Source organism: Scleropages formosus, chromosome 24 (genome assembly GCF_900964775.1).
Source record: "Scleropages formosus chromosome 24, fSclFor1.1, whole genome shotgun sequence".
Classification (NCBI taxonomy): domain Eukaryota; kingdom Metazoa; phylum Chordata; class Actinopteri; order Osteoglossiformes; family Osteoglossidae; genus Scleropages; species Scleropages formosus.
In genome coordinates this window covers 18,033,482-18,304,212 of record NC_041829.1, presented here as the reverse complement: position 1 = coordinate 18,304,212, position 270,731 = coordinate 18,033,482, and the positions used below count along the sequence as shown (strand labels likewise).

The 270,731-nt window shown below is 44.7% G+C and overlaps 9 protein-coding genes across 19 annotated transcripts; 5 read left to right on the top strand and 4 right to left on the bottom strand.

Moving 5' to 3' along the window:
- Nucleotides 1-12,145: 12,145 nt before the first annotated feature.
- Nucleotides 12,146-26,114, bottom strand: ptenb (phosphatase and tensin homolog B). 2 transcript variants are annotated; one of them, XM_018761217.2, is made up of 10 exons: nucleotides 25,274-26,114; nucleotides 18,973-19,057; nucleotides 18,363-18,407; nucleotides 17,390-17,433; nucleotides 17,067-17,305; nucleotides 16,665-16,806; nucleotides 14,983-15,051; nucleotides 14,485-14,651; nucleotides 14,121-14,342; nucleotides 12,146-13,147 (listed from the first exon to the last, which is right to left on the bottom strand). In XM_018761217.2, the coding sequence occupies exons 1-10, from the start codon at nucleotides 25,350-25,352 to the stop codon at nucleotides 12,962-12,964; spliced, it is 1,278 nt and encodes a 425-aa protein (XP_018616733.1). In that variant the 5' UTR covers nucleotides 25,353-26,114; the 3' UTR covers nucleotides 12,146-12,961. The 2 variants fall into 2 exon arrangements, with proteins under 2 accessions (XP_018616733.1, XP_018616734.1); XM_018761218.2 differs by lacking the exon at nucleotides 14,983-15,051.
- A 2,324-nt stretch (nucleotides 26,115-28,438) lies between these two features.
- atad1b (ATPase family AAA domain containing 1b) lies at nucleotides 28,439-35,004 on the top strand. Of its 2 annotated transcripts, none has more exons than XM_018760949.2 (10): nucleotides 28,439-28,473; nucleotides 29,529-29,716; nucleotides 30,053-30,151; nucleotides 30,575-30,695; nucleotides 30,827-31,027; nucleotides 31,132-31,238; nucleotides 31,370-31,459; nucleotides 31,783-31,833; nucleotides 32,276-32,412; nucleotides 32,901-35,004. In XM_018760949.2, the coding sequence occupies exons 2-10, from the start codon at nucleotides 29,543-29,545 to the stop codon at nucleotides 33,022-33,024; spliced, it is 1,104 nt and encodes a 367-aa protein (XP_018616465.1). In that variant the 5' UTR covers nucleotides 28,439-28,473; nucleotides 29,529-29,542; the 3' UTR covers nucleotides 33,025-35,004. The 2 variants fall into 2 exon arrangements, with proteins under 2 accessions (XP_018616465.1, XP_018616466.1); XM_018760950.1 differs by lacking the exon at nucleotides 28,439-28,473 and adding an exon at nucleotides 28,487-28,640 and having other exon boundaries at nucleotides 32,901-33,024.
- A 107-nt stretch (nucleotides 35,005-35,111) lies between these two features.
- papss2b (3'-phosphoadenosine 5'-phosphosulfate synthase 2b) lies at nucleotides 35,112-49,664 on the bottom strand. Of its 3 annotated transcripts, XM_029248750.1 has the most exons (14): nucleotides 49,322-49,664; nucleotides 49,108-49,204; nucleotides 48,671-48,779; nucleotides 42,204-42,318; nucleotides 41,862-42,097; nucleotides 40,808-40,946; nucleotides 40,470-40,588; nucleotides 40,243-40,356; nucleotides 38,809-38,920; nucleotides 38,505-38,710; nucleotides 38,172-38,307; nucleotides 36,803-37,071; nucleotides 36,305-36,534; nucleotides 35,112-36,155 (listed from the first exon to the last, which is right to left on the bottom strand). In XM_029248750.1, the coding sequence occupies exons 3-14, from the start codon at nucleotides 48,695-48,697 to the stop codon at nucleotides 36,017-36,019; spliced, it is 1,842 nt and encodes a 613-aa protein (XP_029104583.1). In that variant the 5' UTR covers nucleotides 48,698-48,779; nucleotides 49,108-49,204; nucleotides 49,322-49,664; the 3' UTR covers nucleotides 35,112-36,016. The 3 variants fall into 3 exon arrangements, with proteins under 3 accessions (XP_029104583.1, XP_029104582.1, XP_018616716.2); XM_029248749.1 differs by having other exon boundaries at nucleotides 49,080-49,664; XM_018761200.2 differs by having other exon boundaries at nucleotides 49,108-49,664.
- A 1,232-nt stretch (nucleotides 49,665-50,896) lies between these two features.
- Nucleotides 50,897-60,848, bottom strand: minpp1b (multiple inositol-polyphosphate phosphatase 1b). The gene is made up of 5 exons (XM_018761198.1): nucleotides 60,144-60,848; nucleotides 56,787-56,981; nucleotides 56,096-56,193; nucleotides 55,768-55,898; nucleotides 50,897-51,644 (listed from the first exon to the last, which is right to left on the bottom strand). Exons 1-5 carry the CDS (start codon nucleotides 60,733-60,735, stop codon nucleotides 51,263-51,265), a joined length of 1,398 nt encoding a protein of 465 aa, XP_018616714.1. The 5' UTR covers nucleotides 60,736-60,848; the 3' UTR covers nucleotides 50,897-51,262.
- Nucleotides 60,849-64,481: 3,633 nt separating this feature from the next.
- sgms1b (sphingomyelin synthase 1b) lies at nucleotides 64,482-100,819 on the top strand. 4 transcript variants are annotated; one of them, XM_029248769.1, is made up of 7 exons: nucleotides 79,676-80,799; nucleotides 85,935-86,025; nucleotides 92,133-92,998; nucleotides 93,138-93,255; nucleotides 96,929-97,082; nucleotides 97,394-97,560; nucleotides 98,415-98,588. In XM_029248769.1, the coding sequence occupies exons 3-7, from the start codon at nucleotides 92,388-92,390 to the stop codon at nucleotides 98,586-98,588; spliced, it is 1,224 nt and encodes a 407-aa protein (XP_029104602.1). In that variant the 5' UTR covers nucleotides 79,676-80,799; nucleotides 85,935-86,025; nucleotides 92,133-92,387. The 4 variants fall into 4 exon arrangements, with proteins under 4 accessions (XP_029104603.1, XP_029104602.1, XP_029104604.1 ...); XM_029248770.1 differs by lacking the exons at nucleotides 79,676-80,799; nucleotides 85,935-86,025 and adding an exon at nucleotides 64,482-64,627; XM_029248771.1 differs by lacking the exon at nucleotides 85,935-86,025 and having other exon boundaries at nucleotides 80,773-80,799.
- A 1,803-nt stretch (nucleotides 100,820-102,622) lies between these two features.
- asah2 (N-acylsphingosine amidohydrolase 2) lies at nucleotides 102,623-112,709 on the top strand. The gene is made up of 20 exons (XM_018760908.2): nucleotides 102,623-102,752; nucleotides 103,495-103,583; nucleotides 103,931-104,074; nucleotides 104,595-104,771; nucleotides 104,976-105,103; nucleotides 105,241-105,318; nucleotides 105,501-105,621; nucleotides 105,878-106,003; nucleotides 106,210-106,296; nucleotides 106,505-106,609; nucleotides 107,463-107,544; nucleotides 107,635-107,750; nucleotides 108,233-108,327; nucleotides 108,536-108,575; nucleotides 108,707-108,805; nucleotides 109,863-109,958; nucleotides 110,439-110,591; nucleotides 110,691-110,747; nucleotides 110,840-110,928; nucleotides 112,529-112,709. The coding sequence occupies exons 1-20, from the start codon at nucleotides 102,623-102,625 to the stop codon at nucleotides 112,707-112,709; spliced, it is 2,193 nt and encodes a 730-aa protein (XP_018616424.1).
- A 1,753-nt stretch (nucleotides 112,710-114,462) lies between these two features.
- a1cf (apobec1 complementation factor) lies at nucleotides 114,463-124,303 on the bottom strand. Of its 3 annotated transcripts, none has more exons than XM_018761319.2 (12): nucleotides 124,208-124,303; nucleotides 121,629-121,772; nucleotides 119,867-120,001; nucleotides 119,615-119,745; nucleotides 119,277-119,515; nucleotides 118,703-118,867; nucleotides 118,266-118,363; nucleotides 117,692-117,971; nucleotides 116,864-117,078; nucleotides 116,229-116,365; nucleotides 115,510-115,670; nucleotides 114,463-114,920 (listed from the first exon to the last, which is right to left on the bottom strand). In XM_018761319.2, the coding sequence occupies exons 2-12, from the start codon at nucleotides 121,725-121,727 to the stop codon at nucleotides 114,769-114,771; spliced, it is 1,812 nt and encodes a 603-aa protein (XP_018616835.2). In that variant the 5' UTR covers nucleotides 121,728-121,772; nucleotides 124,208-124,303; the 3' UTR covers nucleotides 114,463-114,768. The 3 variants fall into 3 exon arrangements, with proteins under 3 accessions (XP_018616835.2, XP_018616837.2, XP_029104720.1); XM_018761321.2 differs by having other exon boundaries at nucleotides 116,864-117,054; XM_029248887.1 differs by having other exon boundaries at nucleotides 114,857-114,920; nucleotides 115,500-115,670.
- Nucleotides 124,304-136,935: 12,632 nt separating this feature from the next.
- On the top strand, nucleotides 136,936-245,265 carry prkg1 (protein kinase cGMP-dependent 1). Of its 2 annotated transcripts, none has more exons than XM_018761197.2 (18): nucleotides 136,936-137,233; nucleotides 153,428-153,594; nucleotides 170,971-171,084; nucleotides 198,271-198,376; nucleotides 203,109-203,172; nucleotides 212,599-212,676; nucleotides 213,367-213,461; nucleotides 221,692-221,757; nucleotides 227,100-227,174; nucleotides 237,947-238,043; nucleotides 240,095-240,234; nucleotides 240,772-240,861; nucleotides 241,543-241,684; nucleotides 241,820-241,983; nucleotides 242,439-242,561; nucleotides 242,653-242,715; nucleotides 242,833-242,899; nucleotides 243,526-245,265. In XM_018761197.2, the coding sequence occupies exons 1-18, from the start codon at nucleotides 136,968-136,970 to the stop codon at nucleotides 243,622-243,624; spliced, it is 2,016 nt and encodes a 671-aa protein (XP_018616713.1). In that variant the 5' UTR covers nucleotides 136,936-136,967; the 3' UTR covers nucleotides 243,625-245,265. The 2 variants fall into 2 exon arrangements, with proteins under 2 accessions (XP_018616713.1, XP_018616712.1); XM_018761196.2 differs by lacking the exon at nucleotides 136,936-137,233 and adding an exon at nucleotides 145,569-146,346.
- A 5,471-nt stretch (nucleotides 245,266-250,736) lies between these two features.
- dkk1b (dickkopf WNT signaling pathway inhibitor 1b) lies at nucleotides 250,737-252,752 on the top strand. Its single transcript, XM_018761027.2, has 4 exons — nucleotides 250,737-251,119; nucleotides 251,551-251,692; nucleotides 251,919-252,059; nucleotides 252,186-252,752. The coding sequence occupies exons 1-4, from the start codon at nucleotides 250,907-250,909 to the stop codon at nucleotides 252,437-252,439; spliced, it is 750 nt and encodes a 249-aa protein (XP_018616543.1). The 5' UTR covers nucleotides 250,737-250,906; the 3' UTR covers nucleotides 252,440-252,752.
- Nucleotides 252,753-270,731: the final 17,979 nt, after the last annotated feature.

The following is a 270,731-nucleotide window of genomic DNA, read 5'->3' as shown; positions in this document are numbered from 1 at the left end:
ATTGAAAAGGCAAAGAGGAAGCCTGTTTTCGTTCCTGTGTCGTGCATTTTCTCAGTGGACAATTTTTTTGTTGCAGTGCAACGGAAATTTTGTTTTGATTAAGGGAACATCATATCTGAAGAAGTACTGCAGTAAGATAAATATGATTATGTCCCTCGGTGGAACAGAAACGTCCTCGCTCCCACGGATGTCAAAGGAGCATCGGGAAAACATGGCAGCTTTAATCCCTAATAACTCATTTGACTCAGACTCTCTTACTGTATCTCCTACAGGGTTAAATGCTGATATTTCATAACTTTGTCAATAGGTACATTGATACGTGACGTATAGAGGGGCAGCATGGCAGGAAGTACCTGCACGCTTGAGGAATGAGACGGTACTTGTGTGTTTTCATTTGGACGGCATGGTGGCACAGCGGGTAGCACCGGCGCCTCGTACTGCCTGGACTGTACGTTCGGACATGGGTTCGAATCAGGTGCGGATTGCGCGTTCTGTCCCTGTGGGTTTCCTCCCACAGTCCAGACATGTTGTATGTGAGTTCAAGACTCTAAATTGCCCGTAGTACATATGTAGTATGTCTGTGTCACATGGCTAAATAAGTACACTGGCAAATGACTGTGAGGTGTTGGCCGTGGTGTCTAGCATCGTAAGGACAATATACCTCTAGTGTGACGGTGTGTGTGTGTGTGTGTGTTTGCCCCCTAATGGATTGGGATCCCATTCAGGGTGTACCCTGCCTTGCATCCTGTGCTTCCAGGATAGACACTGGACCGCCAGGACCCTGCATTAGCCCAGAGGTTATGAAGAAAATTAAGCAAATTAATGTTTTTATTTTATTATATTTTGCGACTGAACCAAAGCCCCCAGAAGCTCGGAAAAGCGTCGCTTTGGCCACCCAAACGAACTCAGGAAGGCGTCCGCTGGGAACGCGGTGCGCTAGAACAGGGAGTGTAAAGCTACTCCGGGGGTCTGGACAGCTCTGGGAGGGACACGGCCGTTGAGGACTACGGCGAGTCGAGCGTCCCGACCCGGGGAAGGTAACTAGCGTGCCGGGCAGCTGTGCCGCGAACCGTCGAGGGGGTCGAACGATCAAAGAAACGCACGTCGCTGCGCAAATATTTTTTCATCTTCTTGACCGACACCATCGGCGCGCGCAGAGCGTCGCAGGCCGAGCAGTTACCCCGGCCTTACCCCCTCGGACAAACAAACAGTAGGAATTAGCGTCCACTGTCCCAAACTCGGCGAGTCCAGCGTTCTTGGGCGTGCTGCCTTTATTAAAATAGACTTTTCCACAAGCTGTCAAAACCAGGTTCCTCCATCTTTGATAACTTGCAGAGCTGCTGTTTTTTCAGCTCTTGTTTAATTTCCACTTCCTGCTTTATTCTTGGCTTAATCCAAACGCAAGACAGCTGTGCGGCAAGGCGAGAGGGGGTTGGGGGCGGCGGCGGCGTTTGGGGGGGACGCGGCGCCGCGGAACACACTTGAACCGCTTTTGGAGATTGTGAGAACCAGGAGGCCGGGTGGAGCCTCCGTGGGGGGGAGGTGCGTTCTGTCCTGCCCGCCGATAGCCCATCGCGACTCGGCTCCCGTAACAGGAGGAAGTCCGCGAGGAGGCCGCGAGTGAGCCATAGGTGCCCTTCGCAAGCATGCTGGGAGCTCGGGCTTCTTCGTACGGATTTCGGATTCTCCGGCTACGGAGCCGGGGGACCAGACGTCCTCCACTTCCTCTTATCGGAGGAGTCGCCAGTTAACCGATTGTAGTAACGTCGTTATTGCTTGAATTTACCCGATGCTTTTCTCCAAACAAATTACAGCGTTAATCCACTTACGGTGATGAAAACGGCTGGGTGATTTTTACTGTGTCGGTGCAGAGTAAGTACCGTGATCAAGGGTACTAAAGCAGGAGCAGCTCATAGTACTTCCTCACGTACTGCCCGTTGCAGTAAAAATCAAAAGTGCAAGAAAAACGGCTTCTTCCGCGCAAGAGAGGCGGCCGGTGGGCGTGAAACTCGTAACGTTCACCCGAGAGACCGAGAACGTTCTTCCACGGAAAAAACCCAAAGCATCTAAATTATTGAAACACTTAATTGCCCTGTGTCCTGCTTTCGGGATTTTTCTCCTCAGTCCGCCATGGCTCCGCCTTGAATTTAGCGAAATGTTCGAGAGCAGTCCTCCCTTTCGCTCCTCCGGATGTTCTCATTAAGTGCTCGGCGGCGCTCTTCTCCCTCTCGACACAGACGGCGACGCGAAGGAGGAGGAGGAGGAGGAAACGAGAAGCGAACGACGTTTTAAAAAGCTGCTGTGCCTTAAGGCCCGGATCGAGTCCCTGAAGCTCGGTTCCGGTGAGGTCACTCTTAGGGTCGTTTCTTCCTTTTTTCAAGGCGCTCGACCCATTGCCTCTTGGTGCTCGTTGACTTTCTGTTTGTGGTTTTTTCCTATTTGTAGCGACCCTGAGAAAACAAAGGGGGGAGAACGTGCTTTCGTGGAAGAGTTAAAAGGCTGCGGTGGGACTCCCCAGGGTACGGTGCTGCCGAGCGTCTGCTCCCCCTGCCCTTCGCTGGCTCTGGATGAGAGGAGGGAGAGATGGACTCCTCAGCCCCCCGGGGGTGGAGGGTGGGTGGAAAGGGCCCTTCCGCTCCGTCTCACGGAGCCGAGCATCTCGACTCGGCCCGTCGTGCTGACAGCCAGCGCTCGGGGCTCCGTGGACTTCAGCCCGTTTGCTTTGGAACAGACGTGGCTCTCCTGGGGGGTGGAGGAGGGGCCCCCGGGTCCGGCCAACAGAGGAAGGCGCCTGCAGCGAAGAACCACGGGCCAAGAGCTGACGTCGGACTCTGAGGGCAACGGCCGAGCTGGTCCTCGCCGTAGTGTTCAGAAGCACCGCTGAGGCTCCAGATGGCCGGGAGGTGAGGTGACCGTTTCAGATGACCGCTGACCATGACATCATGGACGCAGCGAACGCGGCACTTAGTCACCCCCTAGGCGTCCGCCGCGCTTTGGTGTAGCGAGTTACCCGTGCGAGGCGTTTCGCCCGTACGAAGAGTCAGTCGTCACGACAGCTGTATGCAGCAATCGCACCTCAGATCCGAGGTTCCCGACCTTCTCCGGGCCACAGATTCCTTCAAGACGTCTGGTGGAAGCCAAGGACTTCCTCGCTTCAAGAAATATGTCCATAAACACATTTTAAAATACGACACTCAATATACTGCACTGAATACCACCCCGAATAATTATGTCATAAGTAGAAATGACGTTGAAGGACTTGGGACTTCTGTTTAGTTCGAAGGTGTTATTTTGAAAGCGAGCTTGAAGACCAAACCCTCCGAAGACCATCTATGGACCCCAGGTTAAGAATCTCTACCTTAGAGCTTTTCTGCGGGACTGCATCATGGATCAGGTTGAAGGGTCCAGTTATCCTCTTTGACCATCTACCCTCTTCGGAGGAGAGCAAGACAGATGCTGTGGTCTTAGGTGACTTGTGAGCGGCAGGAGAACCAATATCTTCTCCACACCAACCGTAACTACAACACCACTCACTCCGAGGGTGACCGGATATCACTTGCACCACAGTAAAAACAAATTCCGAATGCTAGAGACCCAGAAAGTTCTCTCATTAACACTCCTTCTTAGGTTAACGCTTTGGTTCCCACCAAATCTTCAAATCTAAATTTAGTCACTCAGTTACCAATGTTTCAGCCTCTACTTACTTATTGGAAGTGCTCACATTGGACACACTGTTTTACCATAGGATGTTGTCTTTCTTGTGTCTTGTGATCCCTAGAACGAACAAGTGCGCTGTTGGCGATACACACCTTGCGATTTCGGGTCTCTGAAGCGTGAAATGGTCTACCAGGGAACGTTTGGGATGCCCCATCAGCCGGCGCACCTGCACTTGGATTTACGGCCCACTGTCCTTTTCATAGCGACTTCAGATTAGAGCTGTTAACGCTGCTGCTCATGCTGGGTCTAAATGTCATCATGGGTTACTACCATACACTGCATCTGTTCCTCCTCTCACTTCCTAGCCCTCGAATCCCCCATGGTGAAATTAGCCGGCGTGAGAGCTGCGGGTCCTTGGCATTCGTACGGTCTGACCTCCCGAAGATCACCTACGATCCACGCAGGGGGTATCCGCACAACCACCTGACCGCTCGAGAAACTGCTTACAAGGCGCTAACATTTTTTCCTAATTGTATAATGTCAGCATGCCTGGAGGGGGGGCAGCCAGTCGGCCTCGGACCCCCAGAGACTTTTTTCCAGTACCAGCCTTAGGAGATTCATTTTCTCTGCTCCATTGCCTCCTTCCATTTTCCTACAAGGGTTCTTAACCACAGCTCATTGTTCTGATTGCTTTATTTTACTTATTACCTTTGCGCACGGAGGGGACGCGGCGGCGCGTGACGAAACACGGGTGGGGGGGTTACGTGATGGGACCGCATGCACGGTACGTGCAGCACTGCATGATGCAACACGTCGCGGTTCCCGACGGGATGCGCGCCGGGGGTTGCAGAAGCTCGAAGGTCACGAGAGGCTTCCTGTTGCGCACCTGGTCGCGAGCGCCGAGAGCACGTCTGAAATCAGCGCGGCTCACGTTCCTCAAGGCTCTTTCCTCGCAGGACTTGTCCGCGGGTCTAACGCGAGCGAATAGCAGGGTCCTTTTTGACAAAAACGGTTTTATTTTAGCGCTCGCAAACGAAATCCGACTCCGACAGCAGCATCAGCGCCTCCGCAGCATAACTCCTGTTCCACGAAACATCGCCCAGCACATCCGCTGGACAGTTGGGTCCGTTTCCAGCGTTTGTCAGTTAGCACCTTTCAGTTGTTACGTTCACTCACTTAGCTGACGCTGTTCCGGAAAGTGACTTACAATTATTTGCTCATTTACAGACGCTCCCTGAGTTACGATGTTCCGACTTACGATTTTTCGACTTTACGATGGCGCGGTAGCGACACGCATTCAGTAGAAACCGTACTTCGAATTTTGATTTTTTTCCAGGTAAAGTGATATGCGGTACGATACTTTCTCGTGATGCTGGGGAGCGGCAGCGATCCTCATCTCCTGGTCTGTTACGCGGTCACTATTGTATACAACCGATACTCTACAGTGCTTTTTTGGATACCCCCCCCCCCCCCCCCCCCCCCATCTATTCTGTGTTTTGTGCATCCATCATATCTATGAAACGCCCATCTGTGTCTCCTGCTACAGGTAAGAAGACGACGACGACGAAGGCGATGACTCTTGAAGAGAAACTCAAGATAACTGCCTAGCATGAGGGCAACAAGCCCGTAAAGGCCATCGCACGTGAACTTGGACATCGACCATCTGGACCATCTTAAAGGATAAGAAGCGATGATGTTCGGTAGGTTAGGTCTATTAAATGCATTTTCTACTTACGATCGAAGATTATCGAAATGTAACCCCATCATAAGTCGGGGACCATCTCTATACAGCTGGGTAATTTTAACTGGAGCAACTTAAGGTAAATACCTCTTTCAAGGACACTGTAATTGGGATTCGAACCCTTCACCCGGGGGTCCGAAGGCAACACCTCCATCCACTACACTACCAGCTACCCCCAGGTTGTTTCAGCGAGTGGATTTTCACTGCTAAATTTTATTCAGGACCCAAACGTAGACGTTTCATTGACCCGGGAAGCGGGCGCTCTTTTACACCACGAAAGCGTTTCGGTTGTTTGCATTTTTTGTGTGTCCGGTGCAGGAACGGATGTTTTGTGTTATTCCCTGAGCGCATTTTCAGCAAAAGAGCCACAAAATACTCTCTCGTAGAGGCTTTATTTAAAGAGCTCCAGCACAACAGCTCTTTTAAAGAGCGTAAACTTAGAAATACCAACTTGGACACAAACACCGATAACAAAATGACACTGAGGCCCACAAATCATTATTATCTTCCGGAAGAATCTCGGTTAAACAGTTACAAGAAGCCCTGTTGATCTAGGCAGTGCCACACAGGACATTCAGTGTATTTTCTAAGTACACCATGATTCACATCCCTCTTAGGGACAATAAAGGCATTATATTAATTTCTGCTCCGTTTTATTTCCCGAGCCCCACCTGGCAAACACACGGCCTCGTATCGGCGCGTTATCGCCGTGCCCAAGTCGCTCAGGTCGCCGACACGGGATCGGCGAGACGGCCGCGGGCTTCCAGTACGGCTGAACTATGCTTTCATCCAACAAATTAAGATTTGCCTTGACGTTCATGTCTTTTTCATTAGGCCTGGGAAATGCCTTTGATGTCTCTATCGGCGGTATTAGCGAACCGCTGCCTCTTCGCACAGCGTGCGGATTAAACGAGCAAGGCTCCCTATCGAGCCAAATGCCTTCTACATGGTGCGGCCAGGCCGGTCGGGCCCACGTGCGCTCGAACCCCACAGCTGACGCTGCGTTGGATAGAAACGGGGGATGCGAGCGCATCTTGCGCTTTTCCTTCGTCGAGGTGCCGAGTTACGGGCTCGTGGGCAAAGAGCGGAGGCGTGTGGGACTCGGCGGAGACCCGTCACTGCGCACGACAGGACACCTGTGCGGCGCCGTGCAGATTTACATATCTAGCCGACACTTGTCTATAAAGCGACTTACAATTACTTAGTTATACAGCTGGGTAATTTTACCGGAGCAATACAGCGTAAGTACCTTATTCGAGAATACTACAGCTGGAGGTGGGATTCAAACCTACAACCTCTGGGTCCAAAGGCAGCAGCTCTAACCACTACACTACCAGCTGTCTAGATGAAGCGGACAGTCGTGAGTCAAAGTGCTGTCGGGAGGAAACAAACTCGCACTGGTGTCTCACCGCTCCTGGGCTGTAGGTTCCGAATGGGGTTCGAATCCCCCCTCAGGGTGGGTCAGTTGGAGTGTTTTTCTTGTGTCGGCGTGGGTGCCTGGCCCTGGCGTGCGATCCAGGGTGTACCCCGTCTCACACCCTGTGCCCTCAGGATAGGCTCCAAACCACGTTGACCCCGCATTGGACAAGGAGGGACGGACGATGGAGAGATGGGCGTTTCGGGTCAGCCGCCGCTCCTCGGCCGCTCCCCGACGGGCGACTTTGAACAAACGCGGCCGCCAGACAGCCGAGGGATGCGCGCGTACGCAATGACGTAGAGAGACGTGAGATCGGAGAGAAGGCTGGGAAATGACGCAATGCGGCCGAGAGAAAAGCAGAAGAGGCGCCGAAGGCAGGCGGTCCGAGCTGGTCCGAGACATCGATTGTCAGAGTTTCGTGCCGGCGAACAGGGACGAACCGCACGGCCGTTTCACTTCTCCTTTTGATTGCACCGAAAAGCCCGTCGTCCAAAAGTACCGCGGCGTTTCGTACGAGCAAACGCTACTCGACGGAGAAACGCCTGGCTGGAGGAGCCAGGGCGCAAAAAGAACACCATGTGTTTCCCGAATGCCTCCCGTGGGCTTAACATAAATCCGCCGTGCAGTAATGACCGAGGACGTCAAGTGTTGACAATTGAAAGAGCGGCATCTGTCAAAAACGTTTTTCGCTCAAACTTACGAACGGACTTAATCGGCGTGTAGGACAGAAAGGAAAGCGCCAGCCCGCACGAGCCTCTCGTTTCCGCATGCATTCCTAGCCACTCTGAGCTTTGCGTTTCGAAAAATCATCAGTCTTTTTTGGATTGGAACCCGTATCTGCGTAACGACAAAATAGGCCATTAATACCGCGTTTCTTTCGCTGCTGCCATTCCTCCGCAAACGATTTTTAACGATTAACAGCGGATAGTGTAAATTCAGACAATAAGCACTACTGACATAGCTGGAAAAATGACCACAGCTTTTAGAACATGTATATACACATATATAAATATATATACACACACGTACATATTGCATTGTATATACACATACAAACATATATACTGTATGTATATGTACAGTGTGTCTATATACCCTTGAGCAAAGTACTTACCTAAATTACTCCAGTAAAATTACCCAGCTGCATAAATGGGTAAATAATTGTAACCCTAACACTAAGTTGCTTTGGAGAAAAGCATCAGATAAATGAATAAATGTAAATATAAAGTATATACACATGATGTATATGTATATATAGAAACTATACATACACAACGCATATACTGCACATACTGTATATGGTTCACTATGTATAATAAATGAAGTTGCACTTTAAGTGTAACTGAAAATGAAGAAAATCAGCGTACGCTAAAAAAAAAAAAAATCCAAAAAATAACGAAAAAGAACAAAGGCAGTGGTCGTGCAGCTGATCTCGATCATGTGTTTTCGCTAACTTTCCCATATGTCTTCTCGTCTTTCATGTTTTTACTGGAGCGAGGACACCAGCCGAAACGCCCGCGCGCACTTCGCGAGCATCGCGACGAATTCCGAAAGCGCCATTGATCTTCCGCGCAAATTTGACCGTAATTATGCATAATTGCTCAAGTCCGTGCTGCGGACGCTTTCGTTGCCGTTGCGCGCAGCTGCCCGCGACGCTCCAGCTTCAGAGGAGCCCTCATCTAAAGGGGGACACATGCACCTTAAGAGCAGAGTATTTACTTGCAGCGGTAAATATTTCAAAAACTAAGGGAAAAATGTAAATAGTTGGGGAGTGTTTACAGAGAAAGCGACGCCAGGTCCCTTCCGGGGTGCGGGAGGAGGCGAAGGCGAGCGGCTCGGCCCGCGGACACCGAGACGGACGGGCCTTCCGGGCGACGCGCCCGATGCGGAGCCGGGCCCGCCGAGCATCCTCCACCCGTTTCGGACCCGTCTCTCGCCCTTTTTTTCGGGAAGCACACGCACATCGCTCCCCAAGCTGCGTCGTCAACCTGGCGCACGAGGGCATCTGCAGCTCAGCCTCGATGAACCGAAGCACTCGAACAGTTTGAGCACATGTCCAAATGTTTACTGAAGCTCATCCAAACACATCTGAGCGCCGCATCAAACAGCGGAAAGGGCGACTTTGAAGTAACGCAGTCGCCGCGATGCTGTAGCTGCTCGACCGCTTCCACCGCCACGCGTGGAAACCCAACGCGTTTAGCTAGAGGACGCGAGTCGGTCTCGACACGCAACGCCACGTCGGCGCCTCGTTCGTTCGGGTTCGCTAGTCCGGCGAGAGGAAAGCGGACTTGTTTAACATTAATTTACTAACGTAACGCTTTCCTCCAAAGTGACGTGCAGTGATTTCCCCATTCACACTATGGGGAATTAATTCATACAAGGATCATTCTCACTGCAAAAAAAAAAAAAAAAAAAGTAGGAAAAAAAGAACAGGACTAGAACAATTCTGTCCTGTTGTGATCCTGTTTATTAGCTTGTTACTCATCTCAGTTTGCCTGCTGCCTGTGTTCGCTGCTGTATAGCAATTAGTTATTTTCATGGTTTTCGTGCTGTCGGCAATTTTTTACCCTTAATCTTTATTTGTAGTGAATGATTTAGTACTATATACTTTTCTTTTTTACTGATTTTTTTGTCTTGGTGTATTTATGTCATAAGTAGACTTTTGTCCACCCCCCCCGTGCAACTTTCATATCATTGCTTCGTTTAGTTGCAGATATCATTTTGCGACATACAGGCACACCGAAGGAGGCTTTTCATCGAAACGCGCCTGACCCAAAACGTTTAAAGTTTCTCGGGAAGCCCAAGTGTTTTCTTCCCTTTGTTTAAATTTTCACTGCAGCAAATCCCGGTAAGAACCTTTTTCAAGGGCACAACTGCAGAAGGTGGGATTGAGATTTGCACTTGAGCATGGGGGGGGGGGGGGGGGCAGCTCGAACCACAACAGCACCTGTGCATCGTTCCACCCAAACTCAAAGGGGATACCCTGAAAGTGCAACAAGCTAAGCCTGGACTGCAAAGACCAACAGCTTTGGAAAAAGGGAGGGGGGACCAAAAAAAAAACCCAAAATCCCAAAGCTTCGTGACAAGAATGAGACTTGGTTTTATGTGGAGTTTATGACACTAAGATAAAGGGTTGTTTCCACACACAACGGGAGACAGACATCTGACCTGTATGAGCATCATTATAGCCTGTACAGTTTGCATACACTGCTTGCTTGTGTATCCTCACCGCCTTACACACGGAGAGCAACTGCCGCACAGCACAAGAGTATGTCAACAGGCCGAAACGTTAAAAGGCTGTTGAAAACAACCGAAAATAACCTGGATGTAAAACGGTGTAAATTAAAAGCCGGGAACAAAAGGAAGGAAGCGGAACGCGGCTCCGCCCTCTTGCACAGGTAAAGCTCCTTTGATTTAGTGCACAGCTCCACCCCTTTCGTCTGCATGCAGGACATGATCTGCTTGGGAAGTATAGAACGAACGCATGCACCCACCCACCCCCCCAACGGTAAATAAGAGGCACTTTGTGGCAACCACAGGCATCGTTTATAAGATATTGCACAAATCTGCGAGAAACTAGGGACATGACGCTTGCACATCGGCACCATTACGATCAATTTAAAGCTGAAATTGAGCTGCGATGCTGCCTGTGAACTCCACACAAAGGACCTCAGGGGTTCCTGAAGGAGTTTTTGCCTCCCCCTCCACAATTCTATATGCACGTGTAAAATACCGCGGTAAATCTTTCCGACGTTGGACTACGGACGCCTGCTCCTTAGCAATGACACCCTTGAATAGATTCATACATTTAAGCTGAATATCCCAAGTAGTAAGCATATGATCCAAAAGGTTACAATTCAAGGGATAGAAATAATGGATTCCTGCAGAAAGGCTTTACCAGAGTACTTATGAATACTGTTATAAATAGCAACTGTCGCCACCCTCCTTTATGTATGAAATAAATTCAGCCCATTTCTAAAATACATTTGTATCTAAGAGGATGCACAGATTAAAAGCATTTTACACCACCTACTACACCTTTTTACAGGGAAGGACACACACACACACACACACACACACACACACCATGGACCACCGAATGAAACCCTGCAAAAACCTCTAATAGTGCAAAAGTACAAAACCGAGCACAATGTTGCTCTACTTGAAAGTAGATTTAAGCCCTACCTGGTCGGTGCTTGGGTAAAACAGGTAGATTCTCGTAGCAGTGTAAGCATGTTCAGCTTCAAGTAAGGCGAAAACCTTGCCCCACAGCCTCAAGTCCTCTTCCGAAAAATGCGGGATAGATACACTAACACTTTTGACAGATTGAGTGACATGAGAGGTAATAAGAATTGCATTATAGTACTGGGGGGGTGGTTATTTTTTCTTTTTTTTTTTTTTAAAAAATAAAGGGGAAAAGACTCCAAGCCAATGTTTCCTTTTTATGGTACAGGAAGGGACAGACAGACATTGTGTAATGCAAGAATGTAAGGATGGAGCCTTGTCAGGAGTACAATAAGGGCAGCTTATACCTGCACCCTCAGTGAAGATTCCTGCCCCAGAGACTAAAGTGTTTGCTGTGGTTCAAAGAAAAGAACATGCCTGTCTTTTTTTTTTTTTTTTTTTTTTTAAAATTGGCACACTGGAAACAAACCACACTGTCATATACAGGACTATTTTTAAAGCAAGCAAGAGACTCTCCGCTAAGATTTCGTCCCATGTGGCGTGAGTGAAGGAGAGGTATAAACCAGGTATAAACCCACCCAGTCAGAGACCAAATGACGACCACATAAGAGCATGTCACTGCACACAGAGTTTACACACGCACACAACACACACATGCACACGCTCACCACTACTGCTACTTGCACTGCACGTTAGGCACAGACTATTGGCTCCTTACTACAGTAAGTTTCAAAGTGTGCCGTTTTGGCAGTTAAGCACCTTTTGTCGGATTCAAAAGAAACAGCCCAGATTGTTCCAGACTGTCCAGGAACGCCGTGAACAAGAGCTGAGTTCAGGAGCCAAACATCTGATGTCGCCACAAACACCCAGGGTGCACCGGGACGAAGCAAACTTTTCACTGGAGTTGTCAGCAACTTGCAATGTGACCCGCTGAGAGCTGCTGCACAGCACTCCCCCGATAAGTCTTCAAAGGCGAATGCTGAATTACCAACAGTTTTGTTACAGAACAAAGGGAACGTCATGTGTGACGGTGTCGTACATTAATAAAAAACCCATACCTGCAGAAACCCTGGAGACAAATGCTATTCTTGTATGAGCTACTCGCATAAGACGACCTTTGGAGCTTAAATGACATTAGAAGCCTCTTTTAGAAAAACATAGTATACCATTTATTAAACATGGACACTAATTTCAACAACATGCACACTGGTTTGCCTTTTAAATGTATAGTGTTAACATTATTGCAACACTGGTTTCCCTGCTGTTTTGTGTATTGTAATTTTATTATCTTAACATAAAAAAACACTGACAAATACATGGGATACCATTACCTGCATACCTTTAACAGAATACACAGTGGTAAAAGGAATGGGAATGGACATTGCCTAGATGTCATGTAGCCTATTCAATAATAATAATAATAATTAGATTGGAGAATCCTAACATGCAGTTTCCACTGCACAAATCTCAACTCAAATGACAGCCTGCAAACAGCACTGAAAGCATTCACAGTAGGTAGGGTGGGGGGAGGTTACAGGAGGAGCACTGTGGGGGGGTTTGGGGGGGGGGGGGGGGGCAGAAAAGTGACTGAAGCACTGGCCTTGGATTTAACAGGAGACGGAGCAGCAAATTTCAATCTCTAATTTCTCCCATACCTGACCTTCCGTATCCTGATTGATTCTCTTCTCCCCCTGGTCTTTTCGACACAAAAAGGTATGTACATAAGAGCTACTGATCCCCACCCCCCCCCACCCCACCAGGCAGCAATGTCAGACACTGCAGATGTTGGGGGGGGAAGGGGGGGGGGGGTGGTGGTGGTGGTCAAAGTTGTTCCTAAAACTGGTGGCATTTGAACAATACGAATGTCCTACAGTCGTTTGGGAAAAAAGGTACTTGCTTTGAGTTCATATTCAAGTTTCTTCCTTTTCTCTTGTGTTTTGTTTTCTTCCCATAAAAATATTTCAAACTTTTGTTATTTGCGTGTGCTGCTCCTCATCGAACGGTTCGTTTTCTGGGTCAGAGTCAGTGGTGTCTGAGTATCTATAGTGATCGGGTTCATTGTCACTAACGTCCGGGGTAACGGATGTTGAAGTGCTGGCCTCGGAGTTTGAGGGCTCCTCCACGGTCTTCGTGAAGTACAACTTCACCTGAAAGGGAGAGGAAAAACCATTTCAGAATGAATACTGGCCTTTTATTTGGGGGAGGGGCTGCATGTGAACAATTAAGAGCATTCAGATTACGACATGTATAAGTTTACTTGGTGAGAGTCTTTCCAGGGCAGCATGACAGCTCAGCAGGTAGTGCTAGTGCCTCAAAGTGCCTGGGCAGCAGATTTGGATGCGTATTTGAATGTGTTGGTCTGTATTGAGTGCACGTTCTCAGGGGCTTCCTCTGAGCGCTCTGGTTTCCTTCCACAGTCCAAAGCCATGGCTTTCAGGTGTATGTGCGTGTGTGCACGTGCATGTTTGCCCTGGGATGGACCGGTGCCCCACCCAGGGTGTAACCCTGCCTCTTCCCTAGTGCATCATGCCTCCGGACCACCAGAACCCTGCACAGCACAAGCATTTTTTTTTTCTTTTCCCCCACAATTACTGTTAAAGATGCAGGCTGTTAAACACCGGCACCTGAACACTACTAAAAACTTCCACGCTTGTGAAAGACCTACCTCCGTTCTAAGCCACAGTTTCAGAAAGCATCTTCCCCCAAATTTCGGTAAAACACTACAAAGCATGAAACGGACAGAAGGAACTACTTGTACAAAGAAGAGTTCAATCTCCCACAATAAACACATGCAAAGCAGAAGCTGCTGAACGACTCGCACTGAAAGCTTAAACACCCTTTTCATCAGCACAACAGTCCTCTGGTGCACATCACTTCAGCTCAGACACATGTCATGACTTGCCTCTCTCATACCAAGACGATCACAAAGCTGACCACTAAAGTGCACTTGACTTTATAGGGTGGCCTGTACCAGGAGCTGGGGATGGCTGGAAATTACTGAGCAGCAAACAGAAGTAGCAAACGATTCACGTTAAGTAACCAACAGTCCAATACTTCTTATACATATCTGGAGAAGAGGACTTTGAGCTGCACCCAAAGCTACAAGAACCCATGACACACCTTGAAGTTTGGAGAGAAGTATCTGTTGGCTTTGTCTTTATTTGCTTTGTCAAGGTCATTCTTCGTCAACGTCAGGATGAGGTGATCTCGATCGTTGTCCCCTCGCTCTGTCGTTTGAATTCCATCCATTTCCTTTACTAAGCCCCCGTTTTCAACCTTCTCCGTCTCTTCTTCTGGTCCAGGTATGAAGAATGTGTTGATCCAAAAATGGAACATCTTGTCCTAAAATAAAATCAGTTACCACACGTTTCTTAAGTTTTAGGAAACAACATTTGTAATAATTTTGTTTAGTGTTCAGTTCCACGTAGCATAATGCCGTGTTACTTTTCGTAACTGACTTTTTGAAAGCATAGGGGACAACTACCTTCTTCATCATCTTGTTCTGCTTGTGAAAGAACTCCACCTTGATGTCACCGCACACGGGCAGAGGTTGCGGGAACTCGAAGAACATGTACTTATCCTCCCGTCGGGTATGTGCAGGATTGGAGGTGTGGATCTTCACTTTCAGCTGGTACACGACAAACTGTGGATCTGAAAAGCCCAAGAACACATTTCTTCAGAGGGAGCAGGCAGCCATCTTCCAACAAAGTGGCCTACATTTCCGTCTCTGAAATTAATTATTGAGAACAAAAGGGAAAGCAGAACAGAAATACACGGTACCACTGCAAGAAATGCGAATATAAAAAAGGATGAAGTAACAGCGACATGCTAAGGGCCCTGTTCTGAAGACCGCAGAAGACAGACCACGCACATTAAGCTGGGGCTCCAGAGCCTTATACATACACACTTTACACTGCAGTCATTATCTGTTGTAGGAAAAATAAATAAATAAATAAAAGTATGGAGGAAAAGCTCATTTTACCCCAGTGCCAATTCCCTTTTCTGAAACCATGTGGAATCTGCTCACTCTTGTTTTTAACAGCAGTATCCCCTTAGAGAGAAAGAAAAAGATTAACACATGGCCCTGCACTGCTGCAGGGAACTGTGAGGGGTTTGATTTTAACACACACACACACACACACACACACACACACACACACACCACTTAAAAAAAAAAAAAAAAATCTTCGTGTGATTAAGCCAATCAGCACATCATGTCTTCTAATGAAAGCACAGTAAATAGATGGCAACATGGCCATTAAACTGACCCTTGCCCAAATCCATGTGTTGCTCTTTACCCTACTAACATTCTAGTGTTTCTCCTATCTAAAATCCCATGCTTGAAACAAACGGCTAGCAGTACAATGCGACGTTAACATTTCAATATCGAAACAATTTAAAGCAGAGCCGTGCTCTGAACCAAAGTTTTTTCTTTAATGCCCTTAAATAAATCGTTCATATCCAAATGCATTCAAAAGCAGCCAGTTTTCTGGGATTTCGGATGTACCCTTCATAAATTCAATTCATGGGATGCAATAAACAAATCGAGGAAATTGTTACATTACACATTATGCAAATGATTTAATGTAACATACACCTTTGACACCAAGAACATTTCTTTGTCCATCAGTAAGGAAACTGAGATCATTGAGCAACTTCTCATTTAAATATCACCAAGCTTTTTCAACTTCCCTTTTTTTTTTTTTTTTTTTACTGTAATGAGTATTAACAAACCATTTCAAGTCCGTGACAAGCTTTTTTTAGAAAAAAGCTAACCTAAACCTGCTACAACAGTGCTAAACCAAATCTTTCACACTGTCAAACAAGACATTTGTTGAGTGAGAAACAACTTTTGAAACTTTTGTAATTATCAATGTTCTCTATGTTATAAACAAAAAGTAGTCCTGCACACAGCCACATCTGTCAACTCACACCAGCTGCTGATGTTCTCTAAAGTCCCGACTACCTGTCCTGCGCAAGAACTGTCGTCATCGCGCTCCCAGGACAGGGAAGCGTTGAAATAACCATTGCAGCGAAAGAACCACATTGTCATTGGTTAATTGTGTAATGCGGTTTACTGCATCATAAACGTGTCACGGTGCCCTCTTCACATGTGAATGTGAGTACACGCGCGCGCGCACACACACAGGGGTGGGCCCACAAACACACAGAGGCTTGGTGCGTGACTGTGAAAGTATGTCACCAACTCAGAATAGGGCCCTCTGAAGGGACAGAGAGAGAGAGAGAGAAAGAGGCGCAGCAGGCAAGGCTGAACACCTGAGTCGGTCCAGCTCTGAGATTAAGCATTGGAACAAAATAACCCAAAAACAGCAGGAGCAAACATGGACCCGGATGAGCCATACACCAATTTGTGACAATTCATATGATTTCAGACATCTGGTGAAGATGGGGGAGGGAGGCATAAATGTAGCACTTTAAAGTAGGTGAACGTAAACCTGTAGACTCCTGAACTTCTTAAAACATGCAGAGACATAGAAATAAAGGAGGGGACAGGATCGCAAACTTTCAAAGAACTACAGTCAAAACAGAAATTTCTCCCAAAAAAAAAAAAAAAAAAAAACTCAGCAGAGAACTCCCGGTGTGGCAGAGAGATACAAGAGTAGCTCATGCACCCGCCTACATTCTCACGAGGAAGCCACTTACTGCACGTGCCGCTGCTGAACATGGGAACAGTTTCGAACACCATCTTGTGAAACAGCAACGCCACCGGTTTGTACTCCAACTGGTTCTTCAACAAGTAGCTGTAGTAGTACACGTAGCGCCTCTGACTGGGAATTGTCACTCCCTGTGAAACATGTACATGTAGGAGGATTTTGTCATTTTCAGAATAATCACTGGGGGGAATTAAATTTAAAAAATCTGCTTCACAAACCTATGGTTTTGATTCAGCAAAACAAAGTTGAACATGTGTGTCAATAGTTTGGAATCTTTTCTGACCGATTTCAACTCAACAAAAAGTTTAACTGAAAGGTTTTGACTAGAAAGGGGGACACAAATCACACAAAGGAGGCAGCAGCAAGAGATTTACAGAAAATTCTTACTGACCTTCTTGTCCCTGGTCCTGACTTCACCATAAAAGTCTAGTGCTTCTTGTGCTTTCAAGAATTTACCACGGTGTAGTAAATAAGCACAAATCATGACACCCGTACGTCCCTTTCCTGCTTTACAGTGGATCGCCGCAACGTGATTGTCGTCCTCGCTCAGCCACTGGTCGAGGTCTTCACAGAAAGGTTTGATGAGCTCCAGCTGAGGGGGATTGTGGTCTTCGAAGGGGTACTGTGCAACTGGAAAGATATTCCAATGGGATGCCATGTCAGGACGGTAGGCAGCATTTCAACATTACAATTCCATTTGTATTGGAGACTTACCTCTGCAGTTAAATTTGGCAGCATCGTAATGTCTTTCTGCGCATCTGTAAGGAGAGTAATTGGTATAATTACCACCTATTATAAGAAGAAATACATGTTATCTTCCACCTTTTACTTCAGTTACTAGAAAATACAAGACTGGTATTTTAAAAAGAATCTAAGAGCCTACACAGCATATATTTCGAGCATCTCAAGTTCTAATCACTCTCAATGTTTAATCCAAGGCAATTTTAGCACATAGTCTGTCCTGAGAGACCACTGAAATTCACATGTGGCTCATGTTCTAAAAACTACGAGTTGAGATTTCAGAGAGCCAAATGCACGACCTGTGAAAGCAGCGACAATGCATGTGGGAGCCTGATCTGTCGATTACAGCAAGCAGGAACCGGTGGTAAAACTAAGAAAAGGGCAAAACCTGAGCTGGATCTAAAGTACAGACCTATCTGAATAAAATTCACTAGATTCTTATTCTTCAGTCATGAACTTTGGCCAAACAGCACAGTTTGCTTTAGCCAAATGACAGGCAACTAATGTTTTTGCAACAGTTTGCTAAAGATTTCAACTAACAAATTTCAACACACAAAGAGCCTGAGAAAAGCAGTTGGCCAACAACTTTCATCGGTGACAAAAAGCACCGCTCCCAGTGTCAGCATTTTTAGTTACATGCTGTGCTGGTTGCTCTTCATTTAGGAATGGAAACGGGTGCCAGGGAGAAGCTGCGCAGCCATCCGCCGGCAAGCCAGCAAAGCACTCCTGTGTTCCTCTGCTTGCAAGGAGAATTCAGCAGATAATTCAAGGCCTGCTGCCCAGAAAATGTGCACTCATCATAGGCCACATTCTGCAAGGGTTTTTTTTTTTTTTTTTTTAATTATTGTTCACCATTCACTTCTATCTCCAGTATGCAGAGGGCTGCACGACACTAATATGACTTCTAACCAAATGATGCACAAAGTTTCAGGCCAAGTATACTTACAGATTATATATCTTGTAATGATTTTTATGTTTTGAATCCAGGAACCTAAAGAGGGAAGACAGACTTACAAATCATGATTTAAACATACTTGGGCTGCTGGGCTATTACAATCTAAGTGGTCATTTTAACAGTTCATTTAAATATTGAGCAATTTCCTCAAGTCAACAAGGCATCTGATTGGCTGTCAAATCAAACAGGTTATGACAAGTTCATCTGTGCACTGCTCAAGTTGTTTCACAACACAACCTCTCCCCCCAAAATGTTACTACATGTGCCTCAGCGCTATTGTGCACCAATGTCCTGTTTAAAAAAATGGAGGAAATAATTTGGACAATGCAGTCAGGGGTCATGCTAAGTTCAAGAGAGATGCCTGCAAGTCGCTGGTTGGTACAAATAAAGAGCTGGGCTTAGTCAGCTCAGCCTGGTATCTTCAGCCCTTTAACACGCAACACACAACCACCAGAGCTTTACATCACCTTTGATATAGGTACAAGACTACAGTTAACACTTTCAAACAAATGTAATGGTTTACTGCAGGTTGTTCATTTGCCTGGATGCAAAATCAAGGCTGTACAAGTGTGTTTTTTTTAAATGAGGGAGGTGTACTTACCGTACTACATCATCTATGTTGTTTCTGTAGACACCCTCAAGTTTTTCAGCAGGAAAGCCCATAGCAATAATGTTAGGATAAATATCTGACCGCAGGAGTTATGGGAAAAAAATGTACTCTGAAGGGTACAACTCAACATTTAATTTTAAATGTTCATGGCAACCTTTTCACACCGTTTTGTCAGATCTGATCTTCGTTGATTTAAAGTTTCCATCGAGAACCTGTTGGGAAGCAAGACTGCAGTTGACCTCTGACCCCAACATGACACTTGGATACTCCAAAGCAGTGAGTTTCCATGCAGGAATTGCTGGAGTTAAACTTCCATTGGTGAAGTCATGTAAAACAGAAGGACCCCCACTGCCCATGTGTCACGTAGGAAGTGTGAAACAAACAGGCCACGTGGACTCCAAGAGATCACTGTGCAGTGGGTAAACAGACATCTCCATAAGCTATATGATACACATGCCTATTACACCTTAAAGAACAAGGCAACAACCACAGGTTAGTTAAGTTCCCAGAATATTCCTTGAATCACAATGAACAAAATGACAACCACAGCAAAACGAGCTGCATGTCATGTTTCATTAAAGAAACCCCTTCAACTGTTGCAAACAGGTAACTGAAAAGGATCCAGCTGTAATGGGAAAAGCTCAGCCCATCAAGTAGCATTTGAACATGAGAGTTCTTGCAGCTTGTGAGGTGGATCTGAATGTCCTCAAGAAGCTGCCTTATGTGCAGAATCTTCCCTGAGGATGATTCCCCCCCCCCACACATATTTACACACTCGCCTGCTTGTCACTTCCGTAGATGTGTTTAAACAGAAAGCAGAACCAACATCGATACCTTTGCACACCTCTGTATAAGCTTGTTTTTAAAAGCAAAAAACAAGGAACAAAAAACAAACGAGAATTTAGCTTTTGTCCTCTGCTAGGTGAAACAATTTTCAATTCAATTCCCAAACGGGTTATTTCAAGGGCTCAGCTAAGTGAAGCTAGCGACATTAAGCAAACAGCATTTTCATATGCTGTACAATAAAAGCACTGACTGAAAAAGTGTGAGCACACAGAAGGATGGAGGAGAAGAAGCAGGTTCAACACTTCATATAGCCACCCAGTGATATACAGAAAGGCTTTGTGAGCTGACTTTTCTGTGCCATCAACAGTAGCATTACCAATAAGCGTCAAAAATCAGGAACAAAGGAATTGATTATAGCCTCAGAAGTACAATGTGCATTTCTGAATACATTTACAAACTCCGAAAAGATAAAATAAGGCTTCCGAAACTGCAGTACAACAGTGGGTTTACTTACTAGTTAGAACGTGATCAAATTATTTTTTCTAAGAATACTTCAATTGGAAACTCAGTGTAAAAGCAAGTCATCCACGAAATAAGCACAGAAGAAGAAACATGAAGTTGGACAAAAACAACATAACGAGGCTCTATACTTTAATATCTACTTAAGATTTCCTTTCTATTCAGATGTAAGCAAACTTCTCAAATTATTTGAGTCTCACCACAAAGTCATGTATCATTAAATATTCCCAAATGTCGGACAGCCATATTAACCATTTCCACCTTCTGTAGCAGGATTTTTCTTTTAACGCACCATGACAACTTAAGGCTTGCCCCGGTGAATAAGGTGTGTGGGTTGATAACGCTACATAGAGTTCATTGGAGCGTCTGCTAAATAAATAAATGTCCTGCATGACGACACACAAAACGTTGAAATACTTTACATTAGTCACCATGTCTGCTACAATACTTATTTTCACAACTCAAACAATAAAACTGCTGGAACACAAAGATTTGCAAATCTACAGTATATGTAGGTCATACAAATGAACCATTTGTAAATTTGCTCTATGTATCAGAAATATACCACAAACGCAACATTTTAACCGACTGGCTGCACACGTAAAAACACAGCAACACATGCGTCTCAAGGCTGGCCCATTTAACCCTTAATGTGTTTGCCAAGCATTCACAGCAAAGCTAAAGCACACAGAGGTTCCACAATGACCTGCCTTACATAATGGTTAACGACCGGGTGACCGATCTTTGCCCTCCCATCGAAGTTTCCACACAGTAAATCACCTTGGTATGCAACGCTGGGGAATATAATATAATGAAATCCAGGCACATCAATATTAAACAGAGCGAGGGGGAAATCAATGCCTATACAAAAGGGGACTGTAAACAGCTCAGATTTGCTTTCCAAACAAATATGCAATAATTTGCTTAGCAGACAACTCCATCTAAGTGAGCTGAGGTTTAAAAAAGCTTGAAGACAACAAATCACACTTTTTTTTTTTTTTTAGTGCTACATCCACTATATTTTAAAATGGACATAAACACCTGGACACGACTGACAACCAAACTCAGGCACCAGAGCTGTACCCTCCATGGATGTCAGTTATGGCTAAACAAAAAAGCAGTAGAACCTTCAGCTTTTCTTAACTAAAAGAAACAAAACGTTATCGATATGTTTAAACTGGACACAAGCCCAGTGAATTAAAAGACAATTTCACTTTAAAGCATAATGAAAGAATCTCCATAAATCTTATTACAAGAATGAATATGAATGACATCTCAGAATCTGCCTCGTCACTCCGATTAAATACCCAAAAGCCCTGGTAAAACACCGAAAGGTTGAGTTTGAGCTTTTTAAACAGTTTCAACACCTTTAACCTGTTAAAGGCATGCAGCAGAGCTTTTGTGTAGAACTCCTAGAGGTAATCCTGTACCATTTAACATACAGAAAGTCCATTTACAAAAACTTTGTGAATCTATACAAAAATCCTTCCAAATGATAGATACAGACTTTGCTTTTTTTTTTTTTTTTTTTTAAAAATCCTAATTTTATTCTGCATGATGTCTGGCAGTATCAGCAGCAACACCTTGTTTAACAGGATGTTCAAAATGTATGAAAATCATGCAGGTGGTGCTAAAAAGCATACAAAAAAAGCTATTATGTATTACTTGGCAAGTTTCACAACTGAAGACGTCTTCTTGCCATTGCTCCCAAGTTTTCAGTGATTTGAAAGCTGTAAAAACATTCAACTGCTGCACCAGCATCACACCTGATGAATTACAGTGGAAAAGCTTAACAGACTTACAACCAGAATTTTTGTGTAGACTTCACATCACTACAGCTGTGTTTACAGCTTTGAGTCAAGTGTTATGATTTCAGAGATGTCCTTAATGTGAGAAAGCATTTTTCTGTTTTACTCCTTTCCTCCCTTATTTATCAGCTACCTAATTCTAGCTCCGTCAAACGCCCATACTGTCTCAGATGTGACAAATCTTCTCTCACACACACAATCTTCACAGTGCAAGTTGCAGGATTCACCAGGGCACCGCAACCTTACTGGAGGCCAGTGTGACCTGCCCAATTTCACCAGCAGCACCGCAGGTGCCTGGCCAAACACAGCTGTCGCCAAGAACAGCAAGCAGAAACCCCTGTCATGTCACCCATCCAAGAGTGTGTTACTTAACCCTCCTTCTCCAGGCAGCTAGCATGAGTTCAATACTCTGTACAGTTCAGCAACTTAGAAGGGCAAGATGACTGGTCCTCTTCACAAACTTCATTAGTCTACAGATCTTTGGATCACTGAAGCCATGTTAAATTTCTTACCGTGAACAAACAGAAAAAGACAATTTCAAGATCCTCAAACTTCCACAAATTATCTAGACACATAAGGAATCAGCCACAGAAGCTAGACATTAGAGGACAAGACTTGAAACCAACCCAAGGAAGATGCTCACCTCACTCTGGTTTGGTAGCAGCCACAGTAACACAGGCATTGTTCTCTATAGTCAACAGCGGAGGCAAAAACACCAATATTAATGTATGCGAGTGTGTGTTTCTGTGTGTACGAGAGAATGAGAGTACCTGGGGGAAAACAGTAGCTCTGTGCCTGCAAAGAATGTCCTTGCAACCAGGGTAGACAGACTCCGAGGAATATATTGAACACTAAGCATTAAAGTAAATTCCAAATTGCTTTTTTTAAACACGAGAATGCTATGATCCTTAAATATTAGTCATACACCCTAGTTTTAATAGAACAGGGTGTGTATAACCATTAAATTAGACTTCAAGAAAAGGTAACCCGTTAAGGTACTTGATGAGCCCCACTTTTTACCCTTTATAAAGGATTTAAAAAAAAAAGCAACATTTGGCTTTTCCAACAACAGTCTCATAACCTGGGACAGCCTGACCAAAAGTACACGAAAGCACAACTGGATCTCAATGTGAGAAGTGGCCTGCAAATTTATTCAAAGCCACCGAAACAGTCCTTCACAGATTCTTGATGAAGGTCGGTTGCATGATGAACAGAAGCAACCATTCGCAACAAGCGCAAACGTGAGAAAGACCCACAAGGGCTAATCGACATCCTGGATGGCTTCATCAACCGGACAACGGTGCTGCATCAGCAAGACAAAGGTAACTTGGAGCAGCGGCAGCTTCCAGCACGGCTAATTTTTAAACCCACGCTGGTGCGCTGGCACCATGGGGCAGAGGAGCACAGCTGCTGATGTAAGATCACCACACTATTTTAAGGCCAATTCCTAGAACTACAGCCGTTACATAACTACGAAGCCATATTGTTTAAAAACGGAGGAAAAAAACGAAATGACTCATTCAAGCACACATTTAATATTCAAAAATTAAGATTAATATTTGAAGTTCATTATCATTCTAGAAGAGGTGGGGTATGAATTCTGAGCAGCTGTGTTACTGATGCACTGACTTTGGTGTAAAACTTAGTCATCACACAACAAATAGAAGAGATACACATCAAGCCAGCAGTCTCCAGAGTCCCAAGTCCTTCCTACAGTCATTTACAATTCCCAAGGAGGGGCACAAGACAATTTCACTTGATAATCATCTGTTTGTAATTACCACGATTAAGTTCAAAACTACTTCACATTTCCAAAGAGAAACTTCGATTTAAAGCGCGCAAAAACGCAGCGAGGGACAAACATACGACAGACAGAAATCCTGGGCTGCGGGCACTTCTTCAGGATATGTGAAGGAACAGCCTTCAGCACCCAGCGCTGCAACTGGTACATCCTTTGGTATCTGCACAATGCTCACCATTCACACCTAACCTGACACCGAACCCAACTTCAACACATTATAAAACATGGAAAAAAAACCGACAGGGCTCAGTAATCGAAACGCAGCAAGCAGCTGATCGTCACACACAGAGCACCGAGATCCACGCAAAATCCGTCAGATCTATAAATGGAAGCACGCAGGCCTTTAAACACCTCGTACGATACATTTGTATCCCCACACTTTGAAAAATACACCTATAACGCAACTGCAGACAGACAAAGACAATATGCACTGTCACAACCAGTAACGAAACATCTCCCCTCCACAGAAACCAAGCTGCTGAAAGTATTGTGAAGGCGCTCCTCAGGTCCATAAATTGTTCCCAATTTCCAACGACACTAAAGATCCAGGCAACCGGGTCTGCAAAAAACCCCCCCCCACCGATGTGGTACAACAACGTCCTGCGGAAATAAGATCAATTTACACTTCCAGCTGAACAAGACCCCATTTCAACGCTCTCGACACCTTGGTTACGGATGCATACTTTTACAAGACAAGAAGAACAAACACTCATAAGAGCTGCACCTTGTCCACCTACATTGTGTCAAAATATCAATTATGTCAATTGCCTCAAATATGATACATTTGTTAAATACATTAAAGCAGGGCCAGGCCAAGCAGGGAAGGTAAACTAGCAGGAAACGGGTAACCTTGCAAATGCAACTAGGTACACGGTCACAGCAAGGTATGTGGTGACTAAGTCTCCCTGGCTCGAGAGGTGTAAAAGGTGTAAAAGCGTGTAAAAGGAGGTGTCCAGGCTGCTGATGCAATGAATGGCTCCTTTCCGCAGCACTGATTTCCCCATCTAATCCAATAGATTTCATATTACCTCACCTGGGCCACAGCAGCAAAGGACGCCTGCATTTCTGACAGAAAAGCTCACACAAAAAAGCCGTTTAGATGGAAAAGACACGTGAAACGTGTGAAATTAGGGAGAATTTACTGGGAGCCACAGCGACACAAAGCTGAAGGTGACGAACCAGGCGGCGGCTGTCAGAACCAACGCGACTCCACAGCCGAAGGGAAGCCGCGTCAAAAATGTCCCAACTGGGATTTTTCACCAGATATTAACTAGCGATGAAAGCCGTAGCGTTACCTTTCATAAGCGACAGAAAAGGGAATGCATGTTAAAACGCTTTTTCTTCCATTTTTTTTTTTTTTTTTTAGGTAAGAGGATACAGGTCAAGTCCAAGTCAAAGCCATCTTCCTGGTATCTCCTTTTGTTTCGGCTCACTATTTCCTTTATGATCGCAGCCATGGCTGTCACAGGAGTCTTTAGGCTTTTCAAATTCACTGAAGGTATTTTTGCTTCTGTCCTGGAACCGGCCTCCGTGAGCGAAGTCTTCCCCGTCGGCTCCTTTCGAGCTCGGCAGTCGTTCCCCACCACCACCCGCCCGTCCTCCCGCCCGCCGCCGCCACCACCGCCGCCGCCGGCGGCTCGTCGTGGGCGTTCAGGCGGCCAAGGAGGGCGCCGCTCCGGCCTCCTCACTCCGGCCTCCCCGCTCCGCTCCGCCGCAGGCCTGCCTCCCGCAACCCCGCGGTCTCTCGCTCCACAACCCCCACGAGTGAAAACAGCGCGCAGATCCCCGGTTCCCGCAACGCGATGCTTTACAAACGGCCAAAGTCTCTGGGTCTGCCACAGTCGCCGTGATGGAGACAGGGAAAATGGAGAGAAAACCTCTCCGGGACGGAGCGAACCCTTTCTCCCCCTCCGCACACACGTAGCTGGCGGCTAGCTAAGCTACATAGCTAGCGCTTGGTTCTTATTATATATATATATATTTTTTTAAAAAAATCCAAATCCGCGTCGTTCCGATGCAAGTCAGTCGAGAAAAAAGTCAGCCCCAGAAATAATTAATTAAAAAAAGTACACTAAAAAAGACAAACATATTCTTTAAAATGTCATTAAAATATTTTCGCCGATTATTCCTGACGAATCCCCCCTTTCTTTTCTCATTCCTCCTCCGCTCAACTCTGAACTTCCATAATGGCTTCCGAAAAAAAAGACCAGGCTCGCACTGTGTATCCTAGCGCCGTGTAAAATAGATCCCCTATGACCATCCTTCCCTCATACTACGATCGATATTCTTGGCCATGCATGACATAGGAACATTATAGGCTATAACTAAGCTATTCTGATAACTACATTAAGCTTACTATCAAACCGTTCCATTTTTGGATGTGTCTGTCACCTGCAAGAGCCGCGGAAGGATACAGATGTGCACTGGGAACTCTTTTCTCTGCCAGGGGAAGGTCACGTGTTTCGGTAATTGGGAAGTTTCCAATATTTTATCTTTCATTTCGCGCTAATAGTTGAGGTTTCACCTTCGCCGCGTCCTGTGAAACGCGCAGTTGAAGCAACTGCTTAATTTGCGTGCTTTCATACGAAAGCGCTTTGAGGGAGCAGGGCACCTTTCTCCGCTCGTCATACGAAAATCGCAAAATAATCTGTAATAGTGCGCTATTATTAATACAATACTGTAAATAAACGTGCGATAGCTAGCTCGCTAACTGGAGCAACAATGGGGGGGCAGATAACTTGTGAAGTGCTTACGCAAGCAGAAAAGTACAAGTGCCTGACCCACACAGTAAGAGTTTGGCGGGATGGTGCTTAACTGCGGGAGAGGCACTATATTTAAGGAACGCACATACAGCCTTAAAAGTATATAGCTAATAAAATAAAATCTATTATCTTCCTATATTATGGGCTGAAGGAAATTCTTTTTATTAGGTTCCAGTGGGTGGGGGTGGAATGTTCTCGCGATCGGCCTGAAGTTAAATACTGGGCCCGCAGCGCCCCCTCTCGGCTTCCTCTGGAACGCCAGGACAGATGAGCGCACATCCGCGCGCTGCGGAGACGTGAGGCGGAGAGCGCGCGCTCACGTACAGTATAAAAATGGTCTTATGATGTCCAACCTGGGCCATTAAATGAAAGTGTTGGTGTCAGTACCAACAGCACTCAGAATAAGAATATTAGATAAAAAGACTATTAGACTTTTAGAGTTAACTTTAACTTTATTAGTTAAGAAGACTAAAGACTATTAGATAAAAGGCTATTTTTGTATATTGTGTACTTTATATTTTTTATATATTTTTTTATCCTTCATTCACATATTCTGTCTTCTCATCTGCGTCCCGTCACTGTCATTCTGTATGTGCTGTGGAAGTTTCTGGCACCAAGACAAATTCCTTGTATGTGTGAACATACTTGGCAATAAAGCTCGTTCTGATTCTGATTCTGAAAATGTGGAGCAACACATCAGATATACGGAATGTTCGATTTATGTGGGCCAGCAGGTGGCGTAGTGGTAAGAGAAGCCGCCTTGCGCTCGAATAGCATATCCTGCTGTAGTAGCCTTGAGCAGGGTACTTACCCAGAATTACACTAGTAAAAAATATAGCCGTCTGTGTAGATGAATAATCAGTAAGAAGAGAAAACTAAGGACGAAATAAATTAATGTAAATGCACACCGTGAGTTTTATCATTTATTACGATACCTTCATTGAATTCTTATGTTTTTAAAGTAGGAATTGAATGTTCTTAGAATATTCTTGTGTGTCTATAAAGCGAAAATAATATTATTCTGGAGGAAATATTTATTATTGCATATAATTGTGACGCAGAGGTGTTGCAATGTAGCACAGTAACCAGAACAGAGTTTTTTTTGCTTTTTTCTCTGTTTACTGCGATGGACTGGCGCCTCGTCCAAGGTGTACCCTCATAGCCTGAACGTTTTTGTGCCGTTGCAGATGCTATTGAATTGGTCCAGGAAAAATGCTCAAATGCATAATAATTAGCTGAACTTGTATGATTATTTAAATAGAAGTGTTAGATATGGAAAAAATGAATGATTAATAGTACATACCAGAACTGATGATCATGCAATATTGATTTCGGCCTGTTCCTGTTTTACAGTAACGTGGGAAACTTTTATATTAATTCAGTTTCTTTGTACGACCACTATTAACACGAGAAACATATAGATCATAATGATCCTGGCGTGTAATGAATATTTTAATTTCTTTAAACTGCACTGTGCAGCTCAGCACCGACGATTTCCACTAGAATACCCGGTTCTAAAAGTATCACGTTTAAAGTGTCATAAAATTATTTGGGTCCATTGAAGATTTCACAGTGTGTTTTTTGTTAAAATCACAGCGCAATGACGTTAATATGTAGAGAGAATTACAGTGACGTAAGTAACAGTAAAATAAAATCGCGATCATTCTTGCGCCGCCTGCGCTGGAACTACATTGAAACATTAAATGTTTCCGTCCGGGTGTTTTAACGCGTGACTCTCGGGACGTTTCTGTACTTTCACTTTTTTTCTACTTCCGGTTACAGGGCGAACAAGAAAGGCATTTGGTTGCTGAGTGCGGTGAGCGCTCGAATCGGCATGATTAGTTTAACATATGTTTCTCACGTGGCGTATTAGTTCTGTTGTCACAAATCTTTTTGAGTTTATCAATTTGTGAAGGCCGACTAGTTTTAGCTGCCCGCATTTTTTTTAACAAAAGTGAGCATCTTGCTAACGAGCTAGTAACAGTAAGGTCATTTGCTTTGCTTTCGATTTGAAGCCGGTACCTGCAGCTGATTTTGTGCGTTAAACATAAATTAAACGGAAAGTACGTTTTAGCAGACAAAATTATGGTAATCACGGTAATGTAGTGTCTTTCAGAAACAAAAAAACGTCATTGTTGAAGGTTAATGTTTCTCTTCCGTGGGAACGAGTGTCAGTTTCGAAATTCTAGACTATTCTAGTATGCATGTTTTGACCAAACTAGTTTTCAAAATCTGTTTTGTGACCGATAAAACACTTTTATTCCACTGCAGGCTGCTAATAAATATGTTATTCGAAATGTCCTTGTTGACGAAAATGACTTAAGATTCATTAATTCAGTTAATTTGCATCTGCCATGAGGTCCCAGGCAGGTTGTCATGATGGAAAAAGTGTCCTTAGCTTCAAAGAGTCTTTTCATCTAAATTTATTGATTCATTTAGCTCATGTTTTTCTCCAAAATGACTTACAATGTAAGATACCTACAGTATTTATGCATTTGTATAGCTGGGTAATTTTACTGGAGGAATGTAGGGTAAGTATCTTGCTCTTGCTGGAAGTGGGATTTGAACCTGTGCCCTTTTGGTCCAAAGACAGTAGTGCTAACCACTATGCTACCAGCTGTCCCAGCCTAAGTTACATGCCAAATTTAGCATTCATGAGCCAAAAGTGGATGTTGCATAAGTCATCTGTTATAATTAACCTTTATTCAATAGACAGGAGCGAGATTCTAACCAGCAATCTTCAGAGTTGTCATTTGTTATCACAACCCCAGCTGCTGTCAGTGCGCACTTTGGAAAATGCATAAAGTTCTTAGATTTTTGGAATAGAAGTAATGGAAGTCAATGAATATTGCCACTCTCTGTCGTCCACAGGTGAATTTGAAGAAATGGTGTTGAAGGAGATTCCTGCGGACAATTTTACTCGACCCCTGGGTCGCAATGAAGTCATTGGTTTACTGTTCAGATTGACCATTTTTGGGGCTGTGACGTATTTTACCATTAAATGGATGGTAGATGCCATTGACCCCACTAGGAAACAAAAAGTGGAAGCACAGAAACAGGTAGGATGTAAAACAGAACTGCATTTGTCAATGGACTTGATATTCTCTGTATTTTTCCACTTTAGGCATAATTGACAGCTTAAATGTAAACGTGAAATAATTTTTCTATAATACAACTGGGCTGCTGTACATTTGCTTAAAATGTTGCCAGGTCACATCATGAATACTTTATAAAATGATGTTTCTTCAAACCTGCACATTTTGTTTGCAGATATAATCGGTATAGATTCCACTTTTTGTTCATGATTCTTTGAGTTTTCTTTTTACATTTTTTTTTTTTTTTTTTAGTGAACTTTTTTGGAATTTGTTCTTTTTTGTGTTTGTGCTCATTTACAGGCCGAAAAGCTTATGAAGCAGATCGGTGTTAAAAACGTGAAGCTCTCAGAGTACGAGATGAGCATCGCCGCTCACTTGGTGGACCCTCTGAGCATGCAGGTAGGTTTGTGCACGCAGACAATTGTCGTGTGATACCAGCTAGTTGCTTTTACAAAATTTCATCCAAGGATATCAAACAATCCAAGATGGCTTTTGTCGAAAGTGTCAGAACCTCTAATTAAAGGCTTTCGGTTTCCAAAATTTGGATATCCTCGCTGTTTCCAGGAAAGGATTCATTTAGTAAATCGAGGGATGACCTTTTTTTTTTTCCCCTAGGGTCGTGATTCCAGTGTTTGAACACTCTGTGGCGCTATAGTTCTCAGAAACTTTAATTCGGCTAAGTGGAATTTGGCTTGACCTGTTTTCCATGGTTCTAGTCATCGGGAGGCAGTGATTTTCATAGACAAGATTAAAACTTGTTCAGTAAGAAACTAAGAAATGTCTGTGTTCACAGTTCTGTTCTACTGCTAAATATGTTTTTAGATCACTTGGGGTGACATTGCTGGATTGGATGATGTGATCACAGAGCTTAAAGACACCGTCATACTTCCTATCCAGAAACGGCACTTGTTTCATGGGTCTCGGCTGCTCCAGCCTCCAAAAGGTAGGAACTCGGAATGGCCCGGATTTCCTTTGTCCCCTGTTCTGTGTTTAAGACCAAACTCAAGGAGTTCTTCTGTGATTTTCTTTGAAAGGCTCTGTCTTCTCATATCCTCTTTCATACTTCCTCTGCAGGTGTGTTGCTGTATGGGCCTCCTGGCTGCGGCAAGACCCTGATTGCCAAAGCCACCGCTCGGGAGGCCGGATTCCGCTTCATCAACCTGCAGCCCTCTACCCTGACTGACAAGTGGTATGGAGAGTCGCAGAAGCTGGCTGCTGCTGTCTTCTCGCTGGCTATCAAGCTCCAGCCCTCTATCATATTTATTGATGAGATCGGTAAGTTGGTTTTCCACACTCATTATTTACAGTGACCTGCAAATGAGATTTGTGTTTTGTGGGTTAGTTTCTGTCAATGTTCATCTCCTTTCCGCGTCTACCAGACTCCTTTTTGAGGAGCCGCTCGAGCTCTGACCACGAGGCCACCGCCATGATGAAGGCCCAGTTCATGAGCCTGTGGGATGGCCTGGACACTGACCACCACTGCCAGGTGAGTCCCATGATTTGATGCAGAAGTTTAGTTCCACCACCAACCTCTGACCGGTATGTGTGTGGTATTTATAGAAATTGAAGTTCTGAGGAGTGTTGCCCTTGATAAGGTCTCTATCCCCTTCCTTCGAGGTGATCATTATGGGAGCCACTAACCGCCCGCAGGACCTGGACTCTGCCATTCTGAGACGGATGCCCACCAGGTTTCACATTAATCAGCCAGTGAGTTTAACTGGTAGAAAAGCAGGTTTTTTTCTAGAGAGCATGTGTCTGCTTGAGGTGTAACATTAGAAAAAGAAGAGATGTGGTAACCAGGTCGGACCGTACACCGCTATCTGCTTTTCTTGTAATTATGCTCACAGTTCTATAGTTCTCACACACACACTGCAGTGGCTATTATATTTTAACATATTTATCACAAACTTTGTTTTTGTCCAACCGATCAGTTGCCGGACAGTTACTGTGTTGTGCTAATGCTTTGCATACCTCTGGGTTGGTGAACACAGTACCATTACCTTGTTTTAAAAGCAGGTTTGTTTTTGCAGAACCTGAGGCAGAGGCAGGCGATCCTGAAACTCATACTGGCAAATGAAAATGTAAGTTTTAGCCATTTAAACTCTCAGTAGCAGGATGTTAAGTGAGAATAACTGTTAAAATGGAAAGTTTGTGTCCTACAGACTGGTTGAAGATTGCTTGCAGTGAAAAATATGCCTCTCTTCCAGTTGGTGTGTTGACTCTGGTGTGGTGCCAAGAGACCTTTAGTGTTTAAAGAGCATGATCTATTTGGCATAGAGGGGGGAGGTTTATGTAATCTGCAGTCTGCTTATCACTACCTGTGACTGCTTTTATCAAGGGGTGTGGGGGGTTATACGGAGTCATTGCTGAAAGCAGAGGTCACCTATAGCACTGGAAAGCACCGATCTAAGGACAATCGTTCCTTTCCACTTCAGCTTGTAGAAGACAAATGAATCTGAAAAGATGTTGGTTGTAGTCGTTTTGCGTGTTGTTTCATGAGTGCAACGTTGGCATGCTGTCCAGGTGGATACGACCGTTGACCTATCAGAAGTGGCCAAGGACACAGACGGATTCTCAGGAAGTGACCTGCGGGAGATGTGTCGAGATGCCGCGCTGCTCTGTGTGAGAGACTTTGTGCATAACAACCACACTGAGAACAGGTACATCCTCTGTCCATTCGTCCAATGTCAACAACTGCTTGTTCGGTTCAGGGTTACTGTGGTTCGGCGCTCATCGTGGAACCATAGGGTGTGAGACAGGGTAGACCCTGGACGGGAAACCAGTCCCTCAAAGGGTGGTAACGTGTACTCATTCGCTCACACGTGCACACACTAAGTTCAATTTACAATAGCCAAAGAGCCTGAGGTATGTTTTTGGACTGTGGGAGGGAACCAGAGCACTTGGGAGGAAACTCGCACGAAAACGCAAGGAGAACATGCAGACTACCTGCTGCACCAGTTTGCCACTCTCTTCAGATGACAGCGTTGAAATTTCCTCAAATGGAGTGATCATTTCCACCAGATTTGTGTTTTTTCCCCAATTTTTGAATTTGACGACTTGATAATGTGAACACCCAGGCCTTTGATCATTAACGAGATTTTGAAAGTATGACTCTTGATCTTAGTCACATGTCCTGTGTCATCTTCAGCGAGGACGAGGACTACATCCGGCCGATCCAGCAGCAGGACTTGCAGAAAGCCATAGGGAAGATGAAGAAGTCAAAGACGGCCGGTTCGCAGCCCATGCTGCTGATGCACGCTGCTTTGGACTGAGCCTCGGAGAGCCGGGCGTGACCGTGTCGCCGGGAAGTGTGTTCTCACTTAGCTCTTCGAGCTGATTTCAATTTCATTTTGTACATTTTCTTTTTTTTTCGTTTAATTTTATTTTAAAAAGATGGAGCAACACCCGCGTTTCCCTGTCTGGCGGAAACGAGGAGGCAGTGGCGGCCCTGCCCTCCCTCTGAAACTTTGCAAGCACCATGTGATCCACAAAGCTCTGAGGATTCACCCATCAGCCTCGGGCTTCATTAAATGTCGTCTTTCTCACTTTTTTGAGAATTTTATTTATGTTTAAAGTGTGTGTGTGTAAAAAGATAAGGTGGTTTATATTGCACAGTTTCAGCATTGAACATGCTATAATTTAAGTGGGTATAAAATGACATTGTGTAGCTGACATTGGCTGCACTCTGAATTGCTGGATGGCAGGAGTGCAGGAAAACTGTTAAAGCTCAAGACAAGATTAGAGACCTTTGCTTTGGTGCAGGTGCAGAACAGACTGGAAGAATCCTTCCGTTATTACGACAGTGCCGTCACGGGACAACAGGAAAAGTGTCTGATACAAAACATAGAGATGCTTGAGCTTCTCCAACACAGCCGTGGTAATAAAACGAGTGAAATTATTAGATTCGTTAGGCTAGTAATATTTCTGCTGTTCTTGACTACTTTCAAAGGTGTTCATTTGTTAAGGATACTTTTTAAAGTGAAAAATGATGCTCATTGACTTTATGGTCTGTAAATTCTATTATTTGCACTGTCAGTCCCATGAATGCGGTAGGTAAGGATTCACTTACACATGAACTTGCAGCGTATGATTTTATGCAAATGTTCACATCTTTTACTGTTTACTGTGTCTTTCATAAGCTCGGTGGATTATTTAAATATAATAAACATATAAAGATATTATATACCTGTATATAAATGAGCATTTTCTCCAATGTGTGTTGTACTGTGGGAGGTATGGAAAGATTATCCGATCCATAAAGCAGCAAATTCAAAAATCCTGTGATACCCACTGGAGTACATTTGGGTTCAGACTATTGATGTTGTCTTAATGAACTGACCGTTCAAATAAAACATCAGTGAGAACATGAATTCGGACTTATTGAAAAGAACATCTGTTAATGTATTGTGCGTTATCTTTATTTCTAGTGTCTATGCTTTTCTCCTTAGCGACTGACAATTGGGCTTGTACACGATGCAACGTACAATTTACCCATTTATTCTTTTTTTTTTTTTTTTTTTTTTTAAACTGGAACAATGCAGGGTAAAGCACCATGCTCGCAGATACTGTGGCAGGAGGTGGAATTTGAACCCGGGCTCTTTCATTGAAAGAAGATGGTTCAAACCACATTCCGCCCCAGTATGAATGGTTCTTAGATTTTCTGGAACCGATCATTTAAAACAACCTGTTTGATATCAGATGTTCCTGGGAGAAGAAGTACAGCTCCAGCCTGGTTATTTTTACTCCCTTCTCCTTGGGCATCCATGAAAGGAAGGCATTGATTTGGTTGGCAGCAGAGTGCACGTGGCTAATGGAGGGAGGAGAACAGTACCAGTGTAAATGCATGTAAAAGGGAGGCACGATGCCAAGAAAGGTTGACTCATGGTGTGGTCTTACAGCTAAATCCCTGCTCGCACGGTCATGTTGACATAGCAATGTTCACGGTGTAGTCGTCAGCACGACACGGTTAGTCTCCACTTCAGTCTTGGAGATGTTCGACGTTTGCTCTCACCAGCAGTTTCTGCTTCAAATTTCACTATTATTCCTACTAATATGATGGCTTTATCCCAGGTGACTGTTAAATTTATTTACTCAGTTATGCATCAGAGCATTTTTTTACTGGGTCAATTCAGAGTAAGTACGGTGATCGAGGGGTTGACCGCAGGAGTGTTATTTGAAGGTTCTTTGAGGGTTACAGCCCCTGCCTTTGGACCCAAAGGTCACAGGTTCGAGTCCCACTTGCAGCAGTAGAACCCTTGAGTAAAGTGCTTACACTAAATTGCTCCAGTAAAATTATCCAGCTGTATAAATGGGTAAATAATTGCAACTTTAAGATTATAAGTTGCTTTGGAGAAAAGTGTCAGATGCGTGAATTACTGTCATTTACTCTGTCCACTGCTCCAGATAATACTGTAAATGTATTCAGCTAAGACGGACAACCGTAAAAACAAAAAGAATTTCTGATTCTTTCCCATAATAAAACTTTTTCACCTATTTTCCTCAGTGAGCAGAAGTGGTAGCAATATATGTATTAATTTGCTTCAATGTTTAATTTGAAATATATTTGTACAGTATATTTGTAGTATATTCTTACTAAATTGCATACATCATCTTAAAAAGGTACACATTTGGGCTTAAGGCACATTGATTACAGTTCATAAATATTAACTCGTCACCAACATCCAGTGATAGTAAATGAATTTGTGTAAGTATTTGTCCTTCGCCACACATTTTCGCACTTATTTAAATAACATGTAACTTGACAGTAGTACATTCATGTTGACATTCGGGTGGGGGGGGGGGGGGCACAATTTGCAGTGACCCTTTCAATAAAGCGGGAGACGACGGGGTTTTAAAAACGATACAGGAATGAAAAGACACCTTCAAGTCGGCGTGACTAAAAAACGACTTACAAAACATGGTATAAAAGAACAGAGTAGTGTTCCCTAAAATGTCATTTTATCACTTTCAGTTCTGGCTATAAATGTAATCGGTGATTGAAAAGCGTTCAATCGGTCCGCTGCCGGATTTGACACGCGTGGTTTAAAAAAAAAAAAAAAAATACGTCATGAACGCGGCGGCCGCTTTTCCACTCACAGCTGGTCTGACTAATCTCAGCGCAGACAAAATCGTACAGAGAGGGATGACTTACATCATATGTAAAAATTAATAATTAAAGGATATTTAGAAGGACGGATAGAAGGAATGCTCTTCCGCCGTCGGGGAGGATCTCGGGCTCCTCCTCGCAAGGCCGACGAGAGTTTGCTAGTCCTTCTGTAAAGAGGTGTAGTACTCGGTCAGGACCTTCCAAGCCTTGGGGGCCATGAAGCCGTCGGGGGGGTTCTCGCCGCTCCGCGCCAGCTTCCGCATGCGGGTCCCCGAGATGAACTCGAACTCGTCGTGCCTGGAACGGCGACACGGGACAGCTCGGCGCTCGCCGTTATCCAGCGCGACTCGCGGTACCGGGGCAAAGCGCGAGGCCCGCTGGGAAACGATGGATGGGACGCGCGAGGGCGAACGCTGATCGTAGGAGGGGGTTTTCCTTTTCCTTACCTGTCTGGATCATAGAAATCCATGGCGCGCTTGGTCTTGTTGTACGCGGCCACCCGGAAGGGGATGATCTCCACGGAGGTGAGGCCAGGAGCCATGCTCAGCACCGCGCCACCATGCAAGGGCTCGTAGAGGTCCCGCTTGGTCTCCGGGTGCGGTATGCCGGCGGGGTCTCTACCCACAATGTAGAAGTTGGCGCCGGCCACCATGCGGGCCCTGCAGTGCCACTGCACCTGGGGGAGGGGAGGAGGAGGAGGAGGAGGAGGAGGAGCACAAGGGGTGGGTCCTGGGGGATCTATCGTGAGCCGGTCGACACGGGTCGACACGGGTCGACGTGGGCGACGAGGCCTTCAGCCGCGATCCTGGGTCTTCGTCACCGAACTACCCGGTTCAACTGCTTCGTCGCTCGAGCGCGCGCAAATTTGGAAACCTCCCCTCGGCGCACCTGACCTCCAGGACCAGGGCTGAAGACTAGGGGCTGCTCGGTCGGGGACTCCCTACCTCGGTGGGTCCGGCGTACATCATGGGGGAGGGGAAAATGGCCACAATGGTGCTTTTCGGGTCCAGCACGCCATCCTCGAGCACGGCTGCGTGCTGCCGCATGCGCCACTCCAGCGGCACGTCGTCGTCCTTGGTCCAGCCGCCCAGCGGGTGCAGCAGGAGCACGGGCCGCCGGTATCCGCGTTCCAGCAGCCGCCGCCGCGTGTCCTGCATGAGCAGGGCGTGACCGTTGTGCACCGGGTTGCGCAGCTGGAAGGCGAAGATGGCGTCTGCCGGGATGCGGAAGAGCGCCGTTCATGAGCTGTTCGTCCGACAGCGTGAAGCGCCGCAGAGGGCGGCGAGCTCGGCCCAGAACGTCACCGGAACTCAGCTGCCCTCTGCGCATCGTACCCACGTGTGTTTCTGGATGTACAGTGCTGCTTGAAAGTGTGTGAACCCTATGGGGACGGTCATTATTCTGGTCTAAAACATTAAAATAAACATAGAAAATGAATAAATGACTGTGATTTACACCCCTGACTCTACTTGCCTACTCGGTGTAACCAGTTCAACTTGGGCTTCACTTATATTTACTGGTCATTACACACATACGAGAAACACCGATTCTCATTAAATAACCGTTTCATGGTAAAACTAAGGGACGCAAGGGCTTCGCACACTTTCCAGCAGCGCTGCATTGTCTCAGTGCTGTACGTGACGTGTCGGTGTTACATTTATTGTCTGTTCGTTAGTGTTGTATTTATAAGTGCTACAGCGTGCCAGAGACACGTGTGCAAGGATGTCATTGTGCGACGTTACGCCCGGGCTACGTGCACGCGGCCATAAACTGTAATTTACTTTACAGTGCTGCGTATGAAAATTATGGTTTCCGCATCATGATGCCACCCCTTAGCACACTGTGACCTCCGTCGAAGAATTACTGGCTGAGAAGGGACATTAAAAACGTAATAAGGCAGCATAGCGGTTGGCGCTACTGCCTCGGGATCCAAAGGTTGCAGGTTCGAATCCCATCCCTGGCTGCGGTACCCTTGAGCAAGGCACTTACCCTAAATTACTCCAGTAAAATCACCCATTTGTGTAAATAGGTAAATAATTGTGACCTTGTCACTGTGGAGAAAAGAATCAGCTGAATGAATAAATGTAATCGGCAAAAAGAATCTAAATGAAGAAGATGCGATTCCATTCTAAGCGTTGATAATAACACCAAGGTAACGACTTGCAGAAGAGGTGCAAACGCTGGCGAGATTATCCTGCAGGGGACGGGACATAAAGATGACACGTGCGCGGTACTCTTGGTCTTAGGACTTTTCGACCACACCTCGAAGAAGTGAAAGCAAATCATTTTGACGTCGTCTCATTGTTTTTTTACCCGCTTTCATTTCCTTGAACCTCTGCTTGAGCTCGCGGGGGGTGAGGCGGTACTGATCCAGGCCGTCGCTCCACTTGATGCGTTCCAGCACTTCCAGGTCGCCCCCGACCAGCCAGTCGCCTCCTTCCACGACCATCTGTCGGGCAACAACGCGCGTTCACGGCGAGACGCTCGTCGGGTCTCGTTTCGGCGCCTCTCCCGACGGAGCGACGATATCTCACTTTTATTTCTCCGTTTATAGCAGAGTGAATATTTCCACCTCCCGTAAGTCACAGTAGGGACAAAGGGCGGGTTAAAGGCAGGTTTATGAGAAGTGTTCGCGGCGGTTATGACCTTGATGTAAGGGTGCTGCGGGCAGCTGGTGCCCCACTGTCGGCAACATCGCTCTTCTTTACGGTGCTCGTAAAACTCGGGGTTGCGCAGGATGGCCACCCTGCGACCTTTGAACTCGAGAGCAAAAGCGGCACAGCCGTCCAGGCTCTCCTTCTTCTCTGCGGACACGGGAAGGACGATGGGGACGGAGAGGTTGATGACCCCGCCTGTTGGAAAAATGTGGCCCGAGTCACTTATCGCCAACCCCCAACGAGCCACGCCCCCCACCCCGGGACCATCGGGACCATCGGGACCATCGGTTTACCGTCAAGCAAGGTGGCGAAGTGCAGGACCTGCAGGTATTCCCTCTCTCTCATGAAACCCTTGAGCGGACTGGCCCAGCCTTCAGCCAGCACCTGCACCCACTGAAGGTCCACCTGCAAGAGAACCCGAAAAGGTGCCGTAAGGCGCGGCATCGCTTTATAACGCGACCTTGTCAGGGCGCCAACGCTGTCGAAATGGAAGAGGAGGGAGCGTCCGTGAAATTCACCACCGGTTGGAAGTCCTACGCCCTGAAATGACCCCCGTAAGAAACAGGAACAGCTTTTTAATCGAGACCTCCGTGATGGTAAAAGACATAACTCTTTCCAGCCTAAGGACACAAATAGAGGACAGAACATTCTGGATGTACTCTATCTACAGTGCTGCGCAAAAGTCTTAGGCACTTGGGTGTTGCACAAAAAATATTAGTTTTAGGAGGTTATTTAATGTCTTCTGCATTAGTGTCAATGGGAAAGAGCATATTTTGGATTTCCAAGCGTTCCTTTTGCAAAAAAAGTTACAGTATTACAGTAAGGGTTTTGTATGTCGTTAAACAAAGTACACAAACACACACACGCTGTCTGAAATCACTCATCCCGAGCGGAGTCTAACCTAGTAACACAGGGCGTAAGGCCGGAGGGGGAGGGGACACACCCAGGACGGGACGCCAGTCCATCGCGAGGCACCCCAAGCGGGACTCGAACCCCAGACCCCCTCGGGACAAGCGCTTGTTGACGATGGATGGTAACTAATTAATAAACTTCCTACAAAGCTTAAGAGCAATATTTTTGGAATCCTTCTCACTTTATAGCTTTTCCCCCCCCAAGTGCCTATAACTTTGCACAGTACTATATGTGCTCACCGAGAGTCAGAGGTAGACCTTGGGGGGGGGTGATGAACTTGCATAATAATCTGTAATATCTAAACACACATGTTGTAAAGAATTTAAAAAAAAAAAACCTGTACAAATACAGAAAGTAATGGATGTGGGACAAATGTTTGCTTGCTCATCAGGGTAAGTAGCGGTAACATCGATTTCAGTGGACGCGGACTTTGAACAGCCTGTTTGCGATAACACACCTGGCCTTAAAAGACCTCTTATTGCTACCAATCGTGTTACGTAACAGCTCCAATGCAAAGATTGACATTTATTCATTTAGCTGATGCTTTTCACCAATGGGACTTACAACGTCAACCTATTACACATTTAACCAGCTAGGTAATTTCACCGGACCGGCATTAGTACCGTGCTCAAGGGCACTATAGCTGGAGGTGGGATTCGAACCCGTGACCTACAGGTACAGAGGAAGCAGCACTAATCACAACACTACCAGCTGCCCCTTATAGTCCCTTGATATTAGTTACATCTTCCGCCTTCGGGCGTTTTGATTAAAAATGATCATTAAAGGCATTTTGGGGGATTCGGCTGCAGAAGTACCTCGGTGATGCTGAGCGTCGGCAGGGCGGCGGCGTCGGCCAGCGCCAGATTCAGCTTGTTTTCCGGGACAAAGAGCTCGTTGACCTCCTCCACGAGCCCGGTCGGTACAATGTTCTGCACACAAAAGACGGTTGCGTCGAGCTCGTGGGGCGAGAGCGCCGCGCACCCTCACCTCCGGCGAACACCCCCACCTCGCGCGTGGGGCGACCCTCGGCCGGCGGCCTCACCTGCTCCTTCAGGAGGTCCACGACTTGCTGAATGCACTCGTTGGCGGAGATCTCGTCCGTCTTCAGCACCAGCTCGGGGGCCTCCGGCTTCTCGTAGTCCGAGTCGATGCCGGTGAACCCTGGCAAGAGACGGGATGCAGAGCTCGGCAAGCAGGTAGAGATCCGCTCTCGGCTACCGGTTCGGCTTACGTCGTTCGTCGATCCGACTCTGTGCTCCGAAGCGACGTACGTGCGAGAGGACGAGAACAACGCAAAAGCGGGTGACGCCGACGCGCGGTCGATCAGAAGCAGCGCCACCGCCTCCGCGCCAGACCTCCATGCGGCGGAGGCTGCGGTACCTTTGATCTCTCCGGCGCGGGCCTTCTTGTAGAGACCTTTGACGTCGCGGCTCTCGCACACCTCCAGCGGCGCGTTCACGAACACCTCGAAGAAGGGCAGCCCGGCGCTCTCGTGGATCCTCCTGGCCTCGTTGCGGTCCTGTTCAAGGACACGGGGATTGGCGCCAAAAGGCTCCGTCACGGTGCCGCCGCTGCGGGGCAACCGCACAAGCTCTTTCGCCCAGTTCACCTGAAGTTCACAACTGTGTGCGTCTGCGTGTTGGCAGGGACACCTACCTCCTCCTTGTGATAAGGAGCAAGATAGAAGGAAGTGCATTCAAATCATCGTGATATTGCATTTATTACCTGGGTTGATGCTTTTTTGCCAAAGCGACTTACAATGTTCATCTACTCAGTCGACAGGGTGTTCTTGCTGCATCCGTTGAGGGTAAGTACCTTGATTGAGGGGACTGGAGCAGGAGGTGGGATTCAGACCTGGAGCTGCTGTTTTCATTAGTCTTTTGCACATGTTTTCCCTCCAAAGTGACTTGCAATACCCTTTTATACAGTGGGGTAATTTTACTGGCACAATTTAGGGTAAGTATCTTACTCAAGGGCACTACAGCTAGAGGTGGGATTTGAACCAGCAACCTTTGGGCCCAAAAGCAGCAGCGCTACCCACTATGCCCCCACTGACGAAGACAATGAGTTCGGAGGTTCCGCTTAAGGCCCCTTTCCAAGGCGCAACAGCAGGACACCTCGTATGACTCGAACCTTCGGGTTAAAAGTCTAGGCCATTAACCCCAAAGTTTCGGGTGACGCTCATAACCCCAACTCATAACGTGACCGTAACTCACGCCGGGGGCCCAGAAAGAGAGCGGCGGCGGGTGGCGCCCAACTCTCCACCATTTTACACAGGCAATAACACGGCGCTCATTGCAAACAAACATCCACCGCCGACTGGAAACTGGACCTCTCCCAGCAGCCGAGTCCGAGGTGAGAAATGCGGAGGGGATATAAAAGCGGTCTGCGTTTCAACGACGGTGTGGAGTTTTGCCGGCCGGTGGCGTCTCACCCTGGTGAAGGGAGAGATGAAGCTGGTGATGCAAATCAGGCCGGCGTCGGCGAACAGCTTGGCCACCTCGGCGATGCGCCGGATGTTCTCCTCTCGGTCCGTGGCCGTGAAGCCCAGGTTCTTGTTCAGCCCGTGGCGGATGTTGTCACCGTCCAAGGAGTAGCAGGGGATGCCGTGGGTCACCAGGTACTCCTCCAGAGCAAAGCCCACCGTGGTCTTCCCGGCACCCGACAGGCCTTTGAAGCGAAGGAGCGGGAAAGAGCGGGCTCAACGTCGAGGAAAAGCAACGGCCGGGGCTCCGGGAGAGCCGGACCGCGCGGAGACAGGGAACGGTCCTCTTACCCGTCAGCCAGACGGTGCAACCGCGGAACCCCCCGCGGGTGCCCACAACTTGGCCTCTCTTGCTGCGGCTCACGTGGTGGGCCTGGTACACGATGTTGGTCGACCGCTGGAGGTCCTGCAGCCACAGCGAACAAACTCAGCGTCAGAGGTCGGCGCCCAGGAAGCAAAGCTCACCTGTACCTGCACTACAGCTCGACAAGAAGCCTCAGATCCGAGTCGTTGGCTCAAAACGCAAAAGCCCCCCTGAGCAAGTTTTCAGAATTTCATTTTATTTTAACAAAAATCACCAATTTCAGCAGCTGCCACGGGCGGCTGAAATGTCCTGTTCCTTTCCAGCCGGCTCCTGCGGAGAAAAGCAGGTGGAACGACGTCCCCCTCTCCCTCAGAACTGCTGAATCTCTGTCCACATTTAAAAAGGGTCTGAAAACTCACCTCTTCCAGACTCACTTCACCCATCATCTCTTAAGATCATGTAAGGTGTGAATGTTCACGCACACTAACTATATGATCGTGCCCGGAGAACGGAAATGTTGGCGCATCTCCAAAATAAAATTTAAAAAAAAAAATTACCAGGAAGGTGATCAGGAATCGTGGATATTCTGGTAAAGTTTTATGCAGCTACTCACGTGTTTGGAGAAAAATACGTGCAAATGTGAAAGCAAAGTGAATTAAGGGCAAAAGCTGCACACGTGGATGGGTTTACTGCAGAAGTCGTCTAATTTTAATACTTCATCTTATGAGCCAATGACAAAGCGTGAAAAATAAATAAATAAAAATGAAAAAAAAAGTCCGCTCTAGTGCTGACAGAAGTAAGGAAGCAAATGATTACGACACATTTCAAGAGCTTGGAACGTGGCAACTGCGGGACGATGACATTTTCGCACCCGGCAACGGACGACATCCAACGCGTTCGACAAGCAACGGGTTTTTCGAATGCAGACTATAAATTCGGTGTCGGAGGAGAACATCAAGTTATTATTTTTTTTTTTTAATTTCAATTTATTTATCTGACACTTTTCTCCAAAGCTACTTACAGTATTGAGCTACTTTGTACTTTGATTCTACTTCGTACCCTTTTATACAGCTGGGTAATTCTACCGGAGCAACTGTAGGGTAAACACCTTGCTCAAGGCTACTACAGCTGGCAGTGGGATTCGAACCAATAACCTTCGGGTCCGAAGGCACCGGCTGTCCCTAAAGAGAGCAGTTAAAGGTAAAGTACAAAGCAGAGTTGGTTCCGGGCCTCCGGTGTGCCGAGAGGGCGCGCCCTAATTGAACGAAGGCCAAACGGCCCGTTTGCTCGGCCGCGGGGGAGGAAACCGTCAAGAGTAAACACCAAGTAAAGCCCAGCTCATTACCGGACGCGTCAGTGAGAAACCCCTCCGTCGCACGCTATCGTATCTCCCAGCCGAGCAGCGCCATCACATTTCTTATCGAGGACGATCTTCAAACTGCCGCTGCGCAACACGCGAGAGGCCGACTTGCCCAATACCGGACACGCCGGTCTCCGGCTCGCTCAACGAGAGCGCGGGGTTGCGGCGCGGCGCGGCGCAGCGTGACGGCCGTCGTGCAGGCCAAGGGCGCGTCACGTCATCCGGACGCCCTTATAACGCTCCGCGCACCTTCCCTCCTCCCCCCCCTCGTTCCCCGGCCGCCGCTCCCTATCTAGGGTACGACGGCGGGGCCCCTCCGCACCACCTGCGCCCGTCACCCCGAGAGGGCGGCCCGAACAAAGTGACCACTGTTCTGCAGCCACAGGATGACGTTTGCAAAATCTGCGCCCCCCTCCCCCCGCAGACGCTCTCGCACAAACGCCCTCCTCTCCATCCTGCCACGCTGCTCCCCGCTCGGGGAACAAGCGCTCTTTCACGGGCGGCGGAGCTCCACCGAACACTGGGCCCTCTGAGCGAGAGAGCGGCGGCGCACGGGGCCTTGGGAGCATGAAGGTGTGCTGCTGTCAGCAGTGGGGGGGTTGGGGGGGTACAAAAGCACCATGTCTGCTTTCCAAAGCAGCTTCCTCAGCAAGGCAAAGGCTCATCCACGTGTGGATACGGAGGCCCCCCCCCCACATCGCAGACGCACCAAAGGACTCGTAAGCAGGTGTCACTTTTTAATCGAAAAAAACTCACATTTATTCATTTAGCCGAAGCTTTTCTCCAAAGTGACGTACAGTGATTATTTACTTAGTTATTTACCCTTTTATACAGGCAGGTAATTTTACTGGAGCAGTTCAGGGTAAGGACCCTGCTCAAGGGTACTACTGCTGGAGGTGGGATTCAAACCAGCAACCTTTTGGGGCCAAACGCTGCACCTCTAACCCTAACCCTACCAGAAGTAGTCATATTTACTGCTCTTTATCATTAGTTTAAATATGTACAGTCCATATGCATGGATCAAGGGTGCAGGGTTTACAGGGTGCGATACATCACAGGTTTACCATGCTCATACCAGGTTTCTAGCACCAAGAATGGAAGCACAAGCAACAAGCTGTGTTCACGTCACAGTCACCCTGTTGAAAGCCACAAAAAAAGTGGGGGGCTATAAAAGAGAAACGGGCAAACAAACACAAATGACTTCCTCGGGACGTAGAGGGCGGCTTTAAGTTTTGCGCTTCCTCCTTTTCTCAGAGCGGCCTCTTGCACGACGGCGGCGGGAACGGGGTGGAGGTCAAAGCGAAAAGCGCTGAGTCACCCTTGCTTTGCGCAGCCGCCGTGAAACACACCTCTCCCGACTGCACCTTCGCACCTTTGCCCCGAGACCAACCGACCGTTTTGGTAACACACGCTGACTGCAGCTCACTTTCAGATTTTACATCTATCTATTTATCGAAATCGTCTTCCAGTGAACTCTGTGTAGTGTTATCAGGCCACACACCTTATTCACCATGGTGACTTACACTGCTAGATACACTACTTACACTGGGTCACTCATCCATACATCAGTGGAAAACACACTCCCTGTCACTCACACACTATGGGGGAAGCTGAACAGCAAGTCTTTGGAGTGTGGGAGGAAACCAGAGCACCCGGGGAGAGCATGCAAACTCCACACAGACTGGGCAGGGATCGAACCCACGTCCTTTCACACCACCCAGGGGCTGTGAGAACACAGCGCTACTCGCCCATATGTTCACAAATATGGTTATGATGTGCGACAGGCGAGCGGGTGCCCGTTACCCTACCCAGGATGCTGTCAAGCGCATTAATGAGGGGGATCTTATGACGCAGATGTTTGCAGCTGCTCCTCAAAAACAAGGAGCAGGAAGCAACACGGCAGACGTGCGCATGACGCACGTCCCGCGGCTCCTACCCCGCGACGGACCGGCGTCGGAGGCCCGGAACACCTCCATACCTTAATTCCTCCAGCGCAGCAGAGCAGACGGCGTCACCCTCACGCCTCTGTCTGATCACACGGTGTCATGCGACATCCAGGTGGACCTCGTTCAGCACAAAAGTGGCAGTAGTAACGGGCAGTGGGTAGCGGAGTGGGTGTAGGTTTGAATCCCACCTACCGCTGTAGTGCCCTTGGGCAAAGTATTTACCCAAACTCAATCCGTTACTCATAAAAAAAAAATTAAAAATTGTTTTAAGGAGCTTAACACTATAAATGACTGTAAGGAGCTTAGCAGTGTAGGTTGGCTTGGAGAAACGTATCAGCTCAACGAGTAGATATAGGAGTTCATCCATCCATCCATCCATCCATCCATCATCAATAAGCGCTTCTTCGCTCCAGGGTGGTGGAGGTCCAGAATCCAGCCTGGAAATACAGGGCGTGAGGGAGGGGGGGCGCCGTGGACGGGATGCAGATTCATTCCGTGGCCATATCTCTCTCTCTCTCTCTCTCTCTCACACACACACACTAAGGGTGGTTTAGTGGCAGCAGTAGCAGTAAAGAGCACTTTGATTGCGGCTCAGTAAATGCCACCGGATCAGTGCATGTCCTACAGGGACAGGAGTACACGCTCCCAGATTTTTTTCATAGCGAGAAAGTGGCCGAACAGGTTTTCAGTTGGCATGCTGTACATCTACATATTTTATAGCACAAATGTTCTCCTGCCCACGGGGGTGCGGTGGTGCGGTGGTGCGATGGGTTTGATTGGGTCCTGCTCTCCGGTGGATCTGGGGTTCGAGTCCCGCTTGGGGTACCTTATGACGGACTGGCATCCCGTCCCGGGTGTGTCCCCTCTAGCCTTGCGCCCTGTGTTGCCGGGTTAGGCTCTGGTTCTCCGTGACCCCGTACGGGACAAGCAGTTCAGAAAATGTGTGTGTTCTCCTGTCCTTTATTCTACATCCTGCTTTTTATACCAGTAACACACTGACAGTAAAACTAAAACACAAGGAACCAGTTTGAAATTGTTAAAAAAAATCTAGTCTGACCACATTACTGTGATTATCCTATTTGCTATTTAATTTTTTTACTTAACGAGATGTACAGGGTTTTACATGTTTGCACAGAAGGTATTTCAGTGGAAAATGCCAAGTTAAGCACCTTGCTCAGTATTACCACAAGAGCTCAGGTTGCAGGCCTGTGGTACGTGACGCGTTGGGGAAATGTGATCATTTTAATAAAAACGCTGTTCAGCACCTGCATTGTCACTATTATGGTTGTTATTTGCCAAATCATTACATATAAGTTACTCACATATGGTTACAGCTCCTCCTTCTCCCTCTTACTCATTCCCCCCTCATTATTTATTTCTCCCTCCAAAATGAATCCCGTGTTTTTTTTTTTTTGTGTCTACTCTTCACTATGAGCCACTGGGAACCAAAGCCAAATTCCTTGCATGCGTGTGCATACTTGACCAAATAAATCAGATTCCGAGTCTACACGGAAGCCGTAAGAAAAAAAATAGCCGATACCCTTATCGACAATCAATGCAAAACGTGCAGAGATGAAACAAAGTCTAGAAACACATGACATATATTGAACCACACATTATTTAAAACGCGCCGCTTTACGTTCACTGCATACTTTGGGCCGTTTTCATGCATCAGCCTATAATTTGAACTGCATGACTACATATAGGGACGACCGGTCATTGAAGGGAGAAGATAAAACACAAATTTTTGGATTAATTCCCAAATGCAACCTCATTACTCTTTGAGCATTAAAAGTACAATTCATTCTATCCACTTAACAGAATCCCATCCATCGGTATTCTTACCGCATCTGTTCAGGGTAAGTACCTTGACTGAAGGTGCTGGAGCAGGAGGTGGGATTCAAACCTGGAGATGCTGATTTTTATTACTCATTTGCTGATGTTTGCCTTCCAAAGTGACTAACAATATTTACAATTACCTACCCATTTATACAGTGGGGTAATTTTACTGGTGCAACTTATGGTTAAGTACCTTGCTCAAAGATACTGCAGGTGGAGGTGGGATTTAAACCTGCAACCCTTGGGTCCAAAAGAAGTTGTTCTACCCACTAGGGTGCAAGATTCCCCTTTTGAGTTGAAGGCAAAGGTCCAGAGCACTACCTTTTAAATTATAAAAAAAAAAAAAGAGTCGGGATCCATCAATGATCCAGTAATAAAGGTGTTCGGACCGCGCGCCTTCCGCTTGACACGTGTTGGGTGTTTGTGCGGCCGCGACCCTCACTTCCAAGGTGTGTAAAAGACGAGCCACAAAAAAATGACTGCTGTAAGGTGAAAAAACATAATATTAGAAAGAAAGGCACATCATCATCAGCCGCCTTATAATTATTATTCATGCGGACTTGAGTCGGAAGGATCAAAGCGCACGCGGTGAAGGAGAAAAGGGGGTAAAACTTGCGCCGAAAGCCGCAGTGGCATCGGACAGTCCTCGGTGACACGCGTCCCCCGGGGCACGAATGCCACTAATTGAGCCCATTCAATGAGACGGGAACGCTGTGAACGCGCCGCGTCGTGAACGCGCACCCGGGGAACGTGAGCGAACTGCACGCAGACGTGTAACAACGATCCGACTCAGCGACTGCACTATAACTTCATATGTACGAATATCTAATTATGATATCAATATATATTCTGTACCATTTTAATTAAAAAAAAACGTGAACCGATAGGAAACACTCCGCTGATCAGCCCACCACGTCGCGCTTGCTTCTCCTCCCTTTTAGATTTTATTCAGGAATTTCCGACTGGATGGGAGATTTTAGCGAATATCCTGCACTCTCTGTGTGTGTGTGTGTTCTCAGTTTTTCGGCTGCGAATCCTGGCTCATTGTACACTCACTCGCGAGGAGTCCCCGCGAAACTTCGCACGCGACGTATATGAACTAAGTGTCGCGAAGCGTTTTTCGGAAGTGTCGCCGGCGGTATTCAGCCGCGACACTTTGTTTGTAACCAACATGTGTTACTTGTAGCGCCAAGTGGCGACGCGCTGCTCCCTCCAACTAAGTGCCGCTCGAGTCGATGCCACTCGCTCGTTCAGCCGGCGGAGAGATGATGTTGAGCACTCGAACCTCCGCTCCGAGCCAAGTCCTTACCGTTCTTTGCTTTTTGTTTCCAGACATGATGATGATGTTGATGATGTTGTTGCCGGACTCCTTTTTCTCCCTCTTTTCTCGGTGTGGATCGTCGGCACTTCACGCGTCTCTATGTGTATGAAGGAAACTGGAAAGTAATATTCGCTCAGCGAGCCCGTATTTAATAGGAAAGGCGACGGGCTTTAAAGGGCTCCAAGGCGACACGTAGCATTTTCCCTGCCCCTTCCCTTCCTTCCCTTCCCTTCCCTTCCCTTCCCTGCCCTTCGCTTCGCTTCGCCCTCCTCCCGCGCTCCTCGCAAATCTGCGTGACGCGGAGGGGCGACGAGACGAGACGACACAGGAGAGGAGAGGAGCGGAGAGGAGAGGAGAGGAGAGGGGAGCGAGCGACCGATCAAGGCGTCATAGTCACCGAGTTCCTGCGTTCAAATGGAGCGGACCTGAAGGGAACCACATCGGCGTCGCGCGAACTCTTCTTCGGAAAACTGGCACAGTGTTTCGAAGGACAAAGTACAGTCTGGCTTCTGAGGAGCGGACCTGAAGAAAAAGCGCGGGGGGGGACGATGGTCCGTTTCACTCGTTAACTTTTGAGGAACTGAGCATAATGTGTTCCACAAAGACCGAAAACTGAGACCGGGCGTTTGCAGGCCGGACCTGAAGGAGAACGCTGAGCGGTCAGTTTGACTCGTGAACTTCTCACGTAAACTTTGCAGATGGAGAGAAAGCGGCACTGGGCCGCCATCAGACGGACCTGAAGGAAAACGCCGGGGGTCAGCCTGATATGTTACTTTTTCCAGTTACTGAACGTAAGGAATTCGAAGGGAGAAAAGCGACGCGGCAGGGTCCCCGTCAGGCGGACGTGAAGGAAAGCACCCAGATCGAGTTGAAACGTCACCTTTTCAGGCGTGAAATCTATTTCAGAAGAAGGTCATTATAAAAATGGATCTAAACGGAGGGGAAAGCGCGCCGGGCCTTTACTAAGCGGACCTGAAGGAAGCGCACAGACGAGTTGAATACCTGTTACCTTGTTAGGAACCGACGGCAATACAGTCAAGGCTTTAGGGTGACAGGTTTATTGGTCGGGCGCGTGCGTCAAAGGTGTGACGCTTGGAATGAATCACAGCTGTAGCGCAGCTCCACTTTCCTGTTTCATACCAGCTTCAAGATCTAATTTGGTGGATTTAAGGCACGTGTACGACGAGACTGTATTATAACAACTCACTCGCTTTATTGTCGCTAATGGAAGAAGCACAAACCCCAAAGATTATATTACTGTTTGACAGGATCCTATTAACATCAGCATCAAAAACTCTCAGTTGCATTGAATTTCAATAACTTCTCATTTTAAGTTTGACAAATAAGCATTTCCCATTACACATTCCCACTTTTCAAAATAAAATATTTCACTATGCATTTACTTCAATGACAGAGTGGTGAAAGTGGTAATGCAAATACAGATATTTTGAGTTCATGTGTTTTTAAAGATATATTGGAGAATACGTAATTAACTAGAAGACACAATACATGGCCACATTTTATATACTGTATATATGATAATATAACTATGCTGCAGTATACATTTGGCATCCTTCCACACAGTAAAGTTTTCTATGTTCCCTTCATAAAACCCATTTTACAACCTTGGTCGAAAGTATCTGTAAAACTTCTATGAAATCATTCCTTTAAAGTTTTTGAAGTTAACTCCACATGGCGGAATGTGACTTTATATATTAATGCTTTAGTTAGAACAGGAGTACAGCTGGGAAAAACCCAAATTTCTTACTGTTAGCAATATGTTGTACAATTGTTCCCACAGCTTTGACCTGAACTTCATGTTAATCTTATTTCTTTTAAATTATGCCATACAATCTTATAATCCGTTCAGCATATTAAGTGCAATCAATTACAAAAGGTCCCATATTTCCACTGTTACAGTGATTCATAAAGCTGAGCGACACCCATCCATCAGGAGGTAGACATTCACAAATCTTCATGTTTTATGTTTCATTCCACAAATATAGAGCATCCACACTGTTAGACTGAAGAGACACCTGGGTATCTCATACATGATTTCAGTAATTCTGGTTTTCTTAATTGTTTGAGGCCAGCAAACAATATCCTAAACACATTAGACAAAAAAAAAATCTATTGTTAATCTGCATATGAATAGTAGAAAGCAAAACCTGCTATGGGGAAAATATGGACAGAAATCAATTTTTTCTTTTTTAAAAAAAAGAATAAATGCTCACGAGCAGCATCACAATGTCCTGTAAGTCTAACCTAAAACATGGTGTAGTCAGTACAAGAGTGGTACAAACTCAAGTAAATGCGGTAGCAAGACAATACACTGCATTAAATATAGTCAGAAATGTGTGAGATTTTCCTCTTTCGCACCTGAGGAAAGAGCTGAAAACATCTTAAAGCTTGAAACATGAGACAGCAAGAGGCAAAAAAAGAAAAAACTGCATGACTGCATGTATTGTTAGTCCCCTTGTTTGTACGGCTGAGTCACGGATGTTGCTACATGTTCCACAGCACTGCACTCGTGGTTTAGTGGTTCCTGTCGTGGTTCAAAAGCCTGGGCCTTGGGGCCCCTTAAAGCTCCGAGCACTTGCTGCAGGTGGACGCCTTCAGCTCGCACTCCGTCTGGAAGTTACATCCCTGCAGCAGGTCCCTGTAGTGCTCCTGGACAATGTCGTACAGCGGCACGGGGTCACTGATGTTGGGCAAAGCCAGGGGCTTCTCGTTGAGCAGCAGCTGCAGCCTCGGCCCCTCGGGGCACTTGTAGAGCACGAAGACGAGGTTGGCGGCGTATGGCACCGTGTGGCTCGTGCGGAAGGTGCGCCTCTCTTGCTCTGGAAAGTTGGAGGAGGTCAAGGGCGTTTCGTCCTTGAAGAAGCCCATAAGTGTGAGCAGGGGCAGGAGGGTCTCTGCATGACCCACCTGAACAGTGGCAACTTCAGTCACATGACCTGTCCTGAAGGGCAACAACATTATTTAATTAAATTACTGTTTATTCTTTCAGTCAACATGTACCATATTTATCAACCACTTACAATGTTTTGTCTAATTATATAGCACAATAATTTTACTGCAGGAACTGAGGATAAGTACCTTGCTTAAGGGTATTACAAGTGGAGTGGGTTTTGAACCTGGATCCTTTGAGGCCAGGGCAGCGGGTCTCACCGCTACATTACCTGCTGCCTGACAGTAAAGGCAAACTTTGACATTTAAAAAATAAAAAAAAAATAAAAAACTGAAAAATGTACAACGTCCCCAGATTTAAAAATGCAGAAATTCTGCTATAAAACCAACAAGCCAAAACCACACCAAGTCCACACAAGGGTCTATCAGCCTTGATAATTTTTTACTATTTACTGCTTAGCTGTACTATTGTAATTCAGGAGGCACCCTCCACAAGGGTAAAACTACAAAAACAGGGGAGAAAGGTTGAACCTGCACAGTTTAAACCCCCGTTCTTTGCCACCATACAGGCTGCTAACCACTACACCTCCATTTACCCCCACAAATCCGTTAAAGCACAGTATCTCACAGCATGGATGCTGGTGTCCAGCATTTCCAGCTCAAACACTGTAATTTTAAAAATTACATATATTTATTCCTGATTTCTGCATGATACTTTGCTCTGGTTTCGTGTCCCATTGTCCTTTCTGCGAGAGCCGAAGTCACACCTAACAGCAGTTTCTAACCCTTTCCAGATTGCCTGATTTGTGCTCCATCCCAGAGAGTGAAAAATAAACAAATACACCTTTTGTACTGTTGAGAGAGAGGACACTAGGCAGAAACAGCTGGTAGGAGCCCTGCTGTACATTACAGTGAGTGACCCGAGCACTCCAAACTGACCTTTTGTTCCTCCCATTGCATCATCCTGCATTTATGGCCTTGCGTGTGTGTTTTTCCACTTTTTAATATCTTCTCGTGCTAAAACTTTCTTCCTGTACACCCCTGAGCTATTCATGATGGTGAGGTGCGTAGTAAATAATTAAAGTGAATGAATACCTTTTCAGTACATTTACAGACACTCAGAACCACATGTTCTGGTTTCATGGTCTCATGTTACCAGCTGAACCGCAGTACTCTGATTACCCTCTTTCAGCAAAACAGTTCAAAACTCCTTGGTGCTCAGCTTTGTTCTAAATACAACTAAGGAATTTTCAATCAATTCCGCATTTATCAACAACCACTTGTCCGATGGAGCGTATCCTGGAAGCCTAGTGTGTGTGATGGTATGGTACACACTGCACGGGGCTCCAATACAAACACAGGAGAACATTGAACCTTAACAAAATCTCACCTGCAGCACTGGCTGTTCTGAACGTACAAAGAATTCATACCAAATACCAAGTAATCTTTTAAAAAGCAAAAAAAATGGAGGTAAACAAACATGTAAAACTGAAACTTATTATTATTAAATTTATCTATTTAGCTGATGCTTTTCTCCAAAGCGACTTACAATTATATACCCATTTATACAACTAGGTAATTCTACTGGAGCAATTTAGGGTAAGTACCTTGCTTAACGGTACTACAGCTGGAGGTGAGATTCAAACCTGTGACATTTGGGTCCAAAGGCAGCAGGTCTAACCGCTACACTACCAGCTGTTCATATTATTCTTATTAATAATAAATATGGGGTTCATTCGGGGGGGGGGTTGAGGTTGGACGGTGGCGCAATGGGCTTGGCTAGGTCCTGCTCTCTAGTGGGTCGCGGTTCGAGTGCCTTGTGACGGACTGGCATTCTGTCCTGGGTGCATCCCTTCCCTCTCCAGCCTTGCACCCTGCGTTGCCGGGTTAGGCTCTGGCTCGCCACGACCCCGCTTGGGACAAGCGGCTTCAGCCAATGCGTGTGTGTGGGTTCATTCTGTAACATTCCTATGAAAACATCTTGTCTAGTGTTGCTTAAAGCACTCTGTCAGCTAGAAATGGAGAAGTAACAGTTAGCTAACCAGATAACGGCAACAGTCAGTTAGAGCAGAGGACTGAACTCAAGTTTTTTGGGTTGCCCAGCACCACAAAAAAAAGTTATGTAGCCTGACATCACTGCCGATATTGACACTCTTGTGCGTTTTTTTTGGCAGAGAGTTTATCTTCTAAGTATACAGTGCTGCTTCAAAGTATGTGAAGCCCTAGTTTTACCACAAAATGGTTATTTAATCATGGTGGTGCAGCAGGTTCAGCTTGTGCATGCTGTGTGGTGGGTCTGGGGCCTGAGCACTGCTTGGGGTGCCTTGCAGCGGACTGGCACCGCGTCCGGGGTGTGTCCCCTCCCCCCTCGGCCTTGCGCCCCGTGTTGGCGGGTTAGGCTCCGGCTCGCCGCGACCCTGCTTGGGACAAGCGGTTGTTGACGATGGATGAATGGTTATTTAATGAGAATCAGTGTTTTTCATGTGACATAATAGGGGTGTAATGACCAATTCCATATGTTGCTTTAGAGGAAATCATGTGTAGTAGAAACACACAAGTAGTGTAGGTGTAAAAGTAAGTGAGGCCTAAGTTGAACTGGTTAAACTGAGTAGGTAAGTGGAATCAGTTGAATAAATCATAATTTATTCATTTTATGTTTATTTGAATTTTTTTTTTTTTTTTTTTAAGAGGAATAATGACCATCTTCTATACAGTTCATATACTTTCAAGCTGTACTGTATACCAATTTCAGATGGGTCTGAAATGGTTGGTTTGTGTTAAAACAAAGGGGAAGTGGAAGGAAATTTTTTCCTGGACATATACAGTGTCTTGCCACAGTGAAGTAAAATGTTATATAAAAAGATGAAAATGAAGCTAAAGCACAGAATGTCAGCTTTTACTATACCTCCGCGTAATGATTTTCATAAATGTTAAAGAATGTTGGAACAATGACATGTTTTGCATCACCAGACCCAGGAGACTGGATTGTCTTGTTTAAAGAAGTTCCACATTTCCACTATGATCCACTTGGTCACGTGTGCAGAATGTTCCCGATCGTAGTGAAGCACAACAACAAACTTTCGCCCAACGAGTTTGGAGGTATTTTTCGGACATGGGGTGATGTTTCTGCATGGTTCAGAATTCACACTGCTGTTATCCTTATTGCCTTCCATCATCAGTAAAGACCAGTAAACGAGTTCTGGAGGCGGCCATGTGTGCCCAAGTCATGACACTGCCTCCTCCATACTTGACGCAAGGAATGCACGTTTGTTCACCTCCATTCTCTCCACACTTTGAATTAAAGTCTGTCATCACCTCATCTGTCCAAAAACACTTGTTCCAGAACTCTTCTGTGTTATTGTTGTACTTCATTGCATATTGCAGTGGCCTTTGTGTTCTTGGAAATCATTACTGAGAAATAAAAGTTGACAGTCTGTACTTTAGCCTCAAATATTGTGCTGCTTGAAAGTATGTGAACCCTATAGGAATGGTCATTAACTTATATAATGAATAAATGACTGATTTACACACCGGAGGGAGCAATGGCATAGTGGGTTTGGCCAGGTCCCATTCACTGGTGGGGCTGGGGTTCGAGTCCTGCTTCGGGTGCCCTGCAACGGCCTGGCGTCCTGTCCTGGGTGTGTCCCCTCCTCCTCCAGCCTTGCGCCCTGTGTTGCCGAGCTAGGCTCTGGCTTCTTGCGACCCCGCTTGGGACAAGCGGATTCAGACAGTGTGTGTGTGTGAAAGAGAGAGTGATTTCCACCCCTGACTCTACTTACCTACTTGGTGTAACCAGTTCAACTTGGGCTTCACTTATTTTTACACCTGCACTACTTGTGTGTTTCTACTACACACACGATTTCCTCTAAAGCATCATAAGGAATTGGTCATTACACACCTATTATGTCACATGAGACACTGATTCTCATTAAATAACCATTTTGTGGTAAAACTAAGGGATGAAAAGGTTTCCCATACTTTCCAGCAGCACTGTGCTTTTTTTTCCTCTGAAACACATTTCAAAAGTAATCAGTTTGACTTTGTGTCCCAGTACTTACACTTCTCGCTGTAAACATCAATTCTCCTGTATGATGACCATGATTTTATCAGTACCTTTTTACCCCTATTCTCCAGTAATATTTAGGCACTGCTGTTCAGCTCTCAGCCAGACTTACCTGAGTTCGTTAACAGCCTCACTGAGACGCCTGAAAATGTCGTGAAAGAGAGTGCAGCTGGATTTGCGGTTAATGTCATGGCCATAACCCCTCTTCCAGTACTGCTTCAGGTCATTTTTATATTCCAGCACCTGTCAAAGGATACATATTTATCATAAACTGACCACTTATGCATACTGATGCCAACCATATATTTTACAATGGCTGTTCCTGAATTTTGAGCCAATTTGGGTGTTTAATATAGAAAGGAAATTTTGTGAATTACATGTCTTAGATGCTTTGTTGCCAGCATGAGAGTAACTACTGAATTATTGCTCTGTTAACGTACCAGGGCATCTGTTTCATCAATGAGCTCGCACCATGGAGAGTTCTCAGACTTAATGGCAAACTCGTAAGCGCAGAGGAAAAATGCAGCCTCGACAGAATCTGAGGAAGAAGCACGATCAAAGATCAATTCTCGGGTCTAAGAGGCTGACCTTATGAGCTTGAGTTTATTTGGCCTAATTGCTATGTGATTGCTACCTTGTATGATTTAACTTAACATGTTGTAAGAAAATTTCTGCTATGTTAAGTTGCCTTCAGCTACGGTTGCAGTTTTTTTTTTTTAAAAAAAAAAAAAAAAAAAAAGCAAAGCAGCAACAGTTGGTCTGAGGACATCGATGAGGCATAACTCATACAGCATCCGATTTAGATGAGATTCCAGTTGCACGGCTCCATAAATAGCAGCTTCAATACATCACACTTCTAAATAAATAAAATCGTAATATTTAAGCTAAATTTCCCAAAGCACAAAGACATTAAAGGATTTCCTTTAGTATTATGGGACAATGACAGTATAAAAACCATAAAATCCCACCATCTAGTGGTACACAAATCATAACCCAGACTTATGCATAACAGGATAAAAATTGTATGACAGAAGTTGCAAATGTTTAATTTTTTTCTAGAAATTCCATAAAATACATGTAAATTCTCCATTTGGACAATTAAAAATGCCGTGGCAACATGGACCCAGTTACCTGTTGTGATGCGACTGTATGGAACGTCCAGACGATCAGCTATCTTCTCCTGGACCCGTTTCATCTCTGCTGAAGATTTGAACAGGTCCACCTCCATGAGGGCCGTCCTGTTATTTTCGACATCTTCAACAAACCTTCTGCAGTGATCAAAGAATCGCATCAGGTCATCCTTGACTTCATGGCTGAAATCCACATCTGCAATTTCAAATTAAAAAAAAAAGTGGGTCAAGCTACTGCCAAATAAAGAGCAACTCAGTTCACAGTATTACAATTATTCACAGATTAAGTAAACAAAAGGATGAAGAATAGACAGACAGACATTTTCAGAACCGCTCGTCCCATACGGGGTCGCGGGGAACCGGAGCCTACCCGGTAACACAGGGCGTAAGGCCGGAGGGGGAGGGGACACACCCAGGACGGGACGCCGGTCCATCGCAAGGCACCCCCAGCGGGACTTGAACCCCAGACCCACCGGAGAGCAGGACTGTGGTCCAACCCACTGCGCCACCGCACCCCCAGGATGAAGAATAATTATGATTTAATTATTAATGGAACCCTAAGGGTATAACAAAAGAATAGAAAACAATAGTCAAATGATGACCATTTAGGCTCATGTAAAATTTTGATATGAGCTAGAAAAGACCTTTTTCCTTTGGAAAACTGAACTGTTTGCTATCACATTCCATTCATATATAAAATGTGTCTCTACTATTTAATAATTGGGTATCTTATGTCAGAGATACTGTACCTTCAAAATAGATCCCCACAGCTAGCAAATGTAGTGTACTGTTATAGTTCATCGATATTTAGTGCCAACTGTTATTTTATATTCCTTTTATAGCATTAGTAGGCAGCATGGCGGTTACAGCTCTTGCATCGCACTCAAAAGACTGGGTTTAAATCCCGGCTCCTACTGTAGTACCCAGGTAAAGGTACTTACCCAGAAGTGAGAGAGTAAAAATTACCCAGCTGTATGAATGTACTCAAAAGTAGCTTTGGAGAAAAGCACTGGCTAAATAAATAAAAGTAAATAGGAACAATTACATGAGTTACACGCTTTAGTTTAAAGATTTAATACCGTAAGAATTGAAATACTCCAAAATCACAAAGATACAAAAACACATCCAGAGAACACCTCATTCAAACCTTTCTTATCAGAGGAATGACAGAGAATATTCACTCATCTAAACATAATGTCATATTTCGAAATACAGAAAGAGAAAATACATCAGCGGTTAAAAAGTACTTTAAACAACAAGACTCATGACTTTAAAACCATCAGCCTTTGAAATTGTTTTAAGAAAAACAGGAAAAATATTAAAATACTGTGTTTCACCCATGAAAAAAACACCCAAGCATTTATCTTAAAACTTTTACACTCTGATGTTACTCTATCATTTTCAGTTTTAAAACACATGAACATTCATAGGACACACACTTAAAAAAAAAAAAAAAAAATTAGTAAATCTAAAACGGTATGAAGGATTTACAAAGTTAAAAAGCAACATTCAAAGAGCTTTTCGAAACAAAATTCTCCCTCCTCCCAGGCCCTGACAAACTGAACCTTAAGAGAGGTGCCACCGGAGACTGATCAATAACCAATAAACTAAAATGATCAGGTACCACTATGGAGGAGGGAGGATCTTCTCAGCCCTTTTGGGTGTGGGGGGGTCGAAGTCAGAACTGGCACCCCCAGTGCAGTACCACAGTATAAGGATAATTAGCAGTGTAAAAAGGCACCAACCTGCTCCAATTGACAAAAGGAAACATGACCAACAAGACCACAAGCCTCACCACTGGTGACGGGCCATATCCTTGATTGTGTCACCACAACGTTCCGCTGCATGAATATGAGCTACACAATAACCGAAATGTGCTTTCATTTTTCAAAATTGCCACAGACCAAGGCCCTCTGCGGGTCTGCAAAGCGCAGTAGGTTATGTGCTCCAACCATGGCATTGATTGAACCATTGACTGAGTAAACGGCTGCTTGAGTGAGAGCGGAGGACCACAAGTGTTAAAAGAAGGGTTTCATTCCACCACCACGGTACTTCGTAATAAATTTCAGTTTATTTCAGTTAATTGTACCTCAGCACAGGCCACTCAAGTTAAGCTCAAATGCACACGTTTCAGTGACTCGAGTCGGTTCAGCGCGAGGATTCCTTTGCGGGCTCCTTTGATTCGTTCAGCCGGAACTTCCGGTTTCTTCTTCATTCGCGAGCGAATCATTTGGCAACACTTCCGCCGCCCAACGCGCGCGCTCATTCAGTGTCCAGACAAGCGATGAACGTTAATCCTCGGTAAAAAAAAAAAAAATAAGCGGTCACTTTTTAAACCAAAAACGCGGATTTTAAAGTGTTATATTACGGTATGAGCTGGCAGGAATCGCCCAAATGATGTTCGAAAGTGGACACATAAGACAGAGTGAGACAGCTAGGTGAGATTTAAGTAAGTGTGCCAGAAAAGAAACTTCATATCATATACTCCTGTATTTTTTGAGAATATTATTTTTACTGAGGGTGGCACGGTGGTGCCGCGAGTAGCGCTGCTACCTCACAGTCACTGCATCTGGGTGGTGCGAAAGAACGTGGGTTCTTCCCCTGCGCGGTCCGTGTGGTGTCCAGGTACTCCGGTTTCCTCGCACAGTCCAAAGACGTGCATTAGATTGGTGACTCTAAATTGCCTTAAGAGTATGAGTAGTTGTCCTGCGTTGAACTGGAATCCCCACCCGTCTTCAGTCCAGTGATTCCGGAATAGGCTCCGGATCACCGGGACCTTGCTCGGGACAGGCGGTATTGAAATCGGATGGAATTTCGCCATTAGTTTACAAAACAAATGGCATTAACAGGAGAATTTTTTTTAAATTTATTTAAGGCATTTTATTAAATTGAATTATCTACCCGTGGCTATACTATGGTTTCTGCATAGTCCTAAGTGTTAGCACGATTCCACAATTTAATTATTAATTCTAGAAATGTTTAAAATGTGTGTGTGTTTAAAATGTAACTATTCCGTTTTCAACTAAGAGCAGCAAGTAAGTATTTGTGTTGAAATTAACAAGAAAATTATCACGCGCTGCAAGTTTCCACTGGAATGATGGACAAAAATTGACCGTATAATCCCCCATAAAAGTCAATTACCTTTACCTTTATGCAGCAGACGCAATCTCGATGCACAACTTTTATAATTGAACCAGTAATTGCGCAACCGTCCGACAGGCTGGAAATGCGCATGCGTGAAATTCGAGCGAAGACGTGAGCGAAGTGTAACTCCTTCGCCTTTTTCGTTCTCAATCAGGAAAATACAACACAAGAAGAAAAAACACACGCAAGCGCTGTAGATAAACCTTAGGGCTACCTTTGATTCCGTGGTGAGTGAAGAGGCCTTGCTGAAAGGCGATGACGCTCTCCACACACCTGTGTTTGGAGCTGGTTATGAATTTGACTCGGTTGTTCCTGAGGTTTTCCTCAGATAGTAAGGATGGAAAGTAGTTAGCTAGTCTTACTGCCAAGTGTTTGTGATCATCTCGGCCTTTGTCCACGATCTGTCCGTCCATGTCCTCAGTGTACCACATTGCCCATTTGTTTTTAATGTCTTCCAACCACCGTTCGGGGCTGCTGGCTTCTGCCTTTATGAGCTTGTGGAGCTCCATCATCTTTTTCACGTTTTTTTTAGTCGGGAACCTTGTGCCGTGCCGAACGATGGCGGTGAGGTGGACCGCAGTGCAGTCAGCAGACGGTGGCTTCAGGAGCAACTTGTTCACGGCCAAAATGTTGTCGATAAGATGAGGATTCACTTCTTCGTATCGGCCTTTCGTGCCAAAATATGCCGCAATCGAAGGTATTCTTCTCGCTGTAACCGGGGCATCTCCAGCGAGGTACGAATAAACCCGAGCCAGGGCAAAGCTTAGAGCCGTGAGCACAAAACTTTTCGATAAAACGTCTCTCATTTTGCCGATTTGTTTTGTTTTTCCTCTTTCAACGAGATGTGTCAATAGAACGTCGGCTTTCGCAAACCCGCGACACTTTCCGTTTCAGTGTTGAACTTTGACCTTTTGGCTCTCGGGGTGGCCGACTGAAACATTTCCAGGAGTTATCACGCGGAAAAGCTGAGCAGTATATTCTGTTCCAACGTTCTCCCAGCACAAATCACCTCGTTTATTAAGAGCAGGGTTTCAACAATGAAACCACAGTCCGAATTTACAGGCTTAACATGAAGAAAGCAACTTTGATTTTGCATTTACGGTACAGATGCACTTCCCACGCAGTGTCTGTGATTGCACACTAGTGGGCAATAGACACTTGAGAGTGAAGAAAGGGGTGTGTCAAGGCCTTGGTTTCTCATCATGTCCTACAAATAGATATCAATAGAACTGCTCCCAGTTACCTACAAGACTTGATCATCCCTTAGACTCCAACCAGACTGCTATACTCTTCCACATCTGCCGGCTTGGTGGTCCCACGCGTGAAAGGTAAAGCACAGAGGTTCTCGGTTCTGGCTCCGTTGTGCTGGAACGACCTCCCCCTCTCGCTCAGAACTGCTGAATCCCTGTCCACATTTAAAAAGGGTCTTAAAAATAATCTCTTCCAGACTCACTTCACCCATGATCTCTTAAGGTCATGTAAGGTGTAAAAGTTCATGCATCATAACTTTAAGGTCATCCCTGGATAAACCTTTACGCAGCTACTCCTGTAATGTAACAAATGTTTATTACTAGGAAGGTGATCAGGAATCGCAGATATTCTGATAAAGGTTTTTGCAGCTATTTGGGTGACTAACATTGGTTCATAAGGTGGAAAGAAACAAACTGCACTAAGTATTGCACGTCTGTATCAATGTCTCTTTCTGCTAATATAATGCATGCAGTGCATTTTCTATGAGATGTATGTCGCTTTAGAGAAAAGTGTCTGCTAAATGAATAAATGTAAATGCTGTCTATAGCTTTCCTTAACCAGAATGTCAGATTTAATCAGAAAGTAGTCTGTAACCTCAGACTAACAATGACAGAAAATTTCTATAAATAAAAATGTACATTATGGAAAAAGTACATTTCTAACTGTTATTCATTAACTATGTTGTTTATTATTTAGCTGATGCTTTTCTCCAAAGCAATTCAGTGTCAATTATTTACCCATTCATACAGCTGAGTAATTTTACTAGAGCAATTCAGGGTAAGTTCCTTGCTCAATGGTACTACAGCTGAAGGTGGGATTCAGCCCTTCAACCTTTGGGTCCAAATATAGCAGTTCTAACCACTATTCTACCAGCTGCTCTGCAGAAAATATGTTGCTTTAATACTATATATTAAAATTGCTCTGTATCCTGAACAGCTGGTGTCCTTTATAAAAATTACTTTATTTTCTTACTTCTTTGCTTAAAGACAAAGTCAGACATAAATCATATGAGACATCAGAACATCCATGTGAAATACGCCCAATTTAGGGGGATGTTTGACCCTTTTGTAAATGAGTGTACCCCTGAAGGATCTGGTAGTTGAGTACACTGAATTCCAAAGTATCCCATAGAAACACACCACTGCACCGTTTCCTTCTCAGGGGTAGGCATCAAACTGACAGGACAGTTTTGTGGTCAATTCAGATTGCTTCCTAAAGTTGAATCTAAATGTTTTCTAGGTACACTGTCATTCAGGAAGTGTAAAAAATATATTAGGCTGTACCAAAGGACACATTAGTGTCATCGATTTTCAAGTTTAATTCCTTTCATAACATCTATTACCAACTTTGAATGAAACAAACACTTATAAAAATACTTGGATGCATTTGTTTAAATTATTTTGTCACATTTTCTTTTGTAAAAAGTTAAATTATGGAAAAAATGCCCATGTCCATAGCTGAAATGGATATTGTCCTAGCTTTTGGATCCAATAAAGATTCAAAAAACGAGTTAGTCTCAAGCAGTCCAGTTTGTATCTTTAGAACAGACAATGGTGAACTTCCAAATAAAACAATTTCTCTACTGAAGAGGAAATGGACAAATGGACAATCCTTGGTTGCGAAGGAAGAAAGAGGTGGTCTATTTTTCCTGGTGCACAATAGCTCATTTATGCCTCGACTTTTGTTTGCTTTTATGAACCAGCCTCTGAATGGTGAATTGTTCTGTTTGCAGCTGTAAATGTAGTCTGGAATGTGTAATTAACTACTAGTCCAAACTGACCTATTCTAAATTCTCTTTGATGAAAGTCAGTAAAATTTTATCATTATCTATTAATAAGTGATAATGTTTCGTTACACATTCCAGTTAAAATATGGAAAGATACACATCATAATTAAATCAAGGATCCAACATTTTCATAAAAGGGAATAACATGAGCTTGAGTTTCTGGGATTTTTGTCATTCTGGTGGGTTTACACTACATTATATTACATTTAATCATTGTTTAATGATGTAATCATAGTTTAATGGGCTTAATCATTCTATTAATACATTGACCTCTGTCAGTTGCAATTTTTCTGAAAGTATAAAACTGGTCAAAGTGCATTTGAGCAGTTAAAGAAATGGTTAACAACATGAGGTCATTACAGTAATTTCAAAATATTTTACAGTGCCAGACTGGGCAGTAATCACAGTACCATACTCAACTTTGAGACACACAAATGTTCTCAAAATGTAATAATATATTTTACGTGATGTTCTTAATTTTGAATATGTGGTCTTTTTCTGTTTAGATTCTAATTTTCAGCGTCACTGTTTTAAGATGATCCAGATCTTAAAACTGCATATCCTAATTAAGATTTACTGCCTCTAACAACTGGCTAGAAGCCGTCATGTTCATTGGTCCACTCCAAGAACGACTGCCTACATTTCATTGGATGACGCAAACACATTATTCGGTTTCATTGGCCTCCACTGGAAAGAGGCGGGGCTTAGAGACGTACAGGAGTGACTATGCAAACGTGTAACAGCGGTGTTCTTGGATTATTAACGGACTGTTGACTGCGGTTATGAAAATTAAGCCATGCTTATTTGAAGAGAAAATACACTTCACAAGAGAAAACACATTTCAAGAAAACACACTTTCTTTAAAAGAAAAGTAAGCAGGGTGAAATAAACTTATTTCCCCATGGCAGTTTTAACTAGGTTTATTTAGGTCATAACCACTGAATTAAACTGTCTGCATTGATTGAGTTTAATTACACTTGAAAATATTATTTATGATTACTATTTAATAACACACATACATATAATGGCTCTGAGGCTGAACATGGTGCCCTTTGCTGTAAGGGCATTCATTTTAGAAACGGAACGAAAAAAATGCATGTGTAGCAACAAGTTTCCCATTAGATCCAGACATTTAGGTTACTTGGGTGAAATAAAAAAAAAACCAAGAACCTGTGAAATTTAACACTCGAAGCACCTCACATCAGCGGTATACCGAGTAGATTTATGGATAATAGAAGGGTTTAGATGACTAAAAAGGTCATATTCACCCGAGCGTGGCCCACAGCAGACACCGCGAAGTCGCCCAGGTGGACACACGCATAACGCCTAGCTCTAGGGATACTGTGCAACGTCACTTTACTTAATCATCCCATCCCAACCAATGAAAACGAGGCTCTGGCGCATCGACCAATAAGAGACAAGACTGTGGCGCGGTTCGCGGGACCTGCGTGGAGGTCTGGTAAAACGACTTAACGAATCCGCCCACTTTTGGCAACAGAATTAGTGTTTGCGGGGATTGCTTGGAACATGTGATGCAAAACAGCCTGAACTGTCGGCCCAGTGGAAGAGCAATATATTTTTGTATATGGAAACGTGGAGGTATTTTGGAACAAAGGACGAAAATGCTTCCGCGCGCATCTGATTTACTTGGCGCGTACAAGGTGAGTGTGTGTTGTTAGCTAGCGCTGTTAGTGTTCGCAAATAAAGTACATAATATAAGCAGCATGTCGTCAGGTCTATTTTGTGTCCATCTTGTTAATAAATGTTGCCTACTGATGACTTCATTTGTTCCTGGTAGAAAGCAGTGGGATTTTCCATCACCGGGACTGGGATACAACAAGTCACCTTATTATATTTTATATTTGTTCAGATTGGTTTTTTTTTTTTTTTTTTATAATGTCTGACTTCGAATATGCATGATTGATGCCGTGGTGATATTTATTATGTCTTTGCTGAAGTGTCATGTGAGATGAGCTGTTTATAAACATTGTAACGGTTTCTTGGTGTCGTTGTGTTGAGAAGAAACAGTCCAACATTCGCGAAACCTGAGATCACCCAGGTTTGCATGGGCTATATTTAGGTTATACGGACATGTCTGTTTGTTTTTATAAAGACTCCCAGCCCTCCAGCTGACCAGCAAACAAGTGGCACTCGCGCCTTTACACACACACACACACACACACACACACACAAAAATACGCTTCACGGTGCGCCGAAGACGGCCGCTTCGCTCGCAGCATTATGGCCCATTTAGCTTCCCCCCCCCCAAAATTATTTTTCTTTAAATAAATTCTCTCCTTTTTCACCCTCCCCGCTCAAAAATGGCCTGCGCGCGCCTGAGCCGCCTTCCAAGGCGGCGTTTGGCTCGCGCGCGGGCAGCGGCGCGAGGAGCTCGCAACAGCTGCAAGTCTCCACTTCGGTGAGCTGCAAGGCGGCTGCGTGCGACACGTCCTGTGGCCGCGCAGCCGTGCGCGAGGCGCGCCGTCCCGTCCCGTTCCGGGGAGCCTGACGTTGCCCGCGTGTGACATTATTATGCAAGAGCTGCGGGTTCTCGCGGTAGGTAGTGGCCTCGTGATTTTGCCGGAACGCAACAGCCTGCGAGACTTGTGATTCTCTTAAGTGTGTCGTAGGTAGCAGCAGGTGAGGATTTTTCTTTAGGCTAGCCCTCGAAAACGTAACAGTTTTAAGAACGGAGTTTTTAAGGTACAGGTTATAGTATAGGGATGTGCTTTTTTTTTTCCCCTTTTTTATCTCTAAAATTATGCATTACATGCAACGAGAGCCATTTGTGCCAAGTGTGGCCTTCGGCAGAGTGTGTGCGCGCGGAGTCCCGGGCCGCAGGCCCCCCGCACGGCTCTCTGTCCCAGTTAGAGCGCCGCGCAGCACCGCTACCTCTCTAACCGTGCGCGTTCCCCAGGTGCGCCGCCGATTTTCACACCCCAATGTACTCGGGCGGGGAACGCGCGCTCTCACGAAGCGGAGATGGGGACCGCGCGCGGCCAGAAACCGGCGCTATTTCCAGCGTCTTGGCGCGAGGCCGGAGTTGCGTCAGACAGAGCACGAAAATAAATGAAGCGCGTTAGAAATAAAGTCACATAAGGCGACAGCAGCGACACGTGGGGGGAGGCGGGTCACGCTAAACATAACCTCGTGGTTCTTTTTAAGTGCAGCACCCATCCCCCCCCCTTTAAAAAAAAATCTTTTAAAAGCCACAATCCAAAATTACTGCCACGTGATTTATTTCCTTATATATGTGTTACAAACATTTTCCAGTTCATTTTCACACCCGAAATATGAGGGACGGTCCCCTCCCCTGAGTGTCCCCAATATTTCGGATGTGGAAATGTCATGCTTTTCTGTCTAAAACCCATCCACCAAACATACTATTTGGAGTGTGTGACCAACTTCTTCAACTTATTTCCACAGTGTTTACAGATCCTGCCTGTTTTTCCTGAGCCTCAGCGATCAGTAACAAGTTGCCCAATTTATGGGATGAAGTGATGATCAACAGTTCACATAGGGTTTCAGTACAGGTTTGCGTAGAGATGATAGTTTACGTTTTTGTAATTTTCAGTTGGTCTGAGTCAATACACATGTTAAGTAAAAGGCCTGATTTTGCTATATCCAAAATTTAGCCCCAAATTCATGGATAAATTGAGATGTCAGTACTATTAAGTTTTGATTCTCTAAATGAAAACAGCAGCTGAAAGTGACCGGAAGCTGACAAACACCGATGGAAATGATACAAAGTATTTATTATAGCTTTGTCTGATGGTGTTGCAGAACCTAACCTGTGAATATAAGAAGGGGTGTCTGTCTTATGTAGCTTTTATTATGAATTAGTGGTAAAAATGATTTTGAAATTGTGGACAAACATTTACAGACTTCTTGTCCCATTTCTGCTTGTAAGTTGAGGAGCCGGTGAATTGGCACATTTAAGCAACTTGTATGGTATAATGGTTAGAAAATGGGTTCTTTTGCACGTGCATTTTTAACTGACATTGAAATTAAATATCTTGGTGAAGGGTAATTGATTCAAATGAAAAGAACTTTGTTTGCTCCATTTTGGCTTTGTAAAGCACCATAGGCTGGTCTTTGGAAGCTATTATACAAGTAATGAAACATACAAAGGTATCCCTTGATAAGTTTGAATCTCATGTTATTTTGCCATTTATGATCTAGCCTTACATACTGTGTAAATTGATCAGTAAACAATAACAAATTGTACTGTCCATGTGTGTTATCAGTATGCGCCCATAAGTGTAGCACACCATCAAAGTCATTGCTAGGGCAAAACTTCACCAGTAGCATGCATGAATATATAAAAATAATCATCACATCACCAGTGGGTTTTTGGTGGTAGAATTCCACATACTGGTTTCCGTTTAACACGCAAGCCCACACCTGGTGGCACTTTTGAAACTAACAGAAGACCTTGCCAAGACTTCGTCACCATCTGTTTTCATTTGTGTTAATTAAACAAGTTGAGGAAAAAGTAGAAGTTTCTATGTGACTGTTTAAACGTTAAACAAGTAAGATATTACCTTTTGAAAGTCACCATTCCTCCATCTATGAAATGTAGTTGCTCCACCATGTTCTTAAAAAAACAGATCAAGTTTCTAGACCAGTTGCCTTGGAAACCAAACAACACAATGTTTTCCATTCATATTCTTTATTGGCACTTATTGCCAGTTGTTGAAATGCTTTGTACTTTAAAAGAGTCTTTCAAAAGCTTTGTGTAGAGGATCCTGCATATTCACAATGAAACACCTGTTGTAAACTCTCTGTTGTAATTTATCAGCCGGTTTCAGGTGCCGGTTAACTAATAACATTATGAGACTTTACAAAACTGTGTTGTCATCATTTCCAAACCAGTCTAAATCATGGGAATGATCCCTTTTATTTCATATTGGTTTATGTCTTATTTGCAAGCTTACTTTAACATGACTACATCTGAAAAAAGAAAGCGACTTACAGTGTTAAGCTACTTAGTTATTTTCCTATTTATACAGCTGGGTAACTTTACTGGCACAATTTAGGGTAAGTACCTTGCTCAAGGGTACAACAGCTGGAGGTGTCAAGAAAGGAAATGTATTTTGGGTGTGTGCGCACACATTCTGGGACCTACTATGGACTGATCCCTTCCTCCTGATGGCATCCTGCCTCATGTCCTACAACTGCAGAGAATCACTCCTGCTTTGGGGGTTGATTACCACTCTTCTTGTCCGGGATATTTTTCTTAGCTTTAGACGATTTTCATTTTCTTATGTCCATCTGATATGGTCTAATTTTACTATACAAGTACTTCCTGGTCACCCATAACGGGTAAGGATCGCTGTCAGTTCATCAGGGAGTGGCAGTTTGACTCCATCTGAGCAACTCTTGTTGCTAAACCCAACAAGTGACCACAAGCCACATCCACCGCAGCTCGACGGTATCCACAACTGAGTCACGCTGTGGCAAAAAACACCGTGCGGTTATTGGAGGTGGTGACAGTCATGGTCGTTTTAGGGCTAAAATGAAATGGCTCTTCAGGTGAACTGGATCCCTTTCAGCCTGGGTTAATTCAAGTGCTGTAGCAGTTAGAGGTACCGCCTTGTATCTAAAGGACCAGGTTCGAATACCACCTCCTGCTGTAGTGCCCTTGATCAAGGTACCGCACTTACCTTGAATTGCTCCGGTATGGTTACCCAGCTTTAATAAATGGGAAACTAATCGGAAGTAGATTAACGCTGGAAGCCAAATGCAGATGCCGCTGGAGAAGTGTTCTTGAGCAGAGAAGCCACCCCTCCTGATCATTTGCACCACGTGTGTCTTTATTTGGCAATGTTCCGTGGAGCGGCTTGGAAGTTGTAGTGCTTCAAGCCCATCATCCAGGCTTCCTTGCCGCCTGTTAAGTTCTCCTTTTCATAATTTATTAATAGAAATGGATGCAGATCTTTGTATAGATGAGTTGGAAGATTTGTGCTAAGCCGTTGTCTTTTGTTTTCGTTGCGCTAGTTTGGATCCTAAACTGAAATAATTGGCTTTTTTTTTTTGCTCGATTAACATTCTGTGTGCAGTATTTTGGGGGTTCATTGCCTCCTTTTCCAAACCTGTAGTTCAAACTTCTGAAAATGAGAAATTTACTCTCGTAAACACGAAGGTCTTTTCTCCTTTGAGGTGCAGCACTTGTTTGAAAATGAGCGAATGAGTGAATAAATAAGTAAAGAGTGCTGACAGTGCCTTTTACTCTATAGTTTATACAGCTGAAGAAGCTTCAGGTTGGTTGGGCGAGAGAAAAATGATGCAGGCAGATGCTTGCGGTAGAATTTCCATTTGTTCGTTTTAGCTGACTATTTTCTCCAAAGCAACTTCCGACGTTAAGCTACTTAGTTATTTATATCATGGGTTATTTTACTGGAGCAGTTTTTTTTTTTTTTTTTTAAAGGCTAAGTACCTTGCTCAGGAGTACTACAGCTGGGGGTGGGATTCAAACCTGCAACCTTTGAGTCTCACAACACAGCTGTAACCGCTATGTTACCAGCTGCCCCGAATAAGTGGAGTTTGAAGCTGGAATTGATAAAAGCCTGACGTTTTAATTGTCGAACAGAAGAAGGCCGACCACACAAGGTTGCGTGTTCAGTGTGACGCAGCAGGCGTGAACGTGACAGTTTGTTATTTTTGCATGAAAACAAACGGTTTTGTCCGCTTGTTCCGCTTGGGCGTGCCGTGCTACCGAGGGCCTTTAATTTTGTCCGCACGCTCTCCGCTGTCGCTTTCCCACCGTTGTTTGCTCGTCCTGTAAACAACAATGGAAAAGCACGGCAAGAAAAGGGCCCGAGAGAAGCGCCGTAGCGCAGCGAGAACTGCGGAGCGTTCGGCTGCGCTTGGACTCATTCTGCATGGCATCTTAAGATGTTTTCCAAATAATTGAAAGGTTTGCAGATTGAATTTTTGTCCGGTGTCCCCTTGACATGGCGCCAACTGTCTGTCCTTCTCAAGCTGGCTTTTTTACTTTGTGCAAAAGGGAACAAACAGACTGGGAGACAGTGATTTGTGCTTTAGTATTTGTGTTTTGCAGATGAAATAGGTAGGAGAAATATTTGTGTTCTCCCATTGGTGGCCGGCAGTTGATTTATCACTTGGGAGCCACGGTGGCACATCTGTTTCCTCCCACAATCCAAAGACACGTTGTAACGCTACATTCCCCAGAGTGTGTGTGTGTTTGACCTGTGATGGATTGGAATCGTGTCCTAGGTTTACCCTCCCTCACGCCCTATGCTTCCAGGATAGGGTCTGGGCCTCCGTGACCCTACATTGGAGAATCGCTTAATGAAAATGGGAGGGGGGGAAAAAAAAACAAATCACTTGATTCCGTTCTTGAATTTCGATGATTGCATGTAGTATATTTGTCTCAATTGTGCTGTGCTCTATTCCTGCAGTACATTAAGCAGCCTTGCAGCTGGTTTGGCTGGGAACTCCGGAGAGACGTGCTCCAGTTACCGCTTCGGGAGAAGAGTATCATTGTCAACATTTACTCTCATCTTTTGGGATTTTTCATTTGTGTGTGGCTTCTTTTTTTTTTGGTGTACGCGGCCAAAACAAGGATGTTGTTCAGTATACCTGATGACGGCGAGCAGATGGCGGCCCGCAGGAGCGGTACAGGTGGTGGGTCCACCCAGCAGTACACGCGGGAGCTCTAATGATGTGAGGCCTCGTTGAAACCGCCCCGCTGCACTTACCAGGGTAGTGGCGTACATTAGCCACCTCTTACCACTCTTACCAGGCAACAAACATATGTGCAGCTGCGTTATGCTCCCCGGAGAATCGCCATCATTCCCATGTGGAGGACCTATCATGTGGGTTATTTATTTATTTACTTGTGTCACTTCAAATGAAGCTGGATTTTTAAAATTCCTTAATGTTTTTTTCTGTATTTTTAGATGAGCTTTTCTCATTATGCAGTGTTTTTCTTGCACAAAAAAACTAGAGTTTAAAAAAAGGCCAAGTTACAGTTGTGATGTTGAAAGAAAAGCAAAGCGCGCATCCAAATACAGATCTAAGGAGGCAAAGTAGTTAATGTACTGTACATATTTCATCACTGCAGTGATTATTGTGACTTGTGGCCTTGCATTTTTTGAATTATCATAGCAAGAAGGAATTTTTAAGAAACGGGAACAGGAGGACGAGCAGAGCCAAGAGCTGACTAATCGGAAGGGTTGGGCCAAAGCGGTACAATTCTTTTCTTAGAAAATAATGTGTAATGTAAGACGAAATGTTCATTAACATCTGTTGCAGCAATTGAACAGTGGCCAGAATGTACAGTTTGACTGAATAGAAATTTAATGATGATGTGTGAAAGAATGTTGTTTGAATTAGTTGTGGTGTGATGAGGGGTGCGACTGCATGTTGTCATATTTTAAATTATGATTCATAACGTGCTTCATGATGTTGTGTTCGTGTTGGAGAACTTGAAATATTGTATTAATTTTTGCAGCTACACGAATTTTCGTAATGCGAATTGGCTTGTACGGGATTTGTAAATACAGGAACGATGTTGGTACAATGCGGAAGTCGCATTGGCCTCTGTGCGATTTTGTCCCCAACTTTTGTGTGTGATCTTCAGGTGATTTATTTCGGAAATACGGATTGTGGGTTCTCTTCAAGTTCCCTGTAGTTTTTACGAAATCGTTTTCTTACCAGAAAAACAAGTGAGCAAAGTGACGACAGTGCGCCTACGAAGCTCTTCGGTGGTGAAATTTCAGGCGGTGGGCGTAAAAGAGAAACTAGGTGATGAAAAGCTTGAGTTTCGAAAACATTTTGTACAAAACGAAAGAATGTCATTTTGTTGCACGCAGCTGGCCTAAAGGAGTCAGCATTACGTTCACGTTACGTTGATCTTCTTCAACGTCAAGCCCTATGTTTTATTGTAGTATTTATTAAAAACTTAACATTTTTAAACTGCTACTGTTTTTATTCTGATTCTTATTAATACCAGTAAAGCTTTGTTTGCAAATTTGTTTTGAGTTGCTTTGTGTTGCGTGGTCCTCCCCAACCCCGTTCCCCCCACGAGCGTAATGTGTAAATCGCATTATAGCAGAAATGTCAGTGTTGTATGATGACCGTTCCCTTGAGTTACGAGAGCTGCAGTTAGAGCTGCTTGCCTTTGGACCCAAAGTTCAAAGGTTCAAATCCCTACTCCAGCTGTAGTAAAAATTACCGAGGTATGTAACTTGGTAAATAATTGTAAGTAGCTTAACATTTTCACTTTGGCGAAAAGTGTTAAAAGCGCTAAATGAATGAATGTATCTGTTGTTTGAAACCCTCTGTGCTCTCTTCTTGCCCCTTGGAGACATCAGTGAGCTCCTTGTGCCTTGGTATATTATTTCAGAACAATTTGCCTGCTGAATTTTAAGATATTTTCCAAATAATTACAAGATTTGCAGACTGAATTTTTGTCTGGTATCCACTTTATTATATTGGCTGAGAATAATAGGAAATCCTATTGTATGTGAAAGTAGGGATTAAGTATTTTTTACTCTCTTGGGTGAATTTTCTTCTTGAAGAACAGGTGTAAAATGTTGGCAAGGATGAGATGTTCATTTACTGAAGTACTTCTACATACTGCGCAGTAAGTGTGTGTGTGTGTGTGTGTGTGTGTATGTATGTGTACAACTGAGAAAAATGTAGTAAACACCTTGTAACACTTGCAGTGAATTTAAAACCTTATACATGAGATCTTGGCAGGAATAGTTAATGGTATGCAAAATTCATAAAATATAATTATCTTGTGGTGGGGGAGCTGTAAGGAATGCCAAATTCTTCTTCCTCTCGCTGTGATGAATCGAGATGGGAGTGCGATAGGGCGTTACCACATAGCTGTACATGAGCCAGCTTTATAATTTAAACAACCGGTCATTAATGTATGCGGTTTTGGGCCAATATGTTTCGTTCACAGGCAAATACACATATGGCTGTGTTTTGATGGAATGTTGAATTGACTCAAACAATTGTGTGTGGCGATCATGAGGGTTAGGGTTAGCAGGAAATGTGTGTGTGTGCACCGCCTAAAATTAAGCTTATAAGGCTTTGTATCATTGATACACATTGGGATGCTGTTTTTTTAATGGTAATGATGGCTCTTTAAGGTCAGTATGGTTACAGAGTCCACTTGGGGTGTTTTCATTTTTTAGTTGCCTAACCCATCTTGAGCAAATCATTCCTCCTGTTAACTGTCATGGTGACATTCCTGCATTTTCCGTGTGGCTCCTTAGAACTCCTGTCTCGCATGTGTTGCTGGTTATGTATATTAAAACCCATGTCCTTGGATTTACGTGCAGGAAAAAGTGAGCCATCTGTGCTCGTAACCGCGGGCTCCTAATATAGCGATGGTCTGGGGTGATGTGGAGACTGGAAAGTTTCTGAGGACTCCAGGAATATTTTGGGGGTAATGTAAGTAGCGGATGGACGTCGAGGTCCTGGAAAGTACGGAAATGATGATTTGTTCCTGCTGGAGACTCGGAAGTCACTTGCAAGCAAGGAGAAGTAGATATAATTGTGCATCTGCATCCAAGTGCTCCCGGGGGCCTTGTTGGCTTTCCTTCGTTAGCTTTTCCTCGTTGAGTAAATTTAAAGAAACAAGTATGGAAAGTACATTCATTGCTACTTCTGAAGAAAGTTGCACGTACTAGTTAATTTAATTTCTACTCGCTTTTTAAAATCTCTTTGGCGTACTTGAGTGTCGCAGAAGAAATCAGCACTCGCTTGATGTTCTGGTTTTGACTTGAGCCATACAGACCTCAGTGGCACTAAATCGGTGTAGCATTTGGTGAGAAGATACAAGGATGTTATGTAGTTTTGTCAGCATTGTATTAATAGACCTCAAGGCTTGGACAACCCCTTAGTCATTGTTTTCGTTGATTTTGGTAAGATTGCGTTGAAATCTTGAGGATTGGACAACCTCTGACATTGTTTTCACATCTGTTGGAGCTGCATAGAGACTTTACGGCTTAGGAATCTTTTCGTCGCCACTCTCGGTAGTTAAGTGTTACGTTGATCTATCTTATGCCATGAAAGGGTTGTTTCTCAGAAAACATTTTGTCATCTCCTTGTGATTTTCCTCTCCTAGTTTGGGCGAAGAAGCAGCATGAGTTATCAAGACCCAAGTGAGAAACAAACACTCACTTGCTTTCGATAACTGCTTGTAGAGGCGGTCCAAGGGCTTGGATCCTATGGATGCAAGTCACAGGGCAATAACAGACTCGTTATGGACAGAGTGACGAGTTCCCATGAAATGGGGACTATGGAAGGAACCTGAAGCACCTTGAGGAAACCCACACAAAGATGGCGAGAACATGCAAATGCCACACAGGGAACGGGGATCAAACCAACGTCCTGTCAAAGCTAACGAAGCAGCAATGTCCTATGAAGATGTGTTGCATATCATAATATAAATTGGCAACACATGTCATTTTGTCATCAGTCAAGGAAGAAAATGGCAATTTAGCAGTGGAATAATTTTTTTCAAAGGGCATGCTTACTGATATACTTGTGGTTATACTTTCTACCTCTACTAGTCATAAGTGTTGGCATGAATTCGGTTTCCCACTTGTTAATTCCTGGAAATGTGTTTTAAAATGTCGATAATCAGGGAAGCGTGGTACTAAGGGTTATGAGGCAACATTTAAATGTGTTTAACTTGAGAATAAATGAATCATGCGGTGCAAGTTTCTGCTGGCTGGTTGGCTTCTTGCTCAGTTGACTTTAATAACTACATGACAGAAGTCCCACTGTACCATGTTTGACCATTTATATGTCTCAAGTATGTTTTAAATTATCATCCCATTCGCTGAAGAGCAGCCTGATGTGTTCCATACTGCATATGTATGGCCAGTACTGTTGCGTGTTTAGTGTGTGGAAGCAGGCACAACGTGTGTGCAAGTACAGTACAATGGAGGTGTGAAAAACGCTCCTCTCTGTCCGAAGAAGGTGCTCCGGTTAACGTTGAGTTTGCAGTGCCTACCCAAGAGAGGCAACAGACACGCTGGCAGCGGGTAGGAAATGCCTTCAGTGCTTTACTTTGAGATCCTCCGCAGAGGCCCATTCCTTGGGAACCTACCATGTGCTGACTGTCATTACCCTGTCACTTTTCCATTTGTCCACACAGAGCTCTTCGTAGTTCTCCCATCTCTAAACAGGGGTGACCCAGCGCCTCGAAGAAGTGTCAGGTGAACGCCACATCACACGGAGATACCCTTTCATGTACTTTGCTTAAACCTGAGAAACGCTCGCTCGCTGTGAACCATTGGCTCAGATAGTGGAGTTCACAGATGCCAGTGTGGGTTTCCAGTTAATGTCGTGGGGGGGGGGGGGGGGGGGAGCGAAATGCCAGCTCACTTGTCGGGATCTGCTTGTGGCGCAATGTGTGCCTTGGCGGCATGGACTGAAACACCAAAGGTTTTCTGTCTTTTTTGTTTCCGCCAGGCAACGCTTCTGTTGATCGCGGCTTTGAAAAATAAGGCATGTTTTCTCCTACCATCTCGAATACTGGCGGATGGTGCGACAGGGACACCTTGGTTGTGATGTAATGCTGTGAGTTTTGTAGCCTGGTACATCTCACATGGGAGTCCTAGAGCTAAAATATTTCTAAATACAGCATACTGTTTTTTTTTTTTTAATTTTATGGAACAATCATATTTACATTTAGCAGACGCTTTTTGGTGTTGTCAGCCCACACACCTTATTCACTGTGGTGACTTACACTGTTAGATACACAGGTTAGTAAACATTGTTCCAAAATGATCTACTACAAGGCAGCGGTTACCTCCGCATTGTTCCCCGGCTGGTGATTCTTACTATGTCCTCATATTTACCGGTGTTCAGTCCTCCCTGTTATGCTTTTTACCCGTTTTGGGGTAAAATGAATCCACTTCCATTTAATTATTGACAATAATGAGGACAATCTGCAGTTATTTTTAGCCTAGTGAGTCTTATAGGCTGAAAATACAATTCCTAAGAATTTTTTTGAAAAAATTAATTTGACCAGCTTTTCTTGTGTGTGGGACTGTTTGCCTTAAGTGGCAGAAATGTTTGGGAGAACACACAAAGCAATAGGCAATAGACCAAATTTATTTATTAAATTAGACTTTTTTCTGTCAAAAACAGTGCTGTGATTCTGCACAACCAACAACAACGGTGCTTTTAATATATTACTAGAGGTTAAGGTTGACCAGGAAAGTTAAAACACATTTGAAGGGGATTTCTTGTATGTTAACAAAACAATGACCATAATAACTTTAATTTAAAAAAAAAAAAAACATTCTAAACCTGCTGTATATCAGATGCAGCTTTAGTAATTTTTGGAAAAACTACTCCCAACACCACAAAAGTTATTACATGTATATTGTACATTTAAGATGTAAATAGACTTTTTTTTTTTTTTTTTTAACGGAACGAGGAAGTATTTAAATTTTCTGCCGCAGCTGTCGCATGAGAGGCGGTTCTTTTTGTTGTACTTCTCAATTAGGTTGGCTGTGCAGTGTAGCAATCCAGTTATGGCTGAACATGCCTGTATAAGGACAGTTAGCCACTTATTTTTGGCAATAATTAGAGCCCCTTGTTGGATCTGTAGTTCAAAAAGTTTATCTTCGGTTGAAGTGGTGCGAGTTGTTCGTTAAGGATTAGATCCAGAGTCGGGCTGGAAGGCACAGGAACCAAGTGGTGATATTTGGGGATTTTAATTTTTTTTTTTTTTTTTTTTAAATTAGTGAATAGTGTGAAATATCCAGTGCTGTTACTTTAATACCGTGTCCTGCAGAATGGCTCTCTGATGCTCCAGCGGAGGCTTTGGGTTCCTGAGCTGTTCCCTAATGAATGTCGGAGTCCAGCACGGAAGGCCGCTGGGATCGAGTGTCGTATTAGTGTGTTGTTCAGCTTAAGTGTGCCGATACACTCCAGCTGCCACCTCCGCAGTCTCGCACTCCACTGTTTTGCCAGGAGGAGCCAATTAAATCTCACCTGATGTTCAGCATCGGTCACATCTCGGATGGAAAGGCGGGTGGGCGATTGGCAAGCTTTAAGACGAGCAGTTGACTATGAATTGTTTATTCTCGAAAATTGTACTGGGGGAAAAGACAGCTGGACAGAGGATGAGCTATTTTACTGAATATCTTCGTGTTGGTGCACTGATTGGAACTCATTAGTCCGCTGTTTCAGCTGCTAGCTAAAGTAGTAAAAATCGCCACTCAATTTGGACTTTTGCCAATTGCACCACCTTCGTATAACAAAAAACAATGTGTTCCAATCTGCTGGATTACTAGAAACCAAAAAGAATTTATAGAAAATATTTTTAAAACCTCTGATCCAGCTGTTGAAGAACAGCTGATAGTGTAGCGGTTGGAATTGCTGCCTTTGCACCCAACGGTCACAGGTTCGAATCTCACCTCTGGCTGCAGTATCATTGAGCAAGGTACTTACCCTAAATTATTCCAGTGAAATTACCCAGCTGTATAAATGGGTAAATAACTGTGACCTTAACATTGTAAGTTGCTTTAGAGAAAATGTTGTTCATGTTTATTTGTAATTGTTCTCCCATTTATTCAAAAGATTTGGCTATTTCTATGGATTTAAATTGAGAATCAGGGTTATTAAGTTTTAATGTTTCCTGAAACCATGAAAACTTGTCACATTTTTTAAAAAATGTATTTTAAACAAGACTGTACATTATCACAGATGTACAGCGTAGTTTTCAACCGACAGCAAGTTATGCAAAAGGTTTCCATGGATACATTTGGGTGTCAGAATTAAACCCTTGAAGGCTTCCTACTGGAAACTGGCGAAAGAGGTGCTAAGTGTTGTTGTCACAATTGATGTATAAGGCTTTTCTTCTCCTTGAAATGTGACACTAGGGATGATCCAATACACCATGTAATAAATGCATATAAACCTGTCATTAATTTGGGCCTTACTACATATTGTTATATATACATTATTTGTGGTGTTGAAAGTTTTTACTTTTTTTTTTCCCAGGTTAAGAAATGTGACAAGTGCAGTTTTCCTTGGAAATGAATGCTTTGATAACAGCCTGAGCGGCGATTCAGTGCTAAGATTATCAGATTTTGCAGATGTGTGCTGTACTGTTTTGAGTTCCAGTGGGTTCCAACTGTCATTTTTCCATACAGGAAATGTACTCTTCTTGTACCTGGCTCAAAACAGAGACCTTCTTGTTTTAATTCCGTTTCCTTTCCTGTGTTCAGACCAGCTTCGTTTTGTTCATCTTATTTAAACAGTGTTTGAGAAATGAGATACTTTGTCATTGTGTGCAATGCAGTGCAGTGGAATTTTGTGTGGCAGCTGTCAGAACAGCAGCAGAAAGAAAGAACAAAAATAAATAAATAAATAAGAATTAGATTGGAACTCTGAAGTCTTTCTCCGTGGTTTTTCCAATGCTAACGTAGCCTCGCCTTGCGGGGGGATGTATAGCCAATTCTACTGCACCAACTGTTGTTCACATAGTCCTTCTACTCTCCTCTTCCCGGAGTCCCTCGATCGATCTGCTTCTGATCCTGTCCGGACACGGTGGTACAGGGAGTAGTGCTGCTGCCTCACAACGCATGGGGGGTGCGAGAGGACGTGGATCCAATCCCCCGCTCAGTCTGTGTGGAGTTTGCATGTTCTCCCCGTGTCTGTGTGGGTTTCCTCTGGGTGCTCTGGTTTCCTCCCACACTCCAAAGACATGCTGTTCAGGTTCAGCCATAGTGTGTGTGTGTGTTCCACTGATGTATGGATGAGTGACTCATTGTAAGTAGTGTATCCAGCAGTGTAAGTCACCGCAGTGAACAAGGTGTGTGGACTCATAACACTTCATAGAGTTCATTAGAAGTTGCTTTGGAGAAGAGAGTCTGCTAAATAAATAAATGTAAATTTAATAGACCTGGAGGTGGCGGGGAACAGTGGAATGGTATGTAAAGGTAAGATGTAGAATTCGCATATGATCATGTGTATTTAAACAGAACCATAGAAGGGTTAGTGAGAAATCGCCAAAGCGCATGTTATGGAGGAAGTTACCTTTCAGTACTTTTTAAAAGCAATCGGAAAGCAAGAATAACTGTTCATCACTAAAGGTGCATGGGGGGAAATGACAGATCAACTATTGCCGAGCTTTGTGACAGATTATTTTATGTTTTACTTGTTTCCTGTAGTGACGCTCTGTCATAGAAAACAATGTCTTAAACGTTGTATCGGGGGAAAAAGTGAAAACAAAAGTTACTTTGGAGTCCCAAGGGCAGAGATTCTGTTTAGTGCGGCTTTTTTCCCTCCCTTCTTGACTGCTCATCTCATTTTAAATGACTCCACATGTCCCAGATAAGTAATACGCTCGAAATAAAATGGTCCAGATGTCCTTGTTGGATCATCCTGAATGACGGAGTCGGCGTCCGTCATCGGCTCCTTCTGGTTCCCGCTCCACCAGCGTTGTGCTGCTACATAATTCATCAGAGGGAATTAGCGCGGCCAACTAAGCCGTCGTCTTAAATAAAGTGCAGCGGTAAAGCGGCGAGGCGAAGCGAAGCGATCGCGCGTCCCAGCGAAAGGAGAGCGCGCACGGGGCCCAGTCCCGTCGCCCGGCGCGCGAGGCAGCCGCGCGGAATTCACGCGGTGGATTTCAGCGACTCCTGCTGCGTGCCTTGGGAGCGCGCGGCGCGTTTAGCGGGCTGTCCGTTGCGTTGGACGCGGGAGCCCGTACGTCGTTGCTGCTCGGCTACCCTGGGCATTTGAGAGCGGACGGGCTCGGCCGCCCAGTTCACTGCCGCGTGGAGGAACTCTTGACGTGACGCGAAACGAGAGAGGCGTGAATTTTGGCGGGAACGACGTGGAGTCAGAGGAAGTACAGTGAAATGCGTCGTTTTTTGTGTCGTGTTTTTTTCTTTTTTCTTTTTGGTCTTTTTCCATTGGTTCTCGGAGGGTTGACCGTTTTCCCTTGGCTTTTTGCGTCCCGGGGAACGACCCCTTGACGGAGCGCAGGTCCTCGGCGCCAGGAACAGAAGGGAGTTCCGCTGGGTTCCCTTTCTGAGTCACACCCCCTCCCCCCGCACCCATGCCAGTTGCTGCGCAGGCTGGTTGCACACATACTTCTGTGGTGAGTGTTGTTGAAACCAAGAAAGCCTAGCCGTGTGTGTTTTTTCTAACCTCCCTTAGCAAGTGCTTTCCATTTCAGTCACAGTGTAGCAACCATATAACAACATGAGGATGTTTATATAGAGTGCTGATGCCGCGGCGATGGCGCAATGCATGCGCGGTCAAGGCGACGTGTGGTGTCGCGTGTCACCCGCGCGATCGAATCAAGATAAGTGTTCTCAACTTTTTCTCCGAATTTCTTTATAAACGTTCTCTTTTAGGATGGGTCCTTTGCTTTTATCAGATTCTCAAAGCTGGGATCCATGGCACAGAAAAGGTTAAGAACCTCTGATTTATCATGTTATGTTCTGAGACGATTGAAAGGGGTAGAAAGTCCCCCAGATGACATGATTAATGTTTTTTTTTTTTTTGCATTGTGAGATACTGTGAACTGTTTTTACAGGAGTTCAGTGACAATCACTGTGGCATGCTCTGCTCGGTCAAGACGACGGGGAGTGCGTTGCCTGCGTGACGCCGCTCTGCATAAGCGCCGTCGGTTTTCCCGCTCTTTCTTCAGGGCCGCTCTTATCGCAAGTTTCCTCGAAGGGTTGCAGGCGAATGCGTCGCTGAAGGGCCTCAGAGGGCCCTGGGTCCTTGAAGGTCGTGCGGAACACCACGTAACCGCCACCAGCTTTACACCCACGTTGAGCGTGATTTATTCTGTAGGCCTCGGTCTCAGGTAAAATTTAACTCGGGATAAATAGCTGTGTCCTTCCCTTTATTTCCTTTCTGTTCTCCAGCACCTGCCCCCTCTGCCCCCTCTGCCCCCTCACCCTCTGTCTGACTGTCAGCAGTGGAGATGGAGGATAAGGTGCCCCAGAGGTTAGCGGAGGGCAGGAGCCTTTATCTGTGCTTGGAAAGGGTGCGGCCGCAACAGCAGACGGAAGCTGATACTTCAGACCTCACGTAGAGGGGTCTGTTGAAACTCGATCTTCAAAGTCCCCATTTACCTCCTGCTTCATATCAAAACAAGCATTTTCCGGTGTTGGGTTCAAATTTATTTGATACAGTATGTGGACACCTGCCCTCCTCTGCTTACGGACAGTACGAGAAATTTTTTACCACTTTTGAGATCTTTGTTGATCAGTTAACTTATGAAAGATAAATGCATTTTACACTTATTCATTTTGGTGATGCTTTTCTCCAAAGCAACCTACAGTGTCAAGCTACTGATAATTATTAATGCATTTATGCAGGTGGGTGATTTTACTGCCGCAATTTAGGGTAAGTACTTGCTCAAGAGTACTACAGCCAGAGGTGAGATGCAAACTTATGACCTCTGGGTTCAAAGGAAACAGCTCTATTTACACTTACTTCTCATAATCAATCCTTTCTTCCTGATACCTTGCCCAGCTCAAGAGTTCCAGAAGTAAAGTTGCAGGGTCCTCTTGTCCCACAAGGGGTTCTGGGGTCTGCGGATGGGCTACAGGGGTCCATAAAGCACAGATTTGTTCTGAGAATAACATCCGTTCAGTGAGAATTTAAAAGTATGACTGTGACATAATTCTATGCAAGGGTAATCAAGTTACCATGCAATAAACTGCAATATTTTCTCCAAATTTTTGTAGAAACATTTTTTTGTTAGGATGATGGGTCCTTAGCCTTTATCAGACTCTTAAAGGAATCCATGGCCCAAGAAAGGTTAAAAACCTCTGACCTATGTGTTATGTTTGGTGGCAATTGAAAAGGAGGTAAAATCCCCACCAGATATGATTGTTTTATGTTAGATACTGTACAGTCTTTTAACAGGACTTCATTGATAATCATTGTGATATTTTTAGATCATTGATTAAAATATCTGTGCAGCTGGTCATGTGGTCTGCTGTAGTCAAGCTAATCCCATTCTATCCACCTCTTTACCATGGCTTTAGCAAAGCCTAGTCAGGTTGTGGTGTGATGGCACTGACGTGATGCTTATTTTAGATTTCTTTGGGTTGAACACAAATAACCCAGTTTAAAGACATTCGCTTCAGGCCTAGTATGTCATAAAATATGGTTCTGCATGTGATGAAGACAAAACTTACTGTGGAAATGGTGAAGTTTTAACGTTAACATTTCCAGCTGCTCTTAGTGGACTAAACAGCCATAATTTGCTTATACATCCTTATGTCTGTACATGTGTTTCGTTCTACTACTTCTGGTACCGGCTCTTCCGTTGCCTTGTTGTTTCTGTTCCCTAAAGGCAGACAGAAGGCTTCTATTAAAATAAATATTCAGATTTATTTTGATACTTCCTTAATGCAACTTGCATAAATTACAGTTAAACCCATTTTTTTTTTCATTTCATTTACTCAAATAGTTCAATTGACATCCAGCCCTGAGGCTCCTCTTGGGCCTCAAACCTGCAACCGTTGTGTAGGAAGGTCACTGCTGTAACTGTCCTGCCACCAGCTGCTCCGTGGTTTCTTTCTGTAAAATTAAAATGACGTTTGAACCGTTTCTGCTTTTTCTAATCTTTTACGTTGTGTCTTTTTCAGATCGGTACTAGCAGGTCTTTGGGACCGAGATGCGAGGAAGTTTTTACGGTTGTGTATAATGTACAGATATGAAGCACGTAAAAGCAGATGAGAACAGATGACGGTCGAGACTGCTAATAAAATTTTATATTTGCAATGTTTTTTCTGTTGATGGGAAATGTGATTTCCCTGCGCTTAGGGTTTTACATCAACGCTGATTAAGTCTGAAAGACTCAGGCTCCTCTCTGTTACTCGCTAAATACTGTTAACATGGATTTCTCAGGATCGTGGAAATACAATACAGGTGGGAAGAGGAAGCGAACACACTTTTCACGGCTGCATTGTTCATTGAAGGCATTGAAGTTCAAAGACTGGGAGAACAAAACCAGGTCTGCGTGCGTGCTATACACGTGTGCACACAAACTTTCAGTTGCTATGTACACGTGTTGAAACCTTCTCTTATGGGGCGACCATAAGTGAGTGATGGTGGTTCTTTTTTGCATAATCGTTGCATCACAAGGTGCCGGTCCCACAGACTGCAGGCTGAGTAATACTTAATTTTAAAACATATTATGTGACAGGCTATTTGAGAGCCGTAACCATGCTATACACTGGTGAAACTGAACAAATTCCCTTAAGTTCTCTTAGGAGCGTCCAAGTTTACGCAGATGACACCATGGCTGGTTTCCTGCTGCGGGGCAGTCGGACGAGCATGGGCTGTTAGTCACGCTTTAGTCAACGGGTGGGTGGGGGCTAAGAAGATTTTACTTTAATTCCAGTGAACACAGACTTTAGAGTGCTTGAGACAGTCGTCATTATCAGGAGGGTAACAGCAGCAGCCAGCGAGACTCGAGTAAGTCTCACAACCCAGATTTAATTTATTTAGTCCTTGTAACAAAGGGCTTCCCTGTGTTCAAAAACAGATCTCCTGTGATCTTGTCAGAACATTTGGCTTCTTGATGTTTGCTTGGAGATACTTAGTTGTTTACACTCAGTGTTGCTAGGCAACAAGAAGTTTGTTTATACTTTGAGGCTAATTTGAATGAGTGCCTCTTGTCATACCTTAAAAGTTGGCTGCTTTTGTATCACCTATATCGAGATGTTAGTTTACCACTGTCTCTCACGTAAGTCAATATTGTACAGGGTATAAAGTTCTCACACATTGTGCTAAGCTGTACAGTGTGGTTTAGTTTTAACTGTAAACATGGCAAAAATTGATTGTAAAGAAATATAACATCTTATTAAATTAACCCAACTCTCTGTGCCCACCTCCATCTGTCGGTGGATCACCAACTTCCTGACAGACAGGCAGCAGCTCGTGAGGCTGGGAAAATTCTCATCCAATACTCGCACCATCAGTACTGGCGCCCCCCAGGGATGTTTGCTCTCCCCACTGCTCTTCTCTCTGTACACCAACGACTGCACCGCTAAAGATCCCTCTGTCAAACTCCTGAAGTTCGCAGACGAAACCACGCTCATCGGCCTCATCCGAGATGGTGACGAGTCTGCTTACAGACAGGAGGTCCAAGAGCTGGCTGTCTGGTGCAGTCATAACAACCTGGAGCTGAACACGCCCAAAACGGTGGAGATGATCGTAGACTTTAGGAGAAACACCTCAGCATTATCCCCACTCACCATCATGAACAGCACTGTGGCAACAGTGGAGTCATTCAGGTTCCTGGGCACCACCATCTCACAGGACCTGAAGTGGGAGCCCCACATAGACTCCATTGTGAAGAAGGCACAGCAGAGGTTGTATTTCCTTCGCCAGCTGAGGAAGATCAACCTGCCACAGGAGCTACTGAAGCAATTCTACCCTGCAGTCATCGAGTCTGTCCTCTGCACCTCTAAAACTGTCTGGTTCGGCTCAGCTACGAAATCGGACATCAGAAGACTACAGCAGAAAGTTCGGACTACGGGTAGAATCATCGGCACATCCCCCCCAGCTCTCAGAGAACTGCACTCGTCCAGAGTCAGTAAAAGGGCTAGCAAAATCATTCTAGACCCCTCACATCCAGGCCGCTTCCTCTTCGAACCTTTGCCATCTGGCCGGCGCTACAGAGCACTGAGCACCAGGACAGCCAGGCACAAGAAAAGTTTCTTTCCTCAGGCCATCTACCTCATGAACAGCTAAATTCCCCCTAGGGAGTAAACCAGTGCAACACACAGCGCTATGTATATTTATAACTATTTATCACATCATATCTCTTACTCACACTCCCTTGCATTTGTATCTAGTGACTATTCTTGTATATTGGGTACTTTGTATTTTTATATATTTTTTATCCCTTATTCACATACTCTACCTTCTCATCTGTCTTGTCACTGTCATTCTGTCTGTGCTGTGGAAGTTCCTGTCACCAAGACAAATTCCTTGTATGTGTGAACATACTTGGCAATAAAGCTTGTTCTGATTCTGATAATTTCAAATGAGCTCTGGCACAGCAGGTTGTTCTTTCAAAATCTGATTAGTAGAAACCAGAATTTTGTCTTTGGTTTTCCTTTGCCTTTTAAATTTTACAGTGAGTGGTACTGGTTTGCACAGAGTAGAAACCCACATTATACAGGAGTGATACTTGCATGTGACACATGTTTTCCATTAAGCAGCTAACTGAATTTTTGGCCTGTGGATTGGAACAGAATGTTGTTCAAGAGGGTCCACAATCACATTTCCTTGAGGGCCATGTGCAGGGTGTTGTTCCAGTGTTATTTTGGTCCATTAAAGGGGAGTCCCACTTGAAAAATCACTGGAATGGGCAACTGTAATGGCAGAAGCAAGTGGGGAAAAAATGAACATTTACTGCATTAGGACAGATTTGTGATAAGCATTTTTTTTTTCAAATTCCACCTTCAGCTGTAGTACCCTTGAGCAAGATATTTACTCTGACTTGCTCCAGTAAAATTGTCCAGTTGTACAAATGGGTAAATAATCGTCGGTAGATTGATGTTTTAAGTCACTTTGGAGAAAAGCGTCAGATAAATGAATGCGTAAATATATAAGCCTAACTGTATGTTGCTTTGATGAAAAGCAGCCACTTAATGAATGAATGAATGAATGAATGAAAAATCTCAAATGTGGACCATGTGCGTGCTAAGTTTTTTTTGAGGTGCAAATATCAGGGTGAGAGTGATGGTGCAGTTCTCTTGGCCCTGTGGGCATCATCTACACAACGCTGTGCATGTTGTGTTGCAGCAAAAGAATAAGTTGCAGAAGGTTGCACAATTTACATGGTATCCTTACTGAAACTTAACCGGCATTGCCACGGATAAAACAAACGCTTTTGCAAACAGGAAACTGATTCGTTGTGTGTCACGTATTCCTCAGTTACTGGAGACCAACTCTGAGTTTCCCTCCCAGATATCACAGTCACCTCTTACTACCCCGCATGGCTTTGAACACAGCTGGACCTGACTTGATTTCCACTTCCCTTTCCCAGGCTTCTTTCAGGGTAAACTATCTTACTTCTGTCTCCCTCGCTGAATGTGTGTTGCAATACCAAAGATGAGTGATGTACTTCCCTGTTCTCTCTTGTTGAAGTGCAGCAAATATTATTGTGCATGAGTGTTCGTGATGGTCAGTTTGCACCATGCGGAAGTATTCTTTGAAGGACATTAATGTCTATCAGATATTTGTAATACCACAATGGTGTGGAAAAATGTTGCCCTGAGATCTCATAAAGGAATAATTAGGGCACACACACACACATCAGTGTACAACAAATGCAGTTGTGTCTTTTCACATGCATCCATGGTGTGTGTCAGCTGTTTCCTGTGTACCATTGTGTTATATATTACTTTTATGAAAACAAGGACATTCATGACAGGAGGCCTACAAGCTGATTGTTAAACCTGTTTAACAGTTAACTAGGAAGTATGCTCAAAGCAGTGGGTTGTGTACCAAAGCAATAAAAAAAGTAAATCTTTCCCATGCTACAAAAAAAGTTATTTTAGCATGGACCTCTAAGAAATGGCATACCGCAAAGTGAGAATAGGATCAAACAACCTAGAATGAGTTTTTTTTAATATTGTGGCGCTACAATCATAAGCCCAACATTTGAATTTCTTGTTAATTCCTGTTAATAAGAATACTGTCCTGGGTTAACCATTAAATACAATCTGCATGGCTACTGAAGGATTGCAAAACTCAACCCCAGATATTCCAGAAGTAATTGCACTGAGTACTGTGGACTTGTGGCTTCTCATGAGCTGTGAAGTTTGAATTGTTTTCATTTTCATACTTCTGAGTTGTAAAACTACCTGTTAAGTTCAAGTGCTATGTGATATAGATAAACAGTAGTTTACAAGTTTTCATAACAGGAAGTCTATCTACAATTTTTGGTGGGGTTCAAAGTGATATTTAAATCACAAATGAAACTGTAGACACCATTGAAGGAAATTAAATAAATTCTATTTTAGCACAGTCTGTTTTCTGTATGAATTGTGATAATTAAGTGGTCTTCTGAGTAGCTAATAAATGCATACATCTTTTTCCTTTTTTAATTATGCTTTATTTATAGGATGCCTTTGTTCAAATCAATTTAGTTTTAGATAATCAACTTTACACTAAATTTACCCATTGATAGACTTATATACTGCTGCTTTCTTCATCTGTGGAGTGTCCATGTTCATTTAGAACTTAAGTGTTTGATTTAATGGCAATAAAACAAGTATTCAGCTGCATGTATAACTGCTGTTGTTAGGAAAAAAATCTGGGACTGTTGATAGTTTACTGCGTGTGTGTGTGTGTGTGTGTGTGTGTTCACTTATAGCCACAACCCACATCTCAAGAACCACTTGGTTGAAGGCAAAATTTATGCAGTCCTTTATTTTCAGAAATGATTTGATTGTAGAAATTTTTTTTTATAAATAATCTGTTAGTAGGGGTGCGGTGGTGCAGGGGGTTGGACCGTGGTCCTGCTCTCCACTGGGGCTGGGGTTCGAGTCCCGCTTGGGGTGCCTTGCGACGGACTGGCGTCCCGTCCTGGGTGTGTCCCCTCCCCCTCCGGCCTTACGCCCTGTGTTACCGGGTAGGCTCCGGTTCCCCGTGACCCTGTATGGGACAAGCGGTTCTGAAAGTGTGTGTGTGTGATCTGTTAGTGGTTCTTTTTTTCTTTTTGTACTGGTCATATTGCTTGCATGTACCTGTTTGGAAGGATGTTATGATTTGGAACATGGTATTAATATGCACTACAAAGCAACTTACAAAGTTACATTTGTACATTCAACTCCTTCAACTGCATACCCATTTATACAGTGTAAAGAAAGTCAAAGGTCTGGCGTTTTCCAGATCCACTTCACCCAAGATCTCTCCAGATCACTTATGGTGTAACTGTTCATGCATAGTAATTCCATAAGCATCCCCAGATACAGCCTTTATTCAGCCACTACTTCGGCATTGTATTTGCTTATTTGTGTATCTTATAATATTTAAAAAAAAAAAAATTGGTGGAGGGTATTGGGATTTGTCTGTCCTGTGTTTTATGCATTCGATCGATGAACCTTTGTGCAGCAAGTGGTAGGTAACAAACTAGGTTTGCTTGAGACTTTCATGTCTGCAGCTATGTCTCTTCCTCTTAATGTAATGCATAAATTGTACTTTTGCTGAGATGTACATCACTTTGGACAAAAGCGTCTGCTAAATGAATGAATGTAAATGTATTACTTCCTTTTCCAGAAATCTGCTAATAATTTTGTGCTGTACAACTGAGTCATCTTAAAAGTATAATAATAGTAATTACTATACAGTTAATTTAGTTCAGAAAGCTAGTCATAGAATTTAATTTTGTGATTATAGTTCTGCCTTTAGAGTTAAATGAAAGATTCCTTAAATTATCAGTTGAATGCATTGAACCATGTAGCCGTGTAAAGGGACTCTGGCAGTAATTTAGCTCCTTGCTCAACTTTTGCTGTAAATATTTTGCACTTGTTTTGAAATGAAGGTTTAGAGTTGTGTGAAATCTGGGCTTTCTCATTTTAACTTCTGAAATGTGAAATGTGTGGGGATGCTCCCGCAAATTGACTATTTTCAAAGATTGTATCCTCTGGAATCCACATGGTTGAATGGCACACTTGGTGCATGGATGAACCACACTGAAAGTCTTGTGTGTTCCTGGTGGTTTGGCAATACAATACATTTGCAATGAGCAGTGAGCAAGCACCGAGGAAAGGCTTCTATGGTCAGTAGTTTCTGAGCAAGTTGCCATGACACTATAAAAAAAAAACACAAAACATGGGGAAAAAAAAACTAGAAAACAGAAGTTGCTGTAGAATTGAGCAGATTTGTCTGGGGAGGGATTTATGTTAAATTGCATGATTTCTGAAATGACTTGCTGAATGAAAAATACAATAATCCATACAGGCCTAGTTCTTTTTTTTAGTTTTACATGAAGCTGAAATTGTAATAATCTCAGTGATGCGATTCTTTTCAAAGGTTATTTGTTTGTAGTCGGCTTGCTGTTTGTCACAATGTAGCATTACAAGCAAATGTAAAGTATGTATTTGTAACACTGAAGTATGTTTTGTTTATGGAACCTTTTAAGAATGGTAACATTGTTTGAAGATGTGAGTATAACCATGCTTTTGCAGTGCACCGACTGTTTCTTTACAAGGTTGTGCTTCTGGTGAGATTGACACCCAAATGAAAAGCTGCCGTTTGGTTAGGTTTCCTGTTCTGCGGACTGCAGGCGTATAACATCCTGTAGTCGTATGACAAGCTTAATATCTCTGAATGGTAAACGCGATAAACAGATTCTAAGTTTAATTAAGAGACTTATCAGTCAGCTGAGACCGCACATGAAGGTCATTTTTAGTATAGATAGTTATCTGATGTGATGTTATCCCTGGCTGATATTTTTAAGTGTTAACATGCACTTGATAGTACTGGAGCAAGGAAAGGCTATTAATCAGTATGTTCAAACTGAGGTAAGGGATTGGGAGAAAGCTGTTTAAGAAACCTTATTTCTGAGTTTGGAAGGATTTGAGGTTTATATTCTGACTCTTTGGAAAAGTAAGAGAACTGCAGCTGACTATAGATGTTTGCTATACTATCTTTCATAGTGGTATCTCCACCTGTAAGTAGAATTTTTGCTTTAACTACAGACCCAAAAAGGGGGGGAAGAAGTGTGTGTGTGTTAGACATATTTAGTATCACAGGTTCCACTACAGGCCTGTCATTACTGCACCCAGCAGCTGTGTGATCCTTCAGTCTTCACCACATACTGTAAGGGTGCATGAACCAACTGAGATTCTGCCCCTGTTGAAATTATTGTGGCCAGGTGAAATTCTGGACCTGTTGGATTGACCCTTTTTGGAATGATTATCAGTCAGTGATGATCTTGTGGTGGTGTGGCCAAATGAGGCTCCGCTCTCCTGTTGGAATCAAGGTATACACAACCTAAAGAAGTTAGAGGTTCTGGACCTGTTACATTGATGCTCTAGACTCCACATACAGTTACTGGGTAATGTGTACTGGTTCATACAGCAGTATGTGAATGTTTGACTGTACTCAAGCATCCCATGTCTGCATCCAAATCTCTCCTGTTAGAAGATATGGCACTTTTGTATTTTTCTGAGATGTATATCGCTTTGGAGAAAAGTGTCTGCTAAATGAATAAATGCAAATGTAGTGGCAGCTGGTAGCATTGTGGTTAAAGGTGCTGCCTTTGGACCCAGAAATTACAGGTTCAAATCCTACCTTGAGTTGTAGTACCCTTGAACAAGTTACTTACCCTGCTCCAGTAAAAGTACCCAGCTGTATATAAATGGGTAAATAATTGTAGGTAGCTTAACATTATAAGTGACTTTGGTGAAAAGTGTTGGGTAAATGTAGGCAAACAAAGCAGATTCTGCTCCTCTGTGAATGATGGTCCTTTTGACCAGATAAAGTTCTGGACTTGTTGGTTTGAAAGTCTGATCAAATGAAGTTCTGGTACTTTCTCATTGTCAATGGTCCGCTTGCCTTACCAGATGAGCTTCTCCTCCTCTAGGGAATAGGGTTCTCTGTGACCGTTCTGGCTCTCTCTTGAAATGAAGCAGTGGAAAATGCGATTGCCGTCCAGCTGGAACCCTTGTCTTAGTCACCACGTTTTACCATGCAGCTGGAACTGCTATTGGTATTGCAGTGGTTTTACAGTGCTGGGAACCCTCCCTCTGGAGGAGGGACATTCCCCTCGTCATCTTCGGATTCCTTTCTCCTCGTGTAAAAGTACCGCATTTTCGCGAAGGTGCTGCGCGCGTTTCTCTCATGTAACTTATCTAATCATGTCTGTCGAAGTTCGTACCTGAGCCTGAGGCGCCTGACGAAACGGACAAGACCCTTCTTCTCAAATCGGCGTTTAATCATGGAGACTTGTGCTCGAAACCCAAATTGTGTCGATTTCCAGTGAGAGACGGTACGGTTTTGTTTTTTTGTTGTTGTTTTTTTTTTTACTGAATGTACCCACATTTTCCCTCAAGACTTGCTGCTGTTTTACAGTTATTGTTTGTCGCGAGGCTCAGCTGAGCTCGAGTCGAGTCTCGCGGGTTTGTGTGTCGACGTCGTTGTCCTTCGGGTTTCTTCGGTGTTTCTGTGAAAAGTTAATGGGCGAGACGGCTTTTTTAGTTGCTTAAATAATCAAGATAGTTAGAGCGAAAGCAGTACCAGTTAGTCTCCATGTTGTTTTTTTTTTTTTGGAGAAAACTGAAATAAGCAGCTACAGACTGTTTTTTTATCTCCGTTGAGTAAACAAACAGCACTTCGTCTCAGCCGAACACTTTCGGTTTAGAGGAGCACAATACAGACACCAACAATCATATTCTGTTTAATAAATGTGGCTTTTTGGGTCATGTTTTAGCGTTTTATCTTGACTTTCTGATATAATTTCCTCAGGCGCGTGTGTGTTGTAACACAGTCTGCTTTCAGCCCAGTTCTCTACTTAGTTTCTCCCTTCTCAAGTTTCTTCAGAAACGCGTGTGAACAATATGAACAGTCACAGTGGTCGAGACCCACCGAGATCCGATCTGCTCACAGTTGGACATTTTTACTACATTTTTCCTGTTGATTTCTGTTAAACAGAGTTCCAGTTCTCTCTGTGAGGTCTGACCGCATTACAATTAACGGAATCGCGGACGTGACCATACTTGAAGCCATGAGGACTTGTGTTAACAGGCTCTGCCTTCCTTGCCAGGCGGCACATATTTTACCACGATTTAACCGAATATCCATCCACATACAATCAATGGAAGCATTCATTTGTTGCTTAAATGATGCGTTTATTCCCAGAAATATTAGTTTATCCTGTTTGTACAACTGTGTCTTTACAGCTGCAGTGGTGGGGGGGTTGAACCCACAGCCTTCACAAATTCATATTCTTAACCACTTTGCTGTCTGTTTCTCCTTAATATGTGTACTAAATAGACTTAATTATTACTTTAGTGGTAGTATAATTTTGTATTTATAGCACAGTACCTACATTCAAATTAAATTTAGATGTGTTTGCAACATGATGGAGAGGTCTTGATAATGTCAAAGCTGTGTATTTAACCCCCCCCCCCTCCTTTTTTTTTTCTTAATGTTTAGAGAAGAAGCATTTCAAAACAACAATGAAGTGTGGATTAACCACAACACACTGTTGAAGTGGATTTAAGCTGCACAGCACCCGATGCTCCTGTTACAGGAAGTTCTGGCAAACTGGATTTTCCAGGTGTTTCAAACCAATGTCCTTGACACAAGATAAGCACAACCCGTGGAGGACTGCGTGTATCGTAGGCCAAGCGAGTCACACCCGCACACCGCTACTGTCCCGTTTTGCTCGCTAAGCTCTCCGAGACAACAATGAAGAAGGTGGACGAGTGGTCAGAGGAGGAGGTCGCCCGCTGGTTGACCGAGCAGGGCCTTCAGGAGTACTCGGAGCCCTTCCGGGACCTGAATGGTCAAGGCCTCCTGCTGCTGACCGCAGCAGACTTCAAGAGCCCCCCTTTGTCCCTCGTCTCCTCGGATGGCGGGGCGCAGCTCCTGGACAAACTGGAGACGCTGAGGATTGAGCGCCACATGGAAGCACACAAGAATGGGCACGCCAATGGTCACGCGACCCTGGTGGGTCCCGGCCTGGACAGCATTGGCAAGGTCAGGAGAAACGGCACCCTTAATGGCTTCCGCAAGGATATGGTACAGATTGCCATACCTGAGCCAGAGAGGTCTCCCTACCCAGCTGAGTGGGGACGGACCGCCGTGGCATTCGCCTATGCGTTGTCCTGCTTTGTGTCTACCACGGTGATGATCTCAGTGGTCCACGAACGCGTGCCCCCCAAAGAGACTTCTCCACCACTGCCTGACAAGTTCTTTGACTTTTTTGATAGAGTTGAGTGGGCTTTCTCCATATGTGAGATAAATGGGATGATGCTGGTTGGCCTGTGGCTGCTGCAGTGGGTGTTACTTAAACACAAGTAAGTATGAGCGCATTGAAAATCCAGCAGATGTAGTGTGTTTGTGTGAACGCCATGGAGAATAATGTTTTCATGATTCGTAAACATGAGAAACACAGTGGAATTGCTGCATTAAACAACTCCCAACTTCTCCCCCTAGGTCCATCATCGGGCGGCGGTTCTTCTTCATTGTTGGCACACTCTACCTGTACAGGTGTATCACTATGTACATTACTACTCTGCCCGTACCAGGCATGCATTTTAAGTGTTCTCCCAAGGTATGTGTTCTGCTGCTCTTTTCTTCCTCTCCGTTTGCAGATCTTGTTCTCAAGGGTCATGATCCTCTAGGAATTGGTTACTGTTAAATTAGTCACTAATTTACTCCTGGCACATGGGTAAAGTGAGCTAATCCCTGAGTAGTGACTTAAGTTATACAATTAGGGTCAATGGTGGGGGTTGCGGGGGGGGGAGCCAGCATGCAATTTAGCCTGGCATTTTCTAGGAGTGTTGTAAAGAGCCTATTCCTCTGTGCTTTTTGTCAGGGTTGTGCTCCGGATAGTGCTGATTCCTCAGAGGTCTTGGGTTCACATTTAGATTCTATTCAAGCTCAAGCTTTTGTGGGATTTGCATGTTTTCTTTGTTTGGATGTGTTTCCTTTGGGTGCTCCAGTTTCCTCCCACAATTTTAAGACGTGGGTTTCAGGTGAATATAAATCGCCTGTAGTATATGTCTGTCAGTGAGTGTGTGTTAATCACAGATGGAAAAGTGGTTATTGATGATGGGTGGGTGGATAATTACGATCAGCTCAAAAAAGTGAAATTTGAGGTAAATTTGAGGCACACGCCTAGCAGAGAGTACCTAACCCTAACAAATGCTTGGTACTGATCTTTCCAACTAGGCCACAGGGACAGCTGGTAGCGTAGTCATTAGAGCTACTGCCTTTGGACCCAAAGGTTGCAGGTTCAATACCGTTGAGCAAGGCCCCTTACCCTAAATTGCTCCAGTAAAAATTACCTAGCTGTACGAATGAGTAAATAATTTTACATACCTTAAACTTCTAAGTTGCTTTGGAGGACAATGCCAGCTAAACAAAGTAATGTAATATACGAATCAGCAGCTGGTGTGTGTTTTCAAATGATGAAATGCTTCTTTAACTTCCCCCATGCTGAGAGCAACAGACCGCAGATAGATTTAGAGTAAGATGGCAGCCAAGGAAGTCTGAAAGCTTTAAGGTTTTGTTGTGTGTGACTTATTTGACCACCCTCATTTTGGCATTTTTAAAATGTCCTTTTCAATTACTTACAGAGCTCCTGCTGATGTGAGAGAATGGCTGTAATTTTTCCCCCATCCCTGTCCCATGTTTGGCTTGGCCATATAACTGTTTTACCATGAAATAATGAAAAAGATTTTAATTTATCTTTGCTAATTTGGACAGCAGTCTACATCTAAGCCCCCAATAGTCTAAAATAGGGATGACAGAAAAGCAGTTTTTAAAAAGACCAGATGTCTATATATATAATATATATATATATATGTCTATATTTGTATTCACACACACACTAGGGGTTGCACAGACTGGTCGACTTTACTGCTCTGCGATGACGCTTTAAGCTTGACATCGACTAGTTTCCGATCATGTGATTATGACACTAACAACATGGACGCCTCCGACAAGACAGCAGGTGAAGAGCTTGATGGGTCATTGCAGCAACCCAGCAGTGGTTCATCACTAAAGATGAAGCCTGTGCTATTGTCACTTACAAAATAAGTCCATCCTGAAGTACAACAAAAGTACAAGTGCAATGCACACTCATCTGAAACACAAGCAGAAGAACGATCCAAATCCAAAAAGTAAAAACTGTGAGCAGGACTATGACAGCGAGTAGGCTTACAGTCTAGATCATGCGTGAGTTTTGTTTTCCTCCTCAAGTTTTATACCGTTATTTATTTTGCATCAGTCATTTTTCTTTTGCAGTTAAATGGGAATTGTATCATAAGCATGCAAGTGTTATTGTTATATAGAAGTGCTATTGTTGCTGCTGAGTTGTAACCTGTTTTATTTATTTATTTATTTATTATTATTATTTTTTTTTATATATATATATATATATATATATATATATATATATATATATATATAAATATATATATATATATATATATATATATATATATATATAGCAGGGGGTGCAGTGGCGCAGTGGGTTGGACCACAGTCCTGCTCTCCGGTGGGTCTGGGGTTCGAGTCCCGCTTGGGGTGCCTTGCGACGGACTGGCGTCCCGTCCTGGGTGTGTCTCCTCCCCTTCCGGCCTTACGCCCTGTGTTACCGGGTTGGCTCCGGTTCCCCGTGACCCTATATGGGACAAGCGGTTCTGAAAGTGTGTGTGTGTATATATATATATATATATATATATATATACACACACACACACACACACTCTATACAATGTGTGTATGTATGTGTGTGTCTATACATATATAGAGCTTGTGTATGTTGTCAGCATATGTGTTCAGTTTGAGAATAGATTGTCGCTTGTTGAAAAGCATTCCCTTCTCCTGTGTTTTTATTCATGAAGTCATCAGCAACTAGTCAACTTCGATTTGACTTTCATCACATAACTGTCGACTTAAAAAAAAAAAAATCTTCATGCAACCGCTAACACGCACGCACACGTGACGTGTGGGCCGAAGGGGCTGTTCTTAGCTATTCTCTCTAAGATCATTCTTCTGATTGAAAGGCCTCTTTGCTCAGTAGGTAGTGGCAATCTCTGTCAGGGTAGCGCCAACCATCAGATTCAACGCTACCTCAGCAGCTTTGAGTCATGAGACCATGTGCTGAGGGTTTGGGTGTTGAGTCAGACCCACAACAAGCCAAGAAACATCCTGTCACCGGGGATCGGGGTGGAGTGGTAGGATATCGTGCTGTGAGAGAGGGCCTACAAAGGGGAAACTCGCTTTAGTAATTCCGTTTTGGTCGAGGTTCTAGTTTCCTGTTGCATACGACTGAGAAGCCCCCATTTAAGAAGACCCTCAGGACCCCTCTGAGTCTCCTTTGTTTGGTGCTGCCGATAGCAGGAATAGTGTCGTGGAGCCAGATCTGTCCAAAGCCACTGTGCATGGGCTTAATTTATATCAGGGCAGGACAGCCTTGTTTTGTGAAATGTGCGGTATTATCAGCGGGTAGCATAAGGTTTAGCAGCATTGCCTTGTTGGCAGGACCCAGGTTTGAACCAAACCTTTTGCTGTAGTAACCTTAAGCAAGGTTATTTAGGCTGAGATGCCCCAGGAAAAATTATCCAGTAGTATAAAACAGTCAATAATTGTATTTAGCTGTACATTGTATGTCACTTTGGAAAGTTAAGTGCAATGAGTGAATAATGTGAAATGAAACAAAAGTATCTACTCTTAACATGTACTCATGTATTTAAAAAAAAAAAAAAAAAAAAAAAAAGTGGTTTTGTGTTGCAAGCTACATTTAAAATGTTCTGCTGTAGCTTGAAAATAGTGCAGTTCACATATGGCTAGCGTATATGCAGGCACTGTAGTGGTTAGAGCTGCTGTCTTTGGACCCACAGCTCACTAGTTTGATTCCCACCTGCAGCCGTAGTACCCTTGAGCAAGGCATTTACCCTATAAAGTACTCCAGTAAAATTGCCCAGCTGTATAAATATGTGAATAACTGTAGATAGTTATACGTTGTAAGTCACTTTGGAGAAAGCTTCAGCTCAATGAATATATGTAAGTATGTTATGTAATAAATTTATTGCGATTTCTACAGTGAAATATCTTAATTTATATTGTATGTATTTAGGTCATGGTTGCACTTTTGGTAATTGTCCTCATAGTACCTTTTTATGTACAGTAACTTTCCTAAAATTATATACAAATTTGTATATGGGGAAACCAGCTGGAGTCCTGTCCGTAGGCTCAAACAAACCTTTGTGTTGCAGCTCTTCGGGGACTGGGAATCCCAAATGCGCCGTGTGATGAAAATGATTGCGGGCGGTGGCCTGTCGATCACTGGCTCCCACACCATGTGTGGGGACTATCTGTACAGTGGCCACACGGTTATGTTAACCCTCACCTATCTCTTCATCAAAGAGTGTAAGTGTCTCATAGCTGTTTACCTTTTCTTGAAATTACATAATGACCCTGTTCCCTGGCCAGGTGTTTGCAGTGACACCTGCTGGCTGAATTGAATCAATGAATGGGTGAATTTTAATTAAAGGGTTAATTGAATGAATGTTAAGTGACTGGAGTGTTAGAACACTGAGTGAGTGAGAGACCTTGTATATTTGTTTCGGAGCAAATGCTTTTTTCCAAAGCACGCACATCTTATACAGTGATTGCATTACATCAATAGAAGGAGATATTTGGAGAAATTTTAACCCTGTTTCTTATTTGTGTCATCACAGATTCTCCAAAAAAGTTCTGGTGGTACCACTGGATCTGCTGGGCTCTCAGCGCTGTGGGAATCTTCTGCATTCTTCTCGCGCACGACCACTACACTGTGGATGTGGTGGTTGCGTACTATATCACTACACGCCTCTTCTGGTGGTACCACACCATGGCCAACCAGCAAGTAAGTGCACAGTGTGTTTGATGTGAAACAACAATGTATACAGATTTCCCTGTTTACGTTACCTATATGTCTTTGCATAAAGTTAAATTTTTATTTAAATGGTAGTATTTAGACTTCCTTGGTTGTGCAATAGTTTGTTATGTATGCACGCACTCACTGGTTCGGTAACTGAATTTACAAATGACACTTGTCCATCATCTGCTCTTCAGAGCATTAAGTTTCAGTAAATATTGGGATCCAGTCTGTTACAGTTTTATTGTGAACATTTGGTGGACAAATAATTTTGCCTTTGGAAGATTAATCTGCCACATGTTTGTGTGGCTGTGGGTAAAATAGCGAAATGTGAACTCAGCTACGTTTTTGCAATGGGTACCACATGACCTGTGTACTAAACTAGGAATCTTTTGCAACATTAACCCAAAAAACAAAACTGAAGCTCACACCGCATATGCTTGCAGAGCTTTTCTCATTTCAACTCTTGGAGATGGTGTGAGATGTACGAGGGCAAATCGGGAAGAAAGCAGTCATGTCCATGAAGAAGTTAAAACATTGCAGATACTTTTTCGACTTGACATTAGTGTAGCGTTATCACCATTTTACACAGCTAACCCAGCAAGTTTTCCCACCCATCTATATCATTGTGGTCAATTTGTGCTGAGGTAATCGAAAATCACGTTACTCATATTTTGCCAGCAAATCGGGGGGGGGGGGCTAAAAACTGCCGAGTTGCAAAGTGTTTTTAAATTCTGCTACATAGTAAAATGCTCAATGTTACAGGTTGGAGAAGGAACTGTGTGAACAGTGTGTTTGCGTGGGGGGGTGTGTAACGGTCAGCATTTCTCTTGCATTTGCAGGCCCTGAAAGAGACGTCGCAGAGCAACTTCTTCTCGCGGGTGTGGTGGTATCGACTTTTCCAATACTTGGAACAGAACGTCCACAGCACCGTTCCCCGGAGCTACCAGCTGCCCTTCTCCTGGCAACGGGTGCAGCGGAGCCAAGTGAAGTACAGCCGTCTGGACACACAGTGACAAGCCCCCCCACACCCCGCCCTGGGTTGGAAGGGGTGCCGGACGTGATTGCCCAAAGTGCTTCAATCCAACTACAAGAAGATGCCCCACCGAATCAGTCGTGGTGACCCTCCTTCCAGTTAATGTTCTCCTCTGACATGTGCCAGTCCAACTGGCCAGCACTGTGACTTACTCTCCAAAGCATTTAATTTGGAACAGACCAGAGTGTATTCTGAAAGCACTACTTTTATTATTTATTTTTATTTTTTGTATTTTTCAGTTAACAAGTGCTTCATGGTGTATCTTGCAAGCATTGTGACTTTTTTTGGCTCCCTCCGTTACTGATTTGTTGTTTCTTACAGAGCATCGTAAGAGGCCTGCTAACCGGGTCTAAAGCCATTTCTCCCCAAATTCAAGGTCTACTCTTCACCAAGTCATGTTGTTTCTAACAGGAAGTGAAAATTACTGCAAACTGAAGTTCGATGTGTAGTCTTTTTTTTAAATAATTAGCATTTTTGTAACTTTCCTCGCTCTCTAAATGTGGCAAAGATGCAAAAAGATTTTTCTAAGTATTTCACAGGTTTATTTTTCAAACTAATGTTGTTAAAAAAAACTTTTAGATTTTTACATTTGAAATGAAAGCAAACAGACAAATCTAAAGTGGTATTTAATGTTTTATAGTGCCTTTCCCGTCTTGATTGTACAGTTCGCTGACATTATCATCTATGTGTTTGTTTCGATGACAATGTAAAGTGGTACATCTTTATTTTTTGGCTTGAACTGTAGATGAAGCGCATCTGAATTGGAAAGCAGTTGGCCCACGGTTCGCTTTCCGCATGTGTAAATGAAGGATGACAGCCCACAAACTGTTGTATTCCATTCTCTGAATGTATGACTTATTTTAGCCTTAGAAGTATCTTTCCAAGGCTGTTAAGCTGGCAAAAATGGTCATGTTTAGATGTTCTATATTGTATTTATTTCTCATGATCATGGGGAAATCGTTTTGAATTCATCATGTTGGGGAGGATTTCCGATGTTCTCTTGATCCTGAATTCTGTCTATACCAAATAGCAGTGTAGTTTGGGCTCTCTGCCCGAGCACAGCTCCAAGCGACCGCAGGTTCTTGGCCATGTCGTTGCTTGGAGATGTTCTGAAGGTGTCCTGTTTGGTTGCTGGCACCTGCATGCCTGACAAGAAGATTGTGACACCCTCCCTCTCCCCACCCCTCCACCGAAATAACCTTTCCAGCCTATACCTCAGAACTCTCCCGCGCAGCAAACCATCCAACGAGACGAGCTGCTATTCGCTGTGTAAACCGTTGGACAAAAGAAAACATGTCTTGTAGGAAATAAATGGAACAACCTCGGCACACCTTGCCATGCCTGACTGAAGTCCAAGTTTATGAAATGTACCCCAAAACTTTATCCTTGACACTTTTAGTTTTGTCCATTTCTTTGTCTTAATCGGGTTAGACTGTAAATTGCTTGGAGCGGTCCAGAGAATTCTGCATTTTATGTATGTGTGAATATAGTCAAATGCCGTGGCCTGGCTGACATTTTTTCGTGTAATTCAGCTTGTGCTATTTCATTTGGCAGATAAATTTTAGACAAATATTCCAGTAGGTCCTGTGATTTATGTTAAGTATTAACTAAATAAGTCAGATTGACGAAAAATAGGAAGAGCCTTCCCTACCTGAGAACCTGTAGGTATCAGTACTACTTGTAATTGGAGTGCTTTCATAGTATTTTACTGCCCTGGTGGAATATTTAACTGATTACATTGTTGTATTTAGGTTTTTTTTTTTTTTTTTTTTTTTTTTTTCCTTCCTTTTTCCACTTGTTTATGCACACATTTCCTGAAGGTCTTGGAATGACCTTATTCTTGACTTTTGAGTATTTTCCTTCGGGGTCAACTGGCAATGCCAAAAACTCTTGATCAACTTTAGTATTCCCCCCCCCACAGAGAGTATCTCCATGCATCGTGGTTGTGACTGAAAACTTGTCTTTTTGACCACCTTTTTGACCTTGGGTCTTGTGTTCCTAATCACTTTATGGGTTGTCCCCACATGATACAGCCCTGTCAGTTGAGCATCTTTGAGGTCTTCCTCTAGATTCTGGCAAATGCACATCTGTGACCTAGCTTCATTTTAAAAATTTGATTGTTTAATTCAGTTTCTTCAGATGGGACCAGACATGGGACATTTGGACTGAAAATGTGAATGCCTTCTAGTGGGGTCTAACTTTTTTTTTAATTTTTTTTTTATTTTAAAAAAAGTGCACAATACTCCCATTTATTCAGTCCTCGTTTTTCTCCTCACAAAAGGCATCACAAGTTATAGCTGTTTTACCATGGTTTAAAGGAGTCCACCAGAAGGAAAAAATTAAATATTTGTTGAGAATTTAATCTGTCTCCATCTGTCACTTTTTTTAAAAAAAAACTTTTTTTGTTCTGCTGCTTTTCCTTCCCTTTAGTCAGGTGAAATTGCGCCATCATGTGGTAATTATGGTAAATTGCGTCACGGGACATTTTATTATTCCTCGAGCTAATAATGTTTATAGGTGGTACTAGCTGCCAAAAGATGTATTTTTAAAAGTTTTATAGTGTGTTTATGTATAACATATTCTAAATGTGTAACTTCAGTTCTGAAAAAGTTAGTCATCCAATTAAATACCAGTACAATTCTGTTAGACTCTGGGTTCACAAAGTTATAGAATATATACAAAAAAAGATCCCCAACTCCAATTGTTGTTTCTTGGTTTTTTGTTTTATTTTGAAGTGCTTCAATTGCTGTTCATAGGAAGATGTTTAATCATAAAATGTTTGTGAAAGAAGAGGAATGCTGAAGGTGCTATTTTGTTGTAGCAACACAATATCTAACCACAATGAATAAAAACAGGCTAAGACTTGTTTGTTTCAAGAAAAGATTCGTAGATAAACCTATAAAATTATAATTGTGCTATATTGTGCTTGTGCTGCATTGAAAATGAGCAGTGCAGGAACAAAATGATGGGGTGGGTATACATGTTAGTGTTCAGTTAATATGTATGTAATAATTTAAAGTGTATCTCAGAACTGTATGCAAATATATTTGAATACATTTAGGATCCTTTGTCGTCTTTGGGTTTTTGGTATTTGTCAGCAGCTAATTGTTTCCAGAAGTTCATAAAGTCTTAGAAGAAATATGCTGCCAACATTGTGATGTGACCTTTGATACCAAAATAGCCGCCCAGGAAATTTATCTCTTTAAATGATTTAGTTGAAGGAATCTTTCGACAAGGTTTACATGTGGGCAGTATAAGGTGTTGTAAAACAAGGTCATTATAACTTTGTCCCAAGGCCAGTATAAATGCAGTCATCATTCATGTCTGGTTCCATTTTCAAGCTTCGCTAGAGTTAGAGAGCTCAAGAAGCTTGCAGACTTGCTGTGAGTAAACATTCATGTTTTACCGGGGTTCTGTACTTGTTTGTAGGCGGGTTGTGTTATTCTACACTTACTCAACATGTATGATGACTGCAGTTGATGATATGACATCAAACGTGGAGATACTCCTTATACTCAGCAACCAGCTCCTTAGCAGGACCTGTGGCTTGAATTCTGCAACACAAAGCACATTAGTAATTTGAATCCCCTTAAATTAAGGCACCTTAATTTAAAGCAACTATTTTACAATTATAACATTACATACAGTAAGAATATGGTATAAATTGTAAATAAGCTAGTTTACAAGCTTTGCATTGTAAACCACTTTGGGGGAAAAGCACTGGACGAATTTGTTTTTCCACACCTTAATTGTTCTAGTAAAACAAATCCTGTTACATATGGCTGAAGAACTTGGTAGAGGTTGCTGGATTAAGGACTTCTTATAAATACTGATATAATTCGATAAGTTCCTTGTAAGCGTTCAATATAAAGTATGTTTTACCGGGAGTAAAAGGAGCGTAAAGTGTGTCGGTGCTGTAAGTGATCTGATCGCCGTAGGCCCGTGTTTCGGAGAAGGACCACGGTGTGGCTGTGATCTCAGGTGAGATCTCTGTGCTTTGGGCTCGTCGGCACCATGGAACGCAAGAAGCTTTGCTGCGGGATGAGCGGCCGGAAGCTGACACTTATCAGCCTCTTCCTGCTGGTGACTGCCATGTGTGTGGGCCTCATCGCTGTCCTGGCTACCGTGCTCAGCGCTAGAGAGTGTGAGCACAGGTTTTATTTATTTACTTATTTTATTAAATATCTTCCATTGCTCACGATTTGCCAGAAAAAGTGTTCTACTGTATATCTGAAAGAAGTACAGTTTTTCTGAATATCATTGTAGTTTTAATGGAGGCATTAGAAAAAGTATTGCGTTAGTATGGGACGCTGGAATGGGAGGTCGATAACAGAATGTAATGAATTTTATTCAGTTGATTTTTTATTTTTTTTTCTCCCCCCATTTTCCGTTCAGTTTTGTTGGATTGAATGTACTTTGGTCGTTAGTTTGCACTATATGTGCGTTTTTCGAAAAATATTCTGCATCCTTGAAATGAGCTAATTTTGGCAAATATTGCCGCTGGGTTCCAAGCACCAAATATTCCAGTACATTTTAGGATCTGATGCTTTCTAGAATGTATTGGTATTTTCGAGAATGTTCTGGTGCCTTCTTGAATTTTCTAATGACTGTAAAGTACCAAACTAAAGCTGACGCTGCAGAAGAACTAGTGGTATTTTTTATAATCGGTAAAGTTTAACTAATCGTAATCAACGCAAAAATCGACAACTAAGGATTTAGAAAAAATTTGTTACATTGTGTAATCGAATCAGTTTGGAAACTCTAAAATGCCCTAATAGCCAATGACAGCACATACTAATACATTTCAAGAGAGTCATAACATATTCGTCACATATCCTGCCTGATGAGACCAGGAGGTAAAATCAAAGTAAATTGTCCTCCTTTAGCTGAAGAGGAGCTGAAGCCCGAAGAGAGTTCTTTCCTCATCGGTGTGGGCAGAGCGGACTGCACCGGGCCGATCGCAGAAGTGCCCCTGGTGAGGGACCCTGATCTCAGCCCATGTTTACAGTCCATCAACACCGCTACCTCTTGGGATGGTTTCATTTGGTGGTCGTCCTCCGTTTGGTCAGCTAGCTATGTCGTTAAATGAACGCACGTGATGTGTGCCCGCAAGGTCCGGGACTGAGATGCCACTTGTGTGACATCCAGATTTTAAAAATGGTTGGGATCGCTACTGTACAAATTGCACGTTTTAAGTATTGCTGACAGTCTTACGTCCATCTGATACTGACATCATTTACCACGGTACTGAGATCCTTTGGAAAGACAAGGTCAACGGTCCCTCGGGCATCACTGACCTAAGGTTGTGCGTGACTTGCACAGATGGGGTACGCCAATGCGGACCAAACGGCGAGAGGCCTCCACACCCGCCTCTACAGCCGCGCCTTCATTGTGGACGATGGCCGTAAGCGGGTGGTGTTTGTGAGTGTCGACATTGGCATGGTCTCCCAGAGGCTGAGGCTGGAGGTAACCGGTCAAATCAAATCTTTCGAACCCTTTCTGCAGACGCTACCGGCACTGCATCCTGCGTTAAGTGTACGTAATGCCAGTATGTGAGGGCGATGTTTCAGAAGCAATACTGGAATATGTGATGGCCTATCAAGTAGCATAGGGGTTTGAGGTGCTGCCTTTGGACCCAGTGGTTACAGGTTCGACTGCATCTCCAGTTGTTGTACCCTTGAGCAAGGTACTTATCCTAAATTTCTCTAGTAAAATGACCCAGCTGTTCAAAAGGGTAAATAACTGTAGAAATCTTAATGCTATAAGTTACTTTAGAGAAAAGTGTCGGGTAAATATAGATGCAGATACATGAGCATCTGATGTCAACAACTACAGTTGACTGGAATGTTCTTCGAGGCCTACTTGACACTTTTATACTTTTAGCATCCCTGCTGTGGAGGTCTTCCTGCTTTCACTTGACTTCCCATGATTTTAGATTCCGTACTCTCAGGTTGACCCTTGTCTTGTGTTGGAAACCCTGCTTCAGGTAATGAAGGAGCTCAAGTCCACGTACGGCGACCTGTACGGACAGGACAACGTGGTCCTGAGCGGCACCCATACCCACTCTGGTCTGGCGGGGTACTTCCAGTACACCCTTTTCATGATCACCAGCAAAGGCTACATCAAGCCCTCAATCCAGGCCATCGTAAACGGCATCATGAAGGTGCTCTTCTCCTCTCTTTCACTGGCTCTCTTCTCAGCTCATGATGCTGGAGAGGCATGGTTCTGGCTGGATGTAAGCTCACAGTGGGCCCCACGCTGTTTGGGAATCTCTTCAAAGCAGTCACTTTAGAGGTGGTTGGGCAAAGGAGGGCGTCCGTATGTCACATTCGGAGTCTTTAACACCAGGCTGGTTGGTTGTGTGCAGAGCATCGACATTGCTCACTGGAACATGAAGCCCGGGAGGATCTTTGTGAACAAGGGGGAGATAGTCGGCAGCAACCTGAACAGAAGTCCGCAGGCTTACCTGAACAATCCCGTGGAGGAACGCAGCAGGTGAGGTGCAACGCCCGTCAGTCTACGGGAAAAGAAGAAAAGAACAGCTTTTTTCAGCAAGGTCTCAGAGCTTGTACCCAGCGTACTGCGATTCACTTCGTTGACAGGTCACTCACTGAAGTTCAACTTTCCTTCAGGTTCAAATCCAACACCGATAATCAGATTGTAGTTCTGAAGTTCACGGACAAAGACGGCTACGGCGTGGGAATGCTCAGGTACGGTAGATGTATTCTGACTGGTCAGTCCTGTTTTTACCCACGGAAATCTATCAAAACTGTAGAGGTCAACTATCGTAACAAGACTTTCCATGTGGATCGTTTCTCCGTAGAATTTTTTTCATCGATTTTTATTTTCATTTTTAAAATGTACGATTTCCCCATGATTATGACTCTTCCAGCTGGTTCGCTGTTCATTCTGTCAGTATGAACTACACCAATCGTATGGTGAGTTCGGACAACCTGGGTTATGCCTCCTACCTCTTTGAGCAGGACAAGAACACAGGATGCCTACCTGGAGAGGTGAGCTCATTCTTTTAATTTCACTTCTCCATTCGACTCATTTCTAAAGCGCTTGACGTCACCTGGGACATGTTAATGACTCAGTACTACATAAAATATGTTTGTTAACCTTGATAATTCAATACAAGTTGGAAGCCCCTTGGGATGGGTGCGAATCTCAGATTAAAGCGAGAAGAGTAGTGCATAACCCTGGTAAAACTGTTTATGGAATGACCCGGTCCTCACCGGTTCGCCAACTTGCTGCCCCTTTTCCCAGGGGCCATTTGTGGCAGCCTTCTCCTCCAGCAATGAAGGAGATGTTTCTCCAAACACCAAGGGCCCTTACTGTGTCAACACAGGGGACTCCTGCGACTACCTCAACAGCTCCTGCCCAGTCGGTGGGGTACGTGTCATCACATTATATGGAGTAGAAATAACTTGTAGCTTTCTGCTCTATGCTGCAGTTACCAGCAGATCATCACGAAAAGCCGTCATCGGTGTTTATGATCTCGTATTACATGAAAGACCTGTATCTCGTCTAATACCTGATTGAAGAGATGAGGGAAACCCAGGGTGCACTGACCACTAGTCGGATGTTTCGTTTTACAGACCAACATGTGCGTCGCCTTCGGTCCAGGAATTGACATGTTTGAAAGCACACGGATTATTGGAGAAAGTATTTACAGTAAAGCCAAGGTAGGCCGCTATGGAGTCGCCGACACGGACAGATGAGATACCTGGTAAACGCACGGTAGAGTGGATCTCGGTGAAATGATGATGATTCGAGAAGGCACCGGGGATATCGTCCCTTGCGAGTTTACTGGAATCCTCTTTACTGCGACTAGTGGACTCAAGCGGTCTGATTTGCATCTCTGATCACAATCTTTTGCTTAATTCCGTTCAGGAGCTCTACGGGAACATGACGCAAGAACTGCGAGGGTCTGTCCACAGCGCCCATCAGTGGGTCAACATGTCCGATGTGACCGTTCAGATCAATGCCACGCACACGGTGAGATCTAACCCCAAATCAGTGAGCTATTTGTCACCAGAAGATAACCTTCATCTACAACCGCTTGATTTCTTTAAGAGATACCAAAATAGTGCAAAAATGTAAATTAAATTCTACATTACATGACCCAGTAGATGGGTGTCAATCAGATTAATAAGAAATGTGATAAATAATAATACTGGTTGAATAAGGAGTGAATAAATAATAATTTCCTTTTACATTACAGGTTTTTTCTCTCTTGCAAGGAGAATGACCTTCACACTGACTGTTGCTCCTTTTACACTGTACTGCCTAATGAATACATACTGAGTCAAAGTGCAGGGTCATTTCTAATCTTTCAGCATTTAGCTGTAGACATTTCTCTTCTCTGAGTGAGGGGGGTGGCTCATGCTCAGTTTAAATTAAATTAAATTAAACTGGAAAAATATCCAATAGTAATGGATTGCAAAAATAATTTAAGAAAAATATATTTGCCCTTGGGCTAGAACCCTGTCCAGGGTACACCCTGCCTCTCTCCCTGTGCTTGATGGATGGATGGATGGATGGATGGATGGATGGATGGATGGATGGATGGATGGATGGATGGATGGATGGATGGATGGATGGATGGATGGATGGATGGATGGATGGATGGATGGATGGATGCAGGGGGGTGGTCGGGGGAGGATTGGGATTCCACCCAGCAGCAACCAATGCTATTCCAGATAGTTCTTCTCCATCAATGGTTCAGGATATGCTTCCAGGATGGACCATTGGTGGATGGATGGATAGATAATATATTTGTGTTAATCGCTGAGCTGCGCTCCTCTCAGTTTAAAAGGGCATATTCATATGCCATGTGTTTCTTTCTTAGGCTAAGACCTGCAAAGCAGCCCTGGGCCACAGCTTTGCTGCTGGGACAATCGATGGCGGAGGAAGCCTCAATTTCACACAAGGTAGAGCTAAGTCACACCTAGAGGCTCACAGACACACGTGGCGTGGGTCGATTTGTGAGCCAAGGACTATGTCTTTGTGTCTTTTCTAAGGGATGGTTGCTGGGGACCCATTTTGGGACGGCATTCGAGATGCTCTCCTGGGCAAGCCGTCGAATGAAACCCAGGAATGCCACCAACCCAAACCCATCCTCTTCAGTACTGGAGAGGTGACAGACTTGTCATTTTTGAATCATATTACATTAATTTATTATATTACGTTAAAGTCCTCTGCCTCCTGGCCTTATAGAAAAGACATGTTTATTAAGGAACTGATGTCACAGTATGCTTGTCAAAGTGGTTAAGTGGATGTGTCGTTCTCCTGCGATGGAATGGGGACCAGTCTAGAAAATACCCCATCTTACGAGTAACACTTCCTGGGACACTTTCCACATCATCCCCACCCTTGTAGTATAAGTTGTCCCAGGGCAAATAAGAGGTTAATTTGATCAATGGATGGACGGGTAATTTTACCATGTATAGAACATGCGGAAACATGCAGTTGATGGGTTTTCCAAGGGTCGTGCCACAGGTATGGAAGCTATGAATGTGGTTTACATCTTGTACATGAATCTGTGAAGCAGTAGCACATGTACATGGCCTTATTGAGCTGGAGCTTCTGTTGTGACAAAGTTATTATAACTGTCATCAGATGCAAAAACCCCTTCCATGGCACCCCGATATTGTGGACGTCCAGATCATCACTATTGGGCCCCTCGCCATTGTGGCCATCCCTGGAGAAGCAACGTGAGATGTCGTCTTCCTATCAAGCAGCAGAGCACATTATACCGGAAGTTAACTAGTGACTTCTAATTGGATGATTGTTTAAGTGAGGAAATTTTAAATTGTGCTGTTTTTCAAGTTTCTCAAACTACTACTATTACTGAAAAAAAACAGGAAAAGAGGCAAAATTTGTGGTTACGGTCATTACTGATACTTTAGTAATTTATTCCAGGACCATGTCAGGACGAAGGATTAGAGAGGAAGTTAAGCAGGTGAGAAACACACTTTATTTATTGTGAATTTAAAGATTTGCTGTCTAATTCCAAAGTGAGGCTCTGCACTTGAGTTTAAAAAGTTTTATTTTGTCTTGTGGGATTATAATAATCCACTTGCTTCCAACCAGGAACTGGAGAAGCAGGACAGCTTTGCCAATGCAGAGGTTGTGATCGCTGGCTTGTCCAACATATATACACATTACATCACCACCTACGAGGAGTACCAGGTACCGTAATGATGCTTGAGCTGTAAAACACACTCATTTTGAGGGAGGGACATTGTTTTGGTCAGCATATGAATACAAATACCCTGTTTTATGAGAAGCCAGTTTAATGGTTAATTCACTGACTAGCAAATTAAATATGTAGCTTGAATTCATGGCAGTTTGTCTTTATGTGGCCACATTTAGTTGAAGACTCTTAAATGCTCTGAGCACAGGACTGCATTACACTGCGCGCGCACACACACACACACACACACACACAGCAACACAGGGCTTAAGGCTGGAGGGGACACACCCAGGACGGGACGCCAGTCCATTGCAAGGCACCCCAAGCAGGACTCGAACCCCAGACCCACCAGAGAACAGGACCCAGACAAACCCACTGCGCCGCTGCACCACCGCACCGCCCTTACATTATACGGCATTATACTTTTTTAAATTTAAATGAATTATTATTTAGACCCCTTTCTGAGACTAATTTGAGCATTTCTGATGAATGCACTACCTTTGTAAATTGCGGTAAGGGTGTATTTTCTTTGAGACATAATATATACATACTGATAGAGTAACAGCATAACTGAGTGATAGAACATTTAACCTTGTGCAAACCTGAAATAAAATTTATGGTGATGGTTAATGTAGCAGTTAGGGTTAAAGGACTATAACCTGAATGATGCTGGAAAACTCCTTGGGACTTTTTAACACTGTAATTAACATGAGCTGCTTCAGTGAAGTAACCAGCTGTACAAATGCTTTGGATTAACGTTGAGTAGTAAAAAATACACAGTGGTGCCCCAAAGTGTGTGAATCCCCTGTGTCCCTTAGTTTTACCACAAAATGGTTATTTAATGAGAATCAGTGTGTCTCGTGACATTATAGGTGTGTAACAACCAATTCCGTACGTTGCTTTAGAGGAAATCATGTGTGTGTAACAAATACTTTGATTTGTGTGCGTAGCGGCCGAGGCTCAGCTTGCCCGCTCCTGTGAAGCTCGCTGTGTTCCAGAATGTTCCACCGTGTTCCCGAGTGCAGGATAATGACTCTCCAGCTATGCTTACAGGTGCAGCGCTATGAGGGGGCCTCCACCATTTACGGCCCCCACACTCTCTCCGCGTACATTCAGCTCTACCGCGGTCTGGCCAAAGCCATCGCCGAGGTGAGGCTGAAATGCTCTCCTGTCCTACCAACTCTGGGGGGGGGGGTCCCTCCAGATGTTATTTAATACACAAACTTGTCATTATGGCTCCAGACAGAATAATAAGAAAAAAAACACATTTTTAGCAAACAGTTTCCACTGAAGGTTGTGAAATATTTGTGGGAAATATATACGTGAATTGAGAAGCAACCGAAAGTCCCTGGATCGCACAGTGGTCAGAGCTGTTGCTTAGCCTTGGGTTCGAATCCCCGCTCCTGCCTCAGCGTCCTTGATCAAGGTACTTAACTTGTATTGACAAATGAGAGCACCCTATTCGAGCGAATGGGTAAATCATTGTAAAGTTGATTATTTTAACATTGTAAGTCACTTTGGACAAGTATGTCAACTAAATAGCAGTTAATGAGGTGAAGCTGGAGTAAATATATTGAGGAGCTGTCTGAGATGCACTTTCGGTTCCTCCATGTCCCCATTCTCCGACAGGACAAAGAAGCTGAGCTTCCCAAGGGTCCGGAACCTCCGTTCTTCTCAGACAACCAGCTCTTCTCCTTCCTGCCCCTTGTGCTCGCTGATAAAAAGCCCCCCAACACCACTTTTGGGGGGGTGCTGGAACAGGTCCTGCCGCACTACAGGACGGTGAGCGCGGGGCCAAGTGGCTCTTCCCTTCCCTCAGCTCCCTTCTTCCACAATTAGCGGGATTACTGCGTTTTTACTCTGCCCTTTCAACTGCGGCAGGGAGAAGTCGCTTCGGTGACATTTGTCAGCGGAAATCCCAGGAACTCTGGAGACACGGTGAGGCCGCGCCACGCCGCTCCCCCGTCGTGCGTCTTCACCGTGGTTTTCGCTGCAATGCTCTCGTCACGTGTTGGCCGCTCTGCTTTCAGAGGGATAAGACCTTCGTCACAGTAGAGAAGTATGACAACAGGACGCAGTCATGGAACATAGTCCATACAGATGCCGCTTGGGAGACAAGGTACTCTTTATTTTTGGGCGATTTTCGAAAATAATACTCACGTTCACTCTTCTAAAGAAAGGTTTGGCTCTCCCGAGATAACATCAGTCCTCTTTAAATGATCCCTTTTGAAAAAAAGTGTTTTCGTTTTATACTAGGCATATGTTTATCTGTTGTGATACTAAGATGTGCTTATTTCGCATTATTCCTTCAACCTGTTATCTTTCAAAGACCTTGGAATGATAAAGGTTTTGCTCAGTCACTTGAGGGGAGGTGATCATTTTAATCTTAAGTGTGAGGCAATTAAGTAGGTAAAATAAAGTCCAGGAACACAATGTAAGTATGTACAGCTGGTGTGGGACAGCTGGTAGTGTAGAGGTTGGCGCTGTTACCTTTGGACCCAAAGTCCCAGGTTTGAGTTTCACCGCTGCCTGTAGAACCCTTGAGCAAGGTGCTTACCCTGAATTGTTCCAGTAAAATTACCCAGCTGTATAAATGGGCAAATACATCTATATGTATTCATTTATCAGATACTTTTCTCCAAAGCGATGTACATCTCATAGAAAATACCATGCGTTCATTACATTAGCAGAAAGAGAGACATAGTTGCAGACGTGTGATTCTTAAGTGCAGTTAGTTTGTTTCTTTCCACCATATGAACCAATGTTCATCACATGAGTAGCTGCATAAAGCTTTATCAGAATATCGATGATTCCTGATCACCTTCCTAGTAATAATAATTTTTTTTTTTCCTTTAAAGAACCATATAAACATTTATGTTACATTCCAGGAGTAGCTGTGTAAAGGCTAATCTGAGCATGATCATAAAGTTATGGTGCATGAACATTTACACCTTACATGAACTTAAGAGATGATGGGCGAAGCGAGTCTGGAAGAAGTGAGTTTTAAGACGCTTTTTAAACGTGGACAGAAATTGTAATAGTTGTATGTTGCTTCGGAGAAAAGCTTCAGCTTAATTATTACATGTAATTGTATGTAAAACAGATCTGAGTTTGATTTGAGATTTCGCTGTGGCTCGGACCTCAAGAGCTTAACAGTTAGTCTTTTTTTCTTATACCGGTGGGTTTGCCAAGCAGAGTACATTGTGGAGATCATTGTGCTGTGTGTTCCCTAAAGTGGAGAGAGAAAAAGGGCTGGAATGAGGAAGTGGGCCGTGTTTGAGGTTTGTCTAGGATTGTGAGCAAGGGAAAGGTTGATCTGCTTCTCTGGATGTGTGTTCAGGGTTTTGTGAGAGGTGGGGGTGGGGTGGAACTTCAGTTCTAAGTGCTGCGAGGGTGGGGCGCTGTCGATTAGGCTCTGCACGTAACCTCAGTGGTCTAATGGCCTGGATATGAAAGTCTCGCCCTGTCTACTGTCCATGCGTCTGTGGGCCTATGGCTGTGAATCTCGGCTGAAAGACGGCAGCGCTCACCCTGGCTCGTATGCAGGAAGATGGAGCACCTGCCACCGGCGGTAATGAGGTCATCCGTGCTTTGATCTGCTCTGCCGACGCCGCCTCCTGCATTAGCACAGCTGGAAAGCAGGGCGAGGGCGCTGGCCACTTCGCTCCATTTGATCCAGCTCTAATGCGTCCCACCCGCCGTTGCCCTTCCCCGTGCAGGTTTCACTGGGTGAAGGGCAACGGCGCTCAGAGCAACGCGACAGTCGAGTGGCACATCCCCGTCACCGCGGCTCCCGGCTCCTACAGGATCCGTCACTTCGGCCACTTCAAGGAGATGCAGGGCCTGAAACCAGTTATAACGCCCTACCAGGGGACGTCGGATGTGTTCACTGTCTCCTGAAATATGCCTACAGATGATTAAAACACCTACAGTGGTTATGTGTTATTTTTGTGGTCCTGAGATTCCGCTGAAAATTTTCACTCAAGCTCTAGCTTTGTTACTTTCTTCTGTGCCTTCCACACAGGGGTATCATCACAGTTTTTTTTTCAGTAAAAGTTGTTGACCATACTGCTGCTGGGGGTTTTAAACTTGTGCAACAGCAAAGATGATCAGCTGCGTTATCAGCAGTGATGAGTCGGCAAGTTGTAGCAGAGCGAAAATGCTGCACTGTAGAAATTGCATGCACTGGCTCCTTACAAGTTTCAGAAGATACAAACATTTAGCAGCTTAATTTAATATTATTTGTATTTTCTTCATTGACTTATTACTTATGTTTAAAATTTACGTTTGTAGCAGAATTCATGCAACTTGTAGTTCCATGTCCAGCAGATGGGTGTCAGTAAAACTCACTTGAACACAATATGAGGGCAGGACCACATTATCAACTGTCTTCCACAATTGTTGCACGTTTATGTGATAAATATCAATTTGCGAAGACAATATTTTTATGTTTACTATTTTAAAATACCAAATTAAATTTCTATTCATTTTAACGTAGCTAAAATCAGATTTTCATATTTCATCATACAATTTTCATTTTCATCATTTTAATGTAACTCAGATAAAATTTTCTATTAATTTTAATGTAGCTCAACGTATTTTCATAAGTTGAAGTTACGCTATGAAGTAACTACAGCTCCACTTTTAGTGACATCGTACGGAAGGTTCCTTTTTGCGAAAAACAGGACAAATTCAAGCAACACAACCCTTCTGCTTATTGTACATTTATTGACATTTCGGAGAGCAATTACCTGACACACAACAATTACCCATGAAGCACCGTGTAATTTACAGAACATTGATTTTGCTTTGCATAAGTTTAGTTTTTACTCCATCTCTTTATGGTTTTGATAGGTTTCTTGACTAATGATTGAAGTTCATTGAATTTGAAGTCTTCAAATATCCAAAACAACAGAACTCTATACAAACAGTGTTGCACTTCTGGTACAAAAATAAGTTTCTAAGTGCTATACACACTTTTAATACTGTCAGTGACGCAGCTCAGGCATTTTTCATATTTCATCTTAGCAGAAAGAATAAATCCAGTTCTGTTAGCTGTTCATGTTTACAACAGACGCACCTTTGAGAGGAAAAGTAATGTAAATATGAAACAAGCTTAACTGGAAAATCAGGTTTTTAAAGAAAATATTTGTATTTTTGTCGAATATTTTGTGACTCCAGATAATGTGCGGTTTGTGGCTGCTGAGCAGTTTGTCATTTCTAGTCCTTCCAGAGAGCAGATTTCTGACGAACAGTGAAAGTTCACAGTTTAGTTCTTGAGTTCCTCCACATCAAAACACCAGCAGGAGGGAAAGAAAGTGTTTCTGGGTATATAAATACTGAAGAACAGTACAAGCGGTAAAATAAAGCACGATAATTATTATCTTGTCATTGGCAGAGAGACTAGATCATTCCACCCTGTTAAGTCTCCAATGATAAATGACCAAATAACTTTCTAATGTCTTCCAGATTATAGCAAAACAAAATAGCTGTACATACACGTGCCTTTAATTCACTTGCACAAAGAATACATGTTAGGACTTTAAAGGCCGGTTTGGAGACCCAAACCAGTGCATTTGTGATAAAATCCTGCCTAATGTTAGCTCCTCTTTTGCACATATTTAACTCTTACGTAAAAGGCAGCGGCTTTCCAGAGTATTTCAGACCAACAGCAAAACACTCAAAAGAAATACAACTTTTCAGGAAGAAAAAGGGGCTAAGGAGCATAACTCTGTAAACATCTTCAGCAGACTACCCCATTCCTGAGAGATATCCAAGGCACTCAAATAAAACTTTAAAGCTGCGGAATATTAAAGATTATTAGACATTACGCTAAAAGTTTTAACGCTAAGGAAATATATAATTAAGCATCAATAAAAACGTATCAAGCAAATTTGATTAAAATCAACAAGCAAGAGAAGGCAGATGGGTGATGGGTGGCTATGGTGCAGGGCCAGGTTCAGAAGACACCGTACCCGTCCCCCCGGGCCGCCACAGCGAACGCCGGGTACCCCTCATACGTTGCGTACGCGGTCAGGTCCTGGCCCAACGTCACGGCCTGTTTGAGTGGGGAAGCGGCCACTGCTGCCGGGGTTCCAGCGATTGTGTAGGCTGGAGAGGAGAAGATGGGACATCTATTATAGCTGTTTTATTTAATGTAGTTTGTAATTAATAAGATTTAATTTATTTTTGAAAACTTAAGGAAAATTTATTTTTAATAAAGTAAATAAAATTTATTTTTGATAAGAAAAATTTAATTTCTTAAAAAGTGTTTTGTTCCATTTCTTAAGAGCTGTGATCATCGAAAGAAAATTCCTGTCCCTTTAGCGTTTTCCTTATTTCGGACAATTATCGTTAATTAGCTACTAATGACAAGTTTAAACAACGTGAAGAATTTTATGGAGCTGTGTTTCTTACTCGAGCAATTGGCTCCAGGATTTTACAGAGAGGGGGGAGCAGGGAGTGGGATTCAAACCAGCAGCCTTCAGGTTTCAAAACTCATGACAATTACTGCGCTCACATAAATAAGGCTGAGAATGTGTTGTCTAAAAATATCTATTTAGTTACCGGCGGTAGCCGTTCAGTAATACATGAACGTGCTTTGCAGCAGCCGGATTGTTTAATGATTGTGGGGTCTGGGAAGATGTGAAGTTTCAATTCAGGAATATGAGGATCATCGTTGTTACGGACCTTCACGTACCTGGGAATGCTGCTGCTGCGGCGACTGCGGCGGCAGCGGCGGCGGCGGCGGACGCCTCGGCACTTTCCGTCTGCAGGCCCAAGATTTGCAGAGTGTGCTCGGCGGCGTGTACTTTGGCTTCGTCCATGGCTGCGCACAGCTTGGCCGGTGTGAATGGGTGCCTGCGGGGCACGGGTGCGCGAGTCAGTCCATCGATTAAACTGTATCCTTATTGGGCCTGTCAACCAAGTCAATTTAACTGCCTTTCATCCATTCCGTTTTCTAAATAACTGCCGAGATCTGTCACTAAAATTGGCTGGGAACTGAAATTTCCACTGGGATCTGCTAAAGGAAAAGGTGATAATTGCTAATTGGATACAGACGGTCCCCGACTTACGATGGTTTGACTTACGATTTTTTTCGATTTTACGATGGTGAGCTGGTGGAAGCCATTCAGTAGAAAACGTACTTCGAATTTTGAATTTTGATTTTTTTTCCGAGGCAAGCGATATGCGGCGCGATACCCTCTCGCGATGCTGGGCAGCGGCAGTGATCCGAATCTCCCAGTCTGTCACGCACAGGTGTGTATTAGGCGTATTAAATGCATTTTCGACTTAACGATATTTCCAGCTTACGATGGGTTTCGCGGAACGTAACCCCATCGTAAATTTATGTTCTAAAGTTGGACTGCAGAGAGTAACACAGGAACCGATTGCGATAAGAGGAAAGTAAGAGCTTACACATTGGGGTACTGCGTGGCCAGAGCAGGAATGGTGACCTTATACAGGAAGAGTTGCCTTTGGTCCGGCCCGATGGCTGAGTGAAGCTGGTAGACTGGTTGGCCCCAGTTATTTTTTTGGCATATGTCCTCCAAGATCTGCGGAAGAGTAACAGTCTTGTCTTGATACGCATTCTGCCACACGCCAACATTTTTTACCATTTTAAATTAATGGGAATCTGTAATTAGCTTCATTCCGGTAACTACTGTCCTATATGTAGCGCTGTTGCCTTTTCGATCCAAAGGTCACACGTTTGAATCCCACCTCCAGCTGTTACCCTAAATTGCTCCTGTAAAATTACCCAGCTGTATAAATGGGTAAGTAATTGTAAGTAGCTTAATGCTGTGAGTTGCTTTGGAGAAAAGCATTAGCTACATATATAGAAATTTAAGCTGTGATTTTCTTCTACTCTCTTGCTTTTATAAATGTAAATGTAACTCATGCTAAGCATTTTCTGTGCATCTAAATATACCTAATTATCTGGGCAAGATAGACTTCACACGTGTGTATGTGTGTGTGTGTGTGTGTGTGTGTGTGTTTCTGTATCTGGAATGTATTCCACTGCCACAGACCCAAGGTTACGTCCAGGTGTGTACCTGGGGGGCGTGCTTCATGCCCTGGGGTTTCAGGGTCACGGGGTTCATGGGGGTGAGCTCCATGCCGGGCAGGAGGTCATAGAGCTTCTCGTCGGGGCGCTTGTCTGCTTTTAGTTGGTAGGCGCTGCCACGGCCCACCCCAGCGTACGCTAGGTATCCCCGTCCACCCAGCCCCCGCACACCCGCAGCCCCTACAGGTACATTCATGTAAATTTCTAGGAATGCAAGAAGGCATTAGATCAAATCAAATCACCAGAAATCACCCAGGGTCGCAATCAAGACTTTGAAAGTGAATTACATTTAGAAATATTGTACATGTATATTCCAATCCTGCACAGTAGAGATGCTTCCAGGTAAATTTATCATCCACTCTGAGTGGTTTTCAGCCACAGGGTAGCATGTTCGGTGTCTGATCAGTGTCTTTCAGCGGCTGTTATGATTACATTGAATTATTTTCGATCCAGAGACATTCTGATTGTCTTTCCATACTGGTGCACTGTGCAGGTGTGGAACACGTCATGATGCAGAATGCAAATGGCTCAGCTTTGTAATACAGTTCATATTTCTCACTTTTTCGCTCTCGAAAACATTGAACATGCTCATTTGACTTAAGAATGCAAAATGCTGAGGTATGACTGGAAAAGGGGAAAATACTTTAAGCAAGAAGATCACAAGCCCAACATAATTATTAAAGAAACTAATTATATTATCACACATATTCTGTACAGTCTCATAACTTAAATTTTACTGCTTTTTTTTTTTTTTTTAAGAAATAAGCACTTTTAAGAAGGGGCTGCCCAGGAGGTGGGGGAGGCGGTGTATACCTACCTCTCACAGAGGGCACCCTCACCAGGCCCCGCGTGCCCACGTGACCCTTGGCACCTGGGAAGCGGAACTGGTTTGGAATGGTGGCGTACGCCTGCGGGGCGTAGAAGACGGGCGCTCCCAGGTAGGCCGCGGAGGGGTCGTACACCTGTCCCAGCGTGTAGGCGTATTCGCCCTGCAGCAAGGCCGCGCCCCGCCCACCCGTCCCCCGGGTGTAGCGTACGTAACTATCCTTATCCACAGGCTTGGCCAAGGTCACTTCGATGGGGGATCCATCCACCACCTGGACAAAGCAAAAGATAAGACTCATTTTTTGCCAAATCCGAACTGATCTTTTTAATGTACTCGACAAAAAATTTCAAACGACATCGTATTTCGAAGACGGGACCCAGAAGGTGCCAGACGTGAAAAATCGACTCTTTATCTGCTCTTCGTTATATTGTGTGAATAGAAAAATGAGCTTATTTAAGATTTGCCACACAACTGCTAATCCCTACTTATATCCACAGTAAGTGCTCCTCAAACGTAAGTTTTTTTTCTCCGGATGTCGTGTGTTGCTGTTAGCCGGTAAAATTACCTTTCCGTTCAAAGCGTTCATGGCGTTTATTGCGTCTTCCCTCTGGATGAAATGTACGAAAGCGTAGTCCCTGATTTTCTTCACTCTCTCCACAGCGCCTGCGGACACAGCCGCCCCCCAACCCCCCCGGTCACACTCTGCCATGCTCTTCAGTTCTACATAGCAGACAGCAGTGCATTGTGGGATTCGGACGAATGGTTCCCCGAGGATTATGTTCCGTATTTGTCCCCATCCGTTGTGCCTTCCCAGAAGTATTGGAGTCTGCTCTGTTTTTAACGCAATGAATGTCACGTCCACTTGAAGGCTTTAGGGACTGATTCTTTGGGACACGACCGCATGCGTAAACGACATGGACGATGCATAAACGTTTGAAATCGCGTCCCTCTTTCGTATGAACGGTACATGTGTGCATCACAGGTCATTTCAACCCTGCTGACCTGGCTTAATGCTGTTAAACTCTTTCTCAATGGTCTCCTCTGTAGTGGCCAGCATCAGATTCCTTACGTAGAGGATTTTCACCGTGGCCATGGTGTCCTCGTCCACTTCCACCTCTGGCTCCGCCCAGTCCACAGCGATGGTGTGCCCCCACAGCTGGATTCTCCCTGGCGGGTAATGAGTGTCATGCGGAGAACCTGCACTCCAGACACCCCCCCACCCCACCCCACCCCAGCTCACTTTGCCCAAAACTTCCCACCAGTAATTCCATGCAGATGCATTACAATGCTCTTCTTCGGCAGACAAACCTTAAAGCCGAAACCTACGGTCCATGCGCCTGTCAGTGACACCACCCACACACATTTTGGGCTACACACCTGAAATAATTCCAACTGAATGCCACTTTTAGAAAATGAAACTGAACACAACAAACAGATCTCACTGATGCGCATCTGCACAGCATTTCTTTTTTCTGCTAGCTGCCGAGTTCTGATTGGCCAAGCCCCAGGGTTCGGCCAATCAGGACTTGGCAGCTGGTTCGCACAGGTTGCTGGAGTTCAGATTGCCGGTTCACACCTGGCAGCAGTTTCCTCCTGGCCATGGCGGCTGCGCGATGACTCTCGTACTCCACAAAGGCGAAGCCCCTGTTCTTAGTTTTGTCTGCAGCGCTGGGGTAGACGATGACGTCCACCACGCCATCTGTCACCTTCTTCATCTCCGCTAAGATCTCCTCCCTCTTCTTGGTCTTCGGGATGCCCCCCACAAAGAGCCGGCAGTTGTCCACGCTGGCGCACACCCCCAGGAGCCTGCCGTTCCTGGTCAGTTACCGACGGATGAGAAAGGTGCCACGGATTGCTGTCACACTACAGAGCTTTACAGAATGTTCTCAGGGTTGAAATGTTCATGTCTCTTACCTTATTTCATAGTTGTTGAGATGCTTCATGGCATTCTTGGCCTCCTGCTTGGTGGCAAAGGTCACAAATGCGTACCCCCGATTATTTCCATTGAAATCCATCATCATCCGCACTTCGTAGATCTTTCCAAACTGTAAAAGGTGAGTGATAGGAGGAATCAGGTTTGAGGGGTCTCCCCTGCGGCGTTCGCCAGGCCACTCCTGGGCCGAACATTCGCGCTCAAGTTGCCACGTGCCCGGAAGTGGCCCTTACTTTCTCGCAGAGCGGCACCAGCTCGTCTTCAAAGAGGTCCCGTGGCAGTTTCCCCACGAAGATCTCGCTCCCCCTCTCCGGGGGAGGGCCTTCCCACCCGGGCGGTGGGCCTCCGTACCGCCTCTGGCCATTCTCCTGCAAACAGAGCGGGCGACGGCGCCGTGCCGTTTCATTGGCTCTCCTGAGACTGAGTGGAGGACCGATCCGTGTACAGGTTCCAACGCTCCTGAGCACCCAGATGGCCGATTAACATAATTACCCATTACTCAATCACTCTAGTAATTGAACTCATTTAGCCATTTGCACTCAGCAGTGCCGTCATTAAAGCTTTAAAGTGAGCTGGAAAAACCTGTGCCCGCTCTCGCCTGTGTCACCCTGTCCGATGTCTATTTTAGACCTAAAGTTTCAAAATATATCTTACATGTTACTTCGATGATTGCTTTGTAAAGTGTGTGGGACCGGCAAGGCGAAGACTTTTACACTCTTACGCCAAGAGCCAACCAGACTAATATAATAGAGCATTCAGGATACGTTGCACGTTGTCCAACAGTAATAATGACACAGGGTATAGTACATGCATTGCACCTTTTCAGCCTCTACAACAGTATCAGGTATTCACTTTGTGGAGACTGAGCTGAGAAGGACTCTGCCTTTGAATCCCGTGCCCTTTTCGCCATGAGAGGTGCGGTTTGCCTAAATGAAAGGGGAAAGGGCTATCGCTAGCGGGGGGTTCGAAACTCCTGGGCGCCAGGCTTTACCGCACCTTTACACAAGGTTGCTTTTCATGTCCTCCTGTGCGGCGGAGGGGCCAAACGGCTGCGCGGGCCATGCAGCGAGCTGAACTCGGCTTTGCCCGTCACGCCAAATGTGACCGTTCGCAGTGGCGCACCGGAAGGGGTGGCCACCAGAACAGGGCGGGATACTTGTATCTCCTTTCTATCCAGACTGCCGTTACAGACGGAGTCACAGCAGAAAGGAATGACCACGAAAGGGCCATCGCCACGACACCATCCGTGATGGTGAAACTGTGACTTCGGAGAAGGAAAGGAGATTCCGTCATATCAATCATCAATCCGTCCTGCAGAAAACCAGGAATGGCTAGAACAGGAGTAAATTAGATGAGAATTAGAGCTGATCTGTCTGTTAACAAACGCGGTGATCACCGAGGCTCTCGAGCGATTGCGTCGGTATGACTCAACCGAGCTGAAGTCCGTTACCATGTTCTGGTAGGGGCTGCGTTTTGGTCCGTGCTGAAAACGTGACATTTTTCATGCAGCTTTTTTTTTTTTTTTTTTTAAAAAAACTTCCTGATGATAGAAAGATCATACATTTATTAATTCCAATATATTGATTTGGTTTAGCTTGCATCAACATCATAACCAGTGCTGACAAACAATAACAGCGATGAGCAACATACGGACGTCTTCAGCTGAGTTCAGGGATTAATAATAATAATAATAATACTAATAATGACAACAGAAAACATTCATATTTTCTGATGAGATCAAAGCAACAGTATTCTTCGTTGCCACAAGATGGCACAAGTACCTAAAGTTCATATGGAGTGATGAAATTCTGTAAATTATGTCATGATGTGCACTTTTTCCCTCCATGAATGATTCTGTGACATGTTACTGATGTAACAAGTGATTTCTGAGGCCACTGAGTGGTTATCGGTGCCTCCCTCCCTCCCGGTGCTAAAGCAGGCTGTGGAATTAGGTGTTGGGGGTGGCGGTAAGCAGATGGGGGGGCAGATTCCTACCTGATGTAACTGATATCCCGTGCGCTGGACCAGTGAGCGCAGTGCTGCCTCTTTCTGCATGCCCGTCAGTCCGTCCCCGGATTTTTGATTGGTTTCCATTGTGAGTGATTATCAGCAATAAATCAGCGAAATTAGGGGTGCTCACTGAAATTAAACCAAAGTTCAGAAGACATGAATGACAGAGCATGAAAGTGTGACATCCGTCCCCCGAGGAGACCCCCAACACAGTGCCCCTGGGTCCCACCGGCTCAGCGCGTCAGAACAAATCAAACGTCGTGTCATTGACCCCCTGCGCAGCACGAGACACACCGACCCTTCGTCGCTTCGCATAAACACCGTTGTGACGGTGCGTTCCTGTGGACGTCCTGACACAGGGCCGACACGGTCCGCGTAACCTGTGTCAGAAATGTGCGCTTCATCCCTGTGTTGTTCACGTGTTAATGAGCAATGTCGACAATGTCAGCAAAGAGTTGGTCAAGGACTTGTGCCTAATTATTAACTGAACTGGAGCGAAGAATGCAGACCGCTTCCGAGTCACTTCTTTCAGGAGGATTTATAATTAATAACATGCTGTAATAGTTATTTTCATATTTCTGCGTCAAACAATTGCTCTTGCGCTGGGTTCAAGCATAGAACATAAGGAGCATTCTTTCCTGAATATTTCCTTTTCTTGGACTCAAGATCCCCATAATCTCTCTTTGCCTCGTTTACATTGGCTGCGATTATGATATCAAAGTAATTCATTAATTTCCTCTCTCCACCAGCTCCCCATCCCCAGGATGTGTCGTTCGCATCCGGGGCCTTTGCGGAACATCTAGCTGCGGTAATGTTCAGTCCAGACGCTGACCGCTGTGCTGATTCAGAGAACCCAAATGGTCAATCCCATCCCCGAAAAAGGGACTTGGGTGGGCTGCCAAAATCGATATTGCCCCAGATGGCCGTATCTTCAGTTCAACGTTCCATCAACCAGCACAGCGTGTTGTGCTGGAACTGCAAAGATCCGAGAGCGACCCTTCCTGAACTCCAGCTCTGTCCAACGCGAGCGATTGCCTAACGAAAGCTGATAGCGCTTGGATCGGTTTCGCCCCTTTGCTCGCCAAGGACCCGCTCGGCGATGTTACTCTAGCATATTTTCTGTTTTCTAGGTTGACCAAAGCTATGATTCTCCCCAGGCCATGGCGGGACTGAGAAATTATTCCCGAACGGCAGCTGACGTCCCCTAATTAAAAAATCATTAGCACCGCACGCAATGGCCCCATCGGTCTCTGGGTTTTTACGAAAAATTTGCCTCTCTAATGCTGGCAGATGGGTACTGGGTTACATTACCATATTTAGTCTGAGACTCTACCTGGGGAAAAAGGCATAATATGTTCTATTTTGGGTGACTGAAAACGCGGGGGTGATTAAAAAAAAGCTTTCAGCGAGAGAAGTGCTGGAGAGCCCCATTAGTTCCACTCCTAGGACAGCTTGGTTACCGTTTGCGTAAACAAGGTAACTAGACGGCCGCTTATCTAGCCAAGATCAATACCTGCTTTTTTGAGGTTTGTTGACTGAAGCTAAGCACACAGGGGACGAAAGGCCACAGGGAAGGCCTAGATAGCTAAAATTCTCGACTGAAGCAGATGCCGCATGTAACTAAAGACGTTGATCTTCATTTGGCGACTTTCCCTTTAAAAAAAAAAAAAAAAGAAGAGGGTTTTGGTCCGAAACAAATAACTAACAATGACTTGTTTTTTAATCACATCAATTCAGAGTAAATTTACACAGTGTAAAAAATCTGCGTTTATTATTTATGTTATTATTTATTGCTTATTTAACGTGAATGGATTTTTTTTTTAACTATTTCTCTTAGAAAAGTCATACTCAGGCCATATTATCTGATTCCTTATGGATTTGTCTCCATATGTTTATCGTATTTTGATATTCTCATACCTTGTTACCGAAACTATTACAAGCGTTTAGTTCTTAACTTTACGTGAAGATATAATAGACGTTATAATGGTCTTGAACGCTGAGAAAAAGGTTTTTAAAATTTTTATGAAAAAAAGTGTGTGTTACGAATTATTATAATTTTTTGGAGCGATTTTCCAGTTAAGAATCTCAGTACAGATTGTTCCCTCGAAATAATCAGCGAAAACGAAAATCTTCATCCGGAAAAGCAGCTCGTAATTTGTAAAACTGAATCAGCTACAGCTCCGAGAAACCGGCGGGCTCCCTTAAGAGCAGAGCGTCACAACATCACAGGTCAGCACAAATGTAAAGGCAGTCTTATACGCTACCCAGCTCCTTGTTTTTCACTTACATCCCTAGAATGAAGGCTAAGCGTTATGTATGCAAGCGTATAAATTTGTATAAACACTCCCCCATCTCCTCAAGTTAGCCTGACCACGTCTTCAAAATTAAACCGAGTCCTGACCACAGCGGACGCCTACAGGCCACCGTTTGCCTCCGCCGAAAGGCCATCGCAGCATCCGCTTCCCGGTGAGCTAAAAGAGAGCCTGGACCGACGTACCATCATCCCCCCTGCCCTCGACCCAGAGCCCCGGCAGGGCTGCGGAAGAGAAAGCGAGGTGTTTTACCTGAGCAATTTCAGAGATCCCCACTCGGAAGACTCACTCCTTCATTGTGGCGAGTTTGGCAACGTGTCACTGGGGTGATTCTGTCATCACATAATATCAAACTCCAAGGTGCACTGTCTCAGGGTTGCCTTTACTGCACCGGTTAAACATTAACCAGCTCTATCTCTGGCTCACGCTCTGCCCTGGAGCCCTTTGACCAGGAACAAGACCGTGGTACTCTACTCACATCTGGTGTTTGGGCACAGGGTGTCCCACACGGCGTGGATAATGGAACCGACATAGGAAACGACGGGCAAATAAATAAATACGATTCACCTTAAAATATTGGTTCAAGTTAAAAAAAAATTACCACCTTCAAATTAGTGATGTGAGTTCTTCGACCTGGATGATGGTTAAGGGTGATGTAATCAGCGGACGATAGCGGAATCTTTATTTGTTACTTAAAGCGTTTTTATTTATTTAGCTCATCATTTTCTCCAAAGCGACTTACAGTGTTAAGCTACCTACACTTATTTGGCCATTTACGCAGCTGGGTCATTTTACCGGGGTACGTACCTTGCTCAGGGGCGCGACAGCTGGAGGTGGGATTCAAACCCGCAACCTTTCGGTCCAAAGGCAGCAGCTCTAACCGCTACAAGCTGCCCCGCATAGTCTACGTTACTTTGCCTAATCGCCGAGGTCCAAACAACCCCATGCAGTGAATTAAAGGCTTATGTGGTACACTGCGTTACACTTTTACACCATCCATGGTATTTCCACTTTCTTCAGCGCATCGGAGGCGAGTTACTTATTTCCCTCTGTTGTGTCGAAGGTGAAAAGCAATGATTGACCCGGCGATCGGGCTACTTCAGATGCCCTGTTGTCGTGCTCCTGTGTTTACTCCCTGCCCCTTATTTGTTTGAGTTAGATACGGGCAGCGGCGTGACGTGACCCCAGCGCTGAGCAGAGCCCCTCCAGCTGCAGGCCAGATGTTCGGCCCTTTGGCCTTTCGCATGTGCGATGCACGGAGCAGGCGTGAGTCGCGCCGGGATGGCCGACCGTAAACCTGCCGTCCTGCTCCGCGTTTTAATAAAGCAAACCTTGGCGAAGGCGTCCTCTGAGCTTTGCAGAAAATACTTTCCAATCCTGTCCTGAACATTAGGATGAGCAGTAACCTTTTCACAGAAAATTACTCTGACAGGCAAGCGCTCCTCCGTGACCGGTGCTTGGACCACGAACCACACGAAGCTTGGTGATGTGCGTCGCCGATGCGGAGCGCAGGCGTGTTACCATGTTTGTGTTGCCACTTTGATTACGTCGCTTTTACAGCCATTCGTTTTGTCTTACGTGAAGCACCGCTAGTCCGGTGAAGGTCCCAGTGTTCACCTGGCTAGCAGGTAAAATACTTTTCTCCATGCGCATTCGGTGGGAATTTTCAAAAATTGCCCTGCCTGTTATTTATTTGTTGGAAGATGATGACATGCAAATCCGGAAGATGTCTTCCACAGAAGTTCGTAAAATGCAAATTAAAATGTGTGCAATAATTATGCAATCAAGTCATAGGGTGGTACAGTGGCACAGCGAGTAGTGCTGCTGTCTCCCAGCACCTGGGTGGTGCGAGAGGATGTGGGTTTGATCCCTGCTCAGTCTGTGTGGAGCTTGCTTCTTCTCACCCTGTCTGTGTGGGTTTCCCCCATCTGCTCTGGTTTCCTCCCACACTCCAAAGACCTGCTGTTCAGGTTCCCCCATAGTGTGTGTGTGTTCTACTGATATATGGATGAGTGACCCATTGTAAGTAGTGTATCTAGCAGTGTAAGTTACCATGGTGAATAAGGTATGTGGGCTGATAGTAATACTACATAGAGTTAATTGGAAGTTGCTTTGGACAAAAGTGTCTAATAAATATCTAAATGTATGCGAGTTTTTGGCGGCTCTGGTACCAGTCAGCTTTTCGGCTGTGGTCACAAATGTTTTTTGGTCTGTTATGCAGTACCGACCGCTCTATTTAGGGCTCTTTTCCCCACCTCCAGAAGCCCGCTTTGACTGGCACTGGGCACTTTGTTCGCTTAGTTACTAAGTTACCGTTGAAAACTCGCTGAACTGATGCCGCGTCTCATGCCCCCATACGGTGGGTCTTTGTAAAAACAAATAAATGTCTGTGGGATGACAAACGAGAAGCACGTCGTCACAAAGGGGGAGAGGAAGGTGGAGCGTTTACGGTTTCACCAGTGACAGTTATTCCACTTTGTTTATTTCATATTCCTGCATTCGAAGTTCTATGCATTTTTTGGCAAAATCAGAATTTTCACTTTACAGAGATTTTAAGCTTTAATTTCAGCATTGGTAGCTTGGCGTCACTTTGGAGTCCAAGGGAGTCCAATGCAAATGTGAATATTTCATTATTTCATCATCATTGTTATTATTAACTGTTATTTAGCTGATATGTTTGTCCAAGTATAGACTGAAAATGTTATGTTTGTATTAAATTCTATCTATCTATATGTCTATCCATAAGTGAATGAACTGCTTGACCCGTGTAGGGTTAGGTTGATCCAAAGCCTATTCCAGAAACAGAGGGTGTGAGGCAGTGAACATTCTGGAAAGGGTGTCAGTCCATAACAGATTATGTAAATTATTTGCCCATTTATACTGCTGGGTAAATGATCTTTTTTCAGTTCAGCATAAGGATCTCGATCAAACGTACTGCAGCATCGGAGGGGGTTCAGAGCCTTTGTTCGAAAGCGATGCTCCTAAGTCCTGTGATACCTACTTTTTTGCACTAATAGTAATTTTAGCAATCTTAGTAATTTTAGTAATTTTTGTAACTTGCAACCTTGCACTAATAGTAATTTTTGTAAATTTGTGATTTACGCCTTGTGTTTTCCTTGTGTTTTCCTTGTGTTTTTCTTTTCTTACGTCCTTATAATTTATGTCATAGGCTGCTGAGAGGATTCACAGAGTAAGAATCTCATTCATTGTACGGTGTAACAAACTATTTACTGCACACATGACAATAAACTCTTGGATCTTGAATCTTGACTCTTTAACTGCTGTGCTTTTACTGTGAAGACTTTAAAGGGACACACACCTTCGGGTTTGGTGGGGCAGGTCTTTGAGAGACGACTATTTATCACTTACTCTTAAGGGAGTCCCGAGACAAGCAGGGTTTGGGGGGGGGGGGGGGGCTGTGGTAAGAACAGTACCTGCCCAATCACACTGGAATCTCTGTAACCCAAAGCATTTCCAGTCATCACTATAGTAATGTTTTGTTTAAGGTCTCTCTTGGCTAAAAAAAAAAAAAAAAAAAGAAAACCACAAGGTCAGGTTTTTTTGTGTTGCCACCATGTGAATTATCTGCACAGCCAGGAGGCAAGATCTGCACACGGTGTCTGAAATCTGGAAGTAAATTCCTTCCAGGCTGTGAGCTCATCTTGCGTAACTTTGGGAATCTTCTGTCCCAACGCTTCAGACGTGTTGAACGAAAAAGAAGGAGATCTTTCGCTCTGAGGGAATAGGGGTGTAAATATTGAGGTATTTGCATGGACATCAATATCATTATTGGGTCAGAAGGCAGTGTAGTGATTCGAGTCAGTGCTTTCTGCTCGAAGGAGCCAGTTCTGCTTCCTTCGAAGGTCGCAGGTTTAAATCTCAGCCCGTACTGTAGTACTCTTGAGCAAAGTACTTACCCTGAACTGATGCAGTAAAAGTTACTCAGCTGTATATATCGATGAATCATAGTAAGAAGTCACTTTGGAGAAAAATGTCAGATAAATATAAATAGCATACTTTATGAAAAATTCTTCTGAAAATGTTAAACTTATTAGCAGAAATAATTTTTAAAAAATTAACAAGTGATGAGGGTTGTGTTCTGAATGTGTGAACTGATTTTGTAGAGTTTTTTTGACACTGGATGGTTTTGCTTGTAATAAAAAAGTAGAAGAACTTAAGGGGAACTCAGCCGGGACACTGACCGTCGGAAAAAGCCCAAAGCATGCTGGGAACTCTCCTGTATGGCTGGTTTGGCTCTGTCTTGGTCTCGAGCTGTACAGGCTCTCTCTCATTTCATTGTCACGTTATCCAGACATCTTTTCAAACCGATTAGTCGTGACCAAAGACTTCTTTTCCGGAAAATCGGTCGGTACTGCAGTACCGACACCAAAGAAAATGCACCGCGGTTACAAAGACAGGCGCTCACTTGAAATCGCTGAGATGTCAACGCATTTCCTTTCCCGGGGACTATTAAAGCCCTGTCAGTGCGGCGTGTGGAATTACAGAACGAATGTGACACGCTAATGGACGCGTGCGCCTTGGTGTGGAACGTTAACTTGTGAAAACCTGCATTTGAAACCTTCCAGAGTCCCAAGGGGCCACTGGCAAGGGTGCTGGTGATGACGGCGCGATCTAATTTGGTCTTTCCGGTGCACGGCATGTCGAGCAGCTGGCCCGAGCGCTCCACGATGGGCCAAACCCCCTGGTTTATATGATCCCGCGCACGAAAGGTAAAGCACAAAGGTTCTCAGTTCTGGCTCCGTTGTGCTGGAACGACGTCCCCCTCTCACTCAGAACTGCTGAATCTCTGTCCGCATTTAAAAAGGGTCTGAAAACTCACCTCTGTCAGACTCACTCGGGCCATCATCTCTTGAGTTCATGTAAGGTGTCAATGTTCATGCCCCGTAACTTTAAGATCATGCCCGGAAAAGCCTTTACACAGCTACTCCTGTAATGTAACGTAATGTTTATACTGTATATCTCAGAAAAAATCAACTCGTGTGATGAACATTGGTTCATATGGTGGAAAGAAACAAACTAACTGCACCTAAGAATCACACGTCTGCATCTAAGTGTCTCTTTCTGCTAATGTAATGAACACATTGTATTTTCTATGAGATGTACGTCGCTTTGGAGAAAAGCGTCTGCTAAATGACAAAATAACTCCACCATGGACGGTCCCGAGCCCGGCTGAGAAAGGAGGAGGGTTGGGTGTGGGGTTAGCTACCCCACGCCGTAAAAACCTTGCCGGCTACAGAAACCCCAACAAGGAAACTTCATGACATCTCAGCTCTTAGGGACACCTGGAGAAGCCTTCTTGGCCGCCTATGCCCCAGGAGGGGTGGAAGGAATAAAAAGAAGAAATTAATCAATGTCAGTATGAATATGACACTTAATCATTTCTCGTTGCATCCTTTGAGCGCGTGGTGTCAGAGGGATGCCCCGCCACCGTCCCCCATTCCTCCGCTCTTTCTCAGCGGCTCGCAGTGACGGGAAGAGTGACAGCCCTGTGTTCCGGCTGACGGCGTGGGATCGGGCATCGACGCGGTGAACAATTGATGACGTTCTTTCCGGCTGCCCGTGTCTATTATTAGTGACAGACACCCTGTTCTACAAGGATGTTGAATGCGGGGCCGTGCCGTCCCAGGAGACCTGCCACAGATACAGAACCCCGGTACAGACTGCACGATACCGCTTCCTGTCTTAAGAAAATACAGACACTTGTCCTGAGGGATCTACTTGTCACCTTTATGCGTTAAGCAGTAAGCGGGAAGCACAGTGGCAGAGCGAGTAGCGCTGCTGTCTCACAGTGTCTGATTGGCGGAGGAGTACATAGGTTCGATCCCCGCTCAGTCTGTGTAGAGTTTCATGTTCTCACCCTGTCTGTGTGGGTTCCCTCCGGGTGCTCTGGTTTCCTCCCACAGTCCAAAGGCATGCTGTTCAGGTTCTCCCATAGTGTGTGAGTGACAGACAGAGTGTGTTCCACTGATGTATAGGTGAGTGACCCGATGTAAGTAGTGTATCTAGCAGTGTAAGTCACTGTGGTGAATAAGGTGTGTGGGCTGATAAAACTACATAGAGTTCATTGGAAGTTGCTCTGGAGAAAAGTGTCTGATAAATAAATAAACGTAAATGTTCTCTGAGTGACAATGGCTTGTTTGCAACAGTTAGTTTGGCTTTTCCTTTGAATACCCTTTGCTTTCCGTCCACTTTTGTAAGGTCTGCTTGTTGGTTCTTTCTCTTTTGTACACTTTTATTATGTGACCTTTCACCAAAACGTCAAACACACACTCCTGTTTGCACATCCAACTTGTTGCCTCGTCGGTTCATAACTCTGAACTCGGTACCAAGACCTTTATGTTAAACCCCTCGACACCCCTACGCAACCTTGGAGTCGTTGCAGTGATTGACAGACTAACACTATGTTTTACACCATGTGGCACGGTACTCAAAAGCTGCAGGAATCTTGGGAACGCCAGCTCTCAAAGAAGTACCCTGCTGTTGTACACTTGAGAAAAGCACTTAACCTCATTGACTCCAACAAAATAACACGGTGCTGGAATCTATGACGTTTTCTTGCTTTGGACAAAAATCTACCCAGAAAAATCTCAGTAAGTGCAGAAATCCTTTCTGTCCATGGCTCCTGAACGAAGGACTTAACACAAGACACATGAAGTAACCCTGTAATAGGCTGCTGATCAGCCCTCGGAGGAGAGAGCTGGCAGGTTCTCGCTCAGCTTCCTCGAATCCCTGCTCCTTGTCTTGCGTCAAGCCCTCGGCCCCTCGTCCCCTCGTCCCCAGACAGAGTTGACACTATTAAAATCACACCGTCACCACTGGCTGCCTGAAACAAATGTGCTTCCTTGGATTTGAACATAGTTTGTACTGCGGTCTGAGACTCTCTCTGGATTGCTGCGTGATCTCCGGTGATCTCGCCCATACTTGGGTTCAATCCCTCGGCAACTGCTCTTTCTGTCGCCGTCCATCGCGTGCGCTCTGGAAGCGTTGATCTATTCTGATCCGATTGAATGATCTGGTCTGAACCCTTCAAGAAGAACCTGCTCACCTTTGGTGTGGGCCCCATGCGATCCCTCAACATCTCCACATGCCTCCTCTCCTTCAGCTTAGCTGGACAAACAAGAACTGCTTCTTGGCCCACCTGTGACCTCCTGGAGCGCTGACCTTCGCCGATGGGGGCGCTTGTCCGGAAGCACAGTTCTCTGTTCCTGCGGCTGCTGTTCCCATGCGGGAAAGGAGGTTAAGGGCCAAGTTTTTTATTTTTTCTTCCAAAGCTTCAGATGGCTGCAGGAGCTGCCGCATAATCCACCCCGAAGTCCATTATGTCACACGAGAAGAAGGTTCATCTGCAGTAAAACCAGAGTGCATTAGGGGATCAGGGGTCCCCATCAGGCAGCATCGTGAAATACCTTCCTGGATGTGACTTTCTCTTTGTCTGAAATAATGATGCTCACAGTCGTCATAAATAATTTATGATCTGCTTGATGTTAAATGGAGGTTAGATTTATGGCCTTTACTGATGAGGCTCCGTATCAAATGTCATGTCATCCGGCTGCAGCGTGGTGCGGTGCACATTTGGCAGAGCGAGCTTCGGTTTTATGGACCAAAGCAGTGATGTCGTCATCTAAAATCGTGGGGCACAAATGAGTCGTGGCTCCATTAATTCGGACCGCTTGCAAGAGAAATGGTCACGTGTGAACTTGGAGCTGTTCTGTGAAATCGAATCTGAACCGATCCCTGTTCGTTTTTCTCATCATTTGTTGCTATATGCGTGTGTTCAGAATTTTTCATGTAATGCACAATAATCCAGAAACACGTATTCATTAGATGTCATCGGTCACTTAAATAATCTCATTTTAAATCATTTCTCCTGGGTTTTTTTCCTGCCTGATTTTGCGTCTGTTGCTCTGGTCTTTCTGCACATCCTCACATTGCATTCCTTTTTGATGGCATAGAGTTCAGACTGCGTTTCTTGTGCGAAAAAATGCGATTGCGCTGGAAGTCCATTCAGGCTAACACTCCAAAATAATCAATGAGCCTCCTACTCTCACTTCGTAAATCTGATGGATGTATATGGGAAACTGGATTAGAAATACTGTGCATTCATCATTGTTTGAGCTTTTCAGACCTTCCTTTCCAGTGTCGGATGATGCATTGTTGCACCGCACTTGCACGCCCGTAACAAAGAGAGTGCGGTTAAAGGAGATGCAGACGGTTTATTTCACACAGCCTCTGCTATTAGCGGAAGAGCGTTTCTCATTCATCCTTAGGGTGTTTTCCTTACAGGGTACAAAGGAAATCAGTGGCAGGAGCTCCGCCTCGTGGACTTCTCCCGGCGTTCGACGACAGAGACAGCGAAGGAGCGCTTCGGCACGTCTGAAATTGTGCCTTTGAAAATTTTGCACTGCGGTCTGGGGACATTTGAATCACCTGTTTAGTATACAGTGCTGCTGGAAAGTATGTGAAGCCCTTTCGTCCCTTAGTTTTACCACAAAAATGGTTATTGAATGAGAATCAGTGTGTCTCATGTGACATAATAGGTGTGTAATGACCAGTTTCATATATTGCTTTAGAGGAAATCGTGCGTAGAGTAGAAACACACAAGTAGTGCAGGTGTAAAAATAAGTGAAGCCCAAGTTGAACTGGATACACCGAGTAGGGAAGTAGAATAAATTATGTAAATCACAGTCATTTATTCAGTTTTTAAGATTTTCATGTTTCTTTTAACATTTTATACAGGAATAACAACCATCCCCATAGGGTTCGCAGGGGGCACGGTGGTACGGTGACACGGCAGGTTTGACTGGGTCCTGGTCTCCGGTGGGTCTGGGGTTCAAGTCCCGCTTGGGGTGCCCTGCTTCAGAGTGGCGTCCCGTCCTGGGTGTGTCCTCTCCCCGTGTTGCCGGGTTAGTTAAAGTTAAACCGAGAAGGTAAATAGAATCGGGGGTCAATCATAGTCATTTATTCTTTTATAGGTTTAAGATGTAAGATTTAGATTTTATGTGTATTTTAATGTTTTATATAAGAATAGTGACCATCAAATAGAGTTTACATTGAAAGAGCACTATATGTAGAACACATGTGGAACGTGTCCTCATCCAGATGGAAAATTAGGCAGCTCATGTAAAATGTGTTGAGTACCGTGTATTAAAATATAGTCTAATGATTTTTTGCTGAAGAAAGCTCAAAGGAGCCGCTTCTGCGGAGCAGCGACAGCGCTCTTTGATAGCGTTTGGAGATGTGGGGAAGGGAAGTGATGAAAACCTGTCTCCATTTGATCCTCCAGTAATTATAGAGAGAGGAAAAAAATAATTAGTGACAAATATGACAACTGAGCGACGAAGAAAGGCCTAAAAATATACAGACTTTAAACAACGCGGCTCACTTAAAATAAACCCCTGAATATTTCACGATCGTATCCAAAGCGCAGAGATTTTTACAAGTTCCACCAGTACACCTTGAAATGGTTATTATTCAGAATTAATAATTTTGTGTCATATTTCTGAAACGCTTTGGTATTTCACGGCGACGGGAAACAACATTGGCCAAGTTGCTCCAGCCGCTTTACCGACAGTACCTGGAAGTGTGTGCGTGTGTGTGTGTGCGTGCTGCTGTGTTGGAGTGTGACACACACTTAGCAGGACACACATTCCACATGCTGACCTCTAACATCTGCATTTTTTTCCCGCATTAAAAGAACAGGCCCAAACTCGGAGAGATGGCTTCTCCTGGCTGGCAGTGGGAAAAATAAACAGTATTGATCTCGAAAAAAAAATGCTGTCTCCTCCTGGAGAACGTCTTCGGTTTCGATGAGGGAGCGCGTAAGCGTTACAGGAAGGGGATGACTAATGTCTGCCCTGGCTCCTCTGTAACGCGATCCCTCCCGTGGAAATTTGGAGGGCACTTGTTTATTCTGATGTGATGTTTGGTAATGGTCTGCATCTTGTGAATTACCAGCGCCCCTGTGTGAACAAAAAAAGAAAAAAAAAAAAAATAGGACGAGAGCCAAACACGTTCCGTTCATAAACGGCGGTGCAGGCGGCGCATGAATTACATTCAGGTTTATGCAACGTGAAACAAAGGGACAAAGTAAGAACGGCAGACTAAACAAAGCCATTCCTCCTGCGTGCACAACATTAATTATACAGGTTTTATCTGAAGGTCGGTTTTTTATATTTTTTATTAATGAATTAATTTCTGATTTTTACACGATAACTGAACAATGGAAACTCGGATTTATGTAAGTGAGATTTACAAGAAAATAATCTGACTTTGCTGCACCTAAACGGGCCGAAACGGAGGCCGGTGTGTGTTCAGCAGGTGGGGAGGCTCAGCCACAAGAATGCAATACTCTGTTCTGTGAAAACCTTGAATCATTACTGGAATTTTACGTGGTAACTTCAGAAATGAATGTCACCTAAGCTGATTTTACAGTAATTTTACATTTATTTTAAAACCGTGAACTAAAGACAATTGCCATCAGTGGACTCGTGGAATGTAAGGAATTCTATTTATAAGGTACAGTGGCACAGCAAATAGCTCTGCTGTCTCACTGCGCCTGGGTGGTGCGAGAGGATGTGGGTTCGATCCCCGCTCAGTCTGTGTGGAGTTTGCATGTTCTCCCTGTGTCTGCGTAGGTTTCTTCTGGGTGCTCTGGTTTCCTCCCACAGTCCAAAGACATGCTGTTCAGGTTCCCCCATAGTGTGTGAGTGACAGAGAGTGTGTGTTCCACTGATATATGGATGAGTGACCCAGTGTAAGTAGTGTATCTAGCAGTGTAAGTCACCACGGTGAATAAGGTGTGTGGGCTCATAACACTACATAGTAGCCAGTAAGTCGCTTTGGAGAAAAGTGTCTGATAAATAAATAAATGTAAGGAACAAATAACTATGAATGCCTAATATAGCCCTCTGTCTCATTCAGTACCATGAATTCATTTTTAAAATAAAACCAGTTTAATATCATAAACTTAATATAAAATGTGATTTTTAAGAATCTTTTTCCATGTTTTCAGGCAAAAGGCAAGTGTCTAAACAGCAGAAGAGATGTGAAAGAATCTGAATGAAACGCCTCCAAGTGTCCAACCAAAGGGCCTCCCAGCTGCTGCTATGCGGTGTGTGAAGCCCTGCCTGCTTCATGTGTGCTTCCTTCGTCAGTTTTGAGGACAGCGGTCAGATATCACTGATGGACAAGAGGCTTCCTGGAAAAATGGGATAATTAGAGTACCTTCCCTAGGGTACAATAACAGTGTAACCCACACACACACAGCCTCCTGCTTCAGAATTCAGCTCCTCACTTCCAGAACGCCGCGTTGCTTTGGATTTACAGTGAATACTCAACCTAGGGAGGACCTTTCCAGTAATTCTATTCAAAAAAGCCCACTTGGTGCCAATTGTGTGTCAGGGTTTATGACTTTCTGATGATACATGTAACCTGCTGCCCGAAAACCACGTAAAAATGCAGCGAAATTGTAGAGAGAAGCACAGGGGAGGGGCCGTGACCTTTCGCTCTCATGACTTTCTCACGTCCCCGCAAACAGTCCAGGTCGCGACGCATCCCGTGTCCCCGAAGGTCGGGCCTTTTTGTTTCACATATGGACGCGATCACATGAAAGCTCCGACACGACTCAAGCGCCGCGTGTGGGATAACAAGCAATAGTTCGCTGGCTCACGATGAGATGAGGGAGAAGCAGCATAAACAAAAACACATTTGACACAGATTGCTTCCAATATCTCTTGTCGCAGAAGGCCGGCAACGCTCGCTGCTGCAATAAACAATGGGAGAAAGAGGAAGAAAAGCGCGAGGAGGATCAGGAGGTCAATGAAAAGGCGTTTTCCCCGCGCTGCGAATCTGTGCAAAGCACTCGCAGGAGACGAATTCCTTCTGTTTCCCCACTCGGTGGATGAGCCTCCCCACATATCCGACGGCTCTTGTAATAAACGGTCCGACGCGGAGCCGGGAAAGTAGGCTACCCCTCGTTGCCAGGATGCAGCAGAGAAGGGTTTGTGGGCTCCACGCCCTGTCAAGGGTTCAAGAAAACACTCGCAATGACACCAGTTTCAGACCCAGAAGAATGGATGGAAGGAATCAGGGACATAATGCCGGGTTAGATGGAAATGATGGGCAGTTCTATTGAGGGCAGGAGGAGAAGCGCCCGTGGGAAGCAGAGCTCTGTCCTACAAAACAGCCGGCACCCAAATGCACAATCTCAGCTTTCTGAGCCCTGAAACGCGAGGCACCTGCGGGAAAAGTCCAGCGAAGTGTTCGGATGCGATGCGCCGACTTTGGAGGAGGAGGAAGCTGAAGGAGGGGGTTTGGGATGGAGACCTCGGTGAAGGTCCACCTTGGTCCACGTTGGTCCGGAGAAATGGATCGAGTTACAAGCAGCCCCCCCGCTACAACCCCCCCTCCCTCCCCCGGATCACATGGCACACACTGCTATTTCAGGCATTGAGGCTTGGGTCAAAAGTTTTTTTTTTCCTTTTTTTTTTCTTCTTCTAATGCCCCCCCTCCGCCCCCTTGGTTTGCTTTGGAACAGATGCAATCGCCACTGACTGCGTCGTCCGGCTTCCGTCGCGTGCGGCTCCGTCTCCAAGTGCTCGAGGCTCGAGTCCTGTTGAAAGCACGAGGCTTCGATCCAATTGGCTTCCTCTGGCTGAGCGGCGGACCCCACACGCGCCGTCGCTCCGGTTTCCGCACCGTCCCCACCCCCCCAACCCCCACTCCCACTCCCACCTCCCCCCTCCCCCGTCCTCGCCGACGCCGCCGCCGCCGCCCGCTTTACATCTCCGGCGCTCCGTCGACACGAGCAGCGCGCGCGCGCGTTCGCCTCGCGCCTCCCCGCCGCAGCTCGCTGAAGGTCCGCGAAACTCGGAGCTGCTCCTCCGCCCGCGATCCTCCTCGTTCTCGGAGCGGAGGGCTGGGCTGGGCTGGGCTGGGCTGGGCTGGGCTGGGCTGGGAAGTTGGAGGCCGGATCGCCACGAAAAGCGCAGAGATGAGCGAGCTGCAAGAAGACTTCAGGAAGATCCTCATGATAAAGGAGGAGAGGATAAGGGACATGGAGAGGCGCCTCGCGGAGAAGGAGGAGGAGATCCACGAGCTCAAGAGGAAGCTGCACAAGTGCCAGTCGGTTCTGCCCAGCGCTCAGATCATCGGACCCCGGACCCGGAGGGCTCAAGGCATCTCGGCCGAACCTCAGACCTACCGATCCTTCCAGGACCTCACGAGCCAAGCCTTTCGGAAACACCCCAAATCCGACAGGTAAGGCGCGTCTCTGCCGCACGTGTCCCGCACGCGCTCTCCGCTTCCCGCTGCCGCAGTAAGCGATGTGAACGTAGAGTGTGAACGTGGGGTAAACGTGCCATCAGCAGCCACGGGACCTTCTGCTCTCACGAGTCAGAGTGCGCGGCTTACAGGTGATGATGTGATGATGTGATGATGTGTGATGGACACGGAGAGTCGACCCCCCATCCACGCACAGATGCAGAGCCCTGGCTGGCGCAGGCAGGGTTGCGATCTTTGCCCCACCTGGCTGCTGGACACTTTTTTCACCCTCTCTTTTCTTGGCGGGGGAAAACGCCATTCGTTACTTACGCTCTCCCTCGGAATCGGTGAAGGGAGTCATTGTAGGAGGAGGCAAGAGCGCGAGGCACCGGCCGGGGTTTAATCGATCGATCGATCGATCGGATCCATTACGGAATTCCCAGGGGAGGGAGGGAGAGCGCAGGAAGTGCGCCGCTTTATTGCCTCTTAGTGGAAGGATGCTGCGAGGAGAAATGCGTGTTTAGGGATATTTAATACCCCATTAGGAAGAGCTCTGCGCGCCCACATGTTTCCACTGGCTGCTCCGCGACCCCCCCACTCCTCAGCTGCCCCCCCCCCCCCCCCCTCCGCCATCCTGCCGCCGTATTGAGAAAAGGGGCGCGAGGGAGACCCAACCCGCGCGGCTCCAATCGCGGCACTTTCTTGGGTGGCGTGTGTCGTTGCCATAGCGACGGGGAAGATAATATGAAAAGTTGAAGTGGGATGACTGGGGCCGTGCGGCGGCAACACTGGTGGCTGTGTGGTCGAATCCCACTGCTGCTGTAGCCTCGGTGAAGGGAGTGACCCCGAATTTCTACAGTGATTGCAACACACAGCTGTGGAAACGGGCAAATAAATCTGAGCTGAGGACTCGGATAAAACAAACAAACAAACAAACAGCAACTTCAAGTGTCTGTTTCAGGAATCTAAGAAGTTTACATTGCATCCACACCACTGAAAATATAATAATAATAATAATAATAATAATTTCTATCTGTTTATCACACAAATTCAGTTATGCATTATATATTTTGTGTACACTGAATTGTAGGAACAGCCAATCTTTAATCCCTTAAAAAAATCACAAGGATCCCAAGCTTTGTGACACAGAGAGCTCTCTCGATTTTAACAAGTGGCCTTTCTGCCATCATTTGACACTGGTCTCAGTGCAGAAGTTTAGTGCCGGGTGACGATCAGAGAAATGCTCATGTCATATGCTGTCCCTGAAGGGCAAGATTGTTCCCTTTCACAGAGTAAGAGCTGTGCATCTTTAAAAAAAAAAAAAGAATTACAGTGAATTTTGTCATAAAATGTTGACTTGGAATGCATTATAATAGAAACTGAAGTAAATATTCTGAATTAGTCTTATAATAATATATTTTTAGATTTTTTTAATATGGAAAGAACTCAAATGTTTATGCTAGTTGTTAAGACTAATGGATAAACCTACTGTTAGATCCAAATAAATCAAATCTCTGTTTTTGTGAGGGCTTCCATAAAATTGCTGCTTAATGATGACATGCAGAATTAATCCTTACTGTCATAACACCGAAATATTTTTCTTTTATTTGTCACAAAATGTAAGAACAAAAGATCCTTAAAGTTATCTGTTAAGTGCAGCAAAATAGGTGTGCCTGTACAGATTTGAATGTGCTTGATCATATTCCCGGCAGCGATACGACTGCAGTATTTTCAGAGCAGCATTTATACAAGCGAACTGGTAAAATCATGGTTCCTTGAGCTCAGGCCTCACAGGCAGGCTAATAAGTGACTGCAGTAAAGGACAGCTGACTGCTCAAGGTAATCAGTCATCCGTTTCACTGCGGGCCATAATGGATTTCTGCTGTTTGAAACGATTTCACCAGCCTCACTGTTCCATTGGGTGACCTTCCTTCCTAGTGTCAAACACAAACTCCCAAAGTCGACCGGAATCTGAAAGGTCACGAATTACATTCCTGGAATCGGTGCCGAATGGCCTTCTTATAATAAACAGCGGCGCAACAAATTGTCAGAAATGTCCCATCGCTTCACTGATTACAGAGTCGTTCCGATTCAGAATTTTCACATTTCCTTTAAAAGACACAGTTATGACTTTTGAACTTTTTGGGAGACTTGTACACAAGAATGCTGTATGTTCCACACAAAAGTGCTCAAAATATGGTGTCGCACCTGGTTTGGTTTATTCTCATTGTAGCCACAAGGGGGCAGAAAAACTCGCTTCAATATAATATAATAAAATACAATACAATATAATATAATATAATAATAAAAAAGTGTCTTCAGTCTTTAATTTCCAAATCAACATAGATTTCACATTTTGTATATGCCACTCAGCTTTGCATATATGAAAAGATTTATTTCTAAAAACACTGAAAAAATGTGTAAATGTCTAAACATGCATTGTTTACATAAATTAATTCAATACTACATCAGAATTATCAAACATGTAAAACCTTCATAAAAGAACAACTGCATGTCTGCAAGCATGTTGTGAAATAGCAAGTAATTATTATTCGTAGGCCATCAGTATTACTGAAAGGTGCACCGTCTATGTTATGTAAAGTAATTTACTCTGTTCTCCCTCATGAGTGAGCAAACCTTGTAATAATGAACATCTTCAATACATTTACTGTTGACCCAAAGACAGTGAATGAAGTTTTAAATTAGTAATTTAATTATGCAAATATTAGTTTTGTCCACCTTTATGTCAGTGAAAGGATGCAGAAAATGTAGAGCAGAAGTAAATGAATCAATCTACACGTATTCTTTGAATATATTTATTCTTTATTCGATACAAAAATAATAGTGTATCCTGCAGAAATAAAAAAGAAATTTTGTTTCATGCACAGAAGAAATGGAATATGAATAACATTGTGCTTTTTGGCAAAATACTTAATATTTTCTTTTGTATTTTAACTCGGTCTAGTTTTTTTCATTTTTTACTGCAAGTTTTAGTGGAACAAAATTGTTTGATTGTTTCATTGTTTAAATCTACTGCACTTACGCTGCGTTATACACTCCAGGTGGAAAATTTAAAGCTTTCACTAAAACCAGCATTTTACTGGCTCTTTTAGACCAAATATTGTTTTTACTACATTGTGTCCCAAGACACTTAAGAGAGGCTCTTTTATGTGTGTTAACTGTTTCAGTTGATTTAACACAAGACGCACAGGAGTGAGTGTGTATTTATCACAATCTGCTAACTGTGTAAGAAATGTGCTGCAGCTGTACAGTAATCTTACACTTTGGTGTTTGACTTTGGCTCAGATAAGGACATATTCCAAAAATTTTCTACCTGAGATAGAGGCGTTTTGTCATCATGGATCTGTATGTCCCAGGTTAATAATATAAATATAATTATAATATAAATATTTATGTTTTTATTTAACTTATTAGTCTTCTAACAGATCAAGAATTAAATGTTTATGTTAACTATGCAAAATGTTGTGATGCATTTATAGGTTTGAGTCAGAGTTACAGTAACATCAATAAGCCATTGACATGTGGATGTATAATTTTATTAGCTGTACGGTTATATTTATTTTAAATTCACTGTACGCGGTGGATGTTGTGTAACTGGCATCAGACCGTTCGACGCAGAGATCCGGTTTTGTGCTTTTACCGCAATCGTTTCGTACTTTCTCGGGTTTGAAAAAAACCTGCAAGAGGTGTTTCACACATAGCTGGCACAGTAGAAAAAGAGGAGGAAAAAAAGGGGAAGAAATAATGGAAGCAAATGTGTGTGTGGCTGTGGATGGCGGATGCGTGACGGAGGACCTCGACGAGGCCACACTGTGCCAAGTGGCCCTGCTCTCCCAACACAGGCCTCACACTGAGTGAGTCATCAGCAAGCTCATCTGCACACTCTTCACGATGGGAAGTGCATTACCTTAATCAGGCGGATAAAAGGGTCCTGGGTCACCGTGGTCCTGTTCCCCTGTGCATCAACTGGAGCTTGTGGGGGTGGGCGGTGGGGGAGAGCACCTCACGGCAGCATCCCATTTTGCTCCACGTGCTCACTTTGATCCGAGCCGACTGCTGCCGGCACCTCGCAAACCCCGGGCTCACGCTCACCTTCCCGTGAGCCGCACTTTAACACAGCCGAGCCACATGTCTTGCATTTATAGTTATTTATTTATCAGATGCTTTCTCCGAAGTGTCTTCCAATGAACTCTATGTAGCATTATGAGCCCACACACCTTATTCACCGCAGTGACTTACACTGCTAGATACACTACTTACACTGGGTCACTCATCCATACATCAGTGGAACACATACACTCTCTATCTCACATACTACGGGTGAACCTGAACAGCATTTCTTTGGAGTGTGGGAGGAAACCAGAGCACCCGGAGGAAACCCACGCAGACATGGAGAGAACATGCAAACTCCACACAGACTGAGCGGGGATCGAACCCACATCCTCTCGCACCACCCAGACGCTGTGAGACAGCAGTGCTGCTCGCTACTCACTGTGCCGCCTGTTGTCTTACAAAGAGCTGTTTGTGTGCAATTTATGACAATGGTCTGAGGGCCAGCGCATATCGCTGTAGTGTCGCCTCGCTCCGATTGCTGCCTCTTTCACGATCATCAAATTACTGCTTTAGACAACTGAGTTCTTCTGGACCGGAACAGCTAATGAGTGGGGAAAAGCGTTTGTTAAAATGTTTTCTTAATTATATTGAGTTTCGCAGGTTGTTTCCACCATTCTGTGTTCACTCTTCTGCCTTTATATCCGGGCTGGAGATTTGACACTTTTCCCAACTCCGGCAAGTTTCACAGCTCTCGTTACACGTTCGGAACGGTCGTGAAGGTTAAACGGGGTCGGCGAATACGGTATGTTGAATACGAGGTCCTTCACCGCAGGGCTGGAGCAAAGACCTCTATGATTCAACCACCCAGGCCTGTGAGTTCGACAGCCTCTGGTTTCACCTTTTTTTCTCTCCACCTTTTCTGCTCATCTGAAATATGAACAGACGACATAACCTTTCAAAGAAAGGTGAGACAATTACAAGTAGTTTCACGTTCTCAGACCTACTGGTCTGGACCAGGCAGTGAAGTTTCTTTGGATGCAGGTTTCATGGTGCGCTCCGGTCATAGCGCCGCATGGCCACGAGAGGGCGCTTTTGCTCCTTTTTTCCCCCCCACGCTGTTTTACCCTATTAGGTGCAAATGTCACCACAGAACAGGAACATGTTCCACATGTACACGACTGCATCCCAGAAAAATAAAGTATGTGTGCGGAAAGAGCCTTTAATTGCTTTTATTCACTCGTGGAGAAAGGTGTGCGGTGCCGGTTGCTGGATCCCTGTCACTAATCGAAGGGAGATGTTGAGCCCATTGAGTTTGAACATCTCCAATGACTCCTTCAGTTATATTTTTATTTACTTTAAAAATCCCTTCCCGTTGTGACAAATGTTCCACCAGTCTGTTCTCACAGTTGAGGCGGATTAAACGTAACCGCTTTAGCAGACACTGTATTTTGAAGAGTGGGGGGGGGGGGCGCGGGGGGGCGGTGGGTTGGACCGCAGTCCTGCTCTCCGGTGGGTCTGGGGTTCGAGTCCTGCTTGGGGTGCCTTGCGGCAGACTGGTGTCCCGTCCTGGGTGTGTCCCCTCCCCCTCCAGCCTTACGCCCTGCGTTGCCGGGTAGGCTCCGGTTCCCCGCGACCCCGTTTGGGACAAGCGGTTCCGGAAAATGTGTGTGTGTGTATTTTGAAGAGAAACAGTGTGATATTAATATGCAAGATCGTGAATATATGACTTGCACTTTTTTTGTCTAGCAGACACTTTTGTCCAAAGAGAACAATACCGCGGTGCATTACCCCAAGAGACAGCGAGATTATTGCCGAGACGGACATTCGGTGCTCGGGAAACGACTCGGCCAGATCAATGCAGTTTTTCTTAGACTCATTGAGTTATAATGTTAGAATAACATGTGAGAAAAGGTGACAAAATACCACAGATGCCGGCGTACACCATAGTAAGTGAACCTGGTACCGCAGTTGCTCTGGCAGACAGTGAAACGTTGGGTCCGGGCACACGGTACTTGAGGTCCTTCTGGGCGCGATGTCGCAGCAGTGGGTTTTTGGGACGCATCCGGGGATGGGGGTGGGGGGGAATCGAGGCCTTGGGAGGTGGGTGATGGGATTGAGCCACATATTTTTAGCCCTTTCCCGAAATGCTTTCTGAGGCCTTGGGTGGCATTGGCTGAGAGGTTTGGTGGCACCACGCTGCGGTAGCTCTAGCCCTAGAGCGCCATCATCTGGGTCGCGGGGAGAATTCATGGTGCCACTGACATCTGGGGAGCGTAAGGCCAGGCGCGGCTCCGGGGTGCGTTTGCGGGCGCGTCGGGGGTGAGCGCAGCACCCTGCTGAGGAGTGGTGAGGTCCTGATGCAGAACTGATGTGTAGAGACTGATCTGGGGAGCGTGTTGGCAGCAGTCCAGCGAAAGCTCAGCGGACCTGCGCCCACCAGCGGTACAAACTGGCAGCAGGGTGTGTGCGGAGCCTCGCAGTCGGGTTGCACACATGCACACACACACACACACACACACACACACACACACACACACACACACACGCGCACTGCGCTCCACCTGTTGGGAAGACAGGAAGAGGAGAGGTCGTGGGTCTCCAGGAGACCTGGACGTGATCCACAGCACCGCCAGTAATCCAGGCTCGCGAGCTCCGGTGAAAAAACTGGTAATCCTGTCTGTGGCCCCAGGTCTCCACCAAATGGGGCGGGGGGTGCAGGTTGATCTCAATGATCAAGACACAGGAAGTCTGCATGAGAGTGGAGTAAAACAGAAGTAAAAAAAAAAGCAATTACCTCAATGCTGAAATGGATGCGTTTATGTGAAATCAATATGCAGCACAAAACCACTGTACTGAATGGCATAAAATTCTGAAATACCTAAAATACCTATTTAGTCGACAGTAAATCAATAAATTAAAAAAAACCCCCTTCAATTCCCACGGGGCAACAGTCTTGATTAATACAACGTGAATCAGGGCAATAGTTTCTAGAAATTATTGTAGTGCTTTGTGCCACTTAAATAACTGGCGACACATCTAGTACTTCATTGGCAACTCAAATTATGCCCATAGACTTCATCTACATATCTTCAGGAATAATAGAATATTAAAAGGTATACCAGCGCTGAGGTTAACAGGTGTGGTGTGATGCCTGGCGTCTGTGTCCCATTATGCGTTACAGAGGTTTAACAGTGGAAAGTTCTAGTAAAGTGCTGACGCTGTTCAACAGTAATTCATATGCACAAACTTGACAGAATGCATTGTTAAAAACACGCACAATGTTTATGCAAATAAGAGAATGAACTGTTCATCAAAATTCAAGCTGGCGCCAACCTATGTGACTAATTACGAAAGATGAAATAGACCTGCGAACCATTCAGTGCTCAGGATTCCAGTCGTACCACGGTAAGTCTTGCTTTAACTTTTAAATATAAGAGAGAGTTTAGCACGACTCGAACCCGAACGTTAATGTAGCAGAATCCAGAGGTTTGTGCTCCAGCAGGTGCGCAGTATTTCTTTTCCACACTGGGGGATTTTTCTTGGGAAGAACTTACAAAAAAAAAAAAAAATCATTGATTATCATTAAATCATTGATTGTGATTAAAATCACTGATTATGTTGGTTCAGCAGAGCTGTGAACCGACAACCAACGAAGTCTCTGGCGCTCATACAGCACTAGGGCAGCAGGTGGGGTAGTCGTGAAGGGGACAGAACTGGAACCGAAGGGCTGTGGGTTTGAGTCCCAGTCTTTGCTCCTGCTGTGCAACCCTTGAGGAAAGAATTTACCTTGGATTACTACAGTGAAAGTAGCCTGCTGTATAAATGGGACAAAGGTGGCAGATACTTTGGATGAAAGTGTTTATCAGGCTCAGTGAACAAACAAACTGATTGGTTGATTGACTGACTGATTGATTGATTGATTCCTTGATGACCAGAAGGGAAGTCAATGTGATGTTAACTTTGTAGCCTTTAGAAGTTTCGTGCTTTTTCAGCCCATGATCGTCTGGTTGAGTAAAAAATGAGTGAAGGAACTGGATGTTTATGGAAACCACAATGTTTCCGCCACTTGTTGACAAGTTTGCTTGGATCTCTCATTGGTTTGTTGGTGGGGGGGGTATGAGACACAGGGTCAGGACGGAATGTCTGAGTACCTGAACCTGTGCTGGAGGCGAAAGCCCATTGGCTGAACCCGGATGAGAGGGGGCCACCAGGACTGGCTACCTTCATTTCACCACAGCTGAGCTTCTCGGACTCCCTGGGCAACGGGGGCGGGTGGTGGGTCTGGAGAACCGGTGGGCGTCACTACCACCCTCATCATCACTTCTGCGGGGAACTTCCTCATCGCCAGCGCTTCGGAGCGCGCGAGCTCCATCGTCCTCTCTTCTTGTGCGCGGAGCGGAGGAGCTTCGGAAACGACGGTGGTCTCCGGCGGGCATCCTTGGAAGGAAAAAAAAAAAAAAAAAAAGAAAAGGGGGGGAAAAAAGCTTGATGGACACGTGCAGCAGAGGCTCGTCTCGGCTGGAGGGGGCTCTCAGCTGATCGAGGCACCAGGACTGCCTACCTCCTATAAAAGTTTGCGCTGCGCAGCGTTGCGTTGCGTTGCGGCGCGGCGGTGGAGCCTCTGCTCGCCTCGCCTCGCCTCGCCTCTCCTCTCCTCTCCTCTCCTCACCTCCCGCGGCGGACCTGGAGCTAGACCTGGAGCTGCACTTGGAGCTGGATCTCGGAGCCATGGGCACCCTGCGGGATCTCCAGTACGCGCTGCAGGAGAAGATCGAGGAGCTGCGGCAGCGCGACGCGCTCATAGACGAGCTGGAGCTCGAGCTCGACCAGAAGGACGAGCTCATCCAGAAGCTCCAGAACGAGCTGGACAAGTACCGCTCCGTGATCCGGCCCGCCACGCAGCAGGTCCACAACAAGCAGAGCGTCCTGCAGGAGCAGCAGCGCACCAAGAGGCAGGCGATCTCGGCGGAACCCACCGCCTTCGACATCCAGGACCTGAGCCACGTGACGCTGCCCTTCTACCCCAAGAGCCCGCAGTAGGTTCGCCGCGACCCCGCACCTCCTCCTCCTCCTCCTCGTGTGTAGGTTCCGCGCGATGCCCGCCCCCGTGGCCGTGCGTGGCGCTCCGTCGTCGCTTCGGGCTCCGCGCGCTCGCCCGCCGCCGCCGGCGTCGTCTCGCTGAGATCTCGCGCGCGCGCGCGCGCTTGTGAAGGCTTGTCTGTCGGGCGAGGCGCGTGGAGCTCGCGCGCCCTCGTCCTCGGAGACGGATCGCGAACTTGCTTGGAGTGCGTAGCCGGTGCGCCGCGAAAACTTCCACGGGCTGCGGGGAGTTTTCCTCTTCCTCGTCTTGCCCCCCCGTGCCGTGTCGCGAGTCCCCTTCGCTCCACATGATTCCCGCATCCTGAGCGCAAGCGTGGTAAAGAATCTCCACGGGAAGGTAAATCCAGGTACGCCGGTGTGAGAACGGCGCAGCAAGTGCCATTTAAAACTCTCCAGTCCAGGGCTCCATGTAACCCAAATACTCTGGTAAATATTTTCTTAGGCTTCTGCGTGCATTAATATTCCGATATGAGTCATGTTGCCCCCCCCCCGGTGTGTATGTGGTGATAATTATTTACTGGATGAGCTGGCAGTCGGTGCTGTGACTCACGCCCCCCCCCAGCAGTGATCGATTGGTGGTCCTCAGCTCCTTCCCCCACTTGTTGCTCCTGCCTGTCCTGTTCAAAAAGCTGCACAATCTAAGTGCTGTTCAGCCTTATTGATCAAACTTTGCCAACAAGTCTTCAATATTGTTTCCGTTCTCATCATTTATGCATTTAACTGATACCCCCCAACCTTCAGTGATTTACCTGTTTATATAACCAGCACTACAGCGAGTAGCACTGGCATCTCATAGTAGTACCTGGGTGGTGTGAGAGGATGTGGGTTCGATCTCCTGCTCAGTCTGTTTGCTGGGTGCTCTTGTTTCCTCCCACACTCCCAAGATATGTTGTTCGGGTTCACCATAGTGTGTGTGAGACAGTGTGTTCCACTGATGTATGGATGAGTGACCCAGTGTAGTGTAAGTCACCGCGGTGAATAAGGTGTGTGGACTGATAACGCTACAGTGTTCATTGGAAATTGCTTTGGGGAAAAGTGTCTGTAAGAAGCAAAAAAAAAAAAAAACATCAATGAGAAGCTGGTCACTAAACTTTAAAATACGGTAAAACGACAAAGTGTACCACAAGGCAAGAGGACAATGACATCGCAAGAGTAATTTATGTGTCGTCTGCACTTTCGACATTGCCTGTTTTCCCTCCTCAGGCAGAGGTTTGATTAAAAACATTTACATAACCTAAATATAAACCCCCCGCGCAGTGCTGTGAGGCCAGATAAGAGGGTCGCGTTTGAGCCGATAAGAAACAAAGCTTGGACGGTGAAGGAGGACCCTGTTTGATTCATTGCTCTTCCACTCACAAACTGTCCTTCATGACAAGCCCTGATACCTCATGAAGTCAGGATATTTTCACTGTCCAAGGATGACGATGATGATATTTTCTACTGAAGGACGGTAAAGCTCAGTGCTGTTGTCTGGCGATACAATGTAGTCTTAAGAGTGCAGATGGTATAATAAAACTGCTGGGCCGAATGCCCTGTCCCTGCTGAAAGGAATGCAAGTAAAATTTCTAAAATGTTTTTCATCCAATGGGGGCGTGATGGCGCAGTGGGTTGGACCGGGTCCTGCTCTTCGGTGGGTCTGGGGTTCGAGTCCCACTTGGGGTGCCTTGCGACGGACTGGCATCTCGTCCCGGGTGCGTCCCCCTCCCCTTTCGCCCTGTGTTGCTGGGTTAGGCTCCGGCTCCCCGCGACCCCATATGGGACAAGCGATTTCAGGTTGTGTGTGTCTTTGATCCATCGACCAACCAGTTTTTCATCTTATTTGTTTCTTTACCAGCTGCAGGTAACAGACAGGAAATAGTCAGAAAAGCTCAGTGGTGATCGAATATTACGTGCAAAAATATATTTATTCTCAACTTTCCCAGTGTTAGGCGAGTTCTCTTCAGTGGGCTGATGTGATCTTTCATAAAGGCCTACGGTGCTTATGTTCTTACGGCCTGACAGCACAGCACATCGTGAGCTCTTACGCACCGCAGGCTTAGTAGTCGGCTCCTCGATTTGGGATTCATTAGTAGCGCACGTCAGGAGTTGGGTAAACATTTGGCTCTCGATTGGAATTTCGTATGACTAAAAGCATAATGTTGATTCATCAATGCGCTGCTCCTTTTTTTATGAATCTAAATATTTTTTTTCCTCCGAGGAAGCTGTCAGAGCTTCCAGAAGTTTCTGCACAAATACAGCAAGATGCATACGTGTCCGCAACCTGCGCTTATGTCCGAAACGCCGCTCGCGTGGTTGGCAAGCGGTCACGCATACTTGTGCACCGCCACGTTCTTAAATCGCCCTCAAAGTGGGGCAGAACTCGGTCAGGTCTGGCCAGACGTGTTTATTTTTCCAGCAAGAGGTTCTTCTGTGCAAGAAAATTCCGGAAAGTCACTTTGTTCACTACCGGCTCATTTTCTTCTCATTCTCGCTCGGTCGGACAGCTGGGAAAAAAAAACGTTCACGAAGCGACGGCGGTCCCTGTGGTTCTCCTTCGGCTTTTTCGTGCTCTATTGGTTATTGATATTTCACGATATCTGCCTCGCTGACAGTTTGATTGTACCGTGTTTACATCGCTTACTGTCTCAAAGTGTGCGGTCGAGCTCACTGATGACTGCGGGCTGCTTTTCAGTAAAGTCTGCCTGGACTGTGTCCATCGAGCCCCTTCCTAAAGGTTTTTCCATTTAAGGGAATCTGTCTGTGTTTATGGCTCAGCCTTGACGGGCACAAATCTTCTTTCGTAGAAGAATGGACGCTTGGAGGGGACTCGATTTGGGGAAAGCGGGGCTGTAAGGGACGTCGTGAAGCGACTCTTGCAGGCAGAGCCGGATGTCTTATCGTAAACACAGCCTGGAGTTAGTCGCTCCCGTGGAACATGGAAATCTGTCAGATGTTGCTGGAACATGGAGCACAACATCGCGCTCCATCTGGACGAACACCACATCAGCATTCCTCAGAAAGGGCTGCCAGGCTGCCCCTCCGCTCCTGCTTTAACTGTGCAGCCAGCGATTAATTTTCAGCTGATGAAAGGGGTCAATTTATGCTTCATTTCTGCTCAGTTCCTTCAAATGACTTCTTGTAAACAAGTTTTCTGTATCTCAGAACAGCCTGGTTGTTGCTGTTCACATGTGGTGGTTGTGGTGGTGAAGAGCCCTTTGGCCTGTATAGATTTTCATGAAAGGTGTTCAGTTTTTCTTCTTCAGTGGCGATTTGTTTTAATCAATTTCTCTCCTCCTCTAACCTGCATTTGTGATGAAGGATTGATCGCTTTGGTCCACTCCTACTCGTGACCTCCTCAGGTGCTCATAAGGCTTGCCGTTGTTATGCTGAATTCATTGCCGGAGCCCAGGACGATGGTGCTCATCCGTGCCGGGCTTGTTTTGCTTGTCTTCGCTGTGCTTTTGTTGCCATGGCGATGTAAACATCACTTTTCTGGTGCGATGGAATGCCGTGGCTCAGTCCTACATGGCAGGGATGTCCATCTTCTAATGGATATTTTCTCAACTCTGTGAGTCATGTCTCTGCCCTGACAGGATGCATTCTATCATTTTGAGTGGCTGTTTATTCGAACACCTTTACCAAATATTTTCTAGCCACGCGGTGCCTGCTGTGTCTGTTTTGGCACAGATCTCGCAGGAGAGGCGTGCGATCTCTTTTCCAGACAATAGCATCGGCGAACCCTTGAGGAGATCATCGTAAAAATTAAATTCCTGCTGAGCTTTCCATCACACGGAGCCTTTGCAGTGTCATTAAGGAGGCAGACAAATCCCGTTCTGTCTCCCGCACGTGTTATCATTCCCGCGACTTTTATCGTAATGACGATCACGCCCTGTGTGAGTTTGTATTTATGGATTTTCATCCCAGGAGCTCCGAATCTCATTCTCGGATTGAGTGAATAGTGAAGGAGGGATGTGTTGGGTCTAGATAGTAATAGATGGATGGACACCTGCCATTGAGGTATGTGTGTTTGTAGGATAGGGACCCTCTTCTTCATGTCCCCGATAGATGTCACTAATCCATGTTGTCCAGCATTTTGTCCTTCCCGTGGTGTGAGCTCTGTCGAAATAAGCACCTTGACTTTGGGATGATTTGGTCGAGGAAGACAACGGTAAACCTTTAAACAGATTTAAAACGCAACGCACCTCTACACTCAATATTTGAAGGGATAGTATGACTTTACAGTGTTTCTGATCATACATGTGATCAAAATGATATTTGGTACCTTAAATGTGAAGGGTACCCTCACAATTTCTGAAAATGCGGTTGGGTGGCCATTCATAATTTGGGGATGCTACATCCTCAAAGGAATGAGAGCCTTTCGTAGTAAACCTTGTCGGAGCTCTGTGACATCCAGCTCTCTGTCCATTCTTTATTTCTCTCTCTGTTTTTCTTTTTGTAGACGGGAAGAAAGGAGACCTGAAATTTTTGATGTTACCAGGGGGTCTGAAGTCCTTAACTTTTCTTTTTTTTTTTTTTAAAATATGCTCTTAAAAAAAAAAAAGAAAGGTTAAGAAAAATAGCTAAATTGGCTATATTTTAAAAAAAAGTATTTAGATGCTCATGGCTAAATTGTCATACCCCCAACAGCTAAGCAGCAAAGGAATAAATATATATACAATTTATTTATTTTTTTTTAAATGGTTACTTGGCCATCTGACTGCTTTTATTGTTGTTTATAAGCCTGCTAACTATTTGTACAAATTGTAATATGCCTGTTGGAAGCAAGCAGATTGTATAATCATTAGTCCCCCAGATTTCCCCCAGTCGGCATCATCTGAGTGTCTGTTGTACTGGGTTTCAAATCGGTAAACTGCCCTTGTCTTAAATTGCTGCTGTGACCTGATTAAATTTCTCATTTATTAGGGGTTTTGTTCTCTTTGCACGCATCATATTGGTTGCACCTGCAGCCTTTTTCACACATAGACAACTGTAGCGGCAGCAAGGTGAGCCGAGGCGGCTGCGACATCGTACGTTGTACGGCAGGCCGTGCGCTTTGGCCGTGGGCAGCCGATTGTATCGAAAGAACATTTTCATCAACCGCCCTTAGATTCGAAGACTGCGCCGGTGAGCCGCATTAACGCGAGTCGCATGGAATGCCCTTGAGATGTCTTCGGCTGCCACTTTTGTACCTTGACTTGTGCACGTTCTGCTGTGAGGCTTCCCAGAGCTGAAGGGCGCGTAGGATTTGCCAAAGCTTGTATGAGGAGATGGACTACAGAACCAGCTAATAGATTATTTTTATTTATTCTTTTTTTTGGGAAATGGCTTTTCCCTAAGTAATCTCTTATCATCATAAAGTGGGTCGTTTGGTTAAAGGAATTAAATATTTCAAAATAAATATGAAAGTTGTTCGTTGTTGGAAGTTCTTCTCAAATACTATTTATTTGTCTAGGTTGTGACACAGAGGTTAAAAGAATAGTCTGGCATAATCGTATAATCAAAATGGATTGAGATATATTTTCTGTTTTAGAAATGGTCTGAAGGAATAATACTGCTCAGATTCTTCTGCTGGTGATTAAGGTTAGAAGTGACTGTTCATAGAACACATTTTACAGAAGTGATCTTGTTTCCTAGTGTATGTCATACCTTTTTCTGGTTTTACCTGATCATTATTACCCCCCCAAAATTCTAAATATCCCTAGATGAGTCTTGCTTTGAAACTTGATGACATTCTTCAGAAAGGCTTTGCATATGTGCCACTAAAGTACAATGCTGCTCTTCACTCTAAAGGAATGTATTATGTAGAAAAGCAGTTAAATTCTATACCTTCTTGCATATGTTTCTCTCGCATTTACCCAAAGGTGTGCCTTGGATCTCTTGCCAGTTCACCGATGTGCGTAATAAAAATGGAATAAAATGTCCACTTCTGTTCTACTATAACAGAACAGTATATTGACTATATACTCTTACATCCAGTATAATGACTCATAATTAGTGCAAAAATGCAGCAAAATGTAAAAAAATACTGTTGTAAAAAATTTCATGGTTTGTTGATTGTACTTAACTTGCAGAGCCAGGAATTCCTCCTTCATCCCATCTCTTAAAATCACTTCTTGAGTTGGCTTTCCTCCCAGGGTCTTGTAAAATGCAGAATTGGTTATTGTAAAGTCAACCTCAGAACTCGGTCCTAAAACCAAGTACTTCTATGTTCTTTGGGCCCCAAGAGGGAATAGTTAAGGGTACAGCGTTAACACGCAGCGATGTTCATCAGCCCAGCAGAACGCGGTGTCGCCGTTGACCTCGAAAGGCACGTTGACATGCCCCGTGTCATCGCTCACGTGAACCGATGGGCCTGGTGGAGCCGAGCTAATGCTCCATGTTGGTGTCATCAGCCTTCCCTATTCCCTGCAGCCCAGTTCTCTGAGTGCGGCAGATGTTCCTGTGCGACACCACCTGGTCTCAGACAGCGTTGTTTTTTAATGTTGAACGTATCCGTTATGTCACCCCTTCAACCGCTCAAGCGCTTGCTTTTACGTTCTGTTGAGTAAGGACAACTGCGCTAATGTCAAGCTGAACTTCTCGTTGATCTTTCCAGAGAGCCGCTGGGGCCTCTCTCCGGCTGCTCCTGGTAACGGAGAGGGCCGATAAACGGGTGGTGGGTTTCGGGAGGGAAAATCCTTATCTTATTGCAGTTCCCTTCGATTACAAATGGCTTGCCTCCAGATATATTCTAGTTCAGAATATCAGAGAAGCAGTGCAGTGATGTGTCCATTTACTTCGGGGTGAAGTTTGAGTTGCAGGGCTTTCTTCCTTTCGGGTCTCTCCTGGGGCATTCTTTGAAGGAATAAGTAATGCATTAAGCAGGGTCTTCATTTATCTGTCTTGGCTTCTTTAAATATATATGAAATCTCACTCTCCTACTGTATTAGGATTAATTATATTCTTGTATAAAGAGGAGTACAATGGCATACTTACTGAAACAAGTTTAGGAAAACCAGTCATTAAATTATTATTTTTTTTTTTCTTTTTTCTCTTCAGGTCTAAGGACTTGATCAAGGAAGCTATTCTGGACAATGACTTCATGAAGAACCTGGAGATGTCTCAAATCCAAGAAATAGTGGACTGCATGTATCCAGTTGAATATGACAAAGAAAGCTGCATTATCAAGGAAGGCGATGTGGGCTCGCTGGTGTACGTTATGGAAGGTAGGTCTGAGAAATCCGATTTACGCTTCACATTAAGACAATGACTGTTGGCCCAGCAACCCGAATAGCAACGTTGCACCCTCACTGTGACAGGTCTGTAGTAATACTGTTACAGTTAGGTTCCAAGATGCAAAAATACATTATGAATACAAATAAGAGGCAAGCAAGTTGGCAGTTTTCATTTTTAGTGCATTACTGCTAAATTGTGCATAAATCTAATCAACACGGACAGACTGGCACACTCCTCCTGGAACTCAATGTAGGGTGAAAAAAGTTGTCATAAGTCATCAGACACATTATGCAACTGAAAATTACAGCTCTAAATGTAATATTGATAAATGCGTTTCTGAATTTCTTGCTCAGTAACCGGGGATGGCCGAGTATGAGGGCAAACGTACGTCTTCAGCTCTGCACTGAGGGCAGCAGAAACTCAGCAAACACTTTGGAGGAGAAAAGCACATTTTGTGGACATACCTAACTGCATTAAACATTTATGGAGCTGCCGAACGCCCTGCAGTCCTTTAGGTCATTGGCACTGATGGTCAGTGTCAGCCGTGCCCTTCTGGTGGGTTGAGGACCGCTGGTGCTTCGGCTCAACGACAATGATCTCCTGTGGAGAGGAGTTCTCGCCACTCGCTCCTCTTGACCTTTAGCTCTTTCCTGCCATCGCGCGACTCTGTAATCCTCTCGGGCTTCTAAGGCCAAACAAAAAAGCCATTCCCTCCTCCTATAATATCCAGCTCAGACCTCTGTTGATAACCCGACAAGTGCTGCTCTGCAGCTTGTTAGTTGTTGTAAAGAATGAGGAGCAATTTCTATTGTCTGTAGTTTTTATCCAGCAATTCATGGAACATCTGAAGTTATGAACAGATCAGCATTTGAAATAACATCAGTGTAGAAGATTTCCAAGCAGCTTTTCGAGATCAGCAGAGTACAGAGTGTTTCTGAGCTCAGTACAGCATTGTTTTTCCCTTGAAGGAAGGGTGCATAGGTTGCTCCGTGGAAGGTGTCACAAGGTGAAAGCTGTAGGATGTAGGATCTTCTTAGAATGCAGTCATCACCAGAAACTGCTCTCGGTGGTATGTTGTACCTTGCATACCATGTCAGTGCAGAGCCATTTTACACACACACACACACACACACACACACACACACACACACACACACACACACACACACAAACTCCTTCACTCACATACTCCCCATCTGAGAACAATTTAGAGTCACCGGTTTAGCCGAACAGCATCTCTTTTGATTGTGGGAAGAAACCAAAGCACCCGGCGGACAGGCTAAGCAAACAAGGGTTGAGCACGCACACTGTGTATGGGCAGAGCTGGTACTGGCTTTGAACCCTCAACCCCCCGATCTAAATTCAGTGAGAAGAATGAAAGTCGCTGATCTTCGGGCTCAGCTTTCCCGGCTGTGCTCGTGGTCTAAAGCGGATCAGATGAATTGGCTTTTATTCAGCTGGCCAGGCCTTTGCTCTAGCTGGTTGACGAGAAGCTCTGTCATTCCATGGAAAGTAAGACAAATAACCTAATCTTAGTTTGGGTTCCACAGCAGCTGGACAGAGATGCGAGCTTTACAGACGGCCTGTTTTAGTGGGCGAGAGAGAGAGAGGGTTTTATATGTAATCGGGGGGTGGGATGGTGTTTAGTGATGTATTCCCCGCAGCGAATGGAATTCACCTTAACAGTACACCTTTTCTGGTGCTCTCGGGCACGAAGTGATCAGCTGAAACGAAAATACAGCTCTGGAACCTAGGGAAAGGAATGAAAGTAGCCCTGTTTTATGCAACCTAAGACACTGGAGGACGATAAATTATATAAACTTGATGTGGATGCGTAACTTTTCAGAAAAAGAGTAAATTCAGAAATATACAATGAATCCCCATAAACTGCATGGGGTCACACTGGAATCCGTCTCCCAAGGCTGTATTAGAAAACACATTCATTCAATAGCGCTGGCTGTGCATCTAATTAGGAGTTGACTGTTATTGGCTAATTGGGTAATTGTTTTGCTTTCCATTATTTTCACATTGTGTTTTTCTGTGTCCTGTTGAGTCTGCAATACGCTGTACGTGAACATTGCGTTGCTTGTAATTTTTCCCCCCAATTCATTTTATTAGAACGTAATTGCGTTGACACATTAAAGTTACTGATTAGCACTTCATGGTGCATGAAGTGGGGTCTTTTGTTCTTGTACACCTGCCCCCAGTAGGTGTGATGGTTATAAAATGCACATCCAAATTACATGCATTTCAAGTCTTTGACATGTTACAGCATGTTCTGTGATTTCCACAGGCCAATAACAAGCAGCAGAGGTGTAAAATAACTCTTTGTGTGTTGTTAGTCAATCTTCGGCTCAACGGCTTACTATGGATCTGCCCTGTCTGCTCTCCGATTTGGCCAATATAATTGGAGACCCACGAGCTACTCAAGCAAGTCGCTGTTTTTGTTGCATGTGTTCGGCTGTACGGGGGTGGCCGAAACCCACCGAGGTGTATTTACAGTTCAGATTAATGAGCAGTGAAGCGGTGATTCAGTGCCATTGCAGCCTCAGCAGAGTCACCTTATTGATTGACTCTCTTTGCCGAGTGTGTTGGGCGTACAAGTGTAAAACAATGACGCTCTACTTGTAGTTAAATGATGTTTAAGGCTGGTACCTATACTGTGTTTGCACACCACGTGCGTCCAAAGTGCTTGCCTGCCCGTGGTCTTAAGTCAAGTCGCAGGATGCTTTTCCATTATTTTCTTTCTGGAGCAAATCCTTGGAAGTGAGAGCTAAGGAATGGATAAGCAAAACCTCAAATGCACCTTTTGGATTCTCCTTTTGCAAATCAGCATTTTATAATTATATAAACATCCCATCAGCATTTTTTCCTAATAATAAAATATTAAGGTTTGTCTCTTTGTCCAGGGAGACATAGATGTTGGATGAGCAACTCTGCAGTGACATGTCGATTTACAAGGTATGGTATCCTTACTGCATCAACTCTGGGTACAACAGCAGGTGCAGGATTTGAGCCAAAAACCTTCAGTTTGCCAATGTATATCCCTCACCACTACACAAACCGCTGCCTGAAGCATGGTGAGGTTTTAAATTTTATTATTCCTTATTTAGTTGATGCTTTTGTCCAAGTTGCTTACAATATTTGTACACTAAGCTACTTAGTTTACCTAGATATACGTTTGGGTATTTTTAGTGGAGTAGTGCAGTACTTTGCTGAAGCCACTACAATAGGAGTAATATTCCAGCCCAAAACTTTCAAATTGCGAGGCCACAGCTCTAACCGCTACACTACCTGCTGGCCTATAATCAGCAATGGCAAACTGCGCTGGGGGAATAACAGAGCTTTGGTGAATGAGATTCCAGAAAGTTCGATGTATCTCGACTTCTGAAAGTGCGTTTTGGTGTTGCAACGTGAGAGAAGTGCACGCTCGATAAGCTGGGTTATGACTGAGGAGAGAGGAGTTATTGTGGAAATTACCCCTGAGTGAATCTGGAAAATTGTGGAATCAATACTGCAGCAGGCAATTAATAACAGCATCACATTGATATCGACATAGTTGGGAAGAACCGCTCGAATAAATGCTCTGTCTCTCACAAAGGCTATAATCTGGTGATCGGCCCCTGAAACAACTAGGGAAAAAATTCCGATGTCTCTGCCCTGCAATGCGATCCGACGACCGTTGGCCTTAACGCATGTATTTTAAGTGCTAATAAGATAAAAACAAAAGATGCCGATTTGTATGTTCATAAACGTGGGCTTTCACTATGTCACGCTTGGAACGTCTTCTGCGGTGTTCGTTTCTGTAAGCTATTTTCAAAGAGGTTGAAATTGCACGTTAATGTCACTATGAATTTACTAAGCGTGCCGAAAAAGCATAGCAACGGCTTCCTTTAAGCAGGCCCTGGATAATATTTTGGTTAGAATGGACTGCAGTGCAAGCTTTGCATTTTTCGGGACGTGTCGCTCATGCAGTGTTTTTAAAATGAATTTAATCCTGCAGTTGCTTTAAGTCAGAAATGTATCAATGGAAAGAATAATAAACTGGGGAAAAATGACTTTAATTGCAGTACATTCCTCCCGTAATTGTGGTTTGTAATTTCGGTTTGCATGCCTTACAGAAGAAGGTTTCGGGTCCCTTCCTCCCTGCCGCCTTTTTTTCTTTCTTTTTTTTTTTTTTCTTTTCTTTTATATTTACAAAGATGTTGGAAGAACCCACCAACTGAGGCTCCCTGTAACAGTTAAACTGTCATAAACAATAATAGGGGCACTGAGTCTCAACAGGGATTTGGTTGCCTAGCAACCAGATGAATACAAATCCTTATCAGCCTGCAAATATCCATATTTCCATATGGTTTTCAACTATATAGGTGGGTTTGCTTCAAGAAAAGGTGTTGTGTGGAATACAGTAGATTACTGTAAGTGCACAGTTGCTCATATGTTGACAGAATATGAGGGTTCATCATACGAAGACTGGTGTCAAAATTATGTTTTGCATATTTGTTTCGCATGTGAATTGGAAAGTATCAAAATAATCGGCATCGAATAGAGTGCTGATGAATATGCTGGTCTCTTTCAAAGGGGGGGGGAAGGAATAGTTTCTGGAGAGTTCATCCAAATTCCACTCTTTGTTTCTGATATTTTGACCGAATTGCATTCCATAGTTGGAATCTGTGTATGCTGCCTGACATTCGCAATGAACATTTTGACAGTGTCTGGCAGCTCGGATTTATGCCGTTATTGAGTTGCGGTCTCGGTCTCCCTCACGCACAGGGATTTAGATTCTGGTTGTGTTCATCCTCTTTATCCTACTGCTGCGTAGGCGTTTCAGCTGTCGTCTTCCGCGGGTGCATCCCTGGGATGGCTGCTCGGACACGGCGCCGACCCCGAACGAGCGCGATTCGTCGAGGCCGCGGACGAGCCTACGGCAACGCGGACGAGCCTACGGCAACGCGCACGCCCCCGCGCTCGTGCGTTCGAGGAGGGCGGTGCTTCCCGTGCTGCGCGGTCAGGCCACCTCTGCGACGGCAGCGGTGGCAGCGCTCGTTGCATCAGCTGCTTGGACCTTCTGTGAGAAAGCGGCACGGCTTGAGAGCCGAGCGGCCTTGGTGGAACCGCGCCAGAAATGCAAACCTAATCCGAATTCCTCTTTGCGTTGACGAAAACGCGGGAAAGACGGAGCGTGTAGGAGGGGGAGTAGCTGCGTCTCGTGATGCTTCCGCTCAATCAACACCACCCCCGGTCCCTGTTGTGATTGCGTCCATAATGTGTGTCTTTTTTTTTCTTACTTCTCGTGGACTTCACCTTGTTTCTGCAGAGGCGACGGCATCCCGCTCGCGGTCCATTACCGCGGCGTTCGCCGGGCCGAAATTGCGTCGACTTTCGAGCGAAATTGGATTGCGAGACGGCGGTGGGGGGACCTTACCCGCACAAATGATGAGGGAGTTGTCACGCGGCCGTCCTCCTCCGTCACCTCGGCGTTCGACCGATATTAATGAAGTTTCCGAGCGTTCCTCGGCGCGGGGCCTCCGTCTGGACAATCAACGAGATGGCAAAAGCTGCCAGAAAAGCGGTGATTACGAACGCAAAACCCAGCATTTCTTAGTATTTTTTTCAGAGGATGGAAGTGATATTATTTCCGTAATCACAATGACTCATGGGAGAGGGACAGATATAAAACCGGCATGAAACTAATGCTTATGCAGAGAGGGGGGAGAGATGGGGGCCCCGGTGCTGGAGGAGAGGCTTATTCATTGCGCGATAATCGGAAGCGAACGGCGCGGTTCACCCAAAAGGAGACGTTTGATTGCTTGATTATTGTTTGCTCACCGGTAATGGATACTCTGTCCTGCGGGGAGTTTTGTGTAGGAATTGCAAAATGTCTGGTAAGGTCTCTTGTACTGTACCCAGGCCGTGTGGCGAGGCGCTACTGCTTACCTGCAGAGGCTTATTGAATGCGTTGAGCAGGCCTTGCAAAACTCCCGTCTAATTTCCGTCCTCGAGGAAGCGCACGCAGGGGACGTCTCCGCCATCGGTATGCAGCCGCCGTCCGTTTTAGCCTCTCCGGTGAATCCTGCTCTTTCGTGCACGTTGCGGGAGGCAATATATATTCACGGTCGGCGTTAATGGCTCATTATCGAGCTTGTCGGGAATTTACCGCGCGGCCTCTCGGCTGATAAACAAGCCACTTGGCACCAAGCTGTTAGACGGCCTGTTGGCGCGTGCACGGTGCAGCCTACTCATGTCTCCTTACAAAGTGCCTGCTGGGGTGGGTGTTTGCGTACAGGCTGTATACGTTTACCACGTATACCGTATAGCCTCATCACGTCTCTTCGCTTCCCTCGTGCAGTTTCATGGCATATGTTAGCTTGGCGCCACGCACGCACGCTGTTTTTCTCAGCAGTCCGCGCTCGACTCTTTTTGCACGCTCTTATCTCGCCTGTCGTTACTGCACCTGCGCAGCTCGCCCCTGGGTGCCGTGATTTCGGCGCACCTGTGCCGCCTCGCCGTGCGCGCGGCGTACGGTTTTCGACACACCTGCGGGATCTCGTCCCATCTGCCGGTTTGTAGCCTCGCTGCAACCGTGAGCCGAACAGCCGATCCTTTTGCGGTATCTGTCGGATGTCCGAATAATTGGCAGATTTGAGGGGACGCGTCAGTCGCCGCGAACTCTGCTTTAAATAGGCGCTGCTCTGCAATAACGCTATAGCTGCTGCCCATTTGATACAATCTCTTCCCCATCCTGCTGTCGCTGCTGCCCTCCTCCACTCTTCGGTGGAGTACCCCCTCCATTCACTGCAAATCTGTTTAGTTCAAATGCCAAAAAACATGTCACCCATAATAATAATTCAGAACCCAATTCAGACTTGTATTCATTTCTCGCAGTGGCTTTCAGTGTCTGACATTTAAGCGGAGGAAGCGCTCCTATATATTAGTGTGACGTGCAGATGTACAGATGTTGCAATAGAATTAAAGAAAGAAAGCTGTAAAATGTACACTTGGCATCTCTATTTTCAGCAACATGAGCGCTGGCAAGAGCTGCAGGCGGTAAAAGCATAATGGGGGGAGAAGACGGCTAAACAATAATAAGAACTGAGCTTGCTCAAGTGATCATCATTATCATGGGATGAAAACGACTTTCGCTGCTTTGGCAGTATATAAAATAAAGAGCATGGCAGGGACTAGGCTTAAAAGGAGACTTAAAATGTCCATTTTTTTTGTGTGTTACTCGTAGTGATCCAGAGCAAATGTTATTCAGCTATAGCAATGGCTGTGAGGAATAGGATGGGGTTTTTTTTTTTTTTTTTTTTTTTTTTTTTCTCCCCCCAAAAAAAAAGAGACAAAGCCACGTGCAGAGATTTTTGCATGTCGTAAAGGAATTACCAGAAGGCTGTGCAAACCGTCTGCGTCCTGGCTCTCTGCCACCCTTCTGCTGCTCTCACCCCAAGTTGCCTGCTAATTGGCCCTTTCCGCCGTCCTCGGCGGCTCCGCTTAAGTGTCAGTTAAACCAGCTCTGTACACAGCCAGCGCCTCTGGCGAAGGGACTCCAGAACACATGGCCTTCTGCTGGAAGGGCCGTCTGTGGGCGCACGGGACTGGGATTTCTCCTGCTTCGGCTGCGCTGGAACTCCTGCTTCTGAGCTCCCTCGAACCCTCAACTCCTCCTCCACCTCGCCGCTGCATTCGGCGCACCTTCGGGGGCCCTTTTATTCTTCGTCGAATGTTTTGATGGCAGCGTGCCAGCTTTGCTGCAGAGAGAAAGTATAAACTGGAGTTAAAGCGCGACGTTAGAATGTGCTTCGGCATCACCGAGGAGCACAAAGGAAGCTTGTGAAAATCACAGCACTCCACAATGCTCATGCAGTATTGAAGTGAACAGCAGCTTAGCTGTTACGTCAGATGACTGATGGCCCTTTGGTCATCAGCTGTGGATATAGCAGCACAGCTGGTTGATCTATAGCTTATTATTGCAACACTTATATTGTGGTGGCTGAATAAAGCACAACACTTTGCTTGGGGCTTTATGGGGGGAAAAATACAACCAGTGATTGCCGTCTCTTCTTTTTTCAAAAAAAAAAAAAAAAAATTTGTCTTGAAGAGTTTCAGTACATTTGATGGAAATGAGATGGAACAAAAATGCCCTTAAAAGAGGTATACGGTCGTAACTGATTATGGTAGTGATAGTAAACGGTTTTGTGTATTTAAGAAATCCACATCTCGATATTATCGTCCAAGCATTTGTTAATATTCTGTCTTGATTAAATGAATTATGTGTTGCCTTTTTATTTCGAGCAGGCTGCCCTGATTTATTTAAATGTGCCATTAGCGTGCAGGAAAACTTCCATGACAAAGACTGAGAATTGAAGTGAGAGCTTTTTATTCATCTACCTTGTCTTTGCACAGACTGAGAGGAGGGCCTTTAGTGTAATTGAAATGTCACATTAATACTTTTCCAAATGCTGTAACACTGGTGTTATGGGTCATCATAATAAACAAAATTTTGAATCTGGGTAATTACCCCTTTTTCGTCTGCCATCCTGCCTCTCTGCTAAAACATAGTGAGTCGCTGGTCTAGGATTTATCTGCCTATCTAAATGCCAGCATACCCATAATGAGGGTTGCAATCCATAATTTTAAATTGCAAAGGTTGTGACTTGTTTGCACAATAACAAAAATGCACTGTTACATTTTAAACCTCCGCATTATCCGCTACGGGTAGAAGAATAAAGAATATTTGCTGAAGATGCTGTGCGTTGTTTCCAGTACAGCACTGCCTTCTGCTGCATGTTTCAGGGTGAAAAGACTGACATTAGCTTTATTTTTCATTGAATAACAATGCAAATCATTCTCTGATTAAATATTGATGTTGCTGATTAGATCAACAGAGGTAGATGATAATTAAACTAGAAAATCATCATTCAATGGCAAAATGGAACTTTATTAAAACGAAACACCCCGACTCTTATCCTAATGGTTTCTCAGTAATCCACCTGCCACGAGTGGACATTCAGTAGACAAATTGCATTAGTCACATGTTGCACAGAATGAGAAAGCATCCTAAGCCATCAATAAATTTTAATGGAATGGTAATTTTGAAAAAATAAGATCTCATGCTAGCCTTTCTATTTCTGTTGTTGCCACATGACCCGACCCATATTTCCTTTAAGAAATATGAGGTATCCTGTACCTATGATGAACGACACGCTCTATTATGCCATGAACCCTTACGGGTTGCGCTGCTGAAGAGGAGGAGCTGCAATGGTTTGCAGTAGGACGGCTGTTTTTCTGTCTGACACGACTCGTGACTCATCATCGCCTTCCTCTTTAACGCGGCTGCTGGAAGACGAGGCTGTATTTTGTCGCTCGAAAAAATTTGGGCAGACGGCCTAAGGAGGTGCTCGGTTAGAGGCGGCTTCGCTGAACCGCGTTTCTTGGAAGAATAGCTATTGAGAATGTAATTTTTCTTTTGTACAAATGCTTAAATATTATCCTTTCAGTAGTATCCATCACATTTTGGCCTTTTCATAAATAAACAAACGTAACATTTAAAATGACATTTCGATGTCCGACTTTAGACGGCTAGACCCTTTTGAGAAATTCGCTTGAAATGGTGAAGGGACACTTGTATTGTAACGATGCTTCCGAACGTATTTTTAGCCAACGTTGAAAAGATATTCAGTCCTACTTTCTATGCCTGCTGAGACTGATGTGTAATCCTTCGATTTGCATGAAATTTGCCCTGTGATTCATTTACGCGTCCATGTATCATTAACAGTTGCCTTCGTTATGTCAGCACGCAAGCGACGTACAGAATGTCGTTCGTTCGATTGGGCGAAAAAGAAAGGCACCCAGTTGGCCTACGTTAATCCGCCATCTGCGCTCACTGCAGCGAACTTGTCAAACTTCGGGAGCCTCCAGCAACATGCAAGGTTTAATGTGATGGAAAGGTGGCGGCAATTAATATAGCTGTCTCGGATGAAACTGGAGCACAAACCCAAATAAACGGGGAGAACGTGCAAACTGTGAACAGAGTAATTCAAACCCCACCTGCACCCACAATCCAGGAGTTTTGAGGAAACTTGCTGCACCAGCCTGCTGCCTCACATATGTAATATATACAGTATATAATTTCCCTTATATGGTGCTATGTATATGGTAGCATGATGGTACAGCTTGACAGTATGTGAAGCCCTTGTGTCCCTTAGTTTTACCACGAAACGGTTATTTAACAAGAATCAGTGTGTCTCATGTGACATAATAGGGGTGTAATGACCAATTCCATATGGTGCTTTAGAGGCAATCGTGTGTGTAGTAGAAACACACAAGTAGTGCAGCTGTGAAAATAAGTGAAGCCCAAGTTGAACTGGTTACACCGAGTAGGGAAGTAGAGTCAGGGGTGTAAATCACAGTCATTTATTCAGTTTTTAAGATTTTGATGTTTATTTTAACATTTTATACAGGAATAACGACCATCCGTATAGGGTTCACGGGGGGCGCAGTAGTGTGGCAGGTTTGACCAGGTCCTGCTCTCCGTTGGGTCTGGGGTTCAAGTCCTGCTTGGGGTGCCCTGTGACGGAGTGGCGTCCCATCCTGGGTGTGTCCCCTCCCCCTCCAGCCTTACGCCCTGTGTTGCTGGGTTAGGATCCGGTTTGCCGTGGCCCTGCTTGGGATAAGCGGTTTCTGTGTGTGTGTGTGTGTGTGTGTGTGTGTGTGTGTGTGAGATTCATATACTTTCAATCAGCTCTTTATATGTGTGTACATATACTGCGTTTAGAGTACAGCTACTGTATATGTATGTCGAATGCATGTGAGAATATTGTTTGCGCACAACGTCTGGATATTTTCACACCGGTGTCTTGCTAATGTAACAGTTCTGAGCTTCTGGAGAATATGGCCAGGGTCTTCAGAACCGGTAACCTGCTCAGACTCCTGGCAAGAGATAAAATTCCTACACTTCACTGAAGGCCCAAGATCTTAGCTGTGGGGAAGCAATCAGACTCTTCTGTTTGCTGCGGGGGGCATTGATGTCTTTGCGATAGTCAACTCCCAATCTCAGACTCGCTGAAATCCACTTTACTAATCCCTGAGATATTACCTATAAAGATACAAAATGATAAATTCACTTCCCTTATTACTGTTTCAGGTTGCTGACAATCTTTGCGTTTTTATATCAGAAAAACGTAATGTGTCTCGTATGGTAATAAGTACTACGCCTGACTCGGTGCTCTGGGGTTCTGAGTAATGGTTGTCGAAAAAATGATATTGTATGTTGCGGAGGCATCGCTGATGAAATGTGATGGATCCAGCCGAGGCGATTCTCTCCTGTTCCCGTCCAGCTATTCGGAGTACAGGTCCTGGGCTCTTATTTTAATAGTGTACGTGATGGAACAGCTGTAGGGGTTTATGAGTGCGAATGACAAAGTGTGTGCGGAAAACTTGAAAATTTGGGCTTCGTGAACGGGGACGGAGGCAGGGAGGCGGAATGGAAATGGCGTGCGGATACGGCCCAGCGCTCCTCTGTGTCCGTGTTGACTGATGGACACACAAGGAGACACCTGGAGCGGGGTGGGGGGGCGCTGTCAGGGGAGCGGGGCGCTATGCAAGGGAAGCGGGGGTCTTCGGCATACATTTCACTGACAAATAACAGCCCAGCCCTCTCTAGCACACAACCCGCGACAATGGGGAAATATAGTTACCACCTGCCCCCACTCCCCAAATAACTGCTCACCTTGGGGGGATGGGCATCCTTCCCTGAACATGGCTGTTTAATAGCTGGTTTACCTGCATAAATAAGACACATTTGTTCATTAAACAGTCGCTGAAACATTTCCTCATTAAGACCTGAGGGACGGTTCCATAGACTATATTTGGCCGGGACAGCGAGTAGCGCTGCTGTCTCTCAGCGCCTGGGTGGTGCGAGAGGACATGGGTTCGATCCCCGCTCGGTCTGTATGGAGTTTGCATGTTCTCCCTGTATCTGTGTGGGTTTCCTCTGGGTGCTCTGGTTTCCTCCCACAGTCCAAAGACATGCTGTTCAGGTTCCCCCGTAGTGTGTGAGTGAGAGGCAGTGTGTGTGTGTGTTCCACTGATGTATTGATGAGTGACCCAGTGTCAGTAGTGTATCTAGCTGTGTAAGTCACCGCAGTGAATAAGGTATGTGGGCTGATAACACTACACAGAATTCATTGGAAGTTGCTTTGGAGAAAAGTGTCTGATCAATATTTATAGAAAGCAAACTATAAGCTGGTTGGAAGTTCTGTAGAAAATGAAGAGTACTTGCTGTAATCAACACATTATAGCTTTTGTCATCATTTTTATAATTAATAAAGGACAAAAGTTGAATGAAAAGTCAAAGTTCAGATGCAGCTTTTTGGTGTAGTAATGGTACCATCAGAATAACAATAAAATACAGACACATTCCAAACAAATGGCAAAATTACATTAAGTATCACCTCATTAATGAGTGTGATGATGGTTTTAAATGGGAAAAGGATTTAAAAGCTGGCATTTTGAAAATGGTAATTTATAATTAATAATGTTACCTTGAAAAAGCTGTGATTCCAGATACAGTATTGTAATGGGGTAGAATTATGATAGAATTATTTCATAAGTGGAACTGAACTATGTAAATCACTTGCATTGGCATTATATGTTTTGGGTGTTTAATTCGGAATCCAGCGAGTCCTTTGGGGTCAGTTTTAACTACCGTAGAAATCTGATATCTCTTGTTGCCTGGGAGGTTTTCTGTGCTTCAACGAATTTGCATAAATGTCTTCATATTTATACTTTTCCCCAATGAAACCTGAATGTGTTGAAAAGGCAGTATTACGATGCTGCCCAGTAATTCACGAGTATTGATTTACAAATATCGTTGACTTGCGGATCTCATTTAGAAGTTCTGCTCATTGATTTCGTTGTAAAATTAATCTTATTCATTTAGGGTTATTTATTTCAGACTTAGATTTAAGGTCTCTTGGGCTTGTTGTTTGAACTATATACAAAACATGGGGTGCGGTGGCGCAGTGGGTTTGGACAGGTCCTGCTTTCGGGTGGGTCTGGGGTTTGAGTCCCGCTTGGGGTGCCTTGCGATGGACTGGCATCGCGGGCGTGCGTCCGTCTGTCCGTGCCAGCCAGCCAGCCAGCCAGCCTTGTGCCCTGCCTTCCTGGGTTAGGCTCTGGTTCATTGCAACTCTGCTTGGGACAAGTGGTTTCAGCCTGTCTGTGTGTATATGAAACATATGTGTTTCTCATAATTTCTGGGGACACCTGGTAGTGTAGTGGTTAGAGCTACAACCTTTGAACCCAAAGGCTGCAGGTTCCAATCCCACCTCTAGCTGTAGTACGCTTGAGCAAGGTACTTACCCTAAATTGCACCAGTAAAGTTACCCAGCTGTATAAATGGGTAAATGCTTGTGACTGTAAGCTGCTTTGGAGAAAAGTGTGAGCTAAATGAATAAATGTAAACTATGGCGAAAGAGGTCTGTGCCTTTTCCATTGTGCGTGATAGTGGTACAAATAGGCCGATGAAACGGGACCAACGCAGACAGTGTTTGGTCAGCGTTAACATATTAGGTGTCTTTCTGCCAACGGTGTCCTGGCTTCTTTAAACAGTTAAGCACTGAATCATTCCCCTCCCGAGCGATTCTCCGTATGCTAGCGGAACCGGGCCTGGTGCCGTGTGCTTACGTTCCCCGTTCCGCGTCTGCGCTTTCTCCTCCCGCCTGATTAGGAACTTCCTGTCACATCGAGACAGGCCAAATCCTGACAGCCTGCAAAAAGCAGGCCTGCGGAATCCATAAGAAAAATAGACCCATCTGAATGCATTCCAGGTAACCCTCCCTGCTGGGGAGATGGACCCTGTCAGGTGGGCTTCCTTCGCTCTCACCGTGTTTGCAGCAATTACCCCGAGACGTTAACAAATGTTCGGGGAAGTGTATAATAGGCGGAAGAACAAATAATGGCAATTTCATCACTGAGCTGAGAGCGCAAAGCAAACATTTGCGTTAAAACTTAACGCCGTGTGCGAAGCTTCACCGCTGAACCGAAGTGTGGCTGGGGCAGCTGGTAGTGTAGTGGTTAGAGCTGCTGCCTTTAGACCCAAAGGTCATGGGTTTAATCCCCATCTCTGGTTGTAGTACCCTTGAGCAAAGTACTTGCCCTAAATTGCCCCAGTGAAATTACCCAACTGTATAAATGGGTAATTAATTGTAACCTTTACACTGTAAGTCTTTTTAGAGAAAAGTGTCAGATAAATCTCTTTAAAAAAAAAAATTGTAGGAATGTGATCAGTATTAGTCTCTTCTGAGTTTTGTGCACCTACCTGAGCGATGTTCAATTGGTGCATAAAGTGGAAAGAAACCAACTAAATTTACTCAAGAATGACATCTGCATTATGTCACTTTCTCCTAATGTAATGAACACATTGTATTGTAATGACCTGCGTTACTGGTATTTAGGTGGAGAGATGTTTTGTATAAATAGTTGCATTGTGGGTAACTTGTAAATGGCGGGTGTAACCACTGGGGGCACTTAGGGGGAAAATGATGGGGTGACCGTGTCCAGGAGGGAGTTTAAAGAGAGCATAGGGGTGCTAAGCAGGGTGGGAATGCTGGCTGTAGGTCCAGGTCCTAGAGGGAACGGGGTCCTCAGGCAGAGAGCATTATTTCCTTGGTGCTGGTTTTCAACTAAATCGTTCGCGATGAATGCTGCCTCCCCATCTTTCTTTGCCCCATCCAAACCCACAGAGCTGCGCCCCACAGTATTTTCTCTGAGATGTACATCGCTTTGGAGAAAAGCGTCTGAAAAATGACTAAACCATCTGCCGTTTAATTTCTCTTCTTTAAAATCCCGCTCCGGTGCAAAAGTCGGACGAGAGCGCAAACACCTTGTAGCCCGAATTACTTAAATTTTCAGTAGCAGAAGCTGTGGCTTTTTTCGGTGAGCAGGAAAGGAGTGTCCTGCTGGAGTGGCCGTTTTTTCTGAAGACACTTTCGAACAGCCCTTGTCGGTGTAACCAGCCGCTAATGGGGTCTTATTATTGTTCTTCTGAATGTACCGACTCTTTCAGAGTGGCAGCTCAGGCAACAAACTCGTGTCCTTCGACTCTTTCAAGCCTCTTCTTTCCGTCGGGTTCTCCGACAAAGTAAATTCTCAGCCGTAGCCTTTGTCCCCCGTGTGCTTCACCAGCTTCCTCTCGCGTCGCTGTACCTGCGAGTATGTGGGACATGAGTCTGAATGTGTCAAGAGCATAACTGGATGAGCTTGGGACTGGCTGGGATGTGCCTCTGAATATCACCGCTGCCTGGTAAACGCGGTGAAATGAACAGCCTGGTCGAGACTAGAGGCTAGGAGAGCTGCATATGGAGTAAAATGGTCAGTTTTTGCTTCATGAGGTTCTGACAAGGAGGCTTTCTTCTAATGAGGGTGAGAACACTGTCCTGCTGCTCCTTGGCCACGCACAGGCATATTTCTCAAACGACAGTGGAAAAACAGCTCCAGTGCTTCTTGAAAGTATGTGGCCCTATATGGATGGTCATCATTTTTGCATAAAATGTGAAAATAAACTTATAAAATGAGTAAATGACCATGATTTCCACCCCTGACTCTGCTTACCTATTCGGTGTAACCAGTTCAACTTGGGCTTCACTTATTTCTACACCTGCACTACTTGCGTGTTTCTACTACACACACGATTTCCTCTAAAGCAACATATGGAACCAGTCATTACACACCTATTATGTCACATGAGACACACTGATTCTCATTAAATAATCATTTTGTGGTAAAATAAATGGACACGAGGGCTTGACACACTTTAAAGCAGCGTTGTACAATTTCTTATGAAAACACATACCCTCCTTCATACATTTAAAAAAAAAAAAAAAAAAAAAAAATCCTGCACATTTTTTGCAGTTATGCAGTCTTCTGACTTTTACAATGGATATAATTGCTTTTACCAGACAGTCTAGGATAAAGATACACAGATGGTGACTAACTGAAAAGGTTTTTCACACGCCAGCGTGAACAGAAAGGTTTTCTTTTCCCCCAGTCTGCCTTTTTTCACCTAAATCTAGTGTATTCATCTCTCAGTTGTCATGGAAAAAGTGATCACTGGCATAAATAAAGCCTTGATCAAATGGTCATGTCACATCAAACATTTATTAACACTATACAGTGCCTCTTACAGCATGGTGTCTGTGTGCTTTGCGGAATGAAAGATCTGGGCAGAAGTGGCATGAACTTCATTTCTTTATGATGAACATATGCGAGCGGAATTGTCAATAGTTGTGAAAATATGCAAGGGAAATCCTGCAAAGTCACCAAGAAAAGCCAAAAAGAAATAAAATAATAATACATTGGTCATAATATTACATTGAAAATCGGGGTGCATTTCTGTGGAGCACAAGGAGTTGGAGCTGGATCGCAACCAGGTGATTTTGTTTAAAATTAATACGATTAACGGACTGCTTCTTCATTTCGATTTGGAGACTTAAAGATGAGTTATTTCCCAGCTACTTTGTGCTTCTTTTAAAGTTCTAAAGTAGAGCCTTGTTACTCAAATTTTAGGGAAATATTTTAAGCTGTAATAATGATGTGAATTTTATCTTCAAGCATATTATGTTTTCTTGAATGGAGGGAAAAGTCGCCAGGCTTCGTCAAAGTACAACCTTTTTATATGCGTCATTTGCCATTAAGAGCGATATGCTTTGGATTTATCAGGCAGCACTCCCTGTGACCGAAGTGGGTTTAACAGCTTTTTATTAACCACTTGAAGAAATAATAGGGTTTACCATGAAGAGTAACCCTCCCTTTCCACCTGTGCACATGAGTGGCTAAATTGCATCTATTCATTCGTCTCACTCTTTCCTGCAAAGCAACTTACATTGTTAAACTACACAGAGTTACTTACCATAGTAATTTTAGGGGAGCTACTGTATTTAGGGTAAATACCTTGCTCAAGGGTACTACAGCTGGAGGTGGGATTCGAACCTCTGGGTCCAAAGGTAGCAGCTCTAAGCACTACGCTACAGGCTAACCCAACAACTTTATGACATGCAAATACACTGTGTAACAGAACTGTAAATGAGTTGGGCTTCATAATAAAGAGCGTACAAGAATATTCTTTAGTGTTCCAACCACAGGGCAAAGTAGATTTTGATATGTTGTACATGTGATTTCTTGAGACTCCAGATGTTCTGAGTTTGTATATTCTATGGTAGTATCCCTCCTAAACATCATCACACTAAATTGTGTCAAGAAGTGACAGACTTAGAAATTTCTCATCCTTCACAATTCATGTTCGTAACAGTATCCCATGTTTCCGTGCAATTACGTGTCTAATATATTTTTTTCCACCTTTTGTGTAGATGGAAAGGTGGAGGTGACGAAGGAGGGCATGAAGCTGTGTACGATGGGCCCAGGGAAGGTGTTTGGAGAACTGGCCATTCTCTACAACTGCACCAGAACGGCCACCGTCAAGAGTGAGTGTCACGACGCCGTCCAACCCTACAGCTCTTCCCTGCTGCAGGCCACCCGACACGTGTCCTCCGCAAACCAGGCGGAGAATCGCTGCGTTCATTGAGCACTTTATGGTGATTTCATTAACCCCCTCTGAGCTGCTTATCACACAGTTTGGCTTTATTTTACCGTTTAATTGTTGAGCCCAGCTGGGCATTCGGAGAGCACCAAGTTTGGTCTTCTCAGCGGTTTGCTGGGCACTCAATGTTCTTGTTCCGCCGTATGATGCGTGCTTTTAAAGCTGAAATGCTCAACGGCTCAGAGAATTCCTGCAGAGGTGCTCTTTTTCCAACCATGCGTTGATGTGAGGTGCAGCGTTTAGCCCAAAGGGGGTCAAACTCCAGACCTCACTGGTTTCACACTGAAAATCCTGATTTACAGCCAAAAAATAGGTGATGACTTACTGTCCACATAATTGCTTTTTGTAAATCAATTAAGTGCTCGAACACCTGTGGCTCCGACGCTCGTGGTGATAGGATGTACGGCAGGTTGAGTAGAATATGGAAATACTTCCGCATTTTTGCTTTTGTGCTCAAACCGAAAGGTAAAGCAGTTTCATTTAGAGACAGGTAGAATAAATGAGATGCAAAAGCCAAATTGAAATGAATGCCATCATTACAGGACCGTGCTGATGTGGTTTCCTGCAAACCAGCTGTATTTTCCCTCTTTGCTGCCTGGGTCTGGGACTAAAGCAAATGCAAATTCTAGGAGCAGCTGTGGCTTTCTGAAATCTGATTAGGCAGTTTTATTTGCCGCCTCCACTTCAATTGTTTTAACGTTTCAAAGAGAAGGGTAGAAGAGGTGTTTTTTTTTTTTTTTTTTTTTTCCCCCCCAACATTTTTTCCAAGTCAACACACAGAGACACAAAACCCTCTTCTCACATCCCTTGGGTCCACCTGTAAAGGATATGCTTAGGAAAATAAATTTACCCTTATAATGAGATCGTTATCTCAACGAGAGATTGAATATATCTGGAATATAAATGAAAAATTTCTAACATTTTGATGTGAAGGTTTCTCTTTAAATTTTGACTCCTTACATGAGAGAACTGGATTGAAACTGCAAACCTAATGAAATTACTTGTTTGATAAGTACATATATTAAGTAGTCTAATTAATTATATTTATAGCAGCATCAGGGTAGAGTTAGGAGCCAGAAGAACTAGGGCTGTGACCAGAATGCTGCATGTTCAAATTCCTACCGGGTGTTCCTTGTTGCGAGGGTGCGGTGGCACAGCGGGCTTGGCCGGGTCCTGCTCCGTGATGGGGCTGGGGTTCGAGTCCCGCCTGGGGTGCCATGTGATTGACTGGTATCCCGTCCCTGGTGCGTCCCCTCCTCCTCCAGCCTTGACCCCTGTGTTGCCAGGCTAGGCTCTGGCTTGCCGTGACCCGACTTGGGACAAGCGGTTTCTGTGTTTGTGTGTTCCTTGTTGCTGTCAGAATAAGTGCATTTTCAGATGTTTTGGAAAATAGATTTTGCTCATAAATAGGTGCTAGTTGGAATCACCTGATCACCACAGGAGTTTATGAAGGTGCTCCAGTACCTGCCTTTTTAGTAATGTTTGTGGCAGCAGATGCCTGTCAGTGAAAACACAAAATAAAAAAAAAAAAGCACATTCTGAATGTACTTGCTCAGGAAAGAGTTCTGTATGTGTATCAGTTTAGCTCCAAAGTGAAAAGTGTACATTTCCATGTACATTACCTGATATTTCCCTCCACAGCGACTTGCAGTGTTAAGCAACTTACAATTATTTACCCGTTTTTACAACTGCGTAATTTTACTGGACCAATTTAGGGTAAGTAGCTTGCTCAAGGGTACTACAGCAGTAGTCGAGATTTGAACTGATGACCTTCGGATCCAAAGGCAGCAACAGTAAACTCTAGTAACAGAAGTAAGTTCTTTTCAGTTTTCGTTGGGCTTCTGGAAGGGTATGAATATTTAACAGTGTAAACATACATCAGTGAGGTTATGCAGGAACTTCAGAGATGACTGAACATTAAACTTATTAATAAAAAAAAAAAATTGCCCAGAAATGCAGAAACACACGGAAAACACGGACTTGGAGAAGTACGTAGGCGTATGACGTAAAAAGCGTCTCGCAGCTGTCAGCCTCTGTATTTTAGTTCGACACAAAGCTACAAACACGTACAGTTTATGAACACATCTTGGCAAGTTGTGCTTAATCTGTTCAGTTCTCTGTAAACTGTTTCTTGGTCTGTTATTATGTTAAAGACTTCTTTAGTAGGAGTGCTACAGACGAAACCAGGCACTGTTTTCTTCCCACTGCTACGACTTAACGCACCCTGCCAATTCGCACTGTACGAAAAAACCTTCTGGGAAATATTGGATCGACTTTTCTGAGATCGACAATTAAAATATATGTTCATGAAAGCAGCCATTGAGCAGATACATTTACATGTATTTGTTTATCAGATGCTTTTGTCCAGAGCGACTTCCAATGAACTCTGTCGTGTTATCAGCCCACATACCTAATTCACCGTGGTGACTTACACTGCTAGATACGCTACTTACACTGGGTCACTCATCCATACGTCAGTGGAACACACACACACACACACACACACACACTACGGGTGAACCTGAAGAGCATGTCTTTCGAGTGTGGAATGAAACCAGAGCATCCAGTGGAAACTCGTGCAGACACGGGTAGAACGTGCAAGCTCCACACAGACTAAGCAGGGATCAAACCTACATCTTGCACTACCCAGGCACTGCGAGACAGCAGCGTTACTCGCTGTGCCACCGTGCCGACCGACAAACATCTCTGATATAACAAATATCTCGTAAGACATTTCTAAGGCAGTGATATTTGTAAATAATTGAATGAGAAGCGTGATGGCTGTTAGGGAATGGCTTCAGAGGGGAGGGACTTAGGGAAGATATGATGTAATGCAATACCGGGTGGGGGTCCTGCTGCAGCTCCCTTGTATAAGGTTCAGAACTTGAATTTTTTTGGTAGATTATTTTAATAAATGGGTAAAATTGTAATTGCTTTGGATTAAAGTGTTGCCTAAGCAACAAAATAATAATAAGTAATGGTTCTGCCAAGCCCCAGGGACACACTCCATCCTGGCAGTGTTCTGTTCGCAGGGATGCCTCTACAAGCAGCCAGTCCCCCAGCACTGGAACTGTGCGGAGCTGCGTGGAATGGGTCGAGGGTCTCTTCCTCCGAAGCACCTTCGCTTCACCGGTGCCCCCCCCGGAGCTTTTCGGGCTTTTAAAGTCACGAATTTAAGGTTTGAGGAGCGGCAGACTGTGAGGAGGTGCTCCGCTAGGCTGACAGTCCACTTGTTCAGACAGCACCACTTTCTATGTAGCCCGTTGCCATAGATACATGTCCAGCCTCATTATAGCGAACCTCAGGAGAGAGAGAGAGCGAGACGGAGAAAGAGAGAACGAGTTTCACCCGTCATGTACCGGTGCTGCCCTGCATGCGGCACGGACCCAGGAAGGGGCATTGCTTCATTAAGGCCCTGTTACGTGTTCTTCCAAAGCGGCCGCTTTGCAGGAATGGCGAGACGATGTTCATTTGTTTCTTTCTGCAAATGAGTATGTTGGAGGAGGATCAGTGAGGAACATGTCTTAGGAGTTAACCATTGTGGTGTTTGTGGCTGGAAGGGTTGGATCTCCACGGCCAACAAAATCACACACGTTGATGTGGCGGAGGACATAATGCGTTGCATAAAAGAGCCAAACGTTTTAGAGATTTAAAGGTCTTAATGAGACGGTAGATTTACACACTAACAAGAAAACGTCGTGACGCTGAATCGCATGTTCAAAGGCACTGTGAGTATGAACAGTGCATTTTGAGATGAGGATATTTTCAGAACTTGTTCATGCGATGTGGTCTTACCAGGAGATGTAAATATTCAAAGTGGAATATGGAAAACTATCCATGCAAAAGAAGGCTGTTCACCGTGACCTGTGTTGGCACAGCATGAGGACAAGCGCTCTATTATATGGCACTCTGGTCAAAGTTCTCGTCCTACAACTTGTTCTCCATTTTTGCCTTCTGGACAGTTTCCAAGGAGCTAAATTGGTTCGACGGCGGAGGTTCACCAGACTGAAAGTTTCTGTGTCCCTTTTCTTGTGATCACTAACATCTCACCTTGAAAGAGCAGATTAATTTTTGGAAAAGTGTAGAGTTTCCTCTTAGAAGACAAATGTAGCCAGGGGTCAAAGTTTCTATGTATAGCATATAACCGGTGGAGAAGAATTTGCCACGTATGTTGCTGTCAGGGGACGGCTGGAAACAGACGTGGCTGTTTGCGCAGTTCCAAACTCAACTCCAGGTGGAGAGCTCTAGGTGATGCATGGATAGTTACTGTTTGTATGTACACACGCACACACACACAGTCTGAAACTGGTTGTCCCAAGTTGGGTCACGGCGAGCCGGAGCCTAACCCGGCAACACGGGGCGGAAGGCCGGAGGGGGAGGGGAGACACCAGGACGGGGCGCCAGTCCATCACAAGGCACCCCAAGCAGGACTCGAACCCCAGACCCACCAGAGAGCAGGACTCGGCCAAACCCGCTGTGCCACCGCTCTCCGTGATGAGGGTATAAATGCGTCAAAATGCTGTAGACGTATTGAACTAGATTAGGTTTGAACCTAATCGGACGGTTTCTCCGGCTTTCTTAGTAACCCAGAGGAGGAGGACTATGAGGGCGGTCTGATAGAAACGACTGAGATGAACCTATTTCCTGTTTTTCAATCTCCGATTACCAAGAATCCCTCATTGTTGTACTCCTGCAAGTCTGATTTACGTGACCCTCGAAGACGACTTCTCATTGAATGAGCTCACCATCCGTGAGCGAAAGGTGTGTTTCGTTAGCGGGTCGGCCTCGCTTCCATGAGCTCTGTGCCGCATTGTGAGCTCCAGGTACAGACCAAGATGTTCTTAAGGAGCAGCCAGGAATGACGATAAATCACATCTCCTCCTCCTCCTATCAGCGAAAGCCGATATTCCCAAAAAGCGTGAAAAGGACACTTCTGTTTGTCTGTCATTTCCCTTTTTGTCTCATTTACATGGAATTATCCCAAGAATCACACCAGAAGATTGTTGTTCAGACCATTCAGTGACATATTTATTTAAAAAATAGCTTTTCACTTTGGTGCTAATTGCAGAACTCTTTGCCCCTTTTCAGTATTTCTCAGATAACTTATGCAAAAATCGGCTCACTGCGTAAAGAACGCCTCTTTTCATTCCCCCCATTTTGCTCTTTTGTCTATATTAAATTATAGATGAACCTCATGAAAAAAAATATATAACCGCTCTTTTTAGATTTTCAGTCACGAGTAAATAATTACCAATTAGTCAAATTATACATAAAATACTGAGCTGTCTCATATAATTACACTTTATATTATGTATTGACAGCTGTTACTGCTTTATGCCAAAAAGGTGTTATGTGGTTAAAACGTGGAAACACCCTGCTGACTTTAGTCACGCCAGTTATGTAAGTTTTTCCGAGGAAGGATTGGAAATGATATGATGTGAACTTGCTATTTTCTTTTTGCAGCACATCCTGATAGCAAATATGAGGTAACCGGTATTAAATAATTATAGCCCACAAAGACTGGAAACGTACAGTGCAGTTTAATGTCGCGATGTGAAAATCATCTGTGTTTTACTCCCCAAACGCAGTGCAAGGAGAGTGTGTCCCATGTTCTGGATGGATCGGACACATTATGACGTGTTGCGAGTCGTTTTCTTCCGATCGGATGGAAATAAAACGGAAGCGTATCAGCAAAATGGATCGTAAGTCGGGTCGGAATCAGGGCCGCAGACCTGCAGAGGAAGCGCCCGATCACCGTGTGTCTGATCATCGTATTTGATGGGGGGCTTCCTCTGGTTAACTGGTCTAGTCGTTAATAATACAGAACCCGATAATGAGCAAAATAACCAAGCCTGTTCACAGAGATACTTCCAGAACATAAATGGCATAAACCGACTATACGCTGCGCTTCGGTCTCCTGTTACATAATTCACATAAACAGCCACAGAGCATCACGTAACCTTTTGTAAATGCTTTGTGATGTGGTGGAACATCAGGAACGTTGTATGCGGCACAATAATTGAGGGTTACGTAGCGAACGCAAGATAACGTTCATTTATGGATGCGGAGATGGTTTAGAGCAAGAATAACTTGCTCTTACTATGATGGAATACAGCTGGCGCTTGAATATACTGCTGAGGTTACTTAAAATTGCATGACTTTTCCAGATGTAATTCCCACAGTCATAAGTGGAATCTGCTTAGCAGGTGCGTTTTTCTAAAGCCGCTTAGATACCTTCGAGTTTCACCCATTTGCTCTACGGAGTTGAGGTTAAGTGTTCTGCTTGAAGCTGCCACTGTGACTGGAAAAGTTCACCGGCAGCCGACGCGTTCTGTCTGGCGAAATACGCTTTGCGCCCGATCCCTCCGCCTTTGTCGCCGTCCCACCTGCGCACGGACGTTCCCTGCTGCAGGGGATTTGACACGCGACATCCCTTCCTTTGTCAGCGCTCTGTCTTTGTAGCTGTCAGTCTGCACTGATGAGGGCTTTGGTGCGCCAGGCATCCCCTCCGGCCGACTTCTGTCAGTTTCCCCCGGTGCAGGACGTAAACACGTGTCTGGTTAGCCTGCCTTCATTTGGCAAGTGCTCCCTGGGGACAAAACGCTCGCTTCACGTCCTCTCGAGAAAATAAAATGGCATACATTATAAGTAAGTCAACAATTTGGAGACTATGTGTCCTATATCACTCAAATGCACTCAGTTCAACCCCAGCTGATTTAACATATTTGCCACCAAAAAGGCAGAAAGGTTGTTACTTGATGATAAACTGCAGCATTAAAATGCATCCATTATTAATATAAACTTGTTCAGTGCAGGGTCCTGGTGGTCTGGAACCTGTCTCAGAAGGATAGGCAGAATGGCAGGGTACGCTCTGAACTCCCTGAGGATGCCAGTCCATCACAGGGCAATCACTCAATCAGTCACACACACACACACACACACACACACTCGCTCACCACAGTCACACATTGACAGACATTTCAAGTCATCAGTTCACCTGAAATGCAGGTTCTTGGACAGTGGGAGGAAACCCGAACAAACGGGGAGGACATGTAAATGGCGCACCGACTGAGTCAGTTATACACAGCTCTTGTGTGTAATTACGATACACCATATAAAATATATATATGTATAATGAATTGTCATTACAAGTTCATGCTTCCTGGTGATACGGACATACAGAACATTAGAGTATTTATCAATTAGTTTTCGCTGCCATCGTTGATATGTCGGTGCTCTCAGGGTTAGACCTTGTATTGACCTCTCCAAGCAAAGTAAAACTGGACTCCAGACCTCCAGAACCACTGCATAAATTGGCGTTTAATTCACTGGTCTGTTAAAGCAGTGGTTTGGAAAGTAAATCATCTCACCCGGTGGCTGAGGTCCAAATAAATCTCTAGACTGTTTATAAAAACCTGGAATTCTTCACCCCTGTTTGAGGTAATACAAATTGAAACAGCCTTGAAGCTAAACAGTGCAAAGTAGGAGACATGAAAAATTCTAATAGCGATAATTGACCAGTTCAATGGATCCCTTTTCAGTGTGTGTGAATAACACTGCTGACTTGTGGGTCTTGTTCTGTCAAACAGGACCACTTATTCAAACTCCCAAGGTCAAGTCAACACAGGAAATCCAACTAATGTTCGGCGCCTTTCTAAACTCACTCTGGTTCATTAGAGACCTCAAGGTGCTGCTTATTTTACACACCGGTTCCTTAAATTCAATATCGACGGTTTTTATTTTTGTTCTGGTACCTGCCTACGCTGATCATCCAAAACATTAAAACCAGTGACAGGTGAAGTGAATAACGTTGATTATCTCGTTACAATGGCACCTGTCAATGGGTGGGATATATTAGGCAGTAGGTGAACAGTCAGTTCTTGAATTTGATGTGTTGGAAGAAGGAAAAATGGGCAAACATAAGGATCTGAGCAACTTTGACAAGGGCCAGATTGTAATGCTAGATGACTGGGTTGGAGCGTCTCCAAAACGGCAGGTCTTGTGGGGTCTTCCCGGTATGCAGCGTTTAGTAGCTACCAAAAGCGCTCCAAGGAAGGACGACCGGTGAAGCGGCGAAGGGTCATGGGCGCCCAAGGCTCACTGATGCGCGTGGGGAGCGAAGGCTAGTCCTTCTTCTCCGATCCCACAGAAGAGCTGCTGTAGCACAAATTGCCGTACCACCTACCTGAAGACTGATGCAGACCACGTACACCCCTTCATGGTAACCGTATTCCCTCATTCCCTAATGTAAATATTAATCCTTTGTTATTAGAAAAGTTTTAAGAAATCTGGCTTGGAGCCAGTTCCTGTTTGAGGTGGTGATGTTACCTCTGGTGCACTTTTCTTATTGGGAAAACATAACCTATGACTCGATATATGTCAAATTAATACCCGTTTAATGTACAAGGGCCTCAGTGTAGGTTTAAATATTGTAATTATGTAAATGTGAAACATTCTTTTGAACATAAAATCTGATTTGCTAGATGATGTGTGTCTGCACATGAATGGACTTGTAGTTGTGGAGTCCCAACTGTTCACCAAATGCTTTCTTTCCGAGCAGAGTAAACATCAAAATGTTGGACTATGTCTGTAGCAATGGACAAAAATCACAATTAAAAAGTGCTGCAGAGTGCTTGTGTACCGCAAAACTCATAAATGCTGCCAAGGCAGCTCTCAGCAAGAGGCGATGACCAGTAAGTTTATTTGACCTCATTCTTACCCCTCGTCACATCAGTGTGCAAAGAAATTATTAATATGTTGAATTATCTGCTCGGCTAATTAAGATTTTTTTTACTTTTCAAAGAGACTTTGACACCAAGTGAGTCTGAGATAACAGTAATTTTAAAATCATCATTTTAAATACAAATAATATATTAAACTCTGCTTAGTTAATGCGTGCTGGGTTTGCGCACATAGATTTTTCAGAAATTTTTTTTAGGACTTGAATGAAAGGAAATTGCAGTCTACAGTAAAGATGGATTTAAAAAAAAAATCAGTGGTCAAAAATGAACCACAAAGGACACAACAGAAGAATTTTTTTTGTGCCAGTCTTTTGAAATGACCTTTTAAGAACATTGACTGTCAAATTTGAAGAAAAAAAAAAAAAAAAAAAACGAAAAGTACAGCACCAAGACAAAACAATAAATTTTGATTTCATTATGGATTCTGAAGTCTAGGGAATGGAAGGTTAAAATCATGTTCTAAAGTGAGTTAGGAAGAACCATAAAGCTCCTGAACTGGAATGACACAGTTTCTGAGGGTGGCCTGAGAAGTCATCGCAGCTGTGTGGTTGTGAGGTCATGACCTTGGTGACGCATCAGAGCGTTTAAGGTGGTCAACAATGAAGTGTGTGCGTCATGGGCCCATGTGCTCCAGGCAACTCTGTCTATCAGATGACCTATGTGCTTAAATTTCTCCAGTATTACTCTGGTGTGCTCTACCTTTCTCATAATCCCTCACTTTCCTGGAAGTCCACATTCAGTGTTTCCAGAGTAAATTTCTGAGATTTCTCCACGTTCTTTACTTGTCTTTTGTTTTTTGGGGCCAGTGACAGACTGGTGTTCCATCCAGGGTGTATCCTGCCCTGTTTCTGGGGTAAGATGCAAGCCTTGGTAACCCACTGGCCACATGTTGTTGTTGACGGATGGACTGATGGACAAATGGATTTTTGGACGGACGGACGGACAGGCAGACGTATGGATATCCCGTTAGAAGAGTGGTTTGGGGAGGACTGGGATTCTACCCAGCTGCAACCAATGCTATTCCAGATAGTTCTTGACCATTAGTGCATCATGTCCATACTGTCCCGGTTGCCCATGTCCTCCTCCGCCCCCCAGCCGGCAAGCGCCGGCCCATCCAAAGTGCTTCGTTTGCAGCACAGTGCCATTAAGTTCAGCATTAATGGTCTAATCATTTACACACTGCAGCCCATGAGAGCCTCCGCATCAAAGAGGCCTTACTATGTTCAGTCTTGTGGCAATTGGACTTTAATTTAGAACCGGGGTATTGAGAGCCAGATTTTACCCCTGGTACCAAAAGTACCTTTTTGTTGATGGAGCCATGCTTGACACTGAAGACTGCTAGACATGAACAATCTGCCTGGTTTTTTCAATTTTATTTTAAAAAATTTAGGTATTTTATGCGATTGCATTCATATTCCCAGGTCAGACTAGGTAGAACGCATAATAAAGCTTTCTTCTTATGGAGAGATTAAAACGGCCGATCAAAGGAATAAACCAAACACTGTCTCTGTTCAACCTATTTTATTTTAGCATAAAACATTATCTCAGCTGTAGGCAATACTTTAGACAATTAATAAAAACCTAAACATGCACATTGTTAGATTTTAATTTAATTATGTATTAAATGGGATCATAAAATTAATGGGCAGCAGTTAAGTTAGTACAGCTTCCGGAAACCTTCCAGAAGAGGAAAAGCACCCCTGAGTAAAGTACTCGTCCTGAATTACTTTGGCAAAATAGCCAGCTATCTGCATGGAAAATGTGTAACCTTTAAGCGTTGTAAATTGTTTTGGAGCATCCTCTAATATAATATATGTATATTGTAATGTAATGCCATCTTAAATTATGTTAAATATACACGCACACTGGTCTTTCAGCACATCACGAATTTCCTTAATATATCATTTCAGAAGCACGCATTTTTTAATATTCTCTATCTTCTCTTTTGAAAGAGTTTTTAAAACACTATTTATCTGACAGAATATAAAGTCTGGGACCTTAAGTCTTCTGTAGAAAAGATTGCTGATCATTTTCTAAAAGCATGAATATTCACAAGGTGCGCAAGTCCTTCATTATATGGGGGGAAAAAAAAAGTATGATTTCCCCCAGTGGCTTTGCAGACGCTTTGTTTCTAGAATCCATGATATTGGAGGTTCTTGTCTCTTGTTGTTAACTCTCACATCAGTAAGTCTGCCAATGAAAGACATAATTTGAATGTTTGACCATTGCGCTGCTCCTCCAGTTTGATTTGAGATAGGAGCCGGTCGGACCGCCAGCATTTTTGCATAAACGGTTGTTACTCTGAGGCAAGCAGAGAGGCAGAGAAAACAAAACAAAAAAAAAAAAAAACATTTATTTCAATTAGTTGCCATGACGACGCATTCGTGTGCGGCCGGTGCTTCTTCTGGTGCGGAGGATGAAAGGGTTGAGGTGCCCTTTAAATACCGAGGATGAAGCCTCGGCGCTCGTGGCCAACGAGGGGTTCCGCTCCTTGCAGAGATTGCGGTTCCCGCCTGCCACCCCACGTACCACGGCTTCTCGGACATGAAACGCCGCCCGTCGAATTAAAGACTCCACCGGCAGCGGCGCCGTTGCTTCTGTTGCGTGAGGATAATTTTGCATGAGGTCACAGGTGGCTGGCAGATACCAGGGAGCGGAACGTATTCCTCCTGACAGCTGGGGAGATTTAACCAGTTTAACAAGGGCTCCAGCATTATTCAGTGAGTCGCGAAGGAAGAGCTGGGAAACAAACGCGTGTAAAAACGCGCAGCCCTCTAGGTGAATCCAGAGCATCGCTTTCACGAGGAGAAACACTGTGCCGCTTTCATGGGACAGCGGTGGGAACAGTTTGCATAGGAACCGGTTTGCTCCTGCTTTCATGCAAATGTCATATTAGTATAGCCGCGGCCTGCTGAAAACCGACTAAACGACAGCGTGTAACGGCTGCTGGAAAACCGCTCATGAGGCGAATTCCCTCCAGAATGATTTTGGACGTTACCTGGTAACCGCGGGAGACCTTTGCTCCGATGAATGCGCAGCGGTTGAAAAGCGAGTCACAGTAGCGGTGTTATTTGATTCTCTGCCATATTAAAAATTACTCTGCGCTCACAGTCTGGAACTTCCCATGTCGCAGTACGGCCCACTTCTTCACTCTATTGAAATGGTACATTTAAAATATTTCTTTCTTTTTTGCTTTGATCTCATTTTGTATCCGCTGCTTCGGTGATCCGAATGAGGTCCCGATTACGAGTGTTGGAATTTCTGCAATAAACTACAATAAATAAATGGGCAGCTCGTACTGTTGTGGTTAGAGGTCCTGCCTTTGGAGGCAATGGTTGCGGGGTCAAATCCCACCTCCTGCTCTAGTGCCCTTGAGCAAGATACTTACTGACATTGCTCCAATAAAATTTCCCAGCTTTATAAATGGGTAAAACGTTGAGTCACTTTGGAGAAAAGCATCATCTAAATGAATAAATGTAAATTCATGGGCCAAATTAGTCACACTCTAGCAAGAGCTCCGAAGAGTGTTTCTGCTCCCGTACAACTGGACTTGAAACGACTATTTCCAAATAATTTTTGATGTTTGTTTTTATGTGGATGCAATAAGCATTTCCTTTAACTCTGATCAAGTTGAAATATTTCATAGTGAACATGAAATTGGAACTTAAACAGTCCTTTGACCCTCTTTTATTCTTTACTCAAGTAGTTTATCCTTGCCTCCCTTCATCCATCCATCATGAACAACAGTGATACAGAGCCTTTCCTGGAAACACAGGGCGTGAGGTAGGTTACATATGCTGGATGACATACTGGTCTATTGTGGGGAAATCACACACACTCATTCACTCACAGACACACTCACACACACAATAATACACAGTTAGTGCAACAGTGGGAGGAAACTTGAGTAACTGAAGAAAACCCTCAGAAAAAAAAAATGGGTTCAATATGTCAATTCTGTACGGACTGACCGGGATTCAAACCTGGGTGCAAACCGACAGTGCTTAGCTGTGAGACACCAGCTGTACCCACTATACCACTGTACCATTCTAGTACAGACGGTCCCTGAGTTACCATGGGGAAAAGTTCCAATAAACCCATCATAAGTCGAAAATGCAGCTGACCCACCAAACCTGACCTATCACCGCTTCTTATCCTTTAAGATGGTCCAGATGGTCGATGTCCAAGTTCACGTGCGATGGCCTTTACGGGCTTGTTGCCCTCATGCTAGGCAGTTATCTTGAGTTTCTCTTCAAGAGTCATCGCCTTTGTCATCGTCTTCTCACCTGTAGCAGGAGACACAGATGGGCGTTTCATAGATATGATGGATGCACAAAACACAAAATAGATGGGGGGGGTATCCAATAAAACACTGTAGAGTATCGGCTCTATACACTAGTGACCCCGTAACAGACTAAGAGATGTGGATCGCTGCCGCTGCTCAACATCACAAGGGAGTATCGTACCGCGTATCACTTGCCCGGGGAAATATTAAAAAAAAGGAAAAAAAAAATCAAAATTCGAAGTACGGTTTCTACTGAATGCGTATCGCTATCGCACCATCGTAAAGTCGAAAAATCGTAAATTGGACCATTGTAACTCGGAGACCATATTATTTATTTATTCATTTTTAAATCAAATGGGACTAACTTGCACTTTAATGATTTCTATATCAGTACCTACTGTACTGATGGAGACTTGCATTTTGATAAAGAGTTGAAAGGCTTTGAATTTTGATGCTTTCTGATTCAGAACTAACTGTACTCGATGGCCATATGTTGTAGCAGCTATTCAGCCTGCAAACAAGTTTTGCTGCTGCTTTTTTTTCAGCCCAAAAGAGAGGGAACAGATAAGTATAGTGAAAAACCAGGTGGCTGAATGACAGCTACGTGTCGACAGCTGCTTCATATTACCAGAGTGGTTTTTCATTAGCAGTATTCTCTGGTTCTGTCTGTGGATATTAGGGGGATTTTACCCATCTCCCACCCAAGTTCATCGCAGACCTGCCAGTTCGTTCCACCTTTTTTTCTGTTCAAAGCCCTTGGTTGGATTTTCAGAGAAAATAAGTTTAGCCAAAAAAGTATTATTATTCTGAATAATTGGTTTCTGCGGCAAGCACACAGATTGTCGACTCCCGGGAGTCATGAAGCGGCAGAGTGGGTTTGCCAAAAAGAAGTTAAGCCCCCCCCCCCATACTGCCCCCCCTGCTGAAGTAGGAGCTAGAATGAAGCTGTCAGTACTCATCGTTTGTTGCTTGGAGATTTCTATTAGAGCCGTCCTTGGAGCAGCACATCCCGAATGTCATTATTTACAGTGTACATCATGTCTGTGGTCAGTTTGGAGGTGAAAGTACTCAGGCACAGTGGGGTAATCGGCAGCCTTTCTTGTGAGACTGAGCCCTGCTTCGCTCATCCTTGGCGGGTGGGTGCGCCAGTTGAGTGGATCTCATTGTATTCTGAACGCAAGGGAAGGGAACTAAGGACGTCGCACCTCTCCATGCATGTGAAAGGCATGTTAAAATGTCGCTCTCCATTCCAGTGTTGATGAAGCACCAATCTGAACGTTTCCAACGCTACGCTGAAGAGCAGTGTTTCATGTTTAGGCAGTCTGTATTTAATGGGGGTATTGGCAGCGTTTCCAGTCTACTTGTAGATAGTTGACTTTTGCAGCTGCGCTAGAAGCACTGCAATGCATTTTGTTGTTTACCTTTAACTGTGACTAACTTCCTAAAGCCTGGGATTCATGCCTGCGCACTCTTTTTCTGGAATCATTTGCACTGCGTTTTGTGCAACGCACCATATTGTAAGTGAAGTACCCTAAGATAGGCCTTATTCATTTTTTATGATTTTTCCCCCAGTCAAAATACTTCGTTAATTCTCCCCAGTCCGTTTTGCATATGTCAAGGTCCTCCCACTGCACCATTAATTAAGTCACAGTTAAGGGTAAATCTCATGAACAAGTCATTAACCAAATACAATTGCTTGGAAATTGTGACAATGAGCAGGAATAGCAGTAGAAGCAACTTTAAATGGCTTTGTTCGTATAACAGCGCGACGGCGGATGAGTCGTGTTGTCAGGAATCACCTACGTGATTGGTTGAGAACGTATGTGACTTGTGCGCTCTGTTGTGTCCTTGTTAAAACCGTGCAAAAAAAAAAAATAGTGGAAAGCTTTGCTTTCTTAAATAACATCTTAGGATTGTGAATTATTTTACTGAATTTGTGTTTGACTGGGTTTTAATTGCTAGAGGACATTTATAGAAGTAAAATTGTCAAGGCCAAATAACGGGCAAAAATACTGTTCTGCTGAATAAAAGCCTGTTATATGAAAAAAATGTATGTATTTGTATAACCTTGGTGTAGCAGTGTCAGCTAAAGATGGCATAACAACTGTCTTCTTCTTGACATCTTTCAGCTATTACTTTGACCAAAGTTTCTTGCAACTGTTAGAACAGAATAATTCAAATAGTTTAAATAGTCCAAAATATACATGGTCTTAAACAACCTTTGTATGTTACCATATTAACTTTCAGTAATCAAAATCATCATACATTGTAAGATAAATATGCTGAAAAGCAATTTTTGTTAGTATTTCTTGTGTTAATGTTTTCATATTTTCATGTACAACTAGGTATTGTACACAAATAATTCAGGTTAAGTACCTTAGAAGAGTACTACAGCAGGGCCCCTACAAACTGGTATACTTAAACCGTTATGCCACTTGCTTTATGTTCCAGTACAGATCATAAATTCGTGGAAAGCATGGAAGCAGCATAGTGTACTTTTTGCGAAAGCTTGCATAACAAATATGATATTGCTGCCAAGTGGTTTAGATGTGTTAGCACACTCTCTACTTATGTTTGTTATGGAATTAAAACAGGAACCAGATAAGGTAGGTTGTTTGATTAGTACAAGTCGGGCAAATAAGCTTTGGAGATGTTACTTTCTTCGTCACATTTTACTTTTTTGCACTTTTTCCAAAGATATTGCTCTTTCCACTTTGAAACTCTGCTACTAGTATTTTACGGTACTCACTTTCACTGACTCTTGGTCCACTCCAAAAGTAAGAAAAATATTTGGTACCTTTTCAGAAATTCCAGGTTTTCGTACCTGTCGTTACATCAGTGGATAACTGGTTGATCGCTAAGAATTAAAAAAAATATACATTGCTACACTAGATGTTACTAAACATGGGATCCCATCAGACAGCAGAATCCATAAAATTGTTGACCTTGAAAATATGAAGAATTGAGAGGTTTGTGACGAGGAAATTTCGGCAGGAAATATTAGTCCAAACCGTTGACCATGACCAGCTGTCAGTGATGTACAGGAAGTAGGGTAAGTGCCATCTAGTCATACTGAACTCAGAGCAACACCACACGTGGTACTCGTAGTAAGGGAGGATATGGAAGTGTTCTACGATCCATTTCAAACACTGGGGAACACAACATGAAAAATGCATATAAACACCTAACAACATTTAAGCTCCCGGATGTGCTGTTTTCTGCACGCCGGCTTGTTGTCTCTATGGTGCCACTTCCATTTCTATATCCGCCTCCACTTCCTTAGCAGCACTCCGCAGTGGGTGAACTACCTTCGTTCCTTCCAGCCCCTGTTGATTCTCTGCTTGACCTGCTGTCACCTACAGTGCTGCTTGAAAGTATGTGAACCCTTTAGGGATGGCCATTTTTCTTGTGTAAACTTATAAAATCTAAATGCTACATCTTAATTAACTTATTAAATGAATAAATGATTATGATTTATGCCCCTGATTCTACTTACCTACTTGGTTTAACCAGTTCAACTTGGGCTTCACTTATTTGTACACCTGCACTACATGTGTGTTTCTACTACACACATGATTTCCCCTAAAGCAACATATGGAATTGGTATTATGTGACACAATTAACACTGATCTTCATTAAATAACCATTTCGTGGTAAAATGAAGAGACACAAGGGGTTCAGACTGTATGTGGCCCTGTGCTGCCGTTGTGCTACGATGACTCTACTTTCTCTATACCTATATCACACAATTTTGCCTTGGTTCTCTTTTCATTCTCCTCAGAGTCTGTTCAAACACTATAGCTTCTTACCCTCCTAACCTCTAGTCCTGGGCAGATGTGGAACCAATACAACCTACCAGGGGTTTAGAAATACAGATACTCCTCAAGTCACGATGGAATTACGTTCCGATAAGCCCATCATAAGTGGAAAAATATTAAGTCTAAAAAGAATACGGTACCGCACCGATTGAACGTCATAGCCTAGCCTACCTTAAACGTGCTCAGAACACTTACCATAGCCTACAGCTGGGCAAATTTAAGCAGGAGACACACATGGGCGTTTACTAGACATGATGGGATGCGAAAACACAAAGTTTAAAAGAAAAAAAAAAAAAAGCTTTCAAGAAAGTATCGCTTGTTTACGCTTGCGGTTGTTTCCACTCATTGGTGTGATCGCTACAGAGACTGCGAGGGTGGTTGGGTGGATGCTGTGGCTTTCTGCCATCACCCAGCATCGGGAGAGAGTATCGTACCGCATATCGCAAGTGCGGGAACAGATCGAAATTCAAAATTTGAAGTACAGATTCTACCGAATGCGTATCGCTATCGTACCATCTTAACTTCGAAAAATCGTAAGTTGAACCATCGTGAAGCATACATAATATAGAATACAGAAGCATCTGTACTCTAAAGCTTCTTTAAATCAATTTTGAACTTCCTCGTTAAAACTGTACTATTATTGCTGCTGCTATTTGAAGCATTCCAGATGGTATCATAAAGCAGTTGACAAGAAGAAACTGACAGATGCGAAAGTGCTGCAACACTTGCAAGACATTGCAAAACACATGCAAGACATTCAACACTTGGGCTACTGTATGCAAACTGCTCTGTACTCAAAGCTTGTGGTGTAGGGTGCACTTGACGGCCTGCTTGTATACAGTACACTAAGTTATAGCCTCAACCACCTTTTGCTATCATCTGGGTAACTTTCTGCTCAAATACAATACTTGTCCATCAGTTCCAGCTGCTTACAGATCTCTGTGTTTTTGGGGCTCTACAGCATCTCTAGAGCAGGTCTGAGCCCTCCAGCAGACTGAAAGCCAAGATGGAGAGTACACTAAGTATGCACCCAAATGCACAATCATAGTCCCATACTTAAACTAGTGAAATTATATTGTAGCTTTTATTTTGTTTGCCGTTTGGAGTAGTGTTTGATCTGTGAAACTGTTCATATAGTGTAAGTACAGGTGGTCCGCGATTTATGATGGAGTTACGGTCTGCGAAACCCATCATAAGTTGAAAATATCGTAAGTCGAAAATGCATTTAACACATACCTCTGCGTGACAGACAAGGAGAAGCGGATCGCTGCCGCTGCCCAGCATTGCAAGAGTATCACTCCATGAATTGCTTGCCTGAAAAAAAATCAAAATTCAAAATTCGAAGTACGGTTTCTCCTGAATATCTATTGCCAGCTCATTATCGTAAAGTAAAAAAAAAAATCGTAAGTCGAATCATCGTAAATCGGGACCCACCTTTATATAGTAAACTGTTCAAATATATAATAAACTGTTCATATAGTATACTGTTCGTATGTATAGATGTACAATCCCAATTATTCCATCCACTGTTCCGTTCAGAGTTTTGGCTATTCATGGTCTCATTCTTTTTTAGTACTAATCTTACTATCTGAAAACTTCAAAAGCTCAAAATTGTTGATAGTTTTCATGAGATGTCAATAATTCGGTCACATTTTTTCTGCACAATTTTTTACAGCCAGATTTGAACCCAGCTTGGATAAAGGATTTATATTTTTCACACCACATGAGTCCGTAGAATGTGACATGCTCTTAAACAGCGTAAGAGTTTTATAACCTGTTGCTTCAGATTTAAGCAGTCAAATTGCTTTGTAGCCACATTAGTCAACAGTGTTTACTTGCACTAAATCTGTATATTAGAGACATGAGACTATGTACAAGTGAGGCTTTGTAGTGGCATACATTTCAACATTGAAACCGATAGAATGAAAGTTTGTGTTTTCACGTCTTAATTATTAACTTGTGCCGTCTTCATTAAGTCGACATAATTAATTGAAACCTCCTGCATCTCACATGAGCTTTCATTGTTAGTTCTTTAAGCTCATTAGAGAAATGGGAATGAGTAAAAACTCTGCAACAGTTCCAATCATTGTTAAGCTTTAAGAGAGCTATCCAGCATGCTGCAGGTTCACACCCCTGGTGGGGTGCTATGATGTCCCTTGGGAAGAATACTCAATGCCTGATGCTCAGCCATGGTATATATCCTTTATAACAGGGTACCATGTAAAACATAACCTTTGTAAAGTGCTCGGGATAAAAGCATCTCCCAAACAAGCAAGCAATTTTGACATCGTTAATGTTTGCTAAACAGTTTAATCCAAAACTAATGTCTGAAAGGAAGGTTTATGTAAATTTACAAGCATGTTCATAATAGCTAAATTATTAAGAGAACAGATGTCCCTGGAAATAAAAAAGGATATTATTTTCAGTTGTGCATTTACCCTCATCCCCAGCAAGCTCTTTGTGTTGGTTGTTCAGACTCAAGACACTAATTGTTTCCACTGCTTTATGTTGTGCTTTGGAACTTCGCAGTGCTACTTCCACCAATACTAATTACGCCAAAGCCGACTGAATCCTGCTGCTGTTAGACTACAGAAAAATCGAGTCCTTTCTTCATAACCGAAAAAGCTGAATATTCCCACTGCGGCACAATCCAGTGTGGAAAAACTACCCACGTTCTGAATTATTCATCAGTGTTGAGAAAGAGGACCCCGCTATCTGTCCGCTCTTACTGGGGACAGTTGTTTCGTAAATGCAGTATTACCAGAAATGTGTCATTTAATACATATGCAGAAACATGTGAGGGTGATTCTGAATGCCCACAGCATCACCATATGCCCATCGGGAAATGTGAAACGGCACTCATTCGACAAAGGGCCTACACTGTCAGCAATGTGACATATGCGAATAGTGTTGATTGTAATGTTTTGATGAAGACAGTGGCCTTCTATTAAAATAAAATATCACAATAAATATGATAAACAATGGTTCAATTCACAGGCTGCTGTAATGCAGAGAGAGGTCCCCATGGGACTGTGAAAGAGAGCTTGTTGGAAATAGTGCTTTTGTTTGTCTGTGGTTTTATACACGTTTGAATCACCCCCAACCCCCCATCGTGTGATTACTTACCACTGGTAGGGGGTTTAATGTAAACGTTTGTCATGCGGTTGAGCACTCTGAATTCCTTGAATAGTCGTGGACCGTACACCCCCGACAAGCAGAATAACACAGAATCCCTGTCTGTTGAGAAATCAGAGACACATAACTGCCCTCTTCATTATAGCCTTGTCCGTACGTCCCCATTTTCTAATCCGCTTATCCGGTTGAGGGTCGTGGTATAACTGCAGATTGTTTCAGTGTCTTCTAGCACCTCCTGAAGAACCTTCTTGCACAACTGTTTCTTAATTTTCCTCTTTTCATTCCTCTTCATTTTTGTTTTTCTGCTGACCCAGAGGACATGTTCTCAAGAACCCCGTGATGAAGGGTTATTGATCTTGGAGTTGCTTTAGAGTCATAATCCAAGCACTGCATTCAACACCAGGCATTATAATTTATTCTGAATATACAAAGTGATTTTTTTTTTAATTTAAAAATTCCTATCTAACGTAACTTATCTAAGTACTATGTAACTTCTTTTTTGCAGAATAAAAAATAGTGTTAGGAATGAGTGGTTTCAGTTCTCCTACGGCTACATCTTCAGGTATGGTGCTGTTTATACATACAGATCTCTTAATAATGAGTCTAACTGGAACCTGCATCAGCATTTCCGTTTCCCTTTTTGACAGTTTCATTAACTGTGCGGTAATTATGAAACATCGCTGAAAAGGCATCTCTCTGGAGTTTCCCTAAGTGTCTCATAAAAATGAACCGGGCGTCGTTTGGCTGTGTCTGGAAGAAGCTAAGTCGCTCACTGTCTGCGCAACTCTCAAAGGGAACGCTCTTCCCCCGGTTCCCATAACGGAACGGAAGCGCGCACTCTTCCGCTCTACCTGCTCCGAAGAGATAGCTTTAATCTGCCTCTCCTCTGTTTGCCTCTTACTTGCCTTCTAAGATGAAGACTTTGTACATTTATTAACAGGTGAAGGATGCAACACTTGCATTTTGAAAAGCACGAGGAAAAGAAATGGAATTTGGACAGTTTTTTTTTTTGTAATGCTTGCATATGAAGTGCATTTGAAGAAGAAGAAGAAAAAAAACTTTTTCTTTGGAGGCCGAAGCTGAGATCCAAGCACACGTCACAAAGCGCATCAATGCTGCTGACCCCACGACCTCATGGCCGGTTTACCCCGCGGTACCCCCTTGACAAGATCTTCTTTTTCTTGCACTGTGAATTACTCACGTCCCTTTGCATTTGCAGTAGAGCAGCAAACTCGGCATATGCGGGCCAGGCCAATTTGGTCCCTTGCGGAACGTTAAGTGCTGGAAATGTGAGGCTAGGCAGAGTTCCAGGGTTGGCTGAAAGACAGAGCTCCACAGGCCCAGTGTAGGCTGAAAGATGGGAATCTTTAGATGAATGACACTAAAAGCATGTCAACAACTGAGAGCAACAGTTTAGTGTGCAACTACGTATCGCAAGTGACGTTGGAAGCTATCTTCTCATAATCCCGGGGTTAGGACTTCATTGAGCTGCAAGGCCATTGAGCTCTTTAACACCACAAGTTTTTCCATGCATAAACACTGTATATACCTTTGTTTCTCTGTGAGCTCTCTCAAAACACCATGTCTTTGGTTTCCAGCTTCATAGGCCTTTTCAGTCTGTCTTTTGCATGTGAATTTAAACCCTGGGTCACATCCACTGTGAATCCCAAGAAAAGGCATGAGTTGCAGTTTGTCTGTAAAAAGTAAAAATACGGAAGCAAATGCTGAGCAACGGTACACCTCTCTACAGTATAGTTGGCTGAAACTTTATGGATTCTGCTGCGGTAAGTAATTCAGTTATAGTACATGTGAAAATAGATGCTCGCCTGTCATGCATTTGTTAGACTGGAAATTCTGCACCTTCCCTAAAACTAGTTTATTCTTCCATTAGTGGCACCAAAAATAAATTCAAATACCTATTTATTGATTTAATGGCAGTGTTATCTAAAGAGAGGGTAGTTGTTGGATGAGGCCTTATAAAAAAGGAACCTCGACGTTTTAATGTTTTTCAGTCTGATATTATGCTTTGCCGGTCAAATAAGTTACTCGCAAATAAAGGCGCTGAGAAGAAGAGAAAGACGAGATTAGTTCAATAAACCTCATGTTTGTAACTGCGTTGCACTTGTGTTTGGCACATATTTATCAGCGTGGATCCGTGAACTTGTGAACATCTGCTCCATGATGGCTTTTGGCCAACATTTTCATTGTTTGAATAAACATGTGTATCGGTGCAGAGCTTATCTTTATAGCTGCATGTAGGCATTATAACTGAGCCCAAATTAAATCCTTCCTGGGCTTTAAACTGCAGAAACACTAAATATCAAATGGTCTAAGAAGGAAACAGAATGACGTGGTTCCAGAAAACACTTTCTTCAGCGAGGAACTAATACTTTGAGGTCAGTAACACTTGCAGGTGTTATACATAATGGATGGGTAAAGCAATGCATTGTGGCGCACAGTGCCGTGGGTTCGGATGGGGTGAAGAAGGGCACACAGGCAGCGTTCATCTTGAACATTTATTTGAACACTGGCACGCAGGGAAATAATGTTCTTGGTTCGAGGACCCCGTTTCCTCCAGGACCTGCACTTCTACCCAGCCTTCCCAGTCTGCTTACCGCCCCGGGCTTTTTTTCCCCACTGGCAAACACGTTCACCCCATCATTTTCCCCAGAAGTGCCCCCGGTGGTTGCACACTTACAATTTACATTTTTCCCACAATGCAACTATTTACAATAAGCGCATTCCCTGCTCGAACAGCAGTACCGCGGGTTGTTGCGGTATCATAAAACCCGATTTTTTCAGTGTTCAACCAAATTGTTTCAGATCCCTCGTCCTACTATAGTACCCTTAATCAAGGTACTTATTCTGAATGGTAACAGTAAAAGTTACCCACCTGTGTAAATGCACGAATCATTGTACCTTAGAGCACCAGCTTCTTATCGTTAAGTAGCCTCGAACAAAACTGTCAGCTAAATTAAACAGCAAAACAGAACCAGGAGTTGGAAATCTAAAACATTTTTTTGTAGTTATGAATTTGGTTTTCATGTGGTTATGAATGTGATTACTTGTATAGTGGCCAGAACTGAGTTTACTTTGAAGGGTTTGTTGTATTTAGCATATGACGAATAGTCTCAGTTAGATGTGAAATTATGTGGGTGTATTACATATTTGGGTAAACAGAGAAAGTGGCTTTGAAATAAAGTTGTTGCACAGGAGATCTGTGAGTAAATAGAAAAACGCTAAAACGTTTATTTTCCTTTTCAAGGATAGAATGTTAAGCACATAGCATCTCGAGCTCAAAGTTATCATTTTTCCAGTACTCAACTGAGTAACAGAAGGGAATGCAGATTCACGTCAGCGGATGAATTCTTCGATTGCTTCAGACTTGCAATTCTCCGCTCAGCTAGTCAGGAACCACAGTGTTGAGCAACATCATTCTCCTAAGGATGCAAGAAGGCCATTTTTTTCCTGGCCGCCTCCTGAATTTTTTTTTTTTTTATTTTTATTTTATCCTGTTTTCTGTTCTGTTTCTAAAAAATCCCTGGAGAGCGTTTGAGTAGCTGTAGAAAAAAACCGACTGAGCTTGCGAACATTCGTCATAGAGCCCTAAGACAGCTGAAAGGAATTAGCTTCGCGTTGTTGTCCCCCCCCCCCCCGGGCTGACATTGTGTCACAGGCTCGGCGTTCACACGGGTTACAGGAAGACCACTGACCCAGATGCTCAGAGCAGCTGTGGCTGCTTTTACTCCGGATGGGTCTGATGACGAAGCCTGGGGTGGGAGGGTGGGTGGTCGCAAAAAGCCTCTAATGGCTTTGTGGCAGAACTGGTACCCGAGCTGTGATGAAGCGAGTACTTGCCATATGTTGCTTTGGTGGTAAAAGCAGTCCAGCCTCCTTTGGTCCTCTAGGGTGATCCTGGGAGGAGTGGAGTCTTATATTTTCCTTCCATCATAGACATCTTTACTTTTGTGGTTGGTTTTAATATAAAGGCTGGGAAGCCTTCAGAATATACCTCTAATAGTTTGGAGTTGAAATGAGGCCTCCATCAATAACCATTTCCAGATCTTCCTATGAAATGATGGACTGGGTTAAGACGGGGTTTGCCAGAACCTTCTTCAGCCAAACATGTACTTATCCACAAACAGCAATTCGTAGATGTTCCAACTTTGGACCACTTATGCAGCGTGTCACGTCTGATTAGGGTGACGTGCAACATCTAAGCGAAACATTTTCTCTGGGTTTCGATTTTAAAGCGTAAAGGTAAGGTCACCGGGGTACCGCTCCGTTGCCTTACAAACAGTCAATTAATGTGCGAAGGATACAATGTTCGTTAGAGGAACTGATCCATCTTCCACGTCACGACTTCTTTGCGTCTGCACCCTCTTTTTCGTTTGTCATTAGGAGGTGTGCCAAACGATGTGCACGACCCGCTTGCCCAGAGAGTGTTTTATCCAGCATTTTTCTCACTGGGGAAACTGTCATGATGCAGACAAATCAATGGCAGTAAAACGCTGAAAAGAATACTACCTGCTGACAAAGCTGAACTTATTTCAAAGGTAATATTTGCAGCAAATTGGCTCGTTACGTACCCTCTGAAAGAATAAGTGTCCCTCTTTCCCGCTGGCCTGTTTATTCTTCGAGTGACGCTCTTCACGAACATCACGTGTCCTGTATTTGCTTTTTATCAAGGTCACGTATGTACTGTTGCTGGGAAGGCTTTAATATTGTTGTCTGGCAGTGTGGAGTTCAGCTGTGGTCTTTGTCGGGGGCATCTCTGGACCTTCCGTGAAGAGCCTGTCTGATGTAGGGCAGGATTGCGAAACACAGATTAATCCACTTTGAGATCTCTGTTTTACACATCCTAATCTGGGGCTCGACTCTATGATTAGAATTCCTCGCGTCTTTGTGGGTAATGCGACTCTCGCTCTCGTGGTAATTTGTGTTGGAAAATTATAGATGTTTGACACTGATCCAGATTTCAATGAATAGCGACAGTCCCTTCCGGGTAATAGTCCCACTTTTTCCCATTAAATTGAACTCGGGCTTTTCGGTGGTTTTCTTTTCCGGGCCGCAAGGCTGACTGCTCCGTTTTAACTAGGGCATAATTTCGGTGTCCGTGATGATTTATCCTCCAATGGGCTGGCCTCAATTTAAAGTGGAGTGAATGGGGCATGTCTGTAAATCATCATAGAGTTGGCAGTTTTGTAGGTAGAAAGGATCTTCCAGACAACTCTGCCCTGGTGAAATCTTGCAACATCCAGGTCATCATGAGGTTTCCGTTGCAGCGCCATGGAGGGTTGGCTCAATCACAAAAGGCCTTGAAAATACCAGTGGGGGAAGGGGAGACCCATTTGTAACTGCCACAAACAATGATGTGTGATGGATGAAATATTATGCAAATGACTCCATCAGCCTGTTTGGGACTTTGGAGACCAAAAAGCTTTTCATCTCCAAAATAATTCTGGACTATCCCTAAAGCACCTTTCATGTTGCTATTAATGTCTCGGAATTATAAACCGAATGGCAGTTATTTTGGGCTATTGTTACAGTTTCCGGGTCTCCTCAGCATCGCAGTGGCCCGGTAACAGCCTGTTCTGGGAAATCTCTTTCTGTAGAGTTACGCAACAGAAGCACAAGTACGTGGAGTTTGTTTGTGCCTGTGGCGACCGGGTCCATTTTTTTCCCCACTAAGCCTCTTCAAGGGCTGCATGGTCTAAATAGCTTCCAAAGAGATAATTTATTATTCTCATCATTAGAAAATAAAGTGCAGAAAACATGAAATTTGGTTTGTGGAAGTAAACACTGGAGGGCAGCATGGTGGCACAACAGGTAGTGCTGAGGCCTCACACCTAGTGGCCTGGGGGTCCAGACATGGGTTTGCATCTGGTTTAGTCTCTGAGGAGTTTGCATGTTCTCCCTCTGTTTGCGTGGGTTTCCTCAGGGTGCTCTGGTTTCCTCCCACAGCCCAAAGTCGTGTGCTTCAGGTGGACGACTTCTTATGCCTTCCACCCCTCCTGGGGCATAGGTGGTCAACAAGGGTTCTCCAGGTGTCCCTAAGAGCTGAGATGTCATGAAGTTTCCTTGTTGGGGTTTCTGTAGCTGGCAAGGTTTTTACGGCGTGGGGTAGCTAACCCCACGCCCAACCGTCCTCCTTTCTCAGCCGGGCTCGGGACCGTCCATGGCGGAATTTTCAGGTGGACTGGTGACTCTAAACTGCCACTAGTGTGGGACTGTGTGAAAGAGTCCCATCCTGCATGTATTCAGCCTTGCACCTTATGCTTCCAGGACAAGCTCTGGACCAGTGTGACCCTGAATTGGACAAGTGGTTCCGATCGCTCTGAAACACGACTTCTAATTATCATTTGATTTCTGGGAAACCTGGAGACTGTGCAGCCCTCGCCCGCCACAGCTGGGCACCCCTGCTGCATTCCAAGAGCCATCCTGCAACAACACACTTTCGACCTTAATCGGCGTCACTCGAGCCCTAATGGACATCAGTCAAACCCTGGGAGACTCTTAAAAATGAAGAACAGTACTAGTTCTTTTTAAAACGGGACTTGATGAGTTTAATGACAGCTTTAACAGCAGAACACCTTCACAGACCGAATGCGAATGTATCTGACCTCTTTGCTCTACGGTAATGTAGACGTAACGCTGTTCCCGGCTGAGCGTGAGGTGGCCAGACAGGGACTCATTCCCACCGAATGATCTTTCCTCCTGATGACTGCACTTGTCCCCCTTAGGGGAGCTGGGGAATGGAGACCCTAAGTGAAAATACAAGAAGTGGGCTTTCCTTCATGATCACATTCGCCAAGCACAGCAGACATGTTCTCAGCTGAATATCTTCCATTGATCGTTATGAATCAGCTTGGCCCTTTTTGTGGGTAGTGTCAAAAGCTATACGAACATCAATGACATACATGAATATGGTGATATTCTTCACACCATTACCCTATTTTCAGTCTTTTTAGAAGGACAGCTCCATGTATATGTATATTTCGCTGAGAATATTGCTTTTCATGATGAAATACTGTCCCACCCACAGTTCTTGTGTGCCCATGGTAATGTTGTGCTGATCGTCTCTTCCCCAGCCCTCACCAACGTGAAGCTCTGGGCAATCGACCGGCAATGTTTCCAGACCATCATGATGAGGACTGGCTTGATCAAGCACACCGAGTACATGGAGTTTTTAAAAAGGTATGGAGTTGCTGGGGGGAGGGGTGCTGGACGCGTGCGGCGGTCCGAGAGCCAGGAAGTGCATCGTCCCCGGTTTTTTATCATCAATCAGAATATTTGCATAATGTTTGACAAAAAAAAAAAGAAAAAGAAATTAAAGAGGGGGTTTGACATCCAGAAAGGCATATTTTTACATATTAAAGAAAGAAACAGACCTTATTACGGTACAAGTCAGATGAAAGAAATCCTCATCAAAGAGTTCCAAATATTGACACATAATATGTATCTTAAAGGCTCCATTCATTGATCTTAAAAAAAGCCCAGCATTCTCTCCAGTATGTGCTGTGTTATAATTATCACAAAAGTTACATACTTTTGAGACGAAAATAATTAATTTTTAAATATAGTTGGGACACAATTGCATGCTACAATATTTTCTGTGCTTACACATCTGTCCATTCTGTGTTTTTGTCTTTAACGATTGTATGACTTTGAAGCGTCATATTTCTGCTCCATCCATCAATCGCTCTTGTCTACAGTGCTTTTCTGCAGAATGAGCAGTGCTCACTTCTGAGTATTTTAGATAGTATTTTTGGTTTACTTTTATTCATTTAGCAGCTACTTTTCTCCAAAGAGACTTCCAATGAACTCTATGTAGTATTACTATCAGCCCACACACCTTATTCACCACGGTGACTTACACTGCTAGATACACTACTTACACTGGGTCACTCATCCATACATCGGTGGAACACACACACACACACACACACACACACACACACACACTCACTCTGTCACTCACTCACACACTATGGGGGAACCTGAACAGCACGTCTTTGGAATGTGGGAGGAAACCAGAGCACCCGATGGAAACCCACACAGACATGAGGAGAACATGCAAAGTCCACGCAGACTGAACAGGAATCGAACCCACATCCTCTCGCACCGCTCAGGTGCTGTGAGACAGCAGTTCTACTCGCTGTGTCACCGTACCACCTGGCATGTATAGAACAGCGTATTTAAGTGGTTTAAATGTGAAAGCCTCTGTCCCCTTGAGATGGCGTAGTAGTCACAAAAACAGCAATGAATAGTCATTAAGTTTCTAATCAGCGGCATTAGTCTGCTGAATTTACCTACATATACAGAACCCGAGCGCCGAAAGTGTCAACGCTTGATGAATGGATCAAGCCCCTCTTGTCATCGTCATTTAATATCATAGATTATAAATGTATGTCCAGTGTAGACATGCTGATGGAGTGGTAACTATTAATTTGTGATGATGGAGTTCCTGTAATGATTAATTAATGGCTTTCCGTGACATTTATGTTTAACCACGACAGGCTCGCTAATAGAAGTGGATATAGACATACGGCACTGTAATTAACATTATTGACGTCTCCTGAAATGCAAAGACGCTTTTCCAATGAATACAATGCACATGTCTAATGAGCCCAAAAATTGATTAAAAAGTAACATCGCTAATGTTAATGCTGAGTCTGAGAGCACAGTATGAGGAATTTCCTCTGCTTTTCCAAACCAGGCACCATATGTTGAGTGAAATTGTCTGAAAATCTGTTCCATCTTTCGAAAAGGGCTCTTGAACCGAATATGGATATTCATGACTTTGACATTCTCTCTGGCTGATAATAAGCCCGTTTAAAAGCGATTTTAAGTTTTATTTGTTTTCCAGTGCAGGATGATATTAATTTGATGGTTGAATAATTTTTAATTATTTTTGCAAGTCTCCGCAGCGGAATTCAGAATGCGGGTTGCTACGGTATTTAGTGCGGAAATGCAGGATCTAGCTTTGAGACACCTTACAGAAACGTGTCAGTGTAAACACATCCATCCCTGATTACTCTCTGTAAATGTTATACATCTGGTTGGACATATTGAGCCGGCTTCATTTATTTCTTCATTTATTGGCTCATGTATTTACCGATCTCTCTGGATCATGTTGCTAATATTCACTTTTCTCTTTTACCATGGTGGATGCTTTGCGTCAATGAAAAATACTATTGGGAACCTTATCCGGAAGGATGTACACTTAATATTTCTATGATCAGTTAGCAGTCCAGTCACGGACCTTGTTTCCGTTGTATGTTGGGCAGCAGGCTCTTCCCTTCTATCAGTTCTTACGTCTGATGCAGAATGTTTTCTTCATGGAAAACATGTACCTTTCTTTGCATTCTGTGTCTGAATCTGAGTGATGAAATGCATTCTGTTCTATACATGCTGTTTGGGTTCCAAGCCATCATTTTCCTTTCATTACTTAAAAATCATAAAGACGGAAATTTCACATCCTCTCAAAAGCTTTTGATTGCTCTTACTGGAAGTATTCTGACAGATGATGTCATATGCAGGAAAAGATGGCATTGATTATAGTGAAGTCAGCTTTTAGTGGTAATGCAAGATGCCTTTTGTGTATTGCTGCCTAAAGAACCGCATTGCATATATTCTACACGCAGTATTTCATGCAAATCAATACTCTTGTTTTACTTCCCTCATGGTATTTTAATGGAGCGGTAATGATTTATATTGTTTCTGTATATTGATGGATAAATTATATTGCTGAAATTTATTTTCCGGCTATATACAATAGCGACTATCTTTATGTTCTCCTAAAAATGTAGTATAACATCTAAAAACGTTTTCAGTACTAATTATGAAGAATGTCTTCCATAAAATCCCTCTCAGGAAATATATTTTATTCTCAAAAAAACATTTCAAAACCTGAAAAAACAATATATGTCATTTATTATCCATGGGCTTCTGGAAATCTCTGTACTGGAAAAAATATTCGCAGATGGTATTATATGTCAGGAAGCTCGCATATTTTCCTGAGCTGCTGTTTTTTTTAATTTTGAAATTAAACTGAAGTGGACGAGGAGAGTTCAGGTTGTCCCAAATACTTCTTTCATGGCAGCATGTCAGACTGTTAGGATTCAACTGATATGAGAACAAAAACAGGAAAGCGTTGCAAGAATACAGTTTCTAATAATTTTGCTTCTTTAATAATTTTACCCATTAATCTTTTTTTTTTTTTTTTTTTTTCCCCTTTTTTGAGACATTCACCAAGTTATGCATTTTGTCAGAAATTGGGAAAAGGAACGGATTGATAGCCCTAGATGGGTGTGGGTTTGAAATTAGCTTCCCAGGTCTGCTTTCAAACCATATTGTGATCCAGGTGTCGTTCACCAGATGCTCATTACTTTCTGGTTCTTATGCGTGGAGAAGCCTGGATTGATCATCACAGCTTCGACGTTCTCGCAGCTTAAAACTGCAGCTAATGTCTTCCATCGCATACACTGCAGACAGAAACTAGTGATAATATATGGAATGATTACGGGGTTGTGGGAGAAATTTCTAGACCATCTGTTGGGCCTTGTGTCACTTTTTAATAACTCCTCAAACCAGTTCTTTAGATGTTAGTGATCATCTTTGCTCTCAATGTGAAAGATAGGCTTTCTGTTCGGATGCAGATTTTCATCCTGCAGTTCTATTACCGTGGCAAGAATTCCCCGAGGTTCTGGGCACAGAAAATAAAATGGCAAAACACTTGTAGATGCCAAGGGAACTTAACTGATAGAGCACCCAAGGATATGCAGTAATTGGTTCATTCTTCTCATGTATTCCTGTTATAAACTACAATTTTTTTTTTTATTTTAAATTTTCATTTTTCTATCTTTCCAAAGCTCCTCGTAGGGCTACAATGGCTTTACCTGTTAAAAAAAAAAAAAAAAAGGCATTAATGCATAATTGATGAATTGTGATATGAATAGAATTTCCTTGTCTGTCAGAATTTTTTTTTTTAGGTTTTCCTCATCCTACAAACAAGAAGAACGTTGTGCTTCTGGATGTTCAATTTCACAGCTGTATTGTTTCAGGATATATTAACACTGCCATTTAATTAGGCTCAGATGTCAGTCAGGTGCAGGTGAATGACACATTGCCCTCTCAGCAAGCAGTTTTCTTTAGCTATTTAATATTATTTTTCATTTGCCTACATTTATTTATTTAGCAGATGCTTTTCTCCAAAGTGACGTACATCTCATACAAAATATAATGTGTTCACTACATTAGCAGAAAGAGACACTTAGATGCCAACGTGTGATTTTTAAGTACAGTTAATTTCCTTCCACCATATGAACCAACGTTCATCACGCATCAAACTATTAGAATCTCCACGATTCCTCATCACCTTCCAAGTAATTTTTTTTTTTTTTTGAGATACATATAAACATTTACGTTTCATGCCCACTTTTGCTTTTTGTCCCAGGCTGACTCATGGGCAAAACTGTGGCACGTATTGTTGTTAATTTTTTTAACAGTTATTTCATCGCTGTGGAAATGACTTCTTCAGCCAGTCACAAACCGCATGAACACAAATTGCTAAATTATCTAAATACTTGAGTGCTATATAATCAGTCAGGCAGCGCTGAAGTTATGTCTCCTGTCATTGATTCTTGAAACAAAAGTGGCCCATGGTTTAAAACAACTTCTATGACCTCATTTGTTAGCATGAATTTACTTGTTTTTACCACTGTAAATGTGTAGGTGCTACCCTTCGTAAGGTGGCGCTTGCGTATTTGGAATGTCAAGTTCATGTGATTTAAGTGTCCATTTTGTTGCCGAGACGGTGAAATTAACCTTTGACTCTGCGGTAACCCTTTGTCATGTTTACAAAGTGCGTTGAAATCGGTGGACCCGCGAAGTCCATTTTACCACATCTGCTCTGTGTCTCCTGCAGTGTCCCGACATTCCAAAACCTTCCAGAGGAGATACTGAGCAAACTTGCCGACGTGCTTGAGGAGGTGAGTGCGCAGTATTTTTGTTCAGTGTAAACATGATTTCACTCAGCATCGTTACATTTTCTCAAAGTATTTTGCATCTGGTAACGGAGAACTGGGGTGTCCTGATTCCGTTACATCACGACATAAAATTGCATATACTGTGTAACACAATCTGGGAAAGAGTGCACAGACTGCCAGATTAGTTGCCTTGCCTGTGGAATAAAACACCTTTAAAACATGAAAACGCAGTTCATTCTACATGCCTTATATACTGACTCAAAGCTATTAGCTTAATTTCCACCATTCACCATGATTGATGAAGTGTAATCGATTGTGCTGGGAGCCCAGTGTCTAGGGCAAGTTTCACGGGTGATTTTTATTCAACGGCCCTACATATATGTATGTAAAAAAGGGGCAAAGTTTATGAAAAACAGCTGTTTGTGGTAACTGTCACGCCCACGCCCTCGTGCCAGACGACCGCACCTGCGGCGGATCAAGGAAACGGAGTATAAAGGAACCGCTCCGACGCGCCGCTTCGCAGAACCTTGTTAGAGCCACCCCAACGACCTCGCGATCGGCAACCTCGCCCCCTCGGCTCCCTGTTCTCCTTACCCCGTACCTACCCCGTATTCCCCTTCTTCTGCGCTCCTGGCTTTCGACCCTCGGTATCCTTACTTGGACCTCGTCCGCTGTTTCACCCCTGGTTACGACGTTTGTACCTCGGCGACCCCCCTGCTTGTTTTGGACCTCGGCTTTGCCTGTTCCCGCTCCTGCGCTCGGGTCCGACGCCTCTGTTCCTGACAATAATCCGTAGCATCATTTTAGATTCATCCTGCATCCAAATAAAAATGCAATTAATGAGAAGCTGTGACAAACTTGTCTGGCATTCATTAGATTTTCATGTGACTATATTACGGGCGAGGCATCTTCTCTAAGATCTTTGCTGCAAAAATTTTTGGTGCCCGAGTTTGGCTGTTCGTCATCTTTTCTTGGCGCCAAGTAGACACCTTGCACGAGACGTGGACGTTAGGCCTGACGCACTCATGTAAGTAGTACACAATGGACTGTATGCAGTGTGCAAGTATTTGTAGAGACAGAAGATTTGTCCATCTTAAATGCTCTGATATTTGCTCATATGCCACGAGGAATGGTCGAAAAGGTCATGGAACTCCTCCGTTTCTCAAGTGTCCCAACCTGCAGAAAGACCTCCGTTCCCGCTCCCGCCGTTGGTTCCAAAACCCACGGCCGAAGTGCGCGGGCTGTTTTCCTGCTGCTGCTCCCTGCCCGCGTGTTGCGCTGCCAGCTGTGGAAAATGTATTTGTGCTTAATGTGGGTCTTTAGGGGTGATGGGAATCCTTCATTTCCACCGTCCTCCTCGGTCTTCTTTGGATGTGTTCGTATCCTGAGGCTGCTTGGCGCTTAGTCACAACTCCTTCTGGCGTCGTGCAAATTTCTGCAGCCTTTGTCAGCGAAGCACCGAATGGAAATGTCCCATTTCAAGTGCACGAGAGCATTGCACGCATTTTTCAAAGGCGGAAATTGCTGACAGCATTTGGCATTTAGGGCTCGTATTTTCATCTACTGAAATTACGACGAGAGTACGTGATTTACGCTTCATTTGAAAGATGTGGACAAGAGCCTCTTCCCCAGTTTCTCATTTTTGCGTAGATGAGCAAATAGTTATTTAGCTTGCAGATGTAGACCTATTGTGCACCGGGCTGTCACCGAAGTCCTCTTGAAAAGAGCAAAACCATGAGTTGTGTTGATACTCGTCTCTTCGATCCCTGTGTCGTCAGTCACCGCTATTATATTTGGTCCAGAGGTCACTGCAGCGTCAGATCCACGCCGGTGCCAGGTCACGATGTCGTCGCGAACAGCAGCTGACCAGCACCGACAACTTATAAAGAACGTTTGTCACTTTTTTACTAATTATGAGCGTAAAAATTCAGTTTTCAGCATCGTTTCTGTGGAAACCTGTAAGAGGAAATGTCAGCGACAGGGGGATGCTGCTGCACAAAATGTTCAGTTTTAATGAGGCCACACGGCTGACATATTTCCGTTCGCTTCTCCCTCTCCTGCAGCACAGCCGCGTTCGTGACACGAAATGCCGAGACGGCGCAGCGATAACGAAGCAGTTATTAACGCCATTTAATAATTACTGGAAAACGCACACCCGTACTTTAGAGTGCACGCTTTGTACTTGTGTTATACAGCATGCACGTATTTTATAGTCCGTTGTAACAGTTGAATTTGCGCTATATATTAGTCTTTTTGTGCTGAAATGATTAGAAAAATGTCCGTGTTGATGTATTCGATCGGATCTTACGGGTGCTAGTAGACGTTTGCTAGCGTAGTGGTTAACGCTGCTGCCTTTGCACCCAAAGGTTGCAGGTTTGATTCCCACCCCTGGCTGTAGTAGCCTTGAGCAAGGTACTTACCCTATGTTAGTAAATGTAAATATACTGTTGTCTTTATTGTTTGTCCTATTTGATCTGAATTGCCTGAATTTTGTCTTGACATAAGACATGAACATGAATCTTAGGCCTGAGGTCCCAGGGAGTGATGATTACTGGGTTGAACGCGTGTTGTTCCGATACATTGTGAGTCAGTGTGTCACCTCCTGTGGTGAGGGGCCATTCTGATGCACAGGATGCTATTGCCACCAAGGCTTTCACCCCCCCCAGCCCATCACCACAGGCCTAGCTTAATCCCCCCCCCCCCCAATCATTTTCAGAGATTACACTTATTCATTAGGGAGCAGGGGATCCGGAGGGGGTAGCTAAAAGTGAGAGGGGCCCGTGATATTTATATTTTGCTCCATTGTGTGCAAAAGTCAATCAGAAAATGTTGCAGCAAGATGTTTAAAATCAGCCACTGTCCCTTAGGTCAGAAGTAGCGCCTGCAAATATGCGTTCCCGCTGTCACATTTTCATTCGCCGACGCATCAGTCAAAATGCTGCGCTAATTATCTTCTCACGACGTGCCTAGAGAGAGGGGAAAATGAGGCTCGTCTTTCCAAAAAAAGTCCTGTGCAACTTGCAACGTGATTAATGCCAGCGGAGTAAAACAGTCTGTGTTCAATGGTTTGCTGACACTAATAAGCTAAAACAGGAATGAACAAAGAAAGAAAACTAAATAGTGCCCTACCTAATGATCACCGCGCATATGAAACAGATTAATGGAAGTGTTTGTTGGCTCGAAATCCTGATTTAATGAACGGGTACCTTAACAGGATGGATCCGCAAAGGGCTATAAAGGCAGCAAGTGCGCTAAAGCTGAAAAAGTGATTAAAAGTTCTAGGCAAAGCCCGGATAACCGGCAATAGAAGCGAAATTAAGCTGGAGGTGATTTTAGTGACCAGAATTAAGTGAAAAGTTCAATTTGGGCAGTTTTTGGACAGGAACGGTGTTTGTGTAGCTGCAGGGCTCTTTTTTTAACCAGGTTAAAGAACAACCGTTTTATTTTTTTTTTGTTTCGTTTAGTTTTTGTTTGCTGACGGCTGTATATAAGGTGACTTGCAGGCAGTGCTGTGGAGTCGAAAGCAATCGCTGGGTTACTGGAGTCGGTAAAAATGTACCGACTCCGACTAAATGTACCGCACCGTATATGCAGGCGTGTAAGTCGACCCCCAAAAGTTAGAGGTATGATATAGGTTCAGGCCGATATTCACCGGATAAGTCGACTCCAAAATAGCGTGCAACTTGTGGGAAGTGCCGTGGAGTCGGAGTCGAAGGTTTTGTGCGCCGACTCCACAGCCCTGCTTACAGGGACAGCTTCGCACGGGACTGAAAGCGCTGGCAAGGATGCAAGACCAGCTGATATATCAATTACGAGATAACATGTTGCAGTTAACATAGAAGCAACATAATGCAGAGCAACCCGTTTAACAGATCCGCGGGTTCTTCGGCGCTCATTAAGATTTCCCTGCACGGCAACCCAAAGAAAGAAACCCATTTTTTGATTAAAGCGGCATATGCCGACGCCAAAGTTATTTCCACGCTGCGAAGGTCTGAGACGTTCGCCGCTTAATGGTACGAGAGCTCAGAGACCACGGCCTGCTGTTTGCGCGTTTGCGGCCGCGTGCGTTCGTATGCTACGCCGTGTCACGCGGCGCTGCTCGTCTCCCCGTTACTGCGCTCGCAACGTTTTGAACAAAGAACATCTACATCAAGGGGCTCATGGGAACCCGAGACACGGAGTGTTACGAATGCTGCCGCGTGGGATTATGATAATGAGACTCCGACAAGATCTTCCCGGAGAAACTGCTGGAAACCCGATTTATTATTGATTAGAGGAATGAAACGAGCTCTTCGCTGCACAGTACTCTGTATTTTCATCGCTACAATTCAACGCGGGGAGTTCTGCTCCCGGTGTCTGGCCTGCCGTACTGTAACCCGGTCGCTGAAGCCATTCATCAAGCTTACTCATGGTTCAGGAATGCCGTTACGCTTAAGCTCGTGAACTGAAGTAATTTTAACTACAGAGACGGGAAACAAAATAATCATGTCGGTATAGATAAAACATACGAACATAAATTTCACATAGGATTATATTTGAAGTAGAAAAAAATACAAGGGGAGCCACTATTCAGAAAATAAATCGAAATTTTTAAAAAAATTAAGAGAAATTCTTATTGACTTGTAAAATAATGAGTTGTCTCAAGCTTCGGCTTTTTGTGCTCAAGTACACTTGATTTTTTTTCTTCATCAGGCTGATTATATCTATTGTGTTGCCCCTTAATAATGAACCACTCATTCTGGCTCTATCTTTCCTTCCCGGGGCTCATTAATCTACGCACCGTAATGGCTGGAATAGCGACTGCTGTTGTCTGAGTAACGACGGCACGTCTCAATTCCATCCACCGCAAGATTAAAGGACAAATCACTGCGCAAAGAAGGAAGTCATATATCAGAATTTAGGCAATGGCTGCCTGTGTGGTCTCTTCAGCGAAACAGTTATAACACTTGACAGTGTTCTGATGGGGTCAGAAGGGAAGGGTGATGACACTTTTGACCGTAGCGGTTCACCACTGCGCATTCCTCCTTAAGCTGGCATGACCTCATGTCACTTGTGGCATATGCAGTCACCTGGAATGAACGTTTGGTACTCTTATGCTTCAGTAGCGTTGTAAATAATCCTATATTTACCCTGGTCTTTAAGGGCATGGACTCGTAACCTTAAAGGATGTCTGGTTGAGTCCTTGGAAGAACCCTGCTCTTAAATCCTTGAGTTAGATAAGGGCTGTCGAGGTAAAGTCGGCTCTTGGCGACCGCCCGTGTCGTTTTCATGGTAAGGGAGGGTACAGAAAGTGGTTTACTATTTGAACCAAGAGCCCAGGGGCTGCGAGACACCAGCACCACCAACTGTGGCACCATGCAGCTGAGCAAGGTACTTCACCTACATTCATATCCCTGTAAAATTAAGCTGTAGAAAAAGTTCTTTGGATAACAGCTGACCATTGTAATATTTTTCTTTTTCAGTTTGGTGCATTTTTAAGATTTGGATAATGTCCAGTTCCTTGCGATCCCAACGAGCTATTGGGAAGCTGAGTAAGCGATGTCACATTCCTCAGGTTCCATCTCTTCGGCAGATTTAGCCGTGCATAAACAATTACTGTCTAAAAATAAATCACAAAACCAATGCGCCGCATTGCTGTTGAACACGTGCTACATATGAGATGAAGCAGAAATGCAGAGTCTGGGTTAAAAGTGGGGGAAATCTGGGCGTATGAAGGAAAGCGTGCACGAGTCGAGTCAGGAGCGACCCGAGGGGTGTCGCTGCGAGCGGCTCAAAGTAGCCTTTCGGATGATGTCGCCATTGTTTTTAGAACCCGGCGTCTGGGGTCCGTCAGTGAGCGGCCAGGGTTTCCCACACTGTTCTGGGCAATATGAAGGAGAGCATGTCAAAAGTTCACATTTTTCCATTTAGTGCGTGTTGCATGAACGGGCCTGGGGGAGGGGGTGCGTCGAGGGGGGAGGGAGGCGGAGGGATCCTCCCGACCGGCCCGGATCACGACGACCCCTCCTGTCGCGGTCTGCGCCGTTCGCCCACCAGATGCTAACGCTACCTCATAAATAATGAAAGGAAACGGGAGAGCCACGGGCGGCTGGCGCCAGCCGACGCGCTGCAGACGGCTCTTTAGCAGGGAATCCGGCGAAGTAAAAGCCTGTAAAAGTCTCAATTGCTCATTCATAGCGCATAGCTTTATTTAATTTCCCCTTGCCTTCGCTGACATATTTGGTGTTCCTAAATGTGAAATGATATTTATTATAATGCCGTGCTACTCTTTATCTTTGTCTGTGTCACACACTTCAGTAAGTCACCCAGGAGCGATGACGTGTGTTCGGGCTTCATTGCGCACTTGCAGTTTCTGCCCACCCCGGTGAACACACTGATGGCATCCGTTTTTTTTTTTTGAGAGTAATTTCATGAGTCATACCCTTACACTGTCGAGGCACGGTGAGATGGCCACAAAGATAGCGCTTTCTGGGAGCGACGCTCTACTCGTGATTAAGGAATATTGCAATACTGGAATGCAGGCTGTTTAAAGACAAAATGAGCATTGCATTGTTTGCGAAGAACTTAGGCATTATGGGTATAGTAGTCAAGCTGTGGTGAGGGCTCATTCCTTCATTATCAATAACCGCTTTTCCAGTGCAGGGTCATGGTGGTCTAGAACTTATCCCAGAAAAATAGGATGTGAGGCAGGGTAGATACTGCATGGAATGGCAGTCCATCAAAGGGCAATCTCTCGCACGCACGCACAGAGCCCAGGACTTGCGAGGTGCCAGTCCTACCTGCTGAACCACAGTGATACTTCACTCCACAGTCCTGCACTGGAAGAGCAATGATGGATGGATGGATGGACAGCTGGGTGGACGGGCGAACGGATGGACGGGCGGATGGATAAACGGATGGATGGATGGACGGACGGATAAACGGATGGATGGATGGATATAGATATTTAACTGAAATATTTTCATTGGTATTTAGTCACAGGCATTATTTGGGTTTAAAAAGGAGGTCATTGATATTGAAATTCATGTACAGCTGTGCCAAAAATTTCTTCTGATGGTATGGAATACGATAGCGTCCGCAGAGTTTTCAGCAGATCCCACACTTCCTGGATACGTGAGCTTGTCTCGGACACTCCCGCCGCAGGCCGTCTGCCCCTCGGTCCTGGAAGCTCCATATCCAAGGATCTCTTGCGAACGGTTGCGCTTCCCGCCCGTCCCCGGAAACGTCAGCACTCCGGAGGCGGCGACCCCGCTCCTGTTTCGCGGTCGTGTCGTGAAAGGTAGAGCCGGTGTCACCCGGAGGCGATGGGAGGGCGTTCCAGCAAGGGCAGGAAAAGGCCCCGCTGGACGAAATATGAGCTGCGGAGAGGAAGGAAAAAAGAGGAAACAATTGTTAGCGAAGCTCCAGAGAGTTGGCTGTCTGCGACCGTTGGCTTTCAAGGCCGCGTGAGGGCCGGCTAGCCTGTAACGCATAGGCTGTCGAGTCCCTGGTAGCAAACCCTAAGGCTCCGCCAAGGTTGTTCCCTCCTGACCTGTAAAGTAACCCGCCTCTGAACAGTAAGAATTTTAAAGAGCACAGCAGTGCCGAGGCGGCAGGCAGACGACGAGGGAAGATGCAGGGAAGCGCGATGCTATTGCTGCGACGTCATCAGCATTTAAGGTGTGTTCTCTTCAGGATCAGAGAATACGCTGGATCATGTATAGCACCGTGACAATATACAGCCTGGAACAAACAATTTGTTTGAATTTCTTGAAATGTTTGCAATTTAAATATACAGTAAAGTGTAAAATAATAGCCGTGAGAAAACTGTTCCTGTAGTTCGGACTTCTAATTCAAAGGGATGAATATGTTCATTGTCCTTTTCATCGTCAGCTTATAAATTTTGGCATTTGGTAACAACACACAACCTTGTTACAGAGCACAGCAATGCAGTCATCTCAGTCATCAGTCTCTGATCAGTCAGTGGCATCTCTCTAGATGTATAATCTGTGCTAAGAAGCCCAAATGGTTTAATATTTTTCCTTGTTCCCTGTTTATTCTCAGAAAAGAGATTACATACTTCATGAACATGTGAATACACCGAACACATCAACGTTAACTTTTGATTGACGTAAACTGGTGAAATTTCTCAAGCATCCTAATCAATGCATTTTGTAATACTTCCTAAATGACAAAGGGAAACCGTTACTAGTTGCACATGTCACCTAGGCAGTGGTTTCCAAGAGTGACATCATGAAATGGATAATCATGAGATGATTATGATGTATGATTTTTGACTGAGATGAACAGTTTCTTTAGCGGGACTAAAGCAACGTGGGGAACAATGAACCAAATGTATCTGAAACGGACACTGATTTCTTTGTGAAGCGCAGGGATGTGCGGCTCAGTGGTGTGTAGAATTGGTAACAATTCAAAATTATGAACAATAATAATAACTCGGATAACGAGACAGACAGACACAGGCAGGCCCTTCCTTACTGGCTGCTCTTTCCTGATTACATTCACTGACCAAAACCGATTTCACTTTATCCCCTCCTGTTTAAGCAGAACTTAATGCTTTTTTTCACATTCAGTTAATATTCCTGTTGCAAAAAGAACCTCTCCCTTAACTCTCTGCCTCTCCCGTTCCCTCTCATTTGGAGGATAGATGCCAAACATGCTTCATGCAAAATGAATAAACTGAAATGGGTTATGATCTGTCTCAAATTTAAAACGAGTTATTTTGAAATTTGTTTCCCAGCACAGTGTAAATATGTCTCATTTCTTCTCTGCTTGGTCACTGTACATCAGCATAACAGCGCGTTCTTAACATTTGCTGTCAAAGCCGAAAATTCTACTCCGCAAGTCCAGTAATCTTTCTAGATGATGATCCGTTTGCTTTATGGGAAATTTTGCTAGGCCGAGAGCTGCGGATTCTTGCAGTTTGTACAACCTGACCTGCCGAAGATCACTTCCTGGCCCTCCAATCACCTGCTGTACAAACTGCCATCTGGACAATTGAGAGACTGCTTATTAAACACTCTTTTTTTTTTTTTTCTTTTCTCCCCTCTTCCCCCCCTAATAGTATAAGGTTAACACACCCAGGAGGGGAGGGCAGCAAGTGAGGTTTTTCTTTTACCAGCCTAAAGAGTTCTTTTTTTTTTCCTCTCCTCCACTACCTTCTGCCTTTCCCACACTTTTTTTTTTTTTTAAACTCATGATAGTTTTATTGATTATACTACACATTTCATGTTTTCCTTCCTTTTTCATCACTTGTTTTTAAGTGTTACGATGCAGCCTGTTGGGGTTGATGGTGTACAAAAATTTCTTTGCTTAATTAACAAGAAATTAAGCTACGCAGGTTGTTTTAAGGCACCGCGATTGACCGGCATTAAAAGGACGGACACCTCTATAACAAGGGTGGGAGTAACCCGTCTTCTTTGCCTGCAGACACACTACAGCGAAGGGGAGTACATAATTCGGCAGGGTGCTCGAGGAGATACCTTCTTCATCATCAGCAAGGGAAAGGTGAGATTCTCGTCAGCTGGACGTCAGACGGCATTAGCAGTGACGAAGACGGCCGATGCCGTTCACTGCCGACGAAATGCGAGTTAACACTTTTCTCGTCCAGTCGGAGTGCTTCTATTGACAGGAATGTGGTCCATTTTCTCCTCTCTCATTTGATTTACATGGCTTATGCTGACTAAATACATGAGAATGGTGTTCAGATATATATATATGTTTTCATTCATCAAACTGACACATTTTACAAACTCTTTGATGTGGCAGAAATCAAGCAAAAATGCATCAGCAAGCTGTGATATTACAAATATGCAAACACGAGCTAAATAAGGAGCAGTTCTGTTTGACGCTTTGTGAACAGCACAGTGAATCGCACTGGCTTAAGCACAAGGTCATATTAGGAGCCAGATTTTATTAATTCCATCACCACGTGAAATAAAGGTTTCCGGTGGGAGACTGAAAACTCAATATCTTCTTTATTTTGCTTTCTCTCCACCAAGAAAAGAAAAACTTCAGAGAATGTGGGATTTAAATGTTATCTGAATCATCTCAGCATTGTTTATATGCAATAATATCACCCCCCACCCCCCAAGCCCGGGCCTCCTGCAACATGTTTATGCTGTATAGAGGCACTCGTAACCTTATTGCCATGGAGACAGGTAAACAATCCCTGTATGATAGTGTCTCTTCCAACAGGTGAATGTCACACGGGAAGATTCATCTGCTGAAGACCAGGTCTACCTGCGGGCACTGGGCAAGGGAGACTGGTTTGGGGAGAAAGCTCTTCAGGGGTAAGAAAAGCTACCTTGGGTATATCTCAGCTGTGCACGGTACTATCACTTTGGGGTGCCATCACTTTGCGGACAGGCTTCTGTTCTCTCTCTTTACCTGTCATTCTGCAGCAGATACCGTGCATTTGCTGGGTAAATGTTGTGTACATGGATGAAAGGGGGGGGTCTAGACACATCGGGGGGGGGGCAGACACGACATCCCCCGCAGTGCTCAAGAAAACCTGTTGTCTTTGCCAATATCTGTTTATGACTACGCCGAGTACTGCTGGTAATATCTTTGCGTACCCCGGTACCAGGTACCTGACACTGTTCTGCTGATGGGGGTGTGAAAGCCACTAGGTGGTAATGTAGAGGTTGCTCGCTCACGACCTTCTAAGGGCCTTACTGTTGCACCTGCCACTGTGGATTGCTCCAGATGTAATACGTGACAGTCTAAAGGAGCTGTTGGGCATGTAGTACGAAGGTGGGAAAAACAGGTATAACGTGGCACTTGTCGCAAGTGAGACATGATGTGAAGTAACAGAGCTCTGTTTTTTTTTTTTTTTGCATGTATGTGGTGAAACTCGGTCACGCCTGTGCTGTTTAATGTATTACTTCACCTTTCATTGACATTTGTAGTCAAACTCATTTACTGTTCCGCTGTTTTATGTATTGCTTTACTCTCCTTATACATCTGTGGTCAGACTCAGTAACTACTCACCGTTTTGGTTATGGACTCTTCTGCAAGGGAGTGAACAGTGAGTCTGAGCGGGGATTTCTGCCTTTTGCCCTCCCTATAAATAAATAAACAAATAAAACTTTCCATTATTTAAATGCTTTGTTGCGTAAACTTGGATCGCGGCTCGAATTGCACGAACCACGGCTGACCCCCACCGCACATCTGGTTTCCACACCAGGAAAATTTGCGCAGGAGGTGGCATTTTAACAAGAGAACGAAGTGATGTTCTCCAGGTGGAAATGGCACAAAACTGATGTTTGTTTTTAAACTGGCTGCATGTGCGAATGAAACAGTGAGTATTTACGGATTGCGCCAAGAAAGACAAATTGGAACAGGGAGAGCAGAGCTACAGGGACACCTTGTGGTGGTAAGGAGAGTAAAGTGTGGCTGTTCGAACTATGGTGGTACAATTACGCGCACGCACGCACACATATGTATACTATCTTTATATTTTATTACCCTTAACCGGTCCGAGCTCATGCCAATATGGGTTAATTGTTGTAACAATCTGAACACAATCAAGACTTTTAGGTTGCAGCCTCATTGGACTTAACTGTATTTTATACAGGGGGGCGCGGTGGCGCAGTGGGTTGGACCGGGTCCCGCTCTCCGGTGGGTCTGGGGTTCGAGTCCCGCTTGGAGTGCCTTGCGACGGACTGACGTCCCGTCCTGGGTGTGTCCCCTCCCCCTCCGGCCTTACGCCCTGTGTTGTCGGGTAGGCTCCGGTTCCCCGTGACCCCGTACGGGACAAGCGGTTCAGAAGGTGTGTGTGCATTTTATACATTTCTACAAGTTTACAGCACAACCACGGTGCTCTTTGGGCAACTTGTGGGTTTCAAGAGGACCAACGTGGGCCACTTATGCCACGGTGGACAGCCTGAGGGTCACGGTCTCGAAGGGCTCCATCTGCAGGGATTCACGGGGAGGGGGGTAACGTCACGCTCTTAAGCGCTGCGAAGAGCACGGGTCCGGATGTGATTTTCTCACAGGCTGAAGCGAGCAAAGTGCTCCATCAGGCCCGCACCCCTAGGGGAGGGATAAATGGAGTGAGATGCGGGATACCCTCTGGGGCACAAGCTCTCCATCAGGCAGGAAGCACGGAGGCCACACTGGGAATATGGACCAGAAAAGGCCAGAACTCAGAGGCTTGTGGTGAGCTGAGGGAGTGAGAGAGATTGCGCACAGATTGCGTGTGAGCTCATGGCTTGGGACGCCCCCAAAATAAGCCCATTGTCTTAACCAGCACAGCGACATCTGTTGGCATCCAAGCATAGCCAGCGTTTCTACTCTTTATTTAGCTGACACTTCTGACTTGAGGTGTTAAGCTGCTTATAATGGTTTACCCATTTATACTTCTGGATAATTTTTACTGGAGCAGTTTGGGGTAAATACCGTTCTCAGCAGGAGGTGGGATTCAAACCTGGGTCTGCAGAACCCAAATTTGGTGGCTTTGCACGACCCACTACGCTACCTGTTGCCTCCAGCACGATGTCCCCTGTCCTTCCACTGTCCTGCTGTCCCATTCCAGTGCTCCTACTGGAAAGTGCCTCCGCAAACACTTGGTACCAGGTTGCAAAGAGATTTCCTCTTGTGCTACGATCCTGCTTTTACGCTGTTTTGATGACACCGATACTGTCGCTGGAACCCGGACTCGGTTTGTCCGCTGTCGCACCCGCAATACGTGTGGCTTGCTCAGATAAGAGCTCGAAACGGGCTCAACGGCAGCATCAGGAGCCGGATATGAGGGGAAAAATCTGACGGTTCTCCTGCAGATTAAGTGCTGAAGGAGTGTGCAAAGTCGGATCCAAGTATTTACCAATGCGGTTAAAACCGGTGTGGATTGATGAGACGGAGCAAGCCTGTATGTAGGAAATGCAAAACGTAGGATAAATGAGACTAATACGATTTTACTGATTTTAAAGTTCTCGTTCACAGTTCTTGGTGTAACGCGTTATCGGTCGAACTGACAACGTGGCAGTCGACGTTGTGTTTTTTCAGCAGTGTTTTGTTAGTGGCTCCGGGTTCAGTTATCTCGCTGTCACAGCCAGCAGCAGGGAGCAGTCGCTCTGGATCGACCTGCAAATATGTCATCGAGACATTTCATTTATTAATCAGTCCATAACAGCAGGGTAACAGTGGCACAGAGCAATCTGTGTTTTGCAAGCATTTTCTTTCTCCTACAAGTGGTTCGCTGAAGTGTTCGATGCACGGAGCACCTATAAATACCGCGTCACGACAAGTTTATTATTGGTTTCCGCATGATTAACGTTTTTTTTTTTTTTCCCCTCCCCGGTGCCGCGTGGGGATGCAGCGTATTATTTTTGACCAGATTCATACTATGCAGAGTGTTGTTTCCCCTCTGTTGTCTGCAGCTTTGATGTTTGTCTGAGGATTGTTCTAGAAAGACATTTTAATATACTAAATGGTGCACGAGTTTTATTTTCAAAAGGTGTGAAGAGGCTCCTTCTCGTCCGCTTTTGATCTTCTTGCGTCTTGTGCCGTGGTCTTAATATAAGGAAATCTTGTGCGCAAGCGTGTTCTGCGGAACAATCGGAGGCTCAAAAGGTTGTTCTGTTTGCTCGAGGATGCGTCTTTGATCTCAGACAATATTTGCAAAGTGATTTTTCTTACATAAGCAATTTCCGAGGACCTACGGGGGGGGGGGGGATGGCCCCCGGCCTCAGCTCCTGGTGGAGGTATCGCCGGTGAATGATTATCCTGAGTAGTCTCTCCAGCGCGCTCGGCTGATGAAATTGCATGGAATTATTGAATATTATGAATAGGCCAAAGCCGGGCGTAGGGTTGATTATTAATGTTTTATTAATATTATGTCGTAGCTTATCTGAGGCTCTTATCAAGAGCAAATTTCGGTCACCTTTCCTGTCGGGTATTTTCCTGGAGCCGTTCAGGTTAAGTACTTTTCTCAGAGGTACAACCGGAGGTCCGCTCAATGATGCCAAATGCTCTCGCGCTCTGTCTCGCCAGGTGCGTCTTCTGAATGATCCATCGCTGCCTGTCCTGTCTGTCGTGTTCAGCCAGGTGTCAGGTGGAGCAGGGCGGATGAGCAGGTTGAAGCCGTCGAGCATCGTGAGGTGTCGGTGTGCATTAGAGGAGAGTCGGCGAGGCGCTGTGATTGGCGTGGAGACGCATGGTGGCAGACTTGGGCGTACAGACAGTTGGGATAGTTTGTTCCAGGTTTGTGTGTGTCAAGGGGAAAGGAGGCCCCTGTGGCGAAACAGTTTTAAGCGTTCCATCAATCCATTATCAATATCCACTTGTGCAGTGCAGGATCATGGTGGTCCAGAGCCTATCCTGGAGGCATGGGGCGTGAGGCAGGGTACAACGTGAAGGGAATGCCAGCCCATCACAGGAGGAACGCATGCCTTTGGACTGTGGAAGGAAACCAGAGCACTCATTACAACCACACAGACACAAAGAGAACATGCAAACTCCACACAGACATAGCTGGGTTCGAACCAACGTCTAAACACATGGGCTGGGTGCTGTGAGCCACTAATACTACCCGCTGTGCCACCATGCTGCCGTTCATTGTTGTTTATATTAAGTTGTTTGTTTGACATCCTTGGCCTTTGGAGTGGGGGGGAGCAGCTGGGTCAAGCTGTCTGGTGGAACGTGCTGCACCCAGTAACTTCCCATATATACTGTATGTGCAGAGGTTATTTTACTCATCGTCTCTGCAGAAAAAGCAGCACTTTGCATTCAAGGGGTGTAACGAACCCGCAGAAAACTTTTTCAAGTAGCTGTTCACCTTACGGGACGGATTTCCAATCTGGAGGTGGTGTGTCACAGAAGTTTGCCCTCAGGTTTCCGTTGCATAGTAAAACATTGCTTTTGGGCTCCTTTGATGGATATGGGTCCGTTTCTGGTCCCAAATATCTGTCCTTCCATTAATAATAATAATAATAATAATAATAATAATAATAATGAAACTTGTGCTTTTCAGAATGTCTATTATTCAGTTATATATTGAATACAAATTTTATTCTTCTCTTTGTTCAAGTAATTTAAAAGATCACCGTTTTAAGTTCAACACAAATTTGTTTTGAAATGCTTTAAAATGATTGATTAATACATCTGAAAGACTGAAAGCAATTCCTTTCTGCTCAGTGTGGTGTGAATGGTAAATAGAGTGAGTTGTACCTTGTGGGTGCAGAGGGGCAGGACTGGAACCCAGGGAGCTGTAATATGGAAATGAGAGAAGGGTCTGGGCAGCGCTGATGAACTGACTCTGAACTGAGCTCAGAAAATGTTTTCCCATCACATGAAACTGAAAACATAAAAAAATTTTTCTATTTAATGAAAAACATTTCTGTTTCCCACCGCATCTCCACCTTCCGTGCAGCGACACGGCGAATCGCCCTTTGCCGATTTTAAGCTCATCACAAACTTTGAAACTTTCTCCTGCTGAGATTTGTTTTCAAGTCCTGTTTGGTATTTCTTTTTAAATAAATTGCCGTAACCGTGCAGTTTATTCAAAAAGAAGTGATCGGAATTGTAGTAAATCAGCTTTTCGCCGCGAAATGTTTTCCCTTTTAAAAGAGCGTTGAAAAGGCCCTAACAGTTGATTGAAAATAGTGCAAGTAGTCAGTTGACGTGTCCTCCGCACCATCTGACACCAGATAGCGCCTGAAAATTTCACTACGCTCTTTCTGTCTCGTGAAAGCAAACACCTTGTCTCCTTGGCACAGCTCCTGAGACAAGCCAAACATTTTGGAACAGCTGGCTCAGTGTCAGATAAGTGTTTTTTTTTTTTTTTTTCTCTCCCCTCCTAAATATCCAAGGGCAAGCAGGAAGGCTTTCAAAAAACGTGAATGTTACTCAAGCAAATTCCCTGTGGATCTCAAGGCATCACGCCACGGTGCTCTCGAGCTTCTCCGTATACAGAATAAAGCCGGCGGGGTGTTTTCGTACTTCTCAGATACACTGAATGTATTTGCTTCACACTCGTGCTATATGATTCTACCACGTGCTTCTCGCTCGGCTGGGAGATCAGCCTTTGGAGCACTCTGTGCATGTGGTGTTGGGGTCGGCTCTCCCGGTCCCTGACGGACCACTTAAAATATGAGGCGAGGCGGTTTACCTTAGTTTCCATGGAGAAACTACAGCTCTAAAAATACCGTATGACATTTCCAAATAACGAAATTTAGCTAAATACGCTGAATCCAGAAGAAAGATGACGTCTAACGAAAACGACGCTAGCGTCGAGTTGCAGTTTGCAGAACATTTGCTCATATTTGTCAGCAGTGCTTTAACAGACGCGCTGGATTTCTGCCGCCGAGCCCCACGAATGGCATTATTAACTGGTTTGTACTGTAAAGGGAAAAATAAAACTACTATTCATTAATAAACACATTACATTTAGCTGATGCTTTTCTCCAAAGCAACTTATAATGTTATAATTATTACAAGCTTAGTTATTTACACACCTTGGTAATTTTACTGGAGCAATTTAGGGTAAGTACCTTGGTCAAGAGTACTAGAGTTGGAGGTGGGAATTGAACCTGCAACCTTTGGATCCCAGGGCAGCAGCTCTAACCACTACCCTACCCGATCTCCCTCTCTGGCTCCTTCTTACATATACAGTTCTTAATTTGCGTGGCTGGTTCTTTCTTGTAAGTAATATCTAAAGGACAACTTGTTGGAAGTTGTCTCTATTCATGGTAGGTGCTGTCATAATATTTTCTGAGAAGCGACATGGGAAACAGTACTAGTTTGAAAACAGGTGTGATGTAAGGTAATCAAACAGTGCTTTGTAATAAATGTAAGTATTTGGCAAACAGCGTGGCCACATAACTAGGATGATGAGTGAAAACAATTCAGCCCATGGTCTGGAAGCAAGGCAATCTGAGTCATGTCTGGTGCTGCTCCCTTATTTATATTTACCAGACATTCTGCCAAAAACAATTAGTGACACAAGATTCATATGTAATACTAATAGGTGTCTGAACTCCTAATTCCTTCTGGCAGGTAAATAAAGTTTTATGCAAGTTTTATCCATCTAAGCACACAGTTATTTTTCAGCCAGTTTCTCAGCTGCAGTTCCTGGTAGTGTAAAATCTGGAAATCATGCATATTTATAACTGGCATGAACTATTTAATAATAAAAAAAAAACCCTTTTTCTGCTTTATACCATAAACATCTTGATATAGTATTTAAAGATCTTTCTTACACCAGATCCCACATGGGTGTTTAACAGAACTTGCTTGTAAATGGGAAAATTTACATGGGGGGAGCTGCTGATGACAAGGTCTAAAAGCATATTTAATTTCAGCTGCAAAACTCCTTTCACTAAAGGGATAGAGTGACTCCTTTATTACAGATGGCACGGTGAATTATGTATCCCAAACAAGCAAATATTAATTATTAAAGGCAGCAAAAATGAAAATGGCTTTTTTTTTGTCCGTGCCAGAAAGCCAATTACAGACGGTGGCGGAGAAGAAAGATCCTTTTCTCTGGTAAGAGGCCTCAGCTCCCATAGAGCAGGTGCTGGATTTATCTGTCAGTGTCTGAGCAGCCTCCTTTTCCCCAGCGTGATGTGACCGGTGCTAGCGATCTGCCAACTGGGAGCAAAGCAAAGGGTACTATCTCCTTCGCTCATGCCCCCCACCCCCCCAAACTCGTACGTCTCGCTTCGCACCCGGCTCTCCTCGCACACTCGTTCAGTCAGATGTCCCGCCCGTTACTCGCGTGCAGCCTCGACCTTGGGAAGGTGCGGAACAGGGCGGCTTGTCGGCGCCAGTCCCTCCAGTGGAAAAAAAAAAAAGCCTTTCAGACCGACCGTACCGCGGTGCTCACGGTGTGTGTTGTATGGGCCCGGGGGCCGTGATGGACTCCGCAGAATCCGACAGTGATGCCTCCAACTGGGCTGGATTCTCCTCAGAGCCAACTGAAGAAGATTCCAGTGATCACGTGGACAGCTGTTCAGAGTAATACACCTTCAGCGTTTACTCCACGACACACAGCTCCTAGTCATACAAGCTGATAGCCTGATTTATATGTTTAATTATATTTTCATGTCTCTCATGAGCATTTTACTTTTGGGTAGCTTGTCTCGTCATGTTCTGTGTGTTGTCTCAACAGCTTGTGTTTCCCGACGTTCCCGGCAGGTTTCGTGAATTATAATATGGTCTTTGCACTACAAACTTTTCTTTTTTTGGAAGGTTTCATGACCTTGCATCACGTTATTCATTACCCTCAGGAATCATATTTGATCATTTTTCAATAATTTCTTTGGTTTTTTTCCATCTCTCAGAGGCACACAGGTAACGTGATTTAGCTGTCTTGGTATTTCCTCCCAAGATCACTTTTATACTACTTACTGCTGTATCCTCTAGTGTTTGTTTTAAAAATGGGAAAAAAAAGATGTGAATTCATGTGAAAATGTGAATTTCCCCAAATAAATGGTTGCCATCCTGCCACGAGTGAATGATACAAATATATAAAGGAGGAGTGCGACTTTCCATGTTTCTCATTCCTTTATGTCACTACAGGGAGGACATCCGGACTGCCAATGTGATCGCGGCGGAAGCCGTCACCTGCTTAGTCATTGACAGAGAGTGAGTATCTCTTCCGTCTCTTCTGCGTCTTCATTCTGATAAGATGCGTCGCACATTAACGAAAGCCTGCCTTCTGTATTTTTGCGTCTCTCGAAATTGGTCCACATTCCCTGCTTGTATGGATTTACTGCACGAATTAATATGCGCTTCACTGTGTTTTATTCATGTTTTGAGGGACATAAATCCTTATAAATCCTAATCCATTTATCACTCTAATTAATTAAAGATCATACAGAGTCATTTATTTTTCTACGCCCACTGCTGCATAGCCACACTTGTGGATAATCATCTGGGTGGAATATTGATAAGGTCAGTTCAGATGAATTTATTTATTTTCCAGGGTGTCTGCAAAGCAAATGATAAAGTGACCAAAAAAAAAAGCAGCAGCAAAAGCACAGTGACACATGAAATGAAAAAAAGGTGGAGATGTTTTCCTAGTTCTTATATGTGAATTAGTGGCCTTCGGCTATTTTGATTATTGCTGGCTTTTGTTCGCATGACAAACGTTGACATTTTCAGCCGCTGAGTGAAATGCTGTAAACTGTGCTGTTAAATTGCTGCGATCATAAAAATGGCGTTTGCCCATCGTTCACATCAATGCACCCCCATTGGTTTTCTGCTCAGGAAAAGTCTGGCAGATCTCTGAAAGCGGTGCGGTAACGGAGCGATTTTGCTTTCGGGCTAGAAGGCAGAGAGAAAGGAAATGGCCACGCTGCAGGAAGTCAGCCGTTCAATTTCGGGGTCCAGCCGAAAGGTCTCTGACATTCTCCATTAGGAGCTGCAGGGTTTAACCGCCACACCAGTTAATTATGATATTTGGGCTTCCCTGCCATCAGAATGCGAGATCTGGGATGGAGGGGACGACGAAGAGCGTTTTCTTGCGCGGTGTGACGAGTGAATCGTGTTGGACAGTAAATAGAAGGACACAGTGACGGTTTTGCTGTCTCAGCCCCTGCTCTCACAGGTTTGTTTCTTGGAAGGGATTAGACCTGGATGCCGGCGCTATCATCTGCCTGTGGCCTCCAAGCGTCTTAAGCTAAACTTGTAGCTATATTGTCCGAAATATTTGGTGACAGCTCTGGAGCATCTTAATCTGTTTCCATAGGTCAGCTTTAGCATTATAAATAAAAAGTTTACTCAATGTTATCATGGCCTGTATCAACAACAGTACAGCTTTCTTAAGGTGAATTCTCACAAATCAAAAAACGTCACGACCATTAGTTTCAATAGTTTAATTTTCATGCGTCAATTTTTGTCTTATTTTTTTAATCGTTCCTGAACCGACTCTCGTTTACGCCACGATGTCACAAGATGCCATGACAATGGACTAAATTGCTTCGACTTAACACTAGTTATCATTGCATAACAAGGCACTTTCCCTTCTTTCATTACTCTGTAATACCATATGGCTGCGCACCTGCACCGATTCGGTTTAGACACAGTTATTACATACAGTACACTTATTAAATTGTCACGAGCAAAGCGTCCGTATACATACACGTCATACTCGGTGTTTCTGTATTCAGCCTGTAGCACAGAAAAACAGAACAGTATAGATGGTAGAAATCAATGAAAACAATGTAACAAATGTTCACTCAGCGAAAATTGCGGCATTGTTTCGATAGAGTGACCGGGGGCCATGGTTGATGAGACCGTACCAGGTGAAACGAAAGGTGATGGAGGTGCGACCTCAACGCACCGGGAGCCAAACCATAACTGTAAAGAGGACTGCACGATAGCCCAAGTCTCAAGTCGAATTCAGTCCTCGTAGATGCGAAGAAATGGCTCGTAAGGTCAAGTAACTTTGACATCAAGTTTAACGACGGATAAACCTTCAAGCAGCTACTCATGTCGTGTAAACGTTTAAAAAATTTATTAGGAATGTAATTAGGAATTGTCAATATTTGGATAAACTTTTATGCAGCTACTTGTGATGTACATTAGTTCATACGGTGGAAAGTAAAAAAAAATTAACTGCCTTATAATCACGCGTTTGCATCTAAGTGTCTCTTTCTGCTAACATAATAAACACGTATTTTTCATGAGATGTACGTCGCTCTGGAAAAAAGCGTCTGCAAAATGATTAAATGTAAGTCTAAGTAGGGCTTTTAAGTAAAACTTCTCGTAAAGTCGAATTCTCATAGCCTGAAAGGGCGTAATTTGGGAAAGGATGGTATAGTGTTTTATACTGTTATACTTGCAATGTATGTTCACGATGTATTTATAAAAAAAAAAAAAAAAGTAGCTTCACAATTTGTGATTATTCCTTTTCTCGTCATGTTACCAACAGCAAAAGCAGGTTTTTACACAGAATACAAACTTGTGATGTCTGATATGTTTGAATTATTCATCCTTCTTTCTGTGATGAGGACAAAATTTATGAAGAGATGTTCCCTTGTATTTACAGTATTGAAATAGTAACTTTGTGTGTTTTGAATATTTAAAAAAAAAAAAAAATATTCAGGGACCAATCAGTGTGTGTGAAAATTAGAACAAGATAACAAGAGCAGTGGCAAGCGCTGAGTCAAAGTAGCTTATTAAAATGGAATTATGCAAAAGTGATGCTGAATTTATGTATTTTTTCGAGATGTATTATAATGAACAGACTTGCTGTCTTGGGGAAACAGTCTTAGGAAAATATGCCTCACCATGCAGGAGCATGCCCATGCTGGGATTATTTTACCAGGAGCAGCAAGCAGAACTCAGACGTGTGGAACTGAATAAGGCTGGAAGTTTATTCTGATGGACTTTCCAACAGGTGAAAATGGCGTCTCCATGCAGATCCCAGAGAGGTGAATTAAAGAATGCTGGGGAGCCTCCAGGAGCATGAGGGGAAACCATTTGGTAGACAGACCTCATAGTTGGAGAAGTTAGTGCGGACACCCTGACCTTCCCTTGTTACTGAAATGAGGCTGGTAATCAGACTCTTCCCTGAGGAGCCAGTGTGGTCCTCTACCGTGGTATGTGGCAGTTGGTCCTATGCAGTGCACGAAAAAGCACTGAAGAGCTCGACGTGGTACAAGCACCCGTTTACAAGGTGTGGAAGGGGGTTGGTGGATACGGGTGGAGCTACATTTACATGTATTCATTTGGCAGATGCTTTTCTCCGGAGCGACGTACATCTCATAGAAAATACAATGTGTTCATTACATTAGCAGAAAAAGGCACTTAGATGCAGACGTGTGATTCTTAAGTGCGGTTAGTTTGTTTCTTTCCACCATACGAACCAATGTTCATCACACGAGTAGCTGCATAAGTAGCTGTGTGAAGGTTTATCCGGACATGATCTTAAAGTTATGGTGCAGAAACATTCACACCTTACATGAACTCAAGAGATGATGAGCCAAGTGAGTCTGGAAGAGGTGAGTTTTAAGACCCTTTGTAAATGTGGACGGAGATTCAGCAGTTCTGAGTGAGAGGGGGAGGCCGTTCCAGCACAACGGAGCCAGAACCGAGAACCTCTGTGCTTTACTACAGTGACTGTCTCTCTGGCCTACTTGAGCATCCCTGCTGAGCATCGATTTTGGTTTTCTCATTATCTGTTAATATCCTTTATCTTCTGAATAACGTGATAGAAATGATTAGTTGAGACCAGTGGCATAATTCTTCAGCATTAAGAATTTGAATGTTTTCACAGGGAAACAAAACTGCAGTTATTTCTTCCAGCGAAACATTTGCCTTTTAAATTGGTGTTTGGTGCTTTTCCGTGTTTTGAATGAACTGACAGCCTCTCCTTGCTCACTTTTTACGTTTTTGCGCCACGGCTGTCTTTTTCGATCAGACAAATTGTCATTAGCACAAGTAATTGGGTTCTTGAGCGTCACATGAAACAAGGGCTGCTGTGGCTTTTTAGTTGCTAAATATTTTTTTTTTTTTTTTTTTTTAAAAAAAAAAAAAAAAGTGAGAAATGAATGTGCCGGTAAAGTGGGGCACCCCTAATTATACCGAGAAGGTGAAGCTTCCCCGAGGATTAATGCCGTGCGTCTCATGCTGGTGGTTTCATAACCGTCTCGTCTTCAGTGCATGGTAACGTCATGTTGACATTTCATAATTGCACAAACACGAGATGAAATGGACTGCTCAAGCATTGGGGGGTGGGGTGGGGTAGGGTAGGGGGAGGGTGATTATAGTTGGTTTCAGTCATACACAAAGAGTTAAACTGACAATGTTTGAGCAGCCGGTGAGACCGCTGCCTTCGGATATAAGGCACCTTCCTCACTGCCGGTTGAGGGTCCCAGTTAACGTGTACCGTCTGCCATCGGGTAGCCGAGTGCTTAAACGCGAGAGAACAATCCAGAAATGACAGGTTTCCCTGCTGCAGCACGTGTGCTCAAAGATCAGCACTAAACATGTATTTGAGATAAGACAGAAAGTACAGCAAAGAGACTGGGCTGTAATGTTATTATTACATTTATTATTACATTATCTCCTGTATTTGCTCAGCAGCTCGGTTTTTCATAACTCGTATGGCTGGGGTTATATTTGTTTTCCACGGCTAGATATTTTATGAAGCGATACAACGGCAGCGCCGTGCTTCGCTCTGGGATACTGGTTTGTTCAATAAAACATTTAAGGCATAGAAATAGATGTGTTGCGATCCGGGTGCGGCAGCAGGTAGAGTCGGGGTTGGAGGTGTCTTGTGAACGAAGGTCCTGGTTCAACACCCGTCTCATGGTGTAGTAGCCGTGACCAAGGTGCTTACCCTGAGTTGATGCGGTAAAAATGATCCGGCTGTCTGAATGAGTAGATAACCCCAAATAGCTTAGTGCACCAACTCAACATCATAAGATGCTTTGAAGTATGAGTTAAATGAATAAATAATAATAATCCCAGTTCTTAGTGTGTGTTTCACTCCAGGTTGCACCAGCTTGCCTTTCGTTTGAAGACATTTATAAGTGACAATATATTTTGCACTGGAAAATATATGAACTCTATAGGGATGGTCATTATTCTTGTATAAATGATCAAAATAAATGTAGAAAATCTAGATGTTAAACTTGTAAAGTAAATGATTTATGCACCAGATTCTATTTACCTACTTGGTGTAACCAGTTCAACTTGGGCTTCACTTATTTCTACACCTGCACTACTTGTGTGTTTCTACTACACACACGATTTCCTCTAAAGCATCATAAGGAATTGGTCATTACACACCTATTATGTCACATGAGACACTGATTCTCATTAAATAACCATTTCGTGGTAAAACGAAGGGACACAAGGGCTTGACGCACTCAAACAGCACTGTGTAAATACAGTTTACCACTGACCTTAAGCTGGTAAAGTACATTGTATGCTGGGGTGTTGCAGTAAATTAAACTCTCTGCTTCCGTTCTTTTCAGTTCATTTAAGCACTTGATCGGAGGACTGGAAGACGTCTCCAACAAGGGCTATGAGGACGCTGGAGCCAAGGCTAAGTAAGTTACCATAGAGACACCATCGCTGCCCCTGGCCGACCACACGCGCACTCGGTCCGTTCACTTCTCTCAGCCCAATTTTTATCAGGGGGCGCGAAACATGTCGAGGGAAGGTGAGGTAAATCGGGAAGTAACAATAGGTCTGTGATGGAAATCACGTGCGGCAAAGTGGGCGTTGATGCGGACGTTTAAGCTGATTTTGAGAGATGGCTGAAGGTCATTATTATCATCACCTCCTGCCGTGGCGTTTTTAGGTCTGAAATTGCGCGAGATTGAACAGGGTGCCTCTGCGAATTTCCCCGGCGCCCACCGCTGTGGAAAACAAGACCGCGGTGAATGTGGGAAATAACTGCAGAGCTGCGAGCGATCGGAGAAGAGCGGCTGGGCCGCGGCGGATTGTCGAGGGGTCCGAGGGGACTGCGTTTAGGGGGTTTCCGCGTGTGAAAAGCCACCGGGAGGTCACAGGTCAGCTCCCAACCCCCACGGTGTCAGCTTTACGCACTCCGGTACATTCTCACTACGGGAGAGTCACCTTTCCGGAAGGGTCTTCGACCACCGGACCGCAGGTCCCCGTGAGGCCAATCCATGCCACGCACGGGGATGAGTAGGCAGCGCCGCACCCCTCCGCTCCTCCGTCGCTGGGGAGTCCGGGAAAGTGTAACGGCGGAGGCGCGCGAGCGGCTCATTAAGGAGGACGGTAATTATTTATAAAGGCACATCATTAAACTGCTCTCAATGGGTGTGTGTTTGCGTGCACTCTGCGTTTCGAAGGTTTCCGCTGCGCGTTAATTGGCGACGCTCGCCGCGGTCTGTGTTTCGACTAGGATGAATGTCGCGCCACAGTCTGACCGTTTTGATTAAAATGACCTGCTCCTGATTGCCTGCTTTTCTTGAAGAAGGACGAGAAATGTAGTTTTGGAGGCCTATTTATAATAATATAGGTATGTAATTGGGACTTTGGCATTTTAGTGAGTTTTGGTTCCTATCCGGTTTGATGCAGGCAAGGTGATTTATGCCAATTGCCATGCATTTAATTTGCGCATTTCTGAGGGATCACAAAAAGCAGGCGTATGTTCTGTTGAAGTTCTAAAAGTGATCGGATTAACATCAGATTTATAATGAGCAAAGTGAGAGCAGGCAGCATGGCTCTATCTTCGACCGTCCCTTTTTGGAAATTTTGGGAAAAGAAACCATCATTGCAGCACCGTGACCATTCGATTCTAGGTGACCCCACAGAGACACAGATTTCAGTGGAAGGGGAGTTGGCTTCTCAGTGGACATGTACTAGTAAGGACTTGTTGGGCATTCGGCCACATTTGTACCGTGGCTTTATTTATTTATTTATTTATTTATTTATTTATTTATTTATTACAGCATTCCTCTCTCAGATGTTGGAAAGCAGGGGTTCTTTACCTTTTCATTGCATCGACCCCTTTAAGGAAGCTGGGGAAGCCCTTGGACCCCCCTCAGAATAACGTATTTAAATGCATAAAATAAAATACATATGGTTACAAAGGAAACCTGTTATAATGAAACGGGAAAATACTTTTTAAAAATTCATCATTGGAGGAAATGCTAAATTTCGGTTACAGATTGATGAAAATAAAGTTGTACATTTTTCCCCATCCAAATTCACGGAGCCCCTTGAATCTCGGGTCTGCGGACCTCAGGTTAATGACCTCTGTTTTAAAGAGATGAGAATAGATGTGGTCAAGTAGAACACAAAGAAGGTAACATGTTCCTCAGCAGTCCTCACACCAGCACCCGGAGCGTGAGCACATGTTTACATTTATTTATTCAGCGGACACTTTTATCCAAAGCGACTTCCAATGAACTCTATGTAGCGTCATCAGCCCACACACCTTATTCACCGCGGTGACTTACACTGCTAGATACACCACTTACAATGGGTCACTCATCCATACATCAGTGCAACATACTCTTGTCGCTCACACACTATGGGGGAACCTGAACAGCATGTCTTTGGAGTGTGGGAGGAAACCAGAGCACTCCAAGAACACGCAAACTCCACAGACTGATCAGGGATCGAACCCACGTCCTCTCGCACCACCACAGGCACTCGCTGTGCCGCCACATGTTCTTCTGCACGCTGTCAATTTTTTTTCCCCCGTTTCACAGCTTTTAACACGGGCCCCCAAGTTGAAGTTGAAGATGATGGCAGCTAAGTTAAAGCTCCGTGCGCGTGACTGTTAAGGAGCAGCTCGGCCTTCCCCCAGCAGGGGGCAGAACACCAAAAGACGCAAAACAAATACGCATTTATTTCCTTTGATTCTGTAGCGTTTTGGTCCTTCCAAAATGCCACTGTGTCTCCGAGGAAACGCATCTCACTCACGACCATGAGGCGAATACCTTATTTTCACTTACATAGAATCTATTGTTCGTGCCGACTGTACGTTTTCGCCTGCTTCCTGCAGCTTCCGACCGCAGGAAATTCGGTCGTGCCAACCTCCAAAGTAACGCCCCATTTAACACAGCATGAATCAAAATTTGTACATTTTCTTTGGGGGGGGGGGGGGGGTACAGTTGTAAATAATGCATGAATATCTGCGTTCGTCTCGGTCCTCGACGGAATAAGTTGTTTTGTGATGCATTTGGAAGGTGAAGGAAAAATCAGGAACATGTCTGTGCTTTTATTTAGGATCTTTCAAAGATATTTCCGTTTAATGATGGATTTTCTCATGTATCGCTGTCAGAAGTGTCACATCGTCAGTTAAAGGTAATTTCGTTGATGAGGAAAAAACTGTCAGCAACCACTACTGTTCACATATATATGAGAACTAATTAAATGTTTTTTTATATATACGCTATACATCTATGTGAGAGAACTGATTATATTTATATATATAATAAATATAAAAATATACTTAGTTGTCATATATAGTATAGAAACATTCAATTCTCATTTATATGTCTGTATAAATATAAGGTGTGTGTATATATATATGAATATTTTTTGTTTATGTATTTATTTATATATATATATATAAAATAAATACCTTCCACTCTAGCCTATTTTCTCCCTGCCGCCACCTGTTGTATTTACCCAGGATCCAAAGATTAGATCCAGAAAACCCACAAAAGGCCAAAAATGATATATTATGATGGTCTTTATTCACTCCCTGGCAGTGCAGCACGATTAAAGCGAAATGCAGCCAAGGACTTTGTAACATGGGCTTTAATTTCAATGGGAGAACATTTGTCTCTATTCTGTTGGCTCGCGGCTCTCCGTCTGTCACCCAGGGGACACTGGCTGTCCTTCGGTCTCTCGCTACCTTCCGCCTCTTGAAATATTTTTTATTCCCCCCCCCCCCCCCCTCAGTTTTTATGCTGTTCCAACAGCCCGGTCGTCACAGATTGATGAGTGACACTGGAGAAATCTGTGCTAGTTGGCACGCTAGTCGACCAGTTTAGGAGCGATCGCTGACCGGACTGACCCCTGCGATCTCTCGGCGCCTTTCATGGTCTCACTTCGTTTTTGTTGCATTGATTATCTGACTGGCTAATGAATCGGTGGAGTGTGTCGCAGTGCCGCGGTCACACACTCGGCTCATTAGCCTGATGCTCCCGCTCATTCCAGCCGCCCTTTGGGGCGCCGGTTGTGAGTTCAGTCCCGCTGTCACTTCTGGGTATGGTGTGGAGAGCCATCTATCCATCGATCTGTCCATCTGTCCCTCCATCCCTCTGTCCCTCCATCCATCCATCCATCCAGTAGTTCCAGTCTGCCCTCTGCTGGTTCACAATAACACTCCTAGTTTCAATTAAATTTGAAAGTCCAGTATTAAATGATGTTAAATCTAACACTTGATATTTTGATATTCGGTTTTTTTTTTGCAGGTGCATTAGTTTTAGTGTGAGATTGTTAAGCCATATCCTGAACCGCTGTCTTTTAAATGACTTTTTTGAGTGATCACAGAGGAAATAGAGTATCGGATCAGTATTTTGCTGGCATAATGCAGTATCTCCAGGGTTAAGCCCTGCGGTCCTGTTTTTTATAACATGTCAATAGGACTAATTGACTAATGATATATTGATTTACTGTCCCCGTGTGTCTGCAGTAGCACTGGATTCAGCAGGCGTGTGCAGGCTTGAGGAGCGACCGATTTTGTGTGCGTCAGTGAACCATGTGGTGCTGGACACACACCAGATTTTTTTTTTTTTTTTTTTTTAAATTTCTTTCTTTTTTATTTGACTAAGATCCACTTTGGTGAGAACGAGGGGGGTGCAGCGGTCATATCTGTCTACTGGCTCTTAACATCCATGTGAAGAATGTGTTCCTGACCCGCGCTGCTCCAAAACATCCGGCAGTTAAAAGTACATTAAGTTCATGAAAAATGACATTTACAATCCCTTGATTCACAGTTTAATATTCCACCTTTTGCTCGGAGAGACGGACCAGACGATCCGCTCCCCGTCCTCTCACATATCTTAAAGTAAACAGGCCCTTCGGTAGGAATGCTTAATTTCCTTTTTAGGCCTTTGCTCCACTTCGCTCGCCGTGGAGTGTGTGTCGATAACGGCGCTCGTCGAAGCCCAGAGCCCATCCCCGCGGACGCCGAGCGTCTGCTGGACCCCGACGCTTATCGGTAGCAGTCAGAACAGCGTGGCGTGTTCTGTACACACGGCTTTCGCGCACTCGCCGAGACACTGACGCTAAAGGCGCCGGCGGTAACAAGGTGCCTCTGGGTATTTTACCCAGAATTCCTGCCTTGAATATGAGGGGGGTCAGGAAGTCAGGTGGCTTTGTGTTATCCGTCAGCGAAGCTGTGTGTTTTTGCACAGTGCACCTTCCCCTGCAGTTTTTAACCCGTGTTTCCTTTTTTTTTTTACCTTGTTTTCATGGTACTGTATTGGTATTACAACACCAGCTGGGGGTGGGCAGCTCAGTACGTATCCTGTAGGTATTTACATGTACTCATTTATCCGACGCTTTTCTCCGAAGCGACTTACAACGTTAAACTACCTGCAGTTATTTACCCTTTTATACAGCTGGGTAATTTTACTGGAATTTAGGTAAGTACCTTCCTCAACGGTACTGCAGCCAGAGATGGGATTTGAACCTGCAACCTATGGATCTGAAGGCAGCAGCTCTCAGCACTTCAGTACCAGCTGTCCTTATTGTTACACATACTACATTATAGCTGTCCCTACATTATTATTAGCATACAGAGCTGATTTCAGTGAAATGATTTAGGCGAAGTCACCAATACAACAGAAAGACCCCGTCCGGGTTCTCGAACCAGCAACCGACGGGTTACGGCCCTGTGGCTGCTGCCGGGGACTAGAACCAACAACCTCCAGGCTAAAGGCCTGTGTCTGCTCCGGCTGATCCAAATCCTGCGGCCTTGCACCACGGGAGGGGGACGGGTGTTGAAGGGTATGAGCGTGTCAGCGTACAGCTGCCACACGTTTCCAGACACATGCTGTCCTTTCGGAGAAGTGCAGGCGCAAAAAATGTTCTATATGTAGCTGCGGGTCCGAATCCGCGACCCGGGCTGACCTTGTGTTCCAAACAGGCTGGGTTACCTGGATAGCTCGGGGGGGAAAAAAAAAAAAAATTAATACATTCGTAGCCATCCACGTATTATTTATTAATTTTAATTTTTTTCATTATCGTTACTTTTCCGCTTTGAGCATACGATTCCGCATCACTACACGATGTCACACTTGTACATGTGTCTTTACTAGAGTATACCTCATGTCAGCGTCCTGCAGTGTAATCGCTGAACTGGAGATCACAAAGTAACCCTTGTTACGGGAGCTTTTGCAACGTGCTTGGCAGGAGGCGTGAAATAGCCTTGTTGACTGGAGAAACGCAATCTTAGGAGACGGTTATATAAAACGTTTATTTATATCCACACCCTGAGTTCGGTCTGACAGCCTGGAGTGTGTGGAGAAGGTCGGTGGGGTCGTGGAATTGTGGGGTGGGCGGGGAGGGGCTATCTCGGTCCGGTGTCATCCGTGCAAAGACACAAAACGTTCCGGTGCGGGTCGTCGCGGAGGCTGCTCGGGGTGGGGTGGGGGGGTGGTCACCATCATTATGGATGAGTTATTTACAGAAGGTGTGTGTGCTGTAGATGGAGCAGGGCTCAGCTGAGCGGTGGCGGGGGTGGGGTTGGAGGGTCATTCCTCCACACTCTATTTATATGGACCCGATCCTGGGTATTGATCTAAACCTGGAGCTCCGAGGCCCACTGAGACAACCTGCGTGGCTGACATTTACCTCGGGAAGACCGAAATGAAGTGTGTGAGCTCTGTAGACGGGTCAGCGGGTGCCGTAGCGGTTAGAACTGTTGCTTGCAATTGAAGAACTTGGATTTCGCTTACTGTTCCTGCTATGGTGCCCTTGACCACGATACTTGACCCTGATTAATTTCAGTAATATTACCAAGCTGTAAAATAAAGAAAAAAAAACAGGTAGTAATAACAGGTAATAAAGTAAGCAAACAGGTAATAATAAAGAACAGGTACATCAATGCAGATGATATTACTGTATGTATGATTTCAGTGGTATCATATTTAAAGTGATACCCTAATATAATAATAAGTTGCTTAGGAGAAAAGGGTCAGCTAAATTAATATAAATAAATGTTGATATCCAAGAAACCAACAACTAAGGTTAAAAAAAAAAAAATTGCCATAAGCTTTACAAGATATGATTTTATTCAGTTTATATACAGTATATATAATTATGATTATAGGCACAGAGACATGAAAACAAAAGCAGTGCATTGTTTTCCATGTTTTTTTTTATGCTACAACTCGAATGAGTGCAGAAATGAACTGACCTCAGAGCTGAATTCTTCAGGACCTTTTTACCCGAAACAAGACGGTAATGAAGACGAATTGATGCGAGAATCGGCACATTTTTCACGTATCAACGGTGCGGCTCGTAGCCTTTTCTCCTTGTTTCCAACGAGGCCGATCTGGGCCGGTTCTGCATGTTGTTACTTTGTGTTCCTCGGAACCGATGAGATGGCTGCGTCGGTTCGATGTGATCTTCGTACCCAGACACAAGGCAGTCGGTTTGAAGGAAATGTAGTGTGACAAGTTCGAGAGCCATTTCAACCCCCCCCGTGGCCCCTGTAATTGTTTTTCGCTCGGGCCAAAGGCCGGCGCCGTTTGGGAATCTGCTATAATTGTGTCATCTGTTGTGTTGCAAAGGAACACCTGGGCCACCTGCCTCCGCCTCTCCAGAATGGAGTCGTTTCTGCTTCTACGGCGTTTTCGCGGGGGGAGGGGAGGTTGCTTGTGCATCCGAGTGGAGGGAAGGCCTCCCCCTCGGGTTCGCCTGCGCTGTGGGTTGTGCGGAGGGGGCCGTACCGGAGGACTCGCATTCAGATTCACGCCGTGGGCTCTGCCGCGGCTCATAAATTACCGCGCCGCTCTCCTGGAATACCGTGGGATTAGCGGCCCCAACACGGTGAAATTCGGATTAATGAACTTCTCGATGAACGTTTACAGCATCAGCAGAAGACAAAACGGCACTTGGGATGAGTGAGGAGTGATGAGGGACATTCTCATTTTATTGCGCTTTGTTAGCGGGCCAATTTCTGATCTTTCATATTCAATATTTCACAGAACATATAAATTCAGTTCGAAGACAAAGCCTGACTACAGCATGCTCTCACCTGCTCTTTAAAAACATAATAAAGTTGAGTTTTGCTCATCCATGCATCAGTGGAACACACTCTCTCTGTCACTCCCACACTATGGGTGAACCTGAACAGTATGTCTTTGGACTGTGGGAGGAAACCAGAGCATCCAGAGGAAACCCACAGAGGGAACATGCAAACCCCACACAGACTGAGCAGGGATCAAACCCACGTCCTCTCACACCACCCAGGCACTATGAGACAGCAACTCTACTCGCTGTGCCACCGTGCCTCCCGATGGATTTCAGGGCTGCAGACACCTGGCACATGTTGTGGAAAATCTCTACAGTGTCTCGGATCAGCGAGATGCCATTGAGCGCACGCGTCTGTAAACATATCGCCTGTCCGTCCGTGGCTCTTGCATTGCTCCGGTCATGTGACGTCGAGCCTTGGGCGCTCGTTCCTCTTAAGGACTCGCTGAAGACAGGAAGTCAGGTGTCACTTTGCAGGGGGAGCAACCTGGTAACCATGGAGATCGTAAACAAGCTGGCAAACTTTACGCTGTCCAAAAATGGAGGAAGTAGTACAAAATGGGTTCAACGAGTCAGTGATCACGAATCGTGTCCGTGGAGTCATGAAACACCATTAGTTATGGGAGGTTTCCTGACCGTACTCTCTCTATAACAAAATGCTGATATAGCTGATGTCATTGACTTTGTTTATTCCCAAGGTGAAATGTCCGCCGTCAGCATTGCTCACAATGTCACAGCCGCCCGACAATGGCCAGCTTCTGAAACATGACACAGACACAGGTGTACGGTATTTTCCACATGACTCGTGACCAAAGGGTAATGGGTTTGAGTAAGGTTTCCTGCCAGGACAAGTCAAAGCCTATCTCTGGGAGATGCTCTGATGAATGTAGTAATTCCAGTAATTTCCCAGCTCCTGCTGTAGTATTCTTGATCAAGGTGCTTACCTTGAATTGCTCCAGTAAAAACTGCCCAGCTGGGTAAATCATGGGGCAGCAGGCAGCATAGTAGTTAAAGGCCCCTTTAAACTTGGAGGTCCCAGGTTCACATTTTCCCTGCTGCTATAATGCCTCCTGATCAAGGTACTTACTCTGAAAAGCACACACACGCAGTCTGAAACAACTTGTCCCGAGTGGGGTCGCAGCGAGCCGGAGCCTTACCCGGCAATACGGGGCACAAGGCCGGAGGGGGAGGGGACACACCCAGGACGGGACGCCAGTCCATCGCAAGGCACCCCAAGCAGGACTCAAACCCCAGACCCACCGGACTCGGCCAAACCCGCTGTGCCACCGCGCCCCCCCCCCCCTTCACCCTGAAAAGCTACAGTAAAAATGACAGCTGTACAAATAGATATATCATTGTAAGTAACAGTGTAAATTGCTTTGGAGAGAAGCTTCACCTAAATGAATAAATGTAAGAAGTTACTTGTGGGAAAAGTATCAATTAAATAAAGGTAGGCAGACTAGCATATGTTGCATGTCAGCCTGGATAAAGGGAGCCGCTAAATAAACGGTTACTAATAAAGAAGTGCATCCGGGCCAGTCTGTGGCGCCGTAATGTTACGGTATGAGCCGTGTGGGGGCACTGGCCGACCAGGCTTCCCGCTCCTTGGCCTGTCGCCGGTGGTGGCGGGTTGGGGTGGGAGGGGGCAGGTGGCACCGTTGATCTCACCGCGGGAGGCCGACTGAAATCTTGCTCGGCCTAGACTGAAAGAAAGGGCAACACACCCCCCTTGCTCTCTCCGCCGCCGATCTGTCCTTGGCACCCCTGGCAGGACACTTTGGCGGTTGAGGTAGTGTCCTCCAAATACTGGCACGGTCGTCCCCGCTCAGCAATCTCAGACTTAAAACGACTCGGGTGCAGCTGCGATAATTACAAAGGCGGCACTCTCATTCAACAGGTTATGGCAGATGAACGTATGGCCCGCAGTAACAGTAAATGGGTGGTGAAACTCAGCATCGTTTTCAAAGTGTGCAGCCTTAAGGAACAGTTTATTAGTCATTTCTGCGCGAGACATCCAGCAACTTACAGGAAAGCAATTAACGTCTTTGAATACCTGCAACGGTCAGCGATGCCTTTCGGCGTGAACCAAACACCGTTAAACTAGTTGCGCTGGGAGAAGATTTCCACATAGTGGCCTTGGTGTTAAAACATGAGGAGCATTTGAAAATGCTGGCTGGATAAATGGGAAAAAAAAAATGAAAAAGTGAAAAGGAGCATAAAATTTTGGATGAGTTTGAGAAGCTGCTCGCGGCTCAAGGACAATTTTCTTCAGATTGCCATTAAATTCCATTTAAACTACTGTTTTTTGGGTGTGCTGTACTACCAAGATGAACTTTCAGCATCACCCCCGCTGCTAATAATAGCCTTTGACTTCAGCCGGGCAGTATTTGTAGGGGCTGGGGGCTTGCAGGGGATCACACTTGCGCTTTTTTTGGCACGGAAACCTACCCCATGGTCTGTGGCTGCAGGTTCTCTCCAGTACCGCTCGAACGGGCGTGGAGTTCCTTCGCCCTGCCAGCTTCTCCTGCTCGCTCTGGGCTAGACCTGCAGCAGAGCCTGCGAGATCCCTCGGCCTCCCCGAGGAGAAACCGAGCGCCCGTCGCGCCTCTTGGAGTGTTGCATCCTCCGCCCGATGCGCCTCCTTTAGCCTGACTCTCCTTCAGAAAGTTCTTCTTCTGTCTTAGCCCAGGTTGGGTCCGGTAAGCGCAGCGGACAGGTCTTCATGCAGGGAGATCCCAGGGGCTTCGGCGATTCTCTGTCCCGCCTCGTGAGGAGAATCCAGAGCCAGCAAAATGTAAAATGGAAATGGCACCTCCGTCGAAGCTTTAACCGGGAAACGGCGCTGTTGTTTCTGCGCTCCAAAACGAGTATATGAATACAGAGTAGAGCGTGCAGTAGGGCCTGCCGCTGCTCGGAAGGACCAGCGAACTTGTTTACTCAGTTTCGGTCGGACCAAAGAGGCGCGCGAGATGCGCGAGCCGATGCCGATGCCGGTGCCGGTTCCAGTGCGGGAGCACCGGGAGAAGACCGGCAGCCTTCCGTCCCCCCACCCACCCCTGTCCTTCCCCATCACCTACTTCATCCAAACCTCTAAGAAGTTCCCCTTTTTCCACCTTAAAAAATGCAGATACGAAGCGGAGAACGCCTTCTTTTCCAACCTGAAGCTGGCCGACTTCAACATCATCGATACGCTCGGGGTGGGAGGATTCGGCCGCGTGGAACTGGTAAGACGCCCATCGCTTGCTTTCTGCTGTCATTTCTCATCTCTTGTCCTCTAAGCCCTTTGTGATGCATTAGCGCTGCAGGACAAACGGGGGCTTTTGGATATTGGAAATTGCTGTTATGATGACACACGGTACCAGCGAAAAGTGGGAATCCGCGTGCTGGGAACTCGTTTCTGTTCACCATTCATTCAGCCGACGAGTCTCTCCTGCAGAAGTTCCCGGGGATGTCGGACACCGGCGTGTTGCTTTGCTTTCGCTGCACCCTCCGGTTTGTCTCGTACAGGTATCACCCACGGTGTTCCCAAAGTGTCCTCACGCTTCTCACCGGTACTCTAACAGCGTGAATAAAAAGGAAAAAACGTAGGCATCTGAAATTCAGCTTCATTCGCTGAATGCAAACGGTCACGAAAACTGACGCTTCTCAGATGCTGGGATGAACGGAGGGATGTGGGAAATGTTCAGACCAACGCACTTTGCGGTTCGACACACCTACGATCAAATGAAAACCATCACAGGAAAGCTGCTTTACAAGTATGCAAACGCAGTGAGACATATTTTTGTGCCAAGAACTAAAATAAAATCGCTCATGCCCTGCTTTAGCCGTCAGATGCGAGAAGCAAGAACGGGTTCGGTGGTTCCAGGGCTCAAGGTTCAATGTGTTGCATAACGTACCCTGGTAATGAGCTCAATTACACTTTCTGTAGCATCCTGTCAATCTTGAAGCCACAGGAAATAATAATGAATCTCAAGTTTAACACAATGATGGAGTGGTTTTAATTAATGATATATACATATATATTTTTTTTAAATTTTGGCTTTGCTTTTTACTAATTTATATTTTCCTTTTAGAACAGTTACAATTGTCTGTTTGTCAGGACAGGGCATTGACTGATCTTCTAAATTATAAAACTGTTTATACATAAGAAGCTGAGGATAAAAATGTGGATTTGATGTGTTGGTCTTGTTTTCCTGCAATAATTTGGTGCATTTTCAGGTCAGATCTATTTGGGGTAAGTTTCCATGTAGACTAAGCACTGACTAAAATAGTTATGTAGCCTTGTGACAGCACTGGGATTTGTATTTTAAGGAGCTCTTCACATCCTGATTTTTCTTTTTTCCCCCCAATAATGTTTCTGGAATAAAATAGACCAGAATTTAAAAGAGCGAGACGGTGAATCCGAGTGTTACTTATTCCAAGATTCCTCCAGAATTTTCTTGCATGTAAGACAAATCACTTCATATGGTTTCCCAGAAGTGCGGGAAGATATTTCTGCACATTTCATTGTCTGGCCCTGCGATGTGATGACGCAACTGCGTGAAAGTGCTTGGGCTGTACATTTTTTTTCAATAATCCTACTGTTCTGGAATGAAGGAAAGGTTACCAGTGAGCACTAGTCTGAAGATGACTGGAGACTGTCCAGCCACTGGTGCTCACATCATCTACTGCAGTCACGGATGTGCGTTAAATACATTTTGTTTGCTTTTTTTGCTTGTCTTTGTTCACATTTTATTTGCTTCTTGGATGTTGAAAGCGTCTGTGGTGAATCTGCTCCTTGCACAGTTACCAGGGTATGTATGTGACACCGTGATACCCGCAGAATGATGCAATGCAGTCTTTTTCCAGCACAGGAAAAGAGAAGCCCATGGGTTAGCCCTAAAGCGGAATCCCCAACCCGGCTGCCCCGCTCTATTTTAAGCACCGTGGTAAAAACAAGCTGCCTTTTCGCTTCGGCCGCTGGGGTTTGCTGCAGCGTGAGGGGTTGCTAGATAGCAGGGATCAAATGCCACCTCCCACCCCTCAATTACCCAATGTGAAGAATTCGGCTCCCAGCAAGAAGCACCCCGCCGCGTTCAAGGTTATGTATGGACCATGAGTCATAGGAGGCTATTAGGGGAACCAGCGGATCTCCCCAAGGCCGCGGACCTGCCGAGCTCAGCTCCACTCGAATTTACTTGTCCCATGTTTACGCGGCCCGTGATACTGAAGCGGTGTTAAAGTGCAGCGTGAGCACGTTCCATTGCTGAAGCCCTGCGCTGCCCTGCCCTTGCAGGTACAGCTGAAGAGCGATGAGGGGAAGACGTTTGCAATGAAGATCCTGAAGAAGAGGCACATCGTGGACACGCGACAGCAAGAGCACATCCGCTCAGAGAAGCAGATCATGCAGGAAGCCCACTCCGACTTCATTGTCAGGTACATTGCGTTTGCATGCTAGTTGCACCCTGTTGATTTCCTCTTGGAAAAAACTTCTGTTCCAACACGGTTCTTGTATCTCCCCGTTTATTGTGAATCAACGATTTGTGAATCTCAAGGGTAAAACTGCAGAATCCTTCATAAGGTTTCATTTTGCAGAAGCAGTGCACATTAATCGACAGTGGACACTCGGGGATTACAGTTAAAACCTTTTGTGCGGTGAAGACGTGTACATCAGCCGCGCCCCCAGGAGTGGCTGGGACCATAGGCTGATGCTCTGGCCAACACTACAAACAGAATCTCATGGCCAGTGGTTGGCTCTGATTTAACAGGGTCTCTTACTTCATCACATCAGCACTGCAATGTCAGAGAGGCAGTGGAGAAACAATGGAAATCGTACCAGACCTCTGAAATAGAGAACACACATGAATATTTAATGTACTTCCTTGGGGTTAGGATTACCTGTCCAATCTCTAAACACATTTGGCCTTTGGTGCTTTAAGATAAAAGGTCTTTTTTCTGGTTTTGTCCCCCCAGACTGTACCGGACGTTTAAGGACAGCAAGTACCTTTACATGTTGATGGAGGCCTGCCTTGGAGGAGAGCTGTGGACCATTCTTAGGGACAGGTAAGTATCGGGGGACTGAAAAGAGTTGACATAAAACTACTTCTCTGAAACACATCCTCTAGAAATAAAAGAAGAGATGAGTCACTCAAGTGGTTGAGTTCAATGTTCAGTTGATCACTGAGCTTGGCAGGGCAGGGAGTTTCTGGAACCAGTCTGTGGATTTGGTTGATGTGTATGAGCAAATGAGAGTCAAAGAGTTCGTGCACAACCCCACACAGGTCAGCATCCAACAGTCAGGTTGAATCATCCATCTGTAAACCAACCACAGCTGTCCACTGGGTCAGTGCATAGTGCGTATAAACATCCTTTTCCTACTTCACCCTCTTTTCACTTTGTACGTGTTCACAATGTTACCTTAGTCGGCGAAAATATGCAGCAAAAATGCCAAGCTCAGTGATCGAGTGAGCATCAAACATGTCCACCATACTGGGCATGGATGGATGTTAAAAAAGCTTCAGTAAAAACAAACGTCTTTGCGCGCTCCCTTTCTATATTGGGCAACAAAACACTGGTGGTTTGCGAAGGAGTAAAACACCTTGTGCCATGTTTTCTGTGGATCAAAGACGTCATTAAGGCGTAATCTCACTCCATTCTCACTGACTAGACAAGCCCTGACAGGATACCTGACCACACTTGTCATAAATCCCAGGCATTCATTTATTCGTGGGTTCATCTTTGCAGAGGTTCGTTTGAAGACTCTACAACTCGGTTTTACACAGCGTGTGTAGTCGAAGCCTTCGCCTACCTGCATTCCAAAGGAATCATCTACAGAGACCTCAAGCCAGAGAACCTGATTCTGGATCACAGAGGCTATGCCAAGCTGGTGAGTGGATATCCTGCTTCTCAGACTGCATCAAAAACCACGCACGTGTTGCTCTTGGAATTTGCCTTTGCCGGCATGGGGTCAAAGGGCGAGGGGTATACAATGTCCCGAAAACATCTTTGGTTTTTTTCTTAGGTGGATTTTGGATTTGCCAAAAAGATTGGGTTTGGAAAGAAGACCTGGACTTTCTGTGGAACACCAGAGTATGTAGCTCCTGAGATCATCCTGAATAAAGGACATGACATCTCTGCAGACTACTGGTCCCTGGGCATCCTCATGTATGAGCTCCTCACTGGCAGGTATGTGTAAACTTGTCCGTAGTTTCTCAGCAGGCAAAGGGTATCCAAATATCACTTGATAGACCGACAGGCTCCATGTGCATCCAGAGGAAGAGAGCATGATCTGACATGGGCTCATCAAGGCTCTGCGAATGGCTCCTCTGAAATCTAGTGCCGTTTATCGGCGATTATTCGCCATTGTTTGATGGATGCAGAACTCGCTGTGTTGCTCTGCAGATCATCTCCCAAAAGCATTATGAAACTGAAGCTCTCAACTGTCCATCTCCCGCTGCCCTCGAAACCATTTCTTTGTGCTCGAGCCACACCGTGAAGCACTGTCATGCTGCACCTCCGCACTTGAGTGATTTGGGCAGAGCAGCCGAGCTGCGGAACACCTGCGAGGGTTGCCTTCTGTCTGGGCAGGTACGGCAGCTGGATGAAGTAATATTTATGCTTTATTGTCTTTTGTTTTTTAGCCCTCCGTTCTCAGGCCCAGATCCAATGAAAACTTACAATATAATCCTGAGAGGTATTGACATGATTGAATTTCCAAAGAAGATCACCAAAAACGCAGCCAACCTCATAAAGAAACTGTGCAGGTGAGTCTCGACAAGAACATTTTCTGTGCTAATTCCCGTGGTTTCGACATTATTGCATGGACTCACTGGATGCACTGGTGCTCAATTTCAGGGACAACCCTTCAGAAAGGCTGGGCAACTTAAAAAATGGCGTCAAAGACATCCAGAAGCACAAGTAAGTGACGGCTGAGCAGGAGGCTTAGCGGTGAGCGTGTGATGTTGGCGAGAGATGAGCGTGAGAGAAACGGCAGATTCCAGCCCTCCATTAAGAGTCGGTTCTGTTGGATCCTAGGTGGTTTGAAGGCTTTAACTGGGAAGGATTACGCAAAGGAACTCTGACACCCCCTATCATTCCCAGTGTAAGTACAGGCTTTGCCTTCCGAATCCCTCTGTTCCTGAAAAACGTTCAAGATTAATGTTCTCAAAGCAGATTATAGAGCTTCGGTTGAAGCAGAAGCATGTAAGGCATCAGGGCATGTCTGCATGTGCTCCGAGGCCTCCGTTAAAATGCAGAAATATTTATTTATCAGACTCCTGGTTGCTATTGCCACCATTTTTAAACATTTTTTTTGGAAATGAAGGTACGTCAGACACTTTCCTCCACAGCGACTTCCAATGAACTCTATGTAGTGTTATCAGCCCACACACCTTATTCACTGCTAGATACACTACTTACAATGGGTCACTCATCCATACATCAGTGGAACACACACACACACTGGGGGGGAACCTGGACAGCATGTCTTTGAACTGTGGCAGGAAACCAGAGCACCCGGAGGAAACCCACACAGGGAGAACATGCAAACTCCACCCAGACTGAGCAGGGATCGAACCCACATCCTCTAGCACCACCCATGCTCTGTGAGACAGCAGTGCTACTCGCTGTGCCACCCATCATGTGACATGTGTATAGTTTGAGTTGTCCAGCTGCTCAGTAACAGCTGACCAACGGTCAAGTCACTAATGAAAGGTCTTTGTTGACCAGGTCACGTCACCGACCGACACGAGCAACTTTGACAGTTTCCCGGAAGACAACGATGACCCACCTCCGGACGATAACTCCGGCTGGGACACCGATTTTTAACCACAATCCTCCATGACGTGAACCGGCTTCCGTGTTGCGGCGCTGACGCGTGTCGTCTTCGGGGAGGAATGATTTCGTAACAAAACGCCGAGAAGCTGTAAAAAAAGGAGGACGGAGGAAGGGAAGGAGTTGAGCTCTGGGTCACCGAAATGCCTTTGCCGATGCCGCTCGAGTGGATGACGTGGCGCCGAGGCCTGACGGTTCGGTTACGGCGTTCCGTCGCTGCACGTGCAGCCGTGCTGAAGCAGGTCTGGAGCTGAACCTCACAGAGAATTCAAAAAAAAAAAAAAGAAAACATTGACGACAGTTTGTGGTTTTTTTTGTTGCCACAGATTCTCCAGTGCCGTTCTTGTTCTTCTAGGATCCGTGTTTTCTTTTCTGAGTGGGATAGCCACGTACGGAAAGACAGAGCCCTGCTCTGCGTTCTGCCTTTCATCCAGCTGTTTCGAGGACATCTGGCGTCCTCGGCTATCCCGACGCTGCTGTCCTGGCAGTCAGAGACCGCCGTCTTTTTAGTCCTCTGGAGTGAACAGGACCACAGATCCGCAAAACTCCCGTCTGAGTCACTTTCCAAAGTGCTCACCGTACTTCTGAATGTTACTTCAAAGTCAAATTAAATGGTAAAGTAGCACATACATCATGTATATGTATATATTGCATATATATTCCGAGACACACACACACACACACACACACATATATGTACCAATATTTACACAGTTTAACTTAGAAGCACAAGTGTTTCGTTCTTCTTGTAAAACCTGAAAACACGTGCATCAGCTTTTGGCCACACTTTTCCCACGAAGCTCAAGCGTTTGTATTCCACACTGTCTCCCGTCAGCACTGATTTGCGAGCTTACGCGTTCCATTTGCGTTACGTTACGAAGCCGAGCTCTTGAAAGGCTTAACAATTGAAGCCGTTGTTCTGAAAGAAGGGAAACGGAACTGATGCTCCCTGGTCTGCTCTGTAACCTCGGGAGAGAGTAACACTTCGGTCATCTTGTCGGGTATTTTAATTTGTATCGTTTATAGAGCCGCTCACTCGTTATGAGATGTGAATCCTTGCCTTAAATGAGACATATCCAGTATACAGGTAATGCACTCTTTGAACCACCAGGGGGCACAGTGTCATAGGCTTTCACGACCTGCAGAAGATTGACCAATCAATCACCCCGTATACATGTCTTCAAAATACACCTGATCGACGACTAAGTAATTCGACGCAGCCGAACTCAGCCCTCCTGAGTCTAAAATCACAGTTCTACACTTCTTATGACAAGCTAGCGCAGATATTCACGCTCAAATGTTGCCACTCTTCACATTCAAATGACTGTACCACACGTCGCTGGATAAACAAATAGAGAAATCTTATTTATTGCTAGGACCAGAGGTTAATATTTGTGTAAATAAATATTTAGTGCTAATATTTTGTGATACATGTACAACTTTGAATTGTTAAAGTATATTAGCTTTAGTTTTGTTTGACGCAAAGTGTGCTGTCCTTGACTTTATTGAAACAGACTTGAATGATCTCCTGGCGTTGATCATCAGACTGATGACTGTAAGCTCCCTCTCTCTACTTTAACTGTACACGGCAGTCTGGCATAGTTGCAAGTGCCTTAAATCAATGGCATCCAAAAATAACCTAAAGATTTGTCCAATGCTGCATGACAAAGCCAAACACCTCGATTTGTTGCCCCCGTTTCCTGGCTTGCTGCTTTTTTATTGTTCCGCTATTTATATGCCTTTTCTTACAATAAAACCTCAACTTTGAAAGGACTCGGCGTGACCCCGCTTCGTTCCTGCGGCCCAGCTGCGAGACGCGCTTCGCCGTGGGCCGTCTCTGTGAAAAGTCAACAATGGCACACAGTTCATGCGAAGAGCGCACGAGTGTTCGTACCACTGCGTTCCTTCTGCGCTGGGTGGTCCCTTTTGGGGGGGCCACCCCACACGTGCACCAGTAATGTAAGTTACGGGGGGGCAGCATGGGTGGTAAGAATCAGAACCAGAAATGGAGACAACTCCACACAGTCACTTTGGGGGGGGGGGTAGTATATATAATAAGTAGTTGATTGTTAATCGATAAGTATAAATTTAAAAAAAAAAAAAAAAAACCTTTATAATTGTGATAAATCAATTCCTCTGCTTCTCAACACCATCCAAGATCCTAGGACACATCATACGTTGCCAAAATCAGTGCTGTGGAGTCGGAAACAATTATTGGGTTACTGGAGTCGGTAAAAATGTACCATATATGCTGGCGCGTAAGTCAACACTCAAAAATTAGAGGTGTAATATAGGTTTAGGCCGATATTCGCCAGATAAGTAAGTCGACCCCCAAAATAATGTGCAACTTTTGGGCAGTGCAGTGGAGTCGGAAGCAATTAGTGGGTTGCTGGAGTCTGCGTCGAAGGTTTTGTGCACCGACTCCACAGCCCTGGCCAAAACGATGGAAATGAAAAATTCAACATCGTCGACCACGTTGCTCACCGGCGCTAATTTGACCGACCTGCTGAAATGTCCAGAAGGGCGGAGGGGATTCCCTGCACTGTTGTGAGACGAGTTGTCCTCTCACTGAGCAAAGCCAGTTCTTGCCATGGGAGGTGTCCAGGGGGTGACCATTGACTCCATGTCAAGGAGGACACTTGGAGGCCTCATGGCCGTTTAACAAGTACCTTTACATTGAAAGGCTTTAACTCACAAATGAACCATGACGCCCTCGCTGAGATTAAAAGGTTCTCCTGGAAAGATGGCAGTTAACATAAAAATCAGAGCAGCTACTCATCCCAAATGTGATCCTTTCCTTCTGCAGAGGAAACACAATCAATCAGCTCTCACCGGCAACTTTGTGTAAAAGACTTTCCCTCTTAAAGGGCTTCTAAAATCCCACGTGGCCCCCAAGTGTCCTCGTGAACATCGAGCCGTTGCTCGTCCCGCTCGTTCCAAACCCTGGTGCCGCAAGGTGCAACGTGTGCCGGGGTCCTGACCCTTTGACTCGATGAGAAGACGGCAACGGCACAATCGGAAAAGTACTGTAAGTAAGTACTTTGGTGCTCACGGAAGACAAGTGAACACAAGTACCCAGTACTGGATGCTTATTACCTTTTTAAATTACATTTTCAACATACAAGAAAAAGGACAAAACTGGAATAAACTGCTGGGAGTTGCCATTAAAACTGTTTTTCTATCTGCAGCACCTTTTTTTTTTTTTTTTTTTTTTTTAAAATCCTGTGGACTTGCTTCCTGTAATGTCCTCAAATCACAAATAAATACAAGCTAAACACAGTCAAATTTATTTCCTCCAAAGCAGCTTACAGTGTTAATTTACTTACAATTATTTACCCATTTATACGGCTGGGTAATTTTACTGGAGTAATTTAGGGTAAATACCTCGCTCAAGGGTACTACAGTAGCAGGTGGGGTTTGAACCGACGACCTGGAACACATTTATCTGGAGCTCACAGTAATAAGAGTGTTAGTGGTTATGTTCCAGCCGAATTTTTGAGTTTCAACCACCAGACTGTGTCCCCTGTGGGCACATTCATTGATCCCCATGAGCGTCAGGGCTCCAGATGTGAGACCTCGCTCCTCCCCGAGCCTCGTCCTACGCCACAGACAGGTCAAAATCGGGTAAAATAAAATTTTAAAATAAACTAATTTATAAAACAATCTCATTAGTACCTGCAAATAAATTTTGCGCTGACTTTCACTTTTAGGTAATAAACAATCCATCAATCCACGGTACAAAACCTGAAAGCACACGTAAGCAGCCAACAATTTTTACAGAACATATATATAATCAAACAGTAGATTTTGGACCAGTTTAGCGTTAGTTATGTATTTCGATGCAGGGGTTGCTATTTTACCCTGGTTTAATTCCCATAGTTACATATAAAACTTATTACTATCTTTTTCCTAGACCAGAAAGCAATTAGGAGATGAGAATGCCTGACCTAGTCCGTGTTCGTGCGAAGCGGATGATATGGAATGTGCAAAATGTGGCAACGCTCTTGGCTCATATTAATAGGACTCCGGCTGCAATTAGTGCAACAAAAGCTTAGTTCTTTATTCATCTTCAAACAGCGGAGCGCACAGCAGCGTGCCCATGTATCAACACAGAAACAAGTTCGTACTGGAGATCACCCCCCCCCCCCCGCACACTGCTAACGCGTTGGGCCTACGTTGTTCCGGCCCACGCACAACTGTGGCATTTTCACTATGCTTTACACTCAAAGGTTACTTCGTACTCCGTTACAGAGGGATGAGCCACACAACTCAGTTGCACAAAATGTTTTGCACAAAGTTCAGTCTTTAGCCAAAATCCCTGTGTATGTCCCAGGTTCACGGGTTCGAATCCCTGCTCGGGCTGCTGCACCCTGAGCAAGGCTGTTATGTGGAAATGTGTTTGAATTCTTGGTTTCTGAGAGGGCTTGGGGAGGTATTGATGCCTTGATTTATGTAAAATGTTCCATGATTATTCTTTTTTTTTTTTTAATTGAGCAGTATAATGCGAATCATGTTATGGGTGGACATTTTTGTCAATGCAAAGTTTTTACAAGTAGGGAAATGTATTTAATTCTATGCTGGTTTTAAGGGGAAAAATAGATTTTTAAACAATAAATAAAAAAAAAGAGTTAAAGACAACTGTAAAAGTAAAAAAGCATGAAAAGGGCACTTACCTTGAATTAGTAAAAATGCTCTGCTATACAAGTGAATAGCTCAAAGTAACAAAAGCATAAAATAACCTTGGATAAAAGAAGTCAGGCAAATAAAATATTAAAACAAAGGATCTCAACGTTTTCCATGCCACGGACCACTTTAAGAAACTCACGAAAGGTGCAAGAGAAACGATAAGAAATAAATAAATAGCGAGGAAATGTTGCAGTGATTTTCAAGAGCTTCGCTTTGAGAAAAGCAAATTAAAGGAGATACCCACGTCGGCCGCTAGGTGGAGCAGTGAGCGCACGCGTCTCGCTAACGACTCGCCAGTGGTTTAAACCTGAAAGTAAATACCAAAAGTTGCACGTTTACATTCCACCTCACGGAAACCTACATGTAAGTAGTCCGATTTTTCACACCATGCGTGGATTAAGGTGGCAAACGGGGTATTTCGAGAAGAACAAGAAGATCACCCAGCATTCAATTTTTTTTTTTTTTTTTTTTTAATATTTCTACTTGCTTGCGCACAGACAGAGTTGGAAAAAGGCGCAGAAAGGCGCGCAAACGGACTGTTTGTTGAGATGCCATGGCTGCCCTGGTCCGATGAAGACATGCGGCTTGTGCTCCGTTTGATGTCCCCTCCATCAAAGGCTCCGTCACACACGCTTCATTTTACAGCACTGCAGGCCCGCGATGTACTATTAAAACAGCGCCAAAGGGCCCCGAAAGCGCCCATGAATGCCGTCAATTCACGCTCAATGAAGTGTATTGAACGTTTGTCTTGTAGCTCCTATTAGAACCCACCTCTGTAAACAGCATCAAAGCCTTTCTATCTGGAAGGTTATCAGAAGTATTTGGCAGACATGAGCTTGGAAACTGTTAAATCATCCGAGTGTTAGGCGCCTGCGAACATGTGACCCCCAGAATTCGCAAACCGAACACCATTCCCCCCCAAAAAAAAATAAATAAATAAATAAAAAAGGAAAATGCATCACATGCTCAGTGGATTAAATGTTTTCACTTGCTTGGCCCTTTGTGCGTTTTGCTTTTCTTTTAAATTGCATTGATTATTAATTGATCTTCCTCAGCAGGGCCCCTCATCACATCCTGGGGGGGGGGGGGGGGGGGGTATGAGGTTATTCCTCTAAAGAAAAGTTTCTAACGGGAATTAAGTTTACAGCTGTTCTGTGTGCAGAGACATTGGAGCTCATCGACTTAGGCGCTAGGAATAAAACAATTTGTGAGTGTGTGTGTGTGTGTATTGCGTTTCTTTAGTTCGTTCAACTGGAATTCCGAGTAGACGTTAATAATACGTAAGCACGTGTCAAACGAGGTTGGGAATCAATCGAACAGGTTTGTACAGAAATATTCTGCGTCTGCAAGGAGCGCCAAATAGCGCAAAATCACGGTTTATACATTTTCGGGTTTCAATTCAGTCTGTGGCGCGTCAGCGGCATCACCATCATCAGCGTTTACCATTGTTTTTCTGCATACCCATAAACTTATTTAATTTACAATTTATTCCACAATAATGAAGGGGTGCAGACCCCAGCATCACCCGGATTTGATTAAAAAAAAAATGTCTAATTGTTTTATTGCTCACAGCTGAAGTTCAGAGGGACCGATTTTTGGGTTCTTAATCCTCAGTGCTAATCACTCCATATTTGTTTTAAAGCATTTAGCCTGGATGATAATTAATTCTGCAAACTTTTTTTTTTTTTTTTTACTTCCACTTATTTGCATATCTGCCTTTGATCTGCCCCGCTTGTTTAGTCAAGTGCATTTCAAAGGCCCCCCCCCTCCCCCTTACAATTGCTTATCAAATGGAGCTAATGGACCGAAAATAACCCGAATAACCATCCATTAGAACTGGTTTACGTGTCCCGTTATTCGGCGCCACATGACGCCTTTCAAGTATTTCAGTGCAGGAACGTAGTAGAGCGCAATATTGACAATATTGACAACATTCACATTCTGCCTCGGATGCCATTCCTAGGAGATGCGGTGTCTCTTTTGGGCGCCTTTTCCCCCCATGTAACATGTGCACGTGCTGCTGCAGCGCTGTTGACTGTAAATGAAGGAGCAAATGCCATAAGCTCCCCAGGAGCCGCAACGGTTTCCAGCGACATCCTTTAAATCCCGAGTAAAGCCCGCATTAGAGGGCGACGTCTCTCCCCGCGTGTGTTTGATGCGAGGCTCGGCAGGACTCACTTGACAATCGCGCGCGCACGCACACAACACACACACACACACACACACACACACACACCACACACACACGCTGTGAAACCCTAGGATGGGAACTGCCTTCCAGAGCGTCATGCGCTGCGACCCTTTGAAATTTCATCCACCCCCTTTTGTTGCACATCGCCGGGGGCGGGAATGCAAACAGCCGCACGTGTATAAATCCAGCACGAGGGCGCCTGGGCTCTCAGAGGAGTCGGTGGGGGGGAAACGAGTCCGTGTTCGGCGCGGCGAGCTGCTCGCTTCCCAACGGATATTATAGCCGAGCGCCCGCGCGCACCAGCAGCACCAGCAGCACCAGCAGCAGCAGCAGCAGCAGCAGCAGCACACGTCGTCCGCATCATCTGTCCATCTCATCTGTCCGCATCATCGCGCAGCCATGCAGCCCGTGCCCGCGAACTCGCTCGTCGCCCTCTGGCTCGCCCTCTTGGGCTACATCCAGGGCAGCTGTGGCGCCGCCGTCCCGCACAAGTCCAACGCCATCAAGAGCGTCCCCGCGGGGGGCGCGCAGCCCGTCAGCGCCGCTCCCGACATCCTGCTGCTTTTTGACAGCGGCAGCGTGAACGTGGCGGTGGACGGAGTCCAGCTCCAGGTAGGGGGGACAAGGATCGGAAGGAGTCAGGAGTGCCAGCAAATAGACCGCACACCGAGCTTACAGATGCGCAGCAATGTATATAACTAAGGGTGTATAGGCAGTGTGAGAGAACAAAGTAAGTAGGATCATGCAGAACAAAGTGTATAATAGTAGATAGTGTAAGAGAACAAAGTACATGATGTAGGAGGATCTTTGCCGTTGCTTATAATACGGAGGACAGAGGAGTGTTTGCTCAGTGACAGTGAAACGTGGGGAACCAGCCGCCTCGTGCCGTGTCTCTACTGTATCACGCAGTAATTGACTGCTGTACATCGATACATGATTATGTGTCAACTTGTCAAGTGGATTTGGATGAAGTGGCGGCTCGCGTTTTCAAACTCGCTTTTAGGGAAGCTAACGTGCCGATTTGTGTCTCTGAACGAACGAAGCCCGTGAGCTGCACGAGCGACCACGAGTGCGCCGAGGACGAGTTCTGCTACGGCTCGCGCGGCGCCTGTGTGCCCTGCAGGAAGCGCAAGAAGCGCTGCGTCCGGGACGCCGTCTGTTGCCCTGGAAACTACTGCAGCAACGGTGAGCGCCGCTCGGATGCTGCGGGAACCCCGCGCACAAAGTGCACGGCCTTGGTAGTAGAGATCAAGGGGATCTGGGTGACTTTATTAACCCAGAGGAGGTGCCCCATGGGGGGTGGGGTGGGGTGGGGTGGGGTGGGGGTGTACCTTGAACCTTGTCTCAGGCTGATGCGCGGACGCCCCTTGCGTTTCCACGTGGCTTCGTTAACGGGATGACTTTGTTTCAGGGGTGTGTACGCCCATCGACTTCGACACCACGCACGGAGCTGGAACGGACGCGGTTTTGCTGGACTCCTTCGGGCACGAGAACAGCACTTCGGTACCGCAGTCCAAACAGCCCGCTCCCGGACGCCCGCAGTCGCTCAAAGGTACGCTCTGAAAAGTGCACGCGCGCCGAAAGTTGAGTTTACCACGGATCGCCCGTGCAGCACGCTGATGACCCGTGCATCTCGCTCCTCTTCTAACAACTTATTCTCGCTCACCTGTTCCTCCAGGTCAGGAAGGAGACCTCTGCCTGAGGTCAACAGACTGCTCAGAAGGTCTGTGCTGCGCACGCCATTTTTGGTCCAAGATCTGCAAGCCCGTCTTGTCGGAGGGACAGGTGTGCACCAAGCACAAGCGAAAAGGCACCCATAACCTGGAGCTCTTCCAGCGCTGTGACTGCGCCGACGGCCTCAGCTGCCGAACGCAGAAGGGCGACCCCAGCAGCAACTCTTCTCGAAGTCTTCACACCTGCCAAAGGCACTGAGCTGTGGCCGAAAGCCAACGTCCCAAGGATGGTTTTCTAATGCCCCCTGGACTCAAGGGACTTATTTTGGTCTGTTTCTGAAGAACCATTTTTGAAGTGCTGAAGATGGAGTTTGCATCGAATACTCTGTTTGTTTTTTTGTTTTTCCCCCCAACTTTATCCTTCAAAATAGCAGAGTAGCTTTTGTTTCTCTTATGGAACTTGAGTGTCAACACTGATTGCAGTAAATTACTGTATTGTAAATACCGTACTGGAAAGTGGCACTTATCTCCACCGAGTTTTGCCGTCAACTATTCCGAGGAGGTGCTGCATGCTGCCATACCGTTTTTAAAGTTATTAACAGTTCTCTATATTTAGAATCTGATATAAATGTATATATTTTTATTTGAAATAAAGAATGTAAAGATATTTAAAGTGTTATTAAATCAAGAGATACTACGTCCTGAGTGTGTCATCTTTGTAGAGAATTTGCACTGATCTGCTACATGAGGTCACTATTATATACAGATGCGTGTGGTATGGTAAAAAACATGGGGAAACAGCGCAGAAACAGGCTATACTGAGTACTCTGACCTAGGCAGTATTCTTCCGTCAAAATTCACCATAATTTTAATTTTTGGGATGACGGCACAGATTGGTGGTCCACATATGAGCAGTACAAGGTTCAGTTTATCACAGCGCTGGGCTTCATTACACCAGCTTCACGTTAACATGGTTGCACTGGATCTTTATGCAAGTTCTCCTTGCTTTACTTGATGTCAGCTGGTGCTCCAGCCCCTTGGCAGTCCACCATATGGCTTTTTTTTTTTTTTTTTTTGCTGTGCTACACGTTGAGAAGGAGCAGCTCTCAGGTGAGAGGTCCGTACAACAGAGTCCTACCGGCTGAAACCTCAGTGCTCTTTCCCTGGAGACACCATATGGCCCAGCATATGGTGCAGAGTCCTGCCAGTTCCTATTTTATATTCTCTATAAAAGCTGTTCTTGCCCTGAGCAATCGGACACCTGACGTTATCAGGATGGATTTTGACGGACACGTATCGAATGGGGTCTTGGATAACTGATGTTATCAATACTGGCGTTCTCCTTATACTGAAATTCCAGTGTGAAACACCTAAGAATCTTAGCAACTATGAAGTTTTTCTAGTTGGAAATGCTTGGACTGCACAGATGAAAGTACATTTTCAGAAGTGCCCGTTTTACAGCTCAGCTGTTCCACCAGCATCTTCTCGATGTCAGGAAGTTCAAAAAGCACAAACCCAAGCGCGACAAAACACTGTACATTTAAATGGCCGAAAGAGTAAATAGCTGAGATTGTTTTGCATCAACGTCCCCTTAGTTAGGAATGTACTGCTGGAGTCCCACAGCACTACCTCTTCGAAGTAATTAGAAACCCCACAGCTGAAGTCCCTACTTCAAGCTGTCAAGTGAAACAAAGCAGAGGGGTAGGAATTTCAAAGCACAGGATATACAGTTTGTGATTGTCCTCTTCCCCTAAATGTGCTTCATCCAGCACCACAGAGGTCCCCACTGCCTCCTGCCCACCCCCCCACCCCCCAGCCAGCTTTTGTCCATTCCGTCAACAACGGCAAGACCCAAAACATCTGTGGGAGGAATCTCAAACAGCACAATAGTGCAGGAGAAACCTGAAACCACCTGTTAGACATACTGTAAAGAGGATAACTCTTTGGAGGGAAAACAGATAAAGGCATAGGCATCTTTGGGATTCCAAGGCTGGACTTGGCGATTTGACCCGCCTCGCTTAACGGGAGGCAAGAGTTACTGGAACCTGGATTTGTAAGGTATTCGCTCGTAACCAAGTCATCAACATGGGTCTTTAAGGACTGATCCAGATTTTGCAATAGGCGAAATAAAGCAGGATATCGGTCTGCTGGGGCAGATAAAGTATGTGGAAATAGTTACAGCTGACCTGAAAGGCCTCATTTATAGCAGTAAGCGCTTCAAGACGCATGAGAACTTCTGCTAAACAAAATTCAAATAAGTCATAAAAACAGGCTATAGAACGCACAAGAGCTTTAATACCGATTTCCTTACAATAAGGAGCCTGATAAATTGTTCGTGCAGTTGACAATCAGCTGTGTTTAGGAGAAAGCATACGAAATAATAAGGGTGCGGGATGTGCAGTGGCAATTTAGGGTTTATGGGATGTTCCGAAGTCGGCAGTTGGGTGACAGCTGGCCGGAGCTGTGTGAAGGAATCGACGGCGGTGCAAATACCTACTATGTGACCGTGGAGTCACCCGTCTGCCAGCGCTGCTGACTTCAGCATCCAAGTACTTTGGTATCAGTCAGGCTTCCGTACCGCGGCCGACTGCAAGATGGGAGAGGTGCAGCGTGGGAAACCTGCTAGCTGAGTGGCATCGCCTCAGTTCTGAATGAAATGCAACATGGAGTTACATTACATTTTTTTTTAATTTATCAGGTGCTCTTCTCTAAAGACACATCCAACGAACTCTATGTAGTGTTATCAGCCCACACACCTTATTCACCGCGGTGACTTACACTGCTAGATACACTACTTACACTAGGTCACTCCTCCATACATCAGTGGAACCCACACACTCTCTCTGTGACTCATACACTATGGGGGAACCTGAACAGCATGTCTTTGGACTGTGGGAGGAAACCAGAGCACCCGGAGGAAACCCACGCAGACCGGGGGAGAACGTGCGAACTTGACTTGGCTCGTACCCGTGGTTCTTTCACAAAATCGAAAGAAAAATGACAAACGCTAAAGGCAAGACTAAAGATGTGTGACAGCCACGTGACCGAAATGTACCAAAAATGCACAATTTTTTCATCACAGGAAGCACCAGAGGTGCTTTCTGAAATCCCAGTAGAGCACGGTAAACGGCACTCGAACCTCAAACGGCGTGAAAGCACGCATCGCAGCGCTGCGAAACGTTCACGACAGGAGCGCCTCCTGTCTCCCGATGACCTGCTGCGCTGCGGCAACGGCCCTCAAAAGCTCCCGTCTACTCGGGCAAGGTGGCATCTACTCTGGCGCTCTGTCCGTCCTTTCATGTCGGCGAGGACGCAGAGTAAGCAGACAGACCTTTTAATGGGGACACGCGATCTGTAATCACACACCTAGCAAAAAAAAAAGTTATGACACTGTAATAGAGAACATAAAAGCTCGCAGATTTCTATCAAACACAAAGAGGGAATAATAAGCTGGTATCATCTGCTAGCCGATAGCCTTTCTTCTTATCTGAACCTTTGGTGTTCCTGGCTAACTTCTAATTGGACCTCACTTCTCTTAAAGTGGGTTAAAATGCACAGATGTCCCAGGCTGTAATTACTTTATTTTTGCAGAACCAGAAGCAGGTGCAAAACATGAAGGATCCTATATTGCCTTTTTTGGTCATGTCATGCAAGTGTTAAACTCAGACTGCATGACTTGGTTTAGCCCATTTCCAGCACTTCATTAACTGTCATGTCATATAAAATGAGGATGTAACACAGCACATGCCTTTAATTTGGGCAGGTGGATAATTACCGGTAGGTGGAACCGAGATTGGCGCCTATAACTTGCGTACGGAGATGCGCGTCTGATGTCTGAATCAAAAGGGATGAAAAAGGAAACGGCGAACGAAGAGGACGTCGGCGACGACGCGAACGAGGTGTACTCTCACTTACTAAATCTCATTCTGCTACTTAATAAACTTTTTTTTTTTGCCTTGAAATTAAATATGGAAAATTATTTCTGAGCTATTCCAGGAACAGCGACATTCTCCAGACTTAAGTTTTCAGGCCTTACATGTATAATCATTTGTTTCAGCCAAACCTCAGGAGAAGAAAAAAAAAAAAAAAAAACGTATTTATGCTTTTTCCGGTATTTCAAAATGTAAACTATTTACATTTTCAGCTACACGGGTGATTCTGAACTCCAGAATCAAAATCCATAAACCTGTACGCGAGGGAGCAACTGGCAGAAACGCAACGCGCTGGCGGTACCCATGGGCGCCCGCTCTGGCACGCTTCACTACAAATCATCTGCATGTAATGTCACAAAAAGCACAAACAGCGGAGGGTTTTATCAGGTCATCGGGTTGCGTTTCCTCCAGTTTATGCGTAAGATTCTGGGAAAAAATGCGAGAAAAGCCATTCTATGCGAGCACAAGCCAGCGCTGTGTGGTCTCGCGCTAGTTCACCTGTACATTTATGGGACGTTTTTCTCCAAAGCAACTTACAGTGTTTATCAACCCACAGTTATTCATCCATTTATACAGTTGGGTCATTTTACCGGAGCAAATTAGGGTAAGTACCTTACTCAAGGATATGACAACCAGGTGGCACAGCGGCACAGCGCGTAGCGCTGCTGCCTCACAGTGCCTGGGTGGTGCGAGAGGACGTGGGTTTGATCCCTGCTCAGTCTGTGTGGAGTTTGCATGTTTTCTGGGTGCTCTGGTTTCCTCCCACACTCCAAAGAGATGCTGTTCAGGTTCACCACAGTGTGTGTGTGTGTGTGTGACAGAGAGAGTATGTTCCACTGATGTAGGGATGAGTGACCCAGTGTAAGTCACTTTGGGGAAAAGTGTCTGTTAAATAAATGTAATGTAAAGCTGGATTCGAACCTGCAACCGCTGGATCCAAAGGCAGCAGCTCTAACTGCTACATTACCAACTGCCACAATAATGGCTCAGATGGATTCCTGGAGCTCTTAGAGGGCAGGTAGGCTGCAGGGACCTTCGGGGGCGGTGAGGAGAGCGAGACACGGTGCCACCATCCAACCTTTTCCAGGCCTGATGAGCGACTGCCCTGCCTGAAAATTACAGGCGGGAAGATCCCACTTTAATGACGGCAGGCGTCACGGGCTGCAGGCGCGGGAGCAGCCGTGGGCCGTTTTCCCCCCTCGCACGCGGGGCTCCGCGGGAGCGGACATCTGTCCGAGGGATCGGCGGGCGAGCGGCTTGTCGCGAGAGCCACCCGCGGCGTCTCGCTTCACCCCGGAGACCCCGCAGCGGCGCGGCAGACCGGATTGAAAGCCACCCATACATAAAGGAACAAAAGCACAACGTGGAAAACAGCAAATCCGCAGCGCTGCGATTGCGAGCAACACTACAACTCTGTCGCTCCGCCTTGTACTGTCATTTCTCATAATGAGCGTCTCAAGCAATCGAAGGTTGAAAATCCCAACACAAACACATGCCCTCCTCCTGAGCCAAACCATATAAATACCCAGTGCTGAAAGATGGGGCCCACAAAGTTGAAGTAAATATGTGTTAAATTATAGGGCGAGGACTCCGTTTTTCAGAGCCACTTCCCGGCCGGCGCTGGAGCCGGCGACCCGCGCTCTCCCGTCCGAGGCGGCAGGCGTTTCGACACACAGCCTCCTGTCAGACGATACGTGCCAAAGTAAACAGCTTGTTCGCGGGGGGCCCGGAGCATTCACCAGATGCGCTTCTCCGGACTCGACTGGCCGAGCTTCCGGAGGAGGCACGGGCACAACGGTGCGGATGCGGTATGAATTTGTCACGTGACGCCATCGAGCTGGTCACACTAACGATGACAGATGATCCCGATTTCGTTCCTCCCGACTCCAAGCGGCTGACATGACGCCGTATCGGTGCTACGCAGATTTATCCTTCTTACTTTTATAAGCAGTGAAAATGGTAACGATTTCTTATCCACATGTTTCGAAAGCTCAATACATTTAGATGTAAATTTGTTAGGATGGTGAAAAGTTCAGATTAAGTGTAACATGAAGCGGCAGCTGAAAGAAGCTGAAGAAATTGCAGTTGGCCAGTGGAATTACACAGAAGAAGAGCTGGTAGTGATATTGTGGTTATGGAAAAAAAAAAAGGAGTGGGGAGGTTATGCTCAGGAAACTTAGGATCGGTCATTTAACTCCCATCCTAGAATGTAAAACTCCTCAGGGAAAATGTGCAGGTGTAACGAAGCTGCGTTGAGGAAATGACAGCAATAAGCCGACCAGACAGCTCTGACATTCCGGAAAAGGACGGAAACCGCAGCAACACTGAAGAAATGAAACATGAGAGACGGATAAAAAGAGATGGAGAGAGGGAGAGAGAGAGAGAGAGAGAGAGAGAGAGAGAGAGAGAGAGAGAGAGAGAGGTCATGGCACTAAAATAAGTGTCATGTCCATGTGGGGGGGGGGGGGCGACGCTTGTCAGAGAAAGTGAGCGATTCCGTACTCCGTGCCTCCGAAAGCTGACGAGAAGGTGTACAGATGGACACGCGGCTCAAAATACGTTGTCGGAAGCAACATAGACCAACTCAATTTACAGTTTGTCCAAATAAATAAATAGATGCTTTTGCCCAGGTGCTTTGTATTACAGTGTCATGCTGTTCTCCGAGAAGATGCGGTTACACACACATACAGAACCCATACATAACGCATATAATGTATACAACCCATGCATGTGTGTATATAACCCACAAAGCGTATATAACCCATACGTGTCGCAAGGTGGACGGACGTCCAGGCCAAGATGTACCGTATCCTCCCCGGCACCGTGCTTCGGCGATACGCTCTAGAGCAGCCGGCATTTGGAGAAGCGGCCACTGACGATAGATGGATATCGTCTTATATTACCTAAACCATAAAACTATGCCAAAAGAATAAACATTCAGCCATCTTTGGTCATAGTCAAAGGCCTTGGACAGCTGGACGTACCGCAATCAGAGAAGTGCACTGACATTAACAGTAGCGTTAAGACTCTGTAAGCCGGCGCGGAGTCGTGTTTAATGGGAAAATGAATCATACGGCTTGAAAAGGGAATGAAAATGATCCCGATGAGATGGAACCGTAAGGAGTTCTTAGGCGGTCATTTATTTGCCTGTGTGGTCAATCACTGCAGAGACTCTTTGTTTCCCTTATTATAATTAAACAATAACACGGCAAGAGTAGCAATCTATGAAATTCCTGGGTACTTTATGTAAACTTGTTAGCTTTGAATTTAGTGAAAACTGTTTATCAGGATAAAGACTTCATGATTTGTTGAGACAGAGCTGAGGACTAATGGGATTTCTGGACTGAAAACGCATAGTTTGTTATCAAGTTGGAGGCTATGGGCAATTTGATTAAAAATGCTCTCATGCCATTGTGGGGGGAAAAAAAATATATTACAAAGGAAACCACACTTGCAGCTTGGAACTGCTAATGTGAGAGAACTCCTCCAAGGGCCATGCATCAGCAGGAGTGAATTCACGCAAAGTCCTCCAGGGAATGACAACAGGTCTTATGATGGTTATAGTGGGGGTGGGTGTGTGGGGGGGGCGTTTCCCTATATTCTTGGGGCAAATTGCGAGTTTTAAGATTTATTTAAAAGTTGCTATTTTCATGCTTCACTTTTTTTTTCGATCAAATTAAATCCGTAATATTGCTTTAACCGCCCCCTAACCACTCATTAAGAGCAACATTTGAGCAGCATTTGCATATTTTTCACACTGGGGGGGGGGAAAAAAAAAAAAAAAAAGAGGGAAAAAAAAGCAAAACATTCTCGGCAGGCCCAGCTTCTTTTAATTTATGATGTAACGACCGCGGCGGCCTGCGTCGAGAGAGAGTTTCAGGCATTCTGTAAACACTGTTTGCGCAGGGCAACTTGTTATTGGTGCGACCGCAAACGTCTGCTGGCCACATGAGCCGTTCCCAGGGAGAGCGAGGCCTGGGACTTCGCTCCGCGTCCCAGTGGGAAAATATAAACGCGTCCCAACCGCGGCGACGGGTACAAAAGTACAGCCGAGGCGAACTTTTCAGCGCGCCTGCCGCCATCCGAAGGAAACGGCCCGTCGTGCCTAATCTGGCGAGGCTCCGGAGCTTTCCGAGGAAGCGCAAGCAAATGGAACGACACCTTTTTCCGTGCATCTTCGAAGGCCTGACGCTCTTCGTGTGGGTAGATGGGCAGGGTCCCACGGTGCATCAGCGCCGCCTCCCTAAGTCTGTGAGCGACTGAAGCGGGAAATAATAATAATATTAATAATAATAATAAAAAAAGCATTTGAGAAATGAGTGTTTCGGATTAATACCCTTACTTGAGACCTTGAGGAGGAGGAAGACGACTGCGGATTTAGGAGGGCTCCGCGCGAAACGCGAATAATAAGAAACAAACACCCGCAAAACCGAGCTCAAGTCGTGCTACAATAAGTACGTTATTTCCATGCATAATATTGACACTGTTCTCTGCCAGCTTCGGATCAAAGACACCATTTTGCCTTGTTATTCTTAATAGGTGTGCCAGAGGCTTGAGCTCCTCCAGATTTTGGAAAGTTAACAACAAGCTTCTCATCCGCAGATCGCTGTTTTTCCTCCACGGTTGTGTAATAATTCCGAGATCATTATTTATAGCAGAAGCAAGTGTCGGGCAAGCCGTAGGAAAATAAAGGGCACCGAAGCGCGCTCGTAAGGCGCTACATTGAGACGCTTCAAAGGCGGCGGATCATTTCGGCTAAAAAAATCAAAATGAGACGAACTGAGCCTATACAGAGAAGCCCATTGTTACGGAGACACCTGGGAACAAAAGGGGCTCTTGTGCAACAAAGACACTGGACAAAATTTGCCTTTGTGCTCAAGTGGAAGTACTACGGTAAATAACGAAGCAAGCAATCGAGACGTGTCTGTCAGTCAGCCTACTGTGGTCTTCACACCCTATTTTACACTTGTCTGCTATTACCAGCATCATTTACATTTATTTATTTAGCTGATACTTTTCTCCAAAGCGACTTACAATGTTAAGGTTACAATTATTTACCCCTTTGTACAGCTGGGTAATTTTACTGGAGCAATTTAGTGTAAGTACCTTGCTCAAGGCTACTACAGCCGGAGGTAGAGATCGAACCGCTGACCTTCGAGTCCAAAGGGAGCAGATCTAACCACGACGCTACCGGCCGTCCCGGGCATCGACGCGTGAATACTCGTGTTTTGTCAGTATCAATATGCGAATACCCATGTTTTCACCTCTAGAAGCACGAGACAATAAAAGACATTTGCGAAAGAATGGATCCCGTAGATGTGAGAGCAGCAGGCGGTGCTGTGCTTAGAGCTCTCACCTTCACCTTAGCTAGGAGGTGCCTTCGAATCCCCACCCCTGCTCTCGTACCCTCGGTCAAAGTACTTACCCTCCATTGATAGTCCGATTGACGTAAAAATTACCGAGCTGAATAAACGGTTAAATTTTCAAGTACCTTACTATACAAACCAAACGCTGGAAGTTGCCTTGGAGAAAAGCATCAGTTAAGTTTTTTTTTTTTTTTTTTTGGTAAAAGTCAATAAAAATAAAACTGTACATTCGAATTATAAGTTACCCTGCAGTCAGTTGTTTCAGGTGGTTTGGCTGATTTCTGACATTCATCTTATCATTTCAGTCTTGCTCTCCACAGATGGTTCTTTTATTTCATGGTGCAGCCTGGATATTGTTTGTACCAATAAAAACACAATATGTTATGTCTACTTTTTAGACCAGACAAAAATATAAATTAATGCCCTGGGCATTCAGTTGCCTGCATGGACAAAATATCTGCATTCTGCTAATTCACTCAGCTTTACTGCGGGTACATTTTATTTGCACAGACGATTATTTCATGAATATATGCCTTTGTTTTTAACAGTTGCAAATGATACGCTTTTCATATTTGGCAAAATGAAGCAGAAGCGTCTCACTGGCCATCGGAAAAGATCCTTTCCGCTGCTTTTCCGAATAGGGGCCGGGATTGTACTCTTTCTAATTGCGCACATGCTTTCGGAGCCAAGCCGCGTCCCACAGACAACGGGTGAGAAATGAGAAAAATGCCGAGGACGCAGCACCGCGCTGAGGTATGGAGGTCGGCGAGAGGCGAAAGAAGATAACCCGGCGTGTACGACTCCGCGTCTCGGCAAGGTTAAGCAACCATTTGGGAATGAAAAGCCTCGCTGCGGACTCCATATGAAAAGGGATACTGTCATTCCTCAGGATCACTCGGCCTACTGATGTTCATTATTCAAGGAAAATATGTCACATTTATTTCTCCCTCATGGCTCTGGGGGGAAGCAGCCAAAGCCAATTTACTGTTTTCAATTGTCCCCATTGTACCGCGTACAGTTTACAGGGCTTAATAGAAAGGGCCGCTCCCCTTTGATACCACTCCTTCCTCCGTGCAACTCATAATGCTCCCATTTGTTCTGCACAAAGGACTGACTTAACCCGGTCAAAGAGGAGCTACGGGGAATCTCATTTGCTTAAGTGATTGCGGCGGAAAAAAAGGAAAATCCGGATCTTTGATCTCAGTGAGGTGTAAATGTGCACAATTCTTGTTTTCCCCCCACCGAGTGTTGCTTGGCGGCGCGAGGCCTTCGGGAGCCACGACGAGCCGTGTAGCCCAGGCCGTTACCGGAGCATTGCTACGCCGGCGTTTGCTCATTTACGCGGGCGTTCGAAAGCAACATTATGCGCCAACGGGAGGAATTAAAACTAACGCCCTGCTCCGTCTGCCGACCGGGACGGTGGGCGGCCTTCAGAAAGGCAGCGCACTTCAAAAATGAAGGTTCTCCTCGCTATCTGAAGGCAAACAACATCCAGCGCCTTGGTGTCGGCTGATGGTGGAGATCAAGTCATCAGACAGGGAGATAAAAGGCCTGCATGGGTTAAATTAGCTTTTACAAACAGTTCCTGCCCGGACCAGCTCATTACCATAGGACGGTTCGCTGCGCCAAATAAACATCTCGCAGTTCGTCCACCTCCCCAACTCTATTTCTCGACATCTCCTATGAACGCATCCATATTTCTTTTTTTTCATGGAACTTGTCAACAAAACACCTTACTATATATGCATATCTATATATATATATAAAATATATAGAGTGTGTGAGTGACAGAGCGAGTGTGTGTGTTCCACTGATGTATGGATGAGTGACGCAGTGTAAGTAGTGTATCTAGCAGTGTGAGTCACCGCGGTGAATAAGGTGTGTGGCCTGATAACACTGCATAGAGTTCATCGGATGTCGATTTGGAGAAAAGCGTCTGCTAAATAAATGAATGTAACATAAATGTACATGCATACATTTTTACTGAAGTAAGTCACAGTAAGTACCTTATTCAGCGGTACTGCAGCGAGGGCAGGATTCAAACTGGGGTCCTATGAGTAGAAGGCGACAGATCTAGTCTTTATGGTACCTGGTCATTCATTCATTCATTCATTCATTCCTGATAACCACTTGTTCTCCTGAAGGCTTGTGGTGGTCTGGAGCCTATCCTGGAAGCATATATATACTTTATATATATATTTATATATATATACACGCAAATATATAAAGATATATATATATATAAAAAGCTTCTTCTCTTCTTCTTGTTCTCATCAAGGCTGGAAACAAATACCGTAAATAAGGTGTAAAGGAAGAGGGAGGGTATACATTACATGACTTCAAAGGCATGTTTCCCCAACTGTCAGGACAGGGTGGTTATGCTCAAGGTGCTTATTCATGTGAAGAGTCTAGGGGCAAGATCCTTCACCGGCGTGAGGGACACTTAGCATTTCCTCTATGGAGGGGGCCCAAAACAAACACCTGGGAACTTGAAACGGGGTAGAAAAGGATACGTTTAGGCGACGAAGCTAACCCTCCCTTCCACCCACAGGCTATATAAATTTTCCCCAGGTTTTACAGTTTCGAGGGCTGTGAGAAAATACACACCCACGCATTCAGACGAAAGATAACACGCTATTAACACGCACAACATGGAGCTGTAAAAAGCCGCAGTCTTCAGTCTGCGCTCGTACGGAAGGAAGGAGGAAGGAAGGAAGGTCCACAACGGCCCTTCTGAACTTATTAAGTATCACAGCAAAACAAACATCGGTAGGAGGTTCTGATCTAATTCAGGGTTACGAAACCCGGCTGTTTATGGGCCCTACAAAGGGTGCGGATGGAGTGTCAGCACTTTGAACCTGAGACTCACAGGAAACAAACCCACAGGCATCTACACTTTTTAATGCTCTTCAGCGCTGTCCTTGTTATTGCAAACGCAATTAGCGTTTCCGAGAATTGGAAATGTGCAAAGTATGAAAAAAATGCTTTGTTACTGTCTTCACATATGATTCAACAGAATGATGCATGAAAAATCTCAGCTGCTCAGTTTCATTTATTTTTTCACCCTTGTGCCCCCAAGGAAATCTGGAGCATTTCCTACTGCAGGCTGGTAAATAAATCTGCATGAAGGGAAAAATGTAGAAAATGAGCACTAAAAGGAACTGGAATCACCTAAAACGATCACTACAGAAACCCTTTTACTCCGGGCTTCAGTAAATGCGCTGGAGAAGGAGGGATTTGCCCCTTTCGGGTCCGGCGTCGCTGTCAGGAGCTCCTCTGCACTTCATACTGGGGTTAAGGAGTCTGTGTGTGTTCTCGTTTGTGGGTGGGATGTAGCTTTTACGAAAGACGTGACACACACGATAAATATAAATCATGAACCACTTGGTGGCTCGAATGCCTTGAATTTTTTCAGTAACATACACGTCTAAAATTAAGTTTAAATTAAACGCTCGTACTGCAGATGTCACGAATCCACTTAGGCTCTTCTAACGCAGTTCAAAAAATGCACCGATAAGACATTAATTCATCGATTTCATTCAAAAACCTGCTGATGTCATTTTTAAAAATTGAATTAACTGCATGTAACATCATTGTATTGTTCTCTAAAATTATTAATTTATAATGAAGGCCCCTGGTGTGTGGGCCCTGGGGATTTTTTTTTTTTTGACAACTGAACAATATCATTTACTTACTGCACATTAATTTGTTTTTCATATCACTTTGTTGTTTTTCTGCTAAATAAAATGATCGGGTCACAGGCCGGGTCACGTCCACATGGCGGAGCAAAAGATTTCGAAAAGACAAAAAATAAAATTTTTTGCAAGTACGGGGGAGGGCAGAGAAATCTAGGAATAATTTAGGGTTTTAAACCAAGTGCTTCAGAATTACCGATGCCGTCAAAGAGCTGCTCACGTGGTGTTGGTGACACAATTATTTCTCAGCAAGAAACACTTTACAGGAAATTCACACATGTCCACTTAGCGCTGGACTGAGATCAAGGAGGCAGCAGGTAGCACAGTGGTCACAGTGTTCGCCTACTGCTGCTGGAGAACCCTTGAGCAAGGTACTTCCCCGAAATTACTGCACTCAAAATGACCCAGCTCTATAAATGAGTAAATCACCGCGAGTTGGTTTGGGAGAAAAGCATCATCCAAATGAACGTGAAAACCCTAAAATGTGCTGTAAGGAGATGACACGTTGATGTTACATGTGTCTTCGGTGCTTGAGAAGTTCCACCGTTGATGTCTCAACATTGTTCTCCAGCGCTTCATGTAGTCAGTATTTCTTACAAAAGATACTGTATCGCTGTCAGCAGCTCCAAACAGACTGAGAAGAGAGACCAGGGCAGTGAGAATGTGCGACAGTGACTGAGGAAGTCCCAGCGGGACCCTTGAACAAGGTCCTAACTAATTTAGTGAGAATAAGCAATTCGGTGAGGAATAAAATGATAATTATATCTGTACTTTACTGAGGACTTAATGAAAGAGCTCATAACCAATGCATTACATTTATTTAGCAGACATTTTTCTCCAAAGCAACTTCCAATGAACTCTATGCGGTGGTATGAGCCCACACACCTTATTCACCACAGTGACTTACACTGGGTCACTCATCCATACATCAGTGGAACACACACACACTGTCACTCACACACTATGGGGGAACCCGAACAGCATGTCTTTGGACTGTGGGAGGAAACCAGAGCACCCAGAAAACATGCAAACTCCACACAGACTGAGCGGGGATCAAACCCCTGTCCTCTTGCATCACCCAGGCGCTGTGAGACAGCAGCGCTACTCGCCGTGCCACCGTGTCACCCCCTGCATTAGTAGATACATCAATACTTAGTTACTCACTACTGATGTTAAATTTATGTATCTATCTGATGCGTTTCACCAATGCGACTTACAGCTACCATATTTGCCATTTGTGCAGCATAATAAAGGCAGTCGCAGCATAGCTGTTACAGCTGCTGCCTCTGGACTTGGAGGTTGCGGGGTTGGATCCAACTGTAATGCCCTTGAGCAAGGAAGGTACCCTGAATTGCTCCAGTAAGAAATAATAAAGTATTACATTAAAAATCGACATGGAGAAGAGTATCAGCTAAGTGGATAAATGTAAATTAAGTACCTTGCTCAAAGGTACTACACCAGGATGTGGGATTTGAACCTGTGTACTTCAAGTGCTAGGGGTATAACCAGGAATTCTAGACCCCTTGAAAGAATACCCCCGCCCCCCAGAGTTATTACCACCATTCAACACACTGTCCCAGACGGCTCTAACCGCTCTGCCACCCGCTCCCCCGACAAGTGACATCAGCATTTTATGAAACCTTATTCACAGGAAACACAGCATCATAAACACAAATCAAAGAGTACGGAACCACAATGCAGGCTGCGCCGCTGGCAGTGAGCCGGCGTCCCGACACACTTCAGGTAGCGCCAGGTAAAGACATGAGGTATGCGGCTATTCCTAAAAAAAAAAGGAAAAAAAGAAAAGTGGGCCTTTTCCCAAGCAGACGACCTCCTAAAGTAACGCCCCGAGGTCGCCTTGGTGTCAGTTTCACGAGCGAAAAACTTTCTCATGTCAAACTACGCAGCTCCAGACAAACTGGAAAAATTGGACCGGGACTTATCTGCCCCGGCATTAGACATCCGCAATCACGTCGCTGTCGGAAACAATTAAAACGAGCCGTTGCGGAGGATCATTAAAGGAAACTGTGCGGAACTGCCAGTCCAGTTCGCCTTGAGAGGAGAACGCCGCACACAAGCGTTTCTCGAGGAAGTCCAGTCAGCAACGCGCCAAGAAATGCGGGACAAAGTGATGCACGCTTCAGTTTCTGCGCTGTTATATCATTTGTTTGAATTATTTAGCAGTCGCACACTCAAGCGGCACGAGGCCGATAGATGCGGATTGTTTTGTTTCTCTGTGAACGGAAACCTTCATGTTTCGATCTTAATCTCGGCTGCTTTGTTTATGAAAAAAAGACAGACAGGTCAGATAAATCAACGCTAAGATACCTTCACGTTTAAGATGAAAATGCAATACAAAAAAAAAAAAAACAAAAAATGAAGCTTCCACGCTAAACCTTTCTGGATGAGAAGAATTTGCAAATTTCTAAGTTTGCCTTTGGGCCCAAAGGTTGCAGGTTCGAATCCCAACAGTAGCACCCTTGAGCAAGGTACTTAACCCTGAATTGCTCCAGTAAAATTACCCCGCTACAATTAACTAAATGTAGATCGTTTAACGTTGTAAGTCACTCTGGAGAAAAGCATCGGCTAATGAATCAAACGTAAACGTTAAAATTTTGACAATAGCATCAAAACCTACAGTTACGCTGATGTACGACTTTGGCGATAAGACTCGTGCGTTTTAGAAGATACAATTATCATTCTTTCACGATCAACTGATAATCAGAGTCACAATAAAAACAGAAAATAGCTCAGTTGGAAGCGATCCATCCAGCTGATCCCGTTCAGCGTGATTAGTGAGGAACTCTGCATAATGTTTTAATTCATTATCCTGCCCTCTTCCATCATTACCCACCGTGGTTATCTTGTACCCAGCTTTGTGGATTCCTTATCATTTATTGATTATGTCTCTCAGATTAAAGGCGCAGCTTTCATTTCCAGAAGAATGTGCTTTTTCCTTTGCCCATATGGAAGCACTTCGAAGGAAGATTTGCTCTTCTCTGGTACCGAGTGCCGCCGACTTCCTCTTCGCCAGACAGAAGAGCCGTTTATTTTGAGAACTCGACTCAAATTGAATTTAAATTTCAAGGACAGGTCCCTCTATTGACATTTAATAATTGTCACGACAAATTAATGCGGTGAAAAAGAGGGCCGGGAGTGCGTTTTATTTACCCGACACGTGTCTCCAAAGCGACGAATATTAAGCTACCTACAATTATTTACCCTATTTGTGCAGCTTGGTCATTTTATTGGAGTAAATGAGGGTAAGTATCTTTCTCAAGGGTATTACAGGTGGAGGTGGGATTTGAACCTACAACCTTTGGGTCCAAAGCCAGCAGTTTCAGTCACTACACTACCTGCACCAAACAGGAACTGTCTGAACGGATCGAGCAGCAGTGACACCCCACCGGCACTGCAATACCCTGGTCGTTAACCTCAAATGAGACCTGGCCATCATGAATTTACCACATTTGAGGTTAACGCCAAACAGTTGAGGGTAACTTGTGAACAGGGACACCCCATATCCAAATCTGAACTCAGACTGGCAGCCACCCCCACACCCCCCCCCCCCCAGTTATTATTTCTATTGCTGAAATGCAGAAATGCCTACCTGTGGTAACACAAATTACTGTCATTTACTTTGTGTGCAATTACAATACGCCATCGTCATGGCCTCCCTGGCCAATACCCTGGTCGCCGTCTAGTTTGTGGGACTTTTCCTCTCCAATGGTGCGGTCTGCAATTGCTCGAAAGCATGCCGAAAGAATTTGTGTAATTTTGATCAAAACCATACATACAGACTTTATAATAAATTTCTCAGTTTCCCCGAATATCTTTTACAGCAAGAAAACACATTATCAAAAAGATAATTTAATCTTTAAAATACTGGAATGCCATTATTTTAATCAATAAAAAAAATAATAACGCACGTTTTACATGGGCGGAACAACACACATCCAATTTTGAGCAAAATGTCCAATATTGACAGTGAAATATTATTACTTTTTAAGTCACTGGTGGAAAAAGTCCTTTACATTTTTTTCAGTTGAATTTAAAAAAAAAAAAAAAGGCCTTTTTTGTGAATGTTTTACTTATTTCTGTTAGAATGCAATTCATTAAATTACAATGTGCAGCGTAAAATCTGTGCCATTAAACTTTGCAGTGTTTAAAACCATATTTATACGTCAACATTTATCGCCATGGAATTTTAAGAAGCGCGGCTTCACGAGGTTCTCCCAACGGACGCACAAACACGGCAAACGTTTGACTAATGGGGGTTTATTGAAGGAAACGTGCGAACAGAACAGGTCGCGCCTCAAAGCATAATGCGGTATAAATAAAAATGCTTCAAGAGGCAGATATTCCGTCGGTGTTACTGTGCATCTCAGACCCCCCGTCCGTTCTGTTTTCGTTGCAAACGTTTTTCTTTTTTCCCTTTTCAATGGTGACGGATGACATGAGGAAATACAAGAGGATCTGAGCACTGTGTGCGGGTCAGCAGGTCATGTGTCATTCATAGAGATAGCAGACAGTGGGCGGGGGGGTCCGGCCGCCCCCGCTGCCGGGGGCTCCTCTGATTGATGATGATGAGTGGGGTGATGCGGCTTTCCTTAGCAGCGACAGACCGGTGAGGTACCCCGCTCTACGTTACTTGGCTTGTCTCAATCCCACCTCCTAGGAAACATGTTTCCCATCCAAATAAACACGTTCGCAAAGGAGGCCTTCAGAAGAAGCGCAAGCCTTTAAGTGGCTTCAAGATTTTAAAGCAAATTGTGAATTTAGTGTTTGCCGCATGCTGGGTGCCTGATCGGGAATTTTACTCATTATTTGCCAGCTGGGGTTAGGTACCACTAACTGGTTCGAAAACACTAGATGACTAAAGCGCTTCAATTGCTCTTTTGCTTTGTTGAAATTCAAGGCTATTTACTCGCTGTATTTTCCCTTTACTCCAAACAACCTACTCTAAAGATGCTTCATTAGGCGCTCTTTTTTCTGGTATTTACTTGGAATTTAACCTCACCCGCACCACAGTGTTTGAAATGATCATCGCTGGTATAACCATTTTAGTTATAATCGACATCCATCATGCTCAGCGACTTCATTAGGACATAACATGTCGCCATATAATACAAAATTTGTTTCTTTGCTCCATGTACACGTCTCTCACTAAATTATCGCAAACACTTTAAGAGAGGAAATTTCTAAATTAAGGTTAATTTCCTTATGGCTTCACCAACAAGACAAAAGAAGGTCCTAAACATTTCACCAGAAATTCCAATTACTGCTCAGAAAAAAGTTTCAGACAATACAGATTCATTTCTTACAATTAATTGAATGTTTACTTGGTATAAACTGTACTCTGTTGATTACTACACAGCAGCCTTTGACTTCTGTACTCAAGACTAACTCAAGGCTTCTTTTAAGAAATATTTTACAATATAACTACCTTAATGTCTTGGCTGTTCAAGAAGAGAAACTAATTAATTAATTACTATAAATTCATAGGTTTTCCCACCCAAAGTCACTTAAACTGGGTGTATAATCACTTCACAGAGCAG

Excerpts from the sequence above, each read along its gene's own strand:
- dkk1b (XM_018761027.2), top strand. The coding sequence starts at position 250,907 with ATGCAGCCCGTGCCCGCGAACTCGCTCGTCGCCCTCTGGCTCGCCCTC. Across the intron at positions 251,693-251,918 it reads TGGAAACTACTGCAGCAACG|GGGTGTGTACGCCCATCGAC; the intron begins GTGAGCGCCGCT and ends ACTTTGTTTCAG. Across the intron at positions 252,060-252,185 it reads ACGCCCGCAGTCGCTCAAAG|GTCAGGAAGGAGACCTCTGC; the intron begins GTACGCTCTGAA and ends CTGTTCCTCCAG.
- atad1b (XM_018760949.2), top strand. The coding sequence starts at position 29,543 with ATGGTGTTGAAGGAGATTCCTGCGGACAATTTTACTCGACCCCTGGGT. Across the intron at positions 29,717-30,052 it reads AAGTGGAAGCACAGAAACAG|GCCGAAAAGCTTATGAAGCA; the intron begins GTAGGATGTAAA and ends GCTCATTTACAG. Across the intron at positions 31,460-31,782 it reads GGTTTCACATTAATCAGCCA|AACCTGAGGCAGAGGCAGGC; the intron begins GTGAGTTTAACT and ends TTGTTTTTGCAG.
- papss2b (XM_029248749.1), bottom strand. The coding sequence starts at position 48,697 with ATGTCTGGAAACAAAAAGCAAAGAACG. Across the intron at positions 42,319-48,670 it reads GAAACAAAAAGCAAAGAACG|GACCTCCAGCGGTCGACCAA; the intron begins GTAAGGACTTGG and ends CTGTGGCTGCAG. Across the intron at positions 38,308-38,504 it reads CGCAGCACCCTTACATCAAG|ATGGTCGTGGAAGGAGGCGA; the intron begins GTCATAACCGCC and ends GTTGCCCGACAG.
- asah2 (XM_018760908.2), top strand. The coding sequence starts at position 102,623 with ATGGAACGCAAGAAGCTTTGCTGCGGGATGAGCGGCCGGAAGCTGACA. Across the intron at positions 107,751-108,232 it reads TCCTCTTCAGTACTGGAGAG|ATGCAAAAACCCCTTCCATG; the intron begins GTGACAGACTTG and ends AACTGTCATCAG. Across the intron at positions 110,929-112,528 it reads GATGCCGCTTGGGAGACAAG|GTTTCACTGGGTGAAGGGCA; the intron begins GTACTCTTTATT and ends TTCCCCGTGCAG.
- a1cf (XM_018761319.2), bottom strand. The coding sequence starts at position 121,727 with ATGGAAACCAATCAAAAATCCGGGGACGGACTGACGGGCATGCAGAAA. Across the intron at positions 118,868-119,276 it reads CAGGAGGAAACTGCTGCCAG|GGAGAATCCAGCTGTGGGGG; the intron begins GTGTGAACCGGC and ends ATTACCCGCCAG. Across the intron at positions 118,364-118,702 it reads GTTTAACAGCATTAAGCCAG|GCGCTGTGGAGAGAGTGAAG; the intron begins GTCAGCAGGGTT and ends CTGTGTCCGCAG.
- minpp1b (XM_018761198.1), bottom strand. The coding sequence starts at position 60,735 with ATGAGAGACGTTTTATCGAAAAGTTTTGTGCTCACGGCTCTAAGCTTT. Across the intron at positions 56,194-56,786 it reads ATACAGTCGCATCACAACAG|ATTCTGTCGAGGCTGCATTT; the intron begins GTAACTGGGTCC and ends CTTCTTCCTCAG. Across the intron at positions 51,645-55,767 it reads GAGGCTGTTAACGAACTCAG|GACAGGTCATGTGACTGAAG; the intron begins GTAAGTCTGGCT and ends GTTGCCCTTCAG.
- ptenb (XM_018761217.2), bottom strand. The coding sequence starts at position 25,352 with ATGGCTGCGATCATAAAGGAAATAGTGAGCCGAAACAAAAGGAGATAC. Across the intron at positions 17,306-17,389 it reads TGCCAAATTTAACTGCAGAG|TTGCACAGTACCCCTTCGAA; the intron begins GTAAGTCTCCAA and ends ATATCTTTCCAG. Across the intron at positions 15,052-16,664 it reads GTTCAGCAGCGGCACGTGCA|GGGATACTGCTGTTAAAAAC; the intron begins GTAAGTGGCTTC and ends TTTCTCTCTAAG.
- sgms1b (XM_018761194.2), top strand. The coding sequence starts at position 92,388 with ATGAAGAAGGTGGACGAGTGGTCAGAGGAGGAGGTCGCCCGCTGGTTG. Across the intron at positions 93,256-96,928 it reads ATTTTAAGTGTTCTCCCAAG|CTCTTCGGGGACTGGGAATC; the intron begins GTATGTGTTCTG and ends TTTGTGTTGCAG. Across the intron at positions 97,083-97,393 it reads CTATCTCTTCATCAAAGAGT|ATTCTCCAAAAAAGTTCTGG; the intron begins GTAAGTGTCTCA and ends GTGTCATCACAG.
- prkg1 (XM_018761196.2), top strand. The coding sequence starts at position 146,039 with ATGGGCACCCTGCGGGATCTCCAGTACGCGCTGCAGGAGAAGATCGAG. Across the intron at positions 221,758-227,099 it reads TGCTTAGTCATTGACAGAGA|TTCATTTAAGCACTTGATCG; the intron begins GTGAGTATCTCT and ends CGTTCTTTTCAG. Across the intron at positions 242,900-243,525 it reads CACCCCCTATCATTCCCAGT|GTCACGTCACCGACCGACAC; the intron begins GTAAGTACAGGC and ends TTTGTTGACCAG.